General features: G+C 41.3%; 3 protein-coding genes across 3 annotated transcripts; 2 read left to right on the top strand and 1 right to left on the bottom strand.

The window, feature by feature from the left end:
- Positions 1 to 6238: 6238 nt before the first annotated feature.
- Positions 6239 to 15489, top strand: KBTBD8 (kelch repeat and BTB domain containing 8). The gene is made up of 4 exons (XM_053953925.1): positions 6239 to 6315; positions 7550 to 7760; positions 8394 to 9508; positions 11808 to 15489. Exons 1-4 carry the CDS (start codon positions 6300 to 6302, stop codon positions 12269 to 12271), a joined length of 1806 nt encoding a protein of 601 aa, XP_053809900.1. The 5' UTR covers positions 6239 to 6299; the 3' UTR covers positions 12272 to 15489.
- Positions 15490 to 32962: 17473 nt separating this feature from the next.
- On the top strand, positions 32963 to 58547 carry LOC128794316 (monocarboxylate transporter 2-like). Its single transcript, XM_053954074.1, has 5 exons — positions 32963 to 33522; positions 34422 to 34669; positions 48009 to 48152; positions 53294 to 54142; positions 56606 to 58547. The coding sequence occupies exons 2-5, from the start codon at positions 34453 to 34455 to the stop codon at positions 56896 to 56898; spliced, it is 1503 nt and encodes a 500-aa protein (XP_053810049.1). The 5' UTR covers positions 32963 to 33522; positions 34422 to 34452; the 3' UTR covers positions 56899 to 58547.
- A 96875-nt stretch (positions 58548 to 155422) lies between these two features.
- SUCLG2 (succinate-CoA ligase GDP-forming subunit beta) lies at positions 155423 to 267977 on the bottom strand. Its single transcript, XM_053954026.1, has 11 exons — positions 267894 to 267977; positions 246617 to 246758; positions 217030 to 217129; positions 216811 to 216901; positions 210652 to 210804; positions 209602 to 209691; positions 207068 to 207164; positions 203026 to 203187; positions 201485 to 201627; positions 164619 to 164739; positions 155423 to 157395 (listed from the first exon to the last, which is right to left on the bottom strand). The coding sequence occupies exons 1-11, from the start codon at positions 267975 to 267977 to the stop codon at positions 157280 to 157282; spliced, it is 1299 nt and encodes a 432-aa protein (XP_053810001.1). The 3' UTR covers positions 155423 to 157279.
- Between the last annotated feature and the right edge of the window lie 20381 nt (positions 267978 to 288358).

Below are 288358 nucleotides of genomic sequence, written 5' to 3'. Positions count from 1 at the left end.
CAACAAGGAGAAAGTAAAAATTGCCAATAAACAGCAATATGTAAACTGAAGTTTTACAGTCAAATATTCCAAATTGAATGTAATCATAGTCCATAGAATATAAATTATGCAATTGAATTTGGATAGGGCAAGTAAATAAGGGAAACTATTAGGGTATCTGTAACACACCTATTATTTAATTATTTTTAAAAAATAAACTAATGCCCTATATTAAAACTATTCCCTTATGGAAGTTGACAAATGGGGCTTTCCTCTATTATTAAAATGGCCACACTATCCATGACCTTCTTCAGGATGTTAAGATTGTTTCTGGTTGTTACCTTTCTGCAGAGTAACACTACACTGCTCCATTTTCAGATAGTACTGACTCAAAATAGCCATTAAATTTCGAGGTCTGAGATGTTTGCTTTTAAGCTACAGGACTTCTGAGATTTAAAAAGAACTCCAGTGTATTAAGCTTCCAGTTTTCTTTAGGCTGAAAAGATGAAGGGGAATGCTACATTCCTTCCTATTGCAGCTCTGGGGATTCTATGTTTTATATTCAAATTCTTCAAAATGCAAAAAAAAAAAAAATACTGAAAAGGGGAAGAACTCAAAAACATACCAGCTCTGAGTGATGACTTCAGAACAGCCCAGGGGTACAGGATGGTGTTGAGTAATTCAAGTTTACTTTCTGCTAAAAGATCCCTCTGGCTTCACTGGCTCCTACAATTAAGGAGGAAAACTAGTTTGCTCCTGCCTTTCTTGGCTTGTTCCAGGCAGAAATGGCACTTTATTTTTGCTCTCACCTTTCTCTATCCATCAGTGCTCAGGAAGTTGCTGCACCTTTCCCACAGCTGAATCACACTGTGACCACAGCGAGATCAGTTTGCATCTACAGCAGTGCATTAAAGTCCCAGTTCTTTGCTGTCACTGGCCAGGCCAGCAGTGACATATTTCTGTGGGGGCTGCTATGGGTTTGGCCATACAAGCTGCAGAGTTTCAGTAACACACATGCAGGCAGAAGTAAAAATGGATGGAGGAAAGAAGGGGCAGCAAGATGTCATTGCTCTCCTCTGTTCTTACCTCTGCCATCATTGCAAGGGTCTGTTTGATCTGGGCTGTCTGGAAGTAGAGAGGACGTAGCCAGAAGGGCTTGGAGATGAGATTGAACCACTTGTTCAAACCCTGGAGACAAAGATAGAAACACACCTTTTCACCTTTTCCTGCTCTGGATGGGGCATTATTTGACATCTGTGTGTGATTTGTTTACAGAGTGACCAGGAAGACCAGGGGATATGGGTCATGTTTGCAGGCAAGAGGGATTTTAGAGATTCCAGGTCTGATATGCAGTGTTTGTTCCAAAGAGCTGTGAGCTGGTTATTTTTTAAGTGCTTTTTGCTTAAAAATTAAATTTGCTTAAATTTTTCTTAAAAATGGTTCTTTTAAACACCATATTTAGGAATAAGAAATAAGAAGCGCACAGATATGCATGAAATGCCAACAAAAATGCTTTACTTGCAAAGAGGCTGGAAGTAATTCAGTCTCAGAGGATGCTCTGGCAGTACCACATTTTCTGCTGGCAACCTGGGCTCTGATGCTCACCTCTAACACAGCCATGAGAAGCTTAAGGGTCCTGGTGTCTTAAGGAAGGATCACCATAAAAGTGATGATCAGAGACTTGAACAAGGCTGTGTCCTTTCAGATGGCTTTACCTGCTGAAAAATTAGGCTTTCAGGGGGACCAAACTCATTGAATCTGTTCTTCCTGTTCCCTGAGTTGCACAGAGTGATGAGATCCAGCTCAGTACAGAGTTCTTGTCTCGGTGCAGGTACTCCAGCCTTCTCTTTGAGGCTCCTGGTAATCACACCCTACTCCTGCCAAACTTTATTCTGACAGTGGAAGAACGGCTATTTTGCTCTGCAGTGACTGCTCCAGGATACATCACTGTCACTTCACCTAAATGGCACCAGTCACCCCGGTTTGTAGCAGCTGCTGGGACTTGCTGACTGCAGCAGAGCCTGTCATTGTGAGATTAAGGAGGGATTAGCTCTGCAATTTCAGTCAGCCTTAAGAGAAAGGTTAAAGACTTTGGGAGGAGGAAGTACGTGTGTGCGCGCACATGTGTCTTCCAAAACAACAGATGGTTTCAATAAAGTTGCTCCTGCTGCTAGGAAGTGGCACTTCTTGACATTAGCAGAGCCATATCTCATCAGGGTTCTTGTTTCTACCAGGCTGGCTCAGCACGGCCGAAGCCAGTGTCTGGCATGGGGTAATCAGGGAAGCACTCCGGTGTCTGCCCCATTAATTGCCCCCTGCCTGCCTGCCCTCTCTCCTGATGGAACGCCCGCTGTGCTCAGTGGGGCGGGATCGATCGGCTTTGAAGGACAACTTTCCCTCATGATCTGCAATTCCCCCTACTTAAACTGCAGCCAGAACTGTCTTTTTACGGATTCTGCAAGAAATGTGTGATTTCTTGGAACCGCTAAACAAAAACCTCTCTGCTCCAATCAATGGATCGATGTATTAAATTATTGTGCAGCTAAATTAATGTGCCCCTCGGTGACAGAATTGCAGAAAATGAGCAGTGTTTTATGCATTAAAGACAACCTAGTAAAAGATTGTTTTTCAAGGTTAGATTGTTCCACAGTGAATATCAAGATTTTTCCAATTAAAATATGAGGGGCTTTCAGAGCTGCATCAGCTCTATTGCTTCTCACAGTGTCACAGTGCAAATTAACAGGCACAAATAACTGAAAAACTGGAAATAGTAATTGAGACATATTTGGGAGTTAGCAAGTAATACTGTTTTTTTTTTACTAGTTTGTATTTAAATTTTATAGGTAAACAATTTTGCTGGAAATCACTGTGGGGTTATTTTGGTGGGATTTTTGTTTGCTTGTTTAAACTCAAGAGTCATGAAAAATGCCACCATTCATAATGTCAAGAAAAAATAAAGAGTTTCTGCAGCCTTTGGTTTTTTCTTTTCAAGTTATATGAAACATGTGGGGATAGGCTGTGCCTTCCTTTCACAATGCCCTCTTTTCAGTGAAAAAAACAGTAAAAAGGGCAAAGAAAAAAAGGCAAACAGGATGCAGTGACCTCTTCCTACAACTTTAAAGTAAACATGATAGGGTATCTGTAACATGTATCATGTATCATGATATCCAAAACAAAAATGGGAATATTCATGTGGATTAAAATTTGTTCCCTTTTAAAGCTGCAACCCTTGTTCACATTTTCTATGAATTTTGCATTCTATGAATGTTGCATTTCTTATCCTCATTTTGCTGACTGGAGAAAATATGGGAAGTTTTGTACACACCAAGTACTGTGTAGCAAGAGCTGCCTGTTCCAAAAGTGCTCTGTGCACCCTCTCTTGTGCAGCAGCAGCACTGGGGCAGGTTACTCCCAGGTGACCCAGACCAACCATTTCATAGATATGATATTCTCTCTGTCCCTATGCTGAAGGCAACCAGATGAACCAGTTTTCTAATTAACTTGTTCTGCAGGTGCAATGACAAAGGAAAACCTTTTCAATAACTTCATTGTTTGCCCAAACTCTTTTTATGGATATCTTCTAAGTTCTCAAATATCTGAAAAGGTTTGTATTTTGTCCACTTTCCCCTGAAACCTTTTCCTTTTCCTCTTTTCTCTCTTGAGCTCATGACAAAGACATTTTTATTCTGAAGGCAAGAATCCCAGAACACACAGTGCCAATTGTGAGTTTATAAGCAGTCACTTATAAAAGACAGACATAGACTGTTTGTTCCTTATCAGTTGACATAATTTCATTTTTATTTTGAACCTTTGGAATATCAAATGGGAAAATTTCGCCACCATGTGTACGTTTTCAAGCTCTGTCTCCAGGAATGATACATTAGATGTGAAATTAAAGCACAAGTGAAAGCATCCTGATCCATCAATAACAAGGACTTTAAATCCTTGCAAAATCCTAAAATGTTTCAGTGCATTGCTGACAGAAGAACTAAGAAAAAAAAAAGTACCAAAAATTATTAGAATACATACCAAAACCTATTATAAGACAAAAGGATTTACATGAATATGTCTATTCACAGGTCCCCCTTGTCTCCTGGAAAGCAAGAATTCATGAAATCAAATTATTTGATCAACAGCATGAAGAAATTTGTGGCAGCATCAAGCTAAGAACCCAATTTTTCACTTCTACACTCAAATATGGGCCTGTATCACTCACAGACAAAACAACAACAGGAGAAAGAAAACGATGCAGCAGAAGGGAGATGGAATTTTTCGAGCATCTTGTAATTTCTGAAAGAACAGGCTCAAATATTTGTGTGCAATGCAAATGCCATTTATATGAAGCTTTACCATGGTGTGTGACTGTCATGGATTTCAGAGCAGCTTGCACAGGCAACACATCTCATTCTGCCCTTCAGAGCTGCAGGGAATACTGTGCAGAACTGGGTGAAAAACCCAGATCCCCAGACTTCCATGGGAGTGCTCCGTGGTGCTACATCCTAGGAGTGCTGATGGAGGTTTCCAGGGAGGGGAGAGGGTGATGGTGTTATTCCACTTGAGAAAGGCTCCAGCCTTAGCAAAGGTGCTGCTATGGATGCCTCTTAAAGCACATCTAAACCTGTTTGTATGGCAATTTGCTTGCTTCACTAAAAGCCATGCAAAGGTAAGCTATTTCAAGAAAGGCTCACGCTCCAAAGTGCCAGTTCAATGCGGGATTTGTATTAAAAAACATTCTACATTTGGCTTCTGCATTTGAACACTAATCCAGCCCGGCCCACGCGCCCACACCGAAGGAAATGAACTGTATCAGGCAATGTCATTTGCTAAAGGGTAAGAGTAGAGGAATTCTCCATCCCTTCGTTTCAGATTTCTAGGGACAATTTCACAGGCCGTGCCGTTGCTGAATGGGGAAATTGGAAAACTGCAGAATCGATTTGCAGACGTGAAGTTCTATTTTCTTTTACACCTCCTTCATCAGAGTCTCCATCACTCCTGCGTTGTGCAGCATTATCATCGGAGCAGCCTGGACACCACTGATAATTGCTGAGTGAGGGAAAGGCTGTGCCTTGCAAGCAAAAATAAAACCAGTGGGGCACTGCCTTTAAATTCACCTGCTTTGGAGAAGTGCTCATGTACTCAGGCTACTAATTCCTCAGAGTTAACTGAAATTAATTTTAAAATATTATTCACATTGGTTTTGTTTGCTTTTTTTTTTCCCCAAACAAAACTTCCCAGCTAAAAGCTGTGAAGCTGTATTAAATCTGTTTTGCATAGAACCAGGAAAAATATACACGATTTTTCAATGCTTCCATTATTTAATTCTTAATTAATTGCATTCCACAAAGAAAAAACCTCAAAACTCTTCCACAGCAAACACCTGATAACGATACAGCTCCCAAGAATGAGACCAGTGGCTAATTGCTTTAGAAAACTGGAAAAACTGGTGACTATCATCCACTTGACCTCTGGGATGGAGAGAGAAATGTGACATTAAGGGTCAGGGGCAACTAAATGGTCACTGGTGCACTGCAGTCATTTAGCAGCTCTGCGGGACAGGCAGGGCTGATCTGGCTGTCTCCAGCGTGCTGGGGTTACCAACCCTGGAAAAAATTCAGAATATTCCTGATGTAACAAGCTTTCAGAACAAGTAGCCGATTATTGGTTCCTATTAAAGGTTAATTCAACCTTGCACAGCTATGGGTCTCACATCCTGCCCCTCACCACACCCTTGCAGCATTAGGACGCTGGCAGGCATTTCTGTGCCCCTTTCTGGGGTCTCAGCACTGAGGGTGGCGGCAGCTCCGCCGGGCATCTCCGGGTGGCACCTCCGCTCCCCTCAGCGAGGGTTCGCCCCAGGAGCCACAGCTCAGCGTGGGCAGGAGAACTGCAGGGTTTGGGGGCGGAAGGGGTGATTTACCCCTCTGGAGAGGCCAGTTCTGCCGGGTGTCCCTGCTGAGGGGGAACACATCCCAAACCGCCGGGACCAGGCGCTGACGCGGCCCACGAGGCCCTGCCCCGGCGCCCAAAATGGCGGCTCGGCCGAGGCGCCGCCGCCTCGTTGCTACGCGACCGGCAGGGCCCGCCTGCCCCCGAGAACTACAACTCCCAGGCATCCCGCTCCGGAGGGACTACAACTCCTGGCATGCCCCGCGCGCCAAGGGCTGCCGGCCCGCACTACATGTCCCGGCAGGCAGTGGGGGCGCTGACCAATCGGTGTTGTTGATGCTGCGGGGTGCGCGGCCGGCGGTGAGCGGGGGAAGCGGCGCGGTGACATTTCCTGCCGGGCCGCCCCCGGAGCCGCTGCCCGAGCGGGGCTCAGGATGGCAGCGCTGGGAGGTCGGTGCGGGGCGACGGGGGAGCGCCCGGTGCCAGAGGGGCGCTCCTGGTGAAGGATACCGGGGCCTGTGTGTGGAGGGGGGTCCGTGGGGGTGCGGGCCTGTGCTGGGGGGGGGAAGCACCGTGTGAGGGGGCTCGGGGGTGCCCGGGCTGCGAGGGGTCCCTGGCAGGGCAGCGGTGCTCGGCTGTGGGAGCTGATGGCGTGAGGGGAGGGCGCCTGAGCGGGGCTGTGCGAGGCAGTGTCTGTGTGAGGCTGGAAGGAGGCTGTCCCGTGAGGGACCCCCCTGCTGGGTGAGGGGGGCGCAGCCGGGAGAGGGGAGTGGGGCTGATGAAAGGCTTCTGTGAAAATGGATGTGCTCTCTCTCCTCTTTGCCCCTTTGTGTTGCCTAAATTTTGTTAGAAGCACTCTGTTGCAGTCAGCAGCTTTACCTGATTTGCAGCTCTGGCCACCTAATGTTTTTCTTTTGAGCTCTCCTTTGTTGTTTTTGTTGCGTAAAAATTTTGGTGCTATTGCGAAACAGATTTTTGTGCTTGAGCTATTGCTCAATTTTCACTTTGGGATTTACTTCATTAGGCTTATCACATGTTATTTAGCAGCATATGCTCTACTAAATATGTTTCCACGGTGATATATGAGCTCCTTCACACCTGAGAAATTTCAAATTATAATTCTGTTTTATTTGTAGAGAAAACATGTAACTGTATCTACAAATTTATGTGAATTTAAGTTAAGACTTATTGTAGGGCTATTTCTTCATGAGCCTCTGCTCCAGCCATCACTTGTGTAAGGCAGGAGCCAGTTCCTGTTTCAATGTGAAGTTAAATATTTACATACAGACTTGTGTAATGGTGGGGGTAGTTCGGGGACTTATTTTATTCCTCTGTGTCCCTTTTTGTTTTAAATGTCAATAAGTGTTCTGTGTCTTGACTTGATTTCCCCTTCCCCAGTTGTATGAAGTATTTGTATTGTTTTCCTTAATGGATATAAACTCTACAGGGGGATAGAACAAAACTTTAGAGTTGAATGGTAACTGACATGTACATTGTGAAAAGGAGGAAAAGATATTTATGTATTCACACACCCATGACAATGTTTGGCTTGCTGTTGAAGGATGATGATGCTGAGGAAGTATGGAATATCAATTTGTGCTAATTCTTGTTCATGCAAGGGTTTTTGGAGGCTTTTTTTTTGTTATTGGTTGTTTTCTGTTAAAGTTTCAATTTTGCTTTGTAGAACCAAGTCAGTTTTCACAAACACTGAACGGAGTCCCTCCCTCAAACCAAGCCAGCAGTGGAATGGACCCCTTCCATGCTTGTAGTATTCTCCAACAGCTGAAGACCATGTATGATGAAGGACAGCTGACAGATATTGTGGTGGAAGTGGATCATGGGAAAACATTCTCCTGTCATAGGAATGTTCTTGCTGCAATCAGTCCTTATTTCAGGTAAAACCATCCATTGTTCTAATGGGGATCAAAGCAGGCAGAATATTAGTATAGGTATGATTTTTTTAGATTTTCATTTAATGAGAATAAGTTCTGTGTGTTTATGGATAATATAGTGCACCTAGCAAGTAAAGATGATTGTTCTCTTAAGGTCAGTGGATTATCTGTGTCTGTTTCTCAAAGGAAAGTTTCATTGGAGATGGTGTCACACAATTTTAAACCAAGCAAAACTGCCCCTGGTACTGAGGGTTTCAGAGATACAGTAAGAACATATTGAAACTGTTTTTTTTCTTCTCAAGTTACATATTTTAGCATGCTAGAGTATGCATATGAAGTAACTTGTTGAAGGTTGAATGCAAAGACTTGGAAATGTCAAGATCTTTGCTTGTAAACTCAGTGAATTTTAACAGGGGTTAGTGAGATAATTAAGCAAGAAGTTCCACTTTTGTTTCAGTAAGTGTAGAAATGATCTTAAAATTTAGGTACCCCAACAGGAGAGTTGAACACCTGTGATAAATGTGTTTGTGCTGACACAGGGGCAAACACATTTGGATTAGCTGTACAATATATTTAATTTTGTGCCAGTAGCTAAAGGCAATTCCAGACAAACTGCTGGATGTTTCTGCTTTGCAGATCGATGTTCACGAGCGGCCTTACCGAGAGCACGCAGAAGGAAGTTCGGATCGTTGGTGTCGAGGCAGAGTCGATGCATTTAGTGTTGAACTATGCATATACCTCCAGAGTAGTGCTGACAGAGGCCAACGTTCAAGCTTTGTTCACTGCAGCCAGTATCTTCCAGATCCCTTCCATACAAGACCAGTGTGCTAAATACATGATCAGTCATTTGGACCCACAGAACTCCATTGGGGTGTTCATCTTTGCTGATCACTATGGTCATCAGGAACTCAAAGACAGGTCACAAGACTACATTCGCAAGAAGTTTCTGAGTGTCACCAAAGAGCAAGAGTTTCTTCAGTTGAGAAAAGACCAACTGATAAGTATCCTCAACAGTGATGATTTAAATGTAGATAAAGAAGAACATGTTTATGAGAGCATTATAAGGTGGTTTGAGCATGAACAAAATAAGAGAGAAGTGCACCTTCCAGAAATATTTGCCAAATGCATCCGTATGCCTCTGTTGGATGAGACGTTTTTAGAGAAAATCCCTCCCGTGTTTGCACAGGCGATGGCCAAAAGCTGTGTACAAAAGGGACAACCCAGTGCCAATGGCTACACACAACGGCTTGGAATGACCGCTTCCGAAATGATCATATGCTTCGATGCTGCCCACAAACACTCAGGAAAGAAGCAAACAGTGCCTTGTTTAGATTCGGTCACAGGGAGAGTGTTTAAACTATGCAAGCCACCAAATGACTTGAGGGAGGTGGGAATTCTCGTGTCTCCTGATAACGACATTTACATTGCGGGTGGTTACAGGCCGAGCAGCAGTGAGGTCTCCATCGACCACCGGGCCGAGAGTGATTTTTGGATGTACGATCACTCTGGCAATAGGTGGATTCCCAAGGCTCCTTTGCTGCGGGCCAGAATAGGCTGCAAGTTGGTTCACTGCTGTGGGAAGCTGTACGCCATCGGGGGGAGAGTTTATGAAGGAGATGGGCGGAACTCCCTCAAGTCTGTGGAGTGCTATGACAGCCGGGAGAACTGCTGGACAGCTGTGTGTCCCATGCCGGTGGCAATGGAGTTCCACAGTGCTGTGGAATATAAGGATAACATCTATGTTTTACAGGGTAAGGTGGTTTGACTGCCTCTGTGGTGTTTTATTGGAAGTGGGGATTGTTCATTCTGACTGTCTGTGTTTTCTTAAGCAATTTGGAAAAACCCCTTGGGCAATGGGGCAAGGTGAGGGGAAGAGGGGGGGAACTAGGAAGAGGGAGGTTGCTGCTTGAATTCTCATGCCCTGGCAATGGGTCACGAAGTTGTAGTACTGAGTTATTGCACAGATGGCATTTTTTGGTGGTATTCTGAGTCAAGAATACAGTATTCAAATGAATTCTGAAAATTCTTTATTAAATCTTTACCTGGGTGAAATGCACCAAAGTTGAAGGAAAGATACTGTCCTGTGAAAAAGCACTTTGCATTTTACTTGGCTAAAGCTGAGAAAATTCCTGGTGTCTTTATTCTTGGTGACTTGTAGAAGTTGATTAACGACTTCTAAGTCTTCACTTCCTGCCCTACCTTGCCTTCTGAAGTCATCTTAGAAACTAGAAAGAGATAAAGCATCTCTCTTAGTTTTACTTCTGTTTCTTTGGTCAGTAATTACAATACTGCCTTTACACTCAGTGCACACTGAAAAGTGCTGAGACTGGTCTGGGGCTGTGGTAAGAGCCCCACAAAGTGGGAAGGAAGGAAGGAGGGGGAGGTGTCCCAGTTTTGTTTTGCTGAGGGCCACCTCTGTAAATACCTGCACAAGCTGGGTCTCAGATGCACACCAGCTTCTTCTTGGGTCACTTCCATACAAAGGTGGACCACGGGGAAGAAACAGGATAGACAATACTGTAAGATCCTTATTATTTACCAGAAGAAGTTAACATTATTTCTTGACTTTGCATTCGTGATCTTCCATGTGACTTACAGTTTTCTTCTTCCATTGTTTCTGTATCGTGTTCTACTCTTGTTGGTTGTGGCCTTAAATAGTTCCGTTGTGCTAAAAAGTTCTTTAAATCTCTCTTGGGTCAGATGTCTGCTTTAGGTGTTTAGAAAGGAATGTTGAAGAATACTGAACTTAGTATTTGTTCTTTTCATGTTTCTTAGAACTAATAAAAGGTGGATGATATTATTATAACCTATAGAATAAGAGTGCACTTTGTTCACAAATTTTAGCTACACTGATTCTGTCCTTCAGTGCTTTTAGTGACAACTGACTGCTCATACAAACAAGCTACTTCCTGTGCTAACCAGCAAATTCTAAAGAGTAGTGTTATGGGTGGCTAGAAAAAACCTTGATTGAGTTGTGCTGTAGTACAAAGAGGTTAGCTTTTAGTAATTTTTCTAGGGAAAACCCCAAAGTTAGATGTAGTCAATAAGAATTGATGAGAGTGGGAAAATGCTTATGGAATGCAAGTGTCAGTCACTGGAGATTGCACTGTGGAACAAAACTGAATAATCAAAATTAGTATTATCTCTTAGACTCTATCTCTTAAACTCTGTTCCACCAATTTTACTGCCTCACTTCTGTATTCTTTGTTATACTTGAGGTATTTGGTCACACAACAGCTTGGTTAAAATTCTTAAGATAGCCACGTGAAATCATGTATGATTTGAATTATGCTAGTATTTGGCAGATGTAAGACCTTTCTCCCACTGGACTTTACGAAAGTCAAGGTGGTCTTTGTCCATGTTCTTTTCATGAAATGTACAGAGCATGAGTTTTTGGTCATCTGAACTTCCTTTATCTGCAGTCTGTAGCTGCTGCTCTGTGCACTGAGCAGCAGAGGTGTTTTATAATCTAACCACAAACCTAACCATGAATCAGTAGCTTCATGCAGGTTCTCACCTGGCCTCCTTTCAAGCAAATCAGCCTAAATGTGTAACCCAGCCACCTGATACCCGTAGCTTCAAAATCTGAGTTTGGTATTAGACAGAATTCTGGGTTTGAAGGTTGCTATGCCTTGTGAGACTCCCTGTCTGCAGATGACACATTGTTTCACTCTAACATCTTCACAAATGTACTTCAGATGTTTCAAGACTGGCATCTTGAAAGGTTTTGTCCCAAATTAAAAAGCATGCTTTTATAGTAATAAAGGATACCTAGAAACTCTGTAAAATGTGTTTCTGATATGCTTCAAATTCCCTCTGCTTCATCTGAACCAGAAACTTGAAGTAGGTTTTAGTCATGCTATTAATGTTTTTGTAAAGCACTAAAAAGAAAGCATTTGATGGTGCTGGGGTGTTTGTTTTGGGATCCAGGCTCTAGAAAATTTAGAGTCTTTCTGTCTGTGGAAGAGCATACTTCAGAGCTTAATTGCTGCAGAATTGTTGGTCTGGAAACAAAACATGAGTTATGTTTTATTTTTCTTCTCTTTTCAGGGGAGTTCTTCCTTTGCTACGATCCTCAGAAGGATTACTGGGGATTTCTGACCCCAATGACTGTGCCTAGAATCCAAGGCTTGGCAACAGTGTACAACGACTCCATCTACTACATAGCTGGCACGTGTGGGAACCATCAGCGCATGTTCACCGTCGAGGCCTACGACATCGAACAGAACAAGTGGACTCGAAAAAAAGACTTCCCGTGCGACCAGTCCATCAATCCATACATAAAACTTGTTCTCCTCAAAAACAAACTCCATCTCTTTGTCAGAGCTACTCAAGTCACTGTTGAAGAACACGTTTTCAGAACCAGCAGGAAGAATTCGCTCTACCAGTACGATGAGGTCACTGACCAGTGGCAGAAAGTCTACGAGACTCCAGACAGGCTCTGGGATTTAGGCCGGCATTTTGAATGTGTTGTTGCTAAATTGTATCCGCAGTGTCTTCAGAAAGTTATTTAAATTCTTTTTTTGGGGTTTTTTTTTTTTTTTTTTTTCAGTAACAGGCCTTAGTGATTTCAGTGGTAATTTGATGCTAGAGAAAACATGTCTTAAAAGAAAACAAAGAAATTCTGTCAGTATTTATTGTAAGATGAAACAGACAGTTTTTTGTATATGGGGATGGGTGCTCTTTAAAGGTTGCAGTCTGGGGAGGGACTTGTTGGTTCAGTTTCATATTTACTGATATTTTCCTGGGAAATGAGAAGGAGGTTACAAAGTGCAATTATCAGCATTTTTTTTCTGGTAAACACTTAATCATGTCATACTAAAGGTTTTTTTTTTGTGGTAAAAGCAAATTAAGTGGAAGATCCAGGATAACTATGCACTACAGTGAAAGAAAATCTAGCATTAATAGTTAAGGATGTCCAAGATGTGTTGAAGTGACTTTTCTTCTTTTTCTCTTTTTTTTTTTAATACGGGTAAAATTTGAGGCAATATCACTAAGTTTTGTTGCTTTTTTAAAAATTTTATTTAGATTGAAAGTACATAGAGAGGAATGGTAGATCCTGATTCATAATGATCTCTTCTTTTTGTACTGTTCTTGAAGTCTGCTAAGATGTTTGTGATGTTGTTTGTGCACTGCAATTTGGAAGAAAAACTCAAGTCAGAATTGGATTGTGGAGTACCTTTGCCCCGGATGGAGGCCTGTTCATATTGTTGTACCAGTTCCTGTCTGTGGATTTTTGTTGAGATTGAGCTTAATGATAGTGGGGAATAAACCCCAAAACCCGTTTTTTGCCACATAGGTGTAGTGCTGTAAAAACTTTTTTTTTTAAACACTGATTAAAAACTTTTTTTTCACCCCGTAAAGGGCTTTAACCCAAAAGTTGATGGTGCTAGTACATTTTTAATACTTGTTTGTCTGAACTGGGCCAGCCTTCTGCTACTGTTTAAGACAGCCTGTTATTTTCCATGGAGTGTGTGTCTGTCTTCAGGCCCTGTCCTGTCATCAGATTCTTTTCTAACATAACATTTTTACTGCAGTGGTGTTCTTGCACAGAATGGTGACAGGATATGGCCTTAATAATACTGATTCTCTTTTATTTTTTCTCTTTGTGTGGAGTGTTCATTCTGTCTCCACTACAGTACAGTGCTATGTGCAGAGTTGGCATGTGCTCTGGTGATTTGGAAAAGTGTGGTTTAACTTTGCAAGTTGTTTTTCTTTTTTCTTTGCAGTCAAGCCCCCAACTATCTTCTATTTCCTTCTGATCTATAATGTGAAAAATTGCACTACTGAGCTGTCAGCATTATCCAGTGTATTAAAGCAAAATTGACAATAAGCATCCATGGCTTAAATAATCTTAGGGGAAATACAGAATAAGGAATATATTGCAACACTTGTCTTTATGTATTTAACATTTAACTTATTTTTAAAAAGTAAATAAGTTTGAAGTTCAGCCTCTACTTCAGTAGTGAAAATTGGATTTAAAAGGGAAAAGAGGACTCCTAAAACTTGCATCAACTGTAATTTACCAGGTTTCTTACAGCTCTACTTTTTGCAGAGCTTTAAGTTATCTTACTCTTTCCTGTTTTTTCTTGTTGACCTAAGTAAACCAGTTAACTTGACATGGCACTGGCCATCACTGCCTGAAAGTGCTTACCATTATCTGGCTTAACAGCTGATATTTCAGTCAGCCAAATATTGAGCTCATTGTTTATCCCCCTGGCATGGCTGAGGATTTGGATAATGTTTGTTTACTGTGTGGTCTTCCTGTTCCCAAATGGAATCTTCCTAATACATGAAAATACTCGTCTGGTTCTATTTATTAATTCTTGCACAAAATGTTTGAGAGGCAAAAACAAACAAAAAACTGTGAAATGAAAAGCAAAATAAAAATGCCTCTTTGCATTACATACCTCATCTTCCAGAGATTCACCAAACTCTTCTTCCAATGCGAGCACCTGCATTTTGTTTTTTTTCCTGAATTTGGCAATTCTCGCTAAGACTGCATTTTCCACCAGTGTTGAAGTGTATTGTTTCTTTGTTTAGTTTTCTTCTGGATAGTTTTATCTATATGCATAGCCAAGAATAAGGGGTTTTCTGAGAAGTACAACTAATTTAATTTTTAACTAATGATCCTTAGTCCTTGGCTAGCTCTCTTTGCGCTGTTGTAGGCCTCGAGCTGCAAGCTTTCTGAAGCACCCTCCCTAACAGTGTTGCATTTGTGTGTAAGAGCATTTTTTTTTGCAAAGTGTTATGTAACTTTTTCCTTGTTTCTTTGTTTTTCTTTTTTTTTTTTTTTTTTTTTTTGAGCTTGGTTGACTATTTACAAGATTTCTTGCTGCTTTTTGACAATCTATATTTATTTAGTAGAACAAATTTCAATATATTACTTGAAACTATGAAATAGAATTGAGTTAGCAGTTGACTGGTCATGTGATGTATAGAAGTACAATATGCTGTGGTTAATTCTGCAGTAGGTTTGTTAATTTTGTTTATCTGCACTAAAGTACGAAGATCTCCATTCTGTTTAACCATTCAAACTGAGGGTGTGATCCAAGTCTGTCATGTGTTTGAAAGCTAAATCCTGGAAATTGCTGTGGGAGTAGAATATACTAAATCTTTTGCATGAGGAGTTTGTTGAGACAGTAATGTAGCTGTGACATTTTGCCAATTCGTAAATGCTTCTACGTTATGCTGAAAGTCAGATTCCTGGTAAAGTTTTGCTTTAGAGTCAGGCTTAAGTAAACTTGCACAGCACAAAAAACAAAATAATTGCACCAAAGGTACTGATAATATTTGAACAGTAATCTGTACATTTTGCTCATTTGGATTTTTTTTTTTGCATTTGTTTATTTCCCTTTATGAAATGAATTTCTAGTGTTGTAAGAACTTAGGTGAGTGTAAATCTCTTCCAAAATTATTAGTTACTTTAGAAGGAAACATTTTGTAATTTCCACTCGCTTCCATCAATGAAATTTAGAATAACTCAAAGCAGTTTTGGTGCACCAGACATGCAGTGTGTGTATGTTCTACAAGAGATCCAAGAGCTCCCTGTTGGCTAGGCTGTTGAGAAGTGGCATCCAACATTCAGTGCTCAGGTATGTTAGTAAGAAGTACTGTAGTCCTATGAGGGCAAATGTGTGGATTTTTAAACATTTTGCCATAATTGCACAATTTTGCATTTTTACTTAATGTCATGTTATGTTTCTTAAAATAAACCTATTGTTGAAATACAGTGGAGTTCAACTGTTTTTGTGACAAATCTATGTGCATTTTAGTAAATTTCTGAAAATTAATCTGATGTATTTTTGATGTTTGTTCAGTTCTCTTTCTGCACTTGTGCCTCACCTGTGTGTAATGTCACTTTTTTTGATGTGGAAGGTGCTTTGTTCTTTTGTCTCATTCCTTGTGGCTGTTCAGGTGTAACTTCTGATTTGCTTACACACAGGCAACATGGTCTTTCCCTTCCCTTTCTCCGTGCCTTTGTCTGCAGCTGGCATTGCAGCAGGAATGTCAAGTGGGGCTTTCCCACCTGAGAACACTGTGTATTGGAAAACCCCAGCCCCCTGTACACTGAATTTCCCAGCACCCTTGCTGCAGAGCTGAGAACTAGAGACCCCTGGCTTTTAAGGCAAAGCTCCAGCATTATTTGTGGTCTCTGCTGCAGTGATGGTTGTAGCAGAGCTGCTTGTGCATGATGCTGGTTGGTTGAGAACCTTTGTTCCCTTCCAGAGGCTCTCCTGACCGGTGGAGATGCCGAGTCATGGCAGCCTGGGCAGGCACCGTGGGCTTCTCTGGTTTGGGACGGTGCTGATGTCAGGTTCTGCAGGCAGTGTCTGTGCAGTGCCAGGGCTCTGATCTCCCTGAGACTGCAGAGCTGTGCTGGGCTGGCTCCTGTGACTGGCCTGTTGCTGTGGGGGGCTGCACTGTTTGGGAAAGACAGACCAGAAAGGCACCGTGGATCTGGTGGCAGCGCTTGGGATGTTTCAAAGTGTGTCTTGGGCTGGGTGATGAGTGAGTTGAGACTTAGGGCCCTGCTGGTAGGGCTGTCTGCTCAGGGTGACCTGCTGTGGGTGTTTGCTGCAGGCCACCTGAGCACGAGAGGGTGAGGCTTTCTCCAGGCAGCCTCTTCAGAAATCTTGGAGCAATCCCATAGGAACAGGCCCTGCAGGGAACAGGGGTCCAAGAGAGCTGGTTGATATTAAAGGATCACTTCCTTTGGGATTTAAAATGATGCAACTTGATGAACAAGAAATTGGGTAAAACAGGCAAGACACTTGTGTGAGTAAAAATGGAATTTAGTTCCTGCATAAGCAGGAAATACACAGGAGATGGAACCAGGCTCAGAACAAGAGAGGGAAAGGAGTATTTCATCCATGCTCTTTGGTTCCCTAATTTCTCTTTTGTCGTGGCAAAGAACAGATACATGGATTGTCCCCCCAGTGTCCCAAGTTCCTGTGGAGCTCTTGTGAAATCCTTTCAATGCTGGCATGTGTTACAAAGCCAATGCTATAACAGGAGGATGACTTTGCAGGGTCAGGTGAACCTGCTCAGGTGCAAGGAGGGTGAGCAGCTAACCAAGGGAGCTGGGGAGACACAGGTTTGCAAATGATTATGCTCTTTTAAGGGTCAATAAAGATTTTCCTTCTTTGGATACTAAAGTAAATTCCAATGTATTTTTTGAAGAGAGAAGTAGCTGAGCCCTTGAGAGATTCTTTCTCTCTGCAGGTTGGAGGTGGAATTATTTGCTGGGCATTTTTTTCCTTTCAGACTTCCTTTTGGAAGTGAGTCGTGTTATTTTGGAAGCATCTGCTGAAGGACAGGAACACACAAACCCCTGCACACCCCCTAAAACCAGTAGCATTAATTAAATGAACTTATCCACTGTGTTTGTGCCCCAAAGCTGTGCAGTGCATGCTGCATGCAGGGGAATATCTCACAGCTTGGCACTCATGTGCAGCCAAGAGGTGGGGAAATAACCATCCAGCTGTTGCTTTCTCCTTATCTCTTTGCACATGTTCTCCCCTCTGGGCCTCTCGAAGATCGAAGAATGAGACCAGCAAAGCTGGAACCTCCCCCATTTCTTAATAACTCACTAAGGTCCCCGTGCCTCACTGCTGATTTTTGTGTTTTACACAAATAATGATGCAAATATCCACTGTAAGAGGCAGGTATTTATTAACTTTTACAAAGATTATGTGATCAAGTTACTGAAAAAGTAGAAGCTACAAAACCAACTGATTTCTATATCTCTCCAAGAGGAGTTTCTGAACTACCACAAAGGTGTTTGTCAGCTTTCCCTTTCAAAATGTGCTGGTGGGGTCACTTTGTTTCTAACCAACCAGTAGGACACAAATCCTGTACAGACTCTACATCTTTGAAAGCTTTGGCCCTCTACAAAATGCAATTTAAAGCAGCCTTCACTTGATGAGTTGGGGGCTGTGAGCAGACAGTGAGTGATAGAGCACATGTACAGAACCCTGAATATTGTATTTCCTCAAGGAAAAAGTGCTAAAAATCCCCAGTTGGAGAACATTTGGCTGGGTTTGACTATTTTTTAAGGATTAGGGGAATTGCTGCATGTCACAAACCTTGAGTGAAGAAGGCCTAGATCTGCCTGAAGAGGAACAAAAAGGAAATGGGTAAAGCATTGTGCCCTACTCCTTGTAGCACCTGGATGATGGGGAGACCTTCCCAGCATGGAAGGCCCTCTGTGTAATTTGTTCAAGTGGGTCACAGTTTCTCCTGTGCCCTCCCTCTTTGTGTGGCTGTGAGCCAGGGCATAGCCTGGTCCCAAAGCCACACCAGGGTAACAGGACTGGAGGTTGTGCCCAAATAACCTCAAGCTTCTGTATTTTAACAGGTCAGCTCCACAATTTACACATGCTGTGTGTGTATTTAGACCTTTAAGTGTCACTGAGTGCTAGCAATGATAACATACCAGTAAAACATCAACCTAAATGGTACCAAATAGATATATTTTAAGGAATGCCCTCAGTGTTCCCAAGTCTCCTTAGATCTGCACATGACCTCTGCTTTGCAGCCCTCACACAAGTGTAAGAACTGTGAACTGTATGCTCACTTTGTGCCAGCTTTTGATCCTTTTGTTTAATGATACATATCTAATTTTTTATTATCTATAAACCAGTTCTAAATTCCATTAGATCAATTAGTTTGAAGTCAAAATGGTATGTGACACATCAGTTGCAGAAAAAGATTTGCAGATAAACTCTTAAACCCTTCCAGATTGGTTCAGTCATATTCCTTCAGTAACAGATTTCTTTACAGATTCTGAAAAGTTCAGGGGCAGGAATAATTGGTGAATGTCAAATTAACCTTCACCAATAAATTAAGTGCTGAAACTGTCTTTATTCTGAAAATTTACATTTTATTTTTCCTAAGTAAAAGTTATACCACATTTTATAGCAAAACTCATATATGGAGAAGAAGTGTTAAGAAGAAAGAGCAGTTGGATTTGTCCTTCAGGTTCAATTTTTCATAGGCCAATGAAATAGTAAAGGAGAGTTTCTGCTGCTTTTGTCCATCTCAGCCTCAAGGGAGGTGTCCAAGATTTTCCAAAGTGATTTTGAAGAGCAGTCTCAATAGTATGAATTGCTATTGTGTCTGAAGTGCACTAGAAATGGTCACAGCCAGTAACTATCAGCAAAAACCTTTATAAATTAGGCAATTGCTGTTAACACAGACATGGAAGGAGGGACAATATCTAACAAAGGCAAATCCATGTTTTGATTTGGTTAAGCACCAGTCTAAAATGGCTCAGTTTCAAGAGAACTGTTGAATATCCAGAAGCAAAACAGAAAGTACATCTTTGGAAATGCAGAAGTTAATTAATTCTGAAAGTCTAAAGAGATTTCACTGCTTGCAATGCCATTCTATTTTACAGTAGCATTCTTCCAACACTACACCTTCAGGAATAAATGACTCCCATGAGCTCTAGGTCTGGTGTGGTTGCATTCTCCTCTACAGGCAGCTCCTGGTGCCCTCCCGTGGGGTGGAGCACAGAGGACCACACGCACTCCAGCAAGCTGTAACAAATCCCCACAGCACATATAACTGCCTTTAAGGATTTACTCATTTTAGAAGACAGAAAAAGCACCAGATATGCTTGTTATATTTCTGGCTGTAAAACATTTTTAAAGAGAATAACTGGTAGGAGCCACGACTGGTGAGGCAGAAAGAGCAGGACCACGAGATCGATCAGCCCAAGGAACTGGAATTTGTTCCCTGACTCTGAACTAATGGTGGGTGCCTGGGGAGACAAGCATGGAGCTGCCTGTCAATACTCCCCAAGCTCCAGCAATTTGCCATCTGCAATGCCAGAGGTGACATCTCTGTGTTTAATAGCCCTCAATGGATTTCTCCCCAGAATTTATCTTGCTGTCTTTTAACCACTGGAGACTTTTTTATCAAGCTGTTACAACTGCCTGGTAGGAAATATTTTTAAATTGTGTGTCCTGTGTTGTGAGAAGAACATCTGAGCTGGCTGGGAGAGCACCATGTGCAGCCTTTTGTGCTAGTGCAAACTGGGAACTTGTGTGTGGGTTTGGGCACTAATTGTATCCTTGCAAGGAAGATATATCTGCTATGGAAGAGTGTGGATGACTGCAAGGCATGTGGCTACAAGGCAGGAAATATGGGCTACAGGAGATGCTGACTGGCAAAGTTAACTGGGATGTATCATTTTCCTATCTCCATTTACCTTCTGATGAATTTTCTACTCAGATTGGCTGAAAACAGTTCCCTGGCCCACCTACAATCGGTTTTTTTCCTAATTTTCTTTTGTGCTTCACTAGTGTGTTTCAGCCTCAGGATTATAAGCACGGCAGGAGAACGTTTTAAATCCCCCAAATGGGGATTTGCAACATAAGTCTGGTGGAAAAATTCCTACTGAAATTGGGTTACATTAACCTTTACAAGGCATGGACTTGCTTTGTGGACATTGCTCATTTAATAGGTCCAAGTCAACTGCTTGGTTACTGGTAAAAAATTCAGGAATTTTCTGTATCTTTTCTCCTCACTCCAGGGTGACATTTGCCCCTTGGTAAGTGTTGCTGTGGCTTGTCAACGCCTTCATTTCTTGGGTGATCAAAATCAATCAGATGCAGGATTTTGGGTGACCCAGAAGTCATGCAGGAGAACTTCAGGCAGAGGGGTAAAACACATGTAGCAGGATGGGCAAAGACCTCCATATGCAAATTTCCCTGGACTAGAGTGGGAGCAGAGCCTGCAAAAATACATTGTGAAGAAAGAATAAGTTAATATGTACAAGGAAAAACGATATCTGACAAATAATTTATCAACAGCCACAGGAAGCTGAGACATGCCAGCATTCCAAGCGCAGCAAGTGGAGAGTTTGCCCTGGATTTGTTGCAGGGCAGGTGAAGGGCCACCCCCGTTCAAGAGGAGTTAATGTGAGATACAGCAGCCTTTAGGTCTACCAGGTGGCAGAGGGTGTTCCAAGTGAGAGTAGAGGCTCTGATCTCAACCTTTGATCTCATCTGGGGTGGGGGACGAGGTGAGAAGATGGCTTTAAAAGGCAGCAGGTGTCTCCCAGAGGAGCCAGCAGCCAGCACTGCCGAGGAACGGGGTCCGAGCGGTGCCGCCGCGCCGGACAGGGAGCAACCCGGTGCTCAGTGAGTGTTTGTGTGTGCTGTGGTGCTGTGCTTGGGTTGAGGGAACCTTGGCCCCATGGGAGCCCTTGCATCAGCAGGTGAAGCTTTAGTAGACTCAGGTTTGATTTTTCACGCTGCTGTCATCTTGCAAGAAAACCCAGCCCCAACCAAATAAAACAAGTGGTGTAGAAAAATAATTGTACAGTCCAAGAAGAGTCCCCAGTTGATCTGGGTTACAGAATGAAGGTTGTGATTGTACGTGTTGGTTCCAAGAGACAGGCAGTTCATAAATCAAGGAAAGAAGATGGTAAATGTCAACTGGGTTGAGATGTAAGGGCCTCGATTGTGCAAGAGACCTGGAATTCCTTTATTTCCAAGTTGTTGTTAATAGCCTCAGAGGGATTCCTGAAGAGCATTGTAGAATAGTGGAGAAAAGATCCAGAATACCTGTCTAAAGAGTAAATCTAGATAAACTAACAGGAATTAAGCAGGAAGACTGCAGGGTGTGGTAAGTGGAGAAATGGGACATGCAGAGTTTTTTCACTTCACAAAAAGGAAATAGGGACAAAGCAAGAGAGCTGACAAGTAAATTTCTGCCAGACAAAGACAACTTTTTCTTGGAAATGACAAAGTTGTGCTTAAGAGGGTGCTAACAGAAAGGGTAATGCCTGTGGGAGAATGGTCCTCAGGGGATGCCACAGGAGAAATGAGGGGAGACTGGGACTGTATCACATTTGCTGGTTGCTCAGGCTATTAAACCCTCTAAAAACTATCCCAAATTTTATAATCCCGAAGTTGGATTCCCCTAAATCTTCCTCTGGAAGCCTTGTTTTATGGTTGGGGAAGTAAGAGTCAGCTGGTGTGATTTTTATTTTTGACTATACACTATATTTGCATTTAACTTTGGTTCCTCTCTTTGGTTTACTGTATTAATTTGCTTTGATATAGAAAATTTAGACAATGATCTGATACCATGGTCTGATTTTATGCTAATGTCTTCTCAATATATCTCTCATTAAACAAAAAATCTAATTAAATGCACAAATATATTCATCATGTAAGACTTCTAAAGGTGGTGCATAATTAGTCATAGTTTTAGAATTGGTGGTAATAAAAAATAGCCTTTCTTTTTAATCCCATATATAAAGTTCAGGCTCAACCTTTTTAAAGGACTACCAAAAAATTTGAATTTTGCATAGCCTAAATTTTGATAGATTGTGAATACCAAACATAATGTTAAATAAGGAAATGTGTCCTCACTCTAACCACCCCTTAATCAGTTTTATTTTGCCTAATTTCAGGACCACTAGTATATGTCAATATTTTTAGGAGCTTGGTATTCTCCATAATATTTGAATGGCCTAAACTGGGTAGAATAACCAGGAATGAAAAAAGCAGTGCAATGAAATGCAATTTGATAAGTAATAAAATCTCTTAAACATCAACAGACAGGCATTCCAACATCACCATTATTACTTTTTAACTTGGCTTTTCCTTTTAAAACCTTACCCTACAGTAATGAAGTTGAGTTAATGTAATTCTAAAAGAAAATTATTTCACTTTTTGGAAAGGCTTAGATGATGGGGTATAACAGACTCTGCATCAGAATGTTCCATATACTGTGGGTACCTGTAAGGGAAAAAAAAAAAAAGTTTCATTAATATCTATCAGACCACTTTATTACCTAATATCAGAGCAGGAGGAACTTTGCAAGTACAATCTTGCTTGATCCTGAAATTAAAGCATAGCATCCCTCATAGTGTGACGGGGAATTTTCCTTATTATTTATAATTTTATTGTAAAAGACTTAGTTGGTCGTCTCTTGATACAGCAAGGAAGTTTCAGGAAACCCAAAAACTTGCAGTCCTGGATATTATCCAGATAGAAATTAGAGTGGATTATTAAATATTAGCATTTTGGGCTAATAATTTTTCCAGTTACAGTCAAGTTCCTCTCATGTTCCAGTGAAATCCTTGGAAAGGGGTTGGAGCTGGATGATCTTTAAGCTCCCTTCCAACCCAAACCCTTCTGTGATTCTGTGTAAATGGCAGTGAAACCTCTCGTGGGTCTCAGTGATCAGTCTCTGCCCTGTTACACTGGGTCTGACCATGACTCCTCACCCACAGAGGCTGGGAGAGGATGCCCAGGGATGAGGGTGAGGATGGAGCAGGTTTGTGGTGATCCTCTCCCAGTGTAACCTCTCACCCTTTGAGGGCCTCCAGAGCACTGAATATGGGCTTACATAAATTTCCTTCAATTAAAAATAAATGGAGATTAACGTTCTTGGTCTCTAGCAAAAAAAGACAGTGAAGGAAGGCTATGACAAGAACAAAAATCAGCAATCTTTCAGAACAGGACTGAAAGTTTTCAGTGGAGATCTGACTTTTTGCAAAGGGATCCCAAAACTCATCCCTGATGAATCTGAAAGATTCACAGAAAAGAGGTGTATATTTTATTTATTTTTATTTTTATTCTCATTTTATTTTAATGACCAGGGAAAATGGGAAGAATGCAAATGAGTGAATGCCCTCTTTGGTCTGTGCTGTTCCTGAGCATAATCTGGTAACCTGGCAGGCATCAGGCACGAGTGGAATTGCTGCCCATAAGTAGGAAGGAACTTCGGCCCCTTTGCAAGCAGTTTCTTAGTTTGGTTGTTGGTTTGAGGGAAGCAACAGCCAAAAGAGCCCTGTCCCCCTGCAGAACAGGGGAGCTGAGCCCACTTGGGGTTGTTCACCTGCTGCTTACATCATGGGGATTATTCTTTTGAGCAGGAATAACCTGAAATCATAAGGACTTCCACCCACATCTGAAAAGTACACAGTGAAGGACTCACCCTGAAAAAGGTACAATCACAGCACTGGGCTCTCTCCAGAGGGACTGTGACAGGAGTAACCTCCAGAAGCCATCTCCCAAGGTGGGACACAGAGCCACAGGTGGGTGTGGCAGAGAACAGAAAGTGGAGGCACTGACTTCATCTGGGACTGAAGTCTGTCCCTGGACATGGAGGCCAAAGGAGTATTTTGAGGGTATGTATCTAAAATACAGGTGGAAGAGCTGGACAGGGTTATTGGAGAGGGAAGGGTGATCTTGGTTGTGTTAGAATTGAACAATAGAACTGTTAAAAGGCAGCAAAAGGATTAAGGCTTCAAGAGTGGGTGATTCTATGTACCTCTAAATTATTTTAATTTGCTTTAAAATGATGCCTGACCACATGTTATGAACATTCTGTACAACACACATCTCCTCTGCTCTGCAGGACACTGGGAAGCAGAGTTTGCTCTGGAATCTGCTCTGACCATGTCTCCTCCAGTCCTTTCAGACCTGGGCTATGTCCCCCCCGATGGTGGATGGGGCTGGGCAGTGGTGTTTGGAGCCTCCATCTCAATTGGGTTTGCATTTACCTTCCCTAAAGCTTTCACAATCTACTTTAGAGAGATCCAGGCTGCTTTCAGCATCTCCTACAGCCAGATTGCCTGGACAACATCCATCATGTGTGCTACCACCTACGGAGGAGGTAAGTGAAGCAAGGCTGTATCTTCCTTTGGAAAGAGAAGATCTGATCTCTACACCAAAAGGGGAGAATGTATTTCTTGAGAAAGTTCCTGGAAAGTGCTAACTCTGAGTCTGGCTTTCTGTTTTCTGATGATATATATTGGCAAAACTGAGAAAACCAGTAGTGCTGAGTTTTTTCTTGCCAACATATATGAAACCATCAATTATTTCATCAGAAATCTTGCTATGCGTGGGTGAGTAGAGGCTTGAAATTATTTGAGTCCAGGCAGTTTTTTCAGTATACTTAGTCTTTTGTTCTGTTCCTGTTCTTGTCTTTCCTTTTGAAACAAAAATGTGTGACTTGTTCTCATGATTGCAGAGAAGCCACTGAAACTCAAACCCCAAGTTTTGCTGATGTACAGACATGGAATATGTGCATGTGTATCTTGAGACAGCATTGAAATATGTTTTTCCCTAAATCTGTTGCTAAAATCTTGCTTCAAATATGTAAGGCATGATGTTTTAGACTTTTCTCTGCAGAATCTTTCTAAAAAAACAAATACATTCACTAGTTTCTTCAAATTAAAATGTTCACTGGGTACCTGTACCTTGGCTGCAAAAATTGCCTTTGTGGGAAGATATCTACTGTCCTCTTAATGAAATCATCAAATGGATGTTCCCTGAGGGATGTTTCCAGGTTGTCAGTCTGCCACTTTGATCTGAGTAGCTGGTTAATCTTGCTGTTAATGGTTAGTAGAGATCATCTGGTTTAGGCTGCTGCTGCCTGTGAGGTGCAGCTGCTGGCAGTTATTCCTGGGCTCTTAGCAGATCCTGGTGGTTCTTAGCTGGTTTTGCAAGGGTGAAAGGTAAAAGAATTAACACTGAAGAACACAAGAATAGCCACCCAAGTGTGAGTAACCTCACACCTACCCAAACCTGTATTCCCCCCAAAAAATAGTCTGTGACATTCTTTGGGGAAGACTATTACAAAAAAAATTTGTAAAAGGAGGGATCTTGGTACCCTCTCACCTTCAGGACAGGGTGCTTTGGAGGCTTGCTGGGTCACTCATTGCAAAGATCGGGGTACACAGAAGGCTCACACTCTCGTGGGCTTTAGGAATGTGGCAGTAAAAAGGGAGTGGTGTGGGATGGTGAAGGTGAAAGGAGATGTATGTGACCAGAGAGGTGTGAGGGATGAAAGAGCCTTTTCAGGTCTGGCTGGAGTGGATCACTGTCAGTGAGGCAGATTCCCTGGGCTCTTCGGGCTGTGCTCTCTGCTGCAGATGGACAGAAAGCTTCACTTCCAGGGGGAATAAATCAGCAGCTCTACTGAACACTGATTTCCCCTTGAAACCATGGCTGTGTATCCTCTGGCTGCTGTTTGGCTCTGGTGGTTTTGTGTCAGGGGCTGAGAGAGTCAGAGTGACTGAAGAGAGATTCATTTAGAGGGGTCATTTCCTTAGGGTGGCTGTTCAGGGCCCTCTGGAAGCTGGATGTCTGAAGCTGAGCACCAGACATTGCACATGTCTCAGAGTGGTTGGAATTTCTGGCTTTTTATTCTCCACATTCCCTGAGTGAGGGCCCTTGACATCTGTTTGGAAATAGAGGAGAGGACAGCAAGGGAACTGCTGGTTGTGGTATTGATGGGGGAGGAAGCCATTACAGTACCAGGCTTGTGGCTTTCATCACTGACCTTGCCATCTTTAAACACAGACTTTTCTGACACCATCTTGCTGCAGAGCTGTTATTATAAACTACAGCTGTGTGTGCAAGTGCCTGACTTTCCCAGATGCCACCTGCAACAACAGGAGAGTGCAGCACAAGCAGGAAAATACGAGATGCTGTGAAGAAAGTCAACTTTTCCTTTTCAGCATTGCATTTATATTCACTCAGACTTTGGGCCAAGAACTCCATGTTGGTAGGGGGGTCCTGTCCCTTTCACAAACCCCTGTGTTCATTGCTCCAAGAGCACCTTTCCTCTCTGGGGGTTTGTCCCCCAGACAGTACCTGCTGCTCTTCACCTCACTCATCTTTTAAATCCTTGCAGCATCTGAAGTAGATAATGGAAAAGCATAAATCTGAGGAAAAATCCCTGTGTACTCTTCTAGAATTAAGGGAGATCAAGCATCTCATCTGTTTTTGCACATGATTCATAATTCTAAACATTTCCCTGTCATGTTCTCATCTTTCAGTTTTGCTGCCAGTAACTGGTGTTGACATCTCCATAGATCTGAAAGCAGCAGCAGGCTAATAGTACGAGAAGAGGGAATGGCAATAATAACAGATTTAGGACTTTCATCTCAGGGAATAAATACCTTTGAGTGCATAAGTAATTGAATACTCAGTTTGATCTTCCTTTCCTAGCAGCATAAGTCTACAGCAATTCTGTAGCATCCAGTGAAGCTCCATGCTGTGTTTGAGGAAGGAGGAAAGCACCAACAAAGCCTGCCCAGAGTGGTTGGAGGAATGCAGGGGATCCCTTCAAACCCCAGCTTTTATTGTACAGTACTCAGAAAAGCTGCAGATATCTGTATATAAAACAGTTATTAAGGACAGCCTGCACTAGAGTAAATAGAAAAAAAAAAAAAAAGCTTCAACAAACATTGAATATAATTTTTGGGTAAAGCCTGGGCTGCACTGAAGTCATCAGGCATCTTGCCATCACCTTTAGTGGAGCCAGGATTTCATTTTTCAGCTGCTGAGTTTGACCTGCTGCACTGCAGCATTAGAAGCCTGGCATTTTGGGAAAGGGGGCTTCCCCAGAGGTCTTCATGAATGGGAAGTAATGGAGTGGCCTGTGAACCTTACCTAGGGATCACGTGCCTCTTTGAAGCACTTCTTACAAGGAGTCATTTCTGTGGAACTTAGGGGGCTCTTAGGAAGGTCAGTCTGTAAACCTGGGATTACAGCAGGCTTGAGTAAACACTGCCCTTGGACCAAAAAGTCTCCTGTTTTCATCCTTGTGGGGTAACAGGGATGTACAATGTCAGAAGTTCAGCAAGTTCCTTAAGAACTCTTTGTGTAAGACCTTGAAAGTTAATGCTAAAGCACCGTGCTCAATCTGCTGGACAATGCTCAGCCAGAAGGGCAAAGCAGCACAGAGAATTCAGGCCCAGGAGCCTGCTGAGTTTACCCCCAGCAATCCTGTGTGTTGCACAGGGCACAGGGGTGTTACACCCCGTGGTGTGTGCACTCAGCTCCTCCCAGGTCTGTTTCTGCCTCTTGTTTCCATATCCCAGCGTTTTACTGAATTTGAAGGGTAATGAGGAGCTTCCAGGCTTTCCTTCATCACACCAGGAGGAGCTGGTTGTGTTCCAAGGAGCTGCAGGCTTGATCCTGTTGTCCTGCTTCCCACCTGCTCTCTTACACTGCCCAGAGCCTCGCTGGTGACAAGCACTGTGTGGTGCCAGCTGAGGCTGGCTGCTGCTCAGACAATCCTTGTCCTTGAAGCAGATCAAAGGTGTCCTACATACATGAGCAATACCTGCTCCCAGAACACTGCAGTCCTAGAGAGAGATTTCTTGGGGAAACTCGTGTCAGGAGGAGACACCCTTGTGGAGTTACAATCACAATTTTATTTGGTGGGGAACCAAAACCCACACCAAAGCCCCAGCTGCCTCATTATGATATTTTTCTGTACTTATAATTGACCATCCCTCCATCATCTTAAAACTTGGGTGAGGTGGGGTTAATATTTTTGGAAAATACCTGCATTATGTAATGACTAGGAGTACTATGATCTGCAAACAACGGTGTTCCAGAGACTACTTGGAAACTGCAGTGACATCCCCCTGTCCCCAGGTCACTGACCCTCAATTCAGGCTCAGTCAGCATTGTGCAGTTCCAGGTTTTTGCTGCTGTGGAGTGAGGATCACTCTGCATGGTGATCCTGCAAATCTCTCCTCTCTCAAACATCACGAGGCTTTAAGCTCTCCAACTTGGTGAAGTGTTATTCAGGCAGCCTTGAGGCAGCTGATCCTTTTCCTGCCTTGCTGACAGCTACTTGGGAGTTTACTTGGAAGTGGGCTGGAGGCAGCAGTGGTTTTCTGCACCCAGATGTGCCACAGCTGTTGAGGGCCATGACTTGGACATGGTGCTGGTGGAGGGAGCGGATGTGTCACAATTCACCAGATTAGTTTTGGCTGTCTGAGCTGCAGATCTCTGCTAACCTGGCTCCTTTCCACTGAAGGGAGTAAGGAAACCCCCACAAAAATACTTCCACCAGAAATCACAGGCAGGCTAAGTGGGTAAGGCAGGCTGGGATAAGGTGGGATACCACACTGGTTTTACTTCGGCAACACTAAGGAGTCTTTATTCATTATGTGTTTACCTTGAGCAAAAGTGTATGGACTCCTTATCCTGTGGTAAAACCTCACAGCAAGGACAAGGCTTGAGTCTGGAACTGGAGAGCCACAGGGTGGGGAAGGCAGAGGTTCCCCTCTGCACAGAGTGTCTCCAGTGGAGTCCCCTTTATTTTCAGTACAAAGAAAGAGTCACCTGCTCTGCTCTGGCTAATGTGTAATTACACCTTCAACACAACCTCCTGCCCCAGCTGTTTGTTTGCTTGTCTTTGTGTGCACAATCTTAAATGCCTTCAGGCTCTGCATTCAGCAGTGTTTGGAAAAACCACAGTATTTCTCCTCATTTTCAGCCATTTAGGACTTGGCATAACCAGACTTCTGCCATAAAAGTTAGTAGCTAAAGTCTTGATGCATCTCTGAGTACTTCAACCATGTTGTTTTTTTTCTTTCTATGCAGTCATTTTCCAAATATAACAGAGGAAGATTCTTCTGGGATTAAAATGTAAATGAGACAAAGATGCAATAGCAAAGGAATAATTTGTTTTAATTCCCCGGTGAAAACATTCCAGTTATTAGATCTAGATTAATTGTCACCATCTTTTTACCAACAAGAATGTTTTCGTTTGAGCTGCTGATTAAACTCCTGCAACAAGGGAAAAACAGAAGAAGTGATGTTACTGCTTAGTTTATTCTGTTTTCTCCAGGAAACCAGCACATCCTGCAGTGATGCTTCATGCACCTAGGTGGTTTGATGGCACAGACACAGGGCTGGGGCTGTCTGAGAGATTTCCTGCCTCTGGAGAAACTTATTTCATGTCATGAATGCCTCTGCCAGTCTGCACTTCATGCTATTAATACTGGGGTTTAGCAAAAAGCAAGTTTGACATTTCATAACTTTCTATTTTGACCTCTTCTTGACCCCCTTGTAAAACATATTACTCGGTGAAAAACAAAGCCAGGAGGCTCTGCCAGTGCCCCAGGTGGTTTTGGTGCCAGCACGGATGTCACTTGGCTCTGTGCAGTGTCACCTCATCACCAGGTGCAGGGGGTGAGGGGCTGGTGGCTGTGCCTGCAGCAGAACATCTCACACAGCAGCAAAGAGGCTGCTTGGAAGTGAAAGGTCCCTCCCCTCCCAAATAGCCAAGGAGATGTCAGGGGATGGGGATTGACCATGTTTGACCAACACATGCCGCTTGGAACGTGTTGGGCAGGTGCTGCCTGCACCCCTCCTGCTGCTCAGTGCCCCAGGAGCCACCAGCCAGAGTTAGGTTCCCTTTAATTAAAAACCCAGGCATGAAAATATTAGCGGTAAATCCCTGAGTGCTGGAGTCTTGTGGCTAAACACTGAGGAATGTGTTTTATCAGCCTGCTCATGCTCAGTGCTGGGGAGAACACAAGGCATAAGGGTAATTCTGTGTCACTGGGAAGGGAAGTGATGCTTTGTACCCCAACTGGCATTTTGTCGTGGCATCTGGCTGGAGTCCAGAGCCAAGAAATTTGGTGACTTAAAATCTACTCTCAAGTGTTACTTTGTATCTGTATGGATTGATCCCTTGGAAAAAGCCAAGAATTTTATTAGGAACGTAAATATATGGGCCTATTTTTTGAGGACTGGGATGTCTCTCTCCTAGGACAGGGCACACAAGGCAACTGCAGGGGATGTTCTTTAGAATGGCACCCAATTTAGTATTTCTGGAGAAGGGAATGCTCATATTCCAGCGATGGTGTTGCATGGGTCCAGCCCTTTGGTTTTGCAGAAAATTGCTGCCTATATTTTCATCCATTAATTCAGGAGCTCCATTTGAACTGGCAATGGATTGGATTTCACTGCTGCAGCATTTTATGAGCAAATGGAACATGACAATAGAGCAGTTTTAAGAAATGGGGTGTGCCATTAAAGGCCTTTGAAAGAAGTGCAGAGGTACCTCTTCTGGCATTTACCAGATGCTGTTTTCAAGCAGCAGAGCTAGGTATGGATTTCTTTATGTAAAGTGGAAGCAATTTCTAAAGTCTTTAATTGACTTCCAAAGACTCAATGAAGGAAAAACTCTGTTGGAATTATAGAGTTGTAGCTCTTACCTTTGGCTGCTATAAACTGCTTTGCATAAAAGGCATTGAATAAAATTATTTCCAAATACCAAAGTGGTTCACTGAAAATAAATAGAAATTGTTTTGATTCTTGAGGGGGCCCAGGGGTTTTCCCCCAACCCTGTTTTTTTTTTTTTTCTTTTTCTTTTTTTTTTTTTTTTTCTTTTTCCAAGACAAGAAAAAACACTCAAGTTGTCCTCACTAGTCATTTTTTTGGGGGGAACTTAAGTGCTCCACTTTATGGGTGAAGTGAAAAGGGGCCCTGGCAGAGGTTGCCCAGGGAAATTGTGGCTGCCCCATCTCTGGAAGTGTTCAAGGCCAGCTTGGATGGGGCTTAGAACAACCTGGTCTGGTGGAAGGTGTCCCTGCCCATGGCATGGGGATGGTCTCTGTCCTCCCAAGCCATTCTGTAGTTCTAGAATTTTAAATATTGTCCATCAAACCTTGGGCTTCAATAAGTAAAGGCTGTTAGTTCATTTGATTAGAAAATCGTGGCCTGGGAACTGTCACAGAAAGCTTTGTAAAAATTGGAAGATGGGGGGAGAGGAAGAGTTTCAGGTTCTGCTTTGCTCCTGGCCCCTTTTCCCTGCGTGCCCCTCTTTGAGCAGCTCTGGAGCAGAGCCCTGGGAATTACAATAGCAGGCACTTATTTACATGGAATACTGTGATAGGGAAATGAGTCATTCGAAGAGGTGTTTTGCAATTTTAATCAATTTTGTTGCTGCTTGCCAGCAAATTAAAAAACCTGCCCTCCAGGAAGTGTCTGCTGTCAGTGGATGAGAAAGCAGAGCCTGCTCCCAGGGGAGAGCCTGTGGTCCCGACATGGAGGGGGAGCACTGGCACAGGCAGCTGCTGTGAGATGAGCCCAAGGCTCCCAAATTGCCAGGAAGTCTTTTTTGACCTAGTGAGCCCTGGATTTCCAGCGTCAGTCCCACCCTCTGCCCTCGGGCTGTTCTTCTTTGCTTGTGAACTCTTCAGAGCAGCAACAGCAGTGCAAACACCGCATTTAGACATCTTTAGCAATCATTTGTTTGCCCCCAGTATCACCTGCTGCAACTGGTTTCCTGCTCTAGTTCTGAGTTTGCCACGAGTTTGTGTGAAAGTTTACCCAGAGGCGTCCTGCTGGGGCTGGCTGCAGGGGCCATTCTTTAGCATGACACATAATTTAGCAATTCTGGAGAAGGAAATTCTCATCTTCCAGCTGAGAGTTCTTGCAGCTTCCATGGCTGAAGTTGTACCTGCTTCTTCATCTTTCTGCTCCCTGCACTTTCTATCTGTCCTCCCACCTTCCATGCTGCTGCTAAGGATGTGCCAGATTCAATCTTAGGTGTGTTTATTCTGTTTTGGTCTTATTTTTGATTTTTAACAGCACACAGAAAGCAGGTGCTGAAGCAACTGAATGCTGGTATCCTCACAGTCCATAAAGTGGGTCAGGGCTGTACCAAAATAAAACTCTCCAAGTCATCATGCTGTGACCCCACAGCTGAGAGTAAAGGTTTCTGGTCATTTTGAGTTTACTCAGTTTTATAGGAAGAAAGAAATGGCAGTAATAAAACATCTTACAGTTGTGTTGTGAGGAGATTTTAAAGCTCCAGATTAACTGTGCCAGGTAAACTGCAGAGCAAGGCCCTGATTTTTTTTCCCCCTCTCAGTTGCTTCATGGTGCAAGTAGAAAAATGGGACACACACAGGGCTGTTAAGCCAAGGGGAGGCAAGGTTGAGAAAGATAAAAGGTCTGTGGTGAAACTGCACCTTCCCAGCCAGAGCAAACACTGCTTAACGTTTTCCCAACCAGAGCTCCATGTGAAAACTAGAATACACAGCAAATTAGTGAACATGAAAGGGGGCAGAAGTCTGCAATGATCACAGAACCATAGAATTCTGAATTGGGTTGGAAGGGACCTTAGATCCCATCCGATTCTAATGCCCCTGCTACCTTCCCCTATCCCAGATTACTCCAAGCCCTGTCCAGCCTGCTCTTGAACACTTCCAGGGATGGGGCAGCCACAGGTTCTCTGGGCAACCTGTGGCAATGCCCTGTCACACTCACAGTGAAGAATTTTCTCCCAACATCTAATCTAAATCTCCCCTCTTGCACTTTAAATCTGTTCCCTCTTGTCCTATCGGCATCTACCCGTGTAAAAAAAAATCACTCTCCTTTTTTTTTTTTTTAATAACCATGATGTGGCACAGGGGCAGGAGAACAGCAAACAACTTGGTATGGAGGAGAAAAGAGCTGGGATTTAGTACGGAAAAGAGGAGGGATGCAGGTGGAAATACAGGGGAAGTAAAAAGAACAATTTGCGTTCAAGTAGCTGAAGGTGGTTTAATTAACGCCCGCGGGGTGACTGGTGCTGCTGCCTCGGCTGGGGGCGAGGAAACGCGAGGGGACAGGGTGCTGGAGCGAGGGATGTGACAGCCGGGGGGGTTTGGAGCGTGTCCCTCGGCCGGGGCGGGCCGGTCCCGCCCGGAGCGGAGCGGCCGCTCCCCCGCCCCGTCCCCGGGCAGAGCCGCGCCAGCGCCGCGCTCCGCAGGTGGGTCCGGCCGCGGGTCCCGTGTCCCACCGGTGCCCCACCAGTGTCCCACGCGTGTCCCGGGGGCTCGGCAGGCACCGGGGGTGGGGAGGAGCAGAGCCTTGGAGCCGCTGTTTCTGCTTTTCCGCACGTACACGTGGCACTCCTGCCCCGTCCCGCTCCTCCCGGCTGGGGCCGCGCAGCGTGGGCGGCACAGCACACGGGACTCACCTGAGCGAAGGTGTGTGCGGCACTGCAGGGTGGGCTCAGGGCGAGCAGCGGCCCGGGACTGGGGCTCTAGGGAGCGGCACCCCAAGGCTGAGCTCTGGAGAAGTAGCATCCGGAGATTAGAGGTCCAAGGGAGCAGCATTCGGGGACTGGGGGTCCAGGGGAGCAGAATCTCAGGACTGGGGTCTGGAGGAGCAGCATCCCGGGACTGGGGGTCAAGGGTCTCAGGACTGGGGACTCATCCTGCTGGGGCTTCAGGGGAGCAGCATCCCGAAACTGGGGGTCCAGGGGAGCTGAATCTCAGGACTGGGATCTGGAGGAGCAGCATCCTGGGACTGGGGGGTCCAGGGGAGCAGAATCTCAGGACTACAGATGTGGGGAGCAGTATCCTGGGATGAGGGGTCCAAGGGAGCAGCATCCGAGGACTGGGGCTCCAGGGGAGCAGCATTCAGGGACTGGGAGTCCAGGGTCTCAGGACTGGGGGTCCAGGGGAGCAGAATCTCAGGACTACAGATGTGGGGAGCAGTATCCTGGGATGAGGGGTCCAAGGGAGCAGCATCTGAGGACTGGGGCTCCAGGGGAGCAGCATTCAGGGACTGGGAGTCCAGGGTCTCAGGACTGGGGGTCCAGGGGAGCAGAATCTCAGGACTACAGATGTGGGGAGCAGCATCCTGGGACTGGGGCTTCAGGGGAGCAGCATTCAGGGACTGGGGGTCCAGGGTCTCAGGACTGGGGGTCCAGGGGAGCAGAATCTCAGGACTGGGGTCTGGAGAAGCAGCATCCTGGGACTGGGGGTCCAGGGGAGCAGCATCTCAGGACCGGGGTCTGGAGGAGCAGCAGCATCCCAGGACTGAGGGTCCAAAGGAGCAGCATCCCAGGACTGACCCCACAACTCCACCCTTTGTATTGCAGGGCTCCCCGGGCAGCGTGGGCCCGCCCGGCCATGCCGGCCCCCGCTGAGGCAGGGCGAGCCCCCGGCCCGCCGGACGGCGGCTGGGGGTGGGTGGTTGTTTTCGGCGCCTTCATTTCCATCGGCTTCGCCTACGCCTTCCCCAAAGGCTTGGCCATCTTCTTCAAAGAAATCCAGGATTTCTTTGGCACGTCCTATAGCGAGATCGCGTGGGTCTCCTCCATCATGCTGGCCACGACGTACGGCGCAGGTGAGTGGTCCTGCACCAGCCCCTGGGCACGGGGAGCTGTAAGAGCAGCAATGAGGCAGAGATCCCCACTCTGGGCCAGAGCAGAGGGACAGCAACCAAGTGTCCATCTGTATGGGCACCATCCACAGATCTTCTTTCTGATCATGTTTCCCAATGTTTGTTTAGGCAGACAAGTCATATGTGGAGCCTGAGGGGCTCCTACCCAGAAAGCAGAAGATTACTTAAGAAAACTTTCTATGGGCATCAGGGAAAAAGCCCCGAGAACAGGCTGGTGTGAAATAACTAGGTCTGGGTTTCAGCCAGAGCTGAGTGTGGAGTAGAATAATAAATGAAGTATCTGCTTGTTTATTGTGGCAGCTGATAATGACAGCAATGAAATCGCCAGTCGTTCTTATCAGTTGTAAAGCAGTGCATGTAACTCTGCTCTTTTTTATGATTTGAATATCACTTTCATGACTGAATGAAATACATGGGCTGCCCTTGATTAAATCTTCAGCTGGAGGTGGACAGGAACCACACTCTGCAATTGCAGGAAGCTTCATCAATATTTATCATGTCTATTAAAGAAATTGTGAGAATAATCTTTGTTTTTACAAAGGATTGTTTTTTTTTTTTCCTTCATAATGAACTGTAGTGTTTTTTGAGGAGCACAGTTGCTAATGAAAATAAAGTTGCTTTGTATAAGTTTGTAAGGTGGAAGCAAGGCTTGAGTCAGAACCTATTGTAATCCACTCTGTTGTAACCCAGACTTGGTCCTACAGAGATGAGCTCTGCAAGGGCTGAGTTCCTATATAAGAACCCACAAATGGAGCACTTGGAGGGCAGAACCCAAGCAGTGATTTAGAAAGAGAAACCCCCTGCTTGTGCCAGTGCTCTTGTCCCATTGGATGTCCCATTACACTGCAATAAATGTGCCAAAGCATTTACCTGTGGGTGGGCTGGGGGCTCCCTGGATGCCTCTGTGAGTTGTTGGCAGCTCTGCTTTGTGTTCCAATAAAAAAATGCTGTCCCCTCCCCTGGTATGGAAGAGATGCTTTGTGCCTGACCACGACCAAGTGAGGAACATGCTCTGCAGATTAGCCCTGCACCTGGCAGCACCTCAGTTGCTCACAGGGATCTGGATGGGGAGCTTGAGCCTCTTGGGGTTCAGCTCATGGCCAATGAGCTGGTGCTGGAGCAGGTGAAATGCTGCTCTGATCGCCTCTGCCTCCTTCCAGCCGCTCGTTTCCCAGCCCACCTTCTTCTCTGTCTCTCCAAGTGTTCCAAGTCAGTGCTGTGTGCTCTGTACCTGGGATGTTGCAGTGGACTTTTATCCCAGTTAACTGAGCATCTCCTGCCTTTTTGCAGGAGCTTTAACTTCACTCTCCCTGATGCTGTTACACGGTGATGTGGGGGATGATAGAGCTGAATTGCAGGTGTCTGTACCTTTGTACAATCTCTTGCCTTGCAGCTGCTCAGAGTTATGTCCAGTTACCAGCCTCCCCTCCTCTGCTCTGCTCTGGAGTAAGACTGGTGCTTGGGGTCCTCCCTGTGCCCCTGGCTGAGGTGCTGGTGCCTCAGTGGCTGCAGACAGGGCATGGTGGGAGCTGCTGGAGCATGGAGCAATGAAACACTTGTGCCCAAGAGCGTATTTAACACTCTGCTTTGACTTTCTGGGCATTTAACACCAGAGTGGGTGTAGCTTATGCATGACTCCAGTGATTTGGAAATCCTCATTAAAGGACAGCTCCTCTGAGCTGCCCACGTTTTGCTCTGTGGCAGTGCCTGTTAGAACTCTGAGGATGCAAGGCTTGATTTACTCTGCTGAAAAAACAGAAAGCAGTTTAACACTGGATTTTTGCTAATCTTTCAAAAAAAAAAAAGAAATTCTAAAAACACCAAGATTTCAATATACTCCTGAGTAGCTAACAGAGCTACCAAAGCAGATGATTATTGCCACAGCATGCCCATCCCTTCCCTTCCTCTCCCAAATGAGGCAGAAGGGTCGCAGACTGTGTGGAGGTGCAGGGGATGCTGCTGCAGCCCTGTGGGGGCTCTGTGGGGCACTGAGCATCTCCTACATGAAGCAGAAGGCACATGTCCCTGGGGGGGGGACATGTCCCTGGGGGGCTGGAGGGGCCTCTGGTGCCTTTGCTGGTGTCAGGGTGGCCACGGAAGGAAATCCCTGTGAGGACTGCCCCATGCCAGCTCCCTGCAGCCCCAGGGGCACCCCGGCTGCCCGGTGCCCTGGCAGGGCACGCAGAGGCCGATGTTTTCACTGGCCACAGCTTTTGTTGACACAGTGCCTGGTTTCCTTGGTGTTCTCGTTGGTCTAAGGACTTGTTTTTGCACTGTGCTGCTTACACTGTAACAGAGCTTGCATTTGCATTTCATAAATAATGCAAATGAAGCTTGTTTTCTGAAAATACATGAACTAACCCAAATCTCCACTGGAGAAGCTGTGTTGATTTTGACAGCATGGATGCAGATTTACAGTGACCACCTGAGGCTTTGCTTGTAGCACCAAAGGAATTCCAGTTTTTCAGACTAAAACTGAAAATCAGCAGCCAGGACTGTTTCTGCCCTTTACTTTCTGCTGAATTCCCCCAGGAACCTGTTTTATACCAGCCAAGGCTCTGGCAATATATATTACAGAAGTTAATGTGTCTTATCCCCCAGTTTCTTAATCTGAACTAGGTTGCAGAAAACAATTCTGTCACTATAATACAAGTAGTAAAACAGATTACTGTGCAGTAAAGTGGATAGCCTGGACTTTATGATGGGGTACTTGTAGCTCTTGCCAGAGCTCCTGTTCAGCAATTCCACATTTCCAATTGCAGAGGGCAGACTGGGAGCTTTGAGAGTGAGGAGCATGAGGGAACATTGCTTTTCTCTAACCAAATCCCACAGGCTGAAGCCCTATCAATCTGATAAAGAAAGATTTGTTTTACAATGTTTCTACTTTTCTTTTCTTTCTTGTCATGGGTGAAGAGCTCATTCCTTACACCAAATGAGAAAGGTATTAGAGAGCAGAGTCTTTGATGTAGAAAAAAAAAAGGAAAAAAGATCTGATCAATGATCTTAGAAGTCCTTTGACCTTAATGATTCTGACCTTAATGATTTTGACCTTAATGGTTCTCTGTAAGGGACCAAGGGCCATGGCATCATCCTTCCCTAAAGGTGCTCTCAGCTGCACCTCAGCACCCAGGTAACGGCTCTGGGGGTGAGGAGGACGCAGCAAATGTCCCAAAATGTGGAGCACCACAGGGTACCTATTGTGTTGCCAGGTGCCCTGGGCAGGGCTTCTTTTTGCAGACTGCCTTCTTGGGCACTCTTTGCTGTTCCAGCACAAGGCCAAGATTCCCAAGGTTTTGCCTCACATACAGGGGTGAGTTTTGTTTAGGAAACAATTTCATCGCAAAGCCAAAAGCCTTTGGCCTTTGCACCTCCTGATTTGGGCTGTGTGGTGGTGCCAGGTTCACCAAACTGAGCTGCCCTTGTCCCACTTTTAAGGGTGACACATTTCAAGCCAGGCCACAGATGTGTCCTTGGGGAAAGCCATTAGCCAGGGAAAGCAGGAGGCAGCAGAGCTCTCAGGAAAGAAAAGATAAGCAGTATTAATTTGCTAGTAAATTAGTTGCCCTATTCAGCATCAGGGGAAACAGCCAAACATTCTGAAAATAAGAAATAGTGATGCCACTAATTTAATAGCTCTAATTTGATGCCACTAATTTAATGTTCTTGTAGCTCTTATGATCTCCTGTGAGGCTGCAAGAGAGGTAAGGATCGTGGGAAGAAGTAATATCTTTTATTATGGCCAACTGTTGGAGCTTGAACAACAAGCCAGCCTCCTGGCACATGTGCCAGAACAGAGAGAATAATTCAATACTAGGACAGCATCTGCATTTTCTTTTTTTAATTTTTTTTTTTTAATGGTGACTGTGTGGCCAAATTCTTCCTCCATCTTTATAATGAAATAACAGGCATCATCCAAGGGGAGCTCAGGGAGCAGATCCTCCTGCAGAGTCATTTCAGCTGCTTCAGCTTGCACAGCTAGGGCTACACCAGGGGACACTGGAGCTTCTTTTTAGCAAATTTGAAGAATTTCACTCTTTTGCAATTGCTGTGCATGTTTGTATACAGTTTGTAGGTGTAAATATGTGCTGCTTCTGTTGCCCTTTATTATACAAAAAGCTCTGACTCATGGCATCAGCAGCATGCATTGTTTTTATTCAGAATGTACTGCAGTGGAGTCTTGTCTCAGTCTCACTGCTGTAAAACTCCCCCCAAAATATCCAGGGTGCTGCTCTCTCACACCCAAATTTCCATTAAAATTAGGGAATCTCCATCTGTTAATTTTACAAAGACAGCATCAGAGAGACACATTTTGCAAACAATAAAAATGAGAGTTTCTGGGGAAAAAGCTTCCACCTGAAACCAACCAGTGTTTATTAGTCTTGTTATTTATAGGTTTGTAATTTGGTGAAAATCAAATTACCTGAAGATTTAATTCTGGAAATGCTCCACAACTAAATCTTTTTCTCCAAAAAAAACTTTCTCCCAGAGCTTGTAAGTGCTTAATAGAGCATCTGCTGGAGCAGCAAGGAAGAGATAGGGAAGCTGAAAGTCCACCATTGACCTTGAACATTTAATCCAAAATTTTATAGCTGTATTTTATTACACTGCTAGCATGATAAATTGCAGTGACAGGTTTAGAAAGAACCTTACAACATGCAGTGGCATAAAGCTATATTAATAATGAGTTTGATTCTGCAGTTTTTAACTTAATCAAAACTGCCAATGTTCTCTCCTGCTCTGGTTCAGACTCTATCAAAACCTTCTCTGCCTCCAGGAGACCCCACCCAGGGCTCTCCACCCATCTCACTTGCCTTCAAATAGCTGTGAAGCACACAGCACTATGAGGGGAAACTGAGGCATGGGAGAGAGGTGGGTTTCTCAAGGACAAGGTTCTGTTCACCTGTGTCAGCTCTCTCTACTGCTGTGCTTACAGCACTGGTTCCACAAACATTCATTCTCAACTGGGGCTTTTACTAGGATTTCCCTAGGGATGTGCTTTTCCACCTGGGTATTTTGTGGAGGCTGAAACAAAAGGGGGGGAATTATCCTGCTTATTCACAGAGCTGTGGATATCCAGCATCCTGCTATCCTGGCCCAAGGCCTGCCAGCTGCTCTCTGGAGCTACCTGATGCTGGACTTCACCTTTTTTCTTACCCTTCCCACCTCTGGGAGTCCCACTCAATCAGCCTCCCCTGCTGTGGAAACAAGACATCCTCCCCAAGCAGGGGCAATCCCTGGGGTAGCAGCACCAGAATCCTAGATTTTGATAAGAAAGCTGGATGAGGAATGATTTGATTTCTGTAATGAATGGTGCTGCAGATTCGTATACTTCTCCTGACTCTCAGAGAGCGCTCCAGCTCTGCAAGGTCACCACGTATGGGCTTATATTTTTTATTTTTTTAAATAGCTCTGTTCTACTTAAAAGCAATAATAGCACTGTAGGTTCAGGTGAAATATTTCTGTGTTCGTGGACTTGGTCACAAAGCTTTATCATTTTGCCCTTCATCGGAGCTATCAAGGTCACCAGGCAGCAGTAATGGAGATGTGATAGACTTAATAAAAACCAAGATTAATAAGAACTAGGAAGAAGGAAGTGAAGAGTTTTGGTTGGGGGGTTGTTAATGGTGTTAAGCCAAGGAGTAAGTTATAATCCATTCCCCCCAAGTGGAATGCAAACACGTGAAAGCTTCTTCCCCCAGATGCCAACCTGTCCCAGAGCATTGCAGCTCTTCTGCCCCTGGATGGGCTCTCCAGCGTAACTTGGTCAAATTACAGTGGATCTCTTGGTCAAGTCCTGCAGGGTCCCAGGGGTGGGCAAAGCCCCTTGGAGACCACCAGCAGGCAGGGCCAGGTTTGGAGCCGCACGTTGAGAGCAGTAACCAAGGGCTGTTGACCTCCAGGAATGGATGTTGCAGCCACACAGGGAACTCCTGTCCTGCAGCTGGGCTTCCAGTGATGGGAGGGATGAAAGCCAGTGATCCTGCCAAGGCAAAAGGGCAGCTAAAGAAATCACAGGAGAGCAACTCAAACACTGCGGTGCCGTGACCTTGCGAAGGTGAGCGGCTGTGATCTGCTGCGTGGTGAGACCCAAACCTGCAGCTGGGGGAACCACTGAGTGCTGTCCCTTTGCAGGAGAAGTTATTTAATTGCCTAAACTCGAAGTGACACGAAGGACCTTGGCCAAACCCCAGTCTGGGAGCTGGTGGCCTGTGGCTCCTCCGTGCACCGCAGGAGCAGCATCTCAGCTGGGTAATCTGGAAACTGAAATGCCAGAGCACTGATCAGATAAGACTGCTGGATAAGGAAGAGAACACTTTGTCTTCCTGAAGCTTGGGCCTTGTCTGCTTTGTTTTTCTTCTTTTTTTTTTTTTTTTTTAGGTTGCTGCTGTGGCAAATTTCAGGTGGGAGGTCATCCCTGTGTTCCCAAGGGCATGCCTGGTGGCTGCAGGGGAGGGAGGATTGCTGCAGCCTGGTTGCTGCAGTGGTTCATTGCCCTCACTACCTTCCCAGCTGAACACAGTGCCAGTCCTGCCCAGGCACCACAGGACTGACCAGTTTGATGTGTGAATATCAATAATATGAATAATGTGTGTCCAGACAACTTCTCCCATTCTTGGCTTATGCATCATCTCACAGGGATTGTGCTGGAGCTGCAGCCATTACCCCCTTAAATGAACTGGCTTTTCTCCTCACCTGTGGGGGAGCAAATGAAGCATCTCTGGGGCCAGGTTAGCTGTTGGAGCTGCTGTGGCATGTGCTGGATTTCAGCCTCCTTAATTAAAATCGACTATTTACAATGTAAAATAACACTAATAAAAGGCATCAGGGTGATTTAGGTGTGGACAGGTCTTTGGAAGCTGCTCTGTCAGTCCTGGCAGAGGAGTATTTGAGACTGTGCTTGTCACCTGAGGCGTGTGCTCACTGCCACTTGTGTGGCCATCCTGTCCCCAGCAGCACTGCCTGAGGAAAGGTCGGTGGTCTGAGGGCTCCTCAGCCCATGCAGGTGAAAACCAAACCATCTGAACCAAGCAGCTGAGACTAATAATTATTAGGCTTCATGGTTAGCAGGTACCACCAGTTATTCTCCACACCCTGGTGACACAAACACTTAAAAGCATCAGCTGTCCAAGTCTCTTCTGGCATGACAAAGAGTGAAAGGCTGCAGGTTTTAACCCTCTCATCCCTTTCCCCCCAAGTTTGCAGCTGGGCCCTGTGTTTTCCCTGGCTGCCTCCCTTTCAGGCTGTGCATTGTCCCCAGGAGCTGCTGGCTGATCCCTCCATCTCCCGAGGCTGGGGGGTTCTGGCAGCACATTAATAACGTGGGGGCACCTGCTTTCATTCAGGGGGTAATGAGGAGCTTGCTCTGTTATGGTGGGCTGGAACCTGCTGGATAAATTACCAAGCCAAAGGCAGTGTTGTTATTCCACGGAGGGAGTGAGATTATTACTGAGGAAATTGCAGGCCTGCTCCTGTTGTTGTTTTACTACTGGTGTAATTATAGACTTTGTTCCATTAGTATAAACGATTTCCCCCCTTTCTCTCTCCTCTGAGTACGCTGCACTCCTTCTTATGACCCCAGTGACTCCCCACAGTGAGTGGCAATCATGGCATGCAGAGTTCCTATTTGTGTTTTCACAATAGTTTGGAAAATATTAACTATCTGGGCAGTTCTTTTGGTGCTCACCAATGTCACTGTGCAGGAAAAGCTCTTTAGAGCCACTTGCCACTGTGGAAAAGCAGGAAAAGCTGAGCTGCATGTTGCAGCCCCAGCTGTTGGGGCACGGGTGGTCCCAAATCTTCCAGCCCTGTGGTCTGTGCAGTTGAGTATTTTAAAGTATTTTAAAGTGTTGTTGTTTTATCACCTGTGTGGTGATTAAATGGTCTGACCAGCAGACCTAGAACATTTGCACTGGCTCTGTGCCCCTTTACCCTGTCAGAAGGTCAGTGTTGTGAAACCTGGGAAAAACCCCACATTGCTGGAAGCCTCTGGGTTGCAGATTTTCAGGGCCCCAGCTCTTCGCTGCTTACCTGAAAGCCTACACAGAAATATTTCAGCAGAAATTCATCCAGGAGAAGTTCCAACAGACAAACCAAACCTTACAAATAAGGGAGATATATATATATATATATATATATATATATACACACACAGGGTCAGAGGTATGGGAGAGAAGAATGTTTTAGTCCCTATTAGAAATACATCAGTGTTTCACACCAGCACTGGAAGTTTTGCAGCTCATAAAAAATTCATAAGGCTTGCTGAGGAAAACAGGAAGGCAATTCAGGTGTCTATTTTTTGAGCACTGTCATACTTGCAAGAGTTTAAGCCAGTCTGGATTGATATTTCTTGTTATGTGCCAGCTCTGCATTATGACCCTCTCTGGATCATAGTTCAGTGACTCAAGAAGAATGAATGACAAGGTGGCCTGGGTTTGTGGAGGAGAAGAGAGGAGAGCCCAGGGTATTTTGCTTTTTCTTTATGGTTTTACAGTCTCCTCTTCAGGGTCCTTTTCACTCCTGCAAACACAAAACTCAAGGTGAAAAGTAATTGGACAAGCTAACAAATGAGTTCAGGCTTGTTGCATTCCCCACTGGCGAGTCTCTGTGTTTCTCTTGCCACCAAGAGCAGCCTCTTTGACACGGCCTTTCATGTACCAGCTAACAAAGAATGGAAATCTGCCACAGGTATGAGAAAAGAGAGGCTTTAAACAGGACAGGCTAAACCAGAGTGATTTATATGGGCTGAGGAGAGTGCTTTACATTTCATCAGTCTTCCAGGGGCACCATGATCCCAGCTGCATCTTTTGGGGATATTTGGTGCAAACTGTTGCTCTCCAGGCTGCAGAATTTTACTGCAGGCAGAAGTGGGAGCCTCATGGTGTGCACCCTGCTCTGCAAGGGCTTGGGGTGTAAAGTGAAGCACTTCTGAGCAGGCATTCCTTGCTCTTACCATGGGCTGATGATGGAGATGATGGAGAGCAGGTCCCTGTGAGCCAGGGGAGGTGCAGAGCCACAGGCACAGCTCTGAGTGAAGCCAGCAGCAGGATGAGGCTCAGCATCCCTTCTGTGTCCTCTGCTGCCCTGTGTTGTCCCCCTGCAGTGGGTGATGAAAGATCTCCATGGTTGGAAGTTCATTGGAAGGGAGGAAGTCACTGGGCCATGGAAGGGGCTGCCATGAGGCTGGATGGGTGGGAGGGAATGCCAGCCCTTCCTGCACCAAAACACCACCTTAATATCAGCATTCTTGTCATTGGAATGTACTGGGTGCCAGGGGTTTATTAAATGATACCTCTAATTTCATCATGAGAAGTTGCAGTGATCTGTTGGTGGTGGGGCTCTGGGGACAGCCCTGACTGCTCTGCTCCCTGAGAAGCCTCAGTGCACTGGGGACATTCTCAGCAGCTGGGATGGCTTTTGCTCCTCGCTCTGACTTCCCAGGGACTGGCACAGAATTTGTGTGGCTGCTGCTGCAAGGTCAAGCCAGGTAAATGCCAGGCAGCTCTCTGAGGGCTTTGCCAGCTGCTTCTCTTGCCCTGTTCTCACCTGATGCTGTAAATTAAGAAGCAAAAATCACCCTGACTCCTCTTAGCTTGTCCTGCTGCAGGCTTGCAGGAGGGAACAATGACTTCATTTGGATGCCAGGACAGGGAGCCTGTGGTTCCTGCACGTCTGACCAGGCAGGTATTAGCAGCTGAAGGGGTCTTGGGATCCGAGCTGCACACATTGTTACCCTAAATGGTTTCTCTGTGCTAATATACAATATCTTTATTCTTTCCATGCCAGCTGAGTAACTGGTAAATGGCAGGTCCTGCTTTTCAATTCCACCGTGCTGCCAGGGCCTGTCACACATTTAATTTGTGCAATAGCTGCAAGCATAGCAGTAATTGTGTTTCACATTCCCCACAACTTCAGTGCTGGCTTTGTGTTCCCTCTTCTTCAGCCCTCTGCCCCAACTTGAGCTATTTAATGTTTTCTGAAGCTACCCCACAGTGCTGCTGTTAGACTTCTCTAATGCTTGATGTTTAATCAACCTCCCCCTCAAGAAATACAGTGCAGGTGGCACGGGGCAGAGCAGGGCAGGAGGGTGCACTCAGACCTGCTGGGTGTGATGCTGATTGCTGCAGACACCTGGGCAGGTGAGGGGGTCCCTGTGTGTGCTCTGGCACCTGCCCAGGCTGGCAGGACTGGGAGCTGAAGTGTGCACAGCTCCCAGATGTGACAGATTGTGTGTGCCACTTTCCACCCAGAGATGGGACAGATTTTGAAAAAAGGCTCTGCTAGAGCCTGTGGATGTTTCTGTAGGTCCAAATGACTTAAGTGGAAGTAATTTTGGGGATGTGATTTTGCATTTGCTTCAATGCATTTGAAAGGTATGCTGAGGACTTTTATAAACCCTTCAGCCTTTGAGCAACAACTCAAGGAAGTTTGATTTCCCAACTTTTTGAAGCTTTGGTTTGGATTTTTTTGGTGTCTCATGTAGGTTTTCCTGCTAGGTCTAGCTTTTCCTGCAGGTTGAGTGCTCATCATGGCTCTTACTGTGGATTCTCTGTGGCTGAGAAGGTTTAGTCCAGATGTTCTGCTCCTGTTTTGTGCTCTAACTGCATGCACTCAGGGCTGAGAGGTCTCTGATCCCCAGTTCTGTGTGGGTGAGGCTGGTCAGGTGCTGTCCCTCAGGCATGGGCTGTGATCCTGCAGGCTGTGGCTCTTTACCAAATCAGGCTCACAGAGCCTGGACACTTCAGGCTGTGAAGGGAAAGCTTCTGTGCTTCTGAATTTTGTCCCAGTTCCCTGTGAGCTCAGCCCAGCCCAGCCCAGGCAGGTGACACCCTTGAGAGCACAGCTCTTGCACCCAGACTGGCACACATGGGGCTGATTTTCCTGTTGTAAAACTGATTGCTCTGGCTGCAGCAGATGAAGTTCATGCAGACCTGTAAAATATTGCTGAGAGATCACACACGACAAGAATGGGGAAAAGTTTCAGCCTCATGGCTTGCTGGGAAGCTGGGATGTGGCTGAGGACACAGCACACATGGAGTGTCCTCAGGGACACAGAAAGACTGCTCTCATTTGTAAAGCCACTAGTTGAGATACAAACATTTATTTTCCTCTAGGGGAAAATAGCAGCTGTACAGCTGTCCCCATAGCTAGGCAGAATGTGTCCTACCCTCAGCCCCTTCCAGTTCATTATTTGCTGTCATGGTCCAAGCCCATCCTTCGTGATGGGTGAAGCCAATAAAACTGTTTATGGACTGAAAGGAGAGGGACATCAACCCTAATTTCCCGTCTCCTAAGCTGGATGCTGCAAGAGTGGGACGTATGTGAGCAGTCCTGGTTTTGCTCTCATAGCAGGGGCTTCTCTCCATGGTAGCTGTCCCAGGTCAGAGCAGGAGAGGAGCCTTAGCAGGAATATTATGGGCTATAAATGCTTTGCTCCGTGGCACAACTTCCTGCAGGGTGAAAGCCCTCTGCCAGTGGGCGAAGGTAATGGAAACCACATTTTCTTAGTTGAGTAATTAGATTGATTCTGCAGAAATGCAGACATGTGGAAAATTGAAAAATGGAAGAGTTGCATGCCCTTAGGCTGCAGATGAATATGGTGCTGCCTTTCTGAGGAACACTGGCTCAATCTATTGAATTACAGGATGTGCTGAGACCAGCTCAAGCACAGTGCAAGTTCAGGCCCTGACCAGGGGAAACTCAGACAGAAGGGGGTGTCTTTCTCACTGTGCTGATCTGAAATAGATATCCCTTTGCCCAGAACTTCTCATTGAATTCTGCAGTGCTCTGTGCAGCAAAAGGATGCACCTGTGTGAATCCAGTTACAGGATTAGCAGAAAAACTCTCCATGTAATTATAGACACACAGAAATTTTAACTGAATGGTGCATTTGATGGGACAAGATCACAGATCACACAGGGATGTTGTTGAGACTGTGCTTGTGTGCATTTAATTTATGAGTGTTTTGACCTCAGACATCAAGTGGAAAGTATTTCTGTGGGCTCCATTCCCCAGATTGAACCAACCATACCTACTGTTTTCTATTCTTGCACATTATAACAGCTGAGAACTTGTTTGGATGCTGTCAGCTGAGGGAGTGTTGGGGTTTCTGGGTTTCATTCCTGTGATCAGGAGTGCTGTGGTTTGCAGGGTCTGGAGAGAGCTCTGGAGCTCTTTCTGGCTGAGATTATTTAAGCAAAGGTAAATATTCTACCATGGCTCTGTGGTGAGGTAGATCCTACAGCCAAACTCGTCAGAGATGCCTGTGCCTTTAAAATACCAGTTTGCAGTATTGTGTGAGTGGAGTGGGAAGTGGCAGGAATGAAGGCAAACAGGCACACTGGGTTCTGAAACACCATTACTGTATGATGAGTAGCACCACTAACAGCCAGGTAAATTCAGATATTAAATCTGCCTGTATTCCCCTTCCTCATTTCCAGTATCACTTTTGAAACATTTTGATTCAGGATTTTTGAGCAATACAGAATCTTTTCTTTACATCTCACAGCTTGGACTTCTGGACTGCTCTTTCCTGCTCAGCTTGGCTTTTCTAGTTCTGGCTTCTCAGTTCTGGCTTTTCTTTGAGCAGGAGGTTGGTCCTGATGTACCATCAAAGTCCCTCCAGTATATATCATACTGTGATTCTGATTTTACTGGTCTCACTTCCTCAGATTTCAGTGCTTTGTTTCAGTGTGCACAGTTTTTGTCAAGCCATTTCCCTCTTTCATAATTTTGCACTGCCCTGAACCTCCTCTTTGCATAAATGCAAGTCCAAACTGGTTCTTTTGAGCTCTGGCTAATCCATCATCCCCAACACTTTCTACCTACATGGACTGCTATTAAGATTTAATTAACAACTGTTCTGCTGAAGCTTTGGTTCTGGTCAGCAATATTGGAATTGCATTAAATAGGGACATTAAAAATGCAGCAGCATTTGTGATATCTGCCTCACAATATGAGCCACTGCTTTGTGTGGGTAGTTTAACATCATCATAAATCAAGGGGATCCTGTGTTCACATGATTTGTTATTGCTGTTTGCCTTCTCTGGTGACACTTGGAAGTCCTGGGGGCAGGAGCTGTCACTGATTACACACCCGTGGCACTGGACATGCTGCCATCTCCACTGGAAGATGTCTGCTTTTCCATTTTCTTCCCGAGCTCACCCTAGGAGCTGTCAACAGCACTCAGGGCCATTGATATTGCAGAGCTTTACCTGCTGTGTGTCAAACATGCCCTTCTGTCAGAAGATACGACCTCAAGGTCCTTTTTGCCCTCTTTCCCCAGGTCCCATCAGCAGCATTTTAGTGAACCGCTACGGCAGCCGCCCCGTGGTCATGTTTGGGGGCCTCCTGTGTGGTGTGGGGATGGTCTCAGCTGCCTTCTGCACCAGCATCCTGCAGCTCTACATCTGCGTGGGCTTCATCACAGGTGAGAACAAAGCACCTCCTTCCCCTCCGCACCGAGGCTCCCTTCTGGTGGCCTGGGGCTTCCACAGCTGGGCAATGTGTGCACCAGCACAACACAATGGGAAGCTGCTGAGATAAAAAGCTTGTGACATAAAAATCTGGTGGGACAAAGGCCCTCCTTATCAATGCTCCCGATGAACTTCAGCAAAGAGAACGTTCCCTGTGCCATGCTCCTGGCTGGACGTGGCATGTGGGATCCAGGCAGGGCTCTCTGACTATAAAGAAACCCTTGTTCCTATTTTACTGTGTGTTATCTTCCCTCTGTGAGATACATGAAATGAGATTTCAGGTGTTTTCTTCAGTTTACTTGCCCTTTTCCAGCTTGTGAGGTGAGGAGGTCCTTTATCTGAAAATAAGAACTGCTGGAATTGACTGAAAATAGTCTACAATTTTCCTATTGTGAAAAAAAAAATCCTGTATTTCCTTCTTGAAGTTCCAATTTGAATTGCCTGTATTGAAATATGAAATTCCATATGGAAACTCAAGCAGTCCAGCACCTTTAAAGCCTGCAGGTGCCAGGTTATTGCTTTTAAAGGTAGATGGATTGGAGCTCTCCACCTGTGTGAGTATAGATGCTTAATTGCAAGTATTTCTGTTTTATTATTTTGGATAAGGTACAGCCAAAGTTTATTCCAGTGCAGCTAGGACATCTGCTTGGAAGCATGACACAATGAGCTCAAAATTGGCTTCTGAGGTTGCCAGGTGTATGGTTTAATGAATGCTCCCAATCTCTCTGCAGATGCATTAAGTGTTGCTGCTTTCTGAATGTGAAAATGTGAGCTCAACATTTAAAATCAATAAAACCAGCCACTAGCAAAGCAAATTGGGACAGAAAGTTTGTCACCCTGTTCTTCTTTATCAATATTTCTTTATTAAATCTGTACAGTAGTGAATAAATCCCTGTGCAGGATTCCCTTTCTTAAACTTTACTCTTCCTAAGGACTGTCACTGTAATTTAGTGAAACTGTTATTATTGGATGAATAAGTCTTGCAGATTCCTTGAAAGAGACTCCAGAAAAAAAAAGGGGTGGGAAATAAAATGAACCAATGTCTCCCAATATTTCTTAATGCATGAGCTTGCATCATTTCCTCCTAAACAAATGTCCCCTAGGAAGGCAAAGGGGGAAATGACAGGACAAGGGGGGATGACTTTCAACTGACAGAGGGCAGTTTAGATCAGATGCTAGGAAGAAATTCTTTACTGTGAGGGTTGGGAGGACCTGGCACAGGCTGAAGAGAGAAAAGCTGTGGCTGCCCCATCCATGGAAGTGTCCAAGGCCAGGTTGGACAAGGCTTGGAGCAACCTGGGACAGTGGAAGGTGTCCCTGCCATGGCAAGGGAGTTGGAATGGGATGAGTTTTAAGGTCCCTTCCAACCTGAACCATGACTAATGCTGGATTAGCGCATGGAAATCATAAATCCTTTGCTGAAAATATTCCATGCACTTCGGTGAGCAGAAGGACTCAGACAAGAAACAGGGCTGTAGGGAGGCACCAGCTTCTCTGTTCTAAAGCACTGAAAAGGTGACAGGAGGGAACTCTGTGCATAACCCCAACAGACCTAGGATTGATAAAGACCTTGCTCTTGGTCCCTGAACGTGTCTGCAAGTCTGGTCCAGCAGCCAGCACTGAGCTGAGTGTGGGCAGTGCTCAGTGCACACAGGTGACCCTCATGCCTGCCCCAAAGTACAGGGCTAAAACACCCACATCTCTTTGTCTGCACTGCTGTGCTGTTTCCTCTGAGCAGAGCACCTCTTCTGTGTGCATCTTTCCCTCCTGCTTGCTGAGGAAGGGCAGCAGTGTGGATGAGAACCCATCATCTCCAGGCATGGGGGGTGTGCTGGGGAAGGATTATTAATTTGTCAGAGAAGGGAAGATGCTTGTAAGCCTGCTAACATGCTTGATGCCTTCAATTAAGCTTGAAGTATCTTTGCTGGTCAGGCCTAGCATGGAAGAATTCAAGGGCAATTAGGAAGCCACCTGGCCATCATGTGGCTGTGACAGTGCTGCTGCATGAGGAGAGAGGCTTTTGTAAAGGGGATTTGCAGTAACTGTAAAGCAACCTGTAAACATCACACTCTTTCTAGCCTCCTTCCTACTAGCCTGGAAAGAAAACAGACTGATGTAAAAGCCTGTGCTCATGTAGGTCACAGGGATCGAGGTAAAAACAAGGTCTTGGTACGAGGAGGTCTCTGCCTCAGTCCTGTGCCTGTGGCATATTAATAGAAATCTCTTCAGAGGAGCAGAGCAGGAAGTATCTGTTTGCAGTGGAGGGATTAGACACGGCAATCTCAGTTGCTGACTTGATTATGCCTGTTTCCATTTGCATGCAGAGCAGGAACCAGGCTCTGCTGGTGGAGGCAGCTCTGTCCTTGATGGCTCCCTGGGCTGCACGAGGCACTCTGCATGCACAGGAAACCCCACAGCCTCTTCCCATTTGTTTCCCTACAGCGCTTAGAAAAAGAAATGGGGTTTGCAAGCTGTCTACCTGGACAGATGCCAGCCTGGATGCGTTAAGTAGGTGTTTCAACATGCAACCTCTTCTGAAGTCTGAGGTAGAAGCAGCAAATTTCAAAGCTAATTGCAAGGTGGGAACGACTGGTCATAGTTTAGTTCAATATGCACCAATTAGACTGCCATGAAATAAAATGGCATCTTGGGTGAGGCATGTGGACTAATGAGAGCAGAGTCTTGGCCATGGCTGTAAATGTTGAGCACTGAAATACCTGGTCAGATTGTTCCTTGCTAATAAAGTAAGAACAAGATCAATAACTACACAGCTGAGTCCTGTAGCACCACTTATTTCATCCTAATATGAGTGAGATGTATTTAATCCAGGAAAGAACACTCCCTCTGGCGCAGGTTTGCTTCTGTTCTTGCAACACCACTGACAGACCTCTCTGTCATATCCCTGGGGAGAAAATGTGGTTATTGAGTAACAATTCCAGCTATAGGAAAGCTGCTGTAGTTTCTGAAAACTGCAATAAAATGGATGTAAATATTTCCTATTAAAGTCAGCCAAAAGCTTTAAGTAAATTGAAAATCCAGTTATTCAATTTGAAACTCTCCAAATTTAATTAATGGGAAGAGCATGAGGTAATATTAAATTAGATTTGTCTGACTGGCAAATTAATGTTCACATAATAAAAAAAATTGAGATGATTATTGTTTAAGTGGGTAGCTGGCATCCAGTCTGGATTTTCATCCTTTGGAAGATGTGTGGTGTGTCCCTACCAAAAATGACTCTGTGGAAATGATGGTTCAATTTCTGCCCTTACTGACCAGCCTGAGAAATGGGGAGTTAATGCAAACTCTCACCTGCTGTGCTGCATCTTCTCAGGTGGAAAAAGATATATTTCAGCACTGTCCAAGGGTGCTCTCTAACCAGGGCTGTGGTTTTCCTCTGTGGCTCCCAGGTCACCCTGAATTTGGCCCTATAGGCATTACAGGTAGGCTGCACTTCCCAAAGATGTGCCCTGCCTAATATATGGACTATCTAAAAAAGTTCATGCTGAGAATGTTTTGTATCCAGAATTATTTTAATGTGTTGCCATTTCAATTTATTTTTAATGTTGTAAACTTCAAAGTAATTAAAAAAAAAAAGAACTTTAGACTTGGCAAAAATCATAATTTTGTAAATCCATTTAAACTGAAGCTATCCAGCATTGGCTGGATTCTGCTGCATCAGTTGGATTCTACTCTATCAGTGACTAATGATAGTGTTCCTTAATTAATTTTGAGGACCTTGACCTTTGTAAATTCTCTTCTGTAAAGCAATATGCCTAATTATGTACTGCACAGTTAAACAAACTAATTATATCGACTAATGAACAAGAAAAAATCTGCATGACCCTATTTTCAGGATTCATGTTCTCTGATATAATCACTTCAAGGATTAAATTTCTGCTTTGTTCTAATGTGGCTCATTCTTTCCTGGATGATGGAGTGGAAAATATGTGGCATGACTTTTAAATGCCATTTTGATGGAATTCTGAAAATTGAACTTTTTATGAAAATACTGCATGTCAAAGAAATGCTTGAAAATATTATTGATGTTTAATTACTGATTATTGATATTGCACATCAAGAAGAATTGTTGGACATCAGGAATAATTTTTTCACTGAAAAGGTGATTAAGCATTGGAATGGGTTGCCCAGGGAGGTTCCCCATCCTTGGAAGTGTTCAAGAAAAAGCTGGAGGTGGCACTCAGTACTCTGGTCTAGTTCATAAGGTGATGATTGGTCAAAGGTTGGACTCCATGGTCTTGGGGGTCTTTTCCAACCTTACTGACTGTGTGATTCTATGGTTCTATATGGCAGTGCTCTCAAAGAGAACCACAGAAAATTGAGACCATCACAGCATTTGGCATTTCTGCCTGCAGATTCCACCTGTGCAGGAGAAGCTGGCCAATTGAATTAGCAATGCAGATTTACAATGGCATTTATATATCTAAATGCAATAAAAATAAATTCTAATTAAAAGAAACACTCTGGGGCCCTGTGTAATTAGCATCCTCGGTAGCTGTTTTGCTGTGCACTTGCAGACCTCTAAATCTTTTGCATCAGACCTGCATTGCTCACAGCACCACATCAGTTGTGGCTGAGGAGCATGTTGTTATTTTCTGTGCAGGTCTGGCTGCCCGGCAGCAGAGTTGGGTGCCCATGGAAGGAGAGGCCAGCCCTGGATGGATGCACTTTGGTGGTTGACACTGTCCAAGCCAAAACAACCTTCCTCAAACTGGGAGCTGCCATTTTTTAAAAACAGATCCATCCTCTCCCCCAGCAAGGGCGCTGTGTCTGGACAGAACCCACCAGCATTCCGTGAGGGAATAATTTTGGTTCACTCTGAAGCAAACTCTTGGTGCTAGTTTTGCCACCCAAGAGATTTGCAGTGCAGAAGGAAGGGGGTTCTCGGAATGAGAGAGTGTTTCTGGGGTCTGGTTACCCAAATGTGGCAGCCAGAACTCAGAGACACCCTGAGCAACATTTTTATCCAGATTGTTGTGTTGAATAGCCACCAGTGAATCAACTGACTGAATTTCCTTAATGTGCTGAGGAGAAATGGGTCTCAAATCTTCCTTTGTTTATCTGAACTGTTTTCCAGGATTTGGCCTTGCCCTCAACCTTCAGCCATCAGTGATAATCATAGGGAAATACTTCTTGAGGAGAAGACCCATTGCCAATGGCCTTGCTATGGCAGGGAGCCCCGTGATGCTTTGCACCCTGGCACCTCTCAACCAATTCCTTTTTGACAATTTTGGCTGGAGGGGCAGCTTTTTAATTCTTGGGGCAATTTTATTAAACTGCTGTGTGGCAGGAGCTCTCTTCAGACCCATTGGGGCAGGCACAGCCCTGGTCAAAACCCAGGTGACTGAGGAAGGGAAGGATGCTCTGAAAGGAAAGATCACTGAGGATGGCCCCATGGAGAACAAAACAGAAGAGGAAGGAGAAAAGGACTGCTTTGAAAAAGTCAATCAGTACCTTGATTTTTCCCTCTTCAAACACAGAGGGTTCTTGATTTACCTGATTGGAAACGTGCTGATGTTCCTGGGGTTCTTTGCCCCTATCGTTTTCCTGGCACCCTATGCAAAGCACACAGGGATCGATGAATATTCAGCTGCTTTCCTGCTTTCCATCCTGGCTATTGTGGACATGGTTGCTCGCCCCACCACCGGCATCGTTGCCAACAGCAAGTGGGTGCGGCCAAGGATCCAGTACTTCTTCAGCTTCGCCATCGCTTTCAACGGCGCCTGCCACCTCCTGTGCCCGCTGGCCTCCAGCTACGCAGGGCTCATTGTGTACTCCAGCTTCTTCGGCCTGGCCTTTGGCATGGTGTGTGCCATGCTCTTCGAGACGCTGATGGACCTGGTGGGAGCTGCCCGGTTCACGAGCGCCGTCGGCCTCGTCACCATCGCCGAGTGCTGCACGATACTGCTGGGACCCCCTATTGGAGGTGAGTGTGCTTTCCTCCTCTGCTGCCACTGGGCTGTCACTTGGATTTAGACTTTTGCAAGCACAGTTTGTGGGAAATTATTCTGGATGTGTTTTCTCTGCCTCACAATCGCCATTTTTCCACTAGTAACTGGACAGGAAAGGATGTCCTTGATGTCTCCTCCAGCATTTCCTCTTTCCTCCTTTCTGTTGAAGTGAGTCTTGGAGGGTCATCTTTTAATCCTGGATCCCTCCAAACACTTGAACTGAACTTGCAGAGTGGGGCTTCCTACAACACCAAGAATCTTGCACTTCAGACAGCTCCTCCTGGACATTCCTCCTTTTGCAAAAGGCTGGAGTCCACCACAATTTAAGTAAAACACAACAGTTCTAAGAAAGCCTCTTGTTGACTCAAACCTTGCTGTTTGTCTCTAAGGCTCTGAGTATTCCACTTAGGAATGTCAATCATATTAGTGCAGCTGAAAGATTTAAGTCTGTTCTAAAAATAATTTTAAAAAATATTTATTTTTGGATGGAATGGTTTGAAATATCAAAAGGCAGAGCCCACAAAGGTCCATGTGGACAACACTGAGTCTCCAGGAGGACTTTCAGTCATCTAAAGATAAGTAAGGCCAGTGATCTCCTGGGATTTAACAGCCTTAATATTCCCTCTATAGCATGTGCTCCTTTTGCAATTTTAACCCTTTTCCTGGATTCAAAACTGAGATCTGGCTAATGCTTCATATGACGCATCCTGCAGAGCTGTTTAATTCTTCATACTACTGGGTAGCTCATACAGTGTGACAGAAGCAGCTGTATCCTCTTGCTGTCTTAGAGATTCATTATTTAATTAATGACAAACAAAAGAAAATACAATTTTAAAATGGCTGTTTTCTGAATTATATAATTTTCTGTGTGGGAGATTAAGTTAATGAGCAGAGACTGCTAATGAGGCTAAAACAGTTCTGTGTAATAATCAGTAATATTAGTTTTGTAGGGTTTTCCCCACCATTTTAATAAGCAGCAAATTTATTGGTTCTTTGGCATTTTAATAACCTACTGCAGGGTTCTGCTTTAATGAACTAAGTAAATTGTTCCCAATGTGTTTTATGACTTTATCTTATTCTCAAAGGAAAAGAGGCAAGACTATCCTACTGTTGAATTTTCCAATACTCTACTCATTAAAACTCTCATTGAAACCTATTTAAGAGACCTCTAGGTCATCCTGATGAGCAGAAAAGGAAAAATTGTTGCAATTAGCGTTTGGTTGATGTTTCACCAGTAGCATGAAAAACACTCTGCATTGAAAGTGGTGTACCAAGTCAGCTAGGGATGATTCAGGAAAAACCACTGACCAAAACCAGCTAAAAATATTATTATTATGATCAGGAAATCTATTTGGTGACCATAAAAACCCTTGTTAGTGCAATGCAGTGGGATAATTAATCATCAGCTTTTCAACATTAAGGGTCAATCGAGATGTAATTAAAGGTCCCTCTTTTTGAGGGGGAGAACATATTCCAAAACGTCAGAGAGCTAATGGATGATGGGCCAGTTTCAGGGAACATTATCTGTACTGTGAAGGCCAGGTTAGGAGTGGGTCTTACTTTAATTAGGATTTGGGATGTTAAGAATGGTCTGTGTTGCCCAGTAAATGGGAATTAATGGTCAGGATCATAATCCCAATAAGATTTGCATTACATTTTGACATACTAGAGAATGGTGACATTTCAATTAAGCCATCTTCCTTCAATTGCTCTGTAACTCCGTAGCAGAGGCATTAACCTTTGAGAGGAACCTGTCACATTTGTCTTGGCATTGAAATTATCTGACACTGACAGCATCATCTTTGCTTTCCCTGGAACTAATGTTTTCCAGTTTCACGCTGTGCCCTTTCCTCTTTAGATCATGAGTGTAACTGCAGAAAGGGCAGCTGTGACCAAAAGCTGAGCCCCCTCTAATGCTGGTGGGTGACCCGTGATGGAATAAATCACAGGGTCTTTGCCAGGGGCCTGAGATGAGACCCAGTGGGCAGGTGTCTTCTCATGAAAGTCTTCCCAAAAGCTGCTGCTTTTTGGCTGCCAAGCCAAGTGGACATCCTTGTAGTTGATCATTGGAGTCAGTGGAAAGGCTGCCTGCAGGCTCTGTGATCAGAGGAGTAGCTTAGCATGGAAAAAATAGGTGTGCTGGAAAAGTCCAGACTTTGCAGTGTAGGTTCTGTCCCCTTCTACATTATCAGAGCATTACCTGTACCAATGTCAACTACCCACAGGCTGTATAGTGCAACACATGTTCAGTATTTGCGGGCTCAGAGTGTTTGTGGAAGAGATCAGAAGTTCAGAGAATGTTTCATCCTAAAGCCACGAGAGTGTTCCTTGATACACAGGATTTGAAAACACAACATCCTTGCCTTCATCTCTAAATTTCCTTTTTTTTTTTTTTTTTTTTTTTTTTTTTTTTTTTTTTTTTAATATATATTTTACAGGAATTCTTATTGATACCTTTGGGGACTATAAATATATGTTCATTAAATGTGGAGCTGTGATGGTCCTGGCAGGAACCTTTCTGTTCATCATGAATTATTATAATTATCGTATGCTTGCCAAGGAGGAGAAGGAAAGAAAGGCAAAAGAAGAGGATCCTAAATCTGTAAGGACAGAAAATGAAGGCAAAAAAACCTGGAACAAAGACTCCATGCAGGATGGGCCTGAGCTGGAACCTTTGAGAGAGAAGGGAGAAGGATTAAAGAAGGAAATGAATGGCACAAATGAAGTTTAAACCTGTTCTCATGAGCTGAATGGGAAATGACTTCTGGGTCACTCAAATGAGCACCAGCTCTGAAAACACACTAGGTTTTAAAATTTTACTCTATTCTTTGCCATGTGCATCCTCTTCTTTGTTGTAGGAGAAGACTAGAACAGAAACAAGTCCTGATTCTTATAAACTACTGGGACACTGCAGTATCCGCTTGCATACCAAAGGTCCTGAAAGATTTTCCTTTAGATATTCCCCATTTCCCAGAGAAAAGGGAAATGTGATGCTTTGCAGGGGGCCAGGACGAGGCTGGCATGAGACAGGAGTCCTTCTTCAGCTGCTTTGTCTGTGCAGGGCAGAAATTTAGTCTTAAGCTTAACCCTTGACATACATTCCAACAGTGCAAATTTAATTTTTCCCTAGGAGGTTACAAAGTGCTTATTATCCAATTTCTGAATGCCTTACCATTTCTAGTGAGCTTTTTCTTTGCAACACCCTGGTGAGACAGTAAGTGTTGCCACTATTAATTAATTGTGCAAATGAAGAACTGAAGCACAGAGGGGCTTTGGGCATCATTGCATCAGTGAATAAAGCTTAGGTGTGCCAGAGCCGAAGTGGAATCCACTGCCCTGAGCTGCCTAAAAGCCCTGCTGAGCACAGGTATCCCCTTGCTGGAAAAAGGGAATACAATGGATAGCAGTGCATTAAACCTGTGTACAGTGCACTCTGCTCACTGTGTGCCTCACACTACTCACACTAATCACAATTAGTGATTTTGAACACTTGTGCCATATTTTTTTTAACCTGCTTCAGTTGCATGCATCCTGGAGGGAATCCAAACCCAGCTGCCTCCCCCTTGTTTGGGCTGGAGTGGGCACCCCCCTGGTGCTGGCACTGCAATTCCTGCTGGCCTCATGCCACCCTGCTGCACAAAGCAAAGTTTGCCAGGTCAGTGATGCAGAGGTGGAGCTGAGACCACGTAGGAGGCTCTCATCCTGCGGTGATAATTTAGATCTGGGAAGATTTGCACTCTGATGTATTTTATATCAAGCAGCTGCTGCCCAAGAGCTGTGGATGCTGAGCATGGCATCATGCAGTTGAATCATCAGACTTGTGTGGAATTTCATGGATTTGATTAGATAAAAACATGGACTTTTCAGGCAGATCACCAAAATTCATAGTTAAAACTAGTCCAGAAGTTAGTTCTCCTTTTTCTTTGTTTCAATGATATCCATATGTGGTCAGATAATATTTTTTCATGGTTTTGTCTTCGAAGAACTGTATTTTCTTGTAATTTGTGTACACAATATGAAGAAAGACTTGTAAAAATACTTTCATAAATACACTGAACTCTTAAAATTAGGTCATTCTGGTCTTATTGTACAAAGTCTTTTCTGTGAATTCTTTTGTTTCTTTGAAGAATAGTGGTCTTTGACTTCAGTAGGACTTAAATTTTAGCCTTAAGTTGTAACTTGTATTTTCTCTGAAAAAAACCAAACTCTATACAAAATAATTAGGCCTTCAGTGCTTGTTTTTAATAACCTTTATTTCTGTCAAATATATCTGTGATAGTTCATTTAAAAAGACATTAGCAGAAGGTCATGAATATTTTCCAATATGCCTTCTGTCATATACTGTCATATACTTAATAAAACTATTTTAAAAAAATTAAATTAGTTTGCATTTCCCTGTGTGTTCAATGCAGCTTCTTGATTCAGTGAGGAGTTTATCCTCTGAGAGTTTCTAGTCCTGCCTCCATGCACATGGTTGCACAACTCTTGGTCACAACCTCACGTTCTTGTTGATTTGGATTCCTTTGATATCCTTGGTGGTCTGGGCCAGCCTGCCTCACACCTCCAGTTGTGTGGGCCCAGGAGTCTGAAAGCTGTGCAGAATGACCTGGCAAGGACCTGACAAGATGATTTTCAGACCTTTCTGCTGGGTTGTATCAATTAATCCTCAGTGCAATGACCCAGATCCCCAGCTGTCCTTGTGGCAGGAGCTGATACTCAGGCTCCTCATCTCTCAGAAATCCCAAGCAAGTTTTTAGGTCATAAAACTTTGTTAATACAGGTAAGATTTTTAATAAAAAGGCGTTCTGTTCAGCTATCTGTGAAAATCCTCTGGAAAAGACGCCTTTGTTAAACTGCCCCTGAGGGCAAAAAATATTTCATTGGATAAGTAGGTCTTTAAGGCTTCAGAACTTTTCTAACACGAAGCAGCTATTTCATTTAACCTACTCACTCTTCTGTCAAAGAAACTTGCACTGCCTTTAAGGTTATGGCACTATTTCTGTCAGGTAGGAAGCCAGACTATTTTAAGACAATGTTGGTGGTTATGGCTGGTGGGTGGCCTGACTCTTCCCTGTTACCACCCTGCTGCCACCCTACACTAAACCTCTGATCATGAACTCCCACTAATCACTGCAGCAAAGCAATGCCAAATAATCCTGTACTTATAAGCCCTAGAAATGCCTCCTTGACTCAAATCCTATGAATTCAACACCTTGCAGACTCAAGCTGTAATTCTTTCTTGGAAAGCTCTCAAACTTTCCTAAGAACATTTTCAGTTATTAAAAATAACTAGTGCAATATGAAATAACCATTACAAAAAGCTCTTGTGTCACAGTAGAAGCTGCCTGTGCATCTAATTTAGTGATTTGTGCAGCAAATTGAACACAAAATTCATATTTACTTAGGTTTGGAAAGCACCTGTGTAAGCAAGTCAAGAGGTGTGAGAGTTGTGCCATAAATATGTGTGCTAGGCACATGGGGGATATTTGGGATATCAGATGTGCAGGGATAATTGCAAACACTTTCTTTGGAGTGCAGTTATGAGACTTTTCTTTTCATATTTCATTAGCTTGTGACCTTATTAGAAGTAATTGCCATTGTTTCCAGGGCTGCTCAAACTTCATCAAGAGCCTGATTTGGATGCTGGACCATCATTCCCAACAACCACAAAAGAAACCAACAGAGTGGTGTTTGATGGGGAGGTGTGACAAGTACCACAGATTGGATTTAGATTTATCCCATGTACTCTTTTTTTGTTTACAGTTCCCCTCACTTCTACCCTCTCTATATTTAACTTTCCAAATTCAAAGGCATGGGGGTAGAATTCAAATATTTCACTGCTTTGGTGCAGCAAAATTTTGCACATTGCTCCCTCCCTTTTTAAAAGAATGTTAGAGCAGTGACTCTGCCACATGATGGAGTGTCATGCTGCCAGAAGGGGATATTTTCTGCCATCACACCTTGGGCCAGGTGCTGCTTCACCCCACATATAAAAATCATTTAAGTAGAATGAATGAACCATGTTTAGAAAGTGCAAGACACACAAGAAGAAGTCTGGAACCACAAATAAGTAGAGGCAACTTGGTAGTAATTGTGTTAAAATTTAGTAAGCAAGCAAACAAACAAATGAAGTGCCAACCTATATGTTTGAAATATGCAATCATTTTAGACGACACAGGAGATTATTCAGAAGGACAGTTCCCATGGCAGCTGACACCAAATTTATTTGGTTGTGTTCAGAAAACACCTCGTAGACAACACAGGTGCATTCAGATTACATCTGGAGTGAATTTAAAAGATGACTTTCGTGCCCTCTGCAGTGACAGTGACATTGTCTATAAAATAGTATTATTTGGACTTATCAGAACTGCGTGAGGGCGTTTTGATGAGTGACATTCACATCTGTCAGCAAAGCTTTCCACAATGGCAGCATGGCTCAGGAGCACAGATTTGATTTGCTGTCCTCTCTGACACTCACTAAAGTATTGCTGTGCTTCAGCTTGGATTTGGAAAGATGCTCATTTACATCCTGACACCAAAAAAAAATGAATATCCATGGGTAAATGGGATGTTCTGTGTCACTGTGGTCGAGATCCTGCTATCACCAGTAACAGCATCACAAGATTCCCTTTTATACACTGTACAACCCTTTGTCCTGCAGAGCCCTGCTCTGGTCAAGGTGTGACCCTGTGATGACATTTGTGCTGCAGCTTCTGCAGAGGGTGAAGCTCCCCATGTTCCACAGGGAAGGTGTCTAAAGGCTCAAACAAACACGGACCCACATGGCTTGAGATAGCTGATAGCTTAACCCATCAATCAAACTGTTAGAGAGGATGTCTGCATGAGGGGAAAATTATATGTACCCTCCCTCCAAAAAGGCATAAATTTGGCCAATATTTAAAAATTATCTGTATTTTTTTTAAGTATTTGTTTGTTTATGTGTTAGTACTTCCTGGAACCTACTTTACATCTCTTCGACTTTAATATTACTGATTGTTTTGGGCTACAAATGTTTCCTCTAATGACTTCCCTTTCTTTGCTCTTTTTAAACTCCCTTATTCAGCCATACTAACTTTGCACAGCACTTGGCTGTCATAACATCCAGTTTTTATACTTTTTAACAGTGTGTTTCCCCCCTATTCCAATACCCTTGAAGCACTAAGAAGTCATTTAAGAGCTGCAGATCATATTTTAGTCAGCTGCTCAGGATTGCTGGACAGCCTAAGAAGCTTGTTGCTGCACAAGTCAGACAGGGACAGCTTCAGAGGAGCAGCACCACACAGGGACCACACAATTCATGGAGAGTCTGGCACAGACACCCAGGTTTGTACCCTCCAGATAGAACAGTCCCTCCCAGGGTTCAAAAGATGCATTCACATTTTGGTGTCTCTGATTTCACAGGTAACTCAGGGACACATACGTGATGCCAAAGGCTGTCTGTGCCAGCTATCACAGAATCACACACACAATCACAGGATGGTTGAAGCTGGAAAGGACCTCTGGAGATCACCAGTGCTGCAAAGCCTCTTCAGAGACTGCATGGCCAGCACTGCTCCTCTGCAGAGGCTTATTAATGTCACACCAGAAGCCTGCAGGTGGCTGAGTTTGTGTTTCCCAGCCCATGCTGGGGCTGGAGGCAATCCCAACAGGCCAGCGTGGAGTTCAAAGCCTTTTGGTGAACACAGATCTGTTTTATGTCTCACCTATCAAGGCATGCAAGCCCAGAAGATTTTGGGAGGGATAAGAAGGAAATAGATCTATTGCCTGGAAAGGACAGGGATGTCCCTCAATGCACACACAGGACAGAGTCCTACACTTTGCCCTTAGGAGCCAAAGTCTGCATCAACTTCAGATAAAGTATCTGACAGTCTAATGGTGTAAACACCTCAGTTGGCACTGCCCACCCTCACACCATCATCATCTCTGAATGGTCCAGCCCATGGTCCAACTCCCCAGCCCATGAATTTGTCATTTTTCATGTCAGACTAAATCCCTGGAAAGAGAGAACCAGAGAAACACAGGCTTCCCATAGGCTCTCCAGAGGTTTTTGGACTTCTGTCTGCTGGGTGCAAAGGTATCCCAGCAAAATGTGTCACGTGAAGAAACTCCCACCTGCTGTGGGAACACTGCTGTTTGGGACAGGCACCGAACAAGAGTGTGCTTCTACGCTTCCCTGGTCAAATCCACTGGCTTCCAAGAAAGGGAAGATAACTCACCAAAGATGTCAGCTTCAAGGTCTAATTCTGACACATCAGATTCCTTATGAATCCTGGATCCTGTTTGATGTGCAAAGCAGAGTTTTTCAGATGAATGGGTATGATTGAAATGAAATCGGGACGAGCACTTGCCTCCTGCTGCAGAGCCTGGCATTCCCTGTTTGGACAGATGAGATTCTTAAGTAGTTTTAATCAGTAGGTAATCAGTCCTGACCATTAGTTATGCCTGTGATCACAAAGCACAACTCCAGAGAGAGATCCTTAGAATATCTAGGAGGTTCCATGCATTATTAAGTGAAAAAAACACAGACTCTACCTATCACCCATTAATACTATGTATAAGAAGAGCTTGTTGAGCAAACTTGCCAACTCTAATTATTCTCCCAGCCGACTGTGGAGGTTTTTTTTTTTTTTTTGGCACTTCTACAAGTCTAATGGAAACCTGCACAGCCCTGCTTCTGCTGAGGCAGCGTAGGCAGGGAAGTCTCTGTGATGTGCTTCAGACTTCTGATAGCCCTTGTGTGCACATGCACACACCCACAGCCTGCATTGCAGTGAGAGATGGAAGGGAAAACCACCTGCTGAAGGCTGGCATGCAGGGGCTGCATTCCGCTGGGATGTCTGGATTGATGTGTTAAAAGACTGAGTCACTCAAATCTGCTATCAGAAGGGATCCTCAAGCATCTTTGATGGTGCATCTTTGATCCCAGAGGTGCCAGTGGCAATGGGAAGTGAGAAGGGAGCTCTTTTCAGCACCACCCCCAGACCACAGCCAGGGACTGGGGAGGGAACACAGGTTGCTCTCCATGTCTGGGCTCCACTTTCCACTATTCCAGGCAGGATAAACCGTGTAATGAAGTTTGTTCACAGCTCATGACTTGGGACATGATGTATGTTGATTTGTATTTCTTATTTCTTTAGACTTTTTGGTTTTTTTAATCAAAAAAGACTGTGAGTGCAGTGGCTAGAAGTAAATAGAATTAGTTTACTGAGTAGGTATTTGTCCTCTGACTTACCTGTTACAGAAATCCTTCCAAATACAGTATTTTGTAGCACATTTCAGTATGACACATGAGGAACAATGATATTACGATTTCAGCTTTCAGCCAGAGAAGACAGTAATTATACACCATATAAATAGAAGTGCAGTGAAACTGCTTTGTAATTACAGTGTAACTAAGCTGTACCTCATTTACTTGTATTCTGAAGAGCATCTGGAGTTAGCAATTAGGGCCAGCACATGATTAAACACTTACCTTCACCAATCCCAGTATATATTACACTATACTTGCCTTCACATGTGTATTATTTTTCACTCATATCTGCTATGAACCTAGATATTTTCCATGGATTAATGATACACTGTGGAAAGTTGATAGCCTGAAGTTCAGCAGAGAGCTATTAAACTGGCCTGACCATTAATCCCTAGAAAATACCCTGCACCAAGGTTGTTATAAGGTGAGTATGGAAAATAACTTTCCACTCATGTTGACTTTTGTCTTGGCTGTTACACCTTTGTCAGTGTGTAGGAACAACACCCCAAATGCAAGTGACTCCCTTGGATTTGGGTGTGTCTGATGTAAACAGGATGAATCCTCCCTCAGTTCACCTTTGTGCACCACCACCAAGGCCCTCAACAGACAACTTGTGTTCCAGCCAGTCTGTCTTAGCCACAGTTTTCTGGCAATCTTTGGAGATCAATTTTAGAGTCAACCTCCATTTTCTGAAATGTTTAAGTCCAGCTTCTCTGAGCTGAGAAACAACACTGGCAGCCAAGTAAAAATATGCATTACCAGGGGAATATGTAAAAACACTGTTTCATCAGTCATCCTGCTCACACAACTCCCTCCCAGAACTCAGAGTGGTAATGAAAGTAATTTAACACACATCTATAATTAATTTACTACATTCTTCCTGCCGATGGCAATCATCTTACCTAGGAAAGTTCGTGAAATTGATCTTAATGCATAAAAATAAAGATGGAAAAGCGTTAAAGGCAGCTAAACGTGGTTTACTTCCAAGCATGTAAGCATTTAAGCACTGTTTGGAGAACCGATTTGGGGCTGATTTAGCAGCAGCCATTACCTGTGAGAAATGACAGTGAGCACATGAGCAGAGCAGGGCTTTGCCCTCAGCACACTCAGTCTGTGAGCACTGCTGAGAGCAGCAGCCTTTGCTCCTGCTTTGCATAGTGTGAACAGAAACGTGAGTGTGGGTTCCAAGAGGCAGTGCAGGAGGGGACAGAGCTGCTGGGCAGCTGGAGGCAGCACCAGGGACACGGCCTGCAGCAGCTCTTCCTTCAGTGCCATTGCAAGCCAGGAGCCCAGGCCCCAGGTATCCAGTTAGAACAGCTCTGGCCAGTGTGCAGAACATCCAGATGTGCAGATGTGTCTGGACATTGCACAAATACCTGTGCACATGCTGCATGCAGACAACAGATACCATATGCACACACAAACATATATATATACAGATATATATATACATATATCTGTATGTGTAAATATAAATATAAATATAAATATAAATATAATTATAAATATATATGTATATATATGTGACAGACAGTCCTAGCTGTGCAGGCTGTTTCTAGAGCTTTCTAGTGGCCCTAACAACATCCTGTTGTTGCTGAGACATCACTGGGCCCTTGTTTTTGATCCATTATCTCCTCAGCCATCCATGGGCCCTGCACTCTGCTGGGCTGGTGGCTCCTACCCTCTCTGTGCTCGCTAGAGCTGCAGAGGACACTTGGGACCTTCATACACTTATCTACAGGTTGCATTCTGCACTTCCCAGACATCCTACTTTAATTTGCAGGCCATGACATTATGACTTCAATACGGGCAGGAAAACCTAGAAAAGCAGGAGCCTGTAACAAGCAATATTTCAATGCCCTGCAGCAGCTATATAAATATTTATATAAATAAGTAGGAAGGCTTTTAAGTGTGTCTTCCATCACTGTGGCCTCCAAATGAGGGAGTACAGTAGCCTTACCTGGATGGGGCACACAGGACAAAGAGCCACTTTGGTGCCCCCTTCGAGGGGAAGCACAGCCTGTCCTGCCTGAACTGCAGGGGGAAAAGCAAACCCTGCATGGGAAGCATCACTCATCCCATGGAAGAGCCCAAAAGAGCATGGAAGTAGGGCAATTCTTTCCTTTTCCTGTGCCTGCCTGTGCCTGAGAGGCCACCAAATGGACCCTTGGCCTCTGGAGCTGTGAACGCAGCTGAATGAGAAGGATTCCCCAGCCAGACCCAGTGAGAGGCATTTTCCACACGTGGCTTCCTCCAGCTGCAAAGCTGTTCACTGGCTTCTCCTTCATGCCAGGAAGATCAGGGTGTGTCAGTGGGAAAGGCATGAATCAGCCTAAGGATCCATACAGACAACAGCAGCTTGCTGCAGGACTTTTATTACCTGTTGGCTGTCACACAGCTCTTCATCACAGGGCAGCAATGCTGTCAGAACTGGCTGCTGGGGCTGTCAGAGGGACAGCCAGCAGCAAAATGTGAATAACAGGTCTGAAGCCAGCAGAAAGTGTTCAGGGGTTGCTTTGAAATGTTGGGGTGTGAGCCCTGAATGCTTGCTTTTCACAGTGCCCTCATGGCAGGAGTTTGGAGAAGTGTGTACCACACAAAAACCCAAACCAAGGAGCTCCAGGAAAGGTGATAAAATTGGAGAAATTCCTCTACATGTGTTTGCGTTCCCAGCTTGTGCTGGCATGAATTTGACTTCACACCATGCCCTCAAGCCTCCAGAGGCTCCTGCCCAGCCCTGCCCAGACCAACTCAAGGCATGAACTTCTACATTGTGCAAGACTTGCACATTTTCCTTTCTCCCTGCAAATATTATGCATGAAGGGCCATCACTTATTTTTGTTGGAACTAGAAAGAAAACCATTTAAAAAAAATGAAATATACGTCAAGTCTGGCATTTACTTCTCCTTTCTCCACCTTTTCTCCTTCCATCAGTCATAGGAGGAGCTAGGTTGGACATGGCAGGGAAGTAAATAAAAAACAAGTATTCAGAGAGAATAAAGAGAAACAATCACTTTGAACAACGATTTGAAAAATTCTAGAAAGATCGAAAATCAACGTTTTCCTTTCTTATCCAAACAAACTTTGTCAAGAAGCCCAGTACTCTAGAGGAGCGCTGCTTGAAGAGATACACATAGTGCTAAAACAGAAACGGCTTTGGCGGGAGAAAACACATTCTGCTGTGTTACTTAAAAGTGAAAAAAAAAAAAAAAAATCTGGGCAAGTTTTGAGCGGTGCAGCCGCAGTGCACCGCTAGAGATCAGCCTTGCCCCGCGCTTGCGGCCGCCCTGCTCTCCTCCGGCCCCGCCGGCCCCGCCGGATGCTCACACCATCCCCAGTGGGATGCTCTCACCATCCCCGCGGGATGCTCACACCATCCCCAGTGGGATGCTCTCACCATCCCCGCGGGATGCTCACACCATCCCCAGTGGGATGCTCTCACCATCCCCGCGGGATGCTCACACCATCCCCAGTGGGATGCTCTCACCATCCCCGCGGGATGCTCTCATCACCCCCCGCCGGATGCTCAGACCGTCCCCCATAGGATGCTCTCACGATTCCCCATGGAATGCTCACACCATCCCCAGTGGGATGCTCTTACTATCCCCCGCGGGATGCTCTCACTATTCCCCATGGAATGCTCTCACCATCCCCGCGGGATGCTCTCCTCCCGCCGGTCTTGCTTTGGAATGTGCGTGCTCTTCCCTGTGCGTTTCCACATTCCCCCGTGCTTCCCTCCAAAACTTTGGGCTTGGCTGTGGTTAATTAGCCGGCAGCACATTTCCTGCAGAGGGAGCGTGTGCGTCTCTCTGCAGCAGAGATGCCGAACTCCCTCTGTCCCCGAGGCTGTTTGCTTTGCTTTAGCTGCTTTTTTATACTATCGTCTGCCATAAACTTTTAAGAGTTTTGTTTCCCCCCCCGACTCCCATCTGCTGAGAGATGGCTCTCTTAATGATATGCCTGACATTTTCCATACTAAGATACACACCGTCCTGGGAGGGGGGATACAAACAGGCAAAGGATATTTTGCTTTTCTACAAGGGCTCTCCCATCCCATGCTACATGCTCTCTGAGATTGGAGGCAGTGGGCAGCAAGACAAGTCCAGCACTTGTCTGTGGGCTCAGGGCAGGGCTGGTGGGCATCCATCCATCCATCCATCCATCCATCCATCCATCCATCCATCCATCCATCCTCCATCCCACCCTATGCCCACACCAATTCATTTTTACACTGGGGATTCTGGGGACATCAGTAACCAAAATGTCAAAGTGGTGCACAGTGGTCCTCCACAAGGAGCAACTCTGCAGATGCTTCCCCTGGAGCAGAGCTCTTCCAGCTCCCACTCTGTGCCACACTCAGCCTTAATGCTGCAATTAATCTCCCACTTTCCCCGTGTCAGGTATTTCAGAACTTCTCTGATCATCTTTCATTTTGTGCCTGGGAAATGTATTGAACATGATGTGCGGATGTAACCAGCTGTGACAAATTGTGGTATAGACGTGAGGAGCACCTGGCATACCAAAGGATGCAAAATGCCATGGCTTGGGCTTCAGCTTCATCTGTGTTACAGCACCTCACTTACAGGTTTGTCTCAGGCAGAGCTGTGTTCACCCTCAGGATTTGTCCCAGTCCTTTACCAAATTGCTGTTAATGTTCGTACATGCATCTCACCTGATGTGCATGTGGCTGGGACACATGCCTCACTATTAGAGTGAAATGGCTAAAGTCCAACAGATATTTTTAAGTAATTACGGCCCTTTCTGGGAAAATGTACATCAGTTTTCATTGTGCTGTGCTGCAAAAACCTATCTGTGGGTTGGATTAAACTGATGAGTCTGTTCATGTGATTCTCCACTAAAATGAAAAAAAAGACTGAAAATGAAAGCTAAACAACCAATGTGACTGAGTGGCACACTGAGGACAGATGTGGGCTCAGTCTCTTCCAGCTCTGAGCTGGCCAGATGTGTCAGCCCTCAGGGATGTGCCTGCCTGGGGTCATTGCTGCTCTAGGAATAATGCTGGGCAACTGTCTGAATGGGTGAATTTGAAAGCCATCGTCCTCAGGGGCTAAGAATATTCCTCCTCCTGCCCATCTCTAGGAAACAAATTGAGAAAGCACTGGAAGGTGAACAAAATTAGTTTATGAATTCTGCAGAGATTGCAGTGCTCAGTTTTCTAGAGGTGGCCGTCAGTGTATACAGCATTAAATATCTCTTTTTGTACTGGAGGGAGAGTTATTGGCCAGTCAAAAATTCAGATTCTAAGACCTGTATCTACCTCAATCTTGAAAGGCTGAAGTGCCATTAGGTTTGTGATGTGCAGGAAGGCTCTTTGAAAAGCCAAATGTGATAGCACATGTCCTGGGTGATGGAAACCAGATTGAAAGAGGAGCAAGCAGTTCTGCAGGAACCATAAACCACTAACCCAAAGTGATCCCTGCAAACGGGGGTGAGAGCTTGAGAGTCAGAGTGGAGGGAGAGAAGGCTGGGTGAAGGGGGAGCACTGCAAGAAGTGTCAGTCTCAAATAACCTTCATGCCTACCCAGAGTGAGAGCTCTTTTCTGCTTTCACACATGGTATGTGAGCACATGGTATTCTTCCACATTCATTTAGTGTCACCAACTCCCTTATGCCTGCGGAGGACAAGAATGAGCCCAGCATTATAATATCCATTATACACAGTACAGAGGATTTTACAAGAAATGTGACAATATCTGAGAACCCAATCTCTCTCAAAGTGAGAAAATAAGCAGGAAACACTGGACTGAGTCCCAAAAGAGATGTCACTGCATTTAATGTGTATTTATGCAGCTATTTAGAAGCAAACACGAAGCAGTGATTATGTACAGAATAAAACGGAACCACGAATTTAGAATGCTTTGGTTTCCGCTCTATCTGATTAGCCAGGAAGAACAACAGACTGATATGCTCTGAGCAAACAGGAACACGCTGAGCCTAAATGCTCTGCTCCTTGGAGGATTTATTTTTATTTACTGCATGAAACAAGGAGGGAGAACAAAAGAGATTTGTTTTGAGTCAGCTGTGCCTTTTGGCAGCCCAGGCTGAGGCAATCCTGCACACCTACGTGCTGCTGGGCTGAGTGGGGCTTCTTGGTGCCACCCCCCTGCTCCTGGGCTGAGATCCTCAATCAGCTGCAGCACCAACAGTGGCAGCTTTGCAAGTCAGCCCTGGGTGGGAGCTGTGGCACGGGAAAGAGCTGCAGCACAAGATATTCCTCTCCTGGACACATTTAACAGTGGAGTGTGGGTGAGGGTCCGTAGCAACGCCGAGTCCCCAGGCAGGTGCAAAGGAGAGCTGCTTTACTGCAAAAACCAGGCCTTTTTAAGCAGTCAGGCCTTTCTTTGTCACACAGTTTTAAATCATAACAAACACAATTCAACCAACCACCACACACCACGATGTGAACACGTGATGGTCATACAAATTGGTTTCCTACCTCTAATTCAGCTGAGTCACTTTCTCATAGTCTTCTTCTACTTGACAAAGTAACAGGTCTGAGCCATGGTTTTACAAGGCCTTCCTTTTGTAAGGTTTTACCTTTATGCAACAGTAGAGCATTAGGTGGAATAGCTGAATGTGGTGCCTCAGGATCCCCTGGCTCAGATGTCTGCTCAATGCTGTGAGGCACGAGCCAGATGCTGAGAGACAAAAAACCCACTGTGGACACACTCAGCAGTGATTTTACTCAGTGGTGATTTATGGGGACAATCAGCAATGTTTCCACACTCTGTACACAGCCATGGGGAGCAGGGAATCCATGCATGAGATGTCTGGCATGATCCCAGCACAAGATGCAACTGGGGAGACTTCCAGGAGCCGGGTTTTAAAGAAGGAAGCAAGTTGAAACTGGACATGAGCTCCTAAGTCTATAATGTGCCACTTCAGAAAGATGGAAATCACCAGCTATAGCTTTGCTCTGGCAGGCCCCTGACAGGCACAAAATAGGTTGTGCTGGGGTTGAACAGGAGCTGCTGGATGAACTCCTTGCAGGTGCATGATTCCATTCACCTGCCCTTAGGACACACCATGGGATCACAAAGCACTGGTGGGCATCAGTGCTCAGTGCCCCAGCAGGTGTTATGTGTTACCAAGGCTTAGGTACTACATTGCAAGGGCAAGCAACAGAGTGGCTGCAAAAAACACTTTAGTGGTAAAGGTTTAGTAGCTTTTTCATGCAGCAGTTAAAATCCTACACCAAAAATTCCTCATGGCCTAAATAATAAGTAACACTACTGGGGCAGGAAATAACAACTGCACATAGCAAGTGTTCTGTGTACATTGAATCAACCTTTTATAAAACCAGGGAGGTCAAGCTAAATCTTGTTTTCTTCCTGTTTTCTCCTATGGCCATGGTGGTGTAGAGCAGCAAGACACTCAATTAATTCATCACTGCTGGCCATCAGGGCCCTGCTCCCTCCTTGCTGTGTAGGGACACAGTGGTGCTCTGCCTGAAAGAGTAAACCTGAGTGCACCCCAAAAGATGCAAAACAACTGCATGTGGCTGAATAAAGGATGGATTTTGTTCTCTCTCATCAAAATATAGAACACCAAGTGCTTCACTCTATTAACCTATCCTTGTCCTCTCAAATGCTTTAATAATATTCTTTCAGTTTCTCAGTTACGTTTTATGTGGAATGATAAAGTGAGGTTTTCCCACAAAACATTTGCTATAAATACCTTTACAGATGTACCTGAGAAATGGCTGAATAAACACTGACACACAACAGGAAGACCCATTCCTATCTAGAGTCAATGGTATGATACTCAACTTACAAAAAATCGTGCTAAATGTAAAGAAAGGTCAGTAATTTTTTACTCCTTTTCCCAAAAAGGGAAGATGCCTCAGAAAAAGAGTCGAGAGCTTCTGCAAACACACTTTAGCAAATTTCTAAATGAAGAATGGCAATAATTTTACAGAGGCTGGTATGAAAAAGGTCATTTGTGGAAAGGAGAGCCAGTAATGCAAAACCTAAGTGAAACAGAAGTGACTTAATAGAATATGCCAGGGAGGACTGTTCAGCTGGCATAATAACAAGGCTTCTGCATTTTATTATTTTTTAGCCTATTTTCCCAAGCAAGGGAGGTTCACACACTCATACTCCACATACCTCTATACCTCCATGTCTGTTCCTCATGGGTAATTGTTTAATCTATGGAGCCATCTGCACAAAGTTTTAAAGGGAACAACAGTTTTAAAGGCAACTGAGATCCTTGGCTGTCATGAAAACAGGCACTGCTATTCCCACTGCTGGAAAGGCTGCAGCCAGGCCTCATCCTTACTCAGAAATGGAGCAATCCACACAGGAAAAGATGTTATCAGCACCCAAACCCCAGGAAAATGTTCACCTGCTCCTTCCTGGCACCAAAAAATCAAACTGCAGAGAACAACTGGAAGAAACCAGCTTCTATTAGTCCCACTGCTGAAGGAATGCCTCATTTCAAATTTGGCTTTTCTGAGCAGGTTTTGTAAGGAGAGAGCTTTTTACTTCTGACTTTTAGATACAGATCTCAAGGCAATTGCAAGAAACACACTGTGCCTCTTTTAGGCACAAGGACCCAAGCATCTGAAGGACCCAAGTGTAAGGTTTTGTCCTTCAGTGGGCATTTGTTGGTCTTTAGACAGGTATGAGATCCTGATTCTGTATGGAGGAAGGATGCTCTAACTTGTGGTTTTGGACAGCTGTGTTCAATTCTCCCTAAACTGTGTCACTTAGTGCTCAAGCCTCTTGGCAGTTAAACATTTCCACCTCACTTTTATCTCTACCGACACTGTGGAATCTGCTCTGCTGCTCCACCCAGCCCCGTGATCACTCAGCTTTTCCACTTGATGCAATTCCAAACACAGGGCAAGTTCAAAGCAGAGCTGAAGATGCACAATTCCTTCCCAGCAGGGTGTGACACTGAGGATTTGAATAGGGGAGGTCCTGGCCTCTCCCCCCTTCCTCTGCCTCCTCATCTCACACTTCACAAGTGCACCAGGTGCCCTTCTCAGCTGAGAGCTGAGGGTCTGCACTGTTAGATCCTACATTTCCCTGTGCCAACAGGCTTTGGGGTGGGTGAGAGTTGGATTCTAACAGCCAAGTAAAGCAAAGAATATCCCTAAAGAGCCTCTTTCTCCATTCCCCAGGTCCCAATCTGGCCACACCACAAAACTGAGACAAAATAAGCAAACCAAAAGCCTTAATCAACTACAGCCATACAGCAATACAAACCCCAGAAAAATGGATGGGAAAGCAAGCCTAACCTGTCCTGAGAGCCCCTGCTTCTAGAGTGAAGCAGTTCTTGCTGCAGGGTGCTGCGTTGCCCCAAATAAAATTCCCACCCAAGTCATGCTAGGTTAGGTTTCAAGGATAGGTCAGGATTCATTTTGTGATGTGATGTATGGTTATCCCTGAATTTTTGTTCCAGCCTCAGTGATACTGAATAGTGCTCTCCCAGATTTTGGGATGATGAAGGCAACATCCCACTAAAGCATCCCAGTATTTGTGTGCCATCTTCCACAGGTAAGAGGAGACGGCTAGGAATGTTATCTGCATGGATAAGGAGAAGACCGACTGAATTGAGAAGCAACATTTGTAATCCTGATTTGAGGAAATGCCTGTGTTTATCAGGGCATTACACCCTCCATTTATCTGTCATCCCTTCCTTTCTTCAGCTGACCAGTGGGATTTTGCTCTGGCCAGATCTGGCAGGCTTGGTTTTGTGTATTTACTTCTTCCTTGTCATCCCTGCAAACAAACACATGCACCACACACTGCCTGCTGTATCCACAGAGCACACACAGACTATCATCTCTTATAAATGCACCAAAAAGGTCAGAGTATTCAGCTGGCATTGCAAATCAGCACCAGTTATGTACTCTGACAGCACCAGATGTCAGCTCCAAAATGAACTGCATCTGTTCAGCAGTACACAAGGAGCAATGCATGAGAGGATGAGACCAGACTCTGGAATGGCCCCTCAGAGCCAGGGCTGTGGGCTTGCATGGCAAATAGAGGACAGTCCATCTGCAAAGACAGCTTTGGGCTTCTACCCTAGACTTGTTGCTGTGTTTAAGCTGAGATGAGAATGAGAACTGCAGGTAAAATCCAGCAGACTGACCCTGGGGCTGGCCTGAGCACGGCAATTCCCTTTCCCAGCTCTGAGCAACTCAGGTCTGTTTATTTTTCCATCAGCTCTTTCCCACTCCACATCATGTTCCCACCAGCTAAGGGGTGTTGACTGGTGTTTCCTTCATCTGGTCAAGCCCTCAAGCAGCATCTTCCTTCCAGAGTGCCAGTTTTCACTGACACCAAGGGAAGAGCTGGTTTGGTAGTGACAGCCAGGACAGGGTGACCTGCCCTGCCCTGGAGCATCCAGCCTGGAAGGGCTCCTCAAAGTGACAGCTTTGAGTTAAACATGCCTCTTGTGAGGCTTGACAAAATACATGCTCACTGGACACAAAGAGGATGGTTTGGCTTATTTTGTCTGTTGGGTTTTTTTTAAGGTAAGGGCAAAGAAGGTTTTTCTTTTCTCCCTTGCACATTGCACTTGACATGATATATCTTAGAAGAGTAATGAGAACAAGTTAGTATGAGACTATATTTTCTCTTCTCATAATGAGCTTTGTCATGGAAATGGATTGATTTTATGTCACTTTCTTTCCTCTTTATAATTTTTATGAGTAGAATGAGTTAGCAAAATTTTCTTTCTCATAAATTCAATATAAATTTGTCTTAGCCTACGTAAGTCTGTGTTTATTTTGGCCACCTATTTCACAGCTCCCCTGTTTACAGCACGGGAAAGAAGGGAAATGGCCAATCAATCAAAATCTGGAATACTGAAAAGGTCACAGCCATTCACAGGATACCAGCATCCCCTGCGGCATCGGGCGTTTCCCAGCTGCTGCACCACTCCAGATGTGCCTCCTTCTGCCTTCCCTGTAGTTCCCCCAGGCTCTGGAGAAACTGGGAGAAATTCAGATTTTACCTAAAGGAAACCAAAGGAGGAGGAATGGCAGTGAGAGGTTTCTGCCTCCTCCAGCCAGAGCAGATGTCCTGCCTGGCTCATGGCGAGGAGCCGCCGAGAGCCACCGCGCTCGCGATGGCAGCGCTCCCGTCACTGCTGTCACCCTGCCACTGGCACTGCCAGCCCCACGGGGGGAAAATGGATTGAATATCCACCAGCTTCATCCAACTGCTCTTCCCCGTAGCCCCAAAAAGCTGCAGACTGGATTGATGAATTGTTTTCCCTTGAGTGCTGCATAGTTTTCTCCATCCTCTCCGAATTTCTTGCTTACCACCTTTAATAAATCCTTTTTCCCTCCAATTCAACAGCTGCCACTGTAGCAGAAAAGCAATTTTTTTCCCCAGGTACACACAAACAAATGAGGGGCTGAACTTTAGGTGTTCCACCTTGTAGGGCTAAACTAGAGACCTGAGTATTCTTTGGTGCTCTTTTCTCATTGCACAGGCTAATTGAAACTTGAAAATCCTCTAAAATGAAAGCATGGAAATAAAAAGGGATTTAGTCTTTCTGCAGCTATGTGAAAAATCACACATAATGTAATTACTACAAGTAGGACTACAAGTTGTCTTCTGCTGCCCAAAACAGCAGGGCAGAAGGTGTGGAAGGCCAGCACATACCACAACAGCCTCAGGGTGTACTGAAAGGTGGCCTAGTCCCTGCTAGGTAACAATCTGGCTTCTAGAAGTCAAAATAGACAAAAGTTTAAATTCATAATGCACCTCATCTCAACCCTCTGAAAGTTGTAACCCTTTGCAGTAAGACTTCATGTAAGAGACCAACCCACTACTTAATGGGTTTTTGGATGTCAACTCTTTTCTCTGTATAGGAGAAAAAATGAAGTAGGGGAATTTTGCATAAAGTAGGGGAATTACATAAAATTTTGCATTTTATGTAATAAAAGCAATGAGGGGATGAAGGGAACACATGGCCACTATTTTACAAATTGAGTTGTGGAAGCCAAGCTCCATCTTTGCTCCCATTACAGATTAACATCTGGAGATAAGAGTTTAAAATCCAATATTGCTTTGAAAACAATGCACAGACACAGCTTCAAGCTGTTGACTTAGCTGCATGTTACAGTTACTGTGGGCACTACACAACTGCTTTGCAAAACAGCCCCTGCAGAAAGACACTGCAGAAAGGGAGGGAAAACTGAGGCAGACCCAGGGACCTGCAGAGGGGATCTCCCTCTCCCTTTTCCATAAGGATTAATCATTGCCTCAAAACCATCACACTAATAAGTGAGAGAAGAGACCAACACACTGTTGAGAAGGATTCATTTTTATCTTCATCTTTAAAGAGAAGCTTTAGGAAATGTGGAAAAAAAATAATGCAGCAAATACTGGTTTAAACCACTGGAAAATTGTAAAGCCCATTATATAAGGGGAACAAGTCCTAGAGAAGGAGAAAAAATATTTTAGCTATTGAACAATGCCAGCATGCAGACAAATGGGCATCATCTGGCTTTTTGAAGGCATGAAGCTTGTAAATTAGAAGTCAGCTTCCATTGAGAGAGAGGGAGCAAGAAAGGAGCATATTTAGCTCCTGTGATGCTAATACTGGTAGGTTTGTATCCATTTTCCTTCTACAGAGTAGCTGATTAAACAGCCACTGATATAGGGAGTCTGTAATGTAAAACCAATGCATAAGAAAGAGCTCTGACTGTGTATTCACAGGAGAAGATAAATAAAGAACTCGAGGTACTCTATTAAAAAAAAAAAAAAACAAAAAACAAAAAACAAATTCTTGGGTTTTTTTTTACGGCAAACTGTGTTATTTTGCCTCAGCACTGTTGGTGGGAATAAATGGAACTGTAACTAAGCACTACTAGAGGTAATAGAAAAAAATCCCCCAGCCCAGTAAGCAGTGATGAGTTCATGCTGAAATCCTCCTCACTCTTGCTACCACGAGTCCTGAAGTTTGGCAAAGTAAAACTTCGAGAAGCAAAAATCCTTCTAAACCCACCCAAACACAAGGCTGAGGAGGCAGTGCAAGTGCAAAACCCCAGGGGGGCCTTCTTCATTAAAATTTGTTTTTACTCCTGGATGAATCCTGATAGCCAGTTGGAAGGAAGCAGGGCAGGAAGGAACATGCTAACAGTGAGCTCCTGGCTCCAGGCCTGTGACAGCCTGTCCAGCTGCACAGTGACCAGTGCTGGGCACATCAACCAGCTCACTGACAGTTAATTGGCTTGACAGACAGTTCTAAATATTCCTTTTAGAATATTCTATTCTAAGTAGTAAGGATGGGGGGAAAAAAAGCCACCTGGGAGAGAGCATCAGTTTTCTGTGTTGCAGAGTTTTTGGATAAATCATATTTTCTTGGCAGCTAATACAGATTTGTCCACAGAGCTGTTCACCTCAGCTTCTTAATATAGGGGCCCTCAGATACTGTTCACGTATGAATGGAGTTATGAAAGTTTGCTGTGATTTATAGGCACCTTTCAGTTTACATCTTTGATTTACTTAGACTGGGATTTGCTTCTTTAGGGAGTTCTGCACTGGCATTTGCAAAGCACCAGACCACAGCAAGTTTGTGAAAGACTTGGCAGCTCAGGAGAAATCATTGCTGTACATGCTTACTAAGAAATGTTTACCCTGCAAAAGCTCTTTCAAACCTTCCTTCAAAAAATCTGGTTCTTCTGCAGCATTTCTTTGCCATCTTACAGCCTGTAAGGAGCCACTCAGGACAGAACTTAGAGCAAGTATGTCCTTTATTTCCTAAATCAGGAAAAAATCTCTCTTGCCCTGATTAATACATCTGGAAGAGGTCAAGTGATTTGAACACGGCTCCTTTCCATCACCACCTCATTGTCTTTGTTTGCCACCTCTTGCCCACTCTCTGCAGCAGGACAGAGCAGTCCTTTGGTGCACAAGGCATCCCAAAGAAGGGCTTGGTCTGCAGGTGCTGAGCAACCTCAGCACATTAACTCTTCTCCTTCCCCTCCTCCCTCATCTTGCCCATTTGGAACTGGAGGACAATCCTGATCTCCTTGGAAAGCTGCTATGAGTGGCTGACACTGATTTCAAAGCAGTGAAATGTGGTTTACAAGCTCCTTGGCAGCAATCTTTAGGGTCACAAATAAAAAGGCAGTGGGAATGCTGTCACATCCCTGTATCCCTACAGTCACCTCCACTTTGTTCTCCTGTCACTGATTCTTACTGTTCACCCAGGTCTCGCCTCTCTGCCCAGCCAATAAATGCTTCATGCTTGAGAATTTCAGGGGAATGGGTGCACAAACAGAGAGCTGGTACCATAACAAATGCATTATTACCACAAAAAGAAAAGGGAAAGGAGTTTGGCAGGGACCATGGAGGGTTAGCTTGACAGAAACTGCGAATAATATGAATGTATCATTTTAGCTCATTTTGCTGTCTACCTGGTATGAAGATTCCTCTTAGGTTCATGCCACCAGAGCTGAAAATTTAAACAGAACTTATGTAATTTAACACTGCTTGAACATGGGTGACAATGATTTGCCTTCATTTTTATTTTCATTAATCCCAGTTTTGCTGTTAGGTCGGTTTGTTTGTTAATCCTACAAATGAAATTAAACCAAAGCTGTTATACATGAAGGGCTTGCATGGATCAGATCTTTTAGTGTCATATTGTGTTATTTTACACAAAATGATTAGCTAGTAATTGGTTTAATGGAAGAAAAAAGAAACAAAAACCTCAATGAAATGAGTATTTCACATGGCATGCATGGCTGAAGTTATGCTAACTGTGCTTTGTGCTGGACACTGCCTTGTTCCCAGTGAAACCAGCAGAGATATTCCAGGGTGGGAGCAAGCTCAGATGCAGGAGCAGATAATGAGCAGTTGATGTAATTCACTGTGGTGTTACTGATGCTGGCACTTGTGAGCTGATGGCAGTATATTCCAGTAATGAGCACATCCCCTGCCTCTGTAAAGTGCTCCAAGTGGTGCAGGAATAGCCCAACTTTTGGTTCTGTGTGTGTGTGTACCACACCTCCCCAGACTTGCTGTCCTTTGCCACAAAGGCAGCTGTGATAGATGGCTCTGTAAATTATGGGGATATGAAACTTTGGATCACCACCCTGCAATACCCCTGATTATCACCTCACAGCTTGGTGGTCTGCAGTGGCTCAGCTTCCCCCAGCTCTGGTGCTCATCCATCTGGACCTTTGAGTCTATCCCAAAACCACTGAGCACAAGTTTTGATGCTGCAGTGCCAGAATGACAGCAGAGAAGCAATTAAGGCTTTTTAAAGAATCTATAAAATCTTTTACATACTGCATCAAAATTTTAAGCATCATTTTACCTTGGTGTCTGTTTAGAAATTTGACTCCATTCTGTTAATACCAGGGGAACTATGTTAATTTGCCCCAGAAGAGGATATGTCTCTTGTTTTGATCAGTGGCGTGACCAGGATATTTGTGTATTTTCTGTTCTAATGTCAGAGTGACTTGATGACATGCACAGGCTATTATTCAATAATGATGCCTAAATGGAGCTATCAGAAGGGTTATTATCAAGGTTATTAAAAAGCAATTCTTTCTGCCTTCAGTTTAACCATGAATTGCAGAGCTAACCCTCATCTAGGTGAGGATGTGCATATTAATCAAGAGGCTTCCTATGGTCTACCTAGATATCCCAAGCCTGGATAATGAATGATTTACTCTACTCTTAGATTAGCTCACAATCATCCAGGGGTGTTGAACATCTGACCAGCAGAGTTAATTCATGATGCTTGGCATCCATTTTGCAATTTCCTCACATCTGTTCTTTCTGGCTGAGACACTATGTTTCTTTTAAGAGCCCAGAAAATGGCACATAGAGAAATGTTTGTGGTGCAGGCAATGGTCCTACTAAAACCACTTTCACTTCAACATTTTCCAGGAGAAATAAGCTTTCTGTAGAACAATATGCCAGATGCTAAGGCATGGAAAATGCCAGTAATTTTTCAGCAATCATTTGTAGCTAGCTGCCTAGAATTGCATTCCTAGGCAAACCAAATTTAATCAGGTTAGTTCCTAATGAGCCTGTGAACACCATTTGGGCTGAGCACCAACTTTAAGGAAATGTATTTAATTTCACTTCTTGCCTTGCTAAGGTAAAGGGCAGCTCCACATTGCTGTCACATGCTTGCAGCAAACCCTGAATGCAACAGGAGCTGCATCTGTTGAGCCAGTTCTTTGAACAGAATCATCAGCTGCCTCAGGACCTTCCTGCTGACTCTGCACTGTCAGGGCACACATTTCAGGCTTGGCAAGACTCTCACAGTGCTGTCAACCTGACCAACACATCTCTTATTAAATGGTTTCCCGTTTGCTGTTATCATCATTTTCACAGGCTGCACTTCAGCTTTGCTGTGCACTTCTAACACTTCCAATATTGCACTTTGCAAGTGAGGAGACCAGAGATGACCAAGTGTCCAGCCCAACTCCTTTCCCTGGCAGCCTGAGGGTGACAGCCAAAATTACAAATGGTCACTAAAGGCAGGCAGACTGCTCTGCTCTATCCCTCAGTTATGTTATCAAAACTGCTCATCCTGTCCTGGGAAGTTGTCAAGGATGAAGTGTGCAGAAAAAAATGTGAGGGTGGATTTAATAAAGATTCTTCTGAGAAATATTGTTTGCACAATCAATAAAAAGCTTTGGAGGGGCTCTCAGGGCTTTTGGGCAGTGATTTGAGTATAAGGAGCTTCAACAAAATGGGAGATACAGGCATTTCAGAGGGGGCACTGAGATTCATCTCCTTAGGTTTAAGTGTTGTGTGGCAGGTGATGATGTGCTGAAGGACAGCCCTGTGCTGTTTTTTAAAACACTGCTGTGAAGAGTGACAATGATTACACTGATTTGGAACAGCTGCCAAAAGTGAGAGGAAGGGAAGAGTTGTCATTTGTATGCAGAAAGACATAACTATCAAAAAGTGAAGTGTATTCTGCACTTCATACCTTGCATGGAATCAGTAGCCTGGAAGCTGGATTCACAGTAAATAGAGCAGGGTCAACCAAAACTACTTCAGTGGAAGCAGATGAAAAACCTTGTGGAGAATCATCTCAAAAACCTACACACTCCTATTGAATAATTCAGTGCTTGGAAACCCATGTTTAGTTGTTTCTTCTGCTTATAAAGCACAAAATACTAGGATTCAATATTTCTGAAGTTGTGGCATAAACTGAGGTGAGCAGCACTTTGCTCTGAGGAAGTTTAGGTATTTTCTGATAAAAATTCCCCTGTACAAGTACTCTCCCTGTTAGCAGAACAGACCTTACTACACACAGTACTATCAGAGCCCTGCTTCCCCATCCACCAAGCCCAAAAGAGATAATCACTTCTGGAAAAAGCATCTTTATTACAAGGTAGGATGTACTTCAAGCTTCTACTATGGAACCAGCAAATTCACCCCCTGGGAACAAATAAAGCAACAGTGTTTTGCATCCCCCCCCCATTCAGAGCTGAGTACCAAACACAGATATCCCATCCTGCTTTAGAGTGAAGCTGTTGGATTGAATTCTTCCTCTTTTATGAGAAAACCCATTTTTAGAGAGGATTTAGCAAACGGAAGAAGAGCACCCAGCCCACAAATCTCTCCAGGGTACAGCCTCGTGGGAGCTACAAAGATGGAATGCTGCTCTGGCAAAGCATTTTAGGCATGTCCAAAAGCAAAGTTCTGGGGAGCAGAGCTGCTGAGGGCTTGGTCTGTGTGGAGCTGAGGTGCCCCCAGGGTGGGCAGCACTGGGGTGGGGACACGGGGTGTGGGTGCTTTGGTTCTCATCATCATCAGGGCTTGCTTGAGCCCAGCTCAGCAAAGTGGACTCCTGTGGCCTGATAATTTATGCCTTGTTATGCCTTAGCTCTGTAATTCACCAAAATAAAGAATAACATTCCTTTAACAGAGATTAATGGCTGTCAGGCTGCAAAGTAATTTTTCAATATGAAATGGAGCAAAACTTACATTTTTAGCACAATTTCCCAGTTCAGTGATGCACCTGGTAATAATTATGATTTACATTAACCATAACATCATCCTTCTTATATCAACTTGCCTTAGTGAAGAATGAAATAGGCTCTTGTTAAATGTTTCATGAAATAATTCAAATTACATATGCTAAAATTTCCCAGCTTCCACTAGCCAGGCTAAAAATCAACAAGAATAAAAATTATTTGCTGCTGTAAACCCCTGATTCTATGTTAGGAATTAGGCAAGTAGAGCCCTAAGAGCTCTTGTGGTTAAATTAATTATAAGAACAGTTGAGAAAAACTTCAAGTCTAAAATAATGATGCAACTACAAAACTCATTTTATGCAGATTTTCCATGTGCTGAGACTGAGTTCAGGCTCAACTTTTCCTGTAAGAATTTGCCTGTAACAAAAGAAAAGAGGAACAAAACCTCTTCTATTCCCAGAGTCAGCAAAGTTCAGCCCTTCAAGACCACCTAATTAATTAACTTCAGGCAGCAGGGCTGCAGAAAAGCAAAGGAGTTGGTAATCTGTTGCTTTGCTAATCTAGGGCCTGAGTGGGTCCCTCATTCTCCAAGGCAGGATGAAACACTTTCCTAGTGGAGTTTCTTGCCAATATATAATAAACTCCTACAACAAAACCAAAAGACAATGTCTTTTCCCTGGAATTTGTGAGGAATGCAAAAAACTTACATGCTAAAGCACTACATGGAAAAAAAAAAAAAAGGCACTGGAACAGAGTGAATGATTTGTCTTAGAAACACAGATAAATGAAATACAGAACAAATGGAACCCTAAAGAGCAGGTAAATTCATTTGAATAATGGGATTATGATTTATGATTTTCCTATTGCAAGAGCGAGCTTCAATTCCACAACCTTTAATTATTCACTGGTTGTGCAAAAGCTGCTCCGCTCCCGCGCACGGAGCACCAGGACCCCAGAGAGGATTCAGGGGAAACCTCAGGCACCATGGATGGCTTCTCTCCTGAGCTCCTGCACCTCTGCCAGGGGGAGCCCCTTGGCCAGCAGCTTCCCAGGAATCCAGAAACCCTCCCTCCCCATAAATCTGCCCCCTTCAGTCCCTGGAGCACCTGCTGGAGACAGAAAAGCCCAGGTTAGACTGTAGGATCCTCCCTACTACATCTCTGGAGCCTGCTGCTGTTTGGGGAGCAGCAGTGGGTGCAGCTCACCCCAGAGGAGCAGCCCCAAACCTGCACCAGCCCACTGCTGCCAGCGTGGCTGTTTGGTGACAGGGACAGCTGATTTTGGCACCACCAGTGGCCAGCACTGCCTGGCACGGGGGTGCAGAGCTGCCCAGGCAGCAGCTCAGCCTCTCCAGTCCAAAGGGCTGCTCCATTTCCTCTGGCTCACCCAGTCTCTATCAGCTGAGCTGGGTAACAGCCTGGTGCTGCTGCCTCTGCCAGAGTAAAGTTCAGCACTGAATCATTAATTAGGATGACTGGATACTCTGGGATTTAAACTAGTGATTAATGAGCCTCTCCAGCTCTAGCTCCATGTGAACAACTATCTAGTTCATGTTATATTTAATTTATTTAAAAAAGCCTCGCCAAGGCAGTAAATCTTGCTCAGAAGAATTAGTGGAGAAAGAAGTAACACACTACATTTATTACGTGGCTTGCAAGATTACATTCACACTCTCTTGCACTAATTTGAATGTCTTCTTTAGAGAGATAATAAAATTTATGGTTTAAGAGTTTCTTTGAAAATCTGTTCAGATTGGAAATGGTGAAGGGGGTAAAGATAAGGTAAATGTGATAGGGTAAAATGGGTATGGCAAATAAAGTAAAATAATTCAGATGAAGCAAAAATACAGTGCCTTGTTATTCATTTTGGTATAAAGCTCCCAAGCCCTTTGTGGTAAGACAGCATATTCTGCCAAACCAAGCAATCCACTGTTAATTACCTTGCACAGGAAATTTGAATTGTACTGGCTGCATCACGCAGGTGCTCAGACATCCTGGGTTTCCTGGTGGTTTTTGCTTTTCTTAAGCAAAGGTTACAGAGTGGGGGTGCGTGGTAAATGCATTGAAAACACAATTTGAACTAATCTGTTCAGAGCATTAATCCCCTCCTAAGCCCCCTTCGCTCCTGTAGGATTTATAATCAAAAGCTGGGATCATGGCTGCTGGGGCAGTGCTTCCCCTCACATCTGCAGGCAGACACCAGGAACTCAAAGGCCACCAGTCTTAACTAATTCCTCTAACTGTGCTCAGTGATCTCCTCACCAGGAGTCAGTCCAGGGTATCTGCAAATTTCCATATGTTTGAAGTTCTCCTTTTTTATCTTTGTCTGAAAGCTGTCAAAACGCAGCTACAATTTCATAGGGTAATGAGAAAGAGATTAAGGAACGCACACATCTGTCACCTAAATATGTGCAATAAGGAGAACATAAAATAAATAAAATTAGAGTCCCATAAAAGCAAAAAGCAGCAGCTGAATTGCCAGCCCGGGTGCCTCCTACCTCAGGTTAACTGCAGCAGCAGCACCTCTGCAAGCCACAGGCCCATCCACAGCAGCTCCCAGGATATTTTCATTATTTTCAGCCTTGTGCCCAGGCAGGGAGGTGAGAAGGACAAGCATGCTCTCCATCCAGCCCATTCCCCTTTGCAAATGGGGCAAACCCAAACCCCTTGTGAGAGCTGTGCCTCATCTCTCATGGAGCTGAATGAATTTCAAGCCAGCTGCAAAACCCAAAGCAGAGTCTTCTTGCAGCACATTAAAAATACACCATTATTAAGCCTAAAATGATATACTTTGGGATTACTCCAGTATAATCTGTGGAAACACTATCAGCCCTCAGCTTTCCTTATCTGTACAAGACTGAAGAGATCAACCCAAACTTGTTCACAGGCAGGAGAGCTCCAGTTTTCCCAGTTTGAGCTGGGATGTCCACACAGCTCTCTGCACAGGAGGCAATGGAGATTGTGGAAATGGGCTCATTCTCTCTATATTTAAGCAATAACGTCCCAGCAAACCTCACATTTCCAGCCTTTACCCAGAAATGGTTAAGCTACTAAATTGGATCCATTATCACCCAAATGAAGACACATACCAGTAAGCTAATTATGTTTCTTACCAAACTCGTGAGTAATTAAATATTTTATTGTGATGTTACAATTTGTATTTATTATCCTTTGCCAAGGAATGAAATTAAACATAACGAGGTCTGTTAGTGCCTCTCTTCAGAGACAAGCCTGCATTATAAGCACCTATATCATTTGCACCAATGGTGATTAATGGGTTTAATTTACTTGATTGCATATGTTGGAATTTGTGAGGGGGAGAGAGAAGGAAACTCGGATTGTTAAAATCCTTTTAATTAGACTAATAATGCCAAGTTTGCATGTGTTAACTAGGGTGCACTATTAATTAGTTTTAGTAGGCTGTTTTCTGAAAGGTGGCACTGTAGCATTCAGGCCCATCTTGTGATCCCAGGAGAGCTGATAAGATGACAAACAGAGCATGACATTACACATAGCAGCAAACAAACAGCCTTTAATCTTTCTGGATGAAGAATTGGGGGTAATTGATGGGCAAAACACTCGTTGCACACTAGCTGCCTCTTCCTCTTGTTGCCTTTACTGGGTGTTATTCACTCAGCTACAGCACAGCCTCCACAGAGCAGCCCATCCTCAGCAGTGGTAAAGCTGTACTTTTGGATCTCAAGCCCCCCAAAACTGACAGCTGAGGGTTTGTTCACTCACCAAGTGCTCAATTCTGGGGTTTCACAGCTTAAATAGCTCTTCCAGTGCAGGAGGCAGCAGGCTGGACAGACTGGTTCCACTGGCAAACAGCTTTCCCTGCAGGTACCTGAGTGCCCTGGGCATCACCACCAGAGCAGCACTGGCCATCTCCTCTGCTGTCTCACCAAGGCCAAACACAGAAAGGAAGGGACAGATTCTGCCTCTGATCAGGTGGCAGGTCAGGAGAAAAGCACAGAGCTGGGCAGAGGTTGGGAAGGGAGGAGAGATATCAGTGGTGAGGAGGGCGTGTGTGAAGCTCCCCAGCATCAGTTTGGCTCCTGTTTGCATGGAGGCAAGAAACACACAACGACTTAAAACAGCTTCCCATACCACTTACTCCCTGAGTGCCACACTGACTGTGTCCCATTGTCAGTGCTGAGGACATCAGTGGGCAGGTAAAGTTACCTCGTGTGAGCAGCTGGCACCATGATCTGTGTGCCCCCCACACCCAGGGTGGGCAGCAATGCCTGAGCCAAAGCTGCCAAGCTGGGTACAGCATGGGCTCCCCAGTTTTTTTCTAATCCATATTAATCAAGCTGTGCCACCACAAGCAGTCTTCAGGGTGTTCTCAGACCACAGAAGCAATAAAATTCCTGCCTCTTTACCGGAATAAACCTGGAATTCAGCTGCACTGTCAACAGGCATTTGTAACAGTTAGCAGTTTCACTGCCAAAATGGAAGCCTGAAGGATTGAAGATTTCAATCTTTTCTTGGTTTTCTCTGTTCATATTAAACACCTGTCAGTGCTCTAATGTGTGGAATTTGCATCCACATCCGTGGAGACATTTTGAATGCAGAACAAGCAGGGATGGTGCAATTAAGATCCATAGTGCAGACAGGAACTGTAATAATGGAGGGAAAATGTCTCCAGTCCATTTCTTCTGCAGCCCTGTCACACTCTTCCCAAGAAATACAGAAACAGGCTCATGTCCCCGTGGGCTTACTCAGCTCTGATGGAAAAGGAAGTTGGATCCTGTTGGAGCAAACTGGAGGGGAGAGGAGGTGTTTTGGGTATTGCTCCAGCTCAGGAGTTTGGAAGCCAGTGTAACCCTGTGGGAGTGGAAAGGTACATTTTATATCACCCTAAAATCTACACTCATGCCTGGGGGGAGGGTGTCTGAAGTCACCACTTTGAAGGATCACAGGACAGGTGGATGCAGCTGCACAAAGATTATTTCTGCAGGTCCCACAAGGCTGGGGGCAACCAGCGTGGATTTGGGACACATGGAGGCAGAGCAGAGGAACTATTTAAGAACAAGTAATTGGGGGTTATTTTCATGAACAATTTTAAATGAATAGAACTACAAAATGGCCTTACTATCATCTATTTTCTTTAAAAACTCTACTCCATCACACATGTAGAGTCAGGAGAGGAAGGAGAAAAAGACCTTGCTCTTCTCCAATCTGAACAGGACACAGACACTTGGCCAGGTTTGGTGTTCCCAGCTCTGCTGGCCATGCTCAAATAAGTTATTGCTCTGGACATCTCTTGCTTTGCTGCTCATTTACAGGAATTTCTAGCCTAATATCATCTCTCAAAGTGTCCAGTAACTGATGCCCCATTTCTTACAACAATTCATGGTCTTGAGTTTTCCAATGACCTCAGTTTCTAGAAATCTAAAAGCTAGAATCTATTAAATGGCCTCCAATGGACTGTTTTTTTCAATTAATTTATCTTTTTTTTTTTTCTCTTGGTCCTGCAGCATCCTACAACCATGAGTTCCACAATTTCTTTAGGCATTTCCTTTTTTATGCATCTGTTCAATAGTGTCAATGTGATATCTCCCTCCCTTTGTCACATTCAAATTGAGAATAAGTTCCCTGACATTTGTAGTAGTAAAGGCTATTTGCTTCTCAAAGAGAGGAAACAGCTCACATACAAGATAAGTGACTCAGGGATACTAAATATGTACAAATTATCTGAATAAATAGATGCTTAATGTATGTTCTTCTATTGTTAAAGGAACAGATATTGAATCTCTGAGTCTATTGAGCCCACCCAGGGATTCCCAGGAAATGAATAGCAGTCTTTAGCATTAAGTGGAGATCAAAATCCAGATATGTCTAAAACCTCTTATGATTCACTGCTGAAGTGTATTTACAGACTAAATAATTTCCTATGTGACAGGAAGTCTATTTATTGCTTTGATGTCTATTTGGGCAGCATATTAGCAAATAGGGATCTGCTCTCTTGACAGAGGCACCTGAAGTTTCACATATTTAAGGATGCTTTTTAGAGAAACCACATTAATTTCCAAGTGTCTCACACTGTATTTTGGTCTCTACAATTTAATGACTATTAATTTACTAACTTTTAATATACTCATAAATTAATTATATTTAATATTTTGCATCCTCAGCCTTTTATCTCTGTTTGTTAGCAGGCTCTAAGATAAACCTTGTCCTTCTTAGTCCTTTTTTAGGGGAAAAATTTCATTAAGCCCAGGTTCATAAATTACAATACCCCTGCTTGTATAACTGAAGCTAGGTGATGTGTGAGGGGAACAGTCAAGCTGCAGACATTGGCATATTCTGTTCTTTGGAGCCACGATAAAAACAGATATCCAGCAAATCTCCCCTCACAGAGGACATGGAGCTGAAATTGGGCTCTGGGTGAGGAACATCCCTCCATTCCTTACTACAGCTGTTCCACTTGAGTATTTAAAACATCCTCCCAGCCTTGTAGTCAGTCTGCTTAACTCCCACTGAAGACTTGCTGAGCTGTTTTCAGCCTAAGCAAAGACAGATCAGGAAAGCAAAGCCTCAGAACTCAAGTCTAAAAAAAGAAACCCCATCATGTTCCCACTCTCTAAAGCAGGAGCCAGGGCAGATCTATCTTGCAAACCCCACAAAAAAGGTTTGAGGCAGAGGAGTGCTCTCCTGGAAAGGCTGTTAGATCTATTTGCTAATCTGCCTGTGCCAGGCAGCCCTCTGCATCTCAAGCAGAGGCTTTCCTGCATCCTCCCACCCCTGTAATTCCATTTGCATTCAGATGGAAGCCATCCTTCTGAGGGACTACTCTGCATTGCCAGCTCAGGTGTTTCTAGGGAATACGTACACATTTTTCAAACATTTCCGCTCACATTTTTTTCCTACACTGTATCAAGCTTTCCTGATTCAAAATGCACTAAAACAAAGGGAAAGGTCCCCATGACAGAGACTTTGGTGTCAGGTTCCAGGTGGAGGCAGTACTTCGAGGATGAGGCACCTCAACCCTGAGCTCATTCATTCTGTCACCATCTGCCATGCCTTAGAGATGAGAAAGCCATCAGCAGTTTAGTCCACAAATAAGCAGAGGTTAAATTAAAGCTACAGCCACACAGAACTGTAAAAAATGCTGGGAAACAGTGATAGGTGTTCAAAAGGGGAGGCAGAAGAGAGGAGAAACAGTACCAAAAAGTGTGCAAGTCCCTCTCTCTGTGTCTCAGCTGACATCAGAACAGCTTGGGGCTGCAGCCCCTGAATTTGTTTGAGATGGGCAGGCAGTGCCCAGCACAGGTGAGGGTCACAGCTGAGCCAGAGCTGCACATCCAATGGCCACTGTCACAAAACCTCCAGCAACACCTTATTGCAGCTATTCTGAACGAGCATCAGGTGACCATGAGGACATTACCTGACAAGTGATGTGTCTGGCAATGCACTGCCTGTGTACTTGGACTTCTCCCTGGTGAGGAGTGGGGGAGTTAGAGGCAAATAAACCCATCTTTTTACCATTTACCAACTGCTAGGCTGTGAGCTGCCTTTTCAGTCAGATCTTGTCAGCCTAAACAGCAGCACACTCTGGAGTGCTGCTCTGGGATTTGAAAGGAGCCACTCCAGATCCTTCAAGGAAAATGGGTTATGGCCGTTCATTGCAGTTACAGCACATCACTGTGGTTTGCACCTGGTGCTCTGCTCACAGCCAGGATTTAAAATCTGCCTTGCAATAAGGAATGAGCCTGCACATTTCCCCATAAATATGGATAAAAGCGTGTTTTGTTTGGCACAAGTTCTTCTCCTGGCTGCGATGATACTTTGGCCATGACTAAATCACCCATGGAAGGCAGAGATTCCAAAATTGTGATAAAGGTTTCTGGCACAAACCCCACCTTCAGGTGGGGAATCCAAAAGGTTTTCTCTATGAATATTTTGAATACTCTGAGGCATTTTTTTCCCCTAGCTGGAATAAGGTGAACTCTCAATCATGCTTGGATAGTAAGAAATGTTTCAGTCTGCGTCTTTAACCTTTCTGATAGAATTTTGGACTCCAAACCAAGTAAATTGTGGGCTAGCAAGTATTTCAAACCACAATGCTATTTCACATTACAGACATAACTTTAATCTTTAAAAAAAGTGTGCTTTTAAAGCATCTTCAAATTCTAATAAAAAAGACACACAGGATCCACAGTTCAAAAACTAAAAAAAATCAACCACAGCAATTCTAGGCTAGACTTTGATCTCCAGAATTTAGTTTCCCAACATAAATGAGAGAATTACCAGGTTCTTCCACATAGATGAGGAATTATGCTTATTTTTAATTCCTTCTGGCAACTAAAGCATACCTATCACAGCTGGAACAAAGACACCCAAAAGAAAATACCAGAAGGAGGTTATGATAATAAGCTTATTTTCATTACAGTAGGATTATATTTTAAACCTTTCATTAGGCTCTTAAAATTTCAGAACATGCTTCTCGGTGCCTACATTTTTGAAAGACAAAAGAAAAGCAAAAGGAAAAAAAGTAAAGTCTGATTCCTGTGGATGAACCCAGTTTTGTTGCATAGAGAAGATCTTTTTGTAAAGTTACTTAATCATATTCAGGGGACATCTAACTCTGATTATGACTAGAATCCTGCATGTCTTCATTTACAAAGTCCTGTTGGAGTCTGTGTCCTAAGCACAGCCCTTTGAAGCATTGCTAAGTGGGGTAATTTGATTGCACGAGTTTTCTTGTAAAAATTATTGTCTTTCTGGATGTCTAATTAAAATAAAGATGTAATAAAGAATTTATGGTTTTAATTAGAGCATAGATCTTAAAGCAATTATAATGTGATTAATAATTCCTTAACAGGCTTTCTTAGACAAGATGAAGAAAAGAAGATTTGGGCCCCATGAAAAATCAATATGCATTACTCAATTACATTAACGAAGCTACACAAAGCAGTCTAGGCCTCAATTAAATTGCTCCTCATGTTAAACTGGCAAGGGAGTCTGTGCTTACTAACGAGTCCATCTATCTGTTTAGTCATTTTGGGGGCTTTGAACTATGGGGTTTTGTGGTTCTTTTTTGGAAAAATGCTTCAACACAGATGTGCTTATGGCCTCACCCTGCCTGGGTTCAGGTTCAGAGGATAGGGTGAGCAAGGTTTGCTCCAGGATCAACAGGCAACAGCTCCAGATCCTAAATACACACCTTGGAGACCATCAGCCTCTCCAGGAACCATAGGCAGAAGGCCTGCAAAAGGGCTCCCTTGCTTATGTACTAAAATGAAAAATAAATAACTGAGCGAGGACACAATACAAATCTACAGTGAATGGTGAATGGAAGCTAGGCAGCAAAGATTGTTCCCTATTTCTCATAAAAGCAGGAGCTCTAGATAGCCTGATGAATGTACCAGGGAGCAGGTATGAAAGTAACCAAAGGAAATACAACCCCAAGAAACACCCCCCCAAAAGTTTCTGACAAAAATATATTTTAAAGATCAAGAACATAAATAGATTTGAAAGGGGAAGAGGGAACTCGCTGATAGGCAGGCTTTCTCCTAAAGGTCCAGATGCCAGTTTGGTGAAGCCCTAACACAGGGATGGCCCAAAGACACCAGAGAACACCTAGAGCTGCCCATCCTTGTGTTCTTAGCCATTTGCACCTGGTTGCTGTCAGGGATGGGACACTTTTCACACAGTCCAGCTGTTCTCTTCTTCCTTGCCTCTTTTTTAGGTGATGGTTTGGTAAATATTGATGAGAGGGGCTTGGGGGGGGGGGGATGAGGATATAATGTACAGCTTGTGTGTCATCACTGAAATTTCTACCAGAAATATTATTTTACCTTTCATTAATAACCTGGCTGAACTGGTAGAGCAGAGAATTGCATAAGTTCATATTTTACAGATCAAATGAACTTTAAAAAAACTAACAGTTATACACTCACTCATGCAAAGACAGCTCATCTGACCAAGCTGCCCAGCAAATGAAGCCACACTAATTTAAATGTACAGCAGAAGGAAAATGATCTCACACCAAACTTCTAATTTGTCATTCTGTAATATGGATTGTGGCTTGGAAACTCACTAATTGGCCATTAAGAACACATTGTTAGAGAGGTGGACTTCTTGGTGTGTGAAGAACAAAACTCCCAAACTTCTGAAAGAAAGAAACCACCATTCTCTCCAAATGAATGTAGAGGACATTGATGTTTCATTGTGTTCAGTCTCAGCTATTACAGAGCTCAGATTTATTTTGGCCCTGTCAGCTTGGGTGCATCCCTGAGCCTTCACTGCTGTCTGTGAGTGATGCTGCCCCACTGCAGCCACACACAAAGGTAAAGATGCTGTTAGAGCCACCTCCAGATCCCATTTCCTGGGTACATCTTGTGCTCCTTTAAAGTTCTTAAAGCTCCCTTTAAAAATGCAGCATCCTTCAGCCAAAGGATTGCATGAATTCATGGTGACTGCAAAGAGTTGGTCATATTAAGAAAGAAAATATTCAATTATTGCAATAGGGAAAAACTATTATTTTATTCCAAATTAATGCTGTGATTTCAGTTACTTGAAAATCTGACTCTAAAAATCTTTTAAAACCCTTCAAAAGGAGTGCAAGTTATTCCCAAGATTTTCCTTTCATGTTTTTGTCTCTCCCATCCAAGATGTTCGGGTTTTCTCGATGCTCTGTGTGACTGACACAGGACAGGGAGGCACAGCACATTTCAATAGCAAGGACAACTCCTGGCAAGGTCCTGTGCTCACTCCCCTGTCCCCAAGTTCTATCTTTGCTTAGCACACCCTTTCCTCCCATTATTTCTTTTCATATCTCTTTTTCCATCAGGAAGCCATTTGCCTTGGCATGCTTTTTCATCTTCTCATTTACATGTCTCCTGCAAGACAAACTCCAGCATTGATTTTACCACAAGATAATGTTAATAGGATCAATAAACCACAATGACTACATCAAAGTGTCTGTTCTTCACCCTCCAGGACTGCAGAAGGTGCTTTAGTCTTAAAGTACATCCAATACAGCATGTCTCACTCTTCTTGTCTACGCTTATGCATGAGAGACTGTCTGTCTGCCAGGTGGAAAATAAATCACTAGCTTGTTGAAATAATTTAAATTTTAATACTGCTTCAGCACATATAAAATATTACTGATGCAATTAAAAAATAGACAATCAGCTCAATGCATCTAAAAATGGGTGTGGTGTGCCCTGAGAGGAATAAAGGAGGCCTGGTGGGAAAACTATTGTAAGTACAGATTTCTCCTTCATCTAAAGAATTCTCAGCTGGTAGAAATCAAGTGTCCTATTTCATTCAGGTCAGCCACCATTTAATGATTTTTCTAAGAGGAGACTGGAAAAGACTTGTTCCCTGCAAGCCAGATCCTCTAGGATGCACAGATGGGCAACTTTCAACAGAATAAAGGAAATTATGTCCTCTTGGGTTTCTTGGTTGCTCCATGTGTTAAGGTGGCTCCTTTCCCAATGGTCACAAAATAGGAATGGTCCTGGTTAAAGGACTGGACCACACGTTTCAACAGAAAGGTTTCTCAGGCTCCTTCAAGCACTGTGCACTCCCTGGGAGAACTCACATGGTCCCAAACTGGCCAATTTTTGTTATTCTTTTAGTTTGCAACCAATATCTGATATTTGAACTCAAGGCATTTTGCAGACAGCAATAAAAGACCTGAAAGCCAACCTAATTATTTTTCTCTAGAGCATATGAAATGTTTCAGTGAAATGCTAATGATTTTGTTCAACTTTCACATTTAACTGGCAGGTCCTGTGGCACTGGTGATTTTGGAGGTATTGTAGGGGCTTGTCCAGGTGAAAGTTGGCCTGGGCTGACACCCAAGGACATCTCTGTGTTGGGCTGGATGGGAACCAGCTTTCTGCCTCAAAAATAATCCATTTTTTCAGTGTCTGATAAAGGTAAGCAGGTGTGACTCTGAAGAGGTTTAAAGGTTTAGACAGAGGATATGAAGGCAGCCCAGCTGAGAGGCAGCAACTAAAAGTCATCAACTTCCAGGAGCCCCTGTGAAACAGGGCAGGGCTCAGACCTTTCCTAGGAAATGTCTGTGAAAAAATCCATGTAAAATCCAGCCAGTCTGGGTAAATCAAACCCAGCAGCCTGCATTTATGAGACTTTACTGGAGATAACAGCTGAGATTTATAAAGCACTTCTGTAATTCAGCAACACAATGCTACCAAAAATTCTTCCCTAAGGGTTCTTGTAAATCCAAAACCTCTAAAAACCAGATTTTCTGACTCTTTTCCTATTGATTTAAATGGACTATGTTATCCCCAGAGCACCTTAAAGGTCTTATCAATTTTTTTCAGTTTTTTATTTGTACATGCCAAATAAAGCCAAGGCTTTATTTATACATGCCAAATAAAGCCAAGGCTTTTACATTATGCTTAATGAAGCAGATTTATTCTGACAGATTAAGTTTGCTTAAATTTAAAACAAAGTTTAGGACTTTAAAAACCTAGATGAGATATCATCATATGATAGGATGCCAGTTTAGCTCCATAAATATATGGTTTCTATCTCTTTTAAAAAACAGTTCTGGAAACTCAAAAAAAAAAGTATGTCTACATCTATTTAAATATGAAGAGCCCCATTATAAAAATTCTGCTCTAAAAATAAGTTGACAGTGAGAAAAAACAGCACAATGTGCTCAGTTACACCAGTGCACATCAGTGTTTTGGAGAGGGTCTGATTTTTTTAAGGTCATTTGGAGCAAATTCCTGTTTCATGCAAGAGCCAACATGCACAGCTCAGGTCAGCTGTGTTTGTCTTCCTGAATCTTGAAATCATAAAATAACTTCTGATTTATTCCAAATTTACCTTGTGTAGAGCTTGTCTACATAGCAAAACTGGGGAAATGTATCCACATTAAAGTAGACACCAGCGTAAAATAAATTTGTTGAATCATATTGACCTCTTTGTAGGGATCATTATTCATGACTAAAAGAGCAATAATTTGATTTTTGTTTCCAAAGTGAATTAAGGTAAGCTCAATTAAATCCAGCCTAATTCTGTAGGAGACTGTCTTTTCAGAGATTTAATGCTATTCAGTGAGTTGGTTTTAAAAGATACTTTGGAATGGTCTTACTGAGGGCCTCTAAGTTAGACCGGGGACACTATACATACTTAAAAATGTACATAAACCCTTTTGTGACAACTAAGAATAATTTTTCAGTCTTATGGATACATTTTTCTTACAATATAAACCTAGAACAGCTGGTTTTAAATTAGAATTTTATCTGAAGGAAAAAACCCAATTAAACACTCAGAAGAATACTGCAGCCTTGCTCCCAGTAACGTCCAAGGGAGATGGGAAGAACAGCCCCACGCTGTTCCATGGGATTAGCCAGGTAACTGGGGACTGGGACTTCATTTCATTATGTAATTACAATTTCCCTTTATTTGCTGTGATGATTTAGCTGTAGGTTGGCTTTCTAATGTCTGTCATAATGACTTAACTAGCTCTGGGAGCACGAGCAGGAGGAAATAAGAACGGACGTGATGTATTCAGCTCAAAGGTCAAACTGTGGCCTCAGCAAAGCCATCGGTTGCTGAGGGTCCCACCTGGGTGAAAACTTCCCACCAGGGGCTCTGGCACAGTCTGGCCCATGGAGCCTCCACAGAGAATTTGGTCAAAGTGCAGCTGGAGAAATGACTTTAACCTTTGAGTAAGTGTCCAGTGCTAAGCAGATGTGAACAGCATCCAAGGCAAAATGTCAAAGCAGAACAACTGTGAGCAGTGGGGGAGTCAGGGAGGGACATCAGGGCCAAGTCACACTCACAATGACAAACACTGCCATTTCTTTGTCTCCCCCTTCTATAAGTAAACAGACTTTTTAACAATATGGGTAGCAGGTTCCTCTCAAAAAAGTCAAGGCTTGCCAACTTACTGCCACTCTTCAATAATTGCTTTTCAAAGTTTTTATTTGTATTTTTACTACAACTACTGTTGAGAAAATCAGACTTCTCAAATCCACTTCAAAAAGTCCTCTGGATTCTCCTCGCAGGCTCATTATCCAAATGGTTTGGTTCACACAGATTTCACAGCTGTAATCCCTGCTGTGTGAATGCTCAGAAATGGCAATGAGGGTGAGCAAAGGGCAGAGCTGGTGCAGTGAGAGCCCCCCAGAGCAGCTGCTCCCTGGGTGTCTGTGCTGTGCTCCAGTCCAAAAGAGCCTGCTTGCGTGCCAGGGAGGATGTTTTCCAGCTCTCTGGGGAAAAGGCTGATCAAAGCTCTGATTAAAGGGGATCTCACAGGGTCAAACTGAGCTCCTTTGTTCTTCTGACTGTTCTAAAAAACATTCGCACTCAATAAAGCTCACTCTTCTCTTAAGGACATGTTGGCAATTAAACCTTTGCTTGGCCAGCTGGACCAGCTCAGATTTACTTTAGAAATGCAGAGGAAAGGTGTGCATCTTGAGTCTCATAACATGAATTTTCTCCATGTCATTCACTTTTTTCCAAGCTGTTGAAGTTTCATTTTAAGTCACGTTTCCATAAAGGCTGGATGTGCAGTTAAGCCAGTGAAAGAATGCATTTCCTCAGCCACTCAGCACACTCAAGTATAAACATTTAGACAATTTCTTTATGCCCTTCAGTCAAAACTGCAATAACAAAGGCTAATTACACCAGAAATGCAGCAGTCCCCATGACACTTGAGGGTGCAGCGCCCACAAAAAAAACTTGACTTCAATAAGTTTTTCTAGAAGGGAAAATACTTTTTATGACTATACAAACACTAAAGACAAAACCAAGTCTGTTAAATGTGCACACAGGCAGGGAATAAGCTGTGATTTTCATAAGTAATGTCAGTTTTTAAGTGGAGCCCTCATCATTTAACTACTGCATCTCCCTGAGGATAAAAGGGAAGGCACAAATCCAGTCCAACAAATGTACAGCATAAGAAGTGAATCCTGTTTTCCAAAACCTTTGTTTCTCAAATCGGAACCTTAAAATTGCTGAGCTGTAGCAACATCCTTTGAAACAACATACCTAACCCTGGTCAATCTTATTTTGCTGCTCTGCTCCACCTAACCTGCCCCAAGCAGTCAGAAGCTGGATACAGGAGGCAGAAACTCAGACACAAAACCCTTTCTTTATCAGGATTCCCAAAAAGAAGTCTTTCTTACAGGGGCTGACAAGCCTTGCTTCCTCTGAAGTCCTGTTACAGAGCACAGCACAAAGGCCCTACAGATAGACATACACACATTTTGTATCTTTTGCAAATATTAACAATGTGATTTGCAAGTAACCAAGCAATTCTTTCTGCACTAAGGCATCTCAAATTTCTCTTTTCTTTTTTCCTTTTCTTGCTTTTCTGTCAGATTTACACAAACTCCATCTTAGACAGCATAAAATGTGGAAAAGGCCAATTATAAACTGCAACACAAACCATTAAAGATAATGTGTTTTTTTTACCCCCGCTCTGTGGTTTTACACACACACACACAAAAAAAAGGCACTGCCTAGAAATAAATTTTTTAAGCTACATGTTAATTTCAAAACAACCAATGAAGATTTTGTTCATAAAACACTTGACAAAATGGAAATGATGCTCCTTCAAAAAGCCTTCATAACAATTTAACCTACTAATACGAGTTCCTCCAAAGTAGTGATGAAAGAATAGAAATATTCTGAACACATCCCTGTTCCCAGACATATGCAAAGCTGTTTGCATGAAGTTTCACATCTCCAGCTTGTATTCTCAAGGCCCCACAAAGCTGCTCCTCCAAGGAAGGCACTGCCCAAGGGTTATTGACTGCTCACCACTGAAAGCCACATGGATCCCAAAGAACCTCAACCACAGCACTACTGAACCAAATTAAAATCTGACCTTTTACCCCAGAGCTTGCTTCTTGCTCCACTGTGCAGGAAGAAGCAGGGCCAGGAGACACAAACATGGACAAACCCCAGGTCAGATCAGACACCTGAAAGCAAAAGGAAAGTGCCCACATCCTTTTTAGCCTTTACAGGGTACAGGGTGGGCAGGAGCAGGGGGATTTGGCACACAGAATTGGTCAGACCCCAGATCACTCCCTAACACCAACAGCTGGGGAGGAGGGATTGCCCACATGTTGCCACTGTGGGATCAATGCACGTGGACTTTCTTCTACCCCTAAAAATCAGCAGCAATGTTCCCACAGCCTGAGGCTGCACAGGATGGGCACAGCTGGGATAAAGGGTGTCCTGGTTATGGATGGATGAAGGAACACATGAGAACCAAGGAGAAGCCAGAGGTAGGGTTAGCACCACCAGCACAGCCTGAATCCCAGTGACTGGAATTCCTGGAGCCAGGCTGTAATAAGCTTTATAACATCCTGCTTTGTGTGCTGCTGCTCTCTGTGCAGCACCTTATCTCAGGCTGAGAAACTCTGAGTGGAATAAAGCCCCATCCAATGCAAGTTTGGTGGTGTGTCCACAATGAAATCATAACTTAGTGTCTAGACAAAGCAGCTCTCTTCCAGCCTGGCTTCACCGGTGAGAAAGTCAAATTTAATTAAATAAATAAAAGTTAAATTTTCTCTCTGTTTGAGGAACATCAGGTGCTGAAAATCTGTGATTTATGGAGTGTAAGTAGGCAGTCTACCCATCTTCCCACCAGATTAACGTCATGAGAGGATCAGAAATGAAATGCTGTATCTTGCACCCAAGTAAGCCATTCTGAAGAGGAAACAATTAATTAGTGCCAGGTAATATTGTCACAGGCTGATTAGGTGACACAGTACATTTCCCCAACCAGCTCAGAGCTGCAATGAAGACACAGCAAGGTTCCCTTCCACTGAAAGCAAATATTAAAACAACATTCATTATCTTTTCATGAAAGAGAAAGAAAACAGTGACCTTGGCAGAATTTGTCTCTCCTTCTCAGTCTTTCAAAATAAAACACAGCCAAGGCAGCACTTCTGCCCCAAGCCCATCAGAAGACAAAGCACACAGCCTTTTTAACCACTGAAGATGTTTGAAGATGGACTTTTCCTACAGGGATTTCAGAAGCCCCATTGCAGATGCTGAAGCCAACGGAGTGAAGCATGGGCCACTGAGTCCAAGAGGGAAGGAGAGCAGCGTGCTACAGAGAGCTGCTTTAAACCATTATTGGAGATCTGTAGCTAAGCTCTCCAGTGGCCTGCTTCCAGCTAAAAGGCTTCCACTTGAGTGCTTCAGATCATGTAAGTTTGTTTAAGATGCATAATTCATGAAGGGTACATAACACCATCCTTGAATAACTTTTCACTCAGCACCTGCTTGACAGGGAGAGAGCTGACAGAGCAGTGTGGCTTCAGAAATCCAACATTAGCACGCTATGTGTCCCAGCAAGGGACAGGGATCACCACATTCTCTTAACCCTTTTGTGGGATGAATGCCTGAGGAAGCCAATTGCACTATCTCATTCCATGATTAGGACTATTTCAGTTTGTTGCCATTATCACTGAAATAAAAGAATGACCAACGGTGTGAAGAGTTATAACTATTTGCATTATAGACCTTGAAGAGAATATGTGAAGAAAAGTGTCTTGTTTTATAGGCTTTAAAAACAAATCTATTGCACACGAAGGCCCTGGGTACAACCAGCCCCACTCACACTGAGCAGTACCTTGTAACTCAAATAGTCCCACTGAAATCAATTTGGGATTATAGAATGCAAGGAAGGAAACAACCACCTGGTCTTCTGGTAGCAAAATAAGATGGGTAAGGAACAGATCTTCAGCTGAAATTAATGTGATTTGCCTCGTTGTGCCTAATGGAGCTGTGCCCATTCACATCAGCCTGGAGTCCACTGTGACAGTGGGCTGCTTGTAGAGCACTTGGTTTTAATTACCAATGGTAAACACTATGTCCTTAAACTTTATAGACCTTATATATTTGCCCTACTTTATTTTGTAGATAAAAGCCCAACTGTGGCCTGATAGGCAATTTAGGAATGATTTATGGACTCTGTCTGCTGTTAGTAACAGTTTGGAAGTTGCTGTGTGACAGAAGGGAGGCATTTTTTTTCTAATTTATTTTGGGAGATAATGGTTGGAATAGAACTGTCATATATTGCTTTCCCTTATAAAATTGAGAATTTTCTTTTTAGCGAGGCTTTAGAAAAAAGGAAAAAAAATATAGGGCAAGACAAGATATGAAGAGAACAATGGACACAATAAAAAGAATGTGGGATCTAGTGCATGGTAGAGGAAGAACACAGCTTTCATAATTTATGCTGTGGGCCAGCAGTCCCAGCAGTGAGCCTTGTCCCACTCTCACCCCAGTCCCAGGGTGTTCTCTCTAGAACTCCATTTATTTTGGTTTCTTTATCACTGGTAAAGGATTTCTGCCTCCTGCTCTCAGGCTTGATGCGAGATTTGGATTAAGCACAGACATCTCTCCATTCCATGTAAAAGAAACAGCAAGCATGTACACACACAAACCAGGAGGGGTTAATTTTCAAACCCAGAGTATTTGGGGATGGTCACCCCCTGGTACACAAAGCCTCCAAAAGAGACATTTCACACAAAGCAATATTTTGCCTCCTGTGTACTGCAGAGCAGTGAAGTGAAACAGGACTTCCACCCAGGCCATTCTGAGCATGCACATTTTAAAAGGAGTAGGCTTTTCCATCCAGGAGTTCAGAGAGGTTTTGTAATTGGTGGCCTCTGTGACCTCACTGTGATTTCTGCCCTATACCAGAGTGCTGAGCCTACCTGAAAAGTGATTTGTAAGTCAGAGAGAAATACTGAAATCCACGGACCTGGTGTATTGACAGGCACTTTATCCATCCTGCTGTTACTGTGAAAGCCAGCATAGTTCCCTGCTTTTACAAGGGTCATTTGAGACTTTTATCTGAGTCAAATCCTGCTCTTGCTTCCTGCAGGGCATATGAGAGAAATGACACCAAACATTAGTCTCTTACCAAGGGAGAGAGATTATCCCTGTGACATGGGTGCTTTGTGGGGACAGCCAAAAAAAAAAAAACAGTAGGAAAGAGTGTTCCATTCCTCATGCTGAGGTTGCCTGAATTGTGAGCTGTTGTTTGGAAGGGAAGAAGTTCAGTGGACCTTTCAGTGTAATTATTTTCTCCCTGTGTAAAACTGGGCAGAAGTCTGGGCTGGTGAGGCAGAAGGTGCCCACAGGATGCTCTGGCTCAGGATTCCTTCCTCAGTGTCCTGTCCTGGAAGGGGCACAGCTGTTGCTGGCAGGTGCTGTGGGGTTGCACCAGTCTTAGGGAATGGAAACATCCCCATGAGGAATGAGGGCTTATTCTGGATAGCGGGGAAAAGCAGCATAAGTAAACTTGGGGATTAGGGACTGCTTTTGGGCCTCATTAGAGTCCCCAAAGAGGGAGATTGGCAGCAGAACTGAAGCCAGGCTGCCTCTGAGCCATCAGCTGGAGGGCAAGTTGGAGAGGAGGGTGGGAGCCCAGCACTGCACTTTGGCTTCCAGGCTACCCCTGTTACTGCTGGGCCTTTGTGGGATAAGGCAAAGTGACTATTGGAAGTATTTTAGTAGCTTATGGACTTCTCCCATCCAGAAAGCTTTTGTTCTGAACTGTTCCTGCATGTCTCCTCTGACCTGGGACCAGGGGCAGGTATTGAAGGGTTTTTCAAACACTTATAGCTCTGCCAGATTTCTGGAGTCTGCAGATCCCCATTTAATCCAGCAGCAGTTCTGCAAAGGGTCCACATTGAATTAGTTTGATTTGATCCATTATTACCTGTTTCAGACCCTGTCCTTTTCCTGCCTCTCACTAGTCATCTGATTTAATTGCCTGATGATGAGACTCTGCTCATATCAAAAGGCTGTCTCTATGCAGGACCAAACCTTCTCCCAAGGCGCTGTTGAAATATAAATTGAAGTAGTCTTCAAAAGTTTACAGAGTATTATGAGCTCAGTCCAGATCCAACCATTACTTATTAATTGTTCAATTCAAGAAATAACTATTTGATAGAAAATGGGGTGGAGACCTGGGAATGAATGACTTTAATGAGATCTCAGTGACTGATATTTGGAAATATATCATTAAGTTTCTGCAGTGCAGCACTGAGATCTCCCAGGGCCTTCATGAATAGTAATAGCACCCTCTGTTTTTGTGTTTCTTGCAGGGTAGAGACATTAGAGGTCAGCCAAAAGCAAAGGGGGCTTCAGAAATGGCTTACCAGGGTTATGCTCTGCCTTGCCAAGGAGTGGAAGAGCCTGGTTTGCCTCTGGAAGCTCTTTTCCTCTAGCAATGCTTTTCTTCTTTCCTCCTCTTCCAGCTTTTCTACCTAATTTAGCTCCTCAGCTCCACACTGGTGTATAAACAGGCTTTCTATTAATCACCTCCTTCTTAAAACTGAAATGAAGAATACATTGTCTTCCTATAAATAAACAACGAAGACAGGAGGCAGGAGAACTGCATCTCACCCCTTTCAGTCCTTGGGAGATGTAACCCACAGCAAATGAAACAGGGGGTGCAGTGCCATCCCACAACTGCATTCCAGCAGGAGGATGTGTGGGAAAGAGTGGACAGAGCAAAGCAACTTCAGGTACCAAATCTTATCCTGGCACACACACATGAAAATGATGCCAAAGAATTACGTGCTCAACTATCCAGCCAAAATCTGCAGAAAAGGAAATAGGAAATAATAACTGTGTTGTTGATGTGCACTTGTCTCTGGCACATGAGAAGAACGACATCTGTCCTCTCCAGCAGGCAGTTATTCATGATCCCTGATGGATAACATCAGAAAGCACTAGCCAAAGCCCTGAAAACTCTGTAGCCACAGGTGGTTGATGGAAGGGAGGTTTTGAGTGTGTCCTTTTGAGACATCATTGAGCCCTGCAGCACAAAGATGGGTTAAAGTTCACTGTGCTGCACTTGGAAGGTGATGCTCAGCTCTCCCCAAGTACAGATGTCCTTTGTGGCCATGAGAAAGGCTTGGGCAGAGCTCACAGAAAATTCCCAAAGAAGACTGATGTCATACCAGAAGCCTAAGAGAGAGATTAGACCACCTCTGTTTCCTGGGGTACATTATCCAGAGAGCAGGAAAAAAAAGCCCATGTGCAACCTTTATTTACACAGAGGTGCTGTACAGAGGAGAGAACTCGTCTCTACCCAGGAGCAGCACAAGGCTCCTGACCCAAGTGCACACATTATTCAATTGACATTGTGGCAGCCAAATCACCACCCTGCTGAGGCACATGCTGTGCAAATACAGTCACATCTGCACTGGTGGATGCAGCAGAAGGAATAAATACAAGTAAATGAGCAAAAGGTTCCTGCACATTTAGTTGTTCTGAGCTGTTTTGGCTCTGTTCCCTAGGCAGGCTGGGCCTGCAGAGGTGCCCAGCCCACGGCCTCCTGTGGCAGGGGGATGTGACAAGTTGCTTTGCCACTGAGCTGCCTGGGAAGGGGATGAAGCCCATGTCCAGCAGCACTGTGAGGGGTGAGGGGACACAAGCCAAGCCTCCCCCTCCTCAGCAGGGCTCCATTTGCCAAGGGAGGTCAACAGCCAGGCAGGGCTCTCATCCTGCACGGAGGTGCAGCAAACCTTGGTGTGCAGCACGTACCCACACAGCCAGAAACAGGTTAGGGCTCTCTGGGTAGGAACCTGCAGTCATGAGCCTCAGAAAGGATGATTTTTCTTTTCTGACTGCCCTGTAAGAGAATATAGGGAACAATTCCTCCTGTCTCAGTTAATGGTCTCTCCCGCAAGAGTTTCACTGCCTGCCTGAGGATGAGATTGTTTGTACAGGGATTCTGTAAGAACAACAAAAGGTCTATCTGGAAGGAAGAGATGACACCCAGTCTCCCACACCACTGACATGGGTGAGAATGAAGCAATTAAACCACTAACCAGATCCAAATTGAATGTAATATTCATATCTGTTATGCTGTACTTTGGGCTTTCATTCTTTATTTGTTTCTTTGCAGAGGTTGCTAAAGATTTATGATTTATAAAACTGTCAGGCTGCACTCTGTTTCATGGGTCCAGTTAAGGAAATCCAACAACGTGAGCTTTGTGTTGTGAACCTGTGCATATTTCTTCCCCTGTAGAATTAGGCCTGCCAAAATGAAACTGATAGTTTGGAAATGAGAATGCTGAAGAGGCAAAAAAGACAATGGTTTTACTAGAACTAGTGAAACCCAGCAGGAAAGACTCAGAGAGCAGGACTTAGTGCATGTCTGTGTTATTTGAAGAAGAAGAGAAGCTGTGGGGTCCAACTGTCCAAAGAGTTTAAGATACCTGGGGTTTAGGTCTGTTTCTACTGACAATTTGTTGGATGACCTTGGACAAGCAAACTTTCTTGTTCCACACTTGCTTTTCTCACAGTTTGTTTTTCTTTATCCATTTAAATTGGAAGCTCTTAGGATGGGGTTTGGCTCCTAATGTGTTCAAACAGAAGCTGAGAAGGAGAGATTTTTGTCTCTGTTGTGAGGCTCAAGATGCTACAGTAATACAAACAATAATAAAAAAGAATGAGTGATGCAGTATAATTGCATGAATAATAGCTTACATTTTAAGACTGTTCTTCCTGCCAGATCATCTTTGTGCTACTAAGTTCTGTTTACTCAGGGAATATTCAATAAATAATAAATAAAACCTCAAGCTGAGACTCTCCCAAGCACAGCAGGTAATTTAGGTGTGTTGTCCATTAAAATTAATGCAAAGTATGTGTCTAAATCCCTTAGCGCTCTCAGAAAATTCTTAGGTTGCATATTTAATTTCCAAGCCAGGCAATTGGCAGGGTGGTCTCTGCATCCAGCAGACAGGGGACAGAAATCAAGAGGAGATTGGGTGTACCTGGGTGGAGAGCTCTTACTCACCCAGGCAGCTTTACTGGTCACTGGCTGCTTGTGCTCCTCCCCAGTCCTGTGGGAAGTCATTGGGAATGATTCTCCCTACAGGGCTGGGAGACTTTTGCCTCCTCTGGATTCTGAGGATTAACAGATGAGGCAAAGGGAAGAAGATTTAAAAGGAGAAATAGCACCTTCCTTGCATGCAATATGCCATCTCTCTCTTCCATCCCCACTGCTCCAGCCTGAGCTTGTGCTCCTGAGATTTGCAGTGATACATTGCTTTTGGCCAGGGTCAGTGGAGACTCACAGTGGAAAGGGCAAACAGGAAATTTAAAGCAAGTCTGAGCCACCAACTCTTCATTTCTCATCTCCAAATCTCCTAAACCCACTGCAAGGGAAGAGGAACAGCGCCAGACTTCTTGTGAGTGCCACATCACTGTGCAGGACGGGAGTGATGTGCTCGGAAAGGTGCTCAGTGCAGCTTTGGGATGTCACTCTGTCTGTGTCAGCATGACAGACACCAGCCTCCAGACAGCTCTGAGCACATTAAAAATACACTTCCCTCTGCCAGCAATCCCACTCTGCTGTGGCACTGCCTCACCGAGGGCAGCAGGGAATGCTGCCCCTCTGGGACAGCTCTACACACAGCTGCCTTGCTCCAGCTCTGTTTGCCACCATTGCTCCCTCCCGACAATTTTGCCACCCTTGATAAAAACCCGAGCGAGAGGTAAAAATGAAATGAGCTCTCTCTGACGTGGGCATACATAATTAAGTATTTCTGTCACTGTGTGTTAGAGTTGCAGGCACTTTAATGTTGCTGCTTAGCTCCTTGCTTCTTGCACGGCATCAAGCAGTAAAATTGGGCTATAAGGTTTCAGGAGCTAAACAAATCTCCCCTTTCTTACCCTCTCATGATGGCCATTAAACTTATATTATCATCAGAATCACAGCAAAACAGAGCAAGTTCTGTAATTCTGTAAGGAAATGAGGCTGACAGCATCAGAGCAAAATGCACATCATTAACAGAGCCCTGCTCATGACACAGCTCTTAAACACACAGCTCAGTGAATAATCATGCTCCATTTTTGAGGGACACTAAGCTTAAATTTTGATATTGCAGCTGAATCAAAAGTTCTTGGGCTTCCTGGGATTGGAATAGCAAGGAAAAATAGCAATTCTCAGTGTTGTTCAGGGTACCTTGCTCTTAGTAAACAAGACAGAGGCAAGTTTCTCTACAGAGGAGAAATGCAGGTAGAGCTGTATTTCAAGAAGTGGATTTTGAATATTGTGATGCTGGGTTCATCATTAGAGGACAGACCAGATGGTGAAGGCTCAAAATATAGTCTCATCTCTATGCAAAGGGATTTCTACAAATGCATTTTAACTTTTATTGGAAGTTTCCATACACATGTAAATCCCTCTGTCCTGGACTGAGCATATCCTTTAATGCAAAGCACTTATGTGCATTACAATAAGCAGCAAGAATAGATGACAGTCATTGCAGTTAGAAACTATCTGTTCTCTATGCTTTGAACATAAAGCAGGAATTTTCTATGTTCTGTCTTTTATTTAAACAGCACATTTCATGTCAGCAACACCTTCCCAGATACAAATAGGAAAGTCCAGTTGTATGTATGTCAGTGAGCCCCAAATAAAATTTTAATGTTCAGGATGCACTTTGAAGGTATTGGTCTGCTTAAATATAGTTCATAATTGTGCTAATATCTTAGGGATGTGCATGCCTATATTTTCTCTAGTAGAATTTTTTTTTAAGTCCATAAAACTTAAAAACATCACTGCAGTTCCAGGTGAAAAAGGTCTAAGACACATTTCAAAACCAGATGTGTGACTGCTCAAGCAACAATTCTCTGTCTCAAGAGAAGCCTGTCCTGCAGGGAAAACTAACAAATCAAAACTCCAGAGGTAAAATATTTAAACATCTGTTCTGAGCAGAATGTTTCATAGTCTTCTAGAAACTAGGAGGTATTTTTTTGCAGTGTGCCTAGAAGTACTCCAATAAAATTATTTATTTTCCTCATTTATTGATTTTACCTTTTTTTTTGGTTGTTTAATTTTTGGGTTTTTTTTTGTTTGATTTGGCTTGTATTTTGTTCTAAACAGCATTCAGTTACCATTCACTGTACTACAGAATTTTGCTATGTTGAAATGAATTAAACTATCCTGGAGAATTCACCCAAAATTTTGTATTAAATCTATGCCCAAACTGAACTCAGAAAGTCCAAACCACAGAAATTATCTAGAATGCTTTTTACTTGGCTTTTCTTGACAACAGAACTGGTAAATATATTTTGCACAGGAACTTTGTATTAGTCCATTGGTGCCACTTATCCTCAAGCTCCCATTAGCAGCATCCCTGGACAGAGCTCAGCAAATTCACCTGCCAGGTGTACCAAGCCCACTGAGGCTGTTCATCATCATTGTTTTGCTTGGAGCTTCCTTTGCATCCCACCCGACTGCTGAATCTCAGGAACCCCAAATGAGTAGAAATTACAGGAGCAGTGATTCTCTCTCCATTATTCTCTTCAGAAGACAAAGACCTGGCCTTATCTTTCAGGAAAGAATTTGCCTCAAAGTGAATTCATAACACTGAAACAGAAAAGGTTTTTGTTTTTTTTTTTTTTTTTTTTTTTTTTTTTTGTAATGGGAAAATCCTGCAAGCAATTCAGCTCCTTCCAGTAGCACTATAATTACATCATTGCAGGGGGGAGAAGGAAGTGCAGCCCCACCACTCCCAACACACAGAAAAAGCTCAATTCCTCCAGAAAGCTATTAATTACAAAACAAATAAGTCCATTAAAATGCCATTATATTTGCCCTGAAGAAAATTGTGAGGCACAAATATAGTATAGTGGCAACCCACAGTTTTCCTATCAATAAATGGAAACCAATCCTGTTGATTTCCATGTAGTTTCACGAACTTAATAAAATCTTTGAATTTTCTGAAGAATCAAGGTTCTTACAGTTCTTCCCTTGTCTTTTTTCTCCTCTGCTGTTGGAGAAAGGACAGATGGACTCCTGGCTGAATGGACACACCTTCAAAGAAAGCAGACATTTCACTCTGGCAGACAGTTATTTTTGTCCTTTGCTACAGAAAGACTGAGCTAAATTCTTCATTAAACTTTTTCATTTAATAAGGCTACAAACTCAGTATCAGTGGCTGCTGGCTTGTGAGTGTGTGTTATGTGTATAAAATGAAGTGCAAACCTCTGTCTCAGTCTAAAAGAGGAAAGGGGTGCAAAGGGAGGGTCACAGCAAAGCAGTGCAGAACATGGGGAAGTCAGCCAAAGTGCCCTTTTAGAAATGGCAGTCTTCCCAGCCTTAAAGCCTTTTGTGAAAAATAAAATATTCTATTACATTATTTTCCAATTTCAGCTGCCTCCCTTGCTGGGCTCCAGGGTGGTATATTTCCAAAAGTTCAGGAATATTTTGCTGCTCACCATCTGCCTCAATAGCTGGACATATTGGACATCAACACCAGGACCAAACATCTGTGGCCCAAGGGCACCTAGCAGCCACCAGTGCTGTACCAGTGGGGATATCCATGCTCCAAATATCTGCAACCTCACTGATCACAGCATTATGGGCACACAAAAATAAACTTCCCTTCCCCACTCACTCCCCTTCCTTCTCAGTCAACATCAGCACAAAACTGACTTGCCAAATGAGGATGTGCTTGGGTTTAAGGGGAAATGTTTCACTGTTCCCTGATTTTGTGGAAATGTGCAGAGGGGATTTCTTGGCAGCCTATTTTGGGTCATGTATCACTCTGCAGTTAGTTCTCACACACATGGCTCTTGAACAGCCCTTTCTGGTAGCTCAGGCTCCTTCTCATGGAATCACTTTTATTATTAAAGAGGAGAAATATTTCAGCATAAGGCTGCTAGAAGCAGCCAACCAACTCTGTATTTGGCTTGAACAGGCTCATGCTGAAGCCTAAAGTACTACAAACCTCCTGCACTGGGCAGGCAATGCCTTACACACCACAGGAAAAGCTTTTGGGAAGGTTAAACTATGTAACCTCAGAGATGCCCCCCCCAAAGTACACACTCATGTTCAAAAAGACACTGATAACTGTTCAAAAATAACTATTTTGCAAGTCTCATCCTGGCATTTTATGTCCCAACAATTCAGAGGTTAATTTAGGAACAGGCTGGATCAGACCGATATGCCCTACAGCAAATGCTAAGCAATAAAAACCCCAACCCAACAAATTAAAACCATGATTCTTAAGAATAGCAGAGCTGGACTGAAAGCTGTGAAATTTAGAAAATATTTTGAAATTTCTGTTTTCTCCATTTGCTTATTTTATTGTGAAACTTGATGGGAAAAACCTTAAAATTACACAGGCACAGCTCCAGGCTGCTTTATCCAGACAACATTTTAGACCAATTATCCTGAAAATATTTTGGCCTAAAATCCCAGTTTGCTTCATGGCAACTTCCCGTTCTTCTCAAAGTAAATAAACAAATTCTCTGCATCTGGAGTAAAGCAGATGAAACATCTGAACTCTAGGTGTTGCTGTCACACAATTTCTTTGCTAACCCCCTGAATTCCAAGCTATTTGCTCAAACCTCTCTGTTGGCTTTCTGCATGGTAAACTGGAGCTCTGCACATTGATTCTGCTCCTGCCCACACCAGAAATGGGCCATTCACACCCATATACAGAGGCAAACAGAAAAACCACTGTGACCAGGACAGAAAGAAATGCCTCTACTTCAGCTTGGACTAGAATAACATCCCTGAGTTTGGCGCAGCTGGGAAGGAGGGGAAAACAAAAGTTGAGGTCGTGTCGCCCAGTAATTAAACTGAAAGTTCTCACTGTTTGTTTTCAATCTCTCTCTAGAATGTAGAAGCCCAAAAAAACCCACCCTGGGACAGTTGTACATGTGTTAATTGTCTGTATCACCCTGGGGAGGATCTGCTCTTCCCTTCTTAGGCTGAAATCCGTGCTGGGGAAGGAGCTCAAAGGTAGCAGATAAACTTCTCTCTCCATTTCAGTGGCTTCACATTGGTTTGCACCATGGGAGGAGCTGTCCCTGTAGAGTTGCCTGCACACAGCTCAGAGCAGGAGGAACTCTGCATTCAGGGCTGTGCACAACAACACAGAAAATCTGTATCAATTTGCAGCAGTTGTTAGAGGAGACTAACCACAAGATTTGAGTAACTGATGCAGGGAGAGAGTGGGGAAAGGGCTGGTATTTTCAGGTCAGCTAGAAGCTATTGTGTTTGTAAGTGAGAGGAAAAAATTGTTCTCGTTGCTTTTATGAAACATGTAATTTTCCATCTCCCTTCCATGCCTTAAGAGCTTAATTGGACACAGTTGATGTAGACACAAGCCCAGCTCCCGTCTCAGGCTTCTGTTTCCAAAGGTCACAGATTTCACGCTGATCCTCTGCATTATGCTACCATTTCCACGAGAACCTGAGGAGGGGAGCATTAATTGCCTGTGACTGTAATTGGCTTCATGATGGTTGTCAGGCCCGTGGCTGGGAGCACACACCCCAGAACAGCTGTCAAACACGTAACCTGGCAGAAAGTCACCGAGTGCCAGCAACGTGCTCCGAACAGGACTGACATTTCCTCTGCCCACCCAGGCTCTGCCATCAAGACAGATCTCTTGACATACTGATTCTCAAAAGGGACTAATTTGAATTAGTTTCAGCTGGTGCAAGGCGAAGATGCAAACATGAGCAGCCTGTTGGCAGCAAGTTCACCTCCAGTCCCCAAAGAGAAATGTGCTCTCCTGGACCTCTGTGCATTCAGCCTGTGATGGGGTCACTGTGGTATCACTGAAACAGCACTGACACTCCTGGTCCAGGGCTGGCTCAAAAAAGCCAAAATCAAAGTAGAAAACCAATGGACAGTGAGCAGGTACATGTGGTCTAATTGGCAGTAATACCAGACCTGGTTTCTCTTCTGCTAAGTCAAAACCAGTCCCTCCTTTGAAGCCAAGTACAGCAACTCAGATCAATCAAAATATCATCAGACAGAAGTTGTGCTCTCTGTGTTACCACCAGAAATACCAGAACTGATGTCCTGCTCTCCTTGATGTAATATGCACCAGAGTAGAGAGGTTTGAGTGGGATTTTTAGATACATATGCACCAGTTATACAACAGCTCTGTGCTCCAAAAGAAATTCCCTTTTCTCCCTGCTGGACACGTCTCCAGTTTGTCTTTAGCCTGATGGGATCCTTGCCCTGGAGTGCCAAATTAATGAAGAAGTGAATTCAAAATGGAACACTTAGGAAAAACCCTTATTTCCTGAAGCCCAGCATATGGGAAACTGGTAAAAACCCTATTAACAAAATGATTAAGTAAGACCTAATGACCTAAAAGACTTGGAAGGTGACATATCAGTCTGTGGTCATAGATTTAAACAATTTGCTGCATATTTCTACTGCAAAATGTAAGAGGATAATCAGAGGAAACTCCTCTCAAAACCACAATTATCTGTCTCAAGTATCAAGCATGCAGGTACTCACATGTCCAGTTTCAGATTAGAATTACAGTTTCACCTAATTACAGAACACAGCAAAAATGCATATATCCAAATGTTGGGTAAAAATGAACTTACCCCTTTAGACACATTCATATTTACACAATTGTAGGAGAGAAAGCAAACACACTAAACACACACCATGAGCACACGTCACTGTTGAAGAGAGATGCTTCTAGCAATGCAACACTAGAACATGAGAAATACAGCAGAACTGGAGCATGATTTTCTCCTGAGTCCCACAAATTGGGCTGTACAATAAAAACCCAGCCCAAGAGTCCCATTTGTTTATTTCAGTGGTACAAAGACCCTTCCCTGTGTGTGCAGAGCATAGCTGGAGCAGCCTATGCTAATCAGTGCCACAGCTGTTCAGGAAGGTAACAGATAGGACCCAGCTTGCTTTTTACCTCAGTAAAAATTAATCTTAATTATAGCAACTCATTCACGGCATTAATGTGAAATACACTGTAAGGCTGAATGTAAATCACAAATTCAACTCAATTTATACCTGCAGCGGCTCTTTTCCACATGGTTAGGGAAGGTGCTGTAAAAGCACCACAAAAATTCCTCTGAAGTTTTTCTCTCAGCTGTAGAAGCAGGAGGGTCCAGTGTTAACCAGCAGATATACTCTTGGGTAGAGCTGAGGAACGTGGTAACACACCAAGAGAAGCCAACAAAAAACTCCCCAGACTGCAGACGAGGCCATGCATATGTTGCTTTGCCATTTGGACCTGGCTTCAAACTGTGAAGCTGGAAAACCAGAGAAAAAGAGCAGCAGAGCCATGGCAGTGACCTCTGTGTGAACCTGAATCGGGTAACACTTTGCTCCCTCCCATGCTTTAATTCATATTTCTGTGCTGACTGTAATGCTGTGTACTGGCCCCAACAAGAAAGAAATTAAATATTTATGCTTTGGTGATGAGATACTTTGTTACCCCATAAAACTTGCACATATGGAACTCTATTAATTTATGCTAATTCCTTATTTCTCTAGAAGAACCTTTCTCCTCATTAGCATTTGATCGTTTAATACAACTTTACAGCACACACTAAATTGAAGCCCATAATCTTCTGTAATTGAGGCTTTGTGTGAATTCATTGTCATTTTTCAAAACAAAAAAAAAAAAAAACAAAAAAACAAAAAAAAAAAAAAAAAACAAAAAAAAAAAAAAAAAAAAACAAAAAGAGGGGGAGGGAGATGTGTGTGGCATCCTGGCCTGGAGCAGATCAGCTCTGCAGGGATCTGTTGGCAGTGCCAGCTGCAGGCAGCACAACTCGTTCAGGAGGCTGGACCTGCCCTTGTTTGTGTTGAGGAGGCATTTTGTGCTGACCTCAGGGAGGGGAAAACCAGTCCTCTGGCAGGCTGCCAGCACCTGCCAGCTGGGCCTGGGGATGGGGATAGAAAAAGAAAGTAGAGATGGAAATTACAGCCCACAGAGCAGCCCTGCAGCAGGGGCAGTGCCCAGTTCTCCCTGTCCAAGGGAGCCTCTGTCTTACCTTTGCACCCTGCTGAATCCTTCCATTAACTTCCTGACACCATGTTTCGAAGTGGTGTTAGAACTGGGGAGGAAATCAGACCTGGTATTCCTGGAGAGGAAATCAGTGTTCCTTCCCTTGCCATAACATTCCTTTCCCTTTTGTCCAGTGGTCCAAATTCACTTTCACTTGGCCACGAGTCTAATTAAATTAAGCAAATAGCATTGGCTAGTGCAGACCTGTCCCCCTTGATGGGGTTGATTTCTGCCCTGATGTAACTTCCCAGGCTGATCTGTGGGACTTCTCTGATCAGGAGGGTTGCTCCAGGCTCATCTGTAAATCAGAAATAAACCAAAAGATTTCCCATTTCAGGAAAGGAAGACAACAATGTTTTTGTCTTTCAATATGTGGCCTCAAACAGAAACCGGCAGGGAACAGTGGGATGCAATGCTGAGTTTCACATTGCTTTATCTTCCCTTTGTCTTACCTTTCCAGTATCAGCTGGGAATCTCCAGAACATTGAAAAGACAGCTGGCCAGCTGCTGGATTTTTCTAGCAGGACTAAAAAAAAAAAAAAAAAGTCTTAAAATCTCAAACATCGCAATAAAAAGGTATGATGTATACATTGATATTTTATATACATGTATATAAGTGTCAAATTTCTGTCATTGGACATGGAGGAGCAGCTTAGTGCCTCTGTAAATATTGGTTTTGCTTTTCACAGCACGGTTTACTTGTTTTCCAGGAGACTACAGGAAATGCATCCTGTATTCAATCAGTATTTTTAGGTTTTTCAGTGCTTCTGTGTGTCTTGCACACAGTGAAATGAGGGTCAGCTTTACCTCTAGGAGTTCTCTGTATTGTTTTTCATGACAAGAGGAACTCACACAATGCTCATGTCCAGCTATCATTGAACTTGAACTGATAGGATTGGAAGTGCCAGTGTTTAAATAGAGTCTAGGAACAGGTTTCAAAATGCAGACTGCCTGACTTTCCTGATAAGGGTACTCTCATTCAGGCTAGGAGCTTCTGATACACTTACATCAAAATTATTTTGAGTTTTAATTGTAAGAGTTGTCAAGTAACTGCAGATTGCAGCCTGGGTTTACACATTCTTGACATTTACAGCTGCAAGGTTTAGGGAAAGGCACTCAGCCTCCACCAGCACAGCTGAGTGATAGCTCAAAGCTAGACAGAAACCATCCAGCTGTGGAAGATTAATAATTGCAATGTGCAAAAGCCCCACTTCATCTTTGGGGAGGAGTTCATGAGCACTACCATAAATGTATCCTTAGGACTGCACGGAGGGAAGCACTCGGAATGCTCTCATCTGTTCTCAGGGACACATTGGCAAAGACATAAACAATGAAAAAGCTAAAAATATCCATTGCCCCAGATACAGGAAACACCTGCAGCCAGCAGAGCACTTAAAACTCATTTAAGTCTCATTGAGTTTGGGGAAGAGTTAAAAGCCTGGCCACTGGCTGTTCTTGAATCCAGGTGTCAAGGACAGCATCACTTGGTTTGTTCTGTGGACATAAAGCAGTGACTTCAGCACCAACTGCTCTAGCCTGAGCAAACACATGGTTCCAGCAATTTACAATCAAAAAGACTCCACATTTTTAGGTTTAAAATAACATTTCCTGCTTAAATGCATCTGCTTGCACTGCTGTTTATTTAAATTGTCAGTTAATCAATGAAATGTAGTTGAGCTAGGAGCATCACAGCAAATCAGTGTAATCACCTTCATCTTCATTTTACTTTAACTGGACTCATCTCTCCATTCAGCCCCTGACCAGAGGCAAATCAGAAGTGAAAAAACAAGAAGTGTCTTTTACCTAATGGAGTGATATATCTATGTTGATCCAGCTCCTCTTTTTGTGGGAGCACATCTTTGTGTTCCAAAACACTGAACTTCCAGTGTCTTTTTTCCTAGGGCAATGAGAGGAGGAGATTGGATTACTCACCTAGAAATTAACAGCACAGCCTAAATCTTGTCTAAACCCTTTATCAAATAGCTCTTCACATTTCCTTTACACCTGGCTCAAGGCAGGAATCAACTGTACCAGTGAGCAGCAAAATGCACTCAGGTCTCTGTGGAGGTGACAGCCACCTAATGAAGGCAGCTTGCCTCAAATCAGTTACACCATCATTTCACTGACCATAAAATGACATAGTAAGTGCCTCTTAAAGACAGTTACCACATGGTTATTGCTGCTTTCCAAATTGGATTGTCATCACGAGTGTTCAGGAGTGAAAGATACAGGTGGGGAACTCCTTAATTCCTTAGCCCTGGCAGCCTGCAGCTCCCAATGCTTATTCATTTGGCATTAGCAAGAAACATCAGAACATCTCAGCTCCCCACACCACGAGGTAAATTATTCCTGGAGCACTGCACTTGGTAGCCTCAAATTTAATTACCTTGTAATCTGCAGGTCATGTTATTGCTCTGTGGTTACACGATTTTTTTTATATACCTATTTATATAACCTATAAAAAAATGTGACATTGGAGTGAATTTCTATAAATTGGTCCCAGGCACACTGTTCTCCCAGTGTTTAAAAAAATGAGATTCTATTCTCAGTGAGCATCTGCTGGCTAATCCTGTATGCTGTTTTAAGAATGAAACTCATGTTTCAGCAAGGCACAATGCTTTTTAGATAAAGCCAAAATATTAATGCCAACATGAATTTCAGTTTTCAGCACAGATAGCTGCTCCCAGATCAGCTTGGGTAGTATTCCCAGCTGGAGATAATCCAGAGCAAGTTTATCTCAAAAGATCCTTGCAGATTATCAGTTTGGTCAGTAGTTCATCAGTGTCTTTGGTGATGTTTCCTCACATTCAGCAGGCTCAGCCCTAAATAACAACAGACACAGGCTTTTTGGTGGATGAGAGCTAAAATCCAAGCATAGAAGGTAGTCAAGTGCTGCATCCTTCTTTGTTCAAAAATAGCCCTCTCATCAAAAGTTTTCCAAAAAAGAAGAGTTCCGTACTTGGCTTTTGTGCCAAACAGTGTATAGGTATAGTCACAGGGGAAAAGTGAATTATTGACCAGAGGAACATTTCACAACTGAGGACAGCAGCTGAGTTGCAGTCAAAGATCTTTCCCTCTAATTGAAGTGGAACATTGACATATAAAGACTTCTTTTTTCTTTTTTCCCCCAAAACTACAGGAAATTACTGTAGCTGTCTCTGCTGGCCACTTCTGTATTGTATTTGACCTTATAAATATTTTACAGGTTTTCTTAATTTAAAACCCACAAATTGCAATAAAGAATGCATTGAATTCTTTGCTGCGTGGTACTTGATTAATGTTAATGCCACCCATTGTTTTTTAGTTCTGGAGAACCTCAACGTGTTAGTAAACAGTTTATCATTTCTCACTACATAAGGGAAGAAGGACACATATATTTTTGTTGCAGGCATCATCTTCTAACTTTTCTTTATCTTGAAAGCACTATTAGGTTTTCCAACTAAATGTTAAAACTGTGCAAATATGGGTTTTTTTAATATTTTGACCATTTATCTGATTAGAGGAGGAAGAAATATTTGCTGTGCCCTAGAATTTTAATGATGAAATTTTAATCCAGAAGAGAAATTAATTACAAGCAGTTAGTATTGAAGTTAAGTATCTAACTCTTATCACATCTGGCTTTTAGAAATAACTAATCCCTGTGCTGGAGCAAACTCTTTAGGAGGCATGTGAGCTCTCAGTTGTGCATTGCACTTTTTGGTACAAATATTTTTTTTGTCTGACAGATCCAAGTTCCCAACAGATTTTACCCCCGAGTTTGCTTTGTGGCCCTTTGGATTACAAATATCACAAGTATCAGTATGATCTGCTCAGTAATACTTTGAGCAGCAAGTGACTCCCAGGATTAGTTTCAGATGAAGCATGGATTGATGATTTGCCTCAAAACTATGAACAGTTTTTCCTCTTTCCCTCCTCACCCTTCTTCCCCACTCCTTTGTGAATCATCAACAAACACCAGATGCCCTCTGAAATATGAAAAAAAGGCATGTACCCCTTTAAAAGGAATTTCTGAAAACCAGGCAAATTGGATGCTTCCAAGCAGTTCTGCTTAGGGAAATGGGTGGCTGCTCCTTTTTTTACCTGAGAATCTTCAATCAAGAGGGGTAATTTGCACACCTGAGGGAATAAATATGAAGCAACTATAGCAGAATATGCCCAGATGGAATGCACAATCAGGACTCTCTGGGTAGAAATACAACAAGAATTTTTCCTCTCTTCAGCTGAGGGGGTCTCTCTGCTTTTGATAAAACCAAAGGAGCTTTCCCACTGTGTTCAAAAAACTCCAGGGTTTCATCTCTTGCAAGAAGATGTTAATAGGAAAATTAAATAAGAAAAATAGGAAATTAATAGGAAAATACTTTTCTAGACTGATGCAGACTTGTTTCAGGTACTTGCTAATTGACAAAGCAAGCCTCAAGAGCCATCTAGAGGTTGTTTGGCAAGACTAATTTTTATTATTTTAAGACTGCAGCTTTCCCATGTCAGAAACAAACCCCTAGTTCTTTCAGGTTTTTCCCTTATATCCAGCATGGTAAATCAGGAAGACCTCTAGTTATCTCACTTGAACTTCAGCACTGTAGATGTGGTATCAGAGCAACCTCCCCCTTCACCCACAGTGCAGCTGTTTTATTAATGAGCAGCTGCATTCCTGTGGTACAAGAATAAAGTGCTACAGGAGGTGCTACGTGAGGCAGAAAGCATTTGCCATGAGGATTGTGGTCTTGTGAGCTCCAGACACACTCCAGGGAAAAAAAAAAGGACCCAGTAAGGGGATAAGCAGACTTAGCAAAACTGGGATTTGCTTAATGATGATGCTTTTGCAATCCTGATGGTATTGTCTGACCTGAACCTGGCTTCCCTTTAATTCTGTGTGGAATCAAACCAAAGTCAATACCCCGAACTGGGTTTGAAGAGGGATGGGAAGAGAAAGAGGTTTGAGTGAGGTCTGTGAGTTCACTCCCACAGTTTACAGATAGCCAAAATGTGCCAGCCTCCAAACAGACAGATTCTCTTTGGGGCAATCATGGCAGATGTTTTTGAGGCCCTCACATGGCTCAGAAATAAAGGAGAGAACAGGGTTTTGTAGACAAGGTAATGGGAACAGTCCTTCAGTCCTAGCAGATGTGTGTTTCAGTTTGCAGCTCCAGTCTTTGGTGGACTGTGCTTTTATTCAGATTTCAAGACATCTTCAGACACGAGGGGTTTTTAGTGTGAGCAAGGGAGATAATTTTATGTATTGGGTTTAAATCTCTGATTGTCAGAAAAGAACAAGTATGGCCTTTCCCTAAAGCAGACTGAAATCACTCTATGACACCCTTTATTCTCCAGAGAGGAATCCAGTGAAGTTCTTGCATAAGTTGCTTTGAGGTTATTACATCTTGTGTTTATCTCAAAAAAAAAACAAAACCAAAAAAGAAACAAACAAACAAACAAAAAAAAAAAAAAAAAAAAAAAACCCAAAACAAAAAAAAAAAACAAACAAAAAAAAACAAAACCAAAAAACAACTTGGACTTGAAGGTCTAAACATACTTTTCCAAATCAAAACTTTGCACAGACATGATAAACAAAACTATACCTATTGAAATCCTTCTGAGTAGGAAGCACATTTGTATACAGAAAGAAACATGGCAGGAATGTTATGTATTTACTTTAGGTTAAAACATGTACTCTGGATTTAGAGGAATCTCTTTGATATTTCCTGTGTAATTAATCTGCTGGAGGAAGTACTTGAATGCCAGACTGGAACTACAGAAGCACAAAGGGGATGAAGTGCTGATGTAGCTCAGTAAAACTGAGCCTACAAAGCTCTCCAGAGCTACACAGATACAGAGATTGCCTGCTCCAGGGAAAGGAGATTCCTGCAACTTGCATTTATTTGGATCTTCCAGCAAGGCTGAGTTTCTTGGAGAATGAGAATGCAGTGAGCAGCAAGGGAGGTTTAATTTCAGGATATTGCACCCTCCTAAAATGTTTCTAAAGTGATAAGCCAGGCAGCTGCCTAATGGGCTCCCAGGTGAGGTCTCTGTGCAGAGCCAGCCCAGGCACAGCTCCCCTCCTGCATTCTGCATAGCCCCAGCACAGCCCAGATGTGGAGCAGAGGGGAACTCGTGCAGATGCTGCTGGGAAATGGCAGGGGCTCTCTGAACCCTGCCAGATGCAACCAGAGGTTTCATCAATGCCTATTATGAGTGAGCTGAAGTGAAATGCTTCCATAAGGGATTTCTGCCTTCAGGATGCATAAACTGGCTCGATCAAAATGCTGAAGGTAGAGAGAGACAACAAAGATAAAGACTTCAGGGGGGCTGCTGTTCTGTTTATGCCAGATATTCCAGCCGTGACTCTGAGTGTCAATGAGAACAGACAAATAATAGAAAGGTGAAAACTGAAAATCATGGCTAAAGTGTTTCTCCAGCAGGGATGTATTTCTCTGTACATCTGAATTCAGAACACTGGACGTGAAAAATAACATTTAGGAGTTCTAACCTTTAGAGAGACAACTGCACAAGAATATGTGTTCTTTTAAAAGATGCCAAAACACAAGTCCACTATAATGCAAGAGCCATATAATTAACAAAAAGGAATGAGCGAAATACGAGAAACACAGCATGTATAAATAGAACATAGAATAAAAATACATGTGTATGCACACACTTGTATTCATATATGCAATATGAATATGAGGACAGCATCTGCTGCACAGTCAACAGTGCAATATATAATCTATCAACTTGGTCTAGATCAAAATAATATCAATTATTTAACAATGTTTCTCTTATAAACTATGGCCAGGCCTGACCCATGGAGAAAGGCAGGGCTGTCACTAGGAATTGGTGGGTTGGTGTAATATAAACATGGTTAGGTGAATATTTATAAATCTCTGACTTTTGCATACTCACCAAGAGCCTAGAACTATATAAACTTCAAGTCAGTACTAACAAGAGCTCAGAAGAGCAGACCAGCCCGTTAATCAGTGATCCTGCCTAAAATTGTTCAATGGTCTCTTGTAAAATGCAATTTTAAACTATCTTTCCTTAACATGATAAAATAAACAGTGATGATCCTCTGACAGAAAGCACACAGGTAATGCTTCAGAGAGTTCATAGCATTTAGCACCTTTAAATGAAGTCACAGATTGAAACTCAACACAAAACTCTAATAAACATCACAAATCAAGAGTATTTGTCTAAGAAAAAAAGTGGTTATTTCCTCATTTGCCTATTTAGATGGATTTAATAGAGATATTCTTCACTGAAAAGAAAAGAATAATGTTGCAAACCCCCAAATCTGAAACTCCAGGCCTTAATGGCTAAACCATTGTGGGGTCTTTATTCCACATCCTCACAGTAACCATTGCCTTCAGGTAACATCCAGCTCCCTCCACTGAGAATAAACAAGATTAAAAAAAAAAAAAAAAAAAAAAAAAAAAAAAAGACATTAGTAGATAATGAATTATTGAGAACAAACTAAACCAGCAAGTAAACACCATGTCTTTTATAAAGAAGGTTTTTGATGCCTTTTGGAGCTAAGCTAAGTTGCCCACAGTCTATTACATGTCTGATTGCTTCTGACAGAGGGCAACACTTCACACAAAGAGCATAAAACACTCTTAAACATCAGAGAAAAGCAAGAAAGAAATGCAGATGAGACATTAAAAGGAACGTCTAGGGCTGGATGTTTGCTTTCCTTTAGTAAAGTCACATCTGTCTGCAGCATGATCTAGGAGTGATGGGGTGAATGTTTGTATTTCAGAGTAAAATCAGGCTCTTTTCCTCACCCATGGATCATTGTTCTCATTCTCAAGTAGTCCCAGAGAAATGAGTGAGATTCCTGCAGGGTAAGGGAGCACTCAATGCATGCAGATTGCAGGTGCATTTATGCCCAGTTTCAGAGGTAACATATTCTCAAAATTATCAACACATGACTTGGAGTTTTCCTTTGTGTGAGACAATTGTAAGACATTACTTTTTAATGTTCTTGTAACCCATTTGCAGTCCCACTCAGCCCCCAGAGAATACTGCAGAGTATATAACAACAGCAAAATTTGTGATATATAATCAAAATCTACAGCTTTCAAGGAAAAGTATCCTTTAAAATTTGCCATGCTGCCAGCTACACTGAGCCACACACTTTATATAATGGAGACCAGCCTGTATATTTGAGAACAGCTATAAGTAAATATAGAACCACATCCTACCTGTAGATATTTGCTATATGATTTTTCGTCATTTGCAGGCCCCTGTGTCCACAAATTACAGGCTAAGATGTGGTCCAAAGCCAGGAGAGTACTTCAGAGCTTTCTTTACTTTCCATCTCTTGAAGCACAGCAGTCTAGCTGTGAGCTCAACAAGATGTTTAAATTCAAATTCTGTGAAGCTGGCAGACCAAGAAAGAGGAGAAAAAAACACACAAGAATGAAAATTTCAGCATGTGCCAATGTATAAATGAAAAGATGTCATGATCCTTTCTCTAGACCGTGATCTCTGTAACCCTCTGACTTTGCCAGCCTGAACTGAGGCTCCAACATTCCATCTTTCCCAGCAGCATCTTTGCATGACACCCAGTGATCCTGCTGGAGGATTTTCATTAAATTCAGATGTTTTCATCAGCTGCTTTTCATCTGTGGCACCAGGTTGCCAACTGCATCAGACTGGCTTTTATCAGCTCACAGTCTTGTTCGTCACGAGGGGAGACGTAGCTCAGATGTACCAAGGAAAAAATCTGTCCAGAAATGTTTGTCAGGAAATGTCTGTGCTTGGAACAAAAGTGTCTGAACCAAGATGGAGGGCCTAGGGCTTTTTCTGATAATGGATTTTGTGCATTTTTTAAAGTTAAACTTACATTATATGGATATCCCAAATCAGCAGCTGTTGTTTCAGTTCCTGGTACATCCACACACATTTTACTGTTCACCTCAAGGAACTTTTTGCAGAATTTAACCTATGATTTCCATACTAGCACCTAGTGATAGTATTATATGTTCCAAATCATCTACAGATTTTGACATTTTAACAGCCAGATATGAGATGGGGTCCTGCAAATTAGGATATTTATGATGCCAAATGGTTGGTTTGCACAGCTGCTGCTCCATGGACTGAACTTATCAGAATAGCAACATCCTTCCCAGCAAAGTTTGCTATTTTCCTAAACAATCAAGTCACTTCAATCAAATCATTGAAGCTATTAATGTCATTATGTTAATTAAAATACATTAATGTTTATACACTGAACCTAGAAGCAGATAAAGAAGAATGGTATATATTAAAATCACTTAGAAAATGAAAATTTCTTTCAAAATGAGTTTGAAAGGAGAGCACAGAGGTACTCACCCATTTGGTTTGACACAGAGAAACATTTCAATTAAACAAAAAAAAAAGATGTTTCTGAAAAATTTGGAATCTTTAGTTCTAGTGTTTATCTTAAAAATGGAATGCATTTCACTTTGCTCTTCTCATATTTAATTTTGTCATTTCTAGCTGATGCTCCTTCATTTTCTATTTCAAGATTACTTTTTTTTTCCTGCAAAATTTAATGATTTGTTTTGATCAAACAGCCTGAAGATAAAAATACACTGCTTTGGGCAGACTGATTATTTCAGATGAAGCCAAAATCACTTTTTTTTTTTTTTCCCCACAGAAAACAAAACAACAATAAAAAAACTAAACAGTGTCTTCTACCTCAGTCACCCTGTTCTTCAGCCTGGCTGGCACTTCCCAAGGGTAGAGGTGAAATGAGAACAAGCAGGGAACTGAGACTTGGAACCTTTGAACTTGGATCTTGCAGGACATTTATGAAATATGATGCAACAATTCTACCTGTGAAATCTTCCAGTTCAGATTGTTGATGTTAAAATTGGAATAGGTCCAGTTCAGACCAATATTTCTGTTTATTACATCTCCAGCTGCCTCCTTACTTCAGCTTTAAAGGTCTCAGGGCAAGAATGTCTGACCTGCAAGTGAGACACTTCACTTCAGAAATGTCTCTCCAGTATTCTTCCTCTGGTATTCCCTGGTATCTGTCCCTGCCAGTGCCTGAATTTCCTGATTTTCAGCCCATTGCCCCTTAGGCACAGCCAGCTGTTTTCTGCCGATGCCAGAGCATGTATGACAGGCGCAACATAATATTAAACACATTTTATCCATGGACTCTTCTGGGCTATGTTTTCTATGTCTGGGCTCCTTGCCAAACCTCTTGGCACACCCCTGCCTTTTGCAGCATCCAGAATGAACTGATGACTGAGACAACTTATATGATGGAGTAAAGTACCCTTACTGGAAGTGACAACTGTGTTCAGGTCTAAAAACTGGTGAGTTAGTTAAAAATCAATTTTCCCTATTAGCCAATCAATAAACTAAAGGCAGCTTAGAGGTCACTGGAGCAAAAATATCTCCCCTGAGTCATGAGCTGGGTTCACAAACAGCCCAGAAACCAAAGCTCTCCATCCTCCCAGTGCTGAAGAGCTCACAGTACAAACACCCCTTTTGTCTATAAAAATGCAGCAAACATGGCAACAGTGCCCTGGGATTCCAAGTGAACAATCCTGGGGAGAATTCCACTGAAAAGATTTTTATAACTTTTTTTTTTTTTTCTCTCCTGCATTGCTTTCCACTTTGATTAAAACACTCTTTACCTGGTGCCTTCTTTTCATGACAATCCTGGTTTTAGCCATGTCAGGTATGACTGATAACATGACAGAAAAAAAAAAAAAAAAAAAACAGGGGAGGGATAAACCCAGAGACATTCTGAGCAGAGCACTTTCAGTGGCTGGGGTCCAAGTAAAACACAGAAGTCTCTGCACAAAGCTGAATTGGAGAATTTTTAAACCAAGTCTAGGCTTTAAAACCCTTGCAGACATGAGAAAGGTACTGAATATCTGCACAGAAAAGCCACAAAGACACCATTTCCACTGATATGCTGTGTTGCTGTACATAGAAAATTCTGAACATACACCACAATGTAATTTATTTGCTTTTTTCACATATGTTTACAATATGGAGACTAAATACCAAAGTATTTCATGAATGGGGAGCAGGCCCAGGCTTCTGACCCACATGGGGGCTTCTAGAGATTTTCTTGGTTGGATCTACTCTGCTCCTTGAGTATCTCATATACTCAGAATCCCAGGATTTACAGCTTCAGAATAGCTGTGAAATAATGGGAGATCCAGTTAACCTCATTTAGAGGAACAAATCTTTGTAAGGCACAGGAATAAAAAGTGATAACCCCTGAAAAAAGGTACTCTTGTCACAGCTTCCTTCACTGGTTATAGAATATTTTTTCCTCTTTTGTTTTGGACACCCACAGAATAGAGGGGAAAATGGTCCCTTGGGAACTGGTCTTGAACACTGCTAAAAAATTATACCAACTGCACAGCAAGCACTCGAGCTGCATGAAGATGAATGGAGGGGCAAAAATGTCTAATATTCCCTGAAAGTTTTCTGAGGTTTTTATGGAGAAATTCAAGCCCATGTATCTGCTAAAATGGCCATTGTTGTGAGTAGTTTACCTCACAGAGAAGTTCAAATGCTCTTTTTATTTTGTGTCAGGGCAGAAGTATTCACACCCATCAGGTTTACACACAGACATAATCAATTGCTGCTTTTCTGACCAAACTCCATCACTGTAAAAATGCTCCATTAAATGCCTGGTAATAACATTCTGTAGATGTTTTATTGAAAAAACAAGTTTCTCTAAGCCAAACTGCACACAGCACACTGGTAAAAATGGGAAATAAAATGTTCATGCAATGGAAATATGTTCAAACCAGAAAACACTGGTGTAAAAAACACAGAGAAGAGCTCAGTAAATAAGTTTACTCCAGACTATAAAATTCTAGTGGCAATCAAGAAAAGCCTGGTTCAGGTGTTTGGCTGGAATGATATCAGGGAGATTGGCACCAGGAAAATGACCTTTGGTGCTCTTTCTCCTTGAAAGCTGTGCTCCCTTCTCATATTTACTCTGTCAGGAGCTCAGCTCCCAGAGGATCTGTGTTGATATTTTTTGTATTACTTTTCTTAACAAAAATTTATCTCAAACCTGCCGGATTTCTTCCGCTGAAAGTACACTGGAAATATTTTGTCTCTTTTAATTGCAAAAATGTTTTGGTTTTGGAGAAAAAGCTCCATGTTTTCCAGAGGAGAAAACAAACCTATTTTCTAGGCAGCTATCCCCCATCAGCTGTCTCCTCACCCTCCTGAGAACTGAGCTATAGGGAACACATCAAAGCAGAAAGACCCTTCTTCTAATTGTAGGAATTGGTTTTGGTATTTTCTCTTATTCTGTTGACAATTTTCAAGCTTCTGTTTTAGTTTCTTTCTTCTTCAGTTTTTAGTATAAATTGTCCCTGGTCTCCTGGTTTACATTTCATTCACTTTTTCCCATGGTGGTGGTGCTGATATTGTTTTCTCCTGTGTTGGTCACTGAACTTTGGCTCTTGCATTATTTCTTACCTATGCCTGCTGTAGTAAATTCCCACACAACCTTTGAATCCTTGAGACAGAAAAACACAGAGTCTTTGAGGAGATTGTCACCTTTTGGATTTAGGAATGTGTGCAGCCTGGTGAATAAATCCCTGCTCTTGTCTTCAGCTTTGCCACACTTACCTCTGTGACCCAATTTTAAGGGAATTCTTAACATTAAGTTACAAAACTCTGAATTATCTCACCACCTAGGGGTTTTCATTATTCCACTCCAAATCATGTATATATTTTTTCTTGCTTGGAAAGCCTTTCCTATTGAATTTATCCCAGGAAAACAGGGCAGTTCTTGGGATAATCAGACTGGGAGAACTGAGTAGCACTGAGAAGCTAAAGATTAAGTTCCAGGGGACCAAGAGAGGTGCAGGGGACTGAACTGGTACTGGTGGCTCTTGAAATCCTGGACTTGGAGCAACAACTTAGACTCATTCCAAGGCTGTAGAGATTATTCCTCTGGATATTGCACAACAGAGCAGACTGGGCTATGGAGTGCTCCAAGATCCTGTTTATTCAGTGTATAAAATTTACCTCTGGGGGCCCCAGCTGAAGAAAAGACAAAACAATTTTCACCACAAAGTTTTACAACTGCTCCAAGGGTCCTCCACTAAAAGCCTCCACACTTGTGAAAAGGAGAAGAAAAGGAAAATGCAGATCTGTTCCCAGTTCTGACGTGGGAGCAATCACATTTATTTTCTATCCTTTTATTCAAGACTAATGCTCTTTAGAATAGAGACCATGGTGCCAGGGAGGTCCCTCGTGATGTGCACAAGGGATTGCTGAGGAAATTTTGTTTAGAGCCATATATAGGATGAGAGAACAAACCCCTCAGTAAAACCACCACTATGCACACCTTTGAATTTGCTCTGGAGTTGGCTCTGCCCTGCTCAGGAGAATGGGATGGCCCAAGAACGTGGCTGTGGAGCTGCATCAGGCTGCATCAGCCAGAAAGATGATATTAATAATTATGATATTAACCTGTGGAAACCACGTTGGCATGTCCACTTCCCTGCTGTGCCCAACATTCAGCATCACATTCAGCTGGGGTGTTTGCAGGGGCTTTACTCAAGTGGCTGCTCTAGGAAATAAAAGTAGATCTGCAAAATCTCAGTGTATAATATATTAGAAATGGAATACAATTCTCAGGGGGATCTTCACCGAGACCAGTGGGATGATTCAGGGGAATATGATGAATGGCTACTGCCCTTTTCTTCTTCCAAATAAACATTTTTGTCCCTCTCCACTGGAGCTGGGCAGCAGATGCAAAATTACAGCACAGAAAAAGAGCATAATTTGGCCATAAAAATGTTGCAATAAGTTGTTATATAACTGAAATGCCACCACCTTTAGTGCATCCACCCACTCATTTTACAACCAGTTAATATTTTTCCGAACTTACACGTTGTATTCTATCCTGCCGCCTCTGCAATCTTTTTGCCTATTTTTCTGCCAAAGCCACAAGAATAAAGCTGTCAACATTGCAGCTAAGCCATCTTTCTTGTCTGGCAAATTGTCTAGTGGAGACTATAACCTCCTGGCTGCTCCACTGCATAATGTAAGTATCCTGTCTTAACAAAACAGAATTTAAATATTCTTTAGATACAAGATATCTGCAGGCTTCTGTGCAGAATCAAGTTAAATATATTTCCCTGACTTTTTTTTTTACTTTTCTCCAGTGGGAATGGCACAGACATTCATATTAAGCTGAACACATATTGACATGCTTAGAGAGATGTTATATGGCTTTTCAACTGAAATATCTCCAGGTATTTGAACTGCAATAATAAATATGGCCACTCCTGAGAGAAGGAGGAAGCAGCAAGAAAATTCCCCAGAAGAGTGTGATTAAGAACTGAAGTGAGCCTCTGGCATACAGTAGTTATGCTTTGAATGTGATTGGGATTTATGATTTCAATTAATGCTGGAGCACAGTTTTAGAAAGTTATTAGCAAGCTCCTGGCTGAACAGAACACAGTTCATTTGTGCATTCCTCCAGATTAGCTTTATCATTGTGTTGTTTACAAACACTGGATCCTCTGAGATGTGTTTTGGGGAGGCACAGATGACAGCTGCAGAGGAGCCACATGGACCAAAAATGTGGCCTCATCTGTGGGGTAGTTTTTTGTGTATTGGATGAGCTGTAATTTTACATTTGAGAGATCAAAAGAGAGAAACTCAGAAGAAAAAGACCAGTCTCTTTTTCTCTGCTTTTCCACGTTGTGTCCCAAGAAAGACTCTGGGCTGTGTGTTCATCTGATGTAAATTTGCTGGAGGTAAAACACCAAGGAGCTGGGCCCTCCTGAGATTCACTTACAATTTACAAACTAACCAAGGCCTGACGTGACTGTGTGGGCTTGTGCTGCATGTATCTATATACATTTACATCTTGGTATTTATATATTGATAAATATAAACATGTCTCAGCTTGCCTTTTTTTTTTTTTCCCATAGACACAGTTCTCCCCGTATGCCTCCTGATTCCAGAATTCCAATGTCATCTGTATTTGGTAAGGTCCTGTCACCTCAGGCAGGGTCTGCTCGTGGGGATCTCCATGCTCTGTGCACCCAGAGAGAGCCCAGGAGCTGCAGTCTGGGTCCTAAGCTTGTCTTGGCTCACTGAGCTGAATAAAGCTATTCATAAAGGCAAAAAAAATCAGGTGCAAGCAGCTGAAGGCTTGGAGATTAATGAAGCATTTGGGAGGGAAAGCAGCAGAGTTTTCTCAAGCAGTCCTGCCCTGGACAGCTGGGGAGGGGCACAAATGCCCTCAGGTTGCTGCTGCCTCTGGCAGCAATGACAGCAAGGACCAGAACCTTGTCCTCCTCTACCCTGGTCACTCACTGTCCCCTGTTTCAGTTACACCTCTTCTACAAAAAGTAGGAAAGGCCCCTTGTTCACTTCTGTCAGGTACTAACAAATATTTATTCATGCCTCATTAAGTAGCTAGGTCAGTGTAAATACTTTGGTTTCTAAGGATGGCAACAATCATTCCTTCTCAGAAGAAATACCAAACTCTCCATTTAGACTGGGTCTTACATAAATCCCCTCTCTCTGGGTTTATGTGGCTGAAGAATGAATGCAAGGGACAGCAGAGTTACACCTCCTTGTTTTCCTATTGCCAACACTGCAGTATTTCAGAGCAGTTTTCTGTGAGAAGCATTTTCCCTTTCATTTCAAAGAGCAGCATTTCAAAGCCTGGTGCCAGGCTTGAACCAACACTGGGGCTGCCAGCACATCTCACAGCCACTTTGGCCAAACAATATCTGCCAGTGAGGAGAAAATCTCACTGATGCTTCAGGCACAGCTCTGTGACAACAATCGAGTAATTAACTTTTGAAACCAACCATTTCAATCCATGCATAAGTAGAGTAGGAGAAACCTTGCACCTGCATTATCTGCTGCGTCCCTGAACCAAGACATGCAAGTGTTTTAAACTTTGTGAATTAAGATTAAATTACAGAAGACACAGCTGATCCAATGGAAAAGAGATTCTGCTTCACACTAATATGTTACTTGTGATTCCTGTCAAGGCTGTGGGAGGTAAAATCTCTGAAAAATCATCTCTTCCTTAGAAATTTTGACATTGTGAGAAGCACTGTAGCAGAGAACCTACCTTTTGAAGTTTTGCTCTCAGTGGGCTTCCCATGTGTCTAGACTCCAGTACAGCAAGGCTCCTGGACACAGGCTTCACAATTTTGGGATCTCCACTGAGGCTGGGAGCATGGAGCAAGAGGGAAAGAGGCCAAAGGCAGCTCTGTTTCCTTCAGATCACAGGATTCTCTGTGCCAGCTGCCTTCCACCCAGAGCAATGAGAGGCCCAAGACAAAATTTTGGTGTAAGCTGAGAAATTTTCTGAAGCATTTCAAGGGTGTCTTTGGTTTTACCTGACAGAGCCACTGGAAAAGGAAAGGAAAATGAAATCCACAGCTTGTGGGTGCTCTTAAAGCTGATGTTAGTCCTCCATAGCCTCGAGCACATTCTTACTATTACTCTATATTATGTTTTTATGACAGTTTCAGAAAATTGTGAATAAAATGTTTTTTGGCTTGTTTGTTTTGCCATATATCAAAGGCAAAGCTTCTCCCTTTGCTTCCATTGAATCTAAAACTGACAAGGCTGCTCTTCTTTAACAAATCATAAAGCACCTTATTCTGCCAAGACATCTTTGTTTGTGCACCAGCCACATCAAATGCAGTTAGTGCAGGGCTGGGAATACTGTTTATTAGTTAACCACAGCTGCAGAACTAGCAGATGGAGCAGAGCACATTTTTGTTGAAGATCACAAAAGTAATGACTACTGTTCTTTTCTTTTTCATTTTTAATCTGTCACTGCTTCACGATGGAGTTGCAGATTTCGTTAGAGACTTCACAGATTGGTGCAGAAACCACAGTATCCATTACATTTAATTACTCCCCTATTTGTTTAAACAGTGAGTGATTTTGTTAAATTGAATTATTTTCCTCTGCAGCTTACACGAGAAACGGGCATTATAATTACAATCAGGTTGGCATTTTAAAGTTATAACATTTGTAAGCTACAGCAAAATTTTCCAAAGTCCTGTAGAAATTACATGCATATTTAAATGCCAACAAAATTTGCTCACATACCACCTTTAAAAATTCTTTCTCAGTTCTGTGAGCTGAAACTGAGATCCCAGCTGAGGAGTAACAAATCAAAATGACTGAGTGGGCAGCAAAACCTGCATCCTCTGAGAGCCCTCAGAGCAGAGACAATGATGCACTGCCAAGGAGACAGCAGTAGGACTGGGGCTGCTCACTGTTACTTAGAACAATTCCCACTGGCTTAACTAAAAACAACAAGCAAAACAATAAACAAGAAGTAAGAATTTTTAGTCTTTTCATTTCTAGCATTCTGTCCAATGAAGCAAGTGTGCTACTCACCAGGATTTCAGGTCATACCACTTTTCTTACTCTGATGAAGTTCCCCTTCTGTTTCCAGCCTTTGCACTGGACCTTCCACACCTCCAGCTTCCATTCCCACACCTAAAGCTTCACAGAATCCAGATCTGAGGACCTGATCAGTCTACAGCTTCCTCAGAAGGGGAAGTGGAGGGTCAGGGACTCAGGGACTGATCTGGTGACAGGATCCAAGGGAATGGCATGAAGCTGTGTCAGGTCAGGTTCAGGCTGGACATTAGGAAAAGGTTTTTCACCCAGAGGGTGGTGGAGCACTGAACAGCTCCCCAGAGAAGTGGTCATGGCTAATCAAACCTATTGCCACATCCTGCAATGCATGGAAATCAAGCTTATACTCATGAAGAAATGAGTTTTGTTAAGGCTCTTGCTACAAAACACATCAGCAAAAATATTAATGCCATGAAGGATGGAAGATCTCCTCTTCTGCAAATGAAAGTGGGGATGAACAAAAGGAGTAACTGTGTGATGTGATTTTTCACTACGGCTAGCAGAAAAGTGGGGTGATAAGAAGCAGCTTTTTTCTGATTCATTTATCAAAAGAGCTTGGGGTACAGGGACAGGGAAATAAAGGCTGGGTTTGGCAGGACAGTGGACAGAAAAGGGATTTATTGCAGCTCTGCTGTTGCCCAGCTGCTTGCATTGGATTAAGACCCCCCCAGGGCTCCTTGTGCCCCCATGCTCTGCTCTCCTGTTTGCTCAGCCTTTGGGACAGGAGCCTGCAGGCTCTGAGCCTTTCCAGGTGCCACTGGCCCTGGCAGAGGGTCCTGAAAACTACCAAAACCCCCACAAAACTCCCACCCAATTATGAATGAGTTCTGGTGATGCCATTAACACATTCCCAAGATGCACCTTTGGAAAATATAACCTTCAGAACTGCTCTGACAGTGGCATGCACAGGGGATGTATGGCGTAAGCCATGATTTCCTGACCAAGTCTGTCAGTGCTTCAAAGAGCAAAGCATTTTAGTGTTTTAAGTCCTCAAACAGATGAAGATGTTGAGAAAAAAAATGCCAAATGACATCAGCCATTGTAGCTACAGCCAGAGTCGAGTGTCTGTCTAGAGGTAAGGTTTTATAAAACTTGAAGGAAATGAGCCATGGCAAGCAGAACCATGACAATGACTATAAAATTCTTCATTGCAAGTTTGTCACTCAGCCACTGGACAAGAACCACCAAGATCAGTGGTGGGAGCCATCTCTGTGGGCAACTCTTATTATACTGAGATCTATTGCACTGGTTAGGGGAGGTGAAGATGCCATAAGCCTGTCTCTCCCAGAATTACCCCAAAATGTCCCTTTCAGCTCACGGCAAGCCTGCAAATGTGCTCCTGCACCAACTAAATGTCCCTCCATGACAAGAGAAACCTTTGCTGTCCGTTTAAGGAAGCTTTAGCCAGCACCAAAGAAAGGCCTTTCTCCTCAATAAGATAATGTACAGTGCAGGTTCCTTCCATGAGTAGCATTTTTCAACCTGAGTGTATTTCTCTGCTTGAAGATACTGGTATCTTAAAGAGAAATGGGAGAGGTCCCAGACTGAGAATTACTAGGAGCTGCTAGGATTGAGACTGTAAAACCAAGGCTCTGAATGCACAGAATCAGACTCTGCCAGCAAACTCCTGCTCTGTGCTGTCCTAGGGATGCTCAAACCCAGCCCAGGCAGTCTCATAACCAGAGCCAAGATTACTTTGCTGTGAAAAATAACCTGCCTGCACCTCTGGCCTACAGTGCATGGCTTATATCCAATATTAATGTGTTATTGATGTGAAGATTCACACCAATGATAGTCATAAAAAAAGGTGGATCTTTTATCATCTGATGGATGTGAAGGAAGAATGAATCCTCCAATCTCTCTCTGCCAGGCTTTCCCCCTCACCATGCCTCTGACATGCACATTGCAGATGAGCCAAGTGAGGCATGAAGCACCACAGCTGCCAAAATAATTAATTTTAATTAATTCCACAAACCAACTAAGGCAGCCCCACTTTAAGAGTGGTGGAAATGCTGAGAATGAAATCCTGCAACAGTATTCCAAATACAGGTTTAGAGGTTTAGCCAGGTAGTTTATACATCAAATAAACTTTCCTGAGTAGCAGCTGGATGATCTCTTTGCTCTGTAGAACCTGGGGATGAAAAACTTGGTAGAAGGTTGAATCCATTCATCTCTCTAAGATTATTTCTTGCAGAAAGATGAAGCTATCTTAAGCATCAAAAAAAGAAGAAAACAGCATTAGGGTCAAAACATGCTTTGAAGACTCGTGGAATTCAGACACAGTGAATTCCTTCTGTTTCTCCTCCTCATGACAACATTTGTCACAGACACACTCAGCCTACATCTCTCTGGATACTAATCTCTGTGGTGTGAATTTGGTTTGCATTCTAGCAACATGTCCTCAGCAGATATGTCCAACCTTGACTAAACCAAAGGAATCCAAAAAATCATTGGATCTACATCCAACTGATAAAAAATTCTACACTTTTCTTCCCACAGACTGCTTGCAATTGCCACCCACTTTCTAACCTTTCCTGTTTTGAATCAAAAAGAGAACACAGTAGTCAGAGAATCGAATTACAAAATAGTGAAATAAGTCAGAAAACTGCAAAGCATCAGTCAGAACAGAAGTGACACAGGAAACTTTTGATGCCCCATTTTCATGACAAAAAAATGTGCAATTCTAGTGCTACCCAATGTTTTCACAATGCATTTGACTACAATAATGTGTGCTGGGCACTTCACCTGTCCTCAGATTGGACTTCACAAAAAGGGCCATAGCAATTCTGCCAGAAGGAAATTGTTCTCTCTGAAACAAGCACATATGCAGCAGAGAAGGACAAATCCCTTCCATGTAGAAATCTGTAAATAACGAACCCAAATCAGTCAGTTTAAAACTATTTGTGTTTTACTTCTGTGTCTAATAGGATCCCAAGTGTTTGTACAAGCTGGATTTATCAGTTTAAAGCATCTTTAACTCAGGAATTCCAGAAATCAATCAAAAACAAACTCAGTCTCTAGGGCAGATGAATCTTAGAGGACATTTATGGAACTCTGTGCTCTTGAAATAAAATCATCCACATGCCAAAATGGGCCACCATGTATCCACATTTAATGAGGTCTTGGTAGACAAGCTGGCAGAGGAATATTTTCCAATTAAGATATTTAGGTGTATCTTTATCTGATATAGATAAACATACATCAGATATTTATATCAGGCATAGTTATATCAGAGAAACACACACTAGAATTTATTAAATGATCACACTAAAAGTTTTATAACTGAACAGTGTTATGTACATGCCATGCACAGCCTGAACATAAGACATCATCAACACATTCTCTAAAAGTGTCATTTTAAATTTGAAAATAATTACTGGTACTATACTTTATATGATTTTAAATAATTTAGGACATCAGCTAAAACTTCAGTGCTCTCTTAAAAGTTATAGCTCCAGTAATTTCCAATTCATAAAAAAACAGCTGAAGGCTTTATTATGCTTTGGGCTCCCGAATACTAAGAATTTCTCCTTGCAGAAGGACTTAAAGGGTGAATAAGGCTGAATAAGAGATATGAATAAGGGTGAATAAGGATGAATAAGAGATGTCTTATTTATTGACTTACAGAAGTATTTGTAAAATAGAGTTGGCTGCACTGATTGTAGATATGTCAGATTATTATTGTCAGAGGCATCCCCAGGCCTCCAGGTTAAGAAGGGCAAATGTATTTCTAAACTTCCAAATGTATTTCTTAGCACTTATGCATGCTTTTGGCTACTTGGAATTGCTGTCAGAGAAGGGAATCCTTGAAGGAGCAGTGTGGTCTTCCACAGAGCCCAAATCAATGGCTCTGGGAAGGGAACCTCTGATCCTCTCACAAGGATCAGTGGCAGATGCTTGGCTAATTTGCTCCTGAAAACCTCCCACAATAGAGTTTCTCATCTCCTCTAAGCTGGTTTTGCCTTGTTTTGCTTCCCCCACATTCCTGATTTGCAGGCTACCCTGGGATTCACCACAAGGATGTGCAGCACTGGAGAACAGCTCTCACAGCCCTGCTTGAGGGACGCTGCCTCCTCCCCTCTGCTGGTGCCTGCCAAGGTCACACTGAGTACAGACAGCCTGAGAGAGAACAGCATCCAAAACCCTCCACAAAAGACTGCATTTTGAAGACTCTTTCACAAGGGGCAGTTCCAGAAGGTCAGAACTCTTGCCAGTGACTCAAGCTGGGAACCCCAAAACGCAGCCCCTCAGAATGACACACACCCCTGGAGAGTGTCAGCCAGGGAGCGCATAATCCGTGCTCAAGGAAGTCAGTGCTCATTGAGGCAATTAAATATCATGCTTTATATTGCTGTCACTTGTAATTTAGTTATACTGGAAATGAAGAATGGGTTGTCTATGCAATTGCTATCATAAACATCACCGAGTCTGTGTGGAAAGATTCACAATAAAACACTAAGTTGCCATTATCTCAGTGGCAGGTCTGTCCTCTCACAGAGCAGTAAGTAATAACTCTTTCACATTTGCAAAAGAAAGCAATATTTGCACTGCAAGGATGTGTCCTGTTAGTTTGAAAATAATGTCAATAAGGTGCTCTCCTTAGAAACATCTCCACCATGCAATTGTTTCCCAATCACAATTCATTTACTCAAGGACTGCACTCTGCTAGAGAGTAGGAATGATCCTGCTCTCATAATTACTGCTCCTATGTGCAAACATTGACAGCACAGAGGCAATTCTGGCTGATTTAGCCAAGTGAAAGGTTAATGCTTGGGAGCTGCAGCCAGAATATTTCTTCCAGCAGGAAGACATTCCGTGTGCAATAAAACTTTCTCCCCAGCTCCTGTTGGGCCCTTGTACCAGGGCTTTGCTAAACATGGCTTCAGAGAGATGGCAAGAGCTGAGACACAGGGACAGGAGCCTCCCTGGATCATCCATACCTGACACTGCACAACAAAACACCCATGAACCTGCACAGTGAAAATCTTTAACAGCTCTCATTCCCCTTCCTGTGCTGAAATGTACCTTCCTGGCACTGCACCAAGAGGGATTTAAGATAAAAATAATTTTGTCCACTCCAAGAGGAATTTCAGCCAGAGGCAAGATATTTTATCAATTATTGGTTTGGGTTTTTCTTAATCTGTGGCCTCAAATACAGCACTCTCACAGTAACAAGGCAGTTACTGAACACTGATCTACACTTTTCAAGATGCTCTATCGAAGGAAAAGCACTCAAGGGAGTCAAGTTACAAATTTCTTGGTGGACAGTTATTGATCTTTCTCAACTTTTACAGTCACCATTGGAAGATGCATGTCTGAAACATACTAGAGAAAAAGACTAAATTGAGTGATTAAAAAAAAAAAAAACAAAACAGGTTCTTGTGCTGTGCCTTGTGTATTTCTTGTCCCAGACTAGAAATAAATTGAATCAACAGCTATGTAGACAGTCAGGTTATATCTCACACACAGACTGGCAGCCCTCCCATATCACCTGGTGCAGGTACAGAGTCATTCACAATCACCCTGGAGCTTCATTCACACAAGACCCACACTGAATTTCAGATGCTGCCTTCTTAGGAATACAATCCTGTCCTTTGGGAGGTGAAGGATCCATTGGGATTTCATTCTAATCAACATTATTTCAGGCAACAGGAGATCTGTGGTGTCCCACATGTGATGGTTTGGGGGGGACTGATTTTTTGAGAACATGATCCAGTCCTCTAAAAACCCTTTGTATTGTGCCTCACACTGAGAAGCCAAAAATGGGTAAAGCTTAACACTCCTTATTCCCAGGCTGCATCTTGAAAGACAGAGGCTAAATCACATCTTGCCTTGGGAAGTTAATTCAGGCTGTTGTAAACAAAAATAAACAAGGGTAGAGGTCTAATGTTTTGCTATGTTTATTGAAATTCTCAGCATCTTTACAAGGAGGTGATGCTCCCCTTTGATAAAAAGCAACTTTAATTGCAATAGGTGTTAGGTGGCTGTCTGGTGTATCTATTGCTTCATGCTCCTCCAGTGAGATAAAGTGAAGGGAATTGAAGCTGCTAATGATCATGCACATGAATACATTAGCAAACAACTAAGTTAGTCCTCATGTGCATGTGCTGCAGCACAGCTGTGAGCAAAATGAGCATTATTTTATTTTTTTAACAGTAGCCCTATTTACTCTGCCATCAGGCCAGTATTTTTTTATCATTCTTCCATAGCCACTGATAATTACCTAATATATTTTGTAAACTGCAAGTCTGTTTTCAGAGCAGAAAAGGCACTTAGGCACAGATTGACTCCAATTGGCTTCGCTGGCTGCTCCACAGAGGAACAGCCATCATATGACTTTTAATCTCCTATGAAACAAAATGATTAAACTGTCAATATCAGATTGAGCCACCATGACGGCCACCCTGATGGAATGGTGCCTCCACACTGCTCCTAATAATATGTATGCAAGGAATAGATTTTTCTTTATAATGCATGTAATTAGAATACAGGACAAAATGTTCTGTTCAAATTCATGACATGCACAACTAATAGAGAAGGAGAGAATGAGGCCCTTGGCTATTTATTTGCATGAAAAGGCTCTAATATAGGATATACTTTAGAGAAATTAGTTTTTAATCTAGGTGACGAGATGAGATTTTAACCCTGAACTGGTTTTGAGCTGACCTGGGAGAATTTATGCAGTCATAAATGTGATGTCCTGGAAGCCAGACGGGTGTCACTTTTTCATTAATTTTTGAATATCTTGTGCAGCCAAGGGGAGCAGAAAATCAGTCTTTTTAGAGGCTCACCTTATGTGAATTTGCTCTGGTGAGACTGAATCAAAAAAAAAGCAGATAGAAAATTTTAGAAGGAATGTATTCTTTGTAAATTTGGGCGTTGGAGGAGTTAGGTACATTGATTCAGCAGTGATTCCCCTGCTTGACCTGTATGAAAGCAAAACCTACAGCTGCAGCTTTCTATGAATACATTAAGTAGGGCAAGTTACTCTCCCAGCACAAGTCTATTACAGACACTATTGCTCTGCAAATTTAACATAACTGATCCAACAAGCCCTTGAAGGAGCATTTCAGAACACAACTGCTGCTTAAACAGCACTGCTCATTTAATGGCTGATACAGGAAATTTGTGGTTTTTACTGTAGATTTTGTATCAGGTCAGGGCACACACCTCTCATCCCCCGGGAAAAAGAAACTTTGAGCACACCTGAAAAGGACCTGCAGCTCCACCACCTCAAACCTTGATGAATCAGTGCTAACAGCATGAAGTGGGGACAACAATTTCTACTGTGTCAGACCATTAAACAATTGCTCATTTGGCATCTTATTAGCAACTCTCAGCTTGAGTCAGATCCTGCAAGCTATTTTTATACAAAAGCAATCTTTTAAATAATCAACAGGGACTTGGGAGGCACCCCAGTTGTTGCTGGTGGTGTTTGAGGTGCTGGCTGACCCTGGACATGTACCAGGGCTGGGATTTTTGATTCCCTGTTTCTTTCCTCCCAGCAGTGCAATCAAGCTCCAGCAGAAACCCAGACTCCACCAATTCTAGAAATTCAGCATCTCACCCTTGGGAGCCCATAGCACAGGGCTGGCCACCACTGGAACCAGCAGCCAAACATTTCAGACAGGGAAGGAGCAACCTAATGAGCACAGAAGCCTCACAGTGGTGAAGGACATGGAGACATAAATTATTTCAGTAAAAGTCACCCCATTAATTAGGGAGAATGCATAATTTCTTTCTGGTTTTAGGCTTTGAGGAGGGCAGAGAAGAAAGAACCTTTGATGAGTGGGTAAAGGCAAGGGCAAAGTGTCTTCTGGTGGCTTGATGAATGAACAGGTCACAGCAGCAGGGGGAAGTCAGGGTTTCTGTGCTGATGAAAAGGGTGTTTCTGTGAGCAGCTGCAAGGTGGGAGCAGGCCAGAGCCATTTCGGACTTTGCCTAAGGCTTGGGCAGTTTCAAAGACAATCTAGCTGCAAATTTCTGTGCTAATTGCTAAATCTACCTTTTTAGGGGAAGCCCAGCTTCCAGTGTGCCATTACTAAAAAGTAATAAAATTTTTTCCAATACAAGTCTCATACTGAAAACTCTTCCAGGTCAAGTTCTCCTGAAGGCTCATATAAATGAATGTTTTCACATATGACTGTCCAGAAAACTCTGTCAATGCTCATTTCCTTTCCCAATTTCATCTTGCAGCACTGCCAAGAGCTTTTGTAAACATACTTATTTTTTATCTTGGAAAATAAAAGCCAATAAAGACAATTAGAGAAGATAATGCAATGATTGATTCCTCATAACATCAGACAAGGAAGGTGAATCCTGAAAGCATTTTATCCTTCTTGGGGAATTGAGTCAAGTCTTAAATAAGAAAATAAACACATATAAAGAACCTCAAAAATAACCATGAAAGAAAGATAAAGACTCTTCCCCTGATACTTTATCTGAGCATGTGTGAAGAGGAGGAATAAAACTAAAGTGTGGAATATTGAAACTATGTGAACTCAGAGGGAAAAAAAAAAAGGGAAAATAAAAAGAAAAAAGGAAAATACCTGTAATATATGTTGTTCAGCCATTGTGAAACCTATGACTACCCAGAGCAAGGCTGACTTATTTCAGAGAGCCCCTTAAAGCAGCATCCAGCTCTTCAAGCTGCCTTTCTGGAGTTCAGCTTTTGTAGCAGGCAACCCTTGAAAACTCAGTACAGCCGAGTTCCATCACCTGGGGAACTCAGAGCCGACATCAGCAAAGGGGCTCGTTACCAGGTCCTTTACACCTTTGACAATATCTTTGTATCCAGTGACTCTTCCCAGGTCAGTGCTCACCCTTTACTGCTCTGGAGAAGAAATGTAAAAAACCCAACAAAGTTACTTGTGAGCAAATCCAAATATTGTGCAGAAACTGGTGGACATTCCCCTCTAACCACATGTGCTGCCCCAGCCTGGGAAAAGTGGCATCCTGGATGGAGGAAAAAATACCTCCTGATTGCTGTGAAGCCCAGAAGCAACAGCTCTGTGAGCAGCTCGAGGGCTTTCCTGAGTGCTGAGCACATCTGCACAGCACCTGGCACATCTGGTAACTTCCTGCAGTGATCATGCTTGGGCCACTTGACACAGCTGGATTTTTGTTTTGTGTTTCTGTTCTATAATTCTATGATCTTGGCTGTTGAAAATGGGAAATGCAGACAGAAATGCTTTTGGAGAATGGTAATGAGGGGCCATAAATGCTTTGCTAGTACAGTTCATGCATTCCTTGTATCCCCAGCTTCCTTCATGGGCTAATTACTATTCAGGCTCATGTTTTGGTTTCTGAGCAGTTGGGAAACTTGTTGGAAGGTGTATGCTGAAGCTACACTGTCTCATTATGCTACTTGCTTCCTCAGTTGGAAAAATCATCTCTGACAAGCCACTTTCCTGGGTGCAGAGCTCAAAAGACGCCAAGAGGCTTGGGGCTCGATGAAAGGTATTTGATGTCAATTGCATTTGACATATGCGGGTTTGATATGTTCCTGGCTTCTAAGTGATGCCAAAAATGCAGTTTATGAGAATAATAGAAAGGCAGAGGACAGAGATCTAACCTCCTTCAGATAATTGCTCTGAGTTGTTGCAAGGTGACCTTCATCCCCACACAGACAGCTTGTTGGTGAGAGTGCAAAAACATTTATCTCTCCCAGTTTTCCATGGGCACATCAAAAACAGCCAGTGCTGCTAAAAAAACATCTCTGACCCTGTGTCTGCTGTGCAGGTGGGTGAGATGGTGGCCTTTATCCAGGCACAAAGGGAGCTGTCCTCTGGCTTCCCAAACAGTTACTGTCTAGGTGGCTTCCTAGTCCTCTTGGTAAAACCAAAAATTTGGTTTGTAAGGAGAGAGACCTGCAGCATGAAACCTTCCAGAGGTGTAAATCCAGCTCTCCTGTCAGCCTTGTCCTCTGTCAGGCAGGTGTTTGGGCTCTGGGCACTGACAAACAGGTGCTGATGGCCAACACAGCTCCCTTTTCCTCAACAAGCAGGGGAGGAGGCTGTGAGAGGTGGATCCTGCAGAGCCCCCACTCCTGAGTGCATCCCCTTTCAGAGGTGTGATTTCCCCCAGCTGAGTCCTGAACTGCACCATGAACTGGTTATAATTAAACTCCAGGTGAGGCAGGGCACTAACAGCATGAAAGCACTGGGTGCCTGTGTGCTGAGCTGGAGGCTCAGCCTGTGCCCTGGCAGAGACAGACACACAGCACCATCACGGGCTCCATTTCCCTGCCCTGCCTGTCCCCGGGGCTGAGGAAACACTCTGGAAAAGGCCTGGAAGTGGACACTGGATCTACTAATTCCATAATGTTATTTGTCTGCTCAGGGGACACATCTTCCCTGTCTGCCCACAGTGGCAGCACCACTGTGCCAAACACTCAAGGCAGAGCTGACAGCTCACATAATCCCCAAACCATTGCCCAACGTGATCCCAAAACCACTGCCATGCCTCCAGGGGAGAGGGAAGGATCCCCAGCTCTCTCCTGCCTGCAGGACTTTATCCTCCTCAACAGCCAGCAGAGGCTCAGTCCCTGCTGTCACTGGAGGCCTGGCTGCCACCTCAGCACCTCTCCTGCTCTGAGGAGAACCCTGCAGGGAGCTTGAACCACCATGGTGTCAGCTCTGCAGCTGGGAGAGCAGCCTTGGGAATGTCCTGAGGAACGTGGCATTGGCTGTTTCCACATCCCAGTCACTCACTGCTGAATTTGCCCTGCTGATTCCTCAGCTGCCTCCTCTCACAGCTCCTCCTGGTGCACCTGTGCCCAGGTCAGGCTCAATCCCGTGCTGGCAGGAGAGGACAGTGCCCAGCAATCGCCCTTAGACCTTCTTCTGTGGCAGGAAAAGTGATCTCATCCCTTAGGATGAGGCTGAGGAAGGCCAAGGGCTCTGAGTCTGCACTGCCCACCCTGACCACAGCTGAGCCTGGCAGAGGCTGGGGCAGCACACAGAATCTTCCTGTCTGAACATTTGCATATTCACACAGAATTTTGCTCCAAGGTAAAAAAGAGTTTTTCACACCGTGCTCCTTAATGTAGAAATCAACAGGAAAAACAAGCTTCTCTTTTACTGATTCATTTTCCTTGGTGTCAAAGCAGCACAGAGCCACAAGTCAGGAATATTAATGATGTCCTGTCTGGGCTGGGCAGCACTGACAGCCCCAGAGCCCCTCATCAGCACCAGGAGGGAAGAGAAAGTGAGTCTGTGCCTGCCTCTGCTCACTGAGCATTTCCATAGGTGTTTTCCGTCTTCCAACACTCCAAGAGTGACCTCACCTCTCCCCAAATGTCATCAGCTGCAGTTTGTTCTCAGCAAATTGCTTTGCTGCTTAATGAGGGCAATTTCCATGCTTGCTTAGATTTTGCATCTCTTACTGTAGGGGCCAGAATTAATCTGCCCTTCCTTTGGGAAGAATACCTCCTGTACTTCCTCTGGGAAGAATATTTTCTATCCTCCAGCTGTCCCTGCTCACACAGAGCTGCCTGCTGAAAGCCCATCTTACCCTGGTGAGATGCAATTGTTCCCAGAAAAGACACAGACAGTTTAAAGATGTTTTTGAAGCCTATCTCACTTAAGAACTTTGGAAAACTGCTGCCCTAAATCTCACAGCTGGAAGTCATGGATGGAGTCTGGATGTGGCTGGGATGGACCCACAGCTGCTTTTTAAAGCAAAGTGTAAATACCACAGCACTCTTCAGAATCAAGCCCTGTACATGCCAGAAGTGGTGCTGCATTCCAGGGATATTTTGCTAAAATCTCCAGAGCAGGAAATCTCTATTTTCTACAATAAAATTCAAAATTCTAGCCTGTTTTTTGCAAGCTGCAATTCCCAGCTATTCAAATTCATGTCTTTTACCCATCATTGCAGTATTTTACTGAGAGTGTGTGTACTTGTAAATGCTGTATATCATCCAACTGTTCAGATTTGGTTTGGGCTAGAAATTACATGTGCACATAATAAGACATAATCCTGGTTTGAGAGATGCAGACAGATAAATGGTGGGGTACAAAACTCCAAAGTGGAACTGCTGCATACATTTTATTTATTTCATACAGATCCTCCAGGAGCTACCCAGCTGGAAATGCAAACATCAAACCTCTAGATGACTTTTGAAAACACAGGCCAAAGAGAATGAGCAATTTGCCAAAGACACACAGGGAATTTGCAGGCGCACCAAGAATGGGAGCAAGATATCTGAAATGAAATTTAAAATGCTTGTCCTAACACTCTCCCTGGTACAACACTACACTGTTGATTCTCTGCTTTCTTCCTTAGGTATCTCACTCCAGCTTCTTCAATATCTTTTAATAATATTAAAAAGAAAGGAGGTGCTTCTATTTATGAGTAGGAAACTTAGAAGTTCACAAGAACAAAAAAAGCAATGTGTGTTCCCAGGCACAGTAAGATTTCTGAGCAAGCCTTTTTTATTATTCAATTTAAGCACAAGTAAAATATATAGCTGTTTCAGATTTGGTTCCTCTCTGAGACATGCCTTGTAGAACAATGTTTCTCTCCCCCTGTAATTCTGGCTCCACAACACCAGTTTTATTTGCCAGGCCTGGCAAACAATGATCTATCCATCCACGTCATGCATATTATGTCAAATTTATTATGACAGCTTTCCAGCACATTTCCAGTCAAGGTTTCATTCTTCTTACAGATTCTGCAAATGAGCAACAGTTTTAGTTACAAATGCCTCCCCATGAGGCAGCACTCCTGACAATAGAACAGAACTTACTGTGTTTCTTGCAGAATTGTGACACCCATACAACCAATCATTGTGACACACTGCTGAGGAACACGGTTTTGCTCTGTGGTTGATATATTCCCAACTCAAAATGAACAGGAAGGATACTGGGAGTCATTCAAGCCTTGATTAGTACTTGGCTGGGTCACTCATACATCTTCACGCCCCAACAGGAGAAGACAACCCAAAGAATCAGCTGCCCACAGCCAAGGCCCTGAACCTTGGGAGAGGTTTGACCACAGGACAAAGGGTGTTTGTGGAAACAGGAATATCAACCATGCATGGAGCAAACCACGGAGCAGAGAGAGCTGCAAGGTGCTCTTGACAAATGGTGGCAGTGCTAATGAGTGTCTGCAGTAAACGATTCTGTTTGTTGGAAAGCACTTAGAGCTTTATTAGCTCTGACCAGCAAAGCTTTAGCACCTGCTTAGAGCGAGGCTCGCTGACTCACGTGCAGGTAGGTAAATGAACTGGGGTTCATTTGGGCAGGAAAATGCCCTGTCTGGTTCTTCCCATCTGGGGAAGCACCCAGTGCCAGTGGAACATTATTTGCAAACAGGAAATGGAATTCAGTCCCCGCTTTGCAAATTCTCAGCTAAGAAACACTGCAGAGACCAGCTCTGAGCTGCACCAGGAATAAAAGAACTGTCACAGCAGCCCCCCACAACACCTACAGTCTTCTCCTCCCTGCTCACAGCACTTCTTCCCTTTCTGTGCCCAGGAAACCCAGCCATGGTCTCACCTCTCCTCTGGTTTTGCCTGCAGAGGAGCCTGGAGCCAGCCCTGGCCACTCCTGTCTGCTGAAGGCTGCTGGACAGCTGTGTCCAGGCACCAGGCAAGGGAAGAAATGTTTGGGAAAAGCTGGTTGTGCTTTTGCTGACAGATTTCCCAATCCTTTCAGCACTGCAAACCTCCATGCAAATCGTAACAACCCTGGAATTTCTGTTGGCAGAGGTTCAACAGGGGGCTGAATGCTTGGGAGCATTATTATCCACTCCAGACTGCTGCTCTGACAATCTGTGTCTCATGAAGAGCACAGAAATGCTGCATTATCAGCATCAGAGCCAGAGACAAGGATTAATGTGATTAGTCATAAATGGACCGAGAAAAACTCATTTTGGAGTTTAGAGGAGTTGTGTTGGAGAACATGCAAGTGCAAAGATATTGAGCATCCAATAACTATTTAACCTAGTGTGCCAACATTATTCTGCTTTGGAAGTTTATACCAGCAACTGAAAAAAGCTAGATTTAAATAGCTGTCAGAGAAAATGAAAAGGCTTCACAGCTCTAGAGGTCTGAAGAAAATAAATGCAACCACTAAGGATATTTTTTAAATCATGGAAAAATGACATTGAATAAGCTAACAATGGTGAATTTCATACAGCAGTAAATAGGAATATCACTCTTCAGCCCTGGGTTTTACAAAAGAAAATGATGTCACTTGGCAGATAGCAAACTGAGGTACAAAGAAATAAAAAGGTTTTGTCCTGGCACCCCAGGAGACCAGCTGGGAGCCAGGAACAAAGGGCAGATCTGGACAGCACCCCAGTGCCTTTCCCATGAGCAGCACTGCCCATCCACACAGCTTTGTAGCTGCTGCTGATGCTCAGGAGCTCAGCAGAGCCCAGGTCTGAAGGGGCTGAAGGGGCTGAGCCCCTCCCCTGCCATGGCATGGGGTGAGCCCCAGCTCTGGTCCCACTCCAGGGGAAGCCCTCCCTCCTCAGAGCCAGCCTGCAGGATCAGCCACGCCAGGGCTGGCAGTGGCTAACCCAGCCACAGGGCACCACTGGTTTTATCTCCCAAATCCCAGTCCTCTCAGGACCTGGAGCAGATGTTCAGCTCACTGGGAGAGTCACTGAGCCCTGTGGATGTGCTTTGAGGGATGCCAGAGCACACGGAGTGGGCACAACTTAAACTGTGGAGAGGGCTCCTGTTGCTATCGGACACGAACTGAGTACACAGAAGCTTGGTAAGTTTAAAAGAGAAAAAGACTCAATTTTATTTCTGACTCTGCAATATATAGAATCTCAAAAGTGACAGTGGATTGGAGGATGCAATTGCCACCTCTCCAACCACACTGGTCAAACCAACAGTCCATCAATTCTCTCCTCCCACAAAGAAGAATGCAAAACAATTATTTACATGAACATGCATGAGAACTCCAGCAGATATATGTAAACATTATCAGAAGGCTAAAGAAGTTTTATGAGAACTTTAAAACTTTCAAAAGAACTATCAAAGAAAACTTAACACTTTTAAAAATCAGAGCGACAGACTCCACCAGGTCTGATCACCCAGCACTAAGCCAGGGGCGCAGTTTACCAGAATCAGCTCTCCAGCAAAAATAGCACCAGGGTCTAATCCTGCAGCAGCAGTGCTGGGTGACAGCTCTGAGAACCACGTCCAGGGGGACAAGGTGCTCTCCCAGGCTGGTGTGAGCAATAAACTCCTCTGCAGGTCCCAGTTACCATACAGCTGGAAGTAGGTGAAAGTCAAATAAACCTCTCAGAGGTAAAAATGAGCTAAAAACACCCCATCAGCACCCATCCATCGCTGTGCAGGGAACACAACTTCTCCCTTCCATCTCTGCTTACAGCAAAGCACGTGCTGAAGTGGTTTCCTGCTGGGGGATGTGTTTGCAGAGCCGGGTCCACAGGAGCCATTGATCACTTCCAGGGGAAAACAACCTTGTTTTTCACTAAGCACTGACTGCATGGATGCAGAGGTGCAGGCTGGGAGCTAGAGGGTTTTGCAGCCAGCAAATTCAGGGAATAACTTCAGTATAAAATTAAAAAGAAAAGAAAAAATAAATAAGGAAAGAAAAATGTTGACTCCAGCTCTCTCTGAAATCCCTTGGAACCCAAAAGCTTCTTGTCCAGTAAAGGGCACAGAGCAGCTTCCAAAATGTAACATCACATGTTGAGTACAATTCATGCATCCAAAGTCTTTTTATTGAAACAGAACAACAGCAGCAAAAAATTCTAGGGAAGAAACAAGCATTGGTTCTACCAGAGGAAAACTCAGGTTTTGTCACATGAATCAGTCAAAACCAGGACAATATTCCTTTGGTTTCAGAATAAACTGTTATTTCCTAACTTTCAGTGAATAACATCCATTCCAAATGGTCATTTATCTTCAAGAACAAAAATAAGTCTTCAACCACAGTACTTCAAGTGCAGATTATTGTCCTCAGAGGGGGAAAAAACCAAGTCTCTTTTCCAGTCGCCTGTGAGTAAAACAATTTGCTTCCTAATCCTAGAAAGGACTCTACTGAGCAGAAAGCTACCTGTGGCTGCCAGATCATGGATTTCAGGTGGTTTAAGGCTGGGATTTTTGATTTTTGGTTGGTTAGTTTGTTTGGTTGGTTTTTTTTTTTTTTTTTTTTTTTTTTTTTTTTTGTTTTTTTTTTTGTTTGTTTTTTTTTTTTTTTTTTGGTGTTACATTAAATTTTGTTGTCTCTAAATGTGGTGGCATGTAAAAGATCAACATTTCTAATTAAAACCCCCATTAATGGAAAATTAAATAATTCCAGGGTCAGGAATGACTATTAATTTGCTGAATATAACCAGGATCATTAAAAATATTCTCAGTTTATGAAACAATGGAGAATTCTTGGCCCTTCACAGGATTTGCCTCTAATGCTTCTTTGTTGTTAGTTTTTCTTTTCTCCAGATTTTCATTTTTTTGGATATTTCCAAAGAGACAAACATTTCCCAGAGTATGAGAGCTACAGGAAATCAAGGCCAAGGGAAATCCATTAAATCCATGTTTTCATATAGGTTTTTTTTTTCCTTCAGCTTCAGTGAAAGCAGCAGATTGACCTCTCACTTTAGCAACCACTGATTATTTAGGAGACCATCAGGAATTTAACAAGCCAAGTGCTTTATTTATCCCATAATTAAAAGCTGCCCTTCCCAGAGTGCACTCCCTTCCCACTCCCTTGAACAAATAATTTTTTTCAAAATACATATCAAGATGTTATTTTCTCTTAAATCTCCTTTAAACTGTCCCCATTTGTCCCTGGGTGCAAGTCTCTCACACCCAGGGGAAAGGATATAGCTATGCTTTGGTTATCCCTTGTTACACCAAAACTGCAATGTGCTTAAACAGCAAAACACCGTGAATTTCTGTTTCACATGGAAATTGGAACCTCTGCTATTGGAAATTGGAGCCACAGTTTTATGGACAGCAACTTGGCTGACTTTTCTTCCTGTTGGTGCCACCTCCCCTTTTTTCTTGTGGAGGTGAGGAAAATACAGAGATCAGGAAAAGAAAAAGGCAAAAAATTAAAAAGGGAAAAAAAAATCTCAGGTTTCTTGAAATAAATTCTGCCTTGCTTTGGGCTGGTTTTGATTGGCTTCTGTATAATTAGCTCTTGCTCACAGTTTCTGTGATAATTGCACTCTCTATTAATTGAGCATATATTGTACTCCATGCAGTCAGCAAGTGATGAAGCTGTCAGTATTTTGTTAGCTATTACACTGCCTGATTCTTATGGGCTGTTTGATATTAGTAACAAATTAGCCAATTTATATGTCATAAATAAGATTCAAAAGCCCTGCTTTATCAGCTGGAGAGAAAAATACTGTTATCTTGGTTGACAAAATGCTTGTACTAAGATTCCAAGTGCCTTTTGGCAGGAATTCATCAGAGCAGATGTATTCCTTCTATCAGGCACCATTTGGTTCAATTATTCTTAATGTTTAATGGCAGAATAATTGAACCAAATGGTAATATATACCCCCATAAAATACTTTCATCAAATGCTTTAATTGCTGGATCTCTATAACTGCAGTGTCTGAGTGCTTTATTCTGCTTATTGACACCTGACAGACCATGATGTAAATACATGACTTTAATAAATCTCTTGATGAGCTTTATCAGAGGTGAGTATTAAACCCATGCAAACAGGTTTTCCACTGGTTGATGGGTTGGGGAACTGGAACAAACAGGGAAAAGCAAAATGACCCAAAGCTGCTTCCTCACAATCCCAGGCACTCCTGAGCAGCCACCCTGCAGGAGGAGGAAGGATGAGGAGCACGCCTGTTCTGTGCTTTCAGAACCTGTTCCAGACATCTTCCCCCTTGCTAGGGAGCATCTTGGTCTAAATGGCAAAGCAGTTCCTTGTTTTCCACTTACCAGGCATTTAAGTGCTTGTGCTCAAAAAGTTCTTCCTTGGGCTCAATCTGCCAACACCCACAAGAGTTGTGACAACAATAACGTGGGGTCTGACCCACACTCCATGGAATTGGCAGAGGCTGAGGATGGAAACGATGGCTCAACACACTCCTGACCCTCCCTTGGCAATCTGGAATGCCTAGACAAAAGCAGCAGGAGGATGGGGTGAGCAGGGAGGAGATGCAGAGCCAGGGAGAAGTTGCAGGGAGGGGGTGGATGACTGTTTGCACTCCTGCTGGATGCAGGGAAGAAACATCTGTGACTGAGGAATGATCATAATAGGCAGGAATGGTTTGCAGGTCAGGGGGAAATCTTATAAAGCAGAAGAGGATCTCTGGCTCCCCAAGGCACTGCCTGGCTCTAGTGTTGCATTTTTGGCTACTGCGGGGTATAATGGTGGTCACAGATCAGGGCTCCTCACTGCCAAGCAAAGGCTGTGACAATCCAGGTACTGTCCATCCAAAAATGGCCAGGAGACAGTGAGGAGATGAAGCTACCTTCTCCCTGCTTCTGGGAAACAATAGCAACAGAATTCAATATTAAGCTGAGGCAAGGGAACAGCACAGAAACGCCTGCCAGTGTTACAGGTCCATGTCCTGATCTCCACACCACCAAGATCAGTGCAGGTACTGGACCTGGACACGCTTGTGCAGGCAGGTGCCATCCCAGTTTGTGCCAAAACAGAGAGCGCCCAGGAGGACAGAGCAGCAGAGAAAAAAGCAAGAAAAGTGAGTCCCTCCCAGGTCCCCAAAGAGCCCCAGTCTGCTGGGACACCTGCTGTAGCTGCAGACACTGAGCAAACACAAACACGGTGCAAAATCCCTTGTGAAGAATTCTGCTGGGATTCTGAGAGGATTAAACAGAGCAGAAGGAATGGGGAAAAGATGCATTCTGAAAGATTCTCAATTAGTTTCTAATTGAACCATCCAGCCAGTCTGGAGATGCGGGGAAGGGAGGGGAACCAAGGGGTCACAGCAGTTGCTCCCAGCCCAGAGTTCCCCCAGTGCCAGCAGATCAGAACCACCAGGGCTGCAAAGACAGCCTTCACCTTGCACTCCTATTTGTGCTTTAGGCCTGAGAAATGAAACATTACACTATTATGGACCTATTCACTATTCTGTTTTTACCAATCTGTTTTTTTTTTTTTTCTTTCTGGGTAAAGACAGAATTGAATGAAGATTGAAGGGGTGAAGTCTGTGGAAAAATCCTACCCACTGAAGATTTCATCATGCTATGGCATTTATGGTTACTACAAGAAAAAACCCCTTCCAGTGCCTGAAGGAGGCTACAGGAAAGAGAAATGGGACTATTCATCAGGAAGTGTAGGTTTTAAACAGAAAGGTGGTAAATTCTGATCAGATATTCGGAAGAAATTGTTCCCTGTGAGGGTGGTGAGGCCCTGGTACAGGTTGTCCAGAGAAGCTGTGGCTGCCCCATCTCTGGAAGTGTCCAAGGCCAGGCTGGATGATGCTTTGAGCAACCTGGGATAGTGGAAGGTGGTTGGCAGGGAAGGTTTGACTGGATGATCTTTGAAGGTCTTTTCCAAGCCAAATAATTTTGTGATTCTGTAAATGGGAATTATTGCAAACCATTACAGCAGCACCTGCTCTTGAATTGCTAAATGAATGTTTCATTGTGGTTCACATATCCTGAGTTAGGGATGGGGATCCTGGGACATCATAGAGACACTGCACAGCTCTGTCCTGAAGGCTGGAAGTGATACAGGCAGCTTTTAATACCCATCGTAACACAGAGTGTGTATGGTTCTGTTACACCAGTAACAGACAGCAGAACAAAAGGAATTCTACATACAAGTCCTGCAAACGTGGGCTTTCCTGCTGTTGCTGCATTTTCAGATCTTTGAAAGATCTGGAAACAACCAGAGAAGAACTTAAGCTGTGATGTGAAAAAGCTCAGGCTGAATCGTGAAACCTGGAAATCAGTTATTGGAAGGAGGTACTGCTCTGGCAGACCCCTCTGTGTCCTTTCAAAAGGAGCCTCATGACATGGAGATGGGAATTTCCCAACATGAAAATCCAATGCAGCTGTCGTGAAGAACAAGCCAGGTTCAGCAGATGGAGCATGACAGTGAGAATCCTTCAGGTTTGAGAGCAGAAATTTCTGCAATGAATACAATCCAGATGATAGTGGGAAAAAAAAAAAAATCAAGATGACTTCTGTTAAGGAAATCAATAGGACTGAAGCTCCAGGGCTGAGCTGGGCACATGGAGAACTGACAGTCAACTGCTCTGCTGTTGCCCTCAACAGTTTTGTCCTGATGAAGAAGCACTCAGCATTCTCAACACTGGAATGAGAGCAGCAGTGTCCTGCTCCCACCATGGTAAACACAGAAAAAAGATTCATTCTTTTGCATTCTACACATCTGAGAACATTTACTTTCTGCTCTGAGTATTCTCTGAAGCGAATGTAAGGATGACTGACAGATGTTCAGTGGACAAGCTGTGGAGGTGTGTTATGTCAAGCATGCCACCAGGGCTACAAGACAATAGAGATGGAAAATTAAATGCAAAATAAAGTATTGCTCCATTTTCCCCGTGTTTTGCACATGCTTGTTTAGAGCACAGCTCAAAAGGGATTAACATCTTTGTATGACATTCCTCCTGCTGTACAATATGGGAAAACCACTTGGGAAAACAGCAGAAAAAGCCTCTGGCACTGAGGGCTTTCCAGCACTTCAGGAATACAAGATCTAGGCTGAGCAATGCTAATCAATGAAGCTGAACTTCAGTGAATGGACAGGATCAAGAAAGGCCAAGAGAAATAAATAATGGGAGTTTTTCTGACCTTGTATTAATCCTGGATTCTTTGGGCAAGCCCTAATCATTTCTGTTGACATAAGAAAGGAATGCTGCAACCAGAATTCCTAAAAGACCCCTTTTCCCATGTCTGCCTCAAAAATGGAAAAAAAACAAAAGGGGCGGAGAGAAAATCACCCCACCAGCATTTCCTTTCACTGTAAGGAAACAAGGGAGGGACAAGTCCACAGCTCATCCTGCCCAAACATCTCCAGGAGCTCCTTGCACCGAGCTGCCAACACCAAATCATTTCCCTGGCACCCATTCAGGAGCAAGTCAGGACATCCTAAGAACCTATGCGGGGTCAGAGGATTTTAGGCCTGAAAAGAAAATATTTCTACCTTCCTAGTAAAGTCTGAGCTTGTCTGTGCACGGCACAGAGGGGCAGGACAGTGCTGGTCTGCATTCACCATGCAAAGCCCATCTACCCCAGTGCAGGTGGCAGAGGGAAGATGAGCCCTTTGATGCTCAGTGCCAGCACTGCTGGGCTCCTATTGAAGGGCAGCAGTCCCCCCACAGCTGCAGGGGGTTCTTTGCTCAGTTCTGGCTCCCCTCCAGCCCAGGATATTGCAGCAGTGGGGTTCAGCCCCACGCTGCTGCCAGTCCCCTTTGAATGAGGCCCCTGGTCCCACACTGCTCGGCCACAAGGTCGGTTTTGCTGAGCAGGCAGCCAGGTAGGGCAGGGCAGCAAATGCCATTTGTGCTGCCCTCCAGGGTCAGCTCCTTAATGGAAGCTCAGGGAAGGAGAGTTGTTACAGGGATTGAGCTGCTGAGTGCTGGCCACGTTCGGTCATGGAGCCAAACAGAGCAGTGCCCCTGAACTGAGTGGCATTTCCTAACCCCCTTTACTGACCTGTCTGTGAAACAAAGGAGCAACATCCCTCCTAAGGACTTGCTGCAATGCCCTTTCTTGCCTGTTGATTTTTGTGTCTGTTTTGGAGCAGCAGTCGGCACCTAGCTCTAAAGAGGCTGCCACATGCAATTACAGAGAGAAGGTCTTGAAGGACACAGAGCTGAAGCAGAGAGACATTTGAAATAAACTTAAAGGGAACAGCTTTGTTTAGCTCTGTGGCCTTTGGCTGCCCTGTAATTCTTTATGTCGATTATAATAGAAAGATCAAATTTCTCATTTTCTCACCTCTGTATCTAGAGAAATGCAAAATTTCTTTCACTTGATCTCTCCGAGCCCTACTTTCCCAGATTTGCTTACCAATACTTTGTCACTGTCATCTCCTTGATGATGCTCATCCATGCATTCAGAAGAGTTGTTCTGGTAAATACAAAGGTCCCAGTTTCCAAATCTGCTCATCCCAACAGCATTTAATCCATGGAGCAACCTATTTCTGTCAGTTGCTTCCTTCTCTCCAGGCTTGACTGGCTCTGTTAGATTTCATTAAAAATTAGCATGGATTTAATTGTGAATTGAGGGCCAGGATATTCCCTGGGCCATTCAAAGATACTCCATATTTCAAAGATATTCCCATTTTTGAAAACACAAGGAGGTTCAGAACGAGGGACCTCATTCCTCTGTACCAGGGAATATTATCCTTGTGGCATTGCTCTTACTTTCTCCTTCTTGATGATGTGTGAGGACTCCAAGGACACAATGAGGGCAGATGTGGGAAACCATCACGATTCCAGTGTGGAGGATTTTCCTTGCAGGCAGAGTGAGGTACAGCAGACACGAGAAGCAGGGGCCCAGAGAGGATCCTCCTGGATCCCCTTCCCAAGGCCCAGAGAGGATCCTCCTGGATCCCCTTCCCAAGGCCCAGAGAGGATCCTCCTGGATCCCCTTCCCAAGGCCCAGAGAGGATCCTCCTGCTTCCCCCAGCCAGCCCTGGGAGCTCCCTGGCTTTCTGCCCTCTGCCTGCCCATCAAGAGCACTTTGTGCTTATGAAAGAGAATGTGGCATGGGGAACTCAGTGGCAGCAGGTTGGGTCTATCCACACAGCAGAATGGACACAGGTCCTGTCTCCAGCCTGACACTCACCCAAGACACACAGAAACCCTTTTCCCTCTTCAGTGCTCTCAGTCCTACAGCAGAGGAATGGCTCAGGACATGGGGAGCACCACATGCTGTGCAATGGTCACTGTCACTACCCACCAACACGGGCAGAACAGAAATGCAGAAGGCCAAATTCACATTGTGCACTAGAGATTCTTCTACAGTCTGTTACCAGGTCTTGGCTAAGTCAAATCTTACCTCACAGCAGTTATCTCTGAGGAGTAACATGCAATAATCCATGTATACTTTTATTTTTAATCTTTAGCTGGTACTTTGGGAGACTGAACAAAGACACAGACATGTTGAGGATTCTACCAAGGGTGCATCTGCCTCCAGATGAAAGGATCCTGACATCAAACTGACTGCAGCTGGGCTGGAAAAGTTTTAAATCACTGTGATCAACACAAGTTTTGCACCAAAGTACAAATACACATGGCATGATTTCCTCTGGGTGACAGGCAAATCCTGTTATTCTACTTATGAATGGGCCTCATTAAGTAGGAAAAAAAATTGTTGGTGCAACCTGTTCCTTTTAAAATTAAACATATTAAAGTTGATAGATACCCCTAATTCTCTGCTCAGCCTTTTATGCGTTGCAATAACACCGCTCCCATTGTTAGGGAAAGTCTTGACTTTGCATAATCTGCTTTTCATTTCCCTGGCAGCTGCAGATCATTCCTGGTGACTAAATTAAAAACAGTTTCTTTCAAGAATCCACCAGATCTGTCCTCCTTTTTCCTCCCTGTACCTACAAGTTAGGAAGAAAAAAAGAAAACAAAACCTTCCCAACAAGCATTAAATCCTATCAAATCAGGGTGGAAGGTCACCTCATCCATCCCTCTGCCTTGAGGCAAAAATCAACTCTCCTTAAGCCATCCCTGACAGATGCTCACCTAACTCTAAAGAACATCCATTGATGATTTCACAGCCCATCCCTTGGCTTACCTCATGCCTACAAGTCTGACCTCAACGTCCCTTACCACAGCCAAAGCTCCTCAGTGCTTGTCCTGTCCCTGCTGAACTTGGGGAGATTATTTCTCCTCGCAGAAGAGTACTTCTCACTTTGAAACAGACCTCAACGTGGGTGCCAAGCTTTCCCAGGCTTTTCACTGCTCTCATTTATCCCAAAGATGTCTGTCTACAGCCTGGAAAGCTCAGCCTTGTTCCAGAGCCCAGCACCTCAGAACAGACAAGTCAAACACTCCCCAGCCCATTCCTGCTCCTGCTTTAATTCCTGCCCCACAGGAGTGGGTGGAGGACACAGGAGCTCGAGGTCTTTGCCTCCTGGGACAGCAGTGGGCAGGCACTGAGAGGATTCCAGGCTGGTGTGCACCACCTGCCACTGGTGCCAGCCAGGCTGAGCAGAGCATGCCAGGCTCCCAGGGTGTGGTAACAGCTCTCTGACCACAGAGAGCAACAGACAACTTTCCCAGGCATTTTCCTGGGGAAGGCTGTGAGAAGATCAGAGAAAAGAATGAGAAACAACTCTTATCTTCACTTGCTGCACCTGTTGCTGTGCACATGTGGACTGTGTCATGGAGATTTGTTTACCAAGGGGTGATTTTTTGATTGGTTACTGGTGATGGTGTTTGGATTAATTGACTAATCTGGCCTAACTGTATCAGACTCTTTGTAAGGGTGAGTGTTTCTTTATAGTAAAGTATATTGTATAATTGTATATGGTATAATATATATATATATATATAATAGCTATAGAATATATAATCGATATATATATAATATATAATATCAATATAATATATAGATATGATATAATATATAATATTATTTAATATATAATAGGGGAAAGAAGCTGGGTGATAAATTGAAATGTGCAATGACCTCCTTTGCCTCACTTTGGCCGTGCTAGAGCTGACCTTAACTGCAGAAGACACTCCAATTTCCTGAAAGGCAGCAAAAAGAAAAACAAGGAATGAAATTTCACAATACAGCAGCACTGAGAACTGGCATTCTACATGTCACGTAACAAAGCCCTAAGCCTTGGAGGCTTGGGGATTTCTGTAAGGTGACAGTTCTTGCTCTAGGACACAGTTTGGCCACTGCCTGGCTCTGTGCACAGATTTCCTGCCTCTTCTAGCCCAGCAAGGCTGCTCAGTCCTGTGTTTTGGGCCACCCTTCGTGCACTCAGCCAGTCCTGGGCTCAGCTCCCAGCACCAGGGAAGCCTCCCTGAGCCACAAGAACCAGAGGATGCTCTTGCAGGTGCCTGAAAGCCCAGGCAGGGCTCAGCTGGGAGGGCAGGGCAGGCAGCCCTGCCTGGCATCTCCTCTGGTGCCTGATTTGCACTGCCACGCCGTTCCAACCACAGCAGTTGTGCTCTGCCCCACGGAGGCAGGCACAGCCCTGACAAACAGGACAGCGAGTGCTCCTTAAGGACCTTACTGCAGAACTCCCAGCTGTTCCACTTTTGCTGGGAGAATTTAAAGGTATCTTGTTAAAGATGTAACACAATGTCAGCGTCAACAGTTTCCTCCTGTTTTGCCTTCCAATGTGCCCCGTCCCACAGAGTTTTATTAATACAGGTTGAAATTTCCAGATTTAAAGGCTAATTAAAAACCACTTAAAGCTTTCACAGAGGGGATTAGCTGGAACTTACCCACTGCTTATGCTGCTGTTTGGTTTGTGTGGGGAAAATACAATTAAAAACACCTTTCCCAGGGAGACCAAACCCAACTTTGCACGTTTGCACAAGGAGAGAAATGATCCATGCAAATAAAATAAACCAGTCCACACCACTACAGCGAGCCTCTGGTTAGAGCCAGTGCACAGTGCCTATGAAATACCAAACCTTCAAAGATACCAAACCAGAGCCTAGGGAATTTTCCATTTTACATCTGAAAAATTAAAAGTATACTGTTCCATTCTGTATGTGGCTTAAGAGGAATAAAACTTGTATGTACTGTCATTGGCCTACATATAAGAAAAGATATATAGAGACAAAATGATCTACATTTTTAGATAAAAGGTAAATACGTTGTAGCATAGCAATATCACCCAATTGAAACTAAATTTCAATGCATTTGATTTCACCCACTGTCACAAAATGCTGAATGGAAGTGTACAGGCAAATTAAACATTTTTCTATTTTATAGAAAAGACAAAGTCAATAAACATGTTTATTTTTACATTTATTTGACAAAATGGTGTACACAGTATTAATCTTTGCAAAATAATAATTGTGTACACACAGTGGATGGTTTTGAGACCAGAGTTAGGGACTCAGTGTGTGACAACATTGCACAAACAGTTTTCCACAGAATCTTAACTTTCCAGTATTAAAATATATAAAATAGAGTGTGAATCTTATTTATTGTGGTGAGGTAAACATTTCTTCCTTCAGAGCAGTGTGGCTTTTATGCACCTTCAAGAAAGCTGCTAAGGATACCCTTCTCCTTCATTCTGTCAATAACTACACACCTAGAGGCATATTTATTGCTGTTCTAATGGTCACACATTTTTTCCTTGAGCAATATGTAGGGAAAGGAATGGAGAAGGAAAAACCTGCAGGAATTGATGATAGCAACCCATCTGCACTATTTGTGTCAGGAGCCAAAGATTAGTGCAGATAATTTATTTTGAATGTAACAGTTTTAATGGAAATGTCAAGAAAAATTTATTTGCATTTTTCTAAGCAGAGCATGGTATTGATTAGAGCTGCTCAAAAAAAATCACAATTAGGAATTTATTTCACAAATTTTTATATCTCTGACCATTTACAAGACCAGATCATAATATCCCCTCATTTGTTCACTGTTCAAATTTATTGATGATTTTCAGCACATGATTCCTGGGCAGAGTGAGATTTGTACAAAGATCTTTAGTTACACAAGATCTTCACTATTGCCTTCTGTTCCCTGAATGAATGATTTGTGTAACTAACAGCTTGAATTTTGACTGCTACAAAAGAGAATATAATCAAAATGAATCTTGGTCAATATCTGAGTACTGAAACTTAGGGTTTTTTTTTTCTTATACATACTTTTACTGATGCCTGAGAAGTCAAATACTTTCAAAATTGAAAAGTTCATTTGTGTTTTATTCCCAATAAATTAGAAATGGTTGTTGCAAGTTAAATCAGCTGAAGAATTCTCCATGCTCCTGAGAGAAAACTGCTTCAGCTTCTCTTCTCACTTTAAAACCTCACAGCAGTGACATTCTCACAAAAGAGGTTATTTTAAAAAGTTAGCAGCCATTTCCTTAGTGGCAGAAACCTCCTCCTGGAGCCCCCTGATGGCATTGCTACACCTGGAAATACAGCAGAGCAGTTCCAAAAACTAGAAGAGAAATTAATCACATTTCAGTGGTTTTTAGGCACGGTAAGAGTGGGAGTTCCTTTCACTACCAACTACTCAGTCCCTTTTCCTATTGTGAGGTATCCATTGGCATCAACAAAAGAGAATCATAATCATCTTAAGGCAAAACCAGTGATTTCCAAAAAACAGAAAATAAACATCATTCATTTGAATAAAAATAGGATTGTAAGCACAGCTCTTTACATTATTGCAAAAGTCCATAAAAAATATAAACCCACTGTTAGTTTGCTGACTCTTTACAATACAAAAACATAAATGAAAATATTGTGAAATAGGTGACCTAGAAGTGTTTGATAAGAGAACAAGTCTGTTGACAGAAGTCAATCATTACTTATTTTGTCTCATCATGAGTTTAACAGTGACAATTTTGGAAGGAGAGACAAAAAAGAGCTTTAGGGAGTGAACTATTACTTATTACAGTTGTGACTAACAAAATCACCAAAATTAGACGAAGACATACAAACTTTTGAAGATTGTAGCTGCAAAATTTCTGAAGCCCAGCTTGCAAGCTATGGCTTGGGGTGGCCAGGTATCTCCAGTTAATTCCACCTAGCCTGATCTCTGCTTAGGAGAACTCCATTAATCCTCTGGAACAACAGCAGGAATGATACCTTGTGAAACACAAGTACTTTTCATGAGAATAACCTTCAAGGTGTTATTTTTTGGCCACACTTGCCACTGCCTTCTTTGCTGCATCCTCAAGGTCATTGGCAGATGTGATGGGGAGTCCACTTTCACTCAGAATCCGCTGGGCTTCGTGGACATTTGTTCCTAAAAAAGAACACTGACTATAATTAGTAATTAATACTAATGAATAAATGAACATCTCCTAGCATGTCTCTGAAAAATCAGGTAATGCCTCAAACTACACATCATTGCAGTTTAGCAACAGATTAAACGAGTGCCTGAGACTGAGGTGAGTAAAAGGAGCTCTTAATTCCAGTGACAATTGTGACAGACAATGCAATCTGATAGTGGCACTTGTGTGCACAACAGGGGCTTGGTGAAGATTAGGGGGTCAGTGCAGCATCCCCCAGAACCAGCAGGGACATCCAGCAAGAGCTCTGGGTAATGGGACCACGTGCCAGGCTCTTTTTAAGGCATTCATTAGCCACAATCAGCTGCAGCTAATCAGTGAGTCAACAACAACTAAAATTCACCTGTGATAACTGAAAGCTGCCAAATGAGCTGTTGAAAGGCAAAGATTTGGGTAATCCTGAATATTTAACCAGGTTTAAGCTGCTCCTGAATATGCTTTTGCATTTTTACTAAAAACAGGGAATACAAAGGTCTCTGAAGTAATTCAGCATGACACCAATCCCTCCTCTGCTGCTGCGCTAAATTATTATAATCACAGAAACATTTAGGTTGGAAAAGACCCTTAAGATCTTCGAGTATGACTGGAAACCCAACACTGCCAAGTCCACCAATAAACCATGTCCCTGAGTGCTATGTCTACCCTACCTCAAGTAGAAAATATGATTACACAGCACAATGGCTCCAGTTTGTATGGAAAAAGCTCAATTTCAGTCAATAGACTAATGAAAAGTAAAGGAAAAAAATCACAGCTGTGAAAGATATTTCAGGAAAAGACATTTTCCCCACTTTCCTTGTCTAAAAGGCAAGAGCATCACCTTCCCATTTACTCTATCTCATTCTTTTTGGAAAACTAAGACTAACAGAAAATCTGAATTCTCCAGAGCTTTCTGCAGCAAAGCCAAGTGACACTTTTGATCACTGCTATGCTCTGCACCACAGAAGAACCTGGAGTCAGACATCCTACTGAGGAGGCAGAATCCACACTTTGGGGTCACACACTAGTCACAAGCACAAGCACCCTGAGCTCATCCTCTTTAGAATCATTTCTATCCTCCTCCTCCTCCATGTCATGTTCCTTGTTCATTTGCCATGCCAAAATGCTTAATTACTTTGTAATTCCTAGACCCAGCAAAATGAATTTTAATTATATTTGGAGCTATACACTAATTATACCCTTAATTATTAACTAAGCAAGAAGCATACTCTTTACTGTGCAACTTCCAGAATGCTCATTTTAAAGGATGATTTTTCAATTTTTTTTTTTTTTTTTTTGCAGACTCCATAAAACATCTGAAATGGTACCACAGAAGCAGAGCATTTCAAAAGCCTGTTTCATCAGCGTGCTCAAGTCAGGATTGCCACTCTTGGAGCTGAAAGGGACCAAAGATATTCCTGTCACAGCGTTTTGTGATGGGAGAGGCAGGATCAGGAAGAGGAATGTGGGACCCATCTGCTCCCTCTGCAAAGGCACTGGCAGAACAGGTCATGCTTCCCATCCTTGTGCAGGGGACACGCTGCAGGGTTTGTGTAGGAAGGTCAAAGGCATCTGAAATCTTTGACAGAAGGGGGATTTGGTTGCTTAGTAACACACAGAACTGTACAGAACTTTTTCTACAGGAAAAAAAAAATATTATGGGCAAAAAAAAAGAGCATAATATTTGATTTTTGTTCAAGTATCCTATATAATATAATGTGGAGGCTGCTACTTGTCAGCCCAGCACTGCACAGGGGAGGCAGGGGCCATTCCCAGGGTTCTGTTCTCTTTGGAGTCCCTCACATTTGTACAGTGATACCCAACATGCCTTAAAGGTTTTGTCTTTTATTTAGATACAAGCGTGATAAGCATTTTAAACAGTCAAGAATGTACTAATCTCTCAAAAACGATTCTACAAGACAAAGTGTTATTGAGGAGAAAAAAATGGAAAGAGGGAAATTTTCCGGAAATTTTCCAACACAGAAAAAAAGACTGTGGTGTTTGTGATAGCCATGTATTTAAAAGTAACTTTTGCTCTTCACTAAGTGGCCAATATTAATTCACTAACGGGTCAGAGAGGGAACAATACATTGGATCTGTCCTGCACTGCATTGATTGCTCTCCACACCACTTGTCTAACATGCATTACAAAATCAATACAAAACACAGGCCCCTGAGAAGGGAGGGGGACTTTATGCAGGGAAATAAAATGATGGAAGCTGAAAAAAAAGCTACCTCACTGCAGTCAAAAGTGTACAAATACATTTTGTATTTCTTATATAAAACACTTTTATAGGCAGGCAATACAACTAAACACACTTTTCAGCAAGCACTTCCTTTGCTGTAATTTTCTTTTTTTTTTTTTTTGTGATAGCCTTTTATCTCATTGTGATTAAGTATTTTAGATATGTGGAGAATATGGAAATTATAATGATCCTGCTAAAAGAAGAGGTAAAATATTTAAAATTAAACATTCTGAAAACACTGGAAACATTTAGGAATCTACAAAGAATACCATCTTGTTGCAACAGATGTTAAAATAAGCAAATAAAGAATCCCACTATTCCAGCATTAACCTCCTGCCACTGGATGGTGTCAGAGAACTGTAAACAGAATCCCAGGCTATCAGAATAACCTGTCCTTCACCTACCCTGCAGCCAACTGAGAAAAGGTGAAAATTCACAGGGCTGGAGGCTGTGGGGCTTTTGTTGTTGCTGGGTTTTATTGTTTGGGGGTTTTGTGTTTGTGGTTTTTTTTTTTTTTTTTTTTTTAACTGGATTCTATGAAGAGAATGGCTTTCTAATTAGAAGTTTTTGTCTTCTGACATATATTACTGTCAACACACTCCATAAAAAACCTGGAAAGATGTAATTTTATGGGCATGTACCTTCAGGCTTTGTAATCTAAACATCCTCCTGTGAAAACCTGGCTTCTGGAACAACCTCTCAGTCCTTGTAAATGCAATCTCACATTTACATTTCTGTGGACCTGAAATCTCTGCTATCAGTAGCAAAGCCAATGTATTCAACTCATTACCAAAAGAATCCTAATAATAAATATTCTGCCTAAGCATGCCTCTACCAGTGGTAAGGTTACACAGCACACACTGTGAGAGGCTGAATGAGGATCAAACAAATAAAACACACCCAGTCATACTCCACGTGCAGGATTTGGATTATGTTCCTTTATTCACTTGGCCTGCCATAAACCCATCAGGAACAGATTAAATGGTCACTGCTTAATGCTGATGCTTAGAGAGGATGCAGGATTCTGCAATGCCATTTCTGGCTTTTTAGGTAAATAAGCTATAAGGGGATAAGACACAGTTATATCCATTTGCTATGTGCTAACAAAGAGATGAATAACATAAAAAATACTCTGATCGACCCAAAACATTCTGCTATGACAAAAAAAAGTCACAATATGCAGAATGTCAGTTATTATTAGTGACATGAGCAGGTTGTGCCCATGTTGGAATCCCTAGCCAGGGTGCAGCTTTGCCATGCTGCACTGCTGAGTGCACTGAGCCAAATCTCCCCCAGCAGGGATCCAGGCAATGCTCTCCTGTCTTCCCACAGCCTGGAAACTCGTGGCCCCTCAGGTCCCAAAGACAGCTTTTGGAGAATCAGGTCTGAAGTTCATCACTAGTTAACCTTCTTCAACAATATTTGATTTGAGGTTTGGCTGGTGCCAAGCTCTAATTAGTGACCTTTAGGTAGGGAACACACAAAGTCTTGGTGGCTTGCACATCTCACACCTGTTGGCTCTGCTGTCAAGGATAAACCAACTTCCATTGCCTACCTGTAAAAGACAATTAAACTATTCTGCCCACTCCATTTGCCCTTTCCTACCTTAAACTTTCCCCACAGAATATTTTAATCTCTCCCTCTGCCTCATGTTTACATCCTAACAGGGAAGGGCACATTTAAATTTGTGCTGAATGTTTAAACCCAAGACATCTGAATAGGCTGATCTGAATGAAGTTGTGTGACTTTGCAGTATCCCATTTTTCTCTCTTGGCAGGCAATCTGAGATACTAAAATTCAAAAAATCAGGCACATATACTAAACTATACCTGCAAACAAGATACACAAGCTGGAGCAAAATTCCACTTGTGTGTAAAAGATTTCTGAAGATATTAGAATGTTTTAGATTCTGAAGAACACAAAAGGTTACTGATCACATGAATGAAAAATATTTAAAAAATTGCATTCAGACATGTGAATAAAAAGCAACTTGTTTCTATCAGAATTTCAACGTATTAAGTAGTTATGATTTCTCCCAGTCCTTCTTGCCCTATGACCAGAGAAGGAGAGAATTCATTATTTGAAAGAGAGAGGATGTAAGATTTCCAGCATAGGAAGTAGATATCTAATTCACAATTCTTTTTTATTCTTCCCTCTTTTCATCTAACTCTGAGCTACATAAATGAGAAGCAAGGCTTGGCTTCCCTTCAGCACTCCTAGTCAGTTTTCACAAAACTTAAGTGAAGTGTATTACATTTTAAAGGGAAAAAAATCCTGCATAAACCCAGCAGCAGTTACTTTTCTATCTGTAGAAGATGAAATCTGGAATATGTGGTTTCTCCATTTGTCCATAAGCTTTTTAAACAATAATCCTGTGTCTCAGCTGGTGAGTTCTTTGCTGATAAGGCAAGCAAACATATGTAATTATAAAGTTACCATTTTCAAAGAGGAGAGTAATCCTTTCTTTATCCACTGGTAAAACGGCTTGTAATTATTATACAACTGAGAACAAAGATTTGCCCACGGAATCCTACTAAATCAAGACAGATTTGACTGATTAAAACTCTAGTCATCAAGACACTTGTAGCACAGTGCATGTGGGCAAAGAGTCTCTTAAGTGCAGGTCACAAATCTGTTAGATTTATGGGAATAATCACAAACCTTCTGCTGGGAAAATGTTCAAAATGGAAACCCAAAAGAGTCCTTGCTCCTTTTTCTCCTTTTGAAATGTAATCAGTGATGTTTTAAAAAGTCTTGGGTAGTCTTATTACTTCCACAGTACTCATAATTAATTCAAAATCCTTATAAGTTTAAATAACCTGGTGTGAGTTCAAAGAACAATGAAGATGATTAAGGATCCAGAGGGATTGATTTCTGAGGAAAGATTAAAAGGACCAAACACACATGTATTGCTTGGTTATGTGATTAAGGAGGCAGAGGACAAAACAGTGACTTGCTAACAGTTCCAAAATACAACATCTGAAGGTTATAAACATCATAGCTCTTTGTTTAGGATGAACATGAGGAATAGGAGGAGGAATTAAAAAAACTTTTGAGATAAAGATGAAAGTGGGACTTTGCTGTATTATTCTGGGAGAGAGCTTCCTAAAGGAAATGTGGTACTGCCATTTCCAGAGTGAGCAACCAGTCTAGGAGAAACATTATCACAGCTCTAGTAAAGAGTGAGCAGTCCTGGGAAGATGGTAACCCAAAGATGTTTGCATTTCAGTCTGTATTTGACACTCTGAAGATTCAGCTTTGATCTCAGTGGGTGGAGCAGTAAATGGCTCAAAGGCCACAGGCACAAGAGGAACAGGCACCTCTGCAGGGCTTTCACTCTTACTTCTGTACAATCATGGAATTATCAAAATTACAGGAGAAAGGCCAAGCAAACACAGTGCTAGAGCCAGCAGACTGCAGTTTAAAATGACCAACTGCTAAATGCTAACTTTTTTAGCAGTTTCAAATATCACAACAGAAACATCTTGCTCATAGGAAAAACGAATGGCTTTTGCAATATCTTCACTTAAAAAGCAGCACTTACAACAGTTGAGATGTCTCACAGATCTGACAGATAAACTTTTTCCCAGCTGTGAACGACAGGAAAAGTTTTTTTGCTATGACAAAAAGTGAAACAACATTGCCTAGAGCTGATAAACAATGAGATTTTATATAATGAAACTTTCCTGCTTCTAAGCAACATCCATCAGTCTCTTCTTCATCCATATTAAACTTTTTACTCAGTCTCTTAAGGTGTTGAGTGGTGCTGTGCCATCCAAAGAAAATTTTCACAATTTATTTCTAAAATCCATTTGAGGGTATTTAAACTTCCCTGCACTCACCACAGCAGAATCCCTGCCAGCACGTGCAGTGCAGCATGAGAATGAGGGAGGGGAAGGCTCTGTTTTCTCCTGAAACACAAAGGGAGCATCCCCCTAACCAAAGGGCTCCGTGGGCACCCTGAATCCTCAGGAATCTTGGTGAGGGTAATTTTTGAAAAGTAAAAACCCTGATGTACTCAGAACATGCTTTCCTCTCCCTTCTAGCACAGTGTGAAAACCACCTCAGTACTGCATCTCAGGTCCATAAGGGGATGCATTTCCTCCTTTCATCACCAATGCACAGTGACAGGACATTTTATGCTCTTTACACACATACAAACATGAATATGGATGGTTTTGAGTAAAAGGCCTTAAAACTCACCCAGAAATCCCTCTGTTTTCCAAATCTACTTAGCCAGAAAGAAATATTTTCAGCTTACCAGGGTTGTGTGCTGATTGCAATCAAGGCACTTCTCACTCAATGGCAGAAGACTCTCCCTCCTTCAGGGCACTTCTCAGAAATTAGAGGCAGAACTCCACTCTCACTGCCATTAAAGTCTGTAACTGCCAAAGAGTGCTTGTCCTCCCCTCTCTATGGCTTTTTTGTTTCTTGTGAAACAATGCTGGATGCACTAAAGAAAAGCTATTCCTTACCATTACCAAATCTTCTAGTTTTTATTGGATTTTAGCTGGACTGGGGGTTTGGGCAGAGGAACACGTTACAGTAATTTCTCTCTCAAAAATACTAACATCTTTCTTTTAATTGACACAGGTGTAAATTTAAAACAACTATATTTTGTTGCAAGTTTAGCAATAATAGAATTGCTTTCAGTGAAAAAAAATGAAAAAGAAATACCTTCCAGTAAACATAAACTTGCATCAAAATAATTCCTATTTTCATTCCAAATCTTACAGGCAAACTCATAACACTTCCATTGCAAAATTTCATTCCTTCCAGTATCATCAGAATCCATAAATGCAGAAATATGAGTTTATTGGCTTCAGGTTGTGCTATGGCTGAAGAATTGGACATATTCTTATTGTGTGGGAGCAATATGTTCAGGAGAAGAAGAAATTCTGAGTGAATCATTGAGAACCTGAAGGATGATTTTGTCTGAATCCAGCAGCACTCACCTTCCAGTCTGACCACCAGGGGTACTTTCAGCTCGAGCTCTTGGCAGGCTTTGGTGATACCATTGGCTATGATGGCACAGTTCACAATCCCACCAAATATGTTTACAAGGATTGCTTCAACCTGTAGGAAAGAAACCAAAGAGGAATTGAGTGGAGGAATGTTTACATTTTGACTTTGTTTTTTAAATAAACACAGGTAAAAGATCCGAACCAGGATACCAATTCCACTCTGTCAGGCAGATTCTGATTTATGGAAGGTACAAGCTTCACCTCTGCACTCACAGAACTTGAGCCTCAGTCTATTGCTGCTCCAGTGTACAGCAGTGATTAATTATCTTGGTCTAAACTGGCATGGTAATTAATGTCATAATTAAAGTATTTACAAAAAAAAGGGGGAATTTCTACCTATAAATATAAATAAAAAGACCTTGCACAATCTATAGTTTGATTATTTAAAAAATGTATTGAAAAATCATCAGAGGTTGGAGTTCAGAAAACACAGGGCATGAATGTGTGATGTACATGCAATGAAATATTCATGTGGACACTTCACAAAACAATCAGGATCTTCACTTTATCACAGGCACAACAGAGGAAAAGGTAATAAACTTGCCCTGACTTGATAAAGAGGAGCAAAAATCCCTTCTAATTAACAAGGAGAGGCATGTAATGAAGAGCATTCATTACAACAGGTTAACTGATAACCTCAAAAAACTGCCATTCATTAGTTTCTGGAAACTGCAATTTCTCCACCCGATTCACAATTAAATTGCCCTTCACAACACACAAGGCATCAATACATAAAATACATTAATATGGTTTCTTTCCACTTGGTAAGGCAGCAGAATATTAACCCAAGCCCATATTCCAGGCTCCCAACCATGCCTTATCATGTTGAGGACACCACAGGGATGCAGCCCTGGTGCTCCTCATTGCACCCTGGGGCTATCCCACAACATTTGGGGTGCTCTACAAGAAGCTTCACTGGGTGTCACAAACAAGCTTTGCCAGAATTGTGTTGACTCAAAACCCGAGAGGATAAAGAAGGGATTAGGTGTGAAGGAATGAAATATCACTGCATTGCACTGGTGCAGGATGTCAGCTGCAATTATGCTCAACTCACTGCACCACAGGAAGGGATGCACTGCCCAGCTCCAGGTAGCCAGGCTCATACCAGCACCAGGAAAATTCCCTGAGGCCACCCACGTTTATAGCTCTGCACGATCAGGTTTTACATCTCTCCACAGACAGAATGTGACAATTCACTCCTGTGATGTGCACTCACACACAGTTCAGCACTGGCAGTAACACTGCCATCCACAGTACAAAAGGAAAACAAAACACCTCAACAAATGCTTTACTTCCCATAAGACAGGGACACCTTTCACTAGACCAGGTTGCTCAAAAGATGATCCAGTGCATTTTGAGTTCATGGAGCCTGTGTGTGGCTCATGGTATGGCTTCCTCATCCCAGGCAGAGCACAGGCACCAGAAGGACATTTATAACCCAGTCAAACAAGAATATACAATTTAACTGATTTTATAACTCTTCCTTACATTAAATGCATGCATTTAGCAGTTGAGGGTTTTCTGGATTTTCAGTTGGTGATGCCATTGCATGTTTTTTAATTCACCTTTGTGTTACAAAATCCTTAACTCTGCAGAAGCTACCAAGACTAAAATCATAGAAGACCCCTTCACTGCCTTGTTCCCATTGCTTGTGCACACACAAACATTCCTGGTGTTAGCAGGTAAAACCTAAGAGGAAAAACAGAGCCCTTCCAACTCTTACCCCATTAATCCTTGTGGCAGAGACCTCTCAATGCAAAACACTTTGGTGTTAAAACATCCTGGTGATGGATTCTAACAATGGGACACGCCACAGACAGCACTCCACCCTTTCCAATACATCCTCCTAATTCAGGGACATTGCAGCAGACATGTGACAGAACAACTTAACCAAGTGTGTTTACATTAGTAGAGATAAGGAGGAGGATTTTATGCCCGCTACAGATATTTTAATTCCTAGCACAGACTTTTTCATTTAGGGATCTGCTTTTCAGCTTTCAAGCTGAATTCTAATCATGTCTTCTAATCCATTGGCAGCAAAAGGAAAAAAAATAAGAGAAGGAAATTAGATGCAGCTTGGATAATTGATGTTTGTGTGCTTGGCTTTAATAAAAATACACTGTTAAATTGGAGAGGAGTCTAAAAGGATTCAATCAATAAGAAACTGGATCAGGTAGGGAATTCGATCTTGGGTTTTATCATAATCTTCCAAATAAGCCAGAAGATCAGTTCAAATGATGCTGAGATTCACTTCAATTCTGCTGAAATCTGTGACCATTGTTTATATATGCTTCTTAGCCTGACTAGATCCTGCATTTCCAGCTGAAAGAACTTTAGCATTCAGACACAGTGGATGGATGAAGAGGTTTTCAGTGTTTCATATGCACACAGAATGCACTGTCTCTGTATTACTTAAGTCTGTGAGAAAAAATAAACCTCCTGTAGCATATCAGAGCCATTATATATCCACATGCTCAGCCTATGGACTATTAGACATCTCAAGGAGAGGGCAAACTGCCTGCATACAAGACAGGTTACTAAACAGCATCATTATTCTAATAACCATTTTTACCTACCAGAATGCCTTATAAATGTTTTTTGTATTTCAGCAACATTGCTAAGGAAACAGAAGGTAGTAGCATATCCATGGGTCAAGCCTTTTTAATGCAGCAAAACAACTGACAGATGTGAAACCCCACAAAATGTACTTGCAACTGATTATGAATTCCTCTGGAGAAATAAGGGAATTCACAATGGCAAGGAAACATCACCACCAGTGCTGGAAAAACCCCACAGTCTCCCAGGCCTCAGCACCAATGCTGGGAAGCCAAAGGAATGGAAACTGAGTGCTGCACTATCACTGTCTTCATGTTAGATTTGGTGTTAAATCTTTGCAAATACTGGAATAGCCAGTAATCCCACAGCTCCTAAGTGCTGTATGAACAGCTATGCAGACTCAGAGAGTATTTTCTCTATATATGAAAGTAAATATATTTATGGATAGCTGTAGCTATGTAAAATCTGTGTCACTTTATTACTAAAACTAATAGTTTTAATTTTCAGTCACTTTTTGGTAAAGTCAGCCTTGACAAAGCCTGCAATTCTGCTTTGAAGGTTTGGCACCAACAAAAGCCCCACACTGCAAATAAATATAACTGTGTACTAAGCAAAGTAATGGTGTTAGGAGATCACTGCTAGAATTGTATTGGATCACCAACACGATCCACAAGGCCACCAGGTTCCACAAAACTAAGAGTATTTGAGGTAGAGCAGAAGCAGCTTTAGCACAGCTGCCTGCTTTCTAAAATCAGATGGAGTGTGTGTGCATTTACTATATTCTCTTTGTATCATTATTTTCTCTAAGAATGTTCCCAGCCTTAACATAACGCAGGCTGAGATCATCACACACTTAAGGATGAACAGAGGCAGCACCATAAAGCATTCCACCTTTCCACAGCCCATCTATAAATCCATACTGGGGACCTTCTGGCTGTCTGCTGACCTCCTGAGCCTCACCAACCACACCAGCCCTGCATGCAAAAACAGAGAGCACCAAAGCTTCACAGTGGCAAGCTGTTGTTTCTAATTCCCACTTCTGCTGTCACCACAGAACAGCTACAACAGGTGTAGGATTACAACGTGCTGCAGCACCAACAGGTCCTTCCTACAAGACAAACTGAACCTCACATAAAGCAGACCTCCAAACACGGACGCAGTTTAACTTCAATGAGGTTTCATCAGCACTGGGAGATGACCCAAACACGGGCAGCCCCATAAAGAAGTTGTCCTGCTTTCCCCCTCCCTCCCCAACTCATAAACATCCCCTCTCCCATGCCTAATTTCTGCTCATGTATTTTTGAGAACCTTTTTCACAATCCTCCCCACATTATCTCATCTGATGACATCAAAAACCTGCAGCAGTTTCCAGTTATTCACAGTGTCCCATGCATGCCCTGAGACTTTGTACACATCTCTTCACACAGATGCATGAACATTCAGAGAGTGAACTATAAATATTATAAAATATTATATTTACCAATATAATCTCTGACCTTGCTGGAAATTGTGACTTTGAAGTTCAGTCCATGTATTTCAGATGAAAACAAGCTATTCAGTAACTGTCAGTAAAACTACATCTGCAGCACATTAAAAACTGCACTAGCAAAGAACATGCTTATGGTTTGTCTGTTGAAGTCTGTAAAAAACCACCTTTTATTTCAAGCAAACTGAATTAATTTATTGACCCCTCCTAACTCTTTCATCAGCTGGAAGTGTACTCACACAGTATGAAGAGATTGTATTAGTGAAGTTTCCTTCTCCAGGATGCCACAGAGCACATCCTGTGGGAGACAGTGGGTTTGCATGGTACAGCTGGCAAACATGGTCCTGCCTGGAGGCTCCTAGCATTTTCTGAGGTTAAAACATGCATCATGTCTCCCAGTCTTTCTGGTCAGCAGAGACATATTTTGTGTCTACAAAAGCACATTCTTTTACCAAATGAAGTCATTAAATTGCCAGGAAATGAGTAGGAAAAGCAAGCTGGCAGCTCACTGCCAGGCCTCTGTTTCTTCCCTCATCCCTTCAACAGAACAAACACCAGTGGAAGGATGATAGATCACTCAAACATGTCCCAGACTGGGGGATGCTCACATTGCTGGATGCTGGGAACAAGCAGTGAAGATCCAGATGTGTTCCCAGCCCAGGGAGGGAGAGTAAAGGTGCTGTCACCTACAGCTGGACCCAGACACCCAGTACTGCAAACATCCAGAAGCCTGACAATCACTGTCACATAAAACTCTTATATTCAATCCATTCTGATTTTCAGAGATGTTTTATACCTCAAATCCCAGGGAATCCCAGTTAAAAGAAGGGCATTGCCTTTTAAGAGGTAAATAGCAACATTATGAAAAAAACCAAACCACAGGGTAAAATGGGATACACAGCTCTACACTTTGAGTCTAATGTAGTGCATTTAATCCTTCCTACTAGTCCACTGGTGTTTAATATTCATTCATTCATAGTTTACCAAATTTGTTTCCATGTGAAAGAAGCAGATTATATCAAATTCTCAGTACAAAGTAATAAAATGCCCACACTTGCGTCTTCACTCTTTATCCTTCTGCTCCAACAGATAAGCCAGATGCAAACATTTTTATTATATCTCTGTATTATTACAGCTTGGACCACAGGTCAAATGTAACTTTTTCTTATTTGATTTTGAAATATTACTCTAATCCTCTATCTTTTTATATCATTGAACATTTACAGCTCATTTGAAAATAAAGATTAAGCTTTCTGTATCTGAGCAGTATGAAAGATTTACAAACACAAAAACATTTGCTTAAAACACCCACTAGAGGACAGTGCAATTCAATGTGGAAAAGGGATATAAAAATCTCTTTGGAGAGGAGAGCAGGGTTATTTTTTCTACTTACAGCCAAACAATATGATTTAACTTTATAAAAATTATGCAGAATATCATTCTGCCTCTTTGGGATGGAACTTTGAAAGTCTGAAAGTGAGAAGTTTAAAGAGGTTGGATCAACAAACAGCAAAGTAGGAAAGCTTGCAGTCAGGTGAAGAAATACTGATACAATACAATTTTGAATGTCTTGCACGATTCTAAAACAGGTCAAGGTTTAAAATTCACTGGCAATGCACCCTGTTTCCCTGGAAGGAAAGGAACTCTGATGAACCTCCAAAACACAATTGAGATTTTTCTGTTTGGGGCACCCCAACTGCTAGGTAGGAAAAGCAGATTAAGGATTTTGCCCAAAGCTAATTTTTGGTCTGTATTCAAGAATTTCCTGAGCAATGCAAATCTCACTGAGAGCAAATACCTTGTTCTGCCACATCCCACTGTTGTATGTGAAGCCCCTTGGATGGCAGGTGAGAGGACAGGCACTGGAGGGAAGCCTTTTTGAAATGCATCTCCTTTAGTGCCATGCAAAGAGTCCCAGATTCCACATTTTTGCAAAGTCAAACCTTTGTAGGTCCAGTTTCTGGTGTGCTGAAACAGCCACCTACAGTTTTCAGTCCTTCCTGCTTACAGCAAATTCAGGATCTAGAACAGGACAGGAATTTATTGGCATTTGCTGGTTTGAAAACAATTCAGCAACAATCCTCTGCTAACCGAGCAGATTCCAGGGTGTGGCCCTTCCTTGGGGTATGAAAAACAGGCAGGCCAGGAGGGGTCTGCAGCAGGGAGAGCTCTGGTGCTCTCCAATACCAAAGATACCCCCCAGAATGGACCACCAGGAACATCCCTGCTGTGGGATTTTGTCTTAATTCTCTGTAGCACTGACACAAAAATAAAAATTAAGGAATCAGAGCTCATTAATGGAATGAGATGAAACGACGACTGGCAAATTACACATCAGAGTTCCACAGTGGAAACAGTCCCCAGAGACTCTCCTTCATTCCTTTGCCCAGCTCCAAGTAGTGCATGTTTTGGGAACAGAAATATTCCAATTCCATACACACAGCCTCCTTCAAATTCCAAAATACCATGGCAGGTAGCAGTGTGATCTCAGGAACCTGCATTTCAATGCATTTCAGTGAGAAGTCTCATGCCAAGCCCGTTTTGGGAAGGTTTCCTCCTCTGCAGGACACACACTCTGCCCCCCCCCGAGCCCTGGCACAAACACATCCATCACAATAATCCCTCATTCCTTTGGTCTGGGATCAATTTAAGATGTATTTAGGGAGCTGCAAACCAGCCCCTGCTTCCTGTGCCTGTGCTCCCACCTGGCCAAGCCTCAGTCAGGTCCTGCCAGAAGCCACATCCCCCCACATTAACACAGAGCAGAGTTAATTAATCCCACTTCATGATCCAGGCAGAGCAGGCAAGTGCCTGCAGCCATGCAGGCATGCACTTTCACTGATAGGAACCACAACCAGCTCCTAATATAATCCTTATTTATGATAATAAGGGAAAAGAAAAAAAGAGAAGGAAAATAAAGGTTGAGACCACAAAGTACCATTCTGAAGTGTACTTGAGAATAAAAGCCTTTAGTACTGTTTTGGGGACATAATGCAGCAGGTAGTTGATAGAAAAATTGTATCTTTGGTGCAAATATGGCAGGACAACTTTTCTACCAGATCATGGGTATTTGAAATAAATTTGTTCTGACTCTCTTTTAAATATCTGAGCTTCAATGTGATGAACCCCTGGATGAGCAGAGCAGACTTCAGAACAATCCAGGGAAGATAGGTGGTATTGTCTTCCACGTATTGCAAGACTGAAAAAAACGCACATCATCAGTTCTTGTGTGTCAGATGAGAGCACATATTTCAGATTGCCTTTCAATTCCTCTTTGTGCACCCAGAACTAAGGGCAGTTGCATGTTTGGGCCTGATTTGGGGGATATTAATCCAGCAGAATCAAGAGGCACCCACACCACCCCTCTTCAGGCACCAGCAGTGCACACTGGTCATTAAATACTCAGGGAACTCCTACTGACTGCTCCATATTAGCATGGTAAGTTATAGACACCCTCCAAACCCACTCATCCAAGGCAGTTTATATGGCAGCATGACTGCAAGTAGCTCCTCCACAACAGCAAAGTCTATAAAAATTGATCCAATATTTGCTGAATTTTGCCTCTGCACTTCAGATTAATTTCTCAGAGGCGCATCATACACTTTCTCTAATGTTTTTACTGTCTGAAGTTTCAATTAGATTTTTGCTAAGCAATAATCAGCTTTCTGAAAAATAATGCAGCAGTGGCATCATTATTGAAGCACGTGACACAGGAGGTAGCAGCATGTCCCTGTTACTCCAACAAAATGTTCTGCCCTGGGGTGCCTCTGTGCTATTTCATCATCCTTTATGGTGTGTTAAAAGGCAAAAAAGTCAGACAAGTTTAAATCATTTGAACTAACTGCAATATTCCTCAAAAGAGGGAGCACCTGGAGAGTGGATATATGGATATATATGATGGATATATGGATATCATGGACATATGATGAAATGGAGCTGGTGCAGGATCCACAGTGTGGGCTGCTGCCAGATGAGTTGTTCCAAGAGTAAGTCACACTGGGTGGTGTGTTGTGGTGCGTGGCAGCACCTGGCAAATTACCAAAGCCAATGCTGTTAAATGGCACAATCACAAATATCCACAACAAGGCCTAAACAGAAATGCTACTTTGATGACTTTCTGTACAAGACTTCCTGTTTAATTCAACAGCCAGTTAAAAATGCATGTATTAGCAGTTTGGAGACATCTCAAGGTGTGCCTTCTCTCTTCCTTCTGGCTTGACTTTCTCCTAAGTCCAGCTGGAATGTGCCTTGCTCCAAACAGAGAGTTACTTCATAATTCAGGCAAGGAAAAAAATCAAAACCAAACCACCAAAAACCAAAGCCCCACTAAGATCTGAAATCTTGATGTGAGTAATATTTGAGGTCCACTAGTGAAATTTATTTCCTGAAAGTCACCAGAACCTATCTTTATTTCCTTTTTAGAAATAGCCTTAGAAATAAAAATACTATGTTTATTTGGAGTATCAAAGTACTATGTAAAAGTGCGCATCACATGGGAGAAGAGAGATGAAGAACAGTTATCCTTGTACTCTAGAAAGACTTGGGATCTTCCTTTTTGAAGAAACACCTGAGAAACATCCCTGACTTCTACTCCCCATGCAGAAGAGAATGAAATGCTACAGAAGCTACTATCTAGGTCAGGCTGTATTTCTTAGTGAGACAATGGAAACTTTTAAAAAGGAATTCTGTGCTTCAGGAAGCTTAATTAAAGTACAAAAATGCACTGTCATGGGTACTGAACTGCATATATACATCTGAAATCTCCAAATAATTAAAACACGTTCTTTTACAGTAACCTTGTAGTCATCAAAAACGTAAATTGCTGTCCTCATTAGGTTCCAAATTACTACTACATAAAAATCAGCTCACTTTTAACATGTGGTAAACCAAAGCAGAACTAGTAAAACTCAGAAAGGTACTTGGAAGAGTGATAAAGACACTGGACAAGCTTTGTATTCAGAATATTCTAAATAAACCACAACTTTCCATCTTAGCAAAGGAAACAGAAGGAGGATTCTGAGCCAAGCCTGCAACTAACAAGGGAAAAAGTGAACCAGGCTCAAACATTGTGTACCTGCCTCCAGGTAGTTTTATTTCTTAGTCCTTAGTTCTTGAAATGAGACAGTGAAAATACAAAAGGGATCCTTTTACTGTTATTTTCAGATACAGCATACAGCCATAGTTAGAAATGCTGCCACAGGATATTGGTTATGTCCAAAGCTTATATGAGTTGAGAATATACAGCAACAAATTCCTGGAAAGGACACAACCAAAGACTTAAAAATACAAGAGTATCAAAGATCACTAGGAAGCATCCTCAGACACTTGTCCTCTCCTTGTGCTCCTCTTTACCTGCCTCTGGCTGCTGCTGGAGAAAACAGATCAGATCAAGACAGGTCCAAATCTTACTCAATGCAGTTGCACTCTTTCAGTAAAGCACAGCTTACATTTCTTTAATATATCTATGCAACCCTTTTCTAAATTAAATCACTAAATAGCTGGTGTCTGAGTCATATGTTCCTTTATCAGCATCACTGATTACAAAACTGTCTGATCTCAGCAGTTATCACATAGCATCAATCAGGAACGTGGCACTGGACAAGTGATTTGTGATTTTGATTACTTCTCCTTTTATTTTAGTACAATTAATTCCTTGCTCTTTCCTATCCTTTTGAGGATCAGATCCCAGTCAGAAGATGGGAACAGAAATTAATGCCTATGATCTTGTCCACATGTGGAACAAGCTTAAGAAGACCTCATGTGTCCTCTTCCTCTTGCTTCATCCAGCCTCTGGTGCTCAACCAGAGGGGGAAGAGCTTGTTCCTGGGACATACCAAGCTCCAGATGGAACACAGCTCAAGTAGAATTAGGAAATTCTTCTCCCACCTTGCTAAACTCAGCCTGCAACATTCCCTAACCCCCCCAGCAGCTCGTGCTTTTCCCAGTGGTCACCAGCAGGACTCACTGCCACCTCAACATCAGTGAGAATTCTAGTTCCAGAAATGCCTCTTCCAAAGGCTGGCATTATATATTAAAGACATTCAGCTCTGGACAGGACTGCTGAAAGACAGAGAATGATCTTTATCTTCCACAAGGTTTATATAAAGGAATTTAAACCAAGAAAAAAAAAAAAAGTGCCAGTTTAAAAAATTTTAAAAATTGATGACCAGTAATAACATCCCCACTAAGATGCTAAGGATGCTAAACTAAGAACTATATTATTGCAAAATGGGATGGCTCAGGAGTTGACAAAGGGGTTCTACATACTTTTTTGGACTGTCTTGCTACTTGCAAAATCATAAAATGCAACTTAACATTTTTTCCTTATAGCAAAGGGGAAAAGATTGGCCTGAATCGCTGACAAGTAAAAATCAGTGATGTCACTTCAGTCTTCCTAATAATTTAACCTACCATCTTCATCTGGTGAACTTTTTTCACCTATTTTCTATATTAAGAAGGGAATCACCTTCAGAGAAATAATTATTCGATAATAATCTCCCATCCACTTTTCACAAGTTTATCAAAGTATCTTGTAATAAAACCAGAACTGAATGTTTTAGCTGCAAACCCAAAGTGATATAATCAGCAAATCTCAACTGTGAAAGAAGTTATAGAGCTACATTAAGAAACAGATGGAGTGAGCCTAAAACAATCACAGATAAGCCAGCATAAAGGAACTTAACTTTAGATTAATCAAGGTTGAGATGCTCAAGGCAACCATGGGGAGTCAAGCACATTAAAATTAACAGGAGATGCATGTAAATCACAGGCTGCTTCTTATATCTCACCCCAGTTCTGTACAGAAGGGCACATGGAATTGTAGGTGTCCCTGTTAACCATATTCCCTTGCTTTACAAGTGATTTTGCAGTATGGTCAAGGAAAATATCTATCTCAAAAAATGGCTCTCCTAGACTTGTTAACTTCAATGAGATTTGGAAAAAGCTTATGAGGATTTAAAACTCCCACATTAAATTGCACAAAAATGTCAGAACAAGCCTCAAATGTACACTCTCATAACACTTGAAACTAAGCATGATGAAAACAAACAAATAGCCAGCACATACGCAGTTATACAACCAACCACATTTCACACAGCCAAAAGCTGTCACTTGGCTTCAGTAGCACTTTTTCTAAATTCAGATTTTCTGCTGGGTATTGGCATCTTCAATGCAGTTCCTTGGTGTCGGATTCCAAAGATATAAAGAGGCAACTCACAAATAAAAATTAATTCATAACCTTAATATAGTGCAAAATTCAATGGCAATATTTAATGCTAAGCACACAAGTCCAGCAGTGTCTCATACCTTTTATCTCAAAATCAGATGAGCAAGTACATCCAAAGCAGATTACTTATTCAACAATTTGAGGGCATAAAAGTAAAATTGCACATTTATATCTTCACATGGTGACTTTTTTTTTTTTTTTTTTAATTTCCTCCTGGATGATCCACAAAAAGGAAAAAAATTCCCATTATTAGAATATATTTCCTCACCTGAGAAACATACTGCGTTTTCCAATACACACAGTACCAAGACAAACTCATGATCTGGGCTAAACTGCATAGAAGTAGAAGTGAATTAAAAGTCCATATTTCAAAAGAAAACAATGCAAATGGTTATCACCAAGGAAATTATTGCAGCCAGAAACAGTTTAATGCATGCATTGCATGTACTTTTTGTTAATTACTTTTTAAGTACTTACGCACAGTAGTGGCTAAAGAGGAATTACATAAAAGGGAGATTACATAAAAACATTTCCAAGTGGGTGTTTCATGCTGAGCCACAGTCTGTAATAGCAGTGCTGATTAGCCAGGACAGCCTTGGCTTCCCTTCCAAGGCCTTTAATGGCCCACCATAATCTCATTCATAGAATGGCTTGGGTTGGAAGGGGACTTGAAGGGCATCTCATTCCAATCCCTCTGCCATGGGCAGGGACACCTGCCACTATCCCAGGGTGCTCCAAGCCCTGTCCAACCTGGCCTTGGACACTTCCAGGGATCTAGGAGCAGCCACAGCTGCTCTGGACACCCTGTGCCAGGGTCTTGCCACCCTCCTGGGAACAAGTTGTTTCTTCTATCTGATCTCAAAGCACCATCTCTCAGTTAAAAGCCATTCCCCTGTGTCCTGTCCCTCCATCCCTTGTCCCCAGTCCCTCTCCAGCTCTCCTGGAGCCCCTTTGGGCACTGGAAGGTGCTCTAAGATCTCCCTGGGGCTTCCTCCTCTCCAGGCTGAACAACCCCAGCTCTCTCAGTCTGTCTTCATAGCAGGGATGCTCCAGTACTCAGATCCTCTTTGTGGCCCTCCTCTGGACTTTCCCACCTTTTCTTTTTTTCAGGCACCAACAGCATAGATTCCTGCCTAGATTCTGTCTGGCCAGGTGAAGACTGAACTGCTTTGCTACAAGTCCCTGTTCCAGATATCCTTTTTTGCATGGAACACATCACAAATGCATTTCTACCCAAAGAGTTCTACCATACTTTGGGGAACCAACACATAATTAAGGAACTTGAACTGAAATAGCATTTCCTGAATTTGTTATTTGATTTGATAAAGCCATCTCCCAATGAAGTGTGGACACACTACAAACCTCAAGCTGAGCACTCTTCAAAGCCAAGATACCCTGCAGCACTCTCGACAGCTCTCACCTCAGTGACACCTTCGAGTGTTTACACAGAGCAAACAAAAGGACTCTGGTTTACTTCTGCCTAATTAAAATGTTTTAAAAGAATTTAATTATAAAATGCCAAACTACACAAATGCAAAGATCTTTCCTACAGAGAATTAGTGATGAATTGAATGATTTTTTTTTAATCAAACTGTTGGCAAGCGGTGTGGGTTTCCTGTTTGTAAACAACCATATGAATGCTAAACATATTTATTCACAACTTGACACGAAATACAGCTCTGTAATTAATCATTTCCCTATCTAAGTCAGAAAAAATAAACGCCCAAACTTGTACCCCCTCTTATTATGAAATAGTCAGCTACACATAAATGAATAATTATCTGAATTATCAACTATCTACAGATGTGCAGCTCTTTTCAGCCCAGACAATGGCATTCCCCTGATGCAAACTGCTAATCCCACACACATTCTCTTATTCTTTGTTTAAAGTGAGAAAATCTCCTTACTTATTAAATATGCTCAATCATGGGCTATTAAAGCTATTGTTTCAGGTTATCTATTAATTGCAGGCTCCCCTGTCTGTATTCACTGCTAAGATGCCACCCTTCTTATAAATTGAAAAATGCCTGCCTGAGTGGGTAACATGTTAAAGGCCATGGGTTAAGACTAATTCTGAAAAATAAGGTAAGTCTTAAGCTGCGAAAAGTTGTCACTGGAATTAGCTGCTTGAAATCCTGTCTTATTTTGAGAGGCTGAGTTTCAGATATCAAAAATACTCAGTAGAACTTATTTAATTTCAGGCTTAAATGATTTGTAAGAATATTTTGTTTTCTATAGCAACAAGATGTTTAGATCTGAAAGGCTGTATGATTGCACTCCCTGTAAGACCTGACTTTAGTCTTCTCAAATGCCAACAATTAGCAGTCAATATGAAGGAAGAGGAAAACATTTGGCTCATGGGGAAAGACTAAATTCTTTGTGGGAATATTAAATTAATCCAAAATAGATTAGAAACGTAATCCGTTGCTTGAATACGGTGCTGAATGTAATGGCAGCATTGGTATGCTTTTTTCTCCACTTAATAGGAAAAATAGATGTACAAGATCTTTACAAGCTCAGTACATTCAAATAGAATAAAAGTAATATGCAGTCATAGTGACCAAGTGACATCTTTGACAGACAAAAAAAGTGCTGGTAAAATAAACAAACAAAAAGCTACAACACACACAATGCAGGACATGGAAGATGTGCCAAGACCCAGACTAGAACAGCATGATGCCACCTACTTCTAAAAGATCTTCTGCATCATAGTGAACCTTGAACTAACAAAACACCACATTTCTTACAGACTGAGTGTGAGATTGCTCCAGAAATTTAATACAGTAACTTAAGAATCAATGATTTTGTTTAGATACCTGTAAGTCATGGACAGTATTGCCTTGGTGTGATGGGAAGAGAAGTGGGAAAGGCGGAGAAACAATTTAACTTTATAATCCATGAAGTCAACAAGAATGATTCTTGAATAACAACAGATAATGCAACATTCATTATCAAAGTTTCACTTTGTTGTTTGTCTCCAGTGTCTGCAGCTGACAGATACACTCATTTATAATCCTCTGCCAGTTGCAAACTGGCAAACGCTTTTGAATTAGTCCCTTGACTTGAGCCTACAAATTTAATTGTTTCCACAAAAACTGGGCAATGTTTCAAGACTTTGCTTCAAGACACCCAAAAAGTCCTGTATCGTACCTAACAGAAAAACCAACGGGCTGTTCCTTGGCATTCCCTGGAATGCTGGTTCTGTTCAGAATTAAACACCACCTGGATGAAAAATTTAAGAAGTATCAAAAGTAATGTATCAAGAAAATCTCTTTTCTCTAAAAACTTCTGACTAGTTCCAATTTTGATCCAAATTAGAAGCATATCTAAACCTCCAAGGACTTTCATTAAGTGATCCAAAAAAATTTTTGTGCATGTTTAAATCTGCTCTACTGTGTGTACTTCACCAGAAACACTTTAAACAGAGTGAAAACTGCTGTTCATATCAATGAAGAAAAATTAACAGTGAAACACTATTGAAACTGCATAAAGAAAAATTTATACTTAAACAGAAAAAAAAAATCAATGAATTAAAGCCAAGGTAAATGGTACAGTGATGACTGCATTGCTCCTTTCATTTGGGACTATTCTGATCATATAGGATTAAATAGATTTTTCACAAAATCCTCTATGAGGACATGATCAAAGCTATCTCAGAAATACAATGATTACCAGTCACAACTCCAGGCAATACATTGCTGCAGACAAAATTTATGTAAATCAGAAATGAGAAGCACTGGAAAAATATGATAGGTCCTTGTTGAAACAGTCAGTACATCTCTCATAAACACTCAAATACTTTATAGTCGTTATTTTTTGTTTTTTTCAACCAGATTACAAACCCCAAATATTTGATTAACAATATATCAAGAGGCCTTGGAATTCAGAATTAAAGAAACAACCGTGTCAGTAAATTATGGCCACTCCTGCATTATGACTGAAATGCAGAAGCATTTGTAAAGGTCCCTTTGCTGGATGTTGCCAAAGGAGTAACTCAATGTGGAAGAAAGAGCATTGCCAGAGATTAAGAACAAGACAAGCTGGATTTGGAAAGCAAAGTGCAAAATGAAAAGAGTCAGTTTTCACTTTGGCACATATGTACCAGTGAATGTCTAAAAGTTTAATTTAAAAAATGTCAAAGTTCTCTAGAAAGGTGAGGGGTGATACAACCAGTGGTCTGAAGAAAGCAAATTAACTGATTATAGTTGATGGAAAACAGAAGGAACAACAATACAGCAATATTGAATTTATCTGATTTCAAATCTGAAATTATCTTATCTGAAGAGTGCAGTTCCTGCACTCTGTCACCTGTGAATTAATTCCTCTGCTCAAGTAGAGCAGTGAGTTTAATGTACATGGGAGTGGTTTACTCATCCTGACAAAAAAACAAAACCTGTTCAAAGCTCAGATGATCAAGTTTGGATAACAAAGCACCAAAATGCACATGCAAAATTCTTCATTTTTCTATAGGTTTACAAATATTCAGTTCAGCAGAGATAAGAACAGATCTCATGCAGAACTTCATTGCAATGGATTGAAATGTAAACCACATGAATATATTCACTCATTCACATAAAGAGAACATGCTTTTATAGTCACCAGTATCAAAAGTACAAAAATACATTAAACAATTTAAAATAAACCATTGCCATTAAATTATAATCTTACATCCATCATTACAAATATATTTAACCACTCCAAGCATATGGGTTTTATAACTGAAAAGTCAACACAACATATTAGTAAATTTATAAAAAAATATTTCAGGAAATCTGAATGTTTTATTTTTGGTTTGTAATTGCCTCTTCAGGGGTTTCTTTAACCCTTCTCTTTTAATTAGCCATCTGTTAAAGGTTATCATCAGAGATATAATAACAAGTAGAGATGACAATTCTGATCCACATTGGCAATATTTTTGCTCATGTCCTGTGTTTATTGATTCTGTATTCTTTTCCTTCAAGGACGGGCACTTGAAGCACAGCAAACTGCATTGGTGTTTAGCAAAGGAGGCTTAGCCAGCATCACCCTTAATGCAAATTGCCAAGGCAAGCCCAAGGACATGACACTTGACTGTCACCAGGATATTTGGATTCTTGGTCTAAATACTTACACCTCAAACTGGCCATTGTTTTTTTGCACTAACTCACAAAGAGCCCTCATTCAATGTCATGACCTCAGTTATTTTCTGGCCTGGACTTCAAGTTTCCATAAGATCTCCCTTCCTGCAAAGCAACTATGATTCAGTTAATCACCATCATAGCCAGCCTCTATTATTACCTGCTAGGCTTTGATTACCAGAACTTCAGCAAATCCAATATCCCTGATTTTCTCTTATGGCTGCAGCTGTGAAAATGACTTCTGGAGAACACTGGAACTAGCAGAAAATGCCAAAGTGGTTCTACACTGAGAGCTTGCTGCTCTCCCTCTCGCATAAAATTCACACACAAGTTACAAAGCTACTTCTGAAATAATTGTCCACTCTTTAGGCTTTGAAATCAAAACCCAGCAAGTCTTTCTTGTGTCTGCCCAAAGCCTTCCACCCCACCCAACACTGAGGAATTGCAACCCTACTTTATGCCCCACATTTTTTATTTGACAAATGAACTCCACAAACCCATGTAATGGCAGAGCTGTGAATGCTCACAGTTAATAATGCTTCATGTGAGGAACCTGCTGGAATTCTTTCAAACATTTTACAGCCAAACAAACAAAATTTACTTATTGTTAAATCACAAACCATACAACTCCTCAGTTAGGATCTACATTTAGCTACAGCCATTGGTAGGTGGGACAAACTGTTTTAAAGCACAGAATAATGCAATAGCTCAGCCTGTAAATAGCTGAATGTGGATGTCACCAGGATATTTGGGTTTTTACTTCACTCACTGGTTAGTTTCAGGCCTTCCCATATATGGCAAGCATTTGTAAACATTCTTCTAAAAGCATGTTGGTCCATTCAAAAAAAAGTAAAAAAAACTTGCATGGACACTGTTCAACACTGTACACAGCTGCAAATGGTAAAGACTTAAATGTGTACAAACCCTCAAAGAAACAAAACCCATTGTATTGATTTCTGGATAGCTATTTTGGTTTCCCAATTATGAAAAAGCTACAGGTAGCAGTTTTCAGTATAATGTTATGCTGCAGTTGTCGCCTGTTTCTCATTAATTTTTCATTCCTACAAGAAAAAGTCTTTCCTGGGAGCACTAAGTGTCAGTGCAAGTCTGTTTCGTTCACTTTTCAACACCAGACACGTATTTATTCCTAAGTTTTCAATTCCATTGCATAGCTTGCTATGCAACTTGCACACATCAACCCCAGCAGCAGACAGCTTTTCACCAAAAACTTGTAACTTGACATATACCTTGTCTTGCCTTAGGCTTAAATTGATTAATTCATCTTTCACTTGAGGTAAAGTCTCCCATTTAAAATGTTTTAGTAGGAAAAGGCAGATTTTACAAACTGAACCAGAAAAAGGGACTTTCAGCATCTTTGTCACACTTCCAAATTTGATGTTATGCACAGCTGTTAAGGAAGCCTTTACCTTAATTTTGCTGCTGCTATCTACAAGAAGTTTCTGCTTTCCAGATACTCCTTCCTGTGCAAAATATGAGGACTACAAAGCAATGGTTGTCTCAGTCTTTTCTCCTCTTAGAATTCAATTTAAGCCTCACATTCTCAGATTTTTGGCAAGAAAATGGAGTTAGAGGAGCTACTCAGAATATCAAAACCTCACTTAAGAAACTCATTCTATTACACCACTGAGTGGAACACCACAGAATAACTTTTGACAGGAGACAGCTAATACTTCAAAGGTAACAACATACTACAGTAGGTTAACTATGGAAAAGCTTCCAGGAATACATGTTCAATCTGCCTTAACTAATGATGAAGATTGAGAATTTCTTCTAAAAAAGACATATGCTAATTCAATCACAGAACTCTGACCTCAAGGCAGGGATTTTTGGTCAAATGTTTGTGGGAAGTCAGACTAGATGATCTTAAAGGTCTTTCCTAATCTTCCCATCTGTCTCAAGGAGCATATAACAGATTTGGGGTTGTATAACCTCCATGTACAACATTTTTGCATATTACTGACATTAATTTGTTTTAACTCTAGAGGAACAGGGCAGTTGATCATCAAAATATTCATCAGCTGCTCCCCTGATAGCTCATTTTGATGGCAGGGCACAAGATAAGAGCAGGGGAGTTCAACCTGGAAAAGAAATTAAGGATATATGGAAAGATGTGCTGAATGGAGCAAAGAGAGGAAGAACCCCCTGCCCAAATGTTTTGCTCATGAATTTGCTCAGTTTTGTAACTCTAACAAAGATGAGCTGATTTTCATCTGAAATTTCCCCTTTAATAGCAGAAACACTCCTCATGTGCAGAATTTGGGACAAAGAGCACATAAATCAGTGCACTTGGGAGGTTGCTGGATAGAGCCACTTCCAGGTTAGACTGCAAATGTGCATCCACTCTTCCAGGTGTCACTGCTCTCTGTCCTGCAGCTGAAGGCAAGGAATTGTGAACAGCAGCAGGACTGCCAGCTTGATTTTCACTTGTATTTGAGGCACACAGGCCACTTTGAGCCCTTTTCATCCACACAGCAAAGCTGACTTGCAGCAAATGAAATGCTACATCAAGTTATTCTGTGAAGATCTGCTGAGAATAACACTGCTGAGCACTTAAATCAAGGAAAGGTCTGTCCTCTGGCAGGGAAACAAGACACAGGCATGCACCTACCATGTGCCTGAACAGGGGAAGGGGCTGCAGAACAAAGGGTTTTAATGGAAGCCACAACACCTCCTTTAAAACTGAAAACAATGTTAGAAGCTCCATTACATGGCCAGTTCTCTGACCACACAGCTGTACACACCCTACAGCCACATTTCTACAACTGTATTTATCCTGACGTTATGAATTTTACAGTTGAATTAGTGAATGAAATAAAAGCAACCTCAGCAGTGAAAATTCAAAACTGTTATTAATCCTGTAGACTAATACTATTAGTGACTGTCCACCTACAATGACACATGATAGGAGAGCTACTAAACCATTCAAACCATATATTTTAGAAGTTTGTATAATCCTTCCTCTCTCCCCCTCCTCAAATATTTATTTTCCATAGCAATAATGACCTCAGTATTCAAGGCAGCCTTTGAAGATTAATGACCAATGGAGGTTAATGGTCCTCAGCTATTCTTCAAACCATCAACTCCTCCCAGCCAGTCATTAATCCACAAGAAATGCCTTAATGCTTCACTTATTACTGCTTAAGCATCAAGCCTGTAAATTTTCAGGGCATTAAATCTCCAGAAGTAACCTTTTTCTCTTCACAGACTTCTATTTCAACAAAACAGACAGATGAGATGAAAGTGACTTCATTTTACAGGGGTTCTCCTCAACTTTACCAAAGAATAGCATTTATTTGTGTTAATTTGCACCTATTTGTTTTGGGCACTAATAAATAACATCTCCTTTCCTGTCAAAATATGGGTACCAAACCTTCTTCAGCCAGCATGTCTTTGACACCTCTATAAACAGGTGTTCTCCCTCAGCTCAGCCCAGCAGGAGACCACAGTGAAGGATGTGGCATTGCACAACTCAGGTCACACAATCTGGTTTCTACCACAAAAAAAACCCCACTTTTTCTCTGCCTCTGGCTGTTGGGTAACTTGGGAGAGTATTGCCACCTCCAGAGAACTTTCTCCTTCCATTCTTTACCAGTTTGGGTTAAACTGCATAATGAAAGGGAGAGTTCTACTGTAGGATGAGGATGGAGAGACCTGAATTTCAGCCCAGGTTTCTATTCCATATTTCAACATAACCAATCACAACAAAACTCTCCCAAGAGCCTGTTAAACTCAGCGTTCCCCTGTAGATAATTTTGTACACTGAAGTGGTACAGCATGTAAAAATCACTGAATCACAGAATGCTTTGGGTTGGAGGAACTTGAAAGCTCAACTAGTGCCACCTCCTGCCATGGCAGGGACACCTTCCACTACCCCAGGGTGCTCTGAGCCCTGTCCAGCCTGGCCTTGGGCACTGCCAGGGATCCAGGGGCAGCCACAGCTGCTCTGGGCACCCTCACAACCATCACAACTCATCACCTTTCCTCCACACCATTCAGTAGTATTTTAAAATGTCAGGACAAATGATTTGCTTTATTGTTCCTGGATGTCAACAGAATAAGCCATCAAAAATGGCAAAAAAATCAAGTCTTTCTTTAAATAATGATATCATCAATCACACAATCTATATCCATTCAGAGTCAATTATACAAAAGTATCTAATGTAGATACATTTGATCTAGGCAGCCCATCAATCATCTAAAGGGTAGCCTTTCTTCACCTTTCCTCTTATTCTTTTAAATGGACATCAAGTTTTACATTCTTTCCTTATTGTAATGCTCTAGCTAATAAGATGTGTTTTACAAAGTGTTCACAACTCTGATGTTCACAAGAAAATGAAAAATTCTTTGTAGGATTCAGTGTCATATGACAAACACAGCAAGATTTCATTATTCCTCAACCATTTTCTTTGAGGAAAACACCACAACACAACTGAGTCAGAAAAATGTTGACACTAAATTTAGAAAAAGACTAGACATAATATCAGACAATTATCATGCTCATTTATATTGGCACTCAACGAGCATTAGTTGTGAAGGCAGCAGGGCTGGCTGTCAAATGTGAGCAAATTGACAAGCTATTAGTGTGCCAACTGGAGGGATTCAATTAGAATATTTACTCCAGCACCAGCAAAGCCTTGCTTTTAAGATAAGGCAGAAATGTGGTGTGTGTGTTGACCGGGAAATAAAGACAGAAAATTAATAGGCATAGATAGAAATGTATCACTTCCTTTCTGCTATAAAAGCTACAAACAAAGAGAATAACTTGAAAATATTAACTCTAAAAAAGGTAATATCCAACACAAATCAAAGCAAAACAGTGGGCAAGCCTGTGTCATGGCTCTGTCCCAGAGACTGACAAGCTCTGATCTCCTCCAAGCTACTTTGGGATCCCCATCTTGGGATCAGCCTTGGACACTGATGCTTTGACACTGACCTTTCCCTTAAGTATTGAATAAATTCCAAGAAGAGCTGGGGAGTTTTTAACAATCTTTTAAGACAAAACAACATAAAAACCACAACCTAAACCTGACAAAGCCTCACCCAGACACATCTTCCCAGAATATTCTGAGTTGTAAGGGACCCACATGGATCATCGAGTCCAACTCAAGTAGATGGATTGAAGCCCTGATATTGGCACTAAATGACACCATTCCCATTTCCTTACTCAGCTTTTCAGAGTCTCTGCTTCCTCCACCAGCCAGGGGTTGAACAGAGATGTACTTGGTTGCTATTTCCTACCAGGGAGGTGGATTTGACTCCGTGTTCAGAAGGGCCACTGCAAACCAGGGCACAGGGGCTAAAAGTACAATCCATAAATGAGGAATGGAAAGATGTTAGGAATACAAATTCCCAAACGGGAAAGGATGAAGACTCAAAAGAAGAGGAAGGAACCATACAAGTAACTCCTGCAGAAGTTTGGGCATACTGAGAGAACACATTTGAAGCCAGATCCTGTTTCCAGATGCACATCTGGAATTATACCACAGCCTATGGAAACAGCATTTACCACCTGCCATCTTCTGTGCATGCCAAGAGATCACTAATTCAACTCCAAAAAATACCTGCAAGGAGTTCCAGTTACTCACTTGACAGACCATGAAATATCTTTCCTTTTTCAGCCGACTTACTTTTAAAGCTTTCCAGAGAGATGGCTTGTACTTAATTTCAAATATGAAGTGACTTTTGGCAGGACTCTGCAAACAGAAATGCAGGCTGAGTCAGGGAAGAACCTACTCAGCAGACTCCTTGCCTCATCAGGAAGGGCACACACTGAGCTAATTTCAGGATCAAAGTCTCACACTATAGCTCCTGCTGATAGGGTTTTGTTTTTTTTTTTTTGGATGATCTTCATTTCTCTTTGTTTCTAAAACCGATTAGTTCCATTTCTACTAAGATTAAATAATTATAGTTCCTCCTTCATGTTTACACCTTTTATACACTTCAAAATGCTCAGCATGTCCCTTCTCCCAGGGAGTGTAATTTTTTTACCACTTCCCTATAACCCTTTCACCTCCTGCCTCCATTATTTTTGATGTTTTCTTTGATTTATTCAGACACAGAAGTTTGACAGATGAACAAAATGAAGGCATTTATGCCAGGTCCAATTTATCAAAATCTACAAAAGAACGATTTCAAAAGACGGGAAACAAAAGTTTTCCCTATTCACATATTTACAAAATGCAATCAAAATTTAAGAAATCCTTTAAAAAAATATTAAAAAGGAAAATAAGAGAGAACACTTTTAATGTAGCTCAGGATAGGAAAGGTACACTAGAGCTTTAAAAACTCTGGACTAGCAGCAAGATAAGGGAAGTTTGCTTGAAACTGTTATGATAAAAATGTGTATGAAGCATGCATGGAAAACTGGTATGTGTGATAGGGAAAAAAAAGGGAATAAAAATTAACAGATGGTGTGTTAGCCTCTAAAGGTTTCACTGCTGTGAGCTTGAAGTGACAACATCTCTAACGGGTGCCAGAGATAGGAATGTCCTACGTGGATTTTCCCCCCCATGAGTGACAATAATCATAAAGATAGAGCATCTGCACCATCACATTCTATTTCCTGCCATTTATTTGATTTTGGCTTTTTGATGTTGGTCTTTGGAGGAAATCAGTTTCTGTGGAAACAATTTTGTCACTGATGCAGCAGGTGAAGAGTCGTGTCAGTGAAAAGTTAGTTTATGCACCATTTTGAAATCTGAAGGGTGGTTGGGTAAAAAACAACCTAAACTGTACTGAAATGTGCGTTCTATCTGTGGCTGCACCAACTGCCCAGTGGGCAATCAGTGCTCAATCACTGCATTGCATCCAACAGTGGAGAAACCTCCTCCCTTCACTCTGCAGGCAGCCAACAGCCGAGGACGAACAGTAACTCAAAAATGTCCAACTCCAGCAGAATTCAGACCTTCAGAGACAGTCCCAAGGGAAGGATTCTGTCTCAGCATGTCAGTATGTGCAAGAGAGGAATCCTGCCTTCAACAAGTTCTTTGCCTTGATCCTAATTCTCAAAACACAGATCATCCCCATCTTACCTGTTCCTGATGGTTTTTCCAAGCTGAATGAAACCACTCCAGTTTTCCTTGAAAGCTGAGACAGATCCTCCTGTCTTCCTAGCATGATTTTCCAAGAAATGCTGCTACAGAGCTGTTGTGACCATAGGAACTGCATTGTGTTAGAATGAATCACAGAATGGGCTGGAAGGAACCTTAAAACTCATCTCATTCCATCTCCTGACATGGGCAGAGGCACCTTGCCTCCCAGGTCGCTCCAAGACCCATCCAAATCTGGCCTTGGACACTTGGCTTTAGTGTGCACACAGTGAACACTGCTTCAGGCTCTGTGCATAACTGCATGGGTGCATTACCCAGGAAAAAAACCCAGTTCAGTTCACCTGTACAGAAAAGAACTAAATAGGTATTAAGGATCTAATATGATTTTAGTAGATTAATGCAAACCAGCGCTAACACTCCAGTACCAGGAGATTTATAAATAATAGAAATATTTCACTGAGGAGAGAATCAGACCTTGACTGCTCGTGGAAATAAAACTTTTTCTCTCCCTATGGCAGTTTTGAAATTTCATCTCCAACTCTGAAAATAGGAATTTCAAAATTATTCTCAGTTAAATCCATAGAAGCACTGACCTTCAATATCTGTAATGTTCAAAGGGAAAGACACTTGCACTTTTGATTGACAGATCCATTGCAAACACAGTCTCAGCAGCTCCAGTGTGAGTGTTGAGAAATGCAACCTGAGCATCTACAGTTCGCTCATTCTAACTTATTGAAGCAGCTTTTCCTTGCCAGGGGAATTAAATTCAAGATTCAGCCCTACAGATAACAGCAATCAGGAAACCTCTCTCATGTGTGTGATCTTAAGCACTGGAGTGACAAAATAAATCAAATCTTCTTATAAAACTCCATCTCAATAGGAAAGTGCCAGCTTTCAATTAAAATCTTGAATTATCCTTTCTATTTACTACCTGGAGAATCCATAAGCAATTTAGATAAAATACTTATACTGAAAAAGCCCCTTACACTTCAAAATAAATTTCAAGTTGCAAATTAGGCAAACCTCAACTCAATGGCTATGCAGGTGTTGTTGCAAAAGACAAATTTACTTTGTTCATTCTGGAGAACAGCTTTCTACCACAGAAACTCTTCCTGGGACAGACCTTCCTTGGATCTTTCCAGCCTGAAATTCCACAGCTGATTCCTGGAAGCCTTGCCATCCCAGCCCTCACACAGACCATGCAGCACTAACACAAACCAAAGAGAACCAAAGCACACAAATGTCACAGCCCCTGTCCCGTGCTCCTCAGAGCAGTCTCCAAACTCACCCAAATCAGAAAAAAAAAAAATATCCAAGTTTCCTTAAGAGCTAGGGATTAAGAAAGAAATTTGATATTACTTGCCTGCATTTATTTTAAGTGAGAAGTACTCAAAACTGCTAAGAAAACTGCCTTAAAACCTGTCCAGAACTGGAAAATACTGCTACAGCTTTAAGTGCTTTTGCCTCCAACCCTTCCAGACCCTCTGCTATCTAAAATGTTAGATGATGCCTCAGTGGGTTACCAAGTTAAACCCCCTCGTTGAGGGCTGAAAAGCTCTTGAATACATGAGCAAGATCAAAGCAGGTAAGCTCAATAAACTGTGTAGTCCCTGTTTAGGGACTTGAGGAGCATCACTTCCCCAGCATGTTGGAAGTAATTTTCTCTGGTGACATGCTATGTTTTGTCTTACTGAACATTTAACCTCTAGCTCTGGACAGCACACATTTGGCACCAGCGCATTTCTTTAGGGAACACCAGAGTGGTTACTTCAAGTGACAGTTTTCTAATTATTCTGTCAAGCATCAATCTGTGAAGTTCCCAGTTCCTCAGTGCCCTGATTGACAGGGCAATCAGCACTTTACTTAAAGCCTCTAGAGCTGTTCTGGCCTGACAAATGCTTTAAAAAAAACCCACAAAAACAACCCAACCAACCCCTCCTTCCCAGTGTGAAAATGGAGTGGAATATTTGACTTCCAAAACAAATCCCCACTTTCTGCAAATACAATTCCCCAAAGTAACCAAAAAATTTTGCATTAGCATAAAAAATGCACCTCCAGAGAAGGAAGAACTGACCAAAACAGTATTTTCTTTTATATTACAATAATTCATTTGTGGCATTTTATTGTGGACCAAATCAGCTGATGAAAGTACATCAAAAACAGAGAAGGAACTGAGACAGCACAATCATTTTCACTGAAGTTTTCCTTCTCTTAAGAGAGGGAAAAGAGCCCCACCTGTGAAGCACTTTTAGCTTGATTCCAAGTTCCCCTGATTTCTGATAAGCACCATCTTTCTGTGCTGAGGGTGGTATTGTGACTCTGGGGCCTTACAGCACTTCTGACAGAAGAAGAAGTGACAAAATGAGGGACTTGGTGAGCGATCAACAATTATCCCTGTACCAAGCATGACCACATTTTCCTAAATAACATGAAAGTACTTCATTCTCTTTATCCACTGTGTAATTAAATTCAACACCAGGGCTGAGATTTTTGACCAAGAATTTGGCACTAGAATTACACAGGGTTTGATTTATATGCCAGGATGCTGCACCTGAGAATTCAGTAGTGGAGTTGCTCTTGGCTTGCTGGGATGATCTTGTGTTGGTGTTGTTCAACTTCACACAAAGGGAAGCTCTCTCACTGTACAGAACTGCAGCACCAATACCAGCAAAATGCTAATAATAGTTTCTACTGAAATCCAACTTGTGCCAGATTTTCTCCTTTGGTTTGAAATGGTAAATTATGAATAATGGAAGTTTGGTGGCCGGCTTTTTATGGTGAGTGCTCTGAAGTGCTGAGTGGTAAAATACACTGAACTCAGAAAAACAGAAAAATAAATGAAATACCAAATCAGGTGTCAAAAGGTAGAAGAGGGCAGCACATTTTATCCCTAATAAAAGTGAGCTGCAGAAAATTTCTCTTTAGATTTAATCTTTTTTATTGAGGACATTAAATCTGAAACCATATTCACACAAAAAATCCTTTTTTTATTTCCTTGGATTTGAAAAAAAAAAAAATTCCAATAGATCTTGAGAGAAGGGAATGACAGAGCTGAGCAAGTGGCAGAAGGAAGTTCTTTGATGAAAAGCCTCACACTTCAGTGGGCAGTAAGGTGGAAGCTCTTCCACTGGTCAGGGGCAAGGCTGAACCCATTTACTTTTTCTATGGAAGTTCAACAGATGTTCAGCATTATTAAGAGAGTTAAAGGAATGTTGTTGATATGTAGACACCATCCTTGCTCTAATTGTTTTTATCTTTCCAGTTCAATTACTTCCACAGTTTGTATGACTAAGTGAAAACAAAAATATATTTGAGATTCCCTCAAAGTAATACACACAAAATTCCCAGAACAACTATGCAGAGCCCCATGGAAGTTTTGATTAAAGGCAAATCCTTCACAATTCAGAGAGCACATACTCAATCAATGGTTGAAGAGGAAAACCTCCAGGGAGCAGCAGGAACTAAACAATTCTGATAAGGTTTCTGTGGCTTTTCAGCAAATAGTAATTTGCTCCTTTATATTTCTTCAATGAGAAGTCAAGCAATGCAGTCCCAAACCTTTAAATCAAATGATTTGCTGGGCATCAGGCATTCAACTTTCAACACCTCCTATAAAATATTGACTCTGCACATTCATTCATTTCTACCCAATAAGTAATTCTTCTATTTTGCCTGTTACAGGCCCATAACGGTACTCTGGGAGGTTGACTTAATCAAGATTTAGTTAAGAAAAAAGAAATCCTCAGCGTTTTCAAGTTTTAATCTTATCTAGATTAAAACTTGCACCACATAAGCATGTATATAATCTATTTTCTTAATGAGATGTTTTTCCTCTTTTCCCATGTTATCACTATTAATTCCAAATCCACCATTCAGAAGTGCCATCCACAGCTTATACAAAGGTTCCTGCTTTAATCACAGGGTTGGCATCACTGTCACAGGACAGGGTTTTGTGCACACTTTTGCTGAACAACCTTCTCAGCAGGGCCCTGCCTGAAGGTGCAGATTTCATTCCCTTTTCTGGTGAAGTGAATATTGACTTACATGGTCAGCTCACCTGTCAGCCACCCAGAAATCCAATTTTCTGGCACTGATAGCAGGATTGCTGTGTTTCCTGCACTGAGGCACTGCAGAGTTATTTGGGGGAGGATGGCAGAGGATGGTGGGAGTCACAACAGCCCCAGCTCTTCTGCCCTGAGCAGATTTTTTGCAGCAAGGGAGGCTCCTTCTCCCCCACATTCCCAGGGAATGAACATCTGGTTCTCTGCAGCTCTTTGGTTACTCAGGCTTACCCTTAAATAATTAGAAATGGTTTCTAAAGTACAGCAACAGCCAGCACTGCATACAAAACAGGCTGTGGAAATGTGCATACAAGTTGTGTCAGAGCAGCAGTCGAGTAGAGATCTGCAGATTTACACACCTTCACCATAGCAAGCTGCATGTAAAAATTCAAAAGGAAGTTCTCTTTTCCCTCTACTTATTTGATGAGTAAAATATGTATGCAAATGAAAAAGAATACGACAGCCATAGCAGAAGATTCAAGGTGAAAATGGTTTTGTAAAAGAAGTCAAATATCTTCTAAATTCATTTGGAATAGCTGCAGTGGTACAACACCTGCTCTATCCCAGCCAGAAAGAAGAAATTATATGGCTATTTGAAACAAGTAAGGCTACCTTATTCCTAATCAGCTCTAATTGCTTGGGGGGGGGGAAAATCTTTAAAATGTTTGGTACTTTTCTGCTGAAAAATAAATCCCTACTTTATTCTTTAACTCTGTCTAGCCTCTGTTGTAGTTCACCCTTCACAAGGCATCACCTACACACACCCCAGACTGCAAACATGAACAAATTGGCCACTGGCAGATGGAAATGGAAGAACTTCTGCTTCCTGCAGATTGCTGTCAGAAGGAGGAGCACCAAAAGAAATAAAGTTTCACTTTTCACACCACTCTAAAGAGAACACCTGACTTTAGAGACTGCTGAGTGTGACAGGTACAAAAAATGCAACATCTTTTGAGAAACAGGACTAAGTTTATCTTCCTATGAGAGGGTAGCTTTTTATTAGAAGGTGAAACTAAACCTGGAGCAAAAAGACCAAGAGCTACTCATTTGTGGCAGACATGGACTTGATTTGCCAACTACTTAAGCACATGATAAGCTTTAAAAGTGAATAGGCTCATTTATTTCAGCTTTATCAATCCACTCAGAATAATAGATACTAAAATATTAAAACTTGAAACAGGTTTGAGTTCTTGTTGAATTTGAGCATGAATATGAAGCTGTGAAATAATTCAATCCTACCTGAAGCAAAATAGAGATACAAGAGAAATAGCTTTAGTCCTCTTTAATTAAGCTGTATTTCAAACAATTTTTGTCTTTTCTAAAACTTTTCCATCACCCTATGATACCCTTCAAAAAAAGAAAAGCATCTTTACTCTAAAAATCTTAGCAATATCAGGCCCTTCTGTCATTAAAAGATAATTTTATGATGAGAAAATGCTTGTTAATTTTGACATGGTTTACCATTTTTCCCCCAAATTGAGTCTTATCAATAAGAAAAATATGAAGTCCTAGCTACCTGTGCTCCATCCATCCAGGGTGCTTCTGCAATGATAAGTAATTTATTTATAAATTACTTATCATTTTATAATTTATTAATTAATTTATAAATAATAAGATAAGTTATTTATTTCACTCTCACAAGAGTGTGCCTAACCCAGCAAAAAATGGCTGAAAGCACCTACCTGAGATACACATTTCATCATCTAGACCAGTTTGTCAGGAACAGATGGAGGCAAGGTGATTAAATTTCTTCATTTTGATTGAAAGAACAAACACATTCCTAGACTGCCATAACACCCACTTAAAAATAATGAGAATTAAAATGCGATTTTCTCTACAGAAGAGTTTAAGCAAGGACACCTACAACTTTTCTTTTAATATAGTATTTCCTATCTGTATTATCAGATTATTTGTCTTTCATTCTCCTGTATGTGTGCTAGATGGATGATCTAAAAGTAGATTCATAATAAATTACTCATCTCACCAAGATGAATTACCAAATTGACTTTCCCAAAATATCTTCCCTTTTTACCCTTGCTAATTGTGAAATGAGTCAAATAAATGTTCAAAATTTAATCAATTTGGAAATCCCAGTGAAGGATTAAACACTTTTCTGATGTTCCCTTTACTGGGCAATCCCAAGACATGCAGGTTCTGCTGCACAGCCTGGACATGCCGTCAGGCCCTTGGCAGTCAGAGATGCTGGGAAGGTGCTCGGGTGGAGATTTACTGCCTGGATGCATCACCTCCCATCTGAGGCCCTGCTTTGGAGTGACATGGTGACACCAGGCTACGGCACCACAAGAAACAGGTCCCATAACCATTCCCATGTCCTTCCCAAACACTTCCCACCGCAGGCTCAGCCATCCCAGCTCACCAGTGGAGACCTCAGAAAATTCCACATTCTCCAACCCCCAGCCCTAAAACCAAAGCCAATAACAAAATCCTCTGTCGCTTTGATCACTAATCCAGCACACCTCCAAACAAGCAGGAAAATGCAACAAGCCTTGCCCACAGAGCACCTGTCTGAGGAAGGCAATGCCTTTTCTGCTCCAAGAAAAATGGAAATGCCTGCTCTTCGTTCCCTGCTTTAGAAGGGACAACATTACAGAGAGGATAATTAGCACACAAACACTTCCATCCAAACCTACCAGCTCAGTTTGTGTTGTGGCTCTTCCACTAACTTGCCAGCATTTACCATCTATGAAAACATTCCTGCCACAAAGGAAGCAATTACAAAATCACTGCAAGTCTTCCTCTTGCTTAGGAATTTTATTTTCATATCCAGTTTTTAGGATTCATTATAGCCTACTATAAAATGCCAAAAGGCATTCAACTTGTCAGTGCCCATAAATAATGACAGATTCATGTTAAAGTATATTTACATATCAATTACTTAGGACTCAATACTACACATGCTCTTGAAAAATATTTTACTTTTGGTTATAAATCAAGACAATTCAATTATGCATTTTAAATGCATAATTGTCCTCTCATTTTCATAAATATTGTCAATATGCTATCAGTCTGTAAAAGTGCCTCAGTGAAATGAAAGAATGACTTTTCAATATTTTAAGTGTTTTAAAAGATGAATAGTCATTTCATATTAATTCTGCAAAACTGCAAAGGCACATTAGAAAAGAATCCTTTCTATAGTTCTATTAGTCTGTATTTTCTCACCAATGCAGAGCTAATTAAAAATGTGGGGAAATTCCTAAATTAGTCCTATAAACTCAAAACTACAGTACCTTTAAAAGAACCATGACCTGCTCCATTTTCTAAAGACAAAATACTTTACAAATATCTGAGACAAAAACCACAATATGCCTTTGTGAACTTTACCCAGCTTTTCAAGATATTTCTGTGCCCTATTTTCTACCTTCACAAACTCTTATTTTATAAGAATAATCTTCAACTTCCAGAGTCAAGACATTATTGCTCTTGCAAAATTACCAAACACAGCTTTATGTTTATGTTTCCTCTCTGAAACACAGAAAGGAAGCTCCAGACCATTCACTGGCTCCAAGGCAGGATCAACTCTCCCTGAAATTTCCTGGATAACTGCTTGTTTAGCTGGTCTTTAAAACCTTGTGGTGCTGGATAGTGTATAAATTCCTAAAATAAGCTGCTGTAGGACTCAGCTACCTTTTTTTTGGCTGCAGTATTTTCAGAACAGCTACCCTATACAGCCACATTTCTTTGCTGCTCTTAACCCTTATTTCCTGCCTGAGGCAGTCACTGACCTGCAACACCAGGCAGATTGCTCAGGTTAACTGAAGGCTCCTTCACCTTTCTGTGTCTCATTCCTCTTTCAACCCTTGAATCATTTGTATATTTGAAATCAGAGGAAAAGTTGGTCTCTAGCTACCTGTTTATTCCCCTTCAAGACAAAAAGGCCCCTTATTGTGCTGATAGGAGATAATATTAAGATGATGTAGCAAGATCCAGATTCAAAAAACTATGTGGAATTTTTCAATGATTGATTAGACAACATCCTACAGAAATGTCAAAATTTCTAGCAAAAATTACAACAGGTTTATTTATTATGATTTTCTTTGTGAAAATTTAATCTTACACTTCTACAAAACCAGTGCTGAGCACTAAACTGCCAGGAGGAGAGGGCTCTGTAATAAGCAGTGAGGAACAGTGCTAACTTTTATGATTTTCATAGCACTTAACTTCTTTAACAAAGTATTGAATTTTTGATCAGTGTTTGTAGATGGCAGATGAGCATCATAACCCGCAATTCACAACAAGGGGTAAACACAGCAGTCAGAGCCTCGACTTCCAAAAGTGTTCACTCAGTGTGACCATTTTGAGACACCCAGCTGGAGCAGTGAGGGCCATGCAGAGTGCAACCACTGCACTGGCAGCAGCACCTGTGCAGCAGTGCAGTGCAGTGCAGTGCAGTGCAGCACACAGGTGTTGTGCACTGGAGCACCTCCTCAGCTACAGCGTTTAGAGCACTCAAACCACAGTATGATGCTTCACCCTCTTCTTTACACAATGTGTAAAGAATTTCCATGCTGTGTAAAGAAGAGCTGGCTAATGAAGTGTGTCAAGGGTGCATGATGTGTGAATGAGAAAGCAAGAGGATTCCTAATGAGTCTGTAGGAACAGGGTTCCTCTACATTATCTGAAATGACACCAAACCTGACAATTTAAACAAGTTCTATTTTATGTCTGCAACTGAATCTTATTTACATTTCCCTTTTTTGTCCAAAATTATATGCACATTGACATAGGCTGCATGTGTGATAGGAGAGGTTATCTGTCCTACTGATTTATGGGTTTGCATTATTGCAACACTGAGAAATCCACTGCTGACAATCAGCTAAATGCAGTGAACTGTCCACAGCCAGCCTATGCTCTAACTATGAGGAAGTTCCCTATCACAGAAATGTGGCATTTGGAATTCTTGTATTTTTAAAGTCTTCCCCCTTGAGCAGGTCATTGTTCAAAGCTGCAGAGTGAGAGCAAACAGTCCAGAACCACACAAATATAGTTACTACACCCTAATCTGCCTGAATGATTTGAGATGTTTTGAATGGTCTGAACTGAACTAGCTCACTCAATTTTAAATTAATTACCCAAAATAAAGGCCAAATGCATTATACATGGCAACTTTATTTTTATTTCTGAAATCTAAGAAAAGATTATCCCAAATTTTTCTTCTTAGTATAATGTTATCCCTTCTGTTGCCACATAACAGACTGCAAATGTTAAGAAAGCTAATACTAAAAATCCCTGAAGCCAAAAGGATAAGCTGGCGATAAAAATGTCTTGTATAATAAGGATGTATAAACTGCATTATTTTCACACCAAACACAGCTGGAAAAGAAGTGAATTGCTAAGTTATGGTTTAATGATATCCTCTTTCAGAATTCTGGTCACTCTCTCAGGTGCCTGGAAAACAAAAGCCCCAAAACCTCTGCTTGACACACAACAGTGAAACAGATCAGTGCCAATTATGTGGTGGGCACAGAGATACATCTGAACATGAACGGGCAAAGCAAGGTGACAGGAATGATTGTCTATTCCATATAATTAAGACAATAATCTGAATTTGGACTAGATAATTGCTTAAGAGAAAAAAAAAAATAAAGTCTTGTGTGGGTTTGGTATTAATTATTCCCTGGATATGAGCTAACAGATGTCAATATGGAATATTTTTTCCCGAGAAAAGTTTGTCTTTCTGTCAATAGTATTTTGCCTAAATAACAAGCAAACAGTTGTTAATATCAATTGATTTGGTGAGTCTTTTGTCATATCATCAATGACAGGCTTCAAAAAAGGTTTTCAAAGGAACTTTAGTGGGAAAAGGAGAGAAAGAACAACAAACCATGTTAGCCTTTAAGTGCCTGTGTTTCAGTGACATTTTCTAATAGGGCTAGAGTGGCTGATGGTAAAACAAACCTGCTTACAGCTAAGTTAGCTTTTGGATGAGTTTGTGAGGCCAGGTTCTGATAGCAGGGGATAAAAGGTGGCTTCTGTGAGGAGCTGCCAGGAGCTTCCTCATGCCTGATGGAGCCACCAGCTCTGAAATGGAGCCTGAGCCCATCAGGGACAGTGGCATCACCTCTGGGATAGCAGAGTTAAGAAGGGCACAGAAAACTGCAAAACAGCAGCTGGAGAGAGGAGTGAGAACAGGAGAGGAGCAGCCCTGCAGACAGCAGGGTCAGTGAAGCAGGAGGGGCAGGAACTGCCCCAGGTGCCAGGGCCAACATTCCCCTGCAGCCCATGGAGACCCAGGAAGGAGCAGGTATTTTTTCAGCTTTAGCCTTTCCAAAAACCCTTGTGGAATCCTACAAACAGTCATCATATGGTAACCAGGTCTTCAGCATGAACAAAAACAAGCACCTGTGGAGCTTGGCAAGGATGTGAGTGCTCATGGATGAGGACTGTGCAGGGATGCCTGAAGCAGGAATTCACACCCAGAACCTCAGAAATACCAAAGGCAACAACCACTTCAACTTTACTGTGGGACAAGGGGGGATAAATTAAGCTCCTGCAGTGTCTCCCAGCAGCTTGAACTGCCAGAATTGAGCCATCTTTCCCTTTCCTGCTAGCATCTAAAAACAGGGAAGACTGTACATTTCCTGCCAGAGCAGATGCACAGCACAAACTTACAGAAACAAGACAGGCAGGAAGAAGGAAAAGAAAAGAAGAAAGAAAGAAAAAAAGCAATTGGAATTTAGACAGCGAATAGAAAGGAATTCAGAACCATTGCAATGACCTGTCTAACCCAGGAAGTATTGGATATGGCAGACAGCAAACAAGACCAGCAGAGTGTAAAAAGGGTCACTGGCTCCAGGGACAGCATTTCCATCCAAAAGCCAGTGGATCACCTTTTGCAACAAAAACCCTCACATTTTTTTTTTCTCTCCAAGAATTATAGACACTGACAGCTGACAGGTTAAACCAGCAGCAAACCAGCCCAGATCTTCACTTTTCCCAAAAACAATATCCTCAGCTTCACTGAATGAAATCATGGCATACCTTGATTTGTTTATTTTCTTTGTCTGGGGCAGAGGAGGGGTAGTGTGCTTTTTTAGTTTGTTTGGGGTTGTTTTTTGGTTTTGGTGTGCTTTTTTTTTTTTTTTTTTTTGCTTTAATACAAATAGACATTTTAAAGACAACTGAAGAGGGAGAAAGAGATCGTTTTCAGAGTGCAGTTGAACCTTTCCTTCTGGAAGATTTCATCTTCTGCAATGAAGATGAACTCTGCCAGCACAACTAAAAAAACAGCAATTCTCCATATTACAGCCCTGAAAACATTTTTTTTTTTGTTTATTTCTTTAGTCTCCAGACATTTGGATATTTACAAAAATTAACTGAATCTCAAGTTCCCAAGAACAAATTTTTATCTTATCAAACCAGATGGGAATCAAGTTAAAGGCCACAGGGAAATGACTGACCAGATACAATCTGTGAGTGCTGCATTAGCCACAAAGACTCTTGGGACTGAAACCCTAACATAAGTTATGAAAACAGAGAATTCATCCAATTTTCTGATTATATATTAGTGAGCTAATGGACATGGTGCATCAGGAGAGGAAATAACAGACATTTGCTGTATTTTCTGAACAGAATAAAATAAAACATGAACTGTTTTGCCTTCTGCATCTTCAGCCAGTCAATGCCAGGACTGGCACAGCCCCAGCATAAATGCCTAATCCAGGTCCTTTCCACGCTCCCTTTTGCTTTCTCTCAGCAGCAGAGCTTCCCTAGCCCTGGTGTGTGCAGTTGGAAATAGTTAAGCAGTAACATATAAGCAGAATGTGTAATAGAAGGATATAACTACAAGTCAAATGTTGGGCACGCAGATGTTCTATAGCTGAGAGCTACTAGAATGCCTTTTTGTTTTAAAATTGTTTAAACTCAGTAAGCTTCATCACCAAAATGAATACCTGCTGCTTGTGCTGCAGCAGACAGTAGAAACTACTTAGCACAGTGATAATCACCAGCCAAGTTGTGTATCTGAGACGTTACTGCACCTGCTTCTCTACCACTAACACAAGTTTCAGAACTAAATTACATCTCAGGCAAAGCCAGACCATCACACGCTGCAGAGCAACTCAAACAACGAACACTTGAGGCATCAAGGTACCAGGTACTTAAAAAATATGCAGGGAGAGTTGCAACTGCAAAGAGCTTACGGTATGAAATTGACCTGTGCTTATTTTGTACTGTAAATTTTCTTCCTAATTTTGCCTTGAAATTTTGCTGCAAACAATGCCCACCTCTATTTGAAAAGCCACAGCATTTTGTCACTTGCTGCTGCACAGAGGACACAATTAGAGCAATGTAATTGTCACAGGAAGGTGGCATTTAGGAGCCAGTATCACATCACAATGAACATGAGGAAAATGACTGGAATCACAGCAAACATGAGATAAAGGGGATGAAGGCAGATCCACAAAAAGAAGCAATATGTTGAAATAGGGACTTCAGCTGTGATGCTTAGGTGCAGGAAATGGGAAAGATGATCAAAGCCCTCCGACAGATTTCCATTAGTAAAAATATCAACAGCAAGGAAGCTCTGGCTGCACACAAAAGCAGAACTCCATGTTGGCAGGATGGGCAGCTGGCACTGCTCCAAAGCCCACGCCTGATCAATATTCTCTCAGCAGAGGGGACCAGTGACCTCAACACACATCTCTAGAAATAACTCCTACTCAGTACACAGAGACTAATGTCTTCTCCTCTTGTTCAAAAAAGAAAAGAGCAACTGCAGCTCCATCTGCAAAAGGAAGTGTCAGAACGTTCCAGACTGTGATTCCAGCCTGGGAACGTTAATTAAATACAGATTATCCTGCAGTGCAGAGTCAGATATTTTAGAAACCTTGAGTTTAAAAGAGTACAAATCAGCCCTTCGAATTAGCTATTTGCTTAATTTTCCCATTTTTCTCCTCAGTCTACTGTGGTACTACACTATTAGGAATGACATTTTAAGCATCTAAGTCTCACAAATTCCATTTTGGGAGTGAGATGCTTTGAGTTCAGCACTGCAATGCCCAGCATTAGCACACCTGCACTTCTGTGTTGAACTGCCTGGAGAAAGCTCCCACTCACAACTCACCAGCAAAGCTGAGCATGGATCAGGAATTGAAAAGTCTGTCCAGTGGTTCATATTGAATTCATTTTCCTCCCAGACTAGCCCTTTAGGAACTCACCCTCAGTGTTCTCACCATGATCTGGGTTTTTCTGTGCACTGTTCATGGTCCTACTCAGCCCCACTGCTGCACAGGGAAGCTCCCAGTCCAAACCCAACATTTTTACCTTTGGATCAGCAGTCAGCAGTTTGAATGCTTGATAGACTTGTGCTTCTTTCACACCTCCACCCAGATCCAAGAAGTTGGCTGGCTTTCCACCATTCAGGGATATTATATCACATGTTGCCATTGCAAGTCCAGCTCCATTGACTGTAATTGCAAACATCAAAGTGCTTATAATTCACATAGATAAGATCTGTGAAAAGGCTTCAAATGTATCAGCACAACCCCAGAACATGGTTCAAAATGTTACACAGCTATTTCTAAATACTAGTGGCTATTCAAGGATATCCAATGCAACAAAGAATTCAAAATCTGGTGCAAACACACCAACATTTAGGTTTTTTTAGGGCTTAGAAGTGCACCGTCCTTTAAGCATGTATGAGCACTGGAACAGTAATTGTGGCAATGAAAGAACCTTCTGATTGTATTAAAAATAAAGAGATGTAAAAACTTCTGGGAATAGTGATGTGAAGGACAAATTGACTCTCTAAGCTCCTCTCCCCATCACTCTGATAGCAGTGGATGCTTTGTATTACTGCACCACAGACAACTCAGTTTTGGGGACAGACCTCAGATGTTCCTGAAACATCTTATTTCAGATTTGCACTAGTCTAGAAGCAATTCCATGGATAGGAAGATCTAAACTGGGAAAAGTGATGAGAATTATGTGTCCGCTTTATGTTGCTCCTATTGGACAAATGCTCCTGTGTCACCCAGAATAAAGACCACTAAAAAAATAGCATAATGTTGGCAATTATTATTTGGGTTTTGGGATCTTTTTGTCTGTTTTTTTTTTTTTTTTTAATTGAGATTGAAGTCTCACTGTCACTTAACTGACTCAACTGCAACACATTATTAGAATCTTCTAGATTTCTGTTTGGAATACACATCTCAGCCAATATAAATGCTGGGCATCTTCTCACCAAGCCGAAAAAAAAAACCCTAATTCAACTGGATTAATAATAAAATGTTTTATTGCCTAAAAGAATTTGTACAAGCACAGCTGACTCTTCTACTTATCTCTTCTAAACAGCAGAGTAATTTCTGTTCTACAGAAACTTCAGGAAAATAAAACACCTGCCATTGCCAAGCATATTCTTTAGCAGCTTTCCTTAAAGGGAAATGGAGTTTAATATTCAGTTGTAACTGGGAATGTCACATTTACACAAACATACTTTTCAAGTGCCTTTTAAGTAACACACTCTTATTTTTTAAAATTAATTATTAGGTTCTGATGACCTTTCTTGATTTGTTTTAATAACTGGAAAGACAAATTACATCAGGTTAAAAACTCAGAAATTGAAACTTCTTAGCCTTCTCTCTGACACCACTGCTTGTGTGCTGTGGCCATCAGCACAGTTTCCACACAATTTTAGTTTCATTCCTGCAAGAACTTGTGGAAGAACAGACAAAACTGCAGAAACACTCAGTAAAACAGACTGAAATTCTGTAAAGGGTGACGTGAATGTCAGATGTAAACAAAGTCTATACACTGAACAAGCGTACATTTGTTTTCAAATGTCTTTTGGATGTATTTGTTCTTACCAAAGCAAGCAATGTTTCCATCCAGTCCTATATATTTTAAGTCATATTTGGCAGCTTCATTCTCTATGGGCTTGTTTTCAGACTTGTCATCCATGGCAAATATTTCTTTTTGCCTAAATTCTGCGTTGTCATCAAAGTTTATCTTGGCATCGAAGCAAACGACTGGAGGAGAAAATAAAACAACACCCAGGCATTTAGAGTTTAGAGACAGCCAGAGCTTCTGAAATATTGCAGCTCCTCCAGCAGCAAGGGGGAGGCTGCTTTGGGAATTTGGGAATGATGCTGCCTCCAACATAGGAGCAGCTGAAGTTCTAGCACCGAGTCCAGCAGGAAAGGACAGGGTTTCCATAAATCCTCTACTGAGAAAAGGCACAGCAAGACCTCCACAGCACACAGGAAGATCTTCTGTGTTTGCCACAAACAAAGCTCCTGTATGTTATTGTTGGAATCTGAAATGTAGGGAAGTCCCAGAACATTGGGCCTGTAAGCCAAAGCTTAGAATTAAACACAAGAGACTGAGACTTTGGAAAAAAATTCTAAACTTTGGTGATAGATGTGAGAATGTGGATTTATAGTTTAAAGCAGAAACACGTTAAGAAGAAGAAAGTTTAGAGTTTTAGAGTTTAAGATATAGAAAAAATAGTAGTTACAAAAATAAACAAGAGTTTAGAGTACAGTACTGTAAGTTTGTGTATCATAACATGATTAACTATGAAAAGTTGCACTGTAACGTAAGTTCATCAAATGAAATATTTAAGGATTAGGTCAAAAATATAAATATCTTTGTTGACAGTATTTTATTAGTTAATAAATTCTTAAAAGGTCTTGTAACTAGAAGTCTTGTAACCTTCTGAACTATAATGTAAAGACGTGAACTCACCCTTCCTACCTATATAAAAGATAAGAAAAATAAATTACATCATCTAAAACAATTCAGAAGTCCTGTCTCGAATTTCTTCAAAATTCCTCACTTGTTATGAGGGCAGTTTTTGTGATTTGGACAGGAGGGCTGCAGCAATGACACAGGAGAGTTTACCTTCCATATTTTGAAAGAATAACATATATAACAGGTAACACCAACCCAAAGCCATGTGTGGTAACATGTACTCATTCAGAGTTGAGCAACACAAAATGCTTTCCTTAGCTATATTTTGAATTTCTGATGTTATTAACTATACACACATTATTTCATTAGAGAGCTTAAAAAAACGGAAGCCAAATATGTTAAAAATAACCAAAAGATCACCTTTAAATAAAGAAAACCAGGAAAGTAAATACAAACCTTTTCATCAAGATCAACATCCACTATGGTTATAAAAACAAATTAAGAAGTTGCTAAATCTGACTACATTAGATAAAAGATACAAAGGGCTGGCTAGCAGCTCCAATATTCACATAAACACAGCAGCAACAGAAATCCTGTAGAGTGTTATTTGCTTATTTTCTGACTCATTATTTCTATGGCTTTGCATAGGCAAATGCCTCATTAGATTAAAATGTTCTAAGTAAATGTAAGACTATATACTTAACATATTACTATGCCAGTAATTTCCCTTGTACTATGTTCAGATTATAATTACTGACTAAAGCATAATTGATTTCTCAAGGCAAACCAATCAAATTTAAGTGCCTTTAAATGCTGTGTCCACAAAAATCTAATAGTTTTTCTATCTGCTGGTGTTTTTTATTCACATTGCCACTGGGACATGTCCGTGGTACCTGTGCATGTGTTCATGAGCATTGCAGACACCTGGAGGTCAATGACAATGAAGAGGACAATTTTAGTCTGGTGGAAATGTAACTCTGTTCAATATACAGTTTCTTAATTTAGGAAAAAAATAGCTAAGGAAACAGCAAATAAAACATTTACACAAGTAGGAGAGTCTCAACTGTATATCTTGATTTGCATTGGGTTTTCTTGGTTTGGGTTTTTGATGTTGATTTAAAAAAAAAATAATATTTGACTTGTAACTGATAACAGATTAAAGCTATCAAATTTCACTTCAGTGACTGCAGTTTCAGAAAATTGTTCATGAGTGTATATAAAAAATCTCTTGGAAGAGTCCAGATCTTACCTGGCCAATTATCATGTGGGAATGTGCCAAAAAGCAGAAATATCTGCAGCTCCTAACATGCTTCTAAGGCACTAGAGCTGCTTTAATTATTTTCTTTAGCAATGAAATAAGACAATTTTTCTTCTTCAAGCTTTCAGGTGCTTAAATTGCTAAACCCACTCAAAGCTAGAGTACAACTGCAGTTTCAGAGCTCTGTTTACCTTACACACAAAACATCTTCCATGTCACATTAATAGAAACTCATTTGTACAGAACATTCATCTTTAACAAAGGCCATGCTGTACAAAATAGCAGCAAAATCAGGTATGAATATTTATCAAACCATTTTCACTATCAAAAGCACATTGTTACATGTATGATAGATTATACAAATGGATTTTTCAAACAAATATCAAAGAATGTTCCAACACTGATATTCATTAAGTACTTCTGTTGTTTTTGTTAGTTGTGTAGGATTTTTGTAATCTTCCCATTCAACAGTTTACACAGAGAGCAAACAAAACAAAAGCAAACAACCAAAAAAAGAGGGAAGTTTCAGGCTTCTGACCCATTAGTGTTAACAAATAATTTGCTAAGATATTAAACAAGCAAATACATACAACCTGATGGAAATCCACACAAGTGATAAACACAAAACACAGCAAGAAGTAAATCCATCTTATCCATTACTTTGACAAGAATCATGGGCTTCATACAGAGACTTACATTTTATCATTAGGAAGAGCTGCATTAAGCTACTCAAATGTTCTTCCATTTGTTTTATCTTTATTCTTATTTAAAGACATTTCAGATGGAGAAACTGCTAGCACGAAAGGAATAAGCACAGGAAGATTCCTGTGCATTTCTGTGAGCAAGAAGCCTTTCACAGCTTGAAACCCACTCTGTTTCTGCTCCTCAGCTTCCTGGATGCAAACCACATGGGGAAAAACCTCGGAGAAAACAGCACAAAATCTCCTACCATGCCTCAGATTAAGCCCTTCTCACTAAATATGCACAGCCATTCCAGGAGAGCTAACTGGGTAACTTATCCAAATCTTTATTTCCACAGAGCCACCTCACAGAACTCCAGCAAGGGTGCAAGGTGAGCGCCACCATGGCTCTTTCCGATCTTTAAGGGCCACATTTCATTTCCTTTCATTACTTTCCGTCCTCTCCCTCACTTGCCTCTTCTTGCACACCAATTTCTCCTCTTGTAGCCACCAAATAAGCCTTCAGCACGTCAGTGAAATGGAACAATGAGGAGGTGACTGTGATCCCCCTGGATCAGCCCTACCATATTTCAATATCCCACAGGCACCTTTAATTCCTCCGCTCTTCACCTTTGTCCAAGTTGCTTGGACAAAAATGACAAATGGAAGGAAAGGTTTAATCTGGAATACCAACTGTTATAATGAGGTGAAAGCTAATTCAGCTCCTCAGTTTTACCCTACACCTCCTCAGCTCTGTAGTCATGGTGCAGGAAGGTCAACGACCCTTTTTCTTCCCAAAGGATGTGGCCAAGTGTCTGTTTCAGCTGAAATTTGTCCTGTGCTCTAGTAGACTGCAGAGTCATGCACTTTAAAATTTAAATTACCCATATGAATGCAAACATAAAAGAACAAGTTTCTTTCCACACAATCTCAGTAATTCTAGCAGCATTAACATACACACAAAAAAAAAAACAACAAAAAAACCCACAAAACAAAATCAAGAAAACCCCAACTTTGTCCATGAGCAGAAGAGCAGAAAATGTTGTTGACTCTCACCAAGCAGAACATGTAGAAGCCAATACTTCCAGTATTTGGATGAAACAACAAAAGGTATTGAAATATACAATCTGCCAAGGGAATATTTATGAATATTGTTTAAATTACATTACAAAATGAAATTAAGGCAAAGCTGCTGCTAGATCCTTCTATGCAATTTAATTTATAGCTTGCATAAATAAAGAATTATAATGCATTAATTTGTTTCCTTCAATTTCTTACCTTGCCCTTCTGGAGTTTCACCAAAGGGATTGACTTCAACCTGAGTGGCATCAATTTTCAAGAAAAGATTATACAGCTTCTTAATTTGATCTGCTGCCTAAATGTGATCAAATGATTTACAATTACCACACAGACAAATAAAAGTTCATGTTTTCAAGGCAAAGTTAGAGCATTATTGATTATTTTTAAAGTATTACATTGCTCAGTAATTCTAGATAATCACTGCTTTTATTTCTGTTTTCTTAACCATATTCATATAGTCTCTTACACTCTTGTAATGCAGCATTATGATACTGTGTAAGATGTAGTAAAAGTGCATTTAGAGACTACAAAAACTGCAGGTTTTCTACAAAATAGACAGTGCAATTACTATGACAAGTTTAATTTGGGAAGTGATTGAAGGCACCAATATAATGAAGTGTTCTCTGGTACGCCGAGATCTGAATTGCATTCACATTGATCAGTCTAAAGTCAGAAACCACAAAGTAGTTTGTGCACTCTGGTAACTTCAGCAAAAACATCTATTTCTCCTTCTTACATCAGTCTGAAAATTTTTCTTGAAGAACTTACATCTGAACTTACACCTGTTTACTCATTCCAAGATACTCTTCCTTGTTCCCTATTACTCCTCACCATCTATCCCCATGCCTGATTCCGTGGCTGAAAGTATCACCACTGACTACTCATTTCCAAGTCTTTTGTTCTTTTAATATTTTTTCCACTAATAGAACTACTTAAAAACAGCAACATGAACATGTATTTAAAAATCCCTTTGGTTCATTACACAGTGTGAACCTATTAGCTGAAATAAGTTTGCATATGGAGTGCACTAATAAAGAACCACTCATTTTTTTCCTCTCATTACTGATCAGCTAACTGAAGTGCACAACCCAAAAATACTTGTGACCTCTCCTAATAAGTGAAATGTTTTAGAACGAAGCATAAGTCAGCTTTCCCCTACAAGGTCAGTCATGCAAAAGAAAACATTACAAGTGGAAAGAATCAACCCCAACCCCAGTTCTGCCCAGAGAGGTTGTGGAGTCCCCATTCCTGGAAGTGTTCAAGGCTAGGCTGGATGGGGCTTTGAGTGACCTGATCTAGTGGAAGGTGCCCCTGCCCAGGGCAGGGTGTTTGAAACTGGATGTTCTTTAAGGTCCCTTCCAACCTAAACCGCTCTGTGATTCTGTGCTAAGATTCTTTAAAGAGTCACAGTTGGGAAGCAGTTCCTTAGGAACAAATTCCTTAGGAAGCCTCTCCTCCTCGAGAGTTATCAGTTAAAGCATTCTCAGTGGGTTTGACTTTAAAAAAACCCATCAGCTGTAAATGTGCAGCAGCTTCCTTGGCACACACCCTCAGGCTGACAAACCACCCCAAGAGCACGGGGGGAGGCTCTCAGCAGTGACACTGGGGAGGCAGCCCCACCATGAACCCCACATTGACTCTGGGCCACCTCCAAAGCTGCTGTTGGCACAGTCCTCTGCTGTAATTGCACCAGAACACCAGACTCACTTCACTTTTATTAAGGGCTGCTCCATCTTTCAGCACCTCTCTGAATCAGGCAGCTTAATGCCAACGCTTCCCTTTCTCAGGGTCTATAAGAACTGAGCCTCTTCAAGCAGAAAATCCCAGCCTAGAACTAGAGAATGTATAAGTAAATACCAGGATTTGTCTGGATAAAAACTATGTCCCTGTGCTTCAGTGAATTCCTTTTAGTTGACTGTATGAGGGAAGAAATGCATTCCTGCAGCATTATTAAAATGTGTTGTTTAAAAGTCCATACATATTTGCTGTTAATGATTAAGTACCAGAACTCTTCAAGGGTTGAAAGGTTCTACATAATCATTCCTCCTCATTATATATACAGCTAAATCTTCAAATGTGTGTTAATCAACTTAATCATTATGCATTTGTTAATTGCATGTTAGGATAGAAAAGAATTAAAACTGCTGAATTAAAAATAAAGGAGTTCTACAAAAATGAGTTTCATACTACAGAAAAAACTCAGGCCAGCTTAAATGAGCTCTCTTCTCTTTTGTCCAAAATGATGCACATAGGCAAATATATATATTCAAAATATATATGTACAGAAAAGAGATACTGAAAATACAACATGCTGGCATGCTTTTGTTTTTGAGTTGAAGAATAAAAAAAATTTTAAAAGTTTCAATCACAAAGCCAGATACATTTTTATTTCTCCTTATCCTAAGAGCCAATTTTCAAAACCAGCTCTACCCATGCCATTCATGGAGCTCCAGTGGAATTCCAGTGAAAACAAAGGAATCCCACATGGTGGAACAGCATGTTGCCATCAACTGCTTCAAAGACAGGGGACTCTTTAAAACCAGAAGGAGCTTATTCAAAATGCTAAAGCCTAATGACAATTACATAGTGCAATTTAGTATTTAGGATGTCAAAATGATCCCAATTTAATGGACACTTGGCCTTTCCAAGTGGCCTTTCCTCTTGGAAAACATTTAACATAGAGCTGGGCTAAAAAGTCCTCAGCCTAAAGCCAGGGAGTGGAGTCAAGTTACCTGCTGCTGCAAAGGTCCTTGGAATCCCAAATTTTTTGCCATCTGCAACGCCTGATGATCCTTTATGCCTTCAAAAATATCTATTTCCTCCTGCAACAGTAACATGAGTAAAACTAACTAAATATTCCATCAGAATGGAGATTTATAGCTTCAAAAGGAAAACACTTAGTGTACATGTGCAAATTAGTAATTAAAGCCTGGCTGTTTGCCAAGGCTCCCCAAGACTGAGGCTATAGCAGCTGCCTATAGGGGATGTTATAATTACCACACTGACTATGAAACAGTCCTTCCAAAAAATATGTCATTCTTCAGGGTGGCACGCTGACAAGACAATGTGACACCAGTTTTCACTTTTAATTACTGTACAGATGGCATTGACGAATATTTAGTCTGTTAATTTTTATGACATATTCTGGAATATTTTCAAGGCAATGAGTGTCACTGCCCAGTAACACTGTGAAGTTTATATGATTTTTAAGTGCACATTAAATATTTTTACAATTTTTTGAAAAATTATACTTGATTGTATCAATTATTTTCTCAGCTGAATAGCTTGTCTACTCATTATCTTGCCACAGTAACTTAAAAAATACTTCAGTGCAGTCATCATTAAGAAAGTAATTACAACAGTTGTATTTCAGATGCAAAAGTCTTGCAGGTACAAAAAAAAAATTAACAACTCTGTCAATTAGAGAAAAACAGCCACAGAAACAGTAAGTATATTGGCACCAAGCCACCTGTGAAAAAAGTTGTACCTTCCTGAAAGTGAAACCCACTCATAAAACATTTCAGATGTGAAGTTTAACATATCACATAACAGCCAGATTTAAGATCTTTCTGTAATTGAAAAATTCTAGTAAAATCAGATGTTAAATATGCTTCTTTTACTAGATGACAGGTATGATCCTGTATTTGATGAAACACTCTTTTTATGGTTCTTCCTGTCTCCTTTTTACATGGAAGAAGGAAAAATGGGAGGAGAAAGGGGGAAAAATATTATTTTGGATAACTGACAAGGAAAATTGTTATTGTAGAACATCATTCCAATACCTTAAAGATAAGTTCTGGGCTAGTTACTGCAACTTCTTCTATGTCCACACCACCCTGTGGACTGCCAACCATGACAGGTCCATTGCAGGCTCTGTCCATCAGAATTGCAAAGTATGTTTCCCTGGAAATATCCAGTGCTTCTGCAACCATCACCTAAAAATGGATAGAGGCAAGGAAAGAAAGCATCAGTGGTTCTGACTGGTCCTTCTGCTTTGCCTTAAAATGCAGCAGTTTGATACTTGCTAGCCTGAAAAGAAACATTGGTTTCACTGCTTTTACCACAGTACTACAACCCTGTGAACTTTTTCCCAAGAAATGCTCTCTCCTTAAGGAGGAGACTCCTCTAATGCTGCTCTTCTCACCAGGGCCTGCAGTGAGCAATGTACACCAGGAACACCTCAGTGCTGGGGTTTTTCCTGCTGTGTCCATACTGCAGACCTCTACATTACCATTTTATCCCAATAATTTGGGATAATTCTTGATTATCAGGACAGTAAATCTGGAAATCAAGAAAGACTTGAGTCCCAAAGGACTCAGTGTGCAGACCACACAGACAGAAGGAGTGGCACGTTGGCTTTTGGATGCATCTGGCCAGCAGTGCTGCTCTCTCCAGAAAATCCTCAGGCTTAATTTCCCTCCTTATTCTTTCCAAAGGCCACCCAACCCTTATAATCTCTGCACTGAATTCCTGCCCTGCCCAAGTATCTCTTAATAAAATGGGCTTACAGCTAATTCTGCCATCCAGCTTTTTACTTTCAATTTAGAGAGTCAAGCAAATGTGTGTCCTTCAGATACTGGCAGAAACTAGAAACACAGATATGTGTTTTTCAATTTATTAGTATAAGCTACAGAGCCATTTTGCACCAGTATCTGACAGACACCACAGCACAAAACAGAAAGATGATTCAAATCCCACATTTGGAATCTACAAGCATCTACATTAAAAGTATCAGAAATTGGCCCATATAAAGTCTTTGCTACAATTTTTTCCCTTCTCCCAAAAACAAGACAAGGTCCTTTCCACTTTAGTATTACAATAATTGTACCTTCCTCCTCACCTGAGCTGTTTTTGCAATAGTTTAACAATAGCTATCGAAGCAATTTCAGAGACTGAGTAGTTTTACATTTGCAAAGGACTCACAAAACTATTTCACTATAAGAATAAATTAAAAACTAAATTTCCCAAAACATTCTTAATTTTAGGAAAAAATCTGCACATGATCATTAATAATTGTTGCCTGTGATCAAAACAGATGCTATAATCAAAGTTGCAAAGATTGTAGTTCTGCTCTGCACTAGTTTTGCTTTTCCATCTTAAATTGAAGCAGCCACCTCCGTCATTTAATAAGCATTATATTCTTCCTTAAGAGAGCTACTATTTCCCATCTTTCAATGGAAGCAGTAGAAATCAGGAAATTAACTTCCCAAATATCAATGTAATTAAGAAGGATTAAGTGGCAACATCTTCCTAACACGGTCTTTTTCTGAAGTGACAGTTTTGAACAATGACTGCAGACAATGATCATCACTGAATATACCACAAGGAGAAATTCATCCTCTCAGTCAGCAGATCCAAGAGGCATTTTATACCTGCAGCCTTAAAACTCTGCCTACCTGGCACAAGGTGCTCCATCAAACAAGTATTCCTGGGGTTTTCATAGTTCAAGGACTATAAACAGGAAAGATGCACTATACTTTCACCCAAGTCACATTTTTGACAGTCTGTTCCAGAGAACATAAGAAAGGATGTAGGGACTTCCTGCCAGGCAGTAGGTATTAGAGAAGAGGGGGGAAAAATATGTAAGAAACAAGGAATCAAATAAAGCCATCAGTGCTCAGAATTGAAGGAAAGATGAAATTTCTTTATGGTCTTTTTGACTTGGAAGAAATTTGCTTTATATTAATTTTGTTTCCTTGTACTTTTTCCCTCACTTTATTCACACAACATAGGGGGATGTAAAGGAATAGTTCAAATAAGCGACTGTTCAAAAGGAAATTAAAGAAAGCAGGGTGAAGGAGAGAACCAAGAATGCAGAAAACTACTGTACTACTTAAAAGCATCTGCCTATTTTAGTCTACTACAGAGGGATGCTAAAAGACAACTTCAGAGACATAGCTTGGCTACATGCCAAGATTTGTCAAATTAACAAGCAAGGGTAGGGAAAGCATCCTTAATTTGCTACTATTTTTACCTGCATCCATGTTTTCACCTTCTTACATATCCTGCATCAATGTATCTGAAAAATGTGAGTCAGTTGCTTTAGACATAAGTGAGATAAAACCAACTGGTCCTACTGGATCTTGTCAGAGCTGTTCAGACAGCTTCCACAGAGATCAGGGTCAGGGCCAGACTTAGGATGGGAATACACTCAACAAGTTTTGAGGAATACATTTGCAGGCACAGCAGGTGGAACTAACATTATTAAATCAGGTATCTTCAACTGAGACTTCCAGCTGGAGTGATTATCCTCACTGTTGCTAATTAACAATGTCAACATCATCAGATACTTCTCTGTCTTAATTCACAAAACTACTGTCTACTTTGCAGTAGGCAACCTTAGAGCAAAAATTGTAAGATTGTGAAATATCTCTAATTTCTCCCAACAAAATAACTTTCCTTCACCATCCTCCCCATTTGATGCAGAGCAAAACCAGGGAAATTGGTGTTCCAGGTCTTTAAATATCATTTAAGTCTACCTATCACTCACATGACAGAACTAATGCAAACACATTGATGAACAGTTAAGAATAGTGAAATTGAATCTACAGACTGTTGACTCTTCTCACATTTCTGTTATGCTTTTGATAAAGAATATGACACATCATTATCTGTTTACCATATCATATTTATATTTAAAATGTCCTGGGGAAAAATCAGTTTTCATTAAAACTTCTTGACAACTTCAAGCTTTCCTTCTCTGTAACAAATCATTACCTAAAAGTTTAAGTCACACTTCTAATGTCATGAGGGTAACTGTAACAGGTTTTCTTAAACAGAATCAAATATGCAAAATGTTCATTCTGTTATTGCTTGGAGAGAAAAAACACAGGTAGTGAATTCTCAGGTTGTCATGATAAGAAAAGACTGTCATCACAGATAGCCAGGCTCTCCAAATTCCACATGCCATAAGAGGATTTTATATAAACTCACAAAACAGGTTCCAAGTTAGGAGGGAATTGAAGAGATTGCTATTAATTTGAGAAACATCAATCTGAACAGGCACAAACACACTTTAAATTCTGTAGCAGGTGCACAAGCTGAGACAGAAAGCTGAAACTATAATTTTCTGTTTCATAATTATTCTAATTGTAGAAAATGTCTACCTTTTATACCTTCCTTACAAATAGATGTAGAAGGTGACTTCCACTCCCTGACTTGACATTAGCTCATTGATTGCCTCACAGAAAGTGACATAATAAATATTTTCCTTCTGAAAAATGCTTATTACTTTTTTTTTAATAGGAGTATTTTAAACCACTCAAACTTTCCAGAACACTGAAAAGTTTAAAAAGCACAAATCCTTTTCTTTTCTTCCTGAAATGCAATTTTCCTTAAGTACATGTAGAACACAAACTCTCCCATACAAGCAGAGAGAAAGCATGTGCCTTGAAATAGAAAAAAAATGCCCGTGATTTGTTCTCACTTTCCCCACTGCCCTTAGCAAGCCCACAGAGTCTGCCTGGCATTTTCAGAGCATTAAGTTCCCACTGCATTAAATGATCTCAGACTTAGCTAAATTTATATATTTAATGATATGACAGTAGTTTGCCCCTTGATTAAAATGTCAGTATTTGATTTTGTAGTCCTGACATCACAAACCTGAGTACCTCAGCTCGTCTAACTACCTTTAAAATCCCAACATGAGCTAACTTTGTAAATGAGAAATTATTTTAAAACAGACATAATTCTGCTGGGAAATAGTTTTTTGATGAAGTAGTGCATAATTTTAAACATGCTTCCTTCACTATCTAATAAGCATAACATTGGGCAAACTGCTACAAAATGAATTAATTTAAGGAGGGTATATGCTCTTACCATTAATTACTAAGAATCAAGAACTCAATACCAAAAAATTATAAAACATACTAGTTAAAAGCCAACATAGTTTTAAAAGCCAGCTCTGTAATCAGGATGAAAGTCTATGATTTTGCTATAATTTTGCAAATTATCCCAGTGAAAAGCACCACAGTGGTTTATCATGGATCAGCATTAAAATAGCAGTTTCCCTGGAACTCTATAGCAAAGGAAAAATACACAGTCTTTCAAGGCTGTGCACAATCCTGTATCACCAAAATAAATATCTGAAGTTCAGTAGTGCAAACTTCACCTTAAACTTCACCTCTGCCCCAGCTGCTTAGTCCTGCCCACTGTTCATTCACACAAACAACATGTGGAGGGGGAGAAAGGAGCCACAAGTTAAATATTCTATGGCTACATGGCACAAAAGTAATCCTAATATGAATCCCTTGAATAATCCATGTCAAAAAACCCCCAACACCCATACTCTTCTTCCACTTCTATCAATTTCAAAGAAAATGAGAAGTTTCTGTTTCAGAACTGAATCTGTCAATGATGAACAGGCTTGCACAAAAAAGTAGAATTTCTGTATGGATGTATTCAAGGCAGGCCAACTAGGGCAAAAGAATAAAAACAAAGAACTTATAAAAGAAAGTTGCTTTTACAATACTAATTTTCCCAAGCAGAGTGCCTTAATATGGAAAAGGTATATCCTGTCTTATATCCTTAGTATTACCAGGATCTCTGACAGACATGCCTTAATGGTAACACTGAGTCTCCTATTTTAATATATAGTATTTATTTTTAAAAACAGCTCTGAGGAGTGATGGTAATCTGCTCTCCTTGCTCCCCAAGAGAAGAACTGCCTGAACACCTTCCTCCACCCTCATTAGACAGGATCTTTCCAGACAGATGCTCCTTCCCCTTCTATGCTAATACACCAAGCTGTTCACAGGATATTAAATGTGAACTGCAGCTCCTTCAGCTCATGCCAAATTATTTCCTGGCATCAGATAGAGTGTGGCTCTTGACTACTTACCTGTATGAGGATTCTTGCTCAGCAAAACAAAGCAAGAGATAAAAACACACACAGCAGACAGGCAATTGCCAGGATTTCCTGACTCGCAGAATTTTACTAATTTGAAGGAGAATCTTGCTGAATCTTTGCTTCTCTCATTTAGGCCAATACAGAACAAGTCATTTATGTTGAAGTGAATCTTGGTGCCTTGCAGAAAGCACCATCATTGGAAAATGAACTCCCATGCTCATCTGGTACCTCAACCACTACCATGAACACATATTTTAGTCTGTATCTGCCACAAGTAGAAAGAATCTACTGTTGAGACACTTTTTTCAATTGAGAAAAAAATCTCATGCAAACCTTTCAATACTTAAAGGGGACTTACAATAAAGATGGGGACAAACTTCTTAGTAGGGCCTGTTGCAATAAGTCAAGGTGGTTCTAAACTAAATAAGACAGATTTTAATTACATATAAGAAAGAATTTTTTACAATGAGGGTGGTGAGGCACTGGCACAGCTTGCTCAGAGCAGCAGAGCAGTGGTGGATGCCCCATCCTTGGAAAGATTCAAGGCCAGGTTGGATGGGGCTCTGAACAGCCTGATGTGGTTGAAGATGCCCCTGCTCATTGCAGGAAGTTGGCCTGAAGGAATTTTAAAGATTCCTTTCAATTAAAACCATTCTGTGATTCATCTGTCACTCTGTTAAGACTTGTCCAAACCTGAGGGTGACTGAAGTACAGATAATATTATTACTAAAGGGAACCATGTGTCTACTGTTTCTGTAAGCAGAATGTCAATAAGCATGTACAGCTAATGCTATAGTGCAGTTTTATCACCATTTAGTATGTGTTTGATGGAAGATAAGCCTCTGACAAAGGATTCCTTTCAATATACACTGAGAAATCAATTTATTTTTCCATCAGTGCACATGCCAAAATTGATTAACAAAATATATACACAAACTGAAGAAGTAACATCTTTTTTTTTTTTTAATCAATTAGATGTAATCAATCAGGAATTGGAGAAGGATTGAAAAAAATCTATGTTGTACATCCCAGCTTATTAATGCAAAATTGTAGCTGAACATTGTTTTCAACTTTCAAGAGGCCAAATTCTTACCTTTTTAACTGTCACACCATCCTTTGGAGTTTGCTTGGTTGACAGATTGTACCCAATCATCTGTTTAGCAAGCTGTTCAACAGTCTTAGGGCTACAAACAAAGGAAAAATGTTAGTTTACTGAAAAATACTAAAAGAAACAGTCCATTGCTATTGTAAACAGCCTAAGTATTACACAAGGAGCAATTTATTTATAGTTTTTTCAATTGAAAGTACTTACTCTTTAGTTAGATGAACTCCTCCTTTCAATCCACTATTGAAAATACCTTTCCCTCTCCCTCCAGCCAGAATCTGTGCCTTCAGAACAATTTCCTTTGCCTCTGTAAAAGAAAAACACATTGCAATTCTGTGGTTTGTCAATTATTGAGCTTGTTAGTATGAGATCAAAAAGCATTTCCAGATTGGACTCTTAAACCAACAAGAAGTTGTTTAGTGAGCAATAAAACAAGAGTAAATTCATCACTTCTATAAAGCAACCTTGTCAAAAAAGAATTGCTCAAGGAAGTTAAGGGATACACAGCTTATCAGAGGGATAAATAAGTCATTGTGAGGATCAGAACTGTTGTTATGCTGTTAATGCTCCATGACCTGCACAACAAACCACACAACCAGCCCAGCTCTGCGGCTCACACACTGGCACAGCTTTTAAACATAAATCAGATCATATTTTGTCTTGAATGCACAACAAAAAAATGCTCATCAAGGGAAACAAATTCCATTCCTTGCTCTGAACACATGGAAGGAAATGCATGGATGTGGTTCTTAAAGAAGAAATCCCAATCTCCAAAGAGCAGGTGAGTGCAGAGCCAGGGCAGGAGCTGTGAAATGAAAACATTTCACCTGCCTGTGAGGCATCACCTGGATCTTTGGCAATTTGAGTATATCAGTCTCAGTAACACCTAAGTGCAGCAAGGCAGTGACAAAAGCAATTGCACCACGTGCTACATTCCAAACAAAAGCAATCCTGACATGTTGCAGAGAGGGGGGAAAAGGAAAAAGAAAACAACCAACCAAACCAAACCAAACCAAACCAAACCAAACTATCACTCATCATCTCTGCAGCTCCAGATCACAGAAAATTCCTGAACCATTAACCCCTCACAGGTGCCTTTAAAATGTTTATTAACACAAACTACTGCCACTTTGCACATTTATTATTATAGTGCTGGCTGCTTTGCAAAGTCTGAGAGCCTAATATTAACATATCACTAAGTGTGCCTAGAAAAGACTCATTGTTACCCTCTCCTGCAATCTGGAAATCTCTGATTTCAGTAGTCACACCTCGGTCAATATTATTTTATCTAAGTATCAAGAAAACATGAGAATTTGTTGTCAAATTGACAAATTTACTGTTTAATTGGCACAGAGGGCACAGATACTTCCAATCAAACACACACACAGGCTTTCCAGGCTGTAAAAAGATTTTACAGATTATTAAATGTAAGTATTGAGGTGCAGCAATTTTTGGTGCAGGCAAGCTCTGACACAGCATCATTTCAAGATGCCTGTATAATAAATTTCAGCAACTACAAAAAAAAGTTAAACCTTAGAATAGGAAAAATATTAGGAAACATTCTATTTAACACAGCAGTAGTAGTAGTTACTATTACTATTTTTATTATTATTAATAATTATTTTTAACACAGATACTGTACTAAGAAATGCTTAATTTCTAAGCTTCTGGAGGCTAAAATCTCTCCACATGGTTATCCATTCAGTAACATTTGACATATATCACTGTGAACTTTAAAAGAATTCTCCTTGAAAATATTTCATGCATTCCAATATATTCATGTTCTGGGCTCCCTATTACTCATGCCACTGCAGGGCAGATAACAAGGAAATTTAAATGCAACAAAAATTTTTATCTCAAATGTTTCCTAAGCACACAATTAAGATGAATTAAAACTATAAATCACTTTTCAACCTGCACAAGCAAACTCTAAAAATCACAGTAGCTGCTGTGATAAAGAATCTAATATTGTATTGTTAATATATACTGTAAGCATTTAATTAAATCAATTTTAGCTTCCAACCATCCTGACAATGTGAGCTTTGATTGTCAGTGATGGGTGGTATCAGTTCTGGGAGCGATCATCAGCCTCATTCCCAACCACCACGTTCCGTGAGCACCAATTATCTCCACTGGGCTCCAACAAATGAAGTTAGAGAAAGGAATTAATGTGTACATTTTTATAATCCACCAGAGGACTATCAAGGCAATAGAGTAACTTCAGAAAAACAACTATCAAACCCATAAACAAACAGACATGAAAGTGAGCACAGCCACGTAAAGATTAGACCTGAAGAACTAATCAGTGCAGCAGCTCAGCCGAGCACAGTACAGCAGGTTCTTCATGCCCTGCAGGAAACCAACAGGAGGTAATTTAATTCCATAATTATTTGCCCAAACTCTTTAAAATGAAATAAACCATCCAGATCTCATTTTACAGTACCTAGGCTTGATCATGCAGTACTTACGAAGTTGATTCACTATTTAATGTCACCGTCTTATTTAGAGTTGATTTCTAGAAATGCTCACACAAAGTTTTTGCTTGTTCCTGCCTGAATTCCCAAATTATGTTATAAAAGGCTATGCCAAAACAAAAATGTGGGATTAGCTAGAATATTTGCAGCAATTCACCTTCACCTGCAGGTTTAAGGAAAAAAAAAAAAAAAAAAAAAGGTAGCCAAAGTCAGTATTAAACCCATTCAAACCAGAAAGGTGTAACTAATTTCTATTAATACACTTCCAAACTGTTCTAGTAACACTGGAAAAATGTTTAAGCAGAACTGTGTAGTTACACATAAAGGATTTGAAGAAAACCTATCACAAGCAACATGCCTTTACACCACCATAAAGTACAGTACAACATTTTCAACAGTATTAAGGCTTCAAACAACTTCTGTGTATGTCCATTGACTGACCAGCCTTGTGTAAATTAAAACACAAAAAATCCAAAGAAAACCAAATGACAAACCAGCCTGCTTCTTAAGTGTGCATATGTGGGTTTTTAGTCACAGATTTATAATTTTTTTTAATCATTAGAAACAATACAAAACCCCAACAGCTTTGAAGTGTCACTGATTTAGCAACAAATAGCTGCAAACTGCTCCGTGCAGATTAATGACGCATTGCTGGTAACAGCATGTGTTCTTCACTAATTATAACCTGGATACATTAATATCTCAGACTGAGCAGCTCTCGTATTTGCCTTTTTTACATTAATCTATGGAAAAGGAGAGAGGTGCAGGTGTGGTGTTAGAGATGGGTTTAAGTGCTGGACCGGGTAGGATTGGGTTAAATGGCTGGACTTGGTGATCTTAGCATCATTTCCAAGCAAAGTGATTCTGTGATTTCTAAGGAATCCAGCTGGTCCCTAAGTCAAATGCCAATAAATAAGCAAGACCTTGACTCCTCAGAAGAACAGTCAGAATTCAAAATTTCAGAGCTGGGTCTGACTCTGTGTATCTAAAAAACTTTAACCACAGGGGAAAAAAGCCTTAAGCACTTATTTTTCTATAATAAATTCCGATGTTTCAGCAGGGCAGAATAGAACACTAAGGGACAAAGAGCCTCTACATGGCATCCAACAAAACCTCTCCTTCCCTCAGCCAGCACTGTGAATACAAACTGCAGTGATACTCCTTGCAATTGGAATAAGCTCAGTGCTGTAATGAAAGCCTATTTAAAATCAATAAAATCAGTCCTGCTTTTGGGAGCTATGATTACTCTGGTCCACTGGTACTGCTTGCAGCAAAAATGAACAGCTTGTTCTCAGCCCACTGCTGTGTATATTTAACTACTGAATTCTTGATCATGAAACAATATACTGAGAAGCAGAGTTCTGCTGGTTATATGCTATGCTAATTTATTACCTGTGAACAACTTCCCATTATTATTGATACGACTGTGTGGCTGCAAATTAGGCATGTTAACAATTACATTAAAATGTGCTGTAGCTTATCAAAAATAAGCTGCTGTAAAGAACACAAGATGTATGGCTGCATGGGAACAGGTCTCACACGCTCCCTGTTCATGAACAAAAGGCTTTCTACCAGAGAGAACTCAGGACTACTTTGACAAGACCTCCCACACTACAGAATTAGAGCTTGGGACAAAGGGAGGAGGTCTCACATGAATTCCTAATCAAATTTCTGTCTCACCATGAGATTTCAGTGGTCTGGCTTCTCTATCTGCAGGGGCTCTGTATAAATTAATTACTGTCTGCGCCTTTAAAAATGCAGAACCCTTTCCACCATTACATCGTGTATTTTTACCCCAGTGAAAGGCAGCTGAGCACAGAAGGGTTCACTGCAGACCCCTGACTCCAGTGTAAGCACTGCAGCAGCAGCAAAGTGTCCCTGGAATGTGCCCTGATCTCTGTGGGCATGAGCTGAGCACACACTGCAGAGCAGATGAGAGCAACCCACTGTCACAGGAGCTGCACAATGCGAAGTCAGGACAGTCTTGAGTTCTGCAGCATTCTACCAACAAGCTACAACATGGCTAACTATCTTCCTATACAAGGTCTTTTAAGGCTAAATTACCCAATTAAGAAATGACACCTAAATTATTTTCACTTTTAACCCAGTAACTAATCCCTCGAAGCCTGCAATGCGGACTTTTCTGTCCAATTACAAAATACCACCCAAACCCATGAAGAAGAAGGTGAAGAAGAACAACCAGCCGCCACCCTGAAACCTCCCACATATATTGCTATATTCTAAAACTTTAAACTCTAAGTTTTCCACCCTGTGATATTACACACTTTTAATCAAACCATAATCCCAGTGCTATCAATCAAGTTTGGGAGCCTTCTCCACGGCCTCAGGTCAGATATAGCATTTGCTTGTGGGTCTGTGCCCTTCAGCACAGAAATGTTAAAATTCTCAGCATCCAGGATTCCAACATGGACATGCAAATCCAGGTTTTACAGAAGGCCTGTCTCCTCACTGAGCAAACTCCGAGTCTATAAGCACACAGGAGCAGTGCCCATGGAGGCAGCTGGGATGCCAGGATGCACAGGAGGAGCCCAGCCCACTGCAGCCAGGCAGAGAGTCACTGGTTTCAAGAACTTTGTTGGTCACCCTTCTCTAGGTAAAATAATTAAGTTGTGCCTGATGAGCAGAACTTGTGGAGTGCTTCCTCCTCCCCGAACCCCAAAAGAGCCAGATGAGGTACAGGAATCCGCATCCAGCTCCAAACTCTCCACCCCTACAAAGAGGCAGAGGGCAACATAAAGATGTATTTACCTGGTAAAACTGCTCTGAGGGACACAAATCAATGCTTGCTTTGGACATGTGCAACTTCAAGCTTTGCTTTTACCATCCAGACTTTAATCCACATCTCTTTCATGGTTGTCTGGAATATTACTCTATGAAGCACTGGCTGGGAATCTCACTGGATGACCAATTCCATCTCCCAAGCATTTCTGCTTAACACTGTTTTCCTAAAAACAGAAGTAAATCCAGTGCTTCCTTTCCCAAAGCAAGTGGTTTTTTCCCCACTCTGCTTTAAAGTTTTGCTTTCGTAACATGAAATTTGAGGAAAACAAGGCAGACATTACAGACATTTTCTGACAGCAATTATTCCTTATTTTGGATAACACAAGAACTATAAAGACACCAACAAACCCCAGAACACCTACATGGCATTCCTACTTATTTCCTCGCCAATGTTGAGGCAAACCCACAAATGCTCGAGTGTCCTGTAAGGGTTCTAAATAATCTCTCCCAAACTGCATCTCTGCAGCTCAGAGCCTTTCTTCCAAAACCAAGGGTTCCCCTTACAAGCTTTAAAAGGGTCCAGTTTGGATTGGTTTTGTGTTTTACTATTCCCATCTAGCTGACCCAGCAGTAGAGAAGTCTACTTTTTGGGGTCTCATCTATCCTGTTTTTTTACTGTTGTTTCTTGTTTTAATGGTACCCTACCACCTCAGTTTCCAACTTCCCTTTTGGCAGGACTGGTTATAATTAATTTTCTAAATTTCAGCCACTCTCTTACACTGCTCAGGTGCTTATTACCTTTTAGCAACATCCAGGCCAGAGACATTCTGTAGATTAATCCAGCAAGGAAAAAAAGGGAGAATAGCAGTAATAAGAAAGAAAATAACAAACATAATGCAATAATAGAAAAACTGTAGGAAAGCTTAGTTTCCACATTGAACACTGAATCTTAAAGTTGTTATAATAACTTTTCACATTTGTGTCTCTTTACACCAACTTGGTCTGAAATCTGAGACAGTTTTTCCCAAGTATTGCTGTCATTTCCACTGCTGCCCATCTTCTGAGAGCTGCAGGGCTGCAGCATCCAAGGCAGTTCCCAGGCTCTGCCAAGTGAGCAGATTGAGATGAAAAAGAAGCTGTCCACAAGGTACCTCCCACATTTACAAAACTACTGTTGTGCTTAAAGGCCTTTTGAATGAAGATAAACAATGATTTTTTTCCCCTCCTTTAATTTTAATTTAAACTCTCTTCGTCTGATATTTTCATCCTTCTCCTCCATAACATCAAAAAGAATTATGTTCTTACAAGCCTATTTTCTACAACCTTTGGTTTGCAAACTAGTTTAGAATTAAAGTTAAATAACTCATCCTTTTTATAATTCCATACTTTTGAATATATTGTATATTTATTGCTAGATTATAAGCCTCATTAAAACCTATAATGATAAATTAGTCAGTCTCTTGATTCTGTCACTACTATTATTAATTGCTCTCATAGCCATTACTACACACTTCACCAGTGATAAAAATTTTAAGGCTAGAGCCTTAAAAGCTAAAGCTCACTCTCAATATTGCAGTCTTAAACCCTCTCAGAGTAAAAGTAATCAAGTATTCACACATCCTACAAGTAAGTTAAACCTGATAAATTACTTATACAGCAATGGAGCCTCACCAGATCCAGCAGCACCACTATAATGCATGGAAAAATATGCACATTAAGACAGGGATCCAAAAGAAACAGTTCTCATATTGAAACTGTTCATTGTATGTGCTTGATTCAAGCTCCATGGGATATCATACTTCTGATATTTTTCAGCCTTTAACAGCTTCTTTTTTTCAACCTAACTTCTCATTATTTTTTACATAAATTTCCTCTGTAATAGACAAAGGGCTTAGAAAAAATGGCTATTTTCACATTTGCTTACAAACTTGAGAGCAGACGTGGTTTGAAACTCAATCAGGAAAGGAACAAGTTTGCTCTTTTGGGCAAGAGCACTGAAGTTCACTGACAAGAGAGAAAAAGCTCCTTCTGCCAGCTCTAAAGAAACATCCATTCTATGGGCAAAACAGAGAAAGGCAATTTCTGTACCCTGCAGTCACCCTGGCATCCTGCAGCATATAAATAGTAAATACTGAACAGAAATAGAAAAATCCATGCAAAGGGATCCAGGGTTCTTTCATCATTATACCCAACAGATCCATTCTTGCAACTTTTAGACTTCAAAATATCCCTTGTATTATGCCCAAGCCAATATTATTTTTCTCCTCTTCAGATGATTTCATTTTAAGAGGCTGTAAAAGCAAGCAAAGACTTTTCCTTCTGTATTAGTCACAATCCCTATGATCTGACAATACCACCATGGAAGTTTCTCAGGATACTCTGTTAAGCACTGAGAAACCTGGGCATGCAAAATCACGTACTTTAGTAGACCTGCTTTCCTTGTAGGTATTAAATAGATGAATAAATCACAAGACTTGATTTCTAAAATCGTCATTCAAAAATTTGTCAGTTTTGACAGATTCTTATCAAGACATTTCTCTCTATCCTTCCCATTTCCCTAAATTACAAAAAAAAAAAAAATTACCTTTTAAAAGCCTACAGGGATTTGAAGTTTTCCTTGCAAAATAACATGCAAACCTTCCCCCCCCGCCCAGTAAAATATATTTTAAAGTTAGCAGACTCAGGCAGATCAACTGTGCCCTAAATTCTTGACTGAATACCGTAACACAATTTGTTTTAATACACTTCAGGCTCTATGCAATCTGTAGTGTTGAAGTCAAGCAGCCATTAGGAACAAGCACTGTTCTCACCCCTTGCTGCAACAATACACACACCTGCTTTCCTGGAATGTGTTCAAAATTTCTTTCTTTCTGATTATATGTAAGGCAAAAAAAGACATAAAGCCTTCTCTGATTCTAATTCTTTTATCCATTACTGAACTGCAGAGATGATTTTGAAAAAATTGTATGTAGCGTAGAATACATAAAAACCAAGGCACATATATTAGTTTTTTTCAAAATTCACTTTCAATCATAAAGGAGTTGTTGTACTTGGAGATATTCTCAAAAATGGAGCACGAAATATAAAGCCTACGCAAGACAGCAGGGAGTTCACATGGAAAAAAAGCAAGTTAATATGAATTGTTAATATGAATTGTTAATATGAATTGTAGAATCACAAATGGTTTGGCTTGGAAAGGACCTTAAAGCCCATCTTCCTCCAACTCCTGCCATGGCAGGGACACCTTCCACCATCCCTGGGTGCTCCAAGCCCTGTCCAACCTGGCCTCAGACACTTCCAGGGATGGGGCAGCCACTTGTTCCAGTGCATCACCTCCCTGATGGTAAGGAATTCTTTCCTGATACAAAATCTAAACTTTCTCTCTTTCATATCTGAAAATATGCAGCGAGTAAAGACAACTGCAATGTTACCACCACTACCTAAGAAGTGTTAACAGATCCATAATGTGACAGGTGAACCCTGCTCAAGAAGAGATTTGATAATTAACCCTTTGCCAAGCACAGTCTTTCCAACAGGCCTGCTATGCCCAGCAGGATCCTTAAAAACCATTAAAATGGAAACCAAAGCTCAAAGAAATGTGGAGGGCATCACACAGTGAAGGCTGGGCAACCAACAGCCTGCAGAAGTGTGAGGAGCAGGCCACAGGCTCAAAGGGAGAAATCTCAGTGTGCATCAACTTTAGACCCAGTTTCTGCAAGGCTGCCAATACTAGGCCAGGACTAAATTCCTTCAAAGGGTTTCACCATCTTTTGCTGCCTTGTAAAAGCTGGGACAAAGGGACCTGACAGGTGCCCATGTGCATGCACTGCTCCACTTCAAGGCACCTCACTTCTTTACTCACCACCACAGTGGTCACTTCTCCTCTTTACAACAATTTACAGATGCTTTCATCTAACAGGTAGTTATCTGCTTAATTCTAAGCACACACTGATGCCAGCTTGGCATTTGAGTGCCTGCATAAATATTTCCCTCAGTGAGGCTTTGACACTTTTCATGAAGAACTTCTTAATGAAGCTCCAAACCTAAATCTCTTCTACAGTTTGCATTTTTACCCAAAGCAATGAAAATACTGAACAGCTCTCCGCTGAAAATTCACATTTTTAGCAAAATTAACATTTCTCTCCCAGAGACAGTTCTTGTTATACAATTCTACTCTAGCTCTTAGCCTTGTATCCCTCAGCTTTTGTTTCATTGTGTAGGGCTGCACTACATACCACACATTTTGCTGTTTAGACCATAAATAAAGCAATCCACATCCAAAACTATAAACATACAAAAGAATAGCAAATCTGGCAGCATTTTGATCTGAGCCAAGCCCAGTAGGATTGAAATGTCCTTCAGTAACCTGATTCATTATCCCAACTCATTCAGTGGAATTAAGTACAAAGTTTTCAATATATTGCTGAAATAATTTATTGAGCCTCTGAAGAGAATCACGCTAGACTGGTCATTATCTGGGAAACATCTGGATGGGAAAATGATCACATTGAAGAATTTCTATCTGCCTCAGTAGTGCTAAAGACAGAAAGTTGAAAAGTATTACTTTGGAGCTGTTATTCTACATATGCCCTGGATTCCTTGCCCTCATTTAGAATCAAGACACTGATTTGCCACCCCCTGCCAAAACTAACCCAAAATACCTGACTTTTCCCTTCCCACAGCCAATGTCCACCCTCAGCACCTTCCCAACCTTCTTCACTACTTACTTACATACTTAAAAGAGGCAATTTTTAAGACCCCAGTGTTGACCACTGAGATGTAGCCTCATTTACTGAAGTGTTTTCTATTTGAAGAAGAAAATCAGACCCCACAATGAAAATAAACACTATCTCAGTTTAAAGAGAGAATCTTTTTCCAGCACAGCTTCTAACAGACACCTGATACCAGGTGTAAAAGCCAGCTGGAGAAGGAAAATCCAGTAACTGAGATGCTTGGCTGAGGGATTGCACAAATGTGACACTCAAGTTCTTCTTCAGCTAAAAGTGGGACTAAAATGATGAACAGGTATGGCTCTGGCCATCTGGAGGAGCAACGAATTTTACCCAGAATAAAAAGAAAATCCAGGAAGAAGGAACAGAGTTGGTTCTAATGTTTCCTTCTTGTTAAGTGCAGGTTAACTAAGTGGAGACTCTGGGCAAAAGCTCATTCATTTCCAGAGCTCCAGATCTAGAAAACAGAGTTATCCAAGTATGAACCAGGCCAAGAAAACTCACCACATAAAGGTTTAAAGAATGCAGGAGACAATGAAATACAAAAATGATTTGAGAGGTATCTATTTAAAACATAGAAACACTGCAACCAGAACAGCCACTTACTCCTGGAGATATTTTCCTGCACAGTTTGCTTAAAAACCTTCTAAGGAATCCTGTTGTTAGATTTCATGGTACCTAGCTTTTAATTGCATTAAAAAATCCTACTACATTAAACAGTATTAAAAGAAATATTTTAGTCCTCTGGCAATTGGTAAATATTAATTGCTGTAGAGAGATGAAGTTCCAGTTGTGATAAGCACTTGTGTTTATAACTTAATGTCAGATAAGACCAGTAATCACTGAGCCCAGGTAATAAGGGATGCATGATCATCCTCCTCCTGTTTTTGTTTACTCATCATGTGAAATAGAAGCAATTGCCAAAATAATCTAATACTGGAAAAAGGTTAAGAGCAAACCTATTAGAAGAATCCTTAAAATCTAATTCAATATTTCAGGCTTAATTACTCCATAAAAAGGCCATCTCACTGATCAATGATACACTGGTTAATTTAGATTCAATGCTGAAAAAAAACTGTTTAGAACATAGTATCAAATCTGTATTACCTGAACAAAGTCCTTTTCACAGCTTTATAAATTTACCCAACCTATACAATTCCTTCTCACACATACAGCCAAGATATTCAACATAAACCCATCCAGAACACATCCCTGACAGTGCATCCCTGACAATATTAATTAGCCCTCAAAGGAAAAGAAAATTTATTTTGGTTATTTTTTCTAGATTTCTTTGTTTTTGTTCTATGATATTTATTTTAGTATCACATCATCTGCAGACACTTTTCAAAAATGCTGAAGAAAGGCAATTTAGGGAATGTTCCAGATAAGGAGGAGAAAAAAGTCCTGCTGTGTTTTTCATAGCTTGGTAATTTTTATAGATGTTCATCTTGTGATGTATTCTTTTTTCACACCATTGTATTTAAGAGCCTTCAATTTTAGATGTTTGGTGGAAGCAAGATAATGCAAACTTTAGAGTTTCAGCTCTGAAAACTCACTGCCTATTAGGACAGGTTAAGAGAGAAAAAAATTAGGTTTAAAGTGTTCCCATTACTTATTGAACGTTAAGCCACAAAAAAATGCACAGAACTTCGAACAACTTAGTTGGGTGGACCAAACAAGTTTCTACTTGAAAGATGAAAATAAATAATGAGACAAGAGATTTTTATCCTGAGATAAGCCTTTAATTCATAAACCACCTAGAAGAAAATATTAATTATTTCGAACACATGGTAAAGCAACTGTGAAAATACATTATATCCTCGATTTTCACTAGTAGCTTGTTAGCTGAGCCATTCATGACCATGACCAGTAACAACACATGCAGCTCATGAGTGGCTCAGCCTCTCTCTGCCACTTCATTTTCTCTGTGGTTTTATAAGGATTTGTTTTTTATTATATGCAGCTACAACATGATCTGTATGAGGACACTGGACAAGCTGTTAGCTCCATTAACTTAATAATAGATTTCTGAGTGTGATTTCTTATTAATTTCATTTTCCTCATTCCACAAGAAGCCAAAATTACAGACAGCCATATGGTGCTTCATAAACAACAATTAAAAGTTATTTTCTAATTTTTAGGCACTAAAAAAAGCCCATAAAAATACATATGGTTGGAATGATATAAAGGAAATTATGCTTCGGAATGTCTAGATATGTCTAGGATGCTCCAAACACTTCCTCAGCCTTTTTCCCATTCACACACTTCTGGTCCATGCCAGCCACTGGAGGCTACAATTAATCACAGTGCATGCCTCAAAGATCACAATTAAGTTTTTTCTTCTAGAAGTGGAACTTCACAACAACAGCTTGTATGAACTGTGTAGCACAACTTGTGTTGTGACTCTGATACTCTTCACCTTTACTCACTCCATGAATTTGCTAACAGGATGGCTCCTGCCCAGCCAGAAGTACCTGGCAGAGCTCTGCCAGTCAGAGCAATGAAATCCATGGGTCGGAGACTGGACTGGGAGCCTGTCAGCTCATTGCAGGCTCCCAGTAATGTAAACTACCATGTCATTTACAGGGGCTAAGAATTCCCAGTACCTAACACAGCAGCTGAAAAACCAGCCTCCTCCAACTCATCGCAAGCCGCTCCTCTAAATGACTCCAGAACAGCCACCTCCTTCTTCCCTGCCCTTTATTACATCTTGTCTATGTGCTGATTGGAGAGCAATTTGCTCTGAGAGTGCCACCTGAGTACCTGAAGTTACATAAACTCTTAAAGTCCCTTACTGCAAAATGGAAATAAAAAACTACCTGCATCATGGGAATGGTCTTCTTACTATAACATCTGTAATGGGAGAAATTTCCTTCAGAGCACCTGGGATAACTCTGGGATAACTGCTTTTACTGCTGTCCACTACTGGAAGTCAGCATAATGGGCAGAGTTTTTCACACACACACACACACACACATATATATAGTATATTTGTTCATACATATGAACAATTTATTTTAAGTATATTTATTCACACACATATTAGTTGGTGCAATCCACTTCAGGTGTGAGTCCATTCAAACAATCCTCTGCTTCCATTTTCTTTCCTTGGTATTTCACGCTGGCATTCCCTTTAGATTTTCTAGAACCTGCAGCACAACCTACACAACTCAAGCCAAGCCAGAACATGGCACACAGTGGCAGAAAAGTTTTGGTAGTAACCTGGTGCACAGCAGGTCTCCACAGATGCTCCCTCAGTAGAAGAGCCACAACTCTTTGCCAGGATCCAGCACCTCAAAGGTAATCACATTCATTTGTGCATTTTGCCTTTCAGAATTGCTTAGAAAAGTTTTGAACTAAAATACCTCTATTTTTGCCAAAGAAGATAGATACAGTCAGAAGGCAACAATTTCCTAAGTAACCGTGGTTAAGTGCACATTGTCCTCCATTAACAGGGAATAGATTTAAGTATTTCCTGAAGATCTCTTTTTAAGTGGCCTGTAACTAATTATCTGATTAAGGCTATACAACGACACAACTATGTTTCATATTCCGAGCTGTAGTTATCCAACAAAACCATGGGAAAGTGTCCATCTTACAAGGTAATTTTGAGATTTGAATTTATGAACCAGTTCCCCCTGGGATATACAGGATATACATCTTTGCACCATTCCTCTAAGAGTTATGCTGTAATTAGCTCTCTGGCTGGGGACAGAGGGAAGAGTATTCAAATCCAATGATGATGCCTTACAGGGCAAAGCCAGAATCAGTAACATTCTTTTTGGTTGCTAATGCAGTCCCAAGTGAAAAAGAGCAAGAAAATCCCAGTGCTTGAATTTTAACAATTCCACAGCAATAATAAAAAATGGTTCTTCCTTAGAAAACCCGAATGTTAATTAATAGAAGGTTAAAGGGACATTACAAACCTTATTGATGTTTTAACTCATAACAAATACTGAAGACCAGCATTTTGCCTTTTCAGAACAGTGTTAGTAAAGTTGTCCATCTTGGTGTAGAGTCATTTATCCCAGAGTGACAAGGACATTGCAGTAATTATCAACCAGACTCATAGTTTTCTTATATTTTCCCCTAAGACAGATCAGCACATGTCCTAAACAAACCTACATTAATCTAAACCATTCCTCATTTTCTTCTTGTGCACTTCTTTATCACAACCAATTTTTTTTTCTTTGTGTGTACAAATTCCTTTGTTTCACAAGGAAAGACTTTTTCAAATCCATCACAAAAGTAACTGTTGCGATATTAATAGATTTTTCTTCAAAGTAAATCAGATGCAAAGCCTCTGGACTACAGTTTTAAAGCCAAGTATTCTGAATATATGGGAAATGAAATCTGATAAAGCACATAATAATTTTCTTTTGCTTTATTACCACTGATCTGAAACTGAACATCTACAATCACATCTTCTCTTTCAATTGACTAACACCGAAGTGATTTTCTGACATCACCTCGGTTGGTTTCTGCAGAACCAAGTCTGCATTTGTTAAAGGAATTTTGAAGCAGCAGCAACTAAATTAAGAGTAGGTCCTACTCACCTGTAGCCTGTAGAAAGGTTGGAATATCAACAGTTTCTGTGTTTTCAGCATAGGAAACATTAGGAGGCATAGACATTTAAACAAAACCCCAGCACATTACAGAACAATGGCCTGAGTAAAATTAAATTCTTTACCCTCCAGGGCAGCCTGTGTGGAACTCCCAGGGCCAAGTCAGAAAACAAAACAAGGTATAAAAGTCCCCCACCCTCAGAGCAAAGCACTCTCATTGTGCTTGTAACCCAAAAAACAAAACTGCAGGGGGACAAGGGAGCTGGCAGCAGGAGAGGAACATCAGGAATGTTGGTGTGAAATCAAGTAATTTCCCCCAGGAGTGGGCTGTTCCACTGCTCTGTCCAGGGCAGCTCTGGAGGGAAGCTCCAGCCAGCAGTGCAGGAGAGGTGTTGATAGAGAGAACAAGACATCCAAGGCTCTGACCTTGGCCACCCCGGTCAGTCACGTGTGCTCCATGCAATAAGTTTTTCATAAAGCTCTCAGCTGCCCCAGCCCAGTGAAGGAAGAAGCAGGACAACAAATAAAAGTGAAAATGAAGAATGCATTACTCTCAGCAGAGAGCTACAGCCAACCTCTGCTCTCCTGTCTAAGAAGTGAAGTGATAAAACACCACAATGACACTCCCATGGCACTGCAGACTGAGCAGGTGGAGCTGCCAATTTTCTGTTGACATCTCGCAGGAACCCTCCTGTTACACAATTAATTAATAAATAGACAAAGAAAGAAAAATTTTGCAAATGAGCACAGTTACAAAATCAGGCGCATTTCATTACTATCATAATAATTTTCCTACATGGCTTCTTACCACTCACCTAATTCACAGCACTTTGTCATCACAAATTAAAATTTAACTCTCCAATAAACAAGCTGCAAGCAGTTTGAAGTGCCTCAAAATCTGCACAGATCAAAACCACAAACCTATTTTTATTGATTATGAAATATTGACATCTGCCTTACAAAGCTATTAGACAGACACACAAATTTAAAGCCTTAAATAAATTGATTTGCTTTCAGAACTTTCTTTGGGCACACCTGATGAGAATGGGAAGGTCTTGGAGCTAATCAGTGCTCGAGGAAAAAAAATCATAGGCCTAAACTTTATAAATCATTGGTCATTCGTGCCAATCATCTGGAGGCACTGTCTAAAGGTTCTGCTTTCCAAATGCTACAGTGCAGAGTGCCTTTCCCTGCAAACACTCCCTAAAGTCCCAGAGCTGCCAGCTACAGTTGCTGCTTTTGAAACTTGGGACCATCTGTATTTGAAATGAGCATTCTGTACACAGTTATCTGCATCCCTGCCATGCCAAGACATACCAAACACGGAGTCCCAAATGTAAATGCATTCTGCCTGCATGAATGCAAGACCCAACACACTGATGCACAACACACAGACAAAAATATTTTCCTGCAAAGGGTGTGCCTTGAGTCAGATGCAGCCTGTTTATTTTGAACTTATAATATCCATTGAATTAACATTTAATATGGTAACAATATTGACGTCCACACAATAATTCTCTCAAAGAAGTGAAAATGCATTAAAATCAAATACTTTTACAACTATTTTCAACTTTTTAAATTTATGCAAAAGATAATTAATACACTTCATAAAAGCTATTCAAGCTGTTTTTCAGTTTGTGTGTTTTAAAGAATTTTCACACTCCTCCTTTTTGTTTTTACTTGACACTTTAATCTCCTCTTGTAAATATGAGCTTATAACAATAAATCATGTTTTATTTATTAAAGATATAAACAGGAATCAATACAAAGCAGGAAAGCCAATCTCCATAAAGTTTCCCTCTCCACTGACTGAAATTAGTTTTCATATGAAGATTTAAATATGCATCCAGTTGGCATTTAAGCAAGAGTAAAGATATTGTGAAGATATTTTCTCTCTTGCATTATATAACATGCTAAAAAAAAAAAAAAAAAAAAAGAAAAGAAAAGAAAAGTAGTACTGGCTTTGGCCAGTTCTAGTGAAGTTAAATCAATGACAATTCTTTAAAACATAAGTATTCTGCAATGAGGAACCTGACACATCTCAGAACTGTTGCCTAAATTAGCATCAAAGAACTCCACAAATTGTAATATAAAGCAGGGTTTTTTTACTTTTATATTCAGGTCACTTTTAGTCACAGCACCGTTGGTTTGGAGATACAAAAAAAACCACCCTTGATTCTTCTGTAAATATATTCTGCTTGGAAAAATGCCTGTATGAAGCACACCAGGGAACAGGAGTGCAAGCAGCCCACACCACCTTGCCCTTTGTTTGGATTGTCAGTTTTTCCTTTTGATCTTTCTTTGCAGTTGAGGAACCAAAAATTGATTTTCCCAGCTGAACTAAGGTAGAAAAAGGACAATGTTTTATTTAAGATCCTTCATGCCTGCACATAAGCCTATTTCTTTCTTTATATACAAAAGAAACTGTCTTTTTGTTCTTGTAGAAAAATATTTCCAAGTGGGGAATGGTCTCAGTGTACTGACTTTGGATTCATAACAAAAAAGGGGGGGAAGGTGTTTAAAAACCCAAATACTGGCCTCCTGCAGAGAAGCCCACACATCTCAGGAACCTTCCAGAGGTACAGAAGATGAGCTTCAGGGAAGCAGGTCACACTTGTTAGTTGTCTGCAGAAACCTAGGCCGCGAGCAATGTTACACTCAAAACCTTGTTTACAGGCAAAGAGAAAGCACAATTTACATATTTAGACACATAGAAAGCCAGGAATATATTGTAGATATACCCATGATTTCAACAGTGTAGTTGCTATTTTTTGGTTTTTTTTTATTTCAGATTTACTTGTTACAGAACAGGAATAAATGCTTATATGCAGGGGGAAATCCTCTATAATAACACAGTTAAAATTGTTACACAACTATTTTCTAATTGCTACCTCTTTTCCTCGTGTTAATGCTCATCCTTCCACTGCACTTCTGGGTCCAAAGGTGGACAGTTTCATTCTGGTCTAGGGCTGCTCTTCATTGGAGTTCTTTGTTGGGAGGAATATTTGTTTTGATGGCTCCTTCTTCTTCACTCTTTTAAAATGGGCTCTTTCTTCCCAGGGTCCATGCTCCCCTGAGTTTACTGTATACAGCGAATTTTTATTAAGTCCTTGAAGAAATCTGAGCTTACAAACTGCCGATCTGCTCTTGAGCCTCACAGGAAAGCTGAGGACACACAAATGCCCACTGAGTAGCACAAGAACCTCCTGTCAATTCCAGGTTTCCCAGTGCTTCTCTTGACTACTCCAGCCTTTTTAATCTCTTTTTTTCCCCGTGCACTTGGAAGAGTTCCTACAGCTTTGCCCAGGTGTTTCATTAGAATCAATTCAGCATCTGACTTGTCACACAGGGCAGTTCAGAGCAGTTTTCTGGACAGCACAGTAAATTCTGTGTAATTATGACCCAATGGGCTGCAGTGAGGCCAACCACTGCTAAGCTGAAACCCAAGGAGTGCAAGCTGTGATTCTCCTTAAGATACATGATCAGCTTTTAGAGCTTGGAAAGAGCAGGGAGAGTACGTAAGACAACCAAATTCTAGTATCCAACAGGGCACTCTGCAGTTAGTTAAAGACAGAGAGAAGTACATACATTCAATTATTGATAGCACTGCCCTGCTTAATTAGAAGCCTCCATGCCTTTCTTTCCCAGTCCTTTGAGGGAATGCAAACATCCTACCCCCCCCCCAGTTCTGACAGCCTGGCATTTGTTTCTCAAGCTCCAATCACCACCTCAGCAGCAAAGATATAACTATATACATTAAACTTCATGTTTTACAGGTTTCATAGCATTAAATTAGCCTAGAAAAATGAATATAAAAGCAAGAGTGAGCTTTTGGTTTGGCAATCAGCATTTGCAGGAAAGGATGTATCTCAATGTGATGTGGAAACCAGGAAAGCTGTTTCATTTAGGCTTCCTGCAAGTTGAGCTCTGTGGGGATTTTGAAGGCAGATATTATGCTTGGAAATGGAACTCTACATATTTTAATGGAATTGCACAGTCTAAACACCACAATGAGTGAGCAGTCATATCAAACAGTGGAATTTGGAGCTTTCCAAATTACTCACATATAAACTGAACTTTTCTGGGTAAAAATGTAGAATTGGAATAAACACCACCTTTGTTTGCAAAGAAAGAGAATGTGCAGCTGATTTAAGTGCCTTGAACCTGTGTTGAACCTACAAAGGGACTGACACAAGAGGTGAGTGAGTACATCTCAAATGGCCACACTCTTCATGCACAGTGCTGTTCAGCACCTTCTCAGCTTCAGACAAGCAGGACTGGGGATCAAATTTGTGCCAAACTTGTCAGAAGATCTGTACACCACATCTGTACACCAGCTCTATAACCCTGAGTGTGTGGGTCCAGCCAGTCTGCCATTTAAATGACAAGTGTGTGACCTAAGCACCATCCCAACGGCCCCTCCTATGAATCCTCAAAAACAGATGCTCTGTGTCATCCTGAGAACTGTGAAGCACTGGTTAATATTTCATTAACTTAAGGTCAGCAAGCTGCTTTGCCACGTCAGAAAGCCCACTTCTCAGCTTCTGCAGAGTCATGGAATCGTGTCTGCCTGGCTTACAAATCAGATGAGGTAACAGCTGAAAATAAACCTCCAGTAGATTACTCCTCTTCTCTGTGCTGCTGAAAAGAACACCAGATTTCGTTGAAATGTCAGATATACAATAGGCCAATCTTTATTTAAAGGCAACACTTTTGCATGATGTTTTGTTCATGCTTCTGCCATTTCTCACATTCCAACCTTCTCACTTCAAGATCAAATTCAGAATCAGTGTCTAAGGCAGTATAAATCACATTTGTATAAATTATGGTCACAGTTTACTCTCAGAAAGCCTCCTGCAGTATAAGTTACTTAATAGTACGCAAAAGAAGAAGGCTCTAAATAGATAAAACAATTTATAGAGACAAAAGAACATATAATTAACGTTGCCCTACCTGCTGTTAACTGCACTAATTGCATCCTTTCTGACATCGAGACATCTTCAGTGATATGCAACTCATGTTCAATTACCCCTGAACCTTGGCCCTTAAAAGTCTCTCTCTAGTATTCAGTTTGACTGGTTTATTTTGTTTCTTTAGCAGCAGAGAGATTTCTGAAGGAATGCTTACTCCAGTCTGTGGAAGTCCAGACTTCTCACTATTTACAGGACACTAAACATCAGAAACTCATCATAAAGACAAGCCATAAATCAGAACCCATAAATCAAAATTGTGAAAAGAGTCACAAAGCTGCATAAGCTCAATGACACAGGAGTCTCATCTTGTAAACCAACAACATAAAATATGAAAATACATTAATTATTTTCATCTTAAAACTGTAAAATAACTTTTCTATACAAACATCTTTAAACACCTAACTTGGCTTCCTATGGATCGAAAAAACCAACTAAATAAATATTATCTGATATGCACTTCAAATAGGAATGTCACTCAGAAGATAAAATAAGCAAGTTATTTATAGTATACATTAATTATCATATTAAAATGGCAGATTACTTTATGGCATGAGACATAAGCCTGTATTTCATGGGGGGGGGGGGAAGGTTTCATAAGAATAGTTTTTCCTAAGATAGTCAAATTTGTAGCACTCAGCTTCAAGTCTCTCTCATTCCACTTTTCTTCCAAAATATCCAAGCAAAAGGCCAGATGTGGAAAGGCCAGTGAGAAAATCAACCACACTGAACATCTAATGAGCTAAACCCAAAACCTGGGTACAAGATTTATCTGTGGGAACAAGAACAAGAGGGGGTGTTGGACGTGCAGACATGGCATCAGGACTGTCATGAATAATCTTCAGTGGGGACAAAGCACAACACACCAAGATAAGGAAAGCTACTGCTAAACTGTACAGGTGAATAACTGGAGGAATAGAGGGGTCAAAGACTTGGCAGGAGGAGAGGGAAGTGCAGTGCAGCAGTGGTGAATCTTCCCAGTGACTTTATATTGTTAACTGTTTATACAGCAAACTCTTCTTGGTTGCCTTTCTCTTCTCTTTCTCCAAAACCCCCAGGGCTGCTCTTAAGTATTTAGAACAATAAATAAATTTAAGATTTATAGCCTGAAGTTTAGCTGTATTCATCTTACTCAGGTGAGCAGTCCAACTAAGCCCAGGGGAGGTGCAAGAAAAATGTTCCCCTTCATAATGAAGCATGGAACAAAAGCTGACTTTAACTGTAGGACCAGGGAGAGTATGCCACACAGAGGTAAAATTGTCAACTTCAGATTTTTCTTAATAAAACAAAAATCACTTAAAATAAGAGCATAGCTAACTTCTGGAACTACCCTGAACATGATTCTGACTAAATGTTTTTTTGTGGTGACATTCTCAAGGGTTAGAGCATCATTTAAAATATACTGTGATGCAGAGTCAGATAATATCTCCCAGCTGAATCCAGCAGGGTTACAAAGACATATTTTGTATTCATAAATGTGTTGAAATATTTTACTATTCTTGAACCGCAAATATTTGAAGAAATGTAGATAAACATATTTTAAATTCACAGCACTTTCTCAAATATGAAGTAGCAGATTAACAAAATGTCAGAACATCCTTAGCTTCAAAAACTGCTCTACCATTTTAGGTAGAGATTATCTACCAAAAAAAATAACAATCACAGCCTCTTATGATCATACTTCTCAACTGCTGATATATTCAACTTGTAAATTACTCCCGTCTTTAAAGATAAAACAAGCTCTTGCAAGTCATCCTAACCTTTGCAAAATAGCAGTTAATATTACCTCATTGACTGGAAGAGGCTGAGGAGGAAATAGGGGATGGGAGTCGTGGTATGGAGGCTGGATGCTGGGTGTTCTCTGAGCTTCAGAGTTGAAAAGTCAGTTGTGAGAGATTCCTGGCTTGGTTCCAAACTATGTGCTTGCATAGCAAATGTACAAACTAATATCTTTACTTGTCAATCCAGCCCATCCTAAACCACCACCTGGTGCATAAAGACAAAAGGTATAATAAATTTAACAGAAACAATTGACAATTTTTTTTTAAAAAAGCAACTTTCCCAAATAAATTATATATAGCAAGTAGATAACCAGCAACAGTATCTTCCTGCTGTACCCTGTGTCACTTGGGATCAGGGAAATCATGACAATATCAATTATAAACTACCCTATCTTAGGACTGCCATCATTCCTTAGATTTTATTCAACATGATTGTGCTACTAGTCCTTCTACTGGAAAGTTTAAATGAAAAACAGGCATAAGCATCAAGTTTGTATTTGAGACCCCTATGCATGGGATTATCCACTGGGACTGATCACATAGAAGATGCAGCACCACACAGCACAGAGTAACAAACAAGGAAAAGAAGAAAGACAACCAGAGAAGAATGAAACTTGCTTTCAGTAATCAGGCCCTGAACATTTAGAAGCTGATGGGCATCTAGAGAGTGTAGAAGGAGTGATTTCTCTCCTTTACACAGCTGCTAGTACTACAGAGAAAACATTTTTGTTTAGTATTCCATACCTTATACATAAAGTGTGTCTAATGGTTCTGATTTTATGCATAAAAAAATGAAAATTTCATGCAGCTGCTTCTCAATTACGCATCTGGTTATTGTTCTGCAGCTGCAAAACTACCTTGAAGAACCATAAAATATGGTGTGACAAGAGTGGGATAAATACCAGCAGTCATCTTGTTCTCTCCTTGTAAAACTTTGCATTTTTTACCACCTGATAAAATTCCTGAATCAAGAACTATAACTTCTGTTGCCTCCTTCTTTCATAAACAAAAATTCAGTAGGGTACTTAACACAACTGAAATTTCCAAAAGCCCACACTGTGGTACACATTATGTTTTGAATTCAGTACCCCATTTCTAGAATATTTTTGACTCTGTGTTTTACTTTCAAACAGCTATTTTGGTAATTTGATCAGAAATCCAACACAGAGAACAATAAGTCAGCTCAACATTAGTGTCAAACATCTGAAATGAGATTTTGATTTGTTAGCCCCCAAGCCATTACTCATATTACTATAAATCTATTGAATATGAAGACATTTGGTGACAAAGTTGGTTATAAAATATCCAACTAATGTAAGCAGTCTCAAGCTTGCATTTACTGACTCACACTCAGCATGTAATTCTCTAACAAAGGGAATAGATAAGAAAAACAAAACAATTTCTTTTTTCATAACAATGCATTTCAAAAAAAAAAACATTTCTGTAATTCCTCTGGAGGCAGAGGGTCCTGTAAAGTATTTTCATTTCTAAAATATTAAAAAACCCACAATTTTTAAGTTAACTTGAAATAAAAAGGTTCAACTCAAAACAAAACAATACCCAGTAGTAAGCTTTGACAAAATCTATTATTAACTTTGGAAAAGAATAAAACTCAAACTCCCAGTCAGAGAAGCTGGAAGTTTCTCTACCTGTTTCTTCTGGCACGCAGGATGCAACACATGTGGCTAGAGTAAAATGCAGCAAACCCTGGATGCGGGGAAGAGATGATGATGTCTAGCTCCAGATCAGAAGGCTGAAGGATACTTTTATTAAAACTAAAATGTATTATATTAATATACTATTTAAAGAGATACTATACTATTCTACATACTTACTTCTTACTTACCTATCAACTAACTAACAAACTTGTGACTCTGCTGAGAGCCCGAGCCACAGCTGGATGCGACTGGTCAGTGAACCCAAACAACCTTCACCAGAATCCAACCCAGCAATCACTGCAGGTAAACAATCTCCACACCACATTCCACATGGGGAAAACAAAGGAGCAGAGATAAAGATTGTTTTCTCTTCTTCTCTCTGTGCTTCTCCTGAGGGACAGAATTATGTCTCTCTGTCCAGAGAATGTGAATGTCACATGTGGCCATTACCAACAAATGCATGTGTGGTTCCACAGCTGCCTGGTTCCCACAGAAAACACAGAGGTGCCAAGGCTTTATGTGGAAAAACATTGGTGGAATGAGACAAGCAGGAAGGCAAAGACAGAGAGCCCTCACAGGGCCTTGCGCTGCTTAAACACTGCTGCACATAAAAGTTTTGCACTTCTCTGCCACCTCTGTGAAGCAGCTTCTCAGCATGAGACACAAAGGGAGGAGGGAAGCAAAGGGGAGGGAGCACAGGCTGGATTATGAGATTCAAACCCAACCAAGCCACACACACAGAGGAGAAAACAGCACAACTTTAGGGCTCCTGTCCAGGGGAAAGGTCCTGTAGCACCAACATTCACCGAGTGTGAAACCCTCAAATGAAATGGTAATTCCACCTTGACTGTGCCTTGTGCAGTTCAGCTTCCAAGAGAGATTAAGCTAAAGCCCCAAGAAGCAATGTGTGAGAAAACCAAGAATGTCCATAAAAATAACTACCATGCAGAGCTGCTTTATTCCTGGTTTGCTCTGTAGCTGTATCACAACAAATTCCCCAGGACTGTCTACCAAACTCCCTAGCACAGCACATTTGGTGAACAAATCACTGTAACACCTTTCCTAGCTCCTCTGATTTTCCAGGACTGATCTTTTTCATCCAGTAGATGAGGTAAATAAATTGGGTCACTGACACATTAATTACCAAGCCTCCTACAAAGGATTACTTTAACTGCAGCAAACAACATGTTGCCTTCATAATTTTTACTCTACTTCATTATTTTCATCATTTTCAGACACAAGTGAGAATCTTAAAGCTGTTTGCACAACTCTGATACTTGGGGATTTTTTCCAAAAATCAAATCACTGCAACAGGGACAAACGGAGGAAAAAACCCATTATTTGCAATATTATTTGATAATATTTAAATATCATTTAAATGATGGTTAGCAATCAGTATTTCCCTTCTGATCATACACAGAAACATTACCTTCTATGATTGCCAAGTCAAGCAAATGTGGGTTTGAGCAAAGCACTTCAGCAAGCAAAAAACCAGTATGTACACAAATGGCTTTTAGCAGTACACAACTGCTAAACATGTGCTCTACCTATGCTAAATAGGGTAACAACTGACTGTTTAGCACAAGAAAAAAGGTAAAAAAAAAAAAAAGGAAGAGGATTTTCTCAATCAGAAGTCATAAGGTGGGAGAAGGGCTGAAAAGAAAAGAGCAAATGAGCACAGGGAAGAGAAGGCTCTAAGAAACAACAGGGAACTGAACAAGGGACAGAAAGAGAGTAAAACCACAGACACTGACAAATTTTGTGGAGCTTTGAATTGATACATTCAAGGGATGCCTATGAATACTGCAAATAATGGAGTATTAACAGGTATTTTCTATCATTGAGAAGTGGCTGAAAAATGCAGATTCACTCTAATTTTATATTTCATCCCTCTGACAACACAAAACCCATTAAGTGGAACAAAGAAATACTTATGCTCCGTAACACTGAACATGGTCCAAGGCAGCTCATCCATCACCAGTTTTCTATAAAATTTAAAAGATTGTTTTCTAAATACTTACCCATCTGAGAATAGGATCATATTATAACTTACATATAATAACTTACAGCATTATTTTGCCTGAAAAGAACAGTTTCAGAAAGCTATAATTTAAGTCTAAGGAACTTTAATAAAAGCTGTCAGAGAAAATAAGAGGACTTGTGGGAGAGCTGTTCCTCACCAGCAAGCAAAGTTCTGTGCTCAGTTCCCTGGAATGCTATTGCAGCAACACATGATTTTTTTCAACAGATGCAGAAAAGGATAACCTGAGTGGCTCTAAATAATAACTAGTTATAAACACAAAGTACATGAGGGTTTTTGAGAAATAACTTATTATGCACAGGTGAAAAATTATTACTTCACAGCAAAGCATAGAATGGAAAGAAATATGGAAATCATAGAAATGCTGAAAGAAGCAATTCTGCGACCTATCCTGATGGACAGAAACAGAGAGGAAATTAAATCACATAAGCAACCTCATGATGACAGTAAAAAATGATCAGGTAAGTAGCCAAGATTCTCAAATAAAATTTTATATAGAGGGCCACTCTGTACAGGATACTCATAGAAAAGCTCTTCCTGGTATAACAAAAAAGGACCTGAATTCACATTTCAAATATCCTTAGAAACATCATGTTCGAGGATGTTTTTAATTTTCCCAGCATAAAAGCTTAAATTAAATCCAAACTGCATTATCACCAACAAATTCTTCATGATCTACACAAAAAGGACACTACCAGCTTAAAGGTCAATTTTTGATCCCTTCTAAACGTAAATTGCTTTCAAGTGGTTTTCACAACTAGTACTAGAGAGGTGGATTTTCAGATAAGGGATCTAAAACAGCATCTAAAAATGCAGCCTTCCCTTTAAATTAAAAAACCATGGGAAGAAAAAAACTTCAGGAGCTGAGATAGGAAGGAGACTGGTGCTCACATGACCAAGAACTCTTTCAATATTCTAAAAAATGGTAAATAATAGGTGACAGGTAAATGACCTCGTGAAAAGATGCTTCAATAAACCTTTTCTGTTCTTTATAAAATACATGTTTACCTCTCCAGCCTGATAGAAAAAGCACACCTTCAGTCCAAAGCTGAATTTTATGAGTTCCCTCATGCATAAGCAATAGAAATAGGACATGCAGAGACTATATTTTGTTTTATTTTTTTTTTTTAAGTAGAGTGAATAAAAACCTTGCACTCAATTGAACTGCATTTCTCTGTGATAGAGTGTGAACACTGCACCTGACTGATTCCTAAATGTAATGAAACACTCTAAGTGGCAACAGGCAGCATTCTATTGCTTTTGTTAAAATTCAGAAAAAGAAACGCATGCCAAGTTCCCAGCATCGATTTAGGACTGTCAGCAGTGCCAGCCACCTCTACGTTCTCTACTGATCCAAAGAGCCAAATGACAGGGCACAGCAGCCCCCTCCAGCATAATTACAACCCCTCAGCACTGCCCACCTCCTAGCTGGAAATGATGGGTCCCTTAATAACTTCTCCATCAGGCAGAGCACAAAGAGCAGAACACGAGACTCAAGGGCTTCTGCTGGAGGAGCCCAGAGCAAACCATGCCCTGAAATGATGCACAGTGCACAGATTTTCCTTTCACAAATGATGCACAGCCTATATAAGGATTATTTCCTTAGGTATTGGTGCTACAGTACAAGGAAAACAAGGAAATGCCTTCTCTGGCTAAACAAGTCCTAAATTAAGTGAGAATTAGATCAGAAGACTTGTGAGTTAATACAAGAACAGCCACGTGAGCTTGTATTTCAAACAAAAACTTGGTTCCCAAGTATTTTATTTTTTTTTTTTTCTATTAAATAGTTGTACTGGAATGGTAAGAACTTGTTTACATATTAAGTTTCTTCAGAGAGCAGATAAAGCAACAGCATACTGTGCAGCAAAATGGGACGTCTTTCCTCTCTTGAAAACCAAGAACTTTAACACAAACCAGAAAACTATTGTGACTGAATTTCTTGGCACTCTGTAAATATTGCCTTCTCTACAAAAGTTAACACTGGGAAATTGCTTAGCACATAGAAGGCAATGAATTCCTTGGGGCTTAATTCTGTATTCTTTATTGTGTACAACTTCTTTTGAAGTCAATATTAGTGATGTCATGTTAATTTTTCTTACATCTGCCATTCTTATCTTAGAAGGGGAAAAAAAACCCCAATCCTTTAGTTCCATTAAAAATTCCTTGCAGACTGTCTTTTGTGCAGTTTTTTGAAAGTAATTTTGAAAGTATCTGAGGAAAAATAACATTCAGCACATATATTAATAAAAATAGAGAGAAACAGAGGAAATGAGCAAAGTGTAACAAAACTGCTGATACAGAATAAAGGCAAAACCTTTCAAGAAGACATGCTTTAACACCTTCCTGACAAGTGAAGACAGCAGCAAAAAATCATCTCATCTCTTTCCACTGCATCAACAGGAAATCCAACAATAGCAAAACTGGTGAGCACAGGCCCTGCAGCAGTAAAGACAGCTCTGCCAAGCACAAAACAGTTGGTGAAATTGTGAAATTAAATTGTGAATTCCAGACTTTATGCAGACTTCCATGACAGAAATTCCTATCCCCTTACCTGTACCCCTTTATCACACACACAGACCCATATGAGTTATGTAATGCTGCAAGATTATAAAGGAAAATTCTTGTTTCTCCTGTATTCCTGAGGGCTACAGTAAGAATTTCTTTTCAGAAGAAAAATACTGAACCTTGGACTTTCAAGTTTTGAGAACTTTATCCTGTTTTTATCTTTAAAATATGTTGACAAGCACCTTTTCTTGTTTGAAGAAGCCAAAGTGAAGGACAGCTGCAATGTGGCACACAGCACCTAAAACATCAGGTTTTTGAGCAGGACTTGGCAGGGGAGGTTGGCCTCTCCCCATATTTTACTGCAGAATGCCTGTCTATCAACAACATGCCCAAACTGCCTTCACTGGTCATTTTATTTTATAGTATTTCATGCCTCCTGTAGGCTGAAGTTTCCTGTTTTCCCATATCTTTTTACTTTGTGCAGTTGCATATTCAGTTGCAAATTGTGCAGATAACCCTGAGTGACAGAGCCAATATTAATCTGAGAGATCATAAAGAACATAAACCTGGCAAAATCTTGGAACAACAATGACCACAGCAGCAAAACTGATGTTCTTGATTCTTAGTTTTCAAAGTGCATGTTAGAAGTACAAGGACAGCACAGCACCAGAATGATAACAAGGATGTTGTTAATTATTAAGTGGATCAATGGAATGTGAGTCATTCCAACATGAAATAGATTCCACACCATAAACCACAATTCTTTCATGCTCAGTAGTGCACCACAGCTGAATGCAACTACATCAAATGAAGAAAGGTATCACTAAGTTCACTTTCTGAAGTGCTAGCAAGCCCACACAATTAAAATAAAATTTACCTGATAAAGTTGCATGAGCAAACGTTTTTGGTTCTGGATTTTGGTTATTTAAACAGAGTTTGTCTGTTGGTTTTTAATAGATGGATAGTTCTGTGATTTGAAAAGCAAGCAAGCTACAGAGGTTATTTAAAATAAACTTAGCATCATAAAACAGAGGAGGTTCACTGCTTTAATGGAGTAATTTATATCTCCAAATAGTCATAGAGATCAAGAACAGCAATAGTTATTGGACAGGCCAATCCATTTATGAGTTCAATCACGAAGAGGAGAGTTTAAGTGCTGTAAGACTGGTGATAAACCTGCCACAGCTTCAGCTAGCATTCCTTGATTTTCTCAGATATCCAGACATGTGGAAACACTCCAATTTCATGTCCCTTGCTTTATGCCCGACTTTGCCATTTTGTACTGCTAAATGACCATAACACTTGCATTTAATTTTTTGTTTCAGGTATATTTTCAAATATACTGATTGTCATAAGAAGGTTTTGATCACTGAAAAATGCATCACCTTAATGAAGTTCTAGAGATTGAACAAGCCATTATGCTAATGCTACTCAGCTACTTGAGCTCTGATGAGATCTTGGATATGAGTAAGTTGTGTTAATTTACCTTCCAGTGTGCAAAACTGAAATGCATTTAACTAAGTGGCCTGTGCATTATGTAAAGCATAAACCAAAATACCTTCCTGTTCCTACACAATTAGACTACAATAATGTCTGGCCTCTGGCATTTTGATATTTGATATATCAACAAAAGCTGAATGAAAAGAGGAAAATTGTACAACTTTAAAAAGTATTTCAGTTAGAACAGATTGACAAAGTACTTTAACACTTTCTTTTTAGAGAGAAAAGCTATTATATAAATTCATTTCTGACCCACATTACTGTCATTTGTTCACCACAACAGAATGAGGGTGTTGTCAGAGAAACAAAATATAGCTCCAGAAGCAGGGTCTTCTCTTCAAGTCATTGTCACATCCTTTTGTGATGATACATCAACTCACCTTTTCTATTTCTTCATTTGGACACACACTTAACAAATATCTAAGTATCCTTTAAAATGGAGAGGCCACAACTTTTTCCTTCCTTTGCTTTTTAATAGAGGGAATTTTTGTTTGAAAACAGCTTTTTACACAAGTTCATTTATTTCAGATCCTTAACTTACATCAAGTATACAAAAAAAAAAATTCTCCACAACTATTCATGACATTCTGAATTATTATAATGTTAATTAAAGAATTCACGTCACATGCTGCATGCAAAACATTTGAGAAATAAAGTTCTAAGTATTGCCACTATAAACTTGTTCATATATAAAATTGAGCATATATTTATGGTCTGGATGAAATATCAAAGCTTTTCAGTAAGTGTGAATTTAAAGACTGTTTAAACTTATTAGAAAACAGATTGCTACCCAGTGAAGCAGAGTCCTCCCATTATCAGTCAACTTACTCAGTCTCTGAGCAGCCTCCAGGGCATCATTTGCAGAATCAGCTACAAAGAATCTCTGAACTGTAACCCCATGGTCTGCCATTATTTTTTTGCTTTGGTACTCCTGCAGGTTGAGCCATCGTCTGGGGGTTAATTGAACAGTCTAGAAAAAACAAGAGGGGAAAATAACATAATGCTCATTAAGAAGAGTTCATGAGACAGCCCACTGAGCTCATCCACCTTGTGGTTATCTCAAACCAGCAGTTAAACAACACCCAGAGAAAAGGTAAAATACTTATTGATTTACCTAAGTGCCTTTTCTTAACATTTGTGCATCCCAAGTGTTCTGAAAGCTACAGGTATTTTTTAAAAGCTACACAAGGCTCACTTGGCCAGACAAAATGTCTTGCATTTAATACCAAGGCAAACATGGCTTGAACTCCAAAGTCTATTTATGTTTTCACGTTTTCCTTTGCTATAAAAGTAGTAACAGACTCTTACATTAAAACAAATTCAGTTTCATGTTAAATATCATTATTAATACATTTCATCTAATCCCTCCCTATAAAATTATTTCCATTTATTCTCTGCATTTCTTGAAGCATATCTGAAAGAAAAACAACTGGCATGGAATTAGCATTATTCTGTAAGAAACTATACACTAATACATGTATTTTCAGCAGTCTGCTGTCTCTGGTTTGTTTGTTGTGCTTCTAAGCAGGTTTTGTTGATGACACCAGCACAGCCACACCAACCATGCCAGGCCAACAACAGCTGGTTATAATAATTAAAATAATGAGAATAATTAGAATAATTCCCTCTTCATTCCCAACATGCCAGTTTAAATGCCCCTGTGGGAATATAAACACATCTATACCCTGTGGTTACAAAGACACTGCAACCTTACACACACAAAGACAACACATTTGCTTGTCCTGGCAGGAAACCTTGAGACACTACAGAAGTCACAGGGTCTTTTCTGAATGGTTTCAAGTGCGGACACATTCTCCACACAGGATAAATTGATTCACACAAAAGCAGTAATTAAGGAGCTGGAGCTGACTCCTGGCAATGGTATAATTCCATTTTGTGCCAGCCAAAGATGCTTTTCCCACATGGAGACATGAACTGCTGTCCCCCTGGCAGCCAGCCACAGCCAGTTCTTGCTTTCTCCTGAAGTAAGGAACACAGCGTGCCAGGCAGTGCTACGTATTTAGAAATGCTGGACAAAGAGGATTATTTACTACACTTTCATCCCTAACAGCATGATAAAAAAAAAATTTCAACCTAATGCAACTTTATACCGAAAACAAAAACCCTCCGTGCTAAAGTCTCTCAATAACACACCCTCTCACAATACTCAAGGTTTACAGGCTGAGCTGTCTCAAAAGCAAACTCCCATCTGTTCTATCCTCTTTGAAACACAGCACAAAAGATTGATGCATAAAGAAAACACAAACCCATCTTCTACAGTATATAACTGCATGTTTTCTTTAGAAGCGACTCCCACTGAACTTAAACAGTTACGAATAGCTCAGGATGACATTTTAAATCCTTTTATGCATAACCTGATTAACATATTTTAGAGGAACAAAATGGGATTGTCAGTTTGCTCTATGGCTATCTCTAATTCTACACATCATAGAGACACCTCATATGATTTATATTCCTCCATGCTATTCACGGATGATATGTTATTACACTTATGCAATACTTCAAATGTATGGTCAAAATTTAAAGTCCCTTTCATAATTGTTGGCATTTAATTTGCTTTCCTATTATAAATTCTCTGCTAGGCTCTAACAATTATCACTTCAGGATCATTTCCACAAAGGGATTAACACTAGGGGCCAGGAGGGACCCTTCTGATTTATCTAAAAATTTCTACAGGTCAGTAATACGGCTAATAAAATTTTGGTCACTAGTTTTATAATTTAAGACCAAGTCTTCAAAATATCTTTTTTTTCATAACTCAGAAAAATAAAGCAGTTTCACATGTAAGTATTACTAAGCTGATCTAAATCAAATAAATAAGAAGGAAAATATTTAATTTTTTTTTTTCTGGGGAAGATTTTTGTGGCTGTTGCTTGATGGGAACTGCAGTGACCTCTACTCCCAAACACTCTCTCAGCACTTCACAGGTGCTTTTGGGATACAACACCTTTACAGTTCAAAATATAACTCAAAATGTCCCATTGATGAGATGCTAAAAATCTTATTACATATGCTTAAAGTTCAGACATACATAAGCACAGGGACACAACTTCTCTTATAAAAATTGCAAGATTAATATTAAGATATGGCAACATTTTTTTTTCCTAAATTATGAACCAGACCTGTCAGAGGAACACAGAAAGGAAATAAAAGAATAAGTCCTTTGAAAAGGGTGATGAGACAAAGGTCTGCTCAACAGCTGCTGGCACAGAAAAGCAAAGCCTACAAACTCCAGGTTTTCCCCCCTGCACATTTTTCCCCCCCTGCTACATCACTCAATTCTAAGAGAGACCATGTTACTGAGTGCCAGCTGAGGACTTTCAATCAAGTCTTTGCACAAAAGACAAACTCCTGGTTGTGAATGAACTGCTTGATAAAATTAATAAGTATCTGAAGTCTGTACCAGAAGCTCTGAAGAGCAAGGAACATGAAAAACTTGCTTTAAAGCACTTGCAGGATACCCACAGTATGTCATGAGGACAGCAGGAAAACTAAAGCAGTTACAAGAGATGAAATAAAGCACAGGCTTTGAATCTGTAAAGGTGACTGTTCTTTCAAGACCACCTCAAAAAATCAAAACAGCTGTGGACATGCATTTTAGGGTGAAGACAAAAAAAAAGTGACCATGAAATCTCAGAAACATGAGTAATCAGATGTTACTTTGAAAAAATTTCCAGTCCAAGATGTTTTGTTTGCACTAAATCTGTATCTGAATTTATACAAGAATCTTGAATCCCTACCCTCCAGATACATTTATACCAAGCATTCTCAAAAATTTCAGATGGGCTTCAAATGCCCTAAATTCTTGGGCCTCATAAACTTTTATGCATTCTGCAGATAAATCCACATGTGACACTGACAGTAAGAGTGCTAATGCACAAAGGTACAACACAAAGCTAATGAACAAAGCCTCAAAACTCTAGAGAAAAACCTACAAATGTTTGAGAGAAAGCTATTTCCTATAGACAGTCTTCTATAGGCAGCCTTAATCCAGCCCTTCCCCCTGAAAGTTGTTAGGAGACTTTAAACTGGCACAGAACACAGCTCAGCCATCACATGTCTCTGTTTTACTCATTTTCCTGTTTTACAGCTGTTTCATTGCTTGCAGCAGCATCAAACAACACTGTTAGATTTGCCAGTTCAGTTCCAGGTCTCCACAAAGACAGACTAAAGAATTAGATGGTAAATCAGCCTCAGAAAAATAATCTCAATGTGAAAGAGGGAATGGGGGGAGCAGCTGAAGGAGAACCTACAGCACAGGAAAGCAGAGTCTAACTTTTAGTAATTTGTGTTAATTATTCTCATCACCTTCTATTCCCAGCTTATCCCTGCTTGAATATTTTTATCTCCTCACCCCCCACTTTAGCCAGAAAACACCAGAGATGTCTCAGATCTTTCCATGAAGCTCTGTCCCAGCTGACACCCAGTATGTTCCAGAAGTTCAAGCTGTATCTGTGTTTCATCTGTCTCTTTATTGCTAGGTTGGGCTGGAGTACAAGGAGTAGATCCTGTCCCACCAGCCTGTGAAGAAGAGACTGGAAACTCTGTGTGGATTTTAGTGAACCCTGACTCCCTGTGTGACATCTCATCTTTCATCTTCATAAGATGACAGACAAAGGACCAGAAAATTTTCCATGGATGGCATTTTTCTGTTATCCTTTCATATGGAAACTTTGTGTTTTGTATTGATGTATACATTGAAGATGCAGAGTGGATCTTATCTGAGATACAGATCCGCCTGGTAAATCAAAAGATGTTGTTTATTTTCAAACCACAAGTAAGGTTTAAGAATAAATCAGTTTGTGAAACTAAGAAAGCATTACTTGCAGCGCACAGAAAATAAAATGTTGTTATTTAAAATAATAAAGCTTTAAAGAGGAATTAAATTCATCCTAATAAGATATTTCTTAAGATTAAATTTCTAATGAAAATGCTTATCAAAGAGATTAGTATACTTAAATAGAGCCCTTTTACAACTGATAACATTTCCTGAGAGCCTGACAACAACATCAAAAGTCCCAAAATTTAAGTAAGTGAAACAGAAGGCCTCAACTGAGCAGTAACATGAAGTGAGATGAAGGCAGAATTATTTATTCAAGTACAACTTTCACACCAGATTTTCTCCTGCTGGCTAGAATTATTTGGCATTTTCCAAAAGCACAAAGTATTGGTTGGGTTTCGCCTCTAATCTCCCTTCCCTTTTCCAGTCTCCAAGATTTTTGTTACCAGTCAGAATCACATTAATGTAGACCAAAAACATATAGAGTGAGGAGGATTTAGAAAATTACTGTTACTGGGAATTGTGTATTTTGTTCTGAACAAGCTTTCTGTCCAAAATTCCTTCTTTATATAAGCAGAGACCATATTTGGTCTCACAGCATGATTAAACAAGTGGCACATACATGAAGAAATCAAATTTCTTTTTGATCATCTCAACAAGGTCAGGTGTTGCAGAATTGTATCTGTGGTTTATTGACTACTGCTAGAGAAAAAATTGATTATTCATATAACCTTCATAACCTCTTATTTACCACCTTTTTGTTTGGCGGGGTTTTTTTTACAAAATGCTTAAGGCCCTGCACAAATAATGAATTTGGATTTCCATTATTCTTCTACTATTCCATTTGCCAATTCTTTAGCTGTCCCATGACAAGAAAGAAAAATGGTATTATTTAAATAACAAGGGCTAAAAAATGAACAACTTTGTTAAAGCAGTGGAACTAAAAGTACATCTTCTAGCAGAAATTTGCTTCAATATAAACAAAAAAAAGAAACAAACCAAAAACCAAAAAACCAAAAACAAAACACCAAGCTCTCCCCCAAAACCCCCAAAGAGATTTAGAAAACACTGCAACAGAGCCATCATTGTTATATATGCAGCATTAACTACTCTGATGTAAAACATCTTTCAGATGACCCAGGAGGTATCTTTTGAGTGCTTGCTTTTGGAAAAAGAAAACACACACACATAAAACCAGAAGAAACTGTCTTAACACGTTCATCAAGAAGTTTGCAAGTTGCATGTTAACTACTTCAGCAAAATTCTGCTCAAAAAGAAATGTTCCATATAAGCACCAAACAGGAGCAGCATCAGTAAACCCAAACTTCATCAGATTATGTCACTAATTATTTCTTACCTGAAGCTATATGCCCAGGATAACGTTTTCTCATTCTTTGGCCTCCCTGTTACAACATTCAAAGCTGACTTTTTAAAATAGAATAAACAGAATAGAAAGAATCACTTAAGTCTGTTCTTTAAGAAGTATATGAAAAAGCTGTCAAAAGGAATAATTGAAAGGTCAAGTCTGACAAACAACTGAAGATTCAAATTACGCCCTCTATTACAACTGAGGCCTCTTGGTCTTAAAAAAATCAAATTTTAAAAAATTTAGTGCCATTAATTCCACATGGAACTACCTTGGCTAACTGTCTACAACAAATATTTCACATTTTCAAGTCCAGAATTCATGTGTAGACCATTTCCCTAAAAAAAGCCCTAAATATAAATAATTATTTTCTCTTGGTAAGACTCTACTTTTGTAAAATGCCAAATGATTCTAGCTTGGGGAAGAGAATCCAGTGTTAATCAACATTATTAAAGAAAACAAAACCACCACTAAGCAAATTTCTAGGATAATTGAACATCCCTTGACACACCTATGCAATTTGAGAAGCTCTACTGTTTTCATTAGCATAACTTAATGTATTTTATTGCATGACTGTTAAAAGGAAGACACACTTTAACATCCAACATCCCTTTTCATTTACAGTATTAATGAAAGCCAATATTATTATCACAAAAAAAAGATGGACTTTTAAAAGCACCTGGCAGTAAAGTTGGTCAAATAAATGCCCAATTCTTTCTTCCCCCTCTGTTGCTCCACTGAAGCCAAGCAGCTGTAACTGTGCTCATTGATCCTGTGCCAGTATGAAACAGCTCTAGCAACACAAATTAGCTCTGCATAAATGCAAATGATATGTCAAATATATAAAGTATTAGGTTTTATAAACTTGGACTTTATTGTAATAGTTATTTTGGAAATAAGTCAATTGGGAAGAAAGACTCTGGTGTTTTTTTGAGGAGGTGAGGAGATATGTTCTGTATCTGAAATTAAAAGGAGATGTATATAGTGTATATGATCAAAAATAAATGTCTGTCACCAAAAAATCTATTTGCTTAGCCAACACATTCTACAGCATTCCAGTTTATTCAATTTGTACACTCTTCCCTGTAATACAATTCCAAGCACATATGAAGGAAAGCAGATACACAAAGATGACAGTAATGAAAGAGCAGACCATTCATCAATGTGAGGCATAAACCTTTATTATATTTATTGACATACAGTCTCTGTAATTGACAAAGATGTAGAAGTTTCTCTCAAAAAGAAACCATCAGAAACAAACTAAACTGAATACCCTCATATAAACCACTGCAGGTATAGACACATTTTATTAGGTCATGTATTTAAAATATACCACATAGGCAACTGAAAACAAACTAAAGCACTTATTTCAGTTTTCTGGCAGTGCCCACAAAATGAGTAAGTTAACCCTAGAAGAAACAAAAATTTAGCAGAATGGCACCGCACTAAACAGAAGTTTATCACAATTATAGTCATAAAATGTAAAAATACACTCTGTAGGAAAGCAAGTCTTTCAAGCATGGGCTTTAAGCTGTCCCATGATCCACGCCACACATCCCCTTCTCTCCAGAGATGGCCAACGCTGCAAACCTGGGGGCACATTATGGACAACAGGAGAGAAAATGTCCTTCCCAACTAATGTCCTGCTGGCTGCCACAAACCAGCAATTTTCATCTTCCAAAGCAGGAGCTAGCATCCAGGTCATGCTGTTTAAAAGCCACAGAGGAAACTGTGTTCCATCCCCATCCCAAATTGCCTGCTTTAGCTGGGATGCCATATGGCAGCCAGGTCCCTTCGGTACCAGCAGAGTCCAGCAGCCTCATCCAAGGCTGAGCATTATGACCAAAGCCTCAATGTAGACCTCTGTGATATGAGGGATAAAATTGATTCTGTGAGCTAGTTTAGGAAGAAGTCTTGAATATTTCCCTGACAAAAACCAGTTTTCATACTTTTGTTCACAGCGGTCAAGAATTGCTTATTTTTTAGTCTGTATCAAAGCACCATAAGTAGACCAGGCCTTGAACAAGAGCATTTGGTCTTAAAATCTACAGGTACATCCAAAGACCTTTTAACATTCCATTACTTATTCCTACAAATGGGAATTAGTTTTAACTGACTTAAAACCAACACACAAGCTCAAGTTAACAGCTACAGGCCTTTGAGTTCTGTATTTATTCCTGAAAATACAGCACACAAAACATCTTGAGCAGTAAAATACACAGAAAAAATATCTATCACATTTCCCAGTTTTCTAAAGGCTAAGGCATTTTGATCAATAAACTGCATGGTAATTTATTGTTTTAAACCAATAAACCATATACTCACTTTTCAGAACGAGTGAGATCTGTCCATGCAACAAAGGTTTATGAAACATAACTTCAAATAAAATGAAAAACACACATGAAGTATGGCCCTACCTTTTTATTTAGTAAATCTGGACTGCCTGTTCTGGTGGATAATTGCTACTATTCCTAACATCTATGACTCTGGCCTGTGTTAAATAACTAAATGGTTCTCTTCATATACTCACAAAATAGAGAAAAAAGAAATGGGAGCTTGTTTGTAAAAGGAACTCACAGTTACTATAATTATTAGGATTGCTATTGTTAAATTGTATAAAAAAATTGGACTCAAACAGTTGAGAGGGTGGCCAAGAGCTTGGAAAACATAAATTTTAAGTATTCCAAGTTTAACAACTTCAGAGGAGTGAAATAGGCCATCACCACCGCACAGAATCTCTCGTTCCTGAAAATGAGACTGCACTGCCTGCTGCAAACTAAGCCTGGGAAATACGGTATGAAACCACCTGCTCAGGAGCATTTCTCCTTCCAAAGCAGTTACTCACATCCACTGCAATTCACTGTCCAGAACAGCAGCACTCCTGCTGAAGAAGTTCAGAAATCTAGTTTGAAACCGTCACAGGATTGTTTTTATTACTCTATTAGGTGTTTGTGTCACTATTTAGTTCTAGTTGATGCAATCAAAACAAGCGCTTAGTTAAATCTTGCCCTGAATACTTTCCCACAGTTCAAGGACAAGCCAATTTCCCTTGTCACACATTGCAAGATTCTTTTTAAGAGGAGCTGCTGCAAACCAGAGAGAGGAATCAAAGTGCATCACAGCAGGAAAAAGAGATGATGACAAACATGAAAGAAACAACAAGAAGAGCTTTGTTAAATTAGTAACATGTCAATTTTAGAGAAGTAATCTATTTTAACTGAAAAGCTAAAGAAGGTATGTTTAGGGATCTCATCCTTTTTAGTTAGGAGAAACTACTTTTCTCCCACCACCAAGCAGCACTGATTATTCTAACACAACCTAATAAAGCAAAGATTATCAACCACAGATTACCTGCCTGTAGGTAACAAAGCACACTAAACTAATTGATGCCAGCTGACATCACTCATCTCTTGAAAAAAAGGCAGTCACCAATTACTAACAGAACAATAATTTGTTTGTTTAATGAATATGCTAATTTACTGAGCTCTCATTAGACAGATACAAAGGCAATATTGATGAGATCCATAAAGCATTATAAAGTATGGCTGAATTATTTCAAAACAAATTAAAGCAGAAAATATTGTACACTGTTTAATGGAATAATAAAAGCTTGGTAGCAAGTGAATCCTCTGGGTGAGCCCTCTGAAAAAGGCCCAAGCTCTCAGAAGTGCATGGACCTAAACACCTACTGCAACTGATGCCTTGTTGGGACTACCTAAACCAGACAAAATTAAGAGAATAAAAAGCTTTTGTATTTATTGAAGGGTCTTCAGGTGCATTTCAGGCAGATGAAGCCTCTCCAGGGATCACACCCAAAAATGGGTCATGGGTTTTCACACTTCTCTAACTTTGGTCCATTTGCATATTGGGGGTTAATCTTCCAATTACAGCTTCAGGTAATGAAGTCATTTACCCCAAGTTTGCTTCCCCCCCAATTGACTTTTGTTTCCATCTCTCGGGGCCTGAGACAGTGAGGTGTCCTTGATTCCCAGGCCTGGAGAGGAATTGCTTTGTCTGACCAAAATGGGAGAACAGTATCTAACATGCTATTTGGAGTTTAGAGTCACACACTAAAGAATTGCAGGATTACAAATACATGAAAAACATAAAAGCCAAAATCCCAAGGCATGACCACACCTGGGAATTCACCCCCAGGGATTTGGATACTCCTGGACACAGGGGAGAGGCTGTGCCCACCTGGTGTGCAATGCCAGAGCTCCACAAACCCCTGCACAGGCACGAGCTGAACCAGGAGAGGAACTGTCCAGGGGCTGCACTGAGCCCCCCGGGGCTGAGAGCTGGGGGGGAGCAAACTTGGGGTAAATGACTTCATTACCTGAAGCTGTAATTGGAAGATTAACCCCCAATATGCAAATGGACCAAAGTTAGAGAAGTGTGAAAACCTGTGACCCATCATCCATGTTTGAGTGTGGTCCCTGGAGAGGCTGCATCTGCTTGAAATGTACCTGAAGGCCCTTCAGTAAATACAACAGCTTTTTATTCTCTTAATTTTGTCTGGTTTTAGGTAGTCCCAACAAGGCATCCGTAGCAGTAGGTGTTTAGGTCCCCCAGCAGGGACACCGGAGAACTTTGATTTTCCACACAACCACCCACAGTACCTCTGTTACTAATAAATCCTAAGTAAAAGCTGGTTCATCTGCTTTTAGTGCAATGCAACACAAAAGCAGTGATTAAATTTTCAATTCATAGTTCATTTTGCTTGTGTTCGGGCTGCATCTAGTTTCTCTTTTTCTCTCTTAATAATTTTAAGTTCCTAAATTAAGAAGGAAATAGAAATTGGTTTTTCACTCAAGAAAGGAATCACTACAAGCCATATCTGTCAATTTGTAATATTTATTCATACACAATTTAAATGAGAAACAATATTAAGTTCTCCTTCAAATTTCAGTTTTACCAAAGGAGTTTTATTTCAATAATACCACAGAAATGAACAGAAATTTCTATCAAACACCTATAAAATCTACTCTACATGAGATGGCCATATAAGCCACATTTCTGCTTTTTAAGAAGAAAATACAAAGTTAGACACAAGGGACTGCAGCAGGGAACACTTTTAGGCAGAGTAGGAAGGTCTGACATTTTTTTGTAATACAAGACAGTTCAAAGTAGCAAGATCCTGCAGAAACCAATTATAAAAAGAACAGTTTCAGCCTCAACCTGAACAGCCTACCCAGAATGTTAAAATTAACCTGGGAAAGTGAATGATTTAACTAAAGAAATAAGCCTACTGGATTTGACCCCAAAGTCAAGTCATGAATCAAACTCCCTCACTCTCCCCCGATTTGCTCACTGAAGTGGGAGAACCTTCCCAAAACTCGCTCACTGGCTGCACTGCCAACTTTCCAAGGTAATTGAATCTAAAAATATGTGGCTCTAGTAAAGTTTTTTTTCACATTAAAATTAAAATGCTACCATTACTGGGGGGGTTTAAACATTTCATTCATTACCCATTACCTCAAAATCAATTCATTAATAAATATATGAAACATTCATGAGGATTTACCTCTTCCACTTTTAAAACAACATTCTCTTCCACTACAAGATATATTAAACTGCAATGACATATTAATCAATGTTTATTAGGAAACCTATAATGATACTTCACCATCCCTCTTTATTTTTGACTCAGTGCTTTCTTTCTTTTCTCAATGGTGGAATCCTTCAGCTGGGAAAGAAGAACACCAGGAGTGTGTCCATCAGTTCTGAAGTGGCTGGACGCTGGGGAGGCTTTCTTTGCTTAATTTATCTCTTTCATTAAAGCACACCTAAAATTTTCCACAGTAGCTCTAACAGCAAACAGCACAATTTTGCTGTGCTTTACCAAATGTCACAGAAACAGGAGAGGATTTCACAAGACAGCATCCATCTCGTTGACAATTCTGAAATTTAGAGTACAAAACCATATAGATTGGATTAAAAAAACAGAACAGTATCTATTCATGAACCTTTCCATTTAAACAAAACTATAGCAAGATGCACATGAAAACCACAAAGTTTAGAAACATCCCAGTTATGTCTTGTGTATTTCACAGTATTGCAGATGAAATGGTAAGGATAGTAAATGTACTTAGGGTGGAAGTGGGACAGAAAATCCTGACTGCATTCTTAACAAAATGTAATGACTCCTTTTCCAGTTCTCCTGAATGTTCCTGCTCTCTGTCTACTGCAACAAACCCTTTTACCTCAAGGGTTTCTGAATGCCTGCCCTGCTATCTTCTTTTGACTTGATCTTGTTCTCCTCCTTGTCCTTCCAGAGTCAGTCTGATTGCAAACTGATTGATCCCAGGCTTTACCTCTGCCCTCTCCTGGGCACGATGAGTGTGGTGTGATGTTCTTCCACTGCAGGGCTCACTCAGGTCATTAGCTCCAGAAAACACCAATGAAACTACATAATTCTCTTCCAATGTGCCTTTATATCTTCTAATGTGCCTATATATGTACAAACTCAGCTTTCCAATTTATCCTTCTGTTTACTTCTCATGCAAGGAAGCAGACACAAGAATGAACTTGAAGCAAGTCCTTCACTCATTGCAGATTTAAAGTCTCCAGTAACGATTACACTTTATAGACTTATTTACAGCTTGCTTACACTCAGGGATTTTGACAGCTATTCTGTAAATACACTCTGCTACCCACTAAGCTCCATTGTAAACTACCAGGAACATGCACGGGGTCACACTTGAGCTCCTTCTGTCATTCTTATTCTCCTTATCTCACAAAACCAGAATCTGAGCCCACATCCTCGTGCTCTACAAGGCAGATCTAGCAGCCACCACCTGGATGTTCCTTCTGGGTGTCTGCATGTATGGGTTTGTGAGGACTACAGTCCTCAAAAGTCAAAGAGGAGAGGGTGGGAAGACTGTTCTCTTGAACAGCAAGACCCTGACCTCTCTTCTCCATTTCCCACACCTTGTTCAGCAGCTGTTTCAGTCAGGCTGCTACAGACTGACCTCCAAATAAAGCAGAATGTCACCAAATCTCTGGCAACTGCATCCTGCTGCCCACCCAGGGGAGTATTCAGGACTCTATTTATATGCAGTCAGGAAAATAAAATTTCTGCAAATTAAGTGACAGCACCCTCGTGACCCTGACAAGTTCTGGGATGCATTTTGGTTAGTGTGGACAGGCTGCCTGAGCAGGGCTGAGCACACCCCAGCCCATGAACCTTCTCCTGAACAGTGACCCATTAGCAGCTTCCAAAAACCCTGACACAGGGCAGGTTCCTTATTCTGTGGGATCACATGAAAACTGTCTGCTTCAAACAACATGAAGAAGGTCACATCACAAAAAAAAGCTGGCTGCCCAAACACCAAGCTGCCAGTGCACTCAAAGAGCCAAACCATGTCCTCTGCTCTTACTGCAGAAATTGCTGGCAAAATATTTTTCCTTGAATTTTTAGACCAAATTTCAGCCTAATAAAACAGTATTAAAAATTACTTATTGTACATTTACATGTGCCCAAAGAGCAAGCATGCCTACAGAAGCTTTACACCTCTGGAATTGATTTTCAGACCCTTTGCTTGGGCAAAGGAAGAACATGAAAACCCAGATTCAATTTCTGCTTTTGTCAATGTTCTCACCATCAGAAGTTCTGCTTTGCATTAGTAATTAATTTTAGTTAAATTATGTTCATTTTGCTTATTTCGTACTTCAAAGCCTTAAGAGAAGCATACTTTCCTGACCTAAAAAGTAAGGCTTTGAAGTATCTGATGAAAATAAACTCACTACCATACACAACTGCATAATCAGTTGCAGAAAATACTGTAACACATTCCCTGCCTTGGCAAATCAAAGAAGATTGTTGGTGATATGCACAACACATTCAAAAAGAGAAATAAGCCATCTTCTCCACATATTTAAGTATCTTGAGGGGAAATTTTATATTTTTGTTCTGATCATAAAAAAGTGTTTAAATTCCTAATTTTTTAAGATTAAAATGATATTTTTATGCAACTATGAAGAAATGCTTTAAATAGTAAACATAGCCAGGAAGAAATAATTCTAAAACTATTTTACCACCAAACATGAGACAAAGTAGCCACTATCAATTTTTTCTTTCCTGCATGCAAATTCAGCTTTCTAACTTGTGACCAAACCCAAAGCATATTCAATAAGATTTACAGAAACGTTTCGGCATTCATATCTCAAGTAATCATATCTATCAAAGAAGCGTTTCACGCCTACCATACCCTCCCTGGAAGAATGCTTTTTCAAGTGTTAGAAGTCACTGATATTTTAAGAAAAACACCAATAAAATGCCAATTTAGACAGTTTGAGCTCCGTTTTTCATCACAGAGAAGGAAATATGAAAAATAATCACAGCTTTTTTGTTCCAGTTCTTTAATATTGAAGTCAAATCATGATAATTTCCACGCTACCCAACTATGTCATCACAGAATATGACTTTGAGCACTAAAAAACATAACACTTTCAAGCAACAAAAATGCAAATACCCATGGTACTAAAATAAAGAAATACAGAAAAGTATCTACAGAAACAGTTTCACTGCATGCCTAAGTCATATCTGGTTTATTAAACCAGTCCAGAATGGTCTATACCAATTTCTTTCCTGGAAGCAGTAAAAAAAGACTGGTACCCATTTTTTATTTTAGTCTGAACTGAAACCCTTTATTGTTAATATGTCTTGGTTTTAATTAGTCCATTTGACTTAGACTGACATGAAGCAAACTCTAAGAGACAAAGACACAAGAGGCAGAGAGGCTTCAGCAACTTGGGCAGAGCTGGGAAGAAACCAGAAACTGCCCAGAATTATCAGTGGAAGTCAGCCTTTAATAAGAAGCCAAACATTAAGAATATTTTTCCTTCCTTTGTAGGTAATTTCTTTATTAATGTTTCTCCATTTTTTATACCTAATTATATAAATTCACTCTGCTGACATTCTCAAATCTCAAAGCAAGCTTAGGACACTACAAGAAGCATCATCTCATCATCCTCAAAGACTTTGACCTAAAGCAGATTTCTACATTTCTGACTGTATGAAGGGAGAGAAAGGTAAACTTTAATCCAGTGAAACAGCACTCCCAAGCCCAAAGGATGATGGCATTACCCCACTGGTTAAGGAAATTGGGATTGTGCCCAGCCTTGTTTCTTGTGTCTTATTGCAGCCCATGCTGCAATACCCAGAAAACAACATTAGAAATAAACAACAGCCACTGTTCTTCCCTCAGCTTCTCCCCAGAGGGAGCTGCCAGGGCTTGACCAGTTCTTGTTCCCACATGTGAGGTTCAGCAGGGTCTCCTGTTGTCAGCTCCTCACACATCTGCATTTGGAAGTTATCAGAGCTCTGCAGAAACCTCCTGGAACTCTTGGTATGTGTTCCCAGCTGTGCTGTCACTCCAGCAGGACCTGGGGGGAATGAAATCCTCCATGAGGACACGGCCTGCTGACTGAGGCTTCCTGCAGCTTCATCCTTGCTGATGCAGGTGCCTGCAGCAGAAATGCACAACAGCCCTGTCACTATTGTTGGGGTGCCCACAAATCCTGACCCGTGGGCTCTCAGCTGGGTCATCAACCCTCCCTAGATGGAGCTCCAGCACTCCAGCTGCTCTGGACTCATGTTCAATCATCTCACATCATGTTTAAAGCAAGCTCTAAATATCTGTTCCTCTACTTCCAAAATTTATGGCGTTACTTCAGACTATTTTAATCTGAGCCATTTAACTGAAAAACAAATCTAGACTGAAACTCTGCATGAAAGAATTCAATTAAATAGATTCACTGCTTCCAATGTGTTTGGAGTGACAGAATTGAAGACGATAGAAAATTTAAGGGAAAATACATTTTTATGCCATCTTCAAACCTTAGCAAGTACTATCTTGACAATAAAAAGGATATGGTTCCTATTAATAGGCCTTTCATCTTTAATTATCATGAGTAGCTCTATGTTTTACCTATACCCATCAGTGTTATGTACAATTGGTACACAGAACTCCTCCAATAATTGGATTTTCCCTGACATTTTTATACCAATATTCTGTATGAACAACTCTCTTTTTCTTTTTTTTTTTTTTACACAAGGCAGTAACTGCTTTCTTGGCTGACATGAAATTAGCAGATGTCAAATTAAAACTGTCCTTTTGTCCACAGATCCTTCAGAGGAAGGTATCAAAAGATGATGAAGTGTTCCATTAGTAATCTGTGTCTGGTTTTTAATTTGCAGTTTCATATTTTTCAGTCAAAAGTCTTAGACAAGCAGGCAAACCTACCAAACATGATCAAAACTCTGGCTTGATTTTTCACTCCTTCTGACAATTCTTACAAAACTTTTGCATCTCATGAAGAATTTAGGTGGACAAGAGTTAAGACATCAAAGGTAAACTACAGTAGGAGTGATTCTCTCTCCTCCTGACACAACTGAGGCTGTTTCTTAGACTCCAACCCAAGCCAGACTGTGATTCTACAACACACAAATTAAAGACAGTGTAGACAGAAATTGATCTGCCACCAAGTACTACCCATGTGCAAGGTAAGTAAACACAAATGAATAATAATGTATCACAAAATAAGTTTAAAAGTCTTTTCTTAAATGAAACAGCCCTTGAGTTAAATACCCCAACCCACATTCAAGCCCAATGGGGTTGTGAGTGCTTAGAGCTTTATGATTTTGGACTCAAAGTTTCTAAACGCTCAGATCATCACAGAATCAAAATAAAACTTAATTCAATTATGGGATACAGACTCTTATAGTTTAGGGAAACTCATGAGCAATTGGAAAGAGACCAGAGAGAGGACAGGAAGAAAAAAGCTCATGGGTAAATCTCCTCAAAGCAGCACCTTTTAAACAAAACAAAACTTGCATTTATTGAATACATTTGTGCTATCAGTACAAATTGTTGACTGAAGAATTAAAAAAGATGTTCCAACAAGTAAGTGGAAAAACAGCAAGTCTTTAATTCCTTCACAGTTAACATTTAGCCACTAATTTTACAAAAACATCACCATCAGCACAACGTCACAAACAAACTACTACACCAATATAGGGTTTTAATTTTCATTATCACATTAAAGGATGGCTTCAGCTTGCAGTTCAGAATCTGTTTTAAGTCTCACTTGTACAACAAAGAATTCAGCACCACAGCAAAACTCCACTAATAAGGAATTTTTCACAATAGTCAATCTTAACTCTTATTTGTTTCATACCCACTCCTGCTGTTATCTAGTTAAAATAAAATCAATAGCCAGCTACTAATCATGGATCAGTGTTTAATAACCAGTTCCAAAGCTACTGTCATATGCAGTTGGACAGGTAATATGACTTCTCTGTCCTGTGTTTTATTAAAGTGCTATGAAAGAAATAAGCTGAGTCACAGATAGTTAGAAACTGCTTTTAGAGTATTAGAGAAGGAAATTTTCTGGAGAAAATCCTCCAAGTACGTGGTCAAAGTCACAAATATGCACCGAAAAATTGGACTGGCCAAGGCAACCATGAGCTGAGCTACTCACTAGAAGTGTGGCCAACAATAAAATTTTCAGTTAAATCACTTTGGAACAAGTGAGTCCCCAAAACAGGGAGGGAGACAGCCTTATCTCTACACATTAAATGAGGACATTGTCCATTTTTGTGAAAATGAACCTTCCAAACAAGAGAAAGGATAAAATAGCAGAGAAAATAACTACTTCTAAGAAACAACTATACCTCAACTGTGTCTAAATCTTCATCTCATTTCTCTGTATTCCCAAAAGTACCTCAGCAGCTTCACACATTTCAGATAAAATCCCTGCTGGCAGCCATCAGCCAGATAGACCAAATGAAAGGTGACTTAAAAAAAAAAAAAAGGAAAACTACCACATACACTGACATTTCCAGAGAAAAACAGGAGGAAACAATCACTCAGATTACTGTAAAGAAAACACAGTTTGTCTATTGACACTTTATCTAGTTCCTCAGGAGGTAGATCAATGAAAAAAAACTACTTGCTTTTATATAAAAAAAACCTCAACCAATCCTAAACATACCCAAGGCATGTAAGGAGTCTCTGGATAAACTGGTTGCAAGTTCAGCTGGAGGATCAGGAAGAAGGATTTATTCAGAGCCAGGTTTAAGACCATAGGTGTGGCCAATTCTCCATCTAATGTCATATTCATGAAGGCTCTCTTTTCTTACCTAATTAGCCCTATCCCCTGATTATACCTCCATGAGGTAAAAAGGAAGGTAAATCAATGCACCAAAGTGCAGCTTTTCTACCTCAAGACAGAGCTGTGAGGATCTATGTCAGAGCCAGATTGCTCCCAGGGTAGAAGTTCCACTAGGATAAAACTAACTGGGGAAAGAAAAAATGTAAAAAAAAAAATCACAGTCTGAGGTTATATTTATGTTTTCATTTCCTTCTTTCATCTCAAAATAGGTTTCAATAACCATGTGTTTAATGGAACTGCCGGGGAGGAGTGGGCCAAACATCTGCTCCACTTTGGCATTTCAGTTTTGTCTAGAGTTTGAAGAGGGCTTTCCTGTCATTTGGATGAGGTGCCTGTAGAAAAAGCTGTTTGTGAAAGTCTGTAGGCTCATGTATTTCCTGCCTCTAAATGTAAAACCTTGAAAATATAGCAAAACTGCCAACCAGGAAAAGCCAAATAGGGAAGCAGTCCAAAGAAAATTGCAAGAACACCAAAGAAAACTAAGAAAAAAAGAAGAATTCAACATTAAAGTAGCTTCTAAAGCCATGAATTTAATTTTTTTTTTCAGTAACATTTTGTGTCACATGAAAGATCAGTGACCACAGCTGATAGTTTCTTAGAAAAGGCAGAACTTTCTCTGCTCAACATTAATGAGGTTTTACAGATATACAAGTCTAGGAACTGAAGGCATCTGCAGTGAGCAACCTTGCAGTTCCCTACTTGTAACATCTATAGATTCCATCACATTTTATAACAGAAATCTTGTTTTAATTTCATCTTCCCCTCCTCCCTTTTTTTTTTTTTTTTTTTTTATTTTTTAATATTTTCACCACATGTGGGATCTGGATGTGTTCTGGCAGGACTGAGGCCTGGGATAGGGCTCATAATGCACCAATCAACCTGCTCATCCTTTTAGAATACTGGAGAGTTACCTTAAGCACTTTTTTTTTTTTATGATTCTGATTTAATTGTTCCTCATTTATATTCATTGCTGAATTTCACTGCATCTGAAGCTATTTTGAAAACACAGCATTCTCCCAAAGGGCCCAATCCAACTCCCATTGAAATAAACAGCCTTCAATGGAGCCTATTTGTTGCCAGCCAACAAGATTGAATTCTGCTGCTGAGTGGTCCCCGGAGCGTTTGTCACAGCTCTTTACAAATATTGCTCCAGCAAGAGCAGGCCTGAATGCTCCTGTCCACATGCACTGCAGACAACTCAAACCTATCTTTTATCTTCTTGAAACATTTGGTCAGATTTAAAACTCCAGCAGCACAAAGAATCCAATCTACCAAGAATATAAACAGCAAAAGGAGTAAAAAATGTTTAACAGTTATAAAAAAGTAAAGGGAAAGCAAAAGGATGATAAAATAATTTCATATGATAGGATCAACTACCATTTACTCCACCCCTGAAATGACCCTACACAGGAAAACGTGTGCTGGTTACAGTGATAGCATATATCCAAATTTCACTGCTACAGTTTTGAAATAATAAGAAATTTTGCAACAAAGTATAGAAACACCACTCCAACAGTAAGTCATAAGGGCTATGAGGAAAGATTCTAAATCTCACACAGGGTTACCAAAACAACAAAGTTGGAGACTGATATTTCTTGATCACATTCGCACCATATGGAAGACCCTCATCTGTGAAAGAAACGCTGTGATGGGCTTTGAGGACAGGTTTTGGTGGTTTGTGCTAAATAAAGTAACAGTGCAACTTCTCATCTGAGCAAGAGAATGAATGATACAAATGAGAAAAACCTTCAATGGAAGGGCTCTTACTCTCAGATCCCTTATCCTATTTTGTAGCACAGAAGTCCAGACCCTGGCTGATAACTCATTTGTAGCTTAAAGTCTGAGACAGTGGAAAATGAGGAGACTGCTTAGATGGGAATTCTATTATGCAACATTGCCAAATTGAAGAGCTTTATAAAGGAAAGTGGTTTGCTTTGAAATTAAGAACTCGATTTGTTGTTATACAGTATTGATGTGGCTCTTGAAAATAGCCTGCTTGGAAAACACAGATCTTGGGAGATGCTCTCAGTGTCTGGTAGAGTTCAGAAATAAAGTAACGAATTGTGATTTATAATACAAGCTCAACAGCTCTAGTTCAAAAATAAAGCACGATTTTTTTAAAGTTGGCCAACTTGATACCCTAAGAATACTCTTGAGTACCTGAGCTGATACCCAGTTATTTCAGTGGGTAATTTACAGAGTGCCTCCATGCTTTGAGAGATGACAGAATAGAGCATGAGCTCCTAATTTCCACCTATATCTCACTGCAGCACCAGATAAAGACAGGGCTTGAAACCAACCAGAAGACCTCCTAAGTTCACACCAAGATGACTCTTTTCAGACAATGATCCATACTCTAGCCCTTCCAAGCCCTTTACAAGAACAGGGACGTTATGTCCAAATTCCTAATTGCAGGATCAGATTCCTGCCTTGATGACAGGAACACATCTTCAACCATACAATGCATATTCCCCAAACATTGTTGTGACTGACAGCATTGCCCATCCACACTAACGAGATTAAATCTGTATATATACAGATAAATGTATGTATATAAATATCATTATATGTGTCTATCCACACATAAACAGTCTGTGTGGATAGACACACATAATGATATCTATATACATACATTTATCTGTATTTATACAGACTATAAACAGTCTCCCTGTATATTATAACAATTATATTATATATTATAAACAGTCTTCCTGTTTATGTGTGTATACATTAAATGGACGAATGCTAAATCAACAAATCAATTGCACTGAGTTCTCAAATACTGTAACCAGCATTCAGATAGGAACGTTGGGCACAAAATATTTCGGATTTACAACCTCCTTCAGGTTAAAAGATAAACCACACAGCCGCAGTTGTGCAACACAGGTTAAGCATCACCAGCACCCTTTACCCCAGAGCCCTGCACCTGCAGCCAGGAGCGTTCCCAGCAGCGGCATCTGCGGACACACACGGACACAAACACGCTTTGTTTGCTCCAGGGGCTTTTGCTTCGGGGAAAACATTTACGCTCAGAAGTGTGGACCAAAGATTCTCGTGCAGCTGCTCATGATGAAAAGGTAAAATAACAGAGTTGGTTGCCAAAGGCTCGAGGGCTGCCTAGAATGTGCGTATCTCATTTTACCTCGGCACGGCTGCTGTCGAGCTGAATAATGAACTCCTGCTACACCTCAAGAGAGCCCCTGAGCCCTGCCAGGAGGCTCATCTACTCTTTCCCACCGCTCTGGTGAGGTTCAGGACCACCGGGAATCCTGAGCTAGGATCGATTTCCCCAGGAGAGCACAACCAGGCATCTTCACCCCAGCGTGACCTCAGGCAGCCGCACTGAGCCAAGCCAAGGCGGTGCTGCCACCCGAAACGTGTTCAGACAGACGCTATCACTTCGTGCACAGCGTCACCCAGCTCTGCTACTGGAATAATTCACAGTTCTGGCAGCTGTGGGGGCAGCGAGGCGCTCGGAGCGGGCGCTCCCGGCCCCCTTTGCTCTGCCCAGCCCTGAGCCGGCGCCGCCGCCACAGCTTCGCCCCGACCCCGCAGGCGCCGGGGCCGCAGGTTGGGCGCGCCCTCCATCCCGAGCATCGCAGCCAGCGGGAGCAGAAAGGTCCCTCCCGCTGCCAGACACGGGCGCGGGGAGGCTGCGAGCGGAGCCGCGCCGGCCGCGGGGCTCGGGCGGGCACAGCGAGCGGGGCGGAGGCTGCCGGCAGCAGGGGCGGCGGGGCGCGGGGCCCGGCTCGCTCACTCACCGGGAATTCGGCCCGCAGGCGGGCGGATCGCAGGGCCAGGTCCCGCAGCACGGCCCCCGCCTGCCCGGCCAAGGGCGCCGCCATCTTCCCCGCTGTCCCCGCCCTGCCCCGCGCCCCGGGCGGAAGCCCCGGCGGAGGCGGAGAGGGGCCGGGCGGGGCCCCGGGAGCGGCTGAGGGGCTGCGGGAGGCGGCGGCGGTGGGGTTGGCACCTTGGGTTTGGGGATGGGTGTCGGCCGCTGTGAGGGAGGGTGCGTTGTCTCTCTGACGAGGAAAGGCCGAGGGAGTTGTGCCTATTGAGCCTCGAGAAGAGACCACCGAGAGGGGACTTGGTTAATGTGTGTAACTGTGTAAAGGTTTCACCGGGCTCTGCTCGGTGGTGGGTAGGGATAGGACAGAGATACAGGACAGGAACTGATGCCCAGGAAGTTCTGCCTGAACATGAAGAACTTCCTCGCTGTGCATGACCGACCACGGAACAGATTGCCCAGAGAAGCTGTGGAGTCTGCCTCGTTGGGGATGCTCCAGCGCTGTCTGGACACGATCCTGTGCCCGATGTTCGGCTTGAGCAGGGAGGCTGGGGCAGAGGAGCCACTGCGGTCCCTTGCAGCCCGAGCCATTCATGATCCCATGAAAGTGTGTTTGAGATGAGTGTGCCCAGCGCGGCCGGGTTTGGGACTGGGGCGCAGTGCAGTGACCAGAGCTCTGTGGAGAAGGCAGCGCCTGGGAACACGCGGGCAGCAATGAGTGGAGAGGATGGCAAGTGTGAGGTCCCAGCCTTGAACTGCTGGAGGCTGATCCGACTTCTTTTTTTCCTAATTAAAAGGTCTTTTGTTTTTTATTAGAAAATATCAACCCAAGCTAATAACCTGTAATAGGGCTCTTCACTTTAATCTGAACTCCACAAAATACCTCTGTTCTTTATCCGCACATAAAATATGTCAATGTCAGGTTGAACATTAGGAGGAATTTTTTCACAGAAAGGGTTGTCAGGCACTAGAATCAGCTGCCCAGGGTAGTGGTGGAGTCACCATCCCTGGAGGTTTTTAACAAAGGACTGGATGTGGCACTTGGTGCTGTGGTCTATTTGACAAGGTGGTGATTGGTCACAGGACTTGAATATCTCAGCGGTCTTTTCCAACCTAAATGATTCTGGGAAACCTATGAGTTAATGCTAAACCTGAGACACCAAACTCAGGCCCTTTTGGGGGATAGAGCAGAAGAGCCAAGCCCTGGTAGCTTTATATCCAGCATGTGGACTTAAAATCTGACATGAGTTCACAGTCTGAGCAGAGGTTTCATGAAAGTGAGTCCCAGCAGCCAGCTTTGTGGAAATTGTTCCATCCATCAGGAATGACTTAGGGGCTGGTGTGGACACAGGTGTACCAGGTCTGCAGTCTGAAGTAAACTCAACAGTCAGCCTGGTCTTTGCAATGTGCCTCGCTTGAGCATTTCCTTGTCTGTTTCTCTTTAGTGCATACTTTGGATAATCCACCTATGAGTAATAGAGAATTAACCAAATAGCTCACACAAATTTTCCATTTACAATCATGGTTTGAAATAAAAAAAGCTAAAATTGAGAGGTGGCTGAGATACCCTTGCAATTTTACAACAGTTCATATTAAATTTACCTATATTGAAGCATGCAGAGTTAGCATTATATGGAGGCATTATTTATGCTGAACATTATTTATTCAGTGGTTTATGATGAAATAGTTGGATAAACACTTAAATCCTCATGTCCCAGTCTGGGATGTGAGTGGAAACAAAGGAAAATGCTCCTGTCAGGCCTTAGAACTTACACTCCCAAACATGTTTTTTAAAAAATCAGGACTGAATAACTCCTTTATTGGAATTTAATCAGTAAATAAATTATACGTCTAATATAAAAAAAATCTACAATTTCATAAAAACTGAGGTGCTAGAAAAGTCTGAAATTGAACGTTTTTGTCTTTGTCATGACAATTTAAGTAATGTAATATGTTTCAATAAAGGATCTGGAGATGCTATTGTTGATAGCACTGAGCAGTAGTGTATGGTACCAGTATTAACCCAGGTATTACTGTGTGCTTGTTCTTTCAGAATATTATATACTGACTTAGGTATTATGATGGAGGAACTATAATTTCATTTTTAGTTTCATGACTGTGGTTCAATAAGCACAGTGTTCCCTATTCATACAGACTATTATGGCTGTCTGCATTAGGTTTATATATATAGCAGGTGTATAAGCTTTCAGATAATGTCTGTGAATTGCATGCAAGGCTGTCATTTAATGCTATGAGGAGCATTTTCACTGCTTAATATAAATAATGCAGAACCTGCTTTACTATATTTTTTTATTGTTTAGATTTAGTGGAAAACCACTGCACAGTGTGGAGTAGCCACCAAGGCCTTTTTTTTTTTTTTTTATCTGTTGCAGAACATACCTGACCTTTAAAGTATGAAAAGGTAGGGAGATTCATTGTCTTCACATCCAGTTTCCTTCTATGTATGTGTGAACCAAAGAAAATTTAGATGAAACAGGTCTCTGAAGAAATTAGAGAAGCAAGAGCAGAATTTTTGGATCATGGAGTACAAGACATGTTGGTGGGAGGGACAAATTATGACTTATTGTTGGGGAACACGCTACAAATGCAGGAATTTGGGAACAGCTGAGGAGTAGTCTCAACACACCATCCTCACAAATAAGGAGGGGAGGGAAGTGAAGTGCAAAATAAAAAAGGTTAGAGGGAGAGGCTGGTTTCAAAGGTCATTCCTTCTGGACTTCCAGACATTCCTCCCTGTATCTCTCGTGGATATGCAGCGTTTGAGTGTGCTTCTGTTCTGTCTTCCCCAGGATACACAAAAGGCTACATAAGTTTTTTCTGCAGTGGTCCATTTAATGCAAAACAACCAGTAATGGTTTTGCAATTAAGTTTAAAAAAGAACATTGTGTAAGGTTTATACCTCTTTAGAAGTTATCCTTAAGGCTAAATGGTTGTTAGTGTTCAAGTGAAAACATTTAAAGACAAAAGAAATCACCTTATCACAGGTAAAGCACAATTCTAAGTGTTTTTGCAATGACATTGTATATTCATTTTCTTATCTGTGCAGATTACCTCTCAAACCACTGGTTTGTTTGTTTTTTTTTTTTTTTTTTGTAATGCATTAAATAGTTCCTACATTTTTTCATTTTATAATGTGTTGCTCTAGCTGGGTTTTGATGGGTTGTAGTTTCATTTCAGAGTACTGGAACCAGTGGGCTGAAAGGCATTTCCTCATCTGCACATTGCCTTGTAATTGTTCTTATGTTAACTACAGAACTTGAGCTTTATATTCACATGGATTTCATAGGAAATAAGTTTATAACAAATAAGTTTATTTGAAAGATACCCCACACACAGCATCCCCAAGAATAATAAGTGAGCATAATAAAGCTGCAGCTAAAATAGTCCCACTGTAGGTGGCTGAGGAGCAGGAAACAAGATCATAGGGTGAATCTGACAGTGCCACTGCAGAGCATGAGTCCTGATGCTCAAACACCTCTCAGATTATGATGTTCTCCCAATCATTCACTATTTCTCATTCCCTTTCTCAGTTCAAATATTAAACCAAAAAGAAAAATGTGTGGTAAGTGGTGAATACACCCATGGGTGGAGGAAGGGTAACAAAGGATTAAAACAACAATGTTTGGGTCTAAAAAGAAGGATGAAAATAAGGAATGAAAAACAATGTGTTAGAATTGTAAACTGCCCTCTAGGTCACTGAGTTCAGTCATTGCATCCAGCCACAAATGTCCCATTCATTAGAACATTATTGAAATATACTGGAAGGTATTCTGGAAGGAAGCAGGATGGGGTGGTTTTGGCTAGGTAGGATCAAACATCCTGGTTTCTCTGTCTGCAGTGACATAGGAGCTTTGTGTGCTGCTGCTGCATCACCAGGCTGTGTATGTAAATATCAGTCTGCCCTTTTCAGATTGTCTGCACCTCTGCTGTACACAGTGGAACTTGTATATGGTTCAGAATGAAGGAAGCAAGTGAAGCCTTAAAACAGCCTTTGCATCTTCTGCTCAGTGCTGTGGGAAGCCAGGGCACTGCATTTTAACATTGTGTGATAACTGTGACTTGAAAAGTAAAAATAAGTGTCTAAAACAGGGAAAACCTTAAATAATAACATGGATTAAAGAGAAAAAGTAGTGGAATAACCAACTTTAAAAAGATTTATAGCAAGAGAGGCAACACGAAGCATAGCAATAGTTACAATAATGCTCCACCTTTTTGATATCTAACCACCTGACTGTAAAAACAAAACTTTCAGGAATTATGACATAAATTAATAGGTTGAAAACAGTTGAAGTGTTGCATCAGTTTACAGGAGAGCTATTGCTACCTCTTGCCAGTGGCCTGCTGTATAATGAGGCAGGGGAGTTCAGGTGTCTCAGCAGAGATAGACTGTAGGTCTATAACACTCAGTTCCAACAACACTGAGAACCCTGATTCTGAGGGTAGAAAGACAATTTTATTGAACTTCTGTCACAGATGATACAGGACTGTGAATACAAAAAGTGTAAAGATCTGAGCTGTGGGATACCATGAAAACAACCTCTCAGAGTCTGGACCTCTTTGATAAGATGTCACTGTATCATTACAAAGACTTTGAATTCTCTAAAAAATACAGTGAATCTAAATTCAGGAAAGAAATGTCTAACAGTCTTAAAAAAAAGAAAGCTAAATTTACTTGGGGGAAGGAATAGAGGTTAGAGTAGCAGCAAAACAGTGATGTAATGAAAAGACAGCCTCTGTTGTGTCTGCTGAGCAACAGTTTATTCTATAGAGGAACATTCTAAAAAAATTAGATTTATTAAATATGAAGCAAAATCTTGACTAGATCAATAATCTCCTGTACATTGTTTTTAAAAACATATTTAGTAGCAAGCCATTATATTTAGAAACATTCCTATCAGCAAGCCCTCTGGAGTGTACAGGCAAGTTCCCAGATGAAGAGTTTGCTGAGAAAGTCAAATGTGGAACCTCCACATCCACCCTGGTGGCTGATAGGAATCTGTGAATTCCATATGAGCCACGCAGTAAAGCTCTTTAACTCTTTCCCAGTAGGGCTGCAATTCCCATATGGAAGAATAAAGGCAAGATGGCACTGCCATAAGAGAAATTACTTGGGTGCTGATAGAAAAAGCTTTGTTTTATGGTGTTCTGTGTGTCCTGCACAGTTACCTGCGAACAGGTGAGCGTTTTCCAGGAATGAAACCTGGTTACTGCTTGAGACTGTTGAAGGCTGTAGCTGAAAAGCATTGTTTGCCCCTGCCAAAGGGAGACTGGGAAAATCAGAAAGCTATAGTGTTCCCATCACAGCTAATCCATGTTTTAAATTCACAGGTTGCAAAATACCTTGTTGCCTCAACCTGTTACAGGGTTTGAAATTGTCTCTTGTAATTAATTTCCAAACCAGTAAGGTGATAGGGCTGCTAATATGTGAGGGGTAATTTTTTCCTGATGAATTTTATGGATTGCAGAGGCAGGGAAATTGATTTTTTTTGCCAAATGAAGTATTGATCTTAAAGAAGCTTACTATGCTACCTCGTTTGGGGTCATAGGGTACTATTTCTGTGGATTCTGTAGATTGCTTGCTGTGTTTTCCTATTTCAATAAAATCTTTTGTCATGGAGGCAGGTTTGACTTACATTACAATTGGTTGGACACCAGCGAGTGGTTCAGTGATCATGGAAGTTTATAAAAACACTAACCTTTCTGAGGAGCCTAACAAAGAAATGCAGCGCAGTGTGAAGAAGCTTGTAACAAAACCTGAATGCACCACCAGAGGAAACTGAACTGCCTAAACATAAAGCAGGGTGACAACAGTTACTATGGCATTTGGTGCATATGCTCACTGCTTTGTTGTCTAGACAGCATATTTGGACATTTACAAGTGTGTAAAATAAAGGATTATTTTACCTTAGCTGGTGGCAAGAGCAGCTACAGCTGATGGAGCCGGGTTGTCCCCAGTCACAAATGCAGGCAGACTTCATCACCACTGCTTTGAAAAGATCTCAGTGACTCTATAGACAAATGCCAAAGTTTGTACATTTTTTTCTGGTTTTCTTATGGTTTATGGTATCATCTCTCACACCAGCTGTGAGAAGGAGAATACCTACAAATGCATTCACACAGACAAGACTTTGCTGATTTGTTTTGTAATCTGTTCCCTTTAGAATAAAACTACCAGCAAATAACAATCTTACAGCACATGGGACTGGCAAGGAGTGCTTCTAGGCTCTCTTTTGCTAGTTAATGTATCAATAACCAGCTAATGTATCAATTCTTCAAAAATATAGTCAAAATGTAAGTTCATGGAGTAGAAAAAACAGTGTCTTCCTGAGATCTCTTCAAATTACATGCAGAAAGCCTTTAGGACCCGATGAAAACATTAAATATAATTGACTAAAACTGATCATACCCATGGTAAACTGTAGTTTCCTGACCATATAGCCTAAATACTTTAACAGAATTCCAACATTTGCAAGCATCACCTCCCCTACACAGAGATTTGTAAATCAGCTGCATTAGTATTTGCTCTTTGAATGGTGCTTGCAAATTTTATGGAAATTCAAAGAGAAAATGGGCAAAGAGCAAAGTCTGTGTCCTCAGAGGACAGTATCTATATGAACAGATGAGTAGGGAGGGTAAAGCCTCATGCTTGCCTTCTATATAGATGAATTTTATCCAGTAAAGGAAGCTCATATAATTTATTGACTTCGTTTCTGTAAAACTTTCTTTAGCCTGTAAGCAGAATAACTCAAAAATATTTTGCTTATGAAGATTGTTACAACATACAGCTATCTATCTTCATAAAGTCTTGGAAATGTACATAGATTATCTCACCTTCAAGTCTTGTGTGTGTGTACACATATACATTACATTTTTTTCATGGTTTGGGAAATCATAATATAAAGCTTTCTTCTATCAGTAAAGCTAGGAGAATCAAAAGCAACTTCCCTGTGGCCTATTCCTTGAATAGCCTTTACAGAAGTATGTAGGAATTACCATAATTTTAATTAATATGCATTTGTTATAAAGATCAAAATGGGAATGTTTTAGCCATCAGCTTGGCTGTATCAGAGCCTAAAAAAATTCTTTTGCATTCTGTCTCACAAAGAAATTGGAATAAAATTTCTCTAAACAACAAGTTCTAGTATCCATCTGATTTAGTAAAGTAGCATTTGCAAGCTTAGCTGTTAAATATAGCACTGTCAGGTACAGCTTCTGCTTTGTACATTGTTTGTCCTTAATAAATGTGTTTTGATGATTTTGTTTCTCTAGGAACACTGGGAATGTTTTACTGCATACAAGCAAGTTTGCAATCAAAATTTTACCACAAGAAGCATTTTTAAGCTACCAATCTGTGCTTCAGAAAATGCCAGATTTTTTTCTTTAGAAAACCAGTGAAGACCAGTTCATTAACAGGTGCCATAGGAGGTATGTGATTTGTTTTGAGAGTCGTTTAGGATCAAAATCCTGTGTACTGTAATAAAAATTCAGGGAAACAACAGAAAATCTACGTGGACAGCTCATTGAATGGCTGTGATGATTTTATGTTTGAGGTAACATGCATCTTAAGTGTAGTATCCTGAGCAAATCACTATTTATTCACTTTGGATTTGGCTTCCTTAGACTTTCAATGTATGTGATGAGTGTTGAGCTATATAGTGGAATGAATCCCTTTGTTACTCAAGGCTACATGTGCCATACTTGATGGAATTCAGAGTAGAATTCATGACAAATAACAGAGTTTGAAGGGATAAATGCTGAGAGTAAAGTTCCTTATCTCTGCTGGTTTTGGGGAGCACAGTTATTACAGTGTCTGTGGTTCAGTTCTCTACAAAGGAGAGAACTTCCCTACTAATCATCCTGCAGACATTAATGTGAGTGCATAATGTAGGAATGCTCAAGTTGTGAAGTTTTATTTATAACTGAAAGAATTTAAAAGAATTTTAATATTGCCAATGAATACTCCCCCAAATTCCAGTGAAATTTATATCTGTGTAAGAGTTTGTGTGTGTTTCATTCAATAATTGCATCTAATATTGCCAGCAGGGAAAGAAAAACAATAATGTATGCCTGGTATGACACATGCCATGTTTCAACTGAGAGCATAACTGTTGCCACCCTATAAAACAAAATTATTGCAATTAATTCATTACTTCAGAACAACAAATAACTGAGGAATTTGCAAAATACATCAGTCTTCTGTGAAGAAGAGAAGACTTTATTAGGCAGTAATTGTTATGAATTAATCACTTAGTTTTAATGCTAAGTATGATCTTGTGATACAGCATAAAAATATGAGTGCCAGTCAGTAAGCAGACGATGAATAGTCTTGGGAAGGGATTCATCTCTTGTCCTGAGTTCCTGGAGAATAGCAATGACTTTTTATTTTAACCTCTCATTAGAAGGAGCAGTTCAGTTCATGCTGTCTTACATCAGAAGCACAGGCTTCAGCAGTGGCACTGTGCCTAATGCAAACTTGTCACCACTATATCCTGCAGAAGTGTCTCACTCTTTGGAGGCCAGTGGAAGTGATAAGTCAAATATTTCTTGCACCATTTAAAGCACAGAAGATACATATATATGTGTGTGTGTAAGTACATGTGTGTGTATATATATGTGTATATATATATATATTTAGTGGAGACCTTTACTGATAGAACATTTATATTAAAATATATGCTAAATATTATTTAAGATCTTTCTTCTGCTGGTTTCTGTGACATTAGGGATTTTGCAATACTTTCCTCCCTAATTCCTCAGGCTTCCTCCAGTTTATTCAAAATGGTGAGGAAGTTTCAGTATACCTAGTATTCCAGGGATTTCTAACCAGAATGAACAGATTAATTGCATATAGCACAGATCAAATTGCATAGAATTGCTAATGTAGCCCAGTCATGCCCTGTTGCATCTGTGCTGTCAGACTGAACAGGTCTGTCTTAATAACCTGAGAGAGGTTGAGAGAGTGAAAATCAGCTCCATAAAATTCCACCCAAATGAGAAAATCAGTCCTGAATGAATGGTGAGTACAGACCATCAGAAATCATTTTTCTTGATGAGCAGATGGAGAAATGTGTTTTTGAAGGTAGGTTGTTAAGTGTTTGAAAGGTAACTATCAGAGGTCATTTCAGCCTCAGCTGATTATCTCTTAGACTTTAGCTAATACTAAAGAGCAAGTTCATAAGGCTTATCTGTACAGCTGTGGTCTGCAGAGTGAGAGGTGTTTATAAAAAGCTGAAGAAAAGAGACAAAGTCAAAAACCACAAAAAGGACCTTTAAGGGCATTGTGTTTATCTGGGAACTGAAAGCCAAGGATGGTTTATGTTGTGTGGTATTTTGCTCCCTTGTGTATGTGGAACCAAACCAGAGGTCCTGTTTGTCATGCAATTTCTCCTTGTTTTGTAAAGAATGCTGGGTTTGTATGTCTAGAAAACTCCATCATTCTCCATGAAGATAAGATGGTCTGCAACTTAGAGGAAAAAAAAAACACAAAGGAGGCAGCAGTAGAACACCGAAATTGTCCTCCTAGTCAAAAGGTATCAGCAGCATGTCCTTATCTTCATGATGTACTTCATAGCCATGGAACAAAGATGGAGCAAAAACTCACAGAGAGATTTGATATTCAATTGTTTTGTCTCATTTCTTTCCTCATCTGCCGAAGTGTACAGCAGTCCCATATGACAACTGTCCTTTACAGACAAGGTTGCCATCCTGACTTCAGCCAGCTCATCTATCATTTCATGGCCACAGTGTTTCAAAGCACTGTGGCTGCAGTGTTGCTGAGACTTCTGCTGCTGCAATGACACCTGAACAGCCATCCACTCTTAAGGCAGTTCCTCTCAATTGTTGAAGTAAGCTGAAATTTTCATCAGGGAGCTATTGCGTCTCATTTATAAAGAAAAACATCAGCTATTATGGTAATAATACAGAAAGCCTCATTAATTACAGCACACAATAAAGAATAAAGTGAGTGTAAAGAAGCCAAGCAGATGGTGCATTATAATCAGACTTTTTAAACAGTAACCTTCACAGTAGGGAATGCTGTAGGTAAGAGTGCAACTTAACTTTCATTAGAACATTTTTATTTCTATGTTTAGGACATAAGTGTATTTCCAGATATGGTTTTTGCTGAAAGTTGAATTATTCTGGAAAGTCTGAGAAAAACAAAAAGCAATACAATTTCTTTCTAATTACAGAGATTATAGAGTGTGATGTGGGGGAGAAGAGGAAATGCTGTAAAGTTTTTACTGGTTTCTGTCATTCCTTCTGCAGTTTTGAAACATACTGTAAAGAAAAAAATTAAAAAAACTTTTTAGGAAGAGATGAAAATAGGGGCAGCTGTAGCTCTCTATTTTGGGAGTGTGGAGTTGGGGAAGAGGAGGCTTAGAGAGCATTGCATAAAACTAGGAGCCTTTGAGGTACCATTTTGCCCAAAGGGAGAGAAGAGGAGGGTGAGAAAATACTGCTATAGATTAGTGGCAGTTTTAAGAGACAAACCCAGCAAAGATTCCTCCTCCCATATCTTGCATTCCTGTGTGCCCAGGAAATGGAAATGTAACCTGTCAGTTGCCCTTGCAAGTGTTCAGAAAATGGCTGTAAGAGAAACCTGTAAAATATTTTGTTAGAGAAATAATACCCAGATAATTGTACATACCATAAAACAAGCAAAACTAAACTGTGAGGTGTAAGACTTCAATTTCCATACAATAATTTATTAGGGGGATTCATTTTATTGAATGAAATGAATGCTAAGAAAAAGCCTCTCTCTGCTTCAGCACAGCAATAAAGAGCATTGTTCATCTCTGCTGGGTAACTGAAGTGTCCAGCCCCAGGAACAACAGCTGCTCAGAAAGCACTTTGTGTCCACACCTGCAGCCTCTGTGGGCTGCCCAAACTCAGCCTGCATGCAAATCCCATCTGCCTTTGCTGATACTGCAGTGGGAGCAACCTCAAGCCTTTTTTTTTTCCCAGTATCCTGTGACTTCAGCAGGATAACAGGGAGGATAACAGAAGGACTAACTCTGTGCTGAGAGCTGAGGAGGATCTATGAGAGGGAAATCTTGACTATTGGAACAGTCTGATGAAATAGCTTGAAAGCTCCAGAGCCATGTTTGAGAGCTTTTGCTCTAAGGTTTATTGCAAACTTGGGCTTTTTTCTTGGAGAGAGTGAATTTAAAGTAGTTGCTGTTCAATCTCCTAATATTATTCAACCAAATAGGCTTTACTAGATTGTTCTTGAAATAATGTGTATAATATGTAGCTGTCCACAGTAAATTCTCCTGGTCCTTTCAGCTATGAGCTTCCCATGACCTTAGTGTCATATGTGTTACCCTTTATTGTCAATGAAAATCTGATATTCATGCCAATATACTGACATTCCATTACTTTTTTTTTTTTGTCTTCTTGATTTCTTTAGCAATTAAGTCCAGCATATTTTTAGTCAGGACATTGAATGGCAAGAAAGCAACAATCAAATAGTCTATATTACAAAAAAAAAAAAAAGAAAAAAAAAAAGAAAAAAAGAACATATTAAGAAAATACATCTGTTACTTCAATTCTTAACTGTACAATCAGGTGGAATTGGAGAAATTGCTTCTGTTCAACTTTCTGGGTTGGCATGTTTTCAAAGTGGGCAGTGGGAAGCTTGGGTTCATTATGCTTTCTCCCATTGCAGTTCTCCTATAAAAATATCAGTGTATGGTAGAGAAAATATTCAGAGCATTGTTGTGTTTGTGGTGATTCTTCCTAAGTTTGGAGGGATTCACTGGCCAAGCCATCCATACATTATACCTTGTTTTACAGGTCAGAATGTGAAAGGCAGCTCCTGGGATGCTGCACAATTCTCCTTTGGGTACCTTACCACTGACCTTGGCCTATCCTCATGCCAGTCATGGGCAGCTCTTGGGGGTTTTTGATCCATCAGTGGTTGTATTTACCTGCTCCTTGAATGTGGCAAGAGACAAATCCTATCCCTTGAAGAAAATCTGCTCTTGTTAATGAAGCTTTCAGTCATCCATCTGAAAGGATATTTAGCTCATGTGTTCACAAAATGCTTGTTTGCAACCGTGGCAGCTCTGAAACTGAGGAAAGGAGCACTTTGCTGCCACCTCTCAGTGAACTGAGAAGAGAGGGAGCTTTATGTTCAAACTTTTGGGCCTATTTATTTGCCTTCTTTCTTTCTGAGGTGCATTTTTATCCATTTCCTAAGGAATTGACTAAAACTTGGAGAATCAGAGAAATGAAATAACATTCTATTTGTTTTAGTGCCCAAAAATCAAAATGGTATTTAAATATTACCTGTTTTGGAGTTACCACAACTGAATCTCAGTCTTGCATGGGGTAGTAAATGGAACGGAATGAATATGAATATGTAAATACATCTATTTCTAACTGATCTGGTGTATTGAGTGTGCTAAAAAATGAAGTGCAGGCATCAGCATGATGATACCAGAAGAGGATGATAACAATAATAGAGGATTGGCACTGACAAAGGCTGTAAATGGGGGAGACAGTAAACTGCTTCCTTTATGAAATGAGGCAGTCCTTGCTGAGAGTGTTTGTCAATTTGCCTATTCCCTTTCTTTAAATGATGAAAGGGGTGCAGCTGATGGATAAACAATCCATCATTTGTTCATCAAATGATCATTTGTTCATCAAATGGTCTGATTTGTTCATCAGCTGAGCTACAGGATGTAGTATCTGAGTCTGGTCCTTTCTGTTAGCACCAATATTTGGAGGAATAGTTCAATGTTTGTGTGATTACAGGAAGTTTCCTTAGCACAGTACTCATGAACAGTCTCATTAAAATCAAAGACTCTGTGGCTGTGCAAACACCCAGAAGAGGAGTTTCTGTGACACCTCCAGGGATTGCACCACTGCTATTGATTTTACATGAAGGCTCTGGGATGGTACAGTGATGGACGGCACAGTAAAACCCTGGGAGAGATGGATAGACATGATTAAGTGTTTATTGGCCAGCAGTCAGTGCCTTTTCCTATCCTCTTAGGTCCCAATCCACAGATGATATGCTGTTACCACTTTTCGCTCCCGGGCTGGTCGTTAAACTCAAGCACAAGGAGCTGATATATTTAGGACCAGAGGTCTCCAGTTCATTGCTTGTTTATCACCATGCTGCAGTCTGACATCATTACAATACTGAGGCCTAAATAAACAAGAGTTCTGAATATTTAATTTGCAAAACTGCTTTATTCAAATATCTTAAATCTCTAAAGTTTTCAGCTCTTTTGTTTGTTCCTTGGGGAATTTACAATTTCCCTTGAGATTGTGGTCTGTTGTTATTCTTTCCAAAGGGAATATAGAAATCATATTTTAACCTGAAAGGGTTTTATCCTCCCTTCATGTTCTCCTTAATGTTTTTTTAGTTGAATAGTGTGAACTTTTCTAGACACATTTCTGGGATTTATGCATTAATATCAGGCTCCAGGTGGAGAGGCTTTTTATCAGATAAGCAAACCTGGGAGAAAGTCCTGAATGTTAACACTAAGGATGGAGATGGTATGGCACTTTTTCTCTGAGCAAATCTGATTGCATCTCAATGACAGAGAAGATAGAATGCTTTTATTTTATTCACTCATTCTATTACTCCCACAATAAGCTATATAAGCTCAGTAAAAAGTTTCTGAGATGTGGAAAAATTTGATAACAGATGTACTAAGGAACAATGCACATATTTTGTAGTTTGCTCCTGTTTGATATTAAGGTGTCCAAGGTTCTTAAGAGTGCTTTCAGATCCTGCAGATCAATATTCTGCTAGGTTCTGATTTTACTTGAGTTGATGGTACTGCTATCAATGCCTTGCAATATAGCAAGAAGTCTCTCTGGAATGAAGCATGTGGGCGTCATTCAGAGAATATTCAACTTCTTTTTCAGCCCCTGACATCAGCTTTGCTGGCGCTTGTCTCATTATGTCTGATTTTATGATGCAGCATCAAGATCTTAATTTCACTGAGATTTTTTTATTCTCTGGGAGAAAGAATAGTATAGAGTTTCATGTTAGAAGGAACAGGCCAGATCTACCCTGGCTAGAGGAAATAGCCATAGCTGATACTTGTGTAATCCACAAAAATATAAAGCAAACTGTACCCCATTCACCTTTGTTGCACCCTTTTAGTTAAACATAGCTTACAATTAATATAGAGCATATATCTGATTTGATTGGAGCTAATTAGATAACTCTGGGTGAGCACTAAATTAATGCAGTGTTTAATTGGTATTTTCTACTCAGGAGAGGGCTGTGAACTGCCCTCATGTCATTCCTTATAGTTGTTATTCAAGGGCTGTTTTCTGGCACTTCTGGATTCAATGAATTTGGCAGGAAAGCTGCATCTTAGAGATGTTACCCCAGTGCCCCTCTTCAAGTGAAGTCATATGAGGTTGTCTCAGACCAACAGTCTTGCTGGTGCTCCTATTAATATTCTTTGTAAAACCTGCTTCCTACAGTTCTGTGCCCAAAATGCATTTTGGGCACTAAAACAGGATGGAAATGGTCAATTCCAACGCTTCAGAAATGTTAGGTAAGCCAGTGACTGAATATTCATAACAACCTTCTTTTCCTTCTTTTGCACTATGTATCCTTTTGCAATAAAACATGTGTTATTTCTTTATTTGCTGATATTCCCTAGTGACACGTCAGTGGTTCTGGGAACAAAAGCCTTTAAAAATCTTGGTGTGCTTTTCTGTCACCTGAAAATACAGAACTACAAAGTCTTTGCCCAGACAGCCTGGCTTGTTGTCTATTGTCACTTGCTTCCATTTATCTAACAGATGCTGCCAGTTCCTTAGGTTTATCACAGATTCTGCTTTACTTTCCTTTCACCTTATGATGTGACAGCTCCATCACAGAACTGTTTAATAGATGGCTCAGCTTCATTTCTCACTCCCTTGTCCACACAATGTGGGGAGAATGTTTCTGATCCGTTTTGCTTGCCAGGGACTCTGGAGCAAAGATGTTTTTGGTGTAAAGAAGTACTGTCAGCCTTCCTGTTGTGACTGAACTGCTGGCTCTTCTCAGGTGTACCCCAGCCTGTGTGGTTTCAACTGCTTTCCACCTGATCTGATCAGATCAGCACTTATTTCTTTAGTGATGTACATGTGTGAATGTTGGATTTTATTATTTTATTTTATTTTATTTTATTTTATTTTATTTTATTTTATTTTATTTTATTTTATTCTTCTGTGTAGCTCTGTCTTGATTTCTTTTTCACATTCATTCTTCCACATTGTGAACTCTATGATGGCTGGAAAATTCATTTTTTCAAGCCTGCTCTGAAATTTTATTGGAAATATTGCGTTGTGTATGTAATTACACCTTCTTCCTCAAGATCACTCAGTAATTCATACCCCACTAGGATGTATTTCTCTGGGAAATAACAGTTACTTGACCAGCTCAGTTTTACTGTGTGTTACAGAAGATTTTACTGCCATAAAACTCCACAGTAAAACTTAACAAAAAGCTGATTAATCCAAAGATAGCTGGAAATTTTATACAAATTCAAGTAGTATGACAACAGTATATTATGTATATTATGCATTATGTAAAATGTACCCAAGCTATATTGGTATCTTCCACCCCTACAGTAGAAACAAGGGCAGATATTGTATTAAACTTCTCAAGTGCTTCAGCCATTCGACCTTTCTGTAGGGTGTGTATTGGAAGCACCCTGTGTCCTGCAGCAAGGCAGCTTGCTTATGACAAACTGGTTTATAATTTTTCTCTAAAAGCCATTCATGTTTTACAGTTAATTTTTAGTGAAACCATGGTATTTTCATCACGTCAAACTAGTTGATGAAGTATTTAAGAGCAGACAGAAAAAACTGAGTGACATTCTGCTAAATGTGACAGTAGCTTTATGTTTTCATGCACACTTCAAAAGAAAGGATTTTAAAGGAGCTGGAGAGCTCCTCCAGAATGTGATGTATTTTGGACAATTGTACTATTCTTATCTCAGCAGTTGGAGAGGATTGAACTTGATTTGTTGGGAAGTATTTGACAGTGACTCTTGATGTGATTCTTGGCGGTGTTATGGTCTAATGGTCTCTGGCCCCAGGAGCTGTGCCTGCTCCTTCTGGCACAGGAAGAGCCCAAGCTCACATCCCCTGCAGCTTCTGAAGAAGGAACACTGTGAATGGAATGTGAAGAAATGCTCCTTGTCTGTGGAAGAAAATGACAGACTAAAGTTCACAACTCTTCTAGAAATGGTGGGTATATTAGTTTGCTTCATATACTTTCTCCAGAGACTCAGAGGATTTCAAAGGAGGAAAAGACAGTTGCAAATATTACACTGTACTACAGAACAGTGATAAGAAACTGATAGAAGAATGTGACCTCCAGCTGCAATTTGAGGTTGCTTGCAGAAATCCTTGTGAATTCCAATTCCTTTCCTCAAGCTAAAAGAGGTACATGGATTAGGATGCATAATTTCTGTAGGCAAAGGAAGAAAACCTTTGCCACCTTGCTGCTGCCTGTGTTTAGCTCTATTATTCCTCCACCATTTCCTTTTCTTCAGTGATGCATCACCTGTCCAGGTAATAAATCATAGAATCTTAGTGGATAATGTCTTCATTTTGCATGGCAAACACATGCCATAAATCTAGGTGAAACTTAATAATTGGTATATGACATCTTTCTTCCTGTGAATGGCAGAGACAGAGGATCCCATTTCCACTTACTTTCCCACTGGCAGAGAGACAAAACCTGTTGATTAACTATTTGAGTACTGCAGTGATTGAGATAAATGCTAAAAAAAACAAAACAAAAAAAAAAAAAAAAAAAAAAAAACAAAACAAACAAAAAAAAAACCTAGGGGAAAGAGACACTAATACTGGCCTGGCCACTTCTCAAAATCCAACAGGAAAACTCCACGCTGGTCAATGTGTCTAGAAGAGGATGGCATTGGAAACACTTGTACCTTGTCACTACTCATGTGCCAGCACTGACCCAGTTCTCTACCAGAACTGTCCTTATCTGGCACTAGATATTATCATGAAGACCTCTTGGTCTTGCTTTTCCTGGAGTATTGTTGGACATGACAGTGTTTCTGTGGGGCAAACTGGCCAGGTGTGAAAGGACTGTAATGATTCAGAGGGCTCTAAAATGGAGTGGTCTAATTCTAGAGTTGACTGGACTAGTACAAGCATTTTCCTGAAGACATGGCATCTCCACACTCCTTGCACCATGACTCCTTGGGATATTTTGGCAGCCAGATGCTCATTGTAGTATGAAGTGCCAGATTACAGAGCCATAAGCTCCCAAAGTGGAACTGACAACTCTGAAACAAAGGCAATGGAAATTTTCTCTGAGCAGGAGTGGTAGTATGAGGCCCATCAAGTGTAAGGCAATTACGGTGCCAGCTAATGAAATCAGATGCCAGCTTTGCTGATGTAACTAGTTTCACAACCTCTAGCCTTCCTAGCATAACACAGAATAATTCATAATAAGACTGCACAGAACTCTTTCAATTAGATTGCAGCAGTGGAGCAAGTTATTTTAGCTAGGCAGAAGCATGCAAAGCCTGTAGGCTCAAACACATGGTAATTGAATAAATAGACTCAGGCTTTTGCTATCACACAAAGAAAATAAGATGTAAGAGCCTTACTGTAGAAGAAACCCATTCAGCTGAAATCATCTGCCTGCACTCCATTCAAAAATCACACTTCTGGATGAGGAGACAGGTTGCCATTTCTCAGAAAAGCTCTCAGTGGTGAGGATGCCTTCAAGTGAAGATTGGGAGAGCAGCTGTAACTTTCAGATGGCACAAATGTCAAGAATGCCTGCAACACTTTCAAAACAAACAAACAAACAAACAAAAAAATGAATGCTAACCAGTAAGCAGGGATTCTGAAGGCAAGCTCTTTCATGGATACTTCCTTTATTAAAGGTGATACTTCAGCATTGCAGGCAAGTATCTGTGTTACTCACATGAACACAGTAAAGCACAGGCATTTGTGTTTCTGTGTGGGGTTTTTTTGTATCTCCACGCCATCACCTGCAGCCTTCCTGGTGAGAGAATTGGAAACAGCAGCCAAACATCACAGCACCTCAATGTTTCTGGCCCACTGCCATAGTGCATGGAAGGTTCTTTCCGTCTTCATGGTGGTTTTTTGCTCTTTCCTGATAATAACTACTTCTAGGATTGAGTTTAAGTCACCTTATCTTCCCCATTGTGATAGGAATTCTTCCCCATGGTTCCCCAGACAGATTGCTTCAGACAAGCATCTTTGATCCAGGGCTTTTATTCTGAGCTTCAAAATTCTTTCAATCAGCAATTCATAGATGAACATACTGGCATAGCTCATTCCTGGCCTGCTAATGGATTTGAGGACAACAAGAAGACAACAAATTCAGGCCTCCATGGAAGAAGAAGTCCATAAATGTTCTTTCCTGATTGCAGTGTTATGCTGGAGAGGAAGCAGGAGTAGTGTTGATTATAATAGTTTTACACTGTTTTGCAGAAATTATCTATATCATTCTCTCCAGTGCACAAGGCAGCATTGCATAGGGAAAGAAAAGTGTGGTCAATTTGCAAGGAAGCTCCTGGGACTTTCGGTTTTGACTTCAAAAAAGAAAGAACAAATTATTTTAGCTTCTCGGTTTGAATAAGAATTGCTTATAGTGAAAGAGATTTTACAGCCCATTAAGTTCAGTCAGTACAAAATGAACTTAACTGGCCAGATTGACACCTGGAGAATACACCTTGTGCTAGAGGGAATCTTCATCTGTGTAAAGCTGATGCAGCTAATTCTGTTATCTCTGCTTTGGATTTGACACCTGTGAAGTTTTTGCTGCTGGAGCCATATTTTCTGGGTGATTTGGAACAGGCTGAGGCCATAGGAAATGAAGGAAGGGTCGAAGGAGAATCAATACTATTCTGCTATGCCCCATACTCAGTGAGCAAAATAGGCTGACAGGATCACAAGGCTTATACTCCTACAGCTCTAGAGACATCCAGATCCTACAAATCACTCCTCTGATGATCATACCTGAACCATGAAAGCTGTGATACATCCAGTCCATTTGATACTCCTGTTTTTCTTAATCATTGTGAAGGACAGACAAGGGCTAATGTCCTTTCCCTGGTCGAAATGGCATATGACAAACTGATGTTGTAAATTACTGAATGGTGTTTGAGATCCAGGCACTGAGAAGAGGACGAGAAGGCAGATTTCTTGTGTAGAAAATAAAATCCTAACTCTGCTTGGCTCTTAAAATGAAAAATGAAAAAAAAAATTCCTGTCTGAAAATGATCCAGAGTATTATGTCCTTCACAGGAATGAAAAATTGCAAAGTTCAGCTCAAATGTTGACAGAATAGTTTGTCACAAGGTAAGCCACTCTCTTTAGATAACTCTTGCTTTTTAAATTCCTACACATACAATTGTTTTCCTTTTGAGGACATTTAAAAATAAACTATCAAACAGGGTATTTCCACAAGATCCTGAATCTGCAATAATATTTGGTCAATATATTAAATGAAATTTCCTTCTACCATGGAGTTAAGTGGTAGAGTATGAAACTGGCCATGCACATGGACAAAATCAAAAGCCTCCAGAATGAGTCCTATGGCAATCTAAACAGTCATGTTTTCCCAGAAAATTTGTTGCCTTGCACATCTAAAGCATCAATCACAGTGTTTGATGCCACCTCACAGAGAATTTCCATTTTCATTTCTTTGCTGTGGCGTGGGATTATCTTTACAACAATAGTTGTGGCTATGTGTAAATTGCTGTGTAAAAATAAGGGGCTGTAAGTGACAGGCAGTGAAGTCTGGCAGCACAACTTCTATCACTCAGGATTTGACAGGCTTTGCACCAAGTCCTGCACTCAGCTAACAGGATCTCTCATTATTTGGTCTTTGGAATTTGTAGTGCATCATCATGATGCCAAATTGACTGTTTTTGCCAAAAATAAGGAACTGTGAAAGTTGGTTACTTCTTCTATATATTGTCTGGCACTCTTTTGTACAGTTTTTTAAGTCAATCACAAAGGGAAGTCCTAGAATTCATAGTGTTTTCTTTATGAACTTAGGTAAGAAGTTTTCATCTACTTGGATACTACCATGGGTCAAAGAAATCATCCAAAGTGCTTCAAGTAGCCACGGAGCACAAGTTTTCAAAGGCAGAGGGAAGTTGTGTGGTTTGTTCTGCTAAAAGCAGGAGCCAGCTTTGATAACTGGCTGGGCTCAGAATTGCACACAAGAAGACCAAGGATGTGTCACTTCTGAGTGCTTTGTTTGGGTGACAACTTTTACTTGTGCACAAGTGTAAAGGCAGGACTCCCTGTCAGTCAGTTTCTCAAAAATGGAAAGGGACTATGGGATCCTCATCCCTGGAAATGCCAGGGCTGGATGGGGCTCTGAGCAGCCTGGTCTAGTTCAAGGTGTCCCTGCCCATGGCAGGGGGGCTTGGA

This window comes from Vidua chalybeata, chromosome 12, assembly GCF_026979565.1.
Source record: "Vidua chalybeata isolate OUT-0048 chromosome 12, bVidCha1 merged haplotype, whole genome shotgun sequence".
NCBI classification, from domain to species: domain Eukaryota; kingdom Metazoa; phylum Chordata; class Aves; order Passeriformes; family Viduidae; genus Vidua; species Vidua chalybeata.
Note: the sequence above shows the minus strand (reverse complement) of the source record. Positions and strands in the feature narration are given on the sequence as shown.

Coding starts and splice junctions, on each gene's coding strand:
- KBTBD8 (XM_053953925.1), top strand. Junction 7,761..8,393: donor GCAATCAGTCCTTATTTCAG/GTAAAACCATCC, acceptor TCTGCTTTGCAG/ATCGATGTTCACGAGCGGCC. Junction 9,509..11,807: donor TAACATCTATGTTTTACAGG/GTAAGGTGGTTT, acceptor TTCTCTTTTCAG/GGGAGTTCTTCCTTTGCTAC.
- LOC128794316 (XM_053954074.1), top strand. CDS start 34,453: ATGCCGGCCCCCGCTGAGGCAGGGCGAGCCCCCGGCCCGCCGGACGGC. Junction 48,153..53,293: donor CTGCGTGGGCTTCATCACAG/GTGAGAACAAAG, acceptor ACTGTTTTCCAG/GATTTGGCCTTGCCCTCAAC. Junction 54,143..56,605: donor GCTGGGACCCCCTATTGGAG/GTGAGTGTGCTT, acceptor TATATTTTACAG/GAATTCTTATTGATACCTTT.
- SUCLG2 (XM_053954026.1), bottom strand. CDS start 267,977: ATGGCGGCGCCCTTGGCCGGGCAGGCGGGGGCCGTGCTGCGGGACCTG. Junction 209,692..210,651: donor GCCCAGAACTTATCTTTAAG/GTATTGGAATGA, acceptor TTACTGTTGCAG/GAGGAAATAGATATTTTTGA. Junction 164,740..201,484: donor TGCTGACTGCTGATCCAAAG/GTAAAAATGTTG, acceptor TCTTTCCTACAG/GTTGAAGCAATCCTTGTAAA.